This window comes from Sinohyriopsis cumingii, chromosome 17, assembly GCF_028554795.1.
Source record: "Sinohyriopsis cumingii isolate HCF-2022 chromosome 17, ASM2855479v2, whole genome shotgun sequence".
Lineage (NCBI taxonomy): Eukaryota > Metazoa > Mollusca > Bivalvia > Unionida > Unionidae > Sinohyriopsis > Sinohyriopsis cumingii.
Genome location: NC_142977.1, coordinates 93,825,469 through 94,113,826, shown reverse-complemented (window position 1 = coordinate 94,113,826; position 288,358 = coordinate 93,825,469). Strand labels below are relative to the sequence as shown.

The 288,358-nt window shown below is 35.3% G+C and overlaps 3 protein-coding genes and 1 long non-coding RNA gene across 4 annotated transcripts in view; 1 reads left to right on the top strand and 3 right to left on the bottom strand.

Annotated features, from left to right (window-relative positions):
- LOC149779446 (ceramide synthase 5-like) overlaps positions 1–82,342 on the bottom strand; it is an 86,006-nt gene extending 3,664 nt beyond the window's left edge. Inside the window, exons 1-10 of the mRNA XM_089940110.1 lie at positions 82,164–82,342; positions 76,575–76,701; positions 67,113–67,219; positions 61,864–61,921; positions 54,225–54,275; positions 51,620–51,712; positions 35,759–35,887; positions 23,717–23,823; positions 15,513–15,669; positions 1–7,719 (exon numbers count right to left, since the gene is read on the bottom strand). The exon at positions 1–7,719 is cut by the window's left edge and continues 3,664 nt beyond it. Coding sequence (XP_089796236.1) covers positions 7,678–7,719; positions 15,513–15,669; positions 23,717–23,823; positions 35,759–35,887; positions 51,620–51,712; positions 54,225–54,275; positions 61,864–61,921; positions 67,113–67,219; positions 76,575–76,701; positions 82,164–82,339 — 1,047 coding nt within the window. The 5' untranslated portion in view covers positions 82,340–82,342 and the 3' untranslated portion in view covers positions 1–7,677. The remainder of the gene's footprint in view (positions 7,720–15,512; positions 15,670–23,716; positions 23,824–35,758; positions 35,888–51,619; positions 51,713–54,224; positions 54,276–61,863; positions 61,922–67,112; positions 67,220–76,574; positions 76,702–82,163) is intronic.
- Positions 82,343–103,789: 21,447 nt separating this feature from the next.
- On the bottom strand, positions 103,790–185,824 carry LOC149779445 (ceramide synthase 2-like). Its single transcript, XM_089940109.1, has 10 exons — positions 184,928–185,824; positions 148,885–149,011; positions 148,528–148,634; positions 147,045–147,102; positions 134,631–134,681; positions 129,840–129,932; positions 128,012–128,140; positions 124,225–124,331; positions 115,689–115,851; positions 103,790–115,073 (listed from the first exon to the last, which is right to left on the bottom strand). Exons 1-10 carry the CDS (start codon positions 185,107–185,109, stop codon positions 114,945–114,947), a joined length of 1,146 nt encoding a protein of 381 aa, XP_089796235.1. The 5' UTR covers positions 185,110–185,824; the 3' UTR covers positions 103,790–114,944.
- A 15,035-nt stretch (positions 185,825–200,859) lies between these two features.
- LOC149779444 (ceramide synthase 2-like) lies at positions 200,860–264,953 on the bottom strand. Its single transcript, XM_089940108.1, has 10 exons — positions 264,440–264,953; positions 224,546–224,675; positions 223,106–223,212; positions 213,814–213,871; positions 212,573–212,623; positions 210,897–210,989; positions 209,745–209,873; positions 207,016–207,122; positions 205,477–205,639; positions 200,860–202,137 (listed from the first exon to the last, which is right to left on the bottom strand). The coding sequence occupies exons 1-10, from the start codon at positions 264,625–264,627 to the stop codon at positions 202,009–202,011; spliced, it is 1,155 nt and encodes a 384-aa protein (XP_089796234.1). The 5' UTR covers positions 264,628–264,953; the 3' UTR covers positions 200,860–202,008.
- On the top strand, positions 254,165–275,961 carry LOC149779443 (uncharacterized). The gene is made up of 2 exons (XR_016415654.1): positions 254,165–254,533; positions 272,786–275,961. It is a non-coding gene; the product is annotated as an uncharacterized LOC149779443 (long non-coding RNA).
- The last annotated feature ends 12,397 nt before the right edge of the window (positions 275,962–288,358 follow it).

The following is a 288,358-nucleotide window of genomic DNA, read 5'->3' as shown; positions in this document are numbered from 1 at the left end:
AATCAGTCTGTGCAGGACCCATGATACAGTAGGGGAAATATGATGAAGTGGCCTAGTACTTTTGGCCTGGTACTCAATTCTGTATGATGTTTAAGTCAGTCCAGTAATGGATGTTATGGGAAAGTTGATAGTTTAATCAAGCACCATTGCATCTGTGACAAAAAGTTAGGGTTGGAAGAGGCATAACTGGGTATACAAAAAAAGTTGATGACTGTACCCAGAACCCATTTGAGGCAGGCTAATATCAAGGTGCAAGTTCAGTACTGGCTATCTAGGGACTGATTACCAAAGCCAGTACCTTGATGTATATGAAGTACGAGGTATTCCAAGACTTGTCCACAATGATCTCTGAATTATGGTGGTACTGGGCCAGAAGTCTGTCCAGTGTTGGCAAGATCTGGCACTATCAGAAATGTCAGCACTTGAGCTGCATGGGAGGCTTGAGAAGACGTATTTCCAGACTTCTTAATTGGCAATTTTTCTGCCTCAAGTGATTGTGACATAAGAAACTTGGAAACTGATGCTGTATCAGCAACAATGGCGATTGCATCCACATCCTTTTGGTACTGTTTTCTTGTCTCTCACTGCCCTGGGTAAACCTTTTTGCACCATAATTCTCACCCATATCTTTTCGGACCAGAGTATATCAATTTTACAAGTGTGGTCCTATTGACACCCCATATACCTAGTGTAACTGGGGTGATTATCTTTGACAGCATGACTATACCTTCCCACTGTTACATATAATAGAGTAAAATTGTAACCCCCTCCCGCTGTCCATGGTGAGGTCAACAAAACTATCAGACTGTGATGAAATCAGACTGTATCCCTTACGACAGAGCTGTAAAGTTACTAGGCAACAAGAAAGAAAACAAGTTTTGTACCTCTGTTTCAAAGGCCTTTACCCTGAAGATAAAACATTAATTGTGATACAAGAGACGTCATTGAACAGAGAAACACAAATGTACCATGGTTCAACTCTAAATTTCAAACAGATTTTAAGAGGTAAAAGTGAAACAAAAGCAACCCAAAACTATATACAGATGACCTTGACCCTGAAGATAGGGTCAAAATGGGGCATGCACTACTCCTCTAGAGACAATATACAAGTGTACCAAATTTCATTAACTGATCTTAAGCAACTTATAAACTATAGTGTGGAAGGGGAAATGCTCCTGAAAACAAAAATATTGTCCTGTGAGTCTGACCTTGAAGACTGGACCCTAGTGTGGTACATGAAAAACAGCAAGTTTCATACCTTAATCTCAAAAACGGTAATTTCATAATTGTTTTTCAAATTTCATGACTTAGAATGCCATTTCTTTACACTCTCCTTGATGTGCATCCTTAATTAAAACAAATGCTTCTTCAGGTGTTGTGTCTTGTACAAAACAAGAGGTCCAAGTGAGCCTGATATCACTCATCTTGCTTACTTAACTTAAAAGTTGACCATTTCACAAAGCAGACTTATGAAGAACAAAACATGGGTCTACTATCTTTCAAACTTCATATCATGCTGTAATGATAAAGTTTTGTTGTGAAGATAATGGCATAATTAATACCCATCTTGCTCAATGTCATCCAAGACCCTGATGATATAAACCCATTTACCAAGTTTTATTGAAACTAGATGAAAAATATAGTCTCTGGATCTAGAGAGGTAGTAAACTCAGCCAATCAAATGCAATGTACCTCATTAATATGCACTGATCTCACTTATTATAAAACTGCTGATAAAAGCTTCAGGTGGAGCCATCTATGTGGAATTCAGTTTCATGAGTGGTAACAAGTCAATAACATGCAAGATTACATTATTACTATGAGTGAATCTTGTTCATTATTGAAATCATCAAAAATCTTTATGATATAAGCCCATACTTCAAGTTTGACCAAAATCAGATAAGATATAAGACTTGCAGAGTGAATGGTAACAAACTCAGCAAATTAAATGCAAAATTACCTCATTATTATGCCTATCTCAGTCACTACCAAGCTTTTCCATGATCATGATGATATAAGCATGTATTTCAAGTCTGATCAAAATCAGGTCAGAAATATAGAATCCTGAGTGGTAACAAGCTCAGCCAATTATGTGCAAGATCAACTCACTCATATGCATGGATACTGATAATAGAAGCATAAATCTGAAGTTTGATAAAAACTGGGTGAGAGACATAGCCTGCCAAATGGTAACAAACGCAGCCATTCAGATGCAAGATTACCTCATTACTATGTATCAACCTTGCTCAAACCCAAAAGCGATCTTGATGAAATAAGCCCATATTATGAGTCTGATAAAAATCAGATCAAAAATATATGTTCTAAGGGTATAACAAGCTGAGCCAATCAGATGCAAGATTGCCTAATTAGTATGCACATATCTTGCTCATATCAAACTTGTCCAAGATATTCACAATATTAACAAATATTTCAAGTTTGATCAAAACTGGATAGGAAACATTGTAACAAGTTCAGCCAATCAGATGCAAGATTACCTCATTAGTATGCATGGATTTTGCTCATTATTAACTTATCTAAGATTTTGATGATATAAACACACATTCCAAGTTTGACTGAAATCAGATCAGAAATATGGTGTTCAGAGTAGTAACAAAAAATTGATGACATCTGCATGATGCACAACTGATAACACATAATGCATGGCAGATCCTGCCTTACCATAAGCTGACTTGGTCTCATGGCCAGGTGAGCAAATAAAAGATGTTAATCTAGTGTGAAAGATTACATTCAGATTGAGATAATACATATGGGTTAAGGTAAGCAAAATCAGTTAGTAGCAAACTTAATTCTCACCTGAAACAAGAACAAATGCATTCTAAGATACTATGCCAAGAAATAACATTTTATATATGGTTTGTCCAACTATAGCACTATGTCCAGCAATCATTATCAAAAAATTGCCTGCAATGGAATTTTTTTTTCCAAGTGTGTCCCAAAATACTCTGTTAGAATCTGGCAACAATATGGAATGTATAATATAATTACAAAGTTTAAATTACAAAATAAAATATATATACAAATCAGTTATGGTTCTGGTGAAACATTAACAAAAATGAAGTAATATTCCAATCAGATCTTTCTCAGGTGTAAACTTGTTATATGTATAAATTAGATTTTGTGGTGGTAAAATTTAATGCAATTATCTTTCTACACTATGTAACTAATCCATATCAAAGTTACTTTATAGAAATGTATTTTTATTTCTAAAAATATAAATGCAATGATTTAAATGAGAATGCAAATTTATGATTTTATAGTAAAATAAAAAATGTTACCCAAACTGATTATCCTCAAATTTAGATGAGCCAGATTGTATGATGTTTGGACCACAATTTTCTCACACTCAACACAGACTAATACGACAAAAAATGATCATGCACAATCCTGGTGTTTTTGGTGAGTTTAGATGATTGATATACTCTCTGTTTAGGTGACATTATTATCCCGTTATATCTTGAGAATCAATGCATACAAAGGATAATTCTGAAAACCATGTAAATGGATGAACCACGGTTTACATTTTTTGTAAATGAAAAACATATATTCATTGTTAATTACAATGTTCAAGATATGCACAGAATGATAAAAAAACAAATTATGTGAGATCACGTAATAAAATGGGTGCAAAAGACTGTGATAATCTGTACAGAAAATTAACCTGCATTGTAAAAAAAATAACTTGCAATGTACATGTATACAAGGAAAGTTTTACATCAATTTAGAAATAAAACGTACACAAAAAATTCTAAATGAATTCTAACATGTTTAAAATTAACTGTGTTATGGCTAATATAGTGCATGATAAAAATTACAAAAATATATATATATAATCTATCTTTGATACTGATTTGAAGTTTTAGTGTTTCTTTCATTCATGGTAAGAATAAATAACTCTGTAGCTTACATCATATGAAAACAATTTACACATAAGAACAGCTAAGGCAGCAAGATTACAAGGAACAAAAATAAGAAAACTAAATGTAAACAGTTTGTTTAATTACCAGTATGCTAAATCTAAGGACATTTTTATCCGATTCTTTTGTTTGTATGCCTGAGATTCATCATATACAAAAGTCATCCACTTATCAAATGAGATTTCTTCAAAATGATGCAACATTAAAAATGAATGATTATTACACAACCAGACCAAAAAAGCCATGAAAAACATTATTTTATGCAACAGTAAGGTAAACTATGTGACTCATGAAATTTTATCCCCACAAAATTAGATACTGTCTCCAAACCAATTATTTTTATCCCCACAAATTTGTCTGTTAAATCCCAAACTATGAAGCTGTATCATCATAAAATTGTCTATGAACTCCCAAATTATGAAATTAGATTCCCATAAAGTCATCTATTTACTCCCAGACCATAAAATGTAATGATCACAAAGTCATCTATTTAATCCGAATCCATGAAATCTGATGGCCACAAAATCATCTCTTTACTGCCAAGCCATCAACTTTTATCCCCAAAAAATCATCTCTTTACTTCCTAGCCATCAAATCTGATCCCTACAAAATCATCCACTTACTCCCAACCATGAAATTTTAATCTGCCAAAATCGTCTATTTAGTCAAAAGTGTGAAATGTAGTCCTCAAAAAATCATATATTTACCCCCAAACCATGATGTTTTATCCCCCAAATCATCTATTTACTCCCAAACTATGGAATTTAATCCCCAAGAATATTTATTATCTTATAGTAATTTAAATTTTCGCATGTATTTCAATGTGACATCGACATTGAAGTCAGAGTTGTCTGAGCTGTCTACCTGATCATCCGATTGTGTTTAAGTTATAACTGTTTCAGCTTAATTGGTTTACTGTATAGAGATTGTTAAAGACTAGTGAGGCCTTCATACTGGCTGAATAGAAATTGTCAAAGATTAGTGAGGCCTTCAGACTGACTGAATATATGATGTCAAAGGCTAGTGAGGCCTTCATACTGGCTGAATAGAAATTGTCAAAGACTAGTGAGGCCTTCATATGGGCTGAATAGAGATTGTCAAAGACTAGTGAGGCCTTCATATTGGCTGAATAGAAATTGTCAAAGACTAGTGAGGCCTTCATATGGGCTGAATAGAGATTGTCATAGACTAGTGAGGCCTTCATACTGGCTGAATACAGATTGTTAAAGACTAGTGAGGCTTTCAGACTGACTGAATAGAGATTGTAAAAGATTAGTGATGCCTTCATACTGACTGAATAGAGATTGTCAAAGACTATTTAGGCCTTCATACTGGCTGAATAGAGATTGTCAAAGACTAGTGAGGCATTCAGACTGGCTGAATAGAGATTGTCAAAGACTAGTGAGGCCTTCAGACTGGCTGAATAGAGATTGTCAAAGACTAGTGAGGCATTCATACGGCTGAATATAGATTATCAAAGTCTAGTGAGGCTTTCCTACTGTCTGAATATAGATTGTCAAAGGCAAGTGAGGCCTTCATACTGACTGAATAGAGATTGTCAAAGACTAGTGAGGCTTTCAAACTGGCTGAACAGGGACTGTCAAAGACTAATGAAGCCTTCAGCTTTGAGAAATACTGAATCCTTTGTTCACATTGCCTCAGTTATAGTCCTGAGTATGACCTGCTCTGGTGTATGCCATATTTTTCCAAAATGACTGAAGAAAAAGGCCAAGTTAGAGCTTGTGATTTAACAGACCAGTGATAAAGTACTGTTTAGTGCAGGCATGGGCAATTTCTTCATGGTGTGGACGTGACAAGTTATTTTTAAAGCCACACCATGTGATAAAAATAAACAGATAAAACCAGGTCACAGGTCATATTTTGCCCACCCCTGGCTTTGTGTCAACATGAGATATGAGTACCATATATGCTCACGTATAAATCGAGTCCAGATGAGAAACAATAGAGACCCATATCTGCCATCATATAATGTGTAAGCAGATCAGAATCTATTTTGTTTATTCTACTGATTACTCACAACAAATTGCAGAGACCCAAATAAACCAGCACAATATGTGAAGGCAGAACTGGGTCTATACAATTTGCAGTTGGACTTGACTTAAATGTGACCACGTATGGTATTATTGCCACAAGTTATTATCATAGTTTAGTTTTCATACTGAAATCTGTATGGGATGGTTGGTATTCAGGAGGGTAAACATTAAATATGTTCGAGCATCATGCACAGTCTTAAGTTTTCCCTCTTTGTTTCTTTCTCTCTTGCTAGAATGTTACAGAAGAAACAGTTTACAATCACAAATATACAAGACTAATGTGACTGATTACATTTTCAAGCAGGATATTAACTTGACCAATTAGAACTGGATTTTATAAATTCCAAATGTTGGGGAAATAAAAAGGTCAATGTTGCACAAATTCTGTAATCTACTACATCAATTATCTCATAAACCAGTTTGCTTTGTTGAATGATTATTAATATCTATGAGATAAAGGAACAAATACATTCAACAGATTCCTATTTTTTAATTTAGAGCATTAACAATGTGACTCACAAGACCATCTTCAAGACTCAAAACATGGCCTACATCTATAAGACAGATTCAATTGATATCCAACAAATGATTCATCACTCCGGTGGCCTAGTGGTTAGAGCATCTGCCTTGGATGTGGGAGGTCATGGGTTCCATCCTCGGCCGAGTCATACTAAAGACTTATAAAAATGGTACTAACAGCTGCCTCGCATTAAGAGGTTAGTCTTAGGACTGGTCAGCCTGGTATCAGGATAATGTAACTGGGTGAGACATCATGCTACATGTCTGCGGCATGATGCCCCAGTGCTAGACATCACTATAAACTCACACTGCAGACATCGTAGCGATATGACTGAAAAATTGTTAAAGCTACGTTACAAAAATCCATATCACACACACAAATGATTCAATGGACATTTGGGATTCAAGTTTATGCATTCCTGTTGTATTAATTGATCCTTTCCTTATAGCAAATGTTGTTTTTATTTGGGATCCTGGAATATCAATATACAAAGTCTGGCTGTTATTGTATTAAGCTTTAGTCCGAAATGGTGATTTGTGTACAAACTTGTAACTTGGGCTCTAATATCTATTGAAGCTGCCAATGCTATCACTACCATCAATGCCAGGAATGTTTTACTATTCACACCCAAAACACATCATCCCAAAACAATTAGAAATACCATCTATACTTGCTTATAAGTCGAGTCCAACTACAAATAACACAGACTCAGATCTGCCTTCACATAATACACCAACAGATTAGGGTCAGTGTTCTTTGTTCTACTGATTATTCCTAACAAACTGCACATAATCCAGTACCGCTGGTGCATTACATGATGGTACATCTGGGTCTGTGCAGTTTGCATTTGGGACTGGACTTATAAGCAAATATATACAGTGTCTTTTAGCTGCTGTAAATTCATTTATTTTTGTCAATATAAATTTTTGTAGCTTTGCAAAAATGACAATTTTATTGGTTTTTAAAAAAAGTCCTTAAGTGGTCACTGAAGGATACTTGTTCATAGGGTCTTCATTCGTGCAGCACAAAATCCATAAAAATCCCTTGAAATATAGTAAATTCACAGAATTAAAATGTTCGTTGTAAGACTTTTTATCAGCAATGACAGCCTGAAATGAGAAAGTGGTTATATCTGTGGTGCTGCAAGGATCAATCCCTGGGTAACTCATCAGTCTGTTTCACTTTCAGTATCACTTCTTACATCCTTCATCTAGGAAAAGAATGAATATGTGATCAATTGAAAGAACAGTGAAGTAACATGTAAACACAACAACCATATCTTTCTTAATCTTACTAAAGAATAAATTCTAAAAGAACCCTTTACATCTTTTTAAAAAAATTTATATATCAACTGTACAAGAAATTATAATACCTTAATTAGAGTACTGACAATCTAAGCAATCCTGAGAGCATATATATAAGTGTAAGGCGACATGCAAGTCAGGAAACCAGAGGACCAGGCAATTGATTCACATAACTTCTGAACTAGAGTGTAAGCTCAAAGCTAACTTTTGATAGCTGATAATGAAAAAAAAAACTCAGTAATTTTACAACTTTTCAAAGGTTAATATTTATCTGAACATTGTTCGGTTTATATATAGTTTGTTTCATGAAATGTATACTAACAACTTTTTACAACTGATAAGGCTCTGGTCAGAGTGTGCACTTAAGTTGCAGAGATTTGGGAATATGGGGATTGGTCTTGGATGGGCTGCTCTTTATTTACCCTTACATGTGCTGGAAAAAGTAATCAAACTTAGGACTACTGAGGTGTGAAACAAATATGTCATACTGTACTGGCAGTGCCCCAACATTCCTTTGATGGTACAGCTAGTTTCAAAAAAAAAATTTTCTTGAGTGAACAGGAGGAATCTATTTGGGCAACCACTAGCCCTTCTATATGTGGTCAGAATGACAGTAAATTTCATGGCTTGGTGTTATTATTCCTATAAAATACAACCATATGTAGAAATTCACACTAGTAAAGAGCTACATTTCTATGCAAGTATCTTTGAAAGGTTTTCTGATGAATATAAGCCTAATATATTTTAAAGAATTGTATCCCGGAAATGAGCACTCGATTTCTATTATGACTCTATGGTTTTAAGAAAAGAAATAGAAAACAGCGAGATGCATCAAGCTTTGTAAAATTAAACAAATAATTTATTCCCCAGAATACAAAGTGAAAATGTAAAAAACAAAGTAATTTATGGTATTTCCAATTAAATCCCAAATAATCCTAGAATTACAGTCACAATTCCTAATGATTCAAGTCATGAATAAACTTTTGTGGATATCCCAATTTAATCCTATGCTGGCAGTGTTGATGTGCCTGTGGTGGCCTATGTAGTGGTGATGTGCTAAGTCTTTTGTTGGATCACAATAATACAATCCAAGAATATATCCTAATTTCAAATTTCACAATAAATTCAAGTCTCTATTTCCAAGAATGTTATTTTTGATGAGCTCTTTGTATTTCCAGTGAATAAATAATTTGAATAAATAATATTCGAGCCCAAATGAACTATTGGATACAACAATAATACAACTGATTCTGCTGAGATCTTAAATCATGAATGAATAATTTCTATAAAAACAGGATTAAAAAGTGCTCTACTTGACCTCAGGTCACAATTAGCACTGTACAAAAAGATATTACCTCATGGAAAATGACCTTCTAGAAGGTTCCTAATGTTTACTAGATAAACTAATTATAATAAAGAACATGGTAAACATAATGTTCTTGACTCGGGCAAAGATAATAATGCTAACAGTTAAACCATACACACAGAGAATATTTTAACTATGCATTATTTGCTAACAGAATTAAAAAGTTGAATGATTCAGGACAAGTAGAAAATGTACTCGATTTTGGACAAGGTCAAGTCCAACTTACAATGTTACATTATCAATAGCATATAATGAAATAAAAACAAAATTTAAAAAAAAAAACCTAACAAACAATGAAAATTAAATATACATAACATCTCCCCTAAAAATAAAGAAAAAAATGTTTTATGCAATAAAGCTTTCTTTTAACTATTAGTCAAATGATGTACATGTCATAACAATTTCCATAAGATAAAATCTCATGAATGACAAAAAGTATACATAAACCAATATAACATTTCTATACATGTGAAAGTGCATTTGGTATTATATTGTTTTTCTCTTGACAAACCTGATGTTAAATGTTGTATCATGCAACATCAAACTCCACCTTAATAATCTATGAATTTTTGTTTTTTATCACGCCAATGAAAGTAAGGAGGTTGTAATCACTAAACAATCAGTGGAGCTGAACAAGTATAGACTTCAAAGAGTTGCAATGCCAATATTGAAACCAAACATTCCTTCTCGATTGTAGAATAATTTCTCTGTTGCTTGTCTACTTTCTATAAATATAAAAGCATACTGGAAGATCTACACCATTTTCCTCTTCTTGAATCAATACTGCACCAACCCCAACATCACTTGCATCAACAGGCATTTTAAATGATTGACTGAAATTTGGAGCTGATAGAACTGGTGCACTCTTAAGTATGGCCTTTAACTTATCAAAAGCCTCCTGACATTTTTCAGACAAATGAAACTTCATTTTTTTCCCTCAATAAAAACTTGTCATGGGTTCAGTAATCAAGGAGAAATTGGAGCAAAATTTCCGACAGTATCCAGTCATACCCAAACATCACATCAGTTGCTTTTTACTGATAGGCACAGGGAATTCAGAGATAGCCTTCACCTTACCATCTATAGATTTAACTTGTCAATGTCCCACGAGATGTCCTAGAAATGTAACACAAACACGATTAACCTCTGCACCACTTGGACTACTGAAATCGTAACAGCAAATTATTATGTATGTTGTTGCATGATGTTCTTTTGCGTAATAAAAAATATGTCCTAAAAGTTACGTTATCCCTTTTTAAACACATATTTCATACATTTCTTTGCAATACAGGAGGAGAAAAGCTCAAAACACTGCAATATAATCCTGTCCTTCATTAAGTACTTCTTCAGTAACTACTCCATTCTTTTATTTTTGTTCTGTTTTATTGTCAGGTGAGACCAAAATCCAGTCTTCAGCAGATTATACTGTGAAGTTTTGCACTGCAGTAATTTATCAAATGGGAAAGATACACTATTATTATTTCCATTAGCACCATTAATAAAATGTAAAATCCTTAGTGTTAATTGTTATTTGGGTTGACTTCCTTAATACGCCTCTTCTATATTTCACAAGGTCCAAGTGGACAAGCGTTTAAAGCTCACCATTATGGATCACTGCCATTTCACCACTGTCTGCATGGGTTCAAGTCATGGGCTCAGCCAATTTGGGTATGTGAGAAAGCTTGCCGGTAGCTTTTCATGGGTCGGTGGTTCTTTCCAGGGTTTTCCCGGGTTCTTCCTCCACTATTTATATTGGCTGCCAAGTATAGTCTATCTTTTGCTGAAAAATGGCGATAAACTCTAAAACAACAACAAGAACTATATTTTACTTACCCATAACCCAATATTCAGAATGTCCCAAAACATGATTAGAAAAAGGAAAACTTCAAACAAATGACATGCAACATTTCAAAGCCAAGTCTTTTATCCACAAAAAAAAAGAGAAAGGCATTTTGTGATACCTTGTACTGGAACTGTGTTGCTCATACGGCAAGAGATGTATGGGGAGAACAAATAACACGGTTTGTCTTATTTGTTTTTGTGTTAAGAAGAGGCGGAAACAAGAATATGTTTGAAATTTGCATATGTGTTAGATGTTTTTAAAAGTGTCTTCTGTCAAAAACAAAAACTTACTCTCAACTGTGCTGGTTGTTTGTGAGGTCTATTGAAGATGCAGAAATATGGTGAAATTTGCATTTTTTATGAACATACAAACAAAATTAAATATGTATTTCATGGTTTCACTGTACCAAATGTACTGTAAAAATGTTAGAGGAGACATATAGTCATTTTGGTATACTGTATTTCATGTTATTTTTCGTACACGAAAAAATAATTATTAATTTCAATGTATGAAAAATTATATGTAAAATAAATAATTATCATTTTGTGGTAATTACCGTGTACGAAAAATAAAGGGATCATATCTGACAAGGCCTGTGGAACACACGACACTCCGCAAGCTAAGGTACAAAACTAATGCACAAAATTGGTCTCATTCTGCTTAACTCAAGAAAAATCTGTTGTTATTATGAGAGAGAGAGAGAGAGAGAAATAAGAAAATAATCTTTATTGTTCAGTTACCTGTCAGTTGTCACTATTATATTCCATTGGCAATTAAAACCTGAATAAATAAATCGTTTTGGTTGTAATTATGAGATCCATTGTCACTGTGCCACATGGCTATGCAGAGGTAATATACATGCTAATTAAATACGCTTGACCTTTAGCTTGGTCTTTTCCAGTAAATACTGGATTGAAGACCAGATTCACCTCTACATATCAAATTAAGGAGGCTCTATGTAGGGAAATGAGGCTACCCATGGGGTATTGAAAATGTGTATGACAAGTCTATTAGCTCAAGAAAAATATTAATTTATTGATACTTGTTCTGAAGCCAGTTGAAAAAAGGGCAAATGATTTTAAGAGAGAGAGAGAACAACAAAGCACCGTGTATATAAAAATATTTTTGTATTATAAACATAGCATGTTATTTGAAGAAACTTAATAATGAAGACATGCCCAAGCATGAACAGACCAAGATCTTTGAAGATATTAACTACCGGTATATATAACTTGAACTCACGGAGTCAATGACTTTTGCATTTATGATTAAAAGTAACTGGGTTTTTATAGTTTTTTACTGCATTACTATATTGAGCCAATAAGATTAATTGCCAACTGGTATGTGATCTTCGCGTCTTCCTGTACTGAGATATTATTTTTACTGGATAAATAAACTCAAATGGCTTCTGAACTCGTTTTCAAATGCACGCTTTGCTTTGTTACACCGACTGATGTAATCAAGAGCGCTCATTAACGATGCTGTCCAGCTGTTGTTGAATAGCAGTATATATTGTAATGACAACAACAGAACAAATACATCAATCATTATATTTTCTTGCCGATACAAAAGACGAAGAAGGTCAATAAAATGAATGTGAATAGATTCTCAGTTAACAAAACAGTTGCCCTTTCTGAGTAAGCTGAGCAATGGGCTTTCTACACACTTATAGTTGGTGAATTCTTTGGAAATCTTTCTGTACATTTCAAACTTCAACACAGAAGGGGCATTTTTCAGATTTCTTGGAATTATTGGAATTGAAAGGACTTTTAGGAAACAAGAATTCATTCACCATGCTGTAAGTTAATTTAATTCTTTCACCTCTGTATTTTGAGAAATAAATTATTTTCAATTATGCAAAACTTGTTTGTTTTGCTGTTTCTTGTTGTGTAGATTAAGACACTGGAGTCGTGACATGGTATTGATGGCAAAAGTAAAAGATCAATGGGCAAAATTAACATACATGTATTACTTATCCCGCCTGGATTCATGTTTGGTGACACACTCCTTCTTAAAAATATCTCAACCAGTTGAAAATGAATTGACGACTTGTGCCTCAGTTAAGAACACGCCCAAAGTTAGTCATTACTCATAACTTGCTTAGCAAAATAATACCCTGGTCATTTGATGTACCTAAATCAAACTTTGGTATATTTTTGAATCCATTTGAAATGGGAACCTGTCTTCAGTTTTAACAAAATGAAATAAAAATAATGGATAAATAAAAAATAAAAATGCAACTAAAACAATGATTTTATCTCTTATTCTAGGCTGTAAAATTTAAAGGGCCATACTTTTTTTATCACATTGGCAAAAGTAAATCTTCACAGAAGATCGTTTTATGTACGAAAAATAATAGGATGACCGAAAACATATTAAATTTTGTGTATGAAAAAATGTGACAGAATTAATTAATTATTATTTTTATGGCTTGATGGTGTATGAAAAATTAAAGGGTACGAAAAATAACAAGAAATACGGTATGTCAAAATTATCTGATGCATTCATTAATACTTGGCCATTGTTGAGATGCAAGGTACCAATGAACACTGAAACACTAAAAATTTCATTGTTTTTTTACATGGTCCATATGCAAGAACCAAAACAATATTCTAGTAAAAGATTATTCACACAAACCTTTATACTCTGTCAAAATACGAATTTAGTTGCCACATGTGGCCCACCTATATTTTTTTAAAAACTGCTCCAATTTTAGTATAAAATGGATATTTTATAGCCAAATGTGATGTCATGAGCATGTGCCTATGATGTCATATCAACAAATTTTTAAAAATAAATTACTCTTTTAAGCTTTTCAAATATTGATACATTTTTTGCCATGGTATTATCAGATCAATAATGTTCTTGAAAATTTGTGAATTTATCGGCCAAAAAGATGCATTATAGTTACCAATTCATTTTCACTCTGTTTTTTATACTGCTTTTCATGGATTACAAGCTCCAGAGACAGTATAGCGCATAAATATTTCATACCAAGTTTTATATATTTAAATGAAAAGTATTTTTTAAAACAAAGTCAAATTACATTCTAAACTTCCTCATTTATACAGCATAATGTATTGTTTGGTGACACAATTCTATACACAACAGCACAACCAACTCTGAGAAACTAAGATTTTATCTCACTTTTAGCTTTTCAAAAAATTTCAATGGACATTTATATCATTACAAAAAAAGTGCAGTTATAGAAAAATAGATTTGTTGTTGTTGTAGGGTTTAACACTATTTTTCAGCACATGATAGGCTATACATGGCGGCCAGTATTAATGGTGGAGGAAGAACCCCGGGAAAACCCCGGAAAGAACCACCAACCCATAAGAAGCTACTGACAAGCTTTCTCACATACCCACATTGGACGAATCCAAGACTAGAACCCATGTAGACAGAGGTGAGATTGCAGTGATCCATAATGGAGAGCGCTTTAGACCACGTGGGGTCCCGAAAAAAAGATAGATTTGATATCTACCAATTAAGAGTCATTAGAGATTCATCACATGCTCTTTATCCATGTAATTTCTGTGGATGTTACAGCTGTCAATATCAGTATAATTCTTATTTTAAAAAAACATTTACCTGACACTTGTGTCATTTTAGTATTTTCTGCAGTGATAAGTGAGTTTTGCAAATAAATTAAAAAAGTTGTTAATTATATAACTTTTTTGAAAACTTCATATAGGTAATTAAATCAGACATTCAATCCATCTGACAAAAGCTAATATATATATATATATGTATATATATATATATATATATATATATATATATATATATATATATATATATATATATATATATATATATATAGGCAGGTCTTCTACTGATGCTGAATAGTTACATTAGAAAAATTTCTCAGGTGAACAGGAATGAAACTCACCTCAAAAATATATGATGGATATGAAGATATGAAACCCATGACAAACAACTATTGAAACCCTTGTCTCTGGCACAAAAGTGTCCCATTTCTTCCCTACCAAAAACTTAATGAGCTAATTTTCTACGGAAAGAAACTCTATATGCAAGATATCAGAGTTGCGTTTCTCTTGGTTACATTCCTCAACACAATCTGAGCTGACATGAATGTCATTATAATATGCCATCTGACTTGCATCCCCTTTGATAACCTCCCTGTATACAATCTAGGCTATCATGAATGTCATTATAATATGCTATTTGACTTTACATCCCTTTTGATAACCTCCCTCTATGCAATCTAGGCTAACATGAATGTCATTACAATATGCCTTTTGACTTAAATCCCCTTTAATAACCTCCCTCTATGTAATCTGGGCTATCATGAATGTTAATATAATATGCCATTTGACTTACATACCCTTTGATAACCTCCCTCTATGCAATCCAGGCTAATATGAATGTCATTGTAATAAGCCATTTGACTTAACCCTTTGATAAAATTCCTCAATGCAATCTGGACTATCATGAATGTCAATATAATATGCCATTTGACTTACATCCCCTTTGATAACCTTCCTCAATGCAATCCGGGCAATCATGAATGTCCATATTATATGTAGGAGTAGTAAAATGTAGAGAAGTCCGTTGAATAGGGTGTAGGCATGAAATCTGTCTATATAGTCATACACTTCGAACGTTGTTGTATACAGCACTCTGTTCAATAAATAAAGCATAAAATAAGTTTATAAAAAGGCTATTATACATTAAATATTTCTATCAACAAATCAGAATCATCCTTAGCTCAACAATTTCAAGGCCATACAATTTGGGGTTTTTTGCAGTAAAGAGTTTTTTTAATTATAAACCTGACTATTACACATCTTATTATACTATCACTTTGAATATAGCAAGATTAAGGCATGGCTCCCAAAGTTTAAGTGCCAAAGTAAACAAGAGTTTGTTTTATCAGTCTTCTGCTTTCTTGACATGAATAACATGTCATGTATATTTAATTTAATTGTTTGTCTATTAGTTTTAATTTTTTCTTTTTATTTCATTACATGTTACCATAATGTAACATTGTTTACTGGACTTGACCTTGTCCAAAAATGAATTAATTTATACTTGACCTGATTGACTTTCTTTCATTTTTTTAAAATTTCATTTATGTAAACAACCAATAAAATAGCTTCATTATTTTCTTTGTGTATGAGCTCATTAACTGAATTATTATTCAGGTAAACAAAAGTGGTAAATATGTTGATCAGGGTCAGGGTTTTTAGAGATTCCCATGTGAATTTAATAGGCTATTGTGTTGTAACTAAACAAGGCTCATTAAGATCATTCTAGAAGGTTATTTTCCATTAGAGAATGGTTGTTTTTAGAAAATACTAATGTGACCTGAGGTCAAGCGGAGCACTATATTATCTTGTGACTGGAATAATTTTACCAGTCGTGCTTTAACATCTAGCACTATAAGTTGTATTATGTTGTGACCAGTTTGGACTGAATTTTATTTCTTTCAAATTATTGAATTCAGGTGATTATTTTCACTGGAAATACAACAGTGCTCTGACAAAATTCTTGGATAAAGACAATCACTGGAATTTATACTGAATTCAAACCTGAAATAATATTTCTGTGATTCAACAAGAGACCGTTGACACATCAGTACTTTGTAGGCTATAACAGACAAGTCATCACCTTCAATTTTGGATCTCTTCAGGACTTGAACTGGGTTTATTCAGGACTTTTTATTACTAGGACGTGTGTCTTTAATTCTTGGATTATTTTTGGATTTGGTTTGCAATACTGCAAGTTCATATTTCTCATTTTCATTTTGTATTCAAGGGAAATAAATTATTTGTTAAATTTTACAAAGTTTGTTGTCTTCACTCTTTTCTGTTACTTATTTTAAAGGCAGAGACTTGTAACAAACGATATTAAGAGTTATATGAATAATGATGTTAAAAATTATACGAATAATGATGTAACAGTTGTAAGAATAATGATGTTAACAGTTATATGAATAATGATGTTAACAGTTATAAGAATAATGATGTTAACAGTTATAAGAATAATGATGTTAACAGTTATATGAATAATGATGTTAACAGTTATATGAATAATGATGTTAACAGTTATATGAATAATGATGTTAAAAATTATATGAATAATGATGTAACAGTTATATGAATAATGATGTTAAGTTATATGAATAATGATGTTAACAGTTATATGAATAATGATGTTAACAGTTATATGAATAATGATCATAACAGTTATATGAATAATGATGTTAACAGTTATATGAATAATGATGTTAGAAGTTATATGAATAATGATGTTAACAGTTATATGAATAATGATGTAACAGTTATATGAATAATGATGTTAAGTTATATGAATAATGATGTTAACAGTTATATGAATAATGATGTTAACAGTTATATGAATAATGATGTTAACAGTTATATGAATAATGATGATAACAGTTATATGAATAATGATGTTAAAAGTTATATGAATAACAATATTAAAAGTTATATGAATAACAATATTAAAAGTTATATAAATAATGATGTTAACAGTACATGAATAATGATGTTAAAAGTTATATGAATAACAATGTTAAACATTATATGAATAAAAATGTAATCAGTTATATGAATAACAATGTTAAAAGTTATATGAATAACAATGTTAAAAGTTATATGAATAACGATGTTAAAAGTTATATGAACAAAAATGTAATCAGTTATATGAATAACAATGTTAAAAGTTATATGAATAATAATGTTAAAAGTTATATGAATAATTATATTAAAATTTATTGATTTCAATTGTGTCATTAGTCAATCACTGTACCTTTATTTTAACTTATTATAAGTGTTAATCTACATGTAATTATTACTGAACCATGAACAATAAAGCCATTAAGTTGCCTTTGTTTTTGTCTTCAATACATTCTTTGTATAACCATTGCTTAATCATGGGTAAACAATAGCCACAAGATGTTTGCTCAGTCAACCAGCATACATAACAATTCACTGAACAATCTGAGGGTAAAAAAACAAAAGGTTTTCACCTGAAGTTATAAATGAATTAATTCACCTAATAGTATCTAATTAATTACTTGTCACCAATCTCACTCTCACAGTTCAAGGTTCTTGAAATCATTGGGCAGTGCTCTAAAAACACATAAAAAATAGGAAACCATCATAATGCACACACAGCTTGTCCATTTTGTATGACAATCATCATGCAAGCAATTAATCAGTGAATCATACTGTCCATCCCTGAAACAAAATTATTCCATTTTTTTTTATTCATTCTGTAGTTAAAAGAGTTACAACAGTATTCAGATTCATACTGACTCTAGTAAAGAAAACTGTTGGTTTAAAATTTATACAGATGCTGCTTAATGAATGTGATACTTGCATGTGCACACACAGACCCACAAATGTGCTTTATCTTTCCTTACACTAATGTAAATACTCGCTTATAATTTAACATTTTTTAATTGAAAACTTGATTCAAGCAGAGTAGGGGTCATCTTATAAGCGTGATATACCAAAATAATTGGATAATTTAGGGGTAATGTTGGAAACTCAAGCTGTTTGTGTACACAAAAATACTGTGAATTCAAATATTTTTACGTCTTTTATGTCAATATTCCCATTCAGAAATGTGTATATGGTATGCACTGTGTTCATCTATTTCATGGCAGTATTTACACAATACTTGTATCTGCAGTTATCTGAATTTTAATAATTTCAAAATATTATGGGTAAATTAAATACTTCCCACTGCAAAGCAAAGTTTCATCAATGTTGTTTCCTGTGGGTGTTTGCTAGCAAGTAGCTTTCTTCCATTTTTGTGCAAGTCCTAATAATGTGTATTTGTATTAATATATTTTTTATGTATAAACACTGTGTTTGATGCAAAGAAAGTTTTGATATAATTTGTATTTTCCTCTTCTATAAATTAGATGTTTAATTCCCAAGTGATATTTCCCCAAGTTTTCTGCCATTGTACATGACCTGACAACTGTATAGGTGGCACTCACTTGCTGTCAAGCTGACATTCATTTTAATCAAGCTGCAAATTTAATACATGTACTTGCCCAATGCCAATTAGAGTTCACCATCTTCCAGTGAATGTTTGACCTTAATCCCTTTTAGCTTGTAAAAGCAGCACCCTCTTTATTTTCCCATGTGACCACCCTTTGATCGAGCTATGAATGTGATACTTGCTCAGTGCCAAGTAACTGAGGGTGGTTATTTGAACCCCCATGATCTTGCTGCACAAATGACATGTGTTCAGTTGCAGCCTTTAATAGATTTCGCATACCTTATGATCAAAGTGTTACTTAAAGAACCCATGCTCAGTCTCTACACAAGCACCCACATTTGACAGTGAAACCAAAGATATGGAGTTGGATGATATGTACAATAACTAGACTACCATGATTTACAACGAACAGATGACAACAGAGAATTTCAGAACCTTATCAGACAATGAAGATGAATTCTAGGACTTTGTACCAGATAACATTAGATAGTGACATTCATAGGATACTGTGAATTAAAAAATGAACTTAACTTTCATTGTTTATTTGTAAGACACATGGAATTAACATATAACTGAATGTTGTGAATAGGATCATTCTGAACTATTTTTAGAGCGGTGTGTGACCTATAACTGAATGCATCAATTTATCATATAAATGGATTTAAGATGTCAAGCATTTTATTGATTTTGATGGATTTAATTAGGACAAACTGTTAAGTTACCAATTTATTTGTGACACATTCCACTCAATAATATATTTGCATTTTATCTATGTAATCTATCTATCCACCCATCCATCTATCCAGTTTGGCTTGTTTATTTTTCCAAAGTGCAACTCTGACTCACTGACAACAAGTCACCCTTCAAATAGATTTGTCTTGCAAAATACACCCCAACTTACAGGAGGGTCAATGAGAAATCACCCTTTCAGAAGAAAAAAAAAAAGGGGGGGGGGTGACTTACAGTCAAATCAATTTATAGGCAAGTATATATGGTATGTGTGGATTTTTTCCCCCACTGAATTTAGACACAACATAATCAGTGCTAAAATAACTAAAATGTATGCTTCTTTGTGCCTATTTTCAAGAGAATTATTATGGATTCACCGTAATGAATGCAGTGAGATGAGTCAGTGAATACATGTATCGATACTATAACTAGATTCTTGCTGTACATGTACCAAAACTTTAAATTAAGTATTAAATATGCAATCAGTGTTTTCACTATTGCCAGCGAAATGTGTAGATTTTGCACCTATGCTCAGACCCTCATCCCATCTGTAAAGCCCAGAGGATGTGCATGTGGAATTTTCTTTAGTTAATTGACTTTGTCGCACTATTGCTCAATATGGTACATGGCATGATAGTGACCCTGTGGACCCTGATCATCGTATCATAATATGGTTTCACTGAATGTTTTTCTTTTTTATCTTCTCATAGCCTTATATCCCCCTTCTAATACATTTTTAAAAAATTTCCAAGAATTCATAAATAAATCTTTCTTTGTCCTTGAGGTTCAAAGAAGCATCATAATGTAACGGTAGTGTCAACATTTTTACACTTTATTCAGGATTTTGCTGCCACAAATTTAACCATTGGTCCCTTTCCTTATAGTACACAAATTTAACCATTAGTCCCATTCCTTATAGTACACAAATTTAACCATTAGTCCCATTCCTTATAGTACCATAATAATCTTAGTTTTAGACCTCATATTGGTTATAGTACTATATATGTCAGTTTTAGATTTGTCATTGGTTATACTAACATATAATTGCTTGTTTGAGACTTGCCATTGTTTATAGTAGTTTAAACCTGATATTATTATAGCTCTATTCAGACTTGATATTGGTTTCAGTACCATATACTTGGCTGTTTTAGACTTTGATATTCGTAATAGTACCATATCAGTTTGTTTTTGGCATGAAATTGGCCATAGTACTATATCTAACATTGCTTACAGTACCATATCCTTGGAGGTTTTAGACTAATATTGGTTACAGAATCAACCTCCTGTGTTTTAGATTTGATATTGGTTATAGTACAATATCATTCTGTGTTTTAGAACTTTATATTGGCTATAGTACCATATCCTTGTGTTTCAGACTTGACATTGGCTTTAATATACCATATCCATGTGTGTTTTAGACTTGATATTGGCTATAGTACCATATACTTGTGTGTTTTAGACTTGATATTGGTTATAGTACCATACCCTAGTGTTTCAGACTTGATATTGGCTTTAATATACCATATCCATGTGTGTTTTAGACTTGATATTGGCTACAGTACCATATCCTTGTGTGTTATAGACTTTATATTGGCTATAATATACTATATCCTTGTGTTTTAGACTTGGTATTGGTTATAATAGCATATACTTTTGTGTTTTAGACTTGACATTAGTCATAGCACCATATCCTTTGTGTGTTATACCTGATATTGGTTTCAGTACCATATCCTTGTTTGTTGTAGACTTGATATTGGTTTTAATTATATCCTTCTGTGCATTAGACTTGATATTGGTTATAATACCATATCCTTGTGTCTTGAAGACCTGATGTTGGTTATAGCATCATATCCTTCTGTGTGTTAGACTTGATGCTGGTTACAGAACCATATCCTTGTTTGTTGTAGACTTGATATTGGTTTTAATACCATATCCTTCTGTGTGTTAGACTTGATATTGGTTATAATACCATATCCTTGTCTTGAAGACATGATGTTGGTTATAGCATCATATCCTTCTGTGTGTTAGACTTGATATTGGTTATACTACCATATCCTTGTGTCTTGAAGTCCTGATGTTGGTTATAGCATCATATCCTTCTGTGTGTTAGACTTGATATTGGTTACAGTACCATATCGGGGCCCCGAGCGGCCGAGTGGTCTAAAACGCTCTCCGTTACAGATCACTGCCATCTCACTGCTGTCTGCGTGGGTTCGAGTCTCGGATTCAGCTAATGTGGGTATGTGAGAAAGCTTGCCAGTAGCTTCTCGTGGGTTGGTGGTTCTTTCCAGGGTTTTCCCGGGTTCTTCCTCCACCATTAATACTGGCCGCCATGTATAGCCTATCTCTTGCTGAAAAATGGTGTTAAACCCTACAACAACAACAACAACAACAACAGTACCATATCCTTGTTTGTTGTAGACTTGATATTGGTTTTAATACCATATCCTTCTGTGTGTTAGACTTGATATTGGTTATAATACCATATCCTTGTGTCTTGAAGACCTGATGTTGGTTATAGCATCATATCCTTCTGTGTGTTAGACTTGATGCTGGTTACAGTACCATATCCTTGTTTGTTGTAGACTTGATATTGGTTTTAATACCATATCCTTCTGTGTGTTAGACTTGATATTGGTTACAGTACCATATCCTTGTTTGTTGTGGACTTGATATTGATTTTAATATGATATCCTTCTGTGTGTTAGACTTGATATTGCTTACAATACCATATCCTTGTTTGCTGTAGACTTGATAGTGGTTTTAATACCATATCCTTCTGTGTGTTAGACTTGATATTGGTTATAATACCATATCCTTGTGTCTTGAAGACCTGATGATGGTTATAGCATCATATCCTTCTGTGTCTTAGACCTGATGCTGTTTACAGTACCATATCCTTGTTTGTTGTAGACTTGATATTGGTTTTAATACCATATCCTTCTGTGTTAGACTTGATATTGGTTATAGTACCATATCCTTGTTTGTTGTAGACTTGATATTGGTTTTAATACCATATTGTTCTGTGTGTTAGATGTAATATTGGTTATAATACCATATCCTTGTGTCTTGAAGACCTGATGTTGGTTATAGCATCATATCCTTCTGTGTGTTAGACTTGATATTGGTTTTAATACCATATCCTTCTGTGTGTTAGACTTGATATTGGTTTTAATACCATATCCTTCTGTGTGTTAGACCTGATACTGGTATCAGTACCGTATCCTTGTTTGTTGTAGAGTTGGTAGTTAATGTTGTGCTCAAAACCCTAATCAAGTACTTTTGAACACTTCCAGGGCAACTTTGTTAAAAACAAAATATTTGTCAGATTAGTTTAAAACTGTGCTGCAGACAGGATAAAGTAACTTCAAGCAAAATATCCTACACCAAAGCTACAAATTTTTATTTTACACTTCTAGTTATATTCCAGAATAAACTGAATGGGGAGTAAGAAGGCATGTTTCTTCAGAGTCCACCATCAATCAAATTTAAACCGGATAAATTAGTATAAAAGATTAAAACAGTCTTAATTATTCCCACCATCCATTTATAACTGAAGCTCTTTCAGACCATTCCACACACTCCCTAGTTTAGAATAGCCCTTGATTCTTTAAATCTCTTGTTTGCAGGGAATGCCAACTTGAACGGTAACCATGTACTAAATTTTACACCACTACTTGCCTTGCTGCCATGTAACCACTGTAGCAAAGCCAACCAACACGACAAACATTATTTGCATGATAGTATGAACAGCCATCCATAAATCGTGTACACAGCAGCAATTTTAAAAGTCATTCCCAGTTAAGGTAAATGGCTGCCCTGCATTTAACCTTGGCTTTCTTTGACAGCCTGGAAATTTCCTCCTGCAGGATCATTGTGAAATGATTTTATTACAAGGAATCAATTTAAATTATGCCCTTTTCCTGATATTTACAGCAACTTTAAATTTTGTTCTTACCTTGCAGGGTATATTCCAAGCCTGCTGATGATCCACACAATGCAAAACATAACAAAAAATCCTTCACACAACTTATGCTTCTTGCAGTAGTGAGCCATCTTAGCTGCCTGAAACAAATCAGAAATATAAAATCTTCCAAAACAGTCCAAGGTGTGTGTGTGTGTGTGTGTGTATACGTGTGCTCAAGAAAGAATTAAATAATTATGGGCAAAAATGTAACGTCTGAAAAAATATTTGTTGGTCCAGCAGAATGTATCACTTGACCATGAATTTAAGTCAGACAGAATATACTGATAGTCACTATTGTTGGGTAAGTCACTGTGTTTTCATTTATTACTGAATAGTATTACTCTGAAGAAATACTCCTTTCCTTTTATCTACAGCCATTAATAACATTTAAGAGCAAATGTTTGATGATAAATTATAAATTTATGTAAGTATATGTGATTTAAATATCTCAACAAAAGTGTGCTTGCATAACATGTATGATACCAAACTTTTCTAAGCAATATATTAACTAAATACATATATTATTTGTAACAAAGAGATTGTATTTTTGACTGGTTTTAAAGTAATACAATTAATACATCCATACAAGATAAGTTCATAAATTTTAAAACTACTAAATGTTTGATAATATTCCACCAAATACAGCGTTTAATATTAAACACCTTCAGCACAATAAAATACATCTAACTGATCTGTGGATTTAGTATTTTCTACAGCTTCTGCAACTCAATGCAAGTTTCTTTTGGGGTGATTATGTCTGCACAAATTAAGATTTCTGCGACAAGGCCCTTAATGAGAATTAAACACAAGATTCAGGCTGCTATGACAAGACCCTTAATGAGACTTAATACAAGATTCAAACTCCTATGACAAGGCCCTTAATGAGAATTAATACAAGATTAAGATTGCTATGACAAGACCCTTAATGAGACTTAATACAAGATTCAGACTGCTATGACAAGGCCCTTAATGAGAATAATACAAGATTAAGATTGCTATGACAAGGTCCTTAATGAGAATTAAATACAAGATTCAGACTGCTATGACAAGGCCCATAATGAGAATTAATTCAAGACTTAGACTGCTATGACAAGGCCCTTAATGAGAATTAATACAAGTTTCAGATTGCTATGACAAGGCCCTTAATTAGAATTAATACAAGATTCAGACTGCAATGACATAGCCCTTAATTAGAATTAATACAAGATTCAGACTCCTATGACAAGGCCCTTAATGAGAATACAAGATTCAGACTGCTGTGACAGGGCCCTTAATGAGAATTAAATACAAGACTAAGACTGCTATGACAAGGCCCATACTGAAAATTAAATACAAGATTCAGACTGCTATGACAAGGCCCTTAATGAGAATTAAATACAAGAAACAGAGTGCTATGACAAAGCCCTTAATGAGAACTAATACAAGATTCAGACTCCTATGACAAGACCCTTAATGAGAATTAATACAATATAAGACTGCTATGACAAGGCCCTTACTGAGAATTAAATACAAGATTAAGATTGCTATAACAAGGCCCTTAATGAGAATTAATACAAGATTAACATTGCTATGACAAGACCTTTAATGAGAATTAATAAAAATTCAGACTGCTATGACAAGGCCCTTAATAAGAATTAAATACAAAATTAAGATTGCTATGACAAGGCCCTTAATGAGAATTAAGTACAAGATTAAGACTGCTATGACAAGGCCCTTTATGAGAATGAAGTAAAAGATTCAGACTGATGTGACAAGGCCCTTACTGAGAATTAATACAAGATTAAGATTACTATGACAAGGCCCTTAATGAGAATTAATACAAGATTCAGACTGCTATGACAAGGCCCTTACTGAAAATTAATACAAGATTAAGATTGCTATAAGGCCCATGATGAAAATTAGATACATGATTAAGATTAATATGACAAGGCCCTTAATGAGAATTAATAAAGATTCAGACTCCTATGACAAGGCCCTTAATGAGAATTAAATACAAGATTAAGACTGCTATGACAAGGCCCTTACTGAGAATTAAATACAAGATTCAGACTGCTATGACAAGGCCCTTAATGAGAATTAATAAAAGATCCATACTGCTATGACAAGGCCCTAAATGAGAATTAAATACATGATTCAGACTGCTACAACAAGGCCCTTAATGAGAATTAATAAAGATTCATACTGCTATGACAATGCCCTTAATGAGAATTAATACAAGATTAAGACTGCTATGACAAAGCCCTTAATGAGAATTAATGCAAGATTAGATAGCTATGACAAGGCTCTTAATGAGAATTAATACAAGATTAAGCCTGCTATGACAAGGCCCTAACTGAGAATAATACACAATTCAGACTGCTATGACAAGGCCCTTAATGAGAATTATTAAAGGTAGAATTTCATAGGAACAGCTGACAGTAAAAATTGGTTTCATATCTTTTATAAAGAATTAAATAGTTCTTAAGCTTTGCAAACAAATTCTTTCCCACTTTTTCCAACTTGATAATATGAAGATGGTGAATGCATACTTGAATTTTCAATTGTGTAGATCAATCAGCATTGTGAAACTTCTTTGTTGTTAAAAATAGCAGATAAAAACAAATAGAGAATATTCTTAAGCAACAAGACTTTTAAGGTCAGAAAAGGAAATCAGAGATTTAACCAAGCAAAATAGTAGTTCGTAGCTTCAATTACAAGAGTTTAATGTTGTTTTTTCTTCATTTAGGTTTATATTTTTCTTCATTTATTGTGCTATGTACAATGTCAGTTTCTGAAACATCAAGCTTATGGCATTATGCCAGCTGTATGATGGTATACATGTGAGTTGTTCAATCATACAGCTTATGGCATAATGTAAGCTGTATGATGGTACAAGTGTGAGTTGTTCAATAATACAGCTTATGGCAGTATGCCAGCTCTATCATGGTATACACGTGAGTTGTTCATTCATGCTGTTGTTGTTGTTGTTGTAGGGTTTAACGCCATTTTTCAGCACAAGATAGGCCATATATGGCGGCCAGTATAACTGGTGGAGGAAGAACCCTGGAAAACCCAGGAAAGAACCACCGACCCACGAGAAGCTACTGGCAGGCTTTCCCACGTACCCATGCTAGCCGAGCCTTGGACTCGAACATACGCAGACAGAGGTGAGATGGCAGTGATCCGGAACGGTGAGCGCTTTAGACCACTCGGCCACTCGGGGCCCCGTTCATTCATGCAGCTTTTGGCATTATGTAAGCTGTATGATGGTGTAAGTGTGAGTTGTTCAGTCACATAGCTTATGACTTAATGTAAGCTGTATGATAGTATACACATGAGTTGTTCAATCATACAGTTTAAGGCATTATGCCAGCTGTATGATGGTATAAGTGTTGAGTTGTTCAATCATACAGCTTATGGCATTTTGCCAGCTGTATGATGGTATAAGTGTTGAGTTGTTCAATCTTGCCAGCTGTATGATAATATATGTGTGAGTTGTTCAATCATACAGTTTATGGCATTATGTAAGCTGTATGATGGTATGAATGTGAGATGTTCAATCATACAGTTTATGGCATTATATAAGCTGTATGATGGCAAAACTCAGCTGCTCTATCATTCAATTTATGGCATTTATATAAGCTGTATGATGGTATAAATGGTGTATGCTGAATCATACAGTTTATGACATTATGTAAGCCAATGACTCAACAGCTGACAGTTTATACCATGATAAATGTAGACATTAAACTCTTAATTTATAGAAAGTATGTGTACCATGATTTCTGATCAAATTAAATAATGATTAGGACTAACACACAAAATCTAGGTTATGCCATTATCAAGATTTACCATCAAATTAAATAATGATTAGGGACTAACACACAAAATCTAGGTTATGCCATCCTGAGATTTCCCATCAAATTAAATAGAGATTAGGACCAACAAACCAAATCTAGGTTATGCCACCCTGAGATTTTCCATCAAATTAAATATTGATTAGGACAAATGCAAGAAACCTAATGACTGAATCCAGGTTATGCCATTGAGTAATAAAAATGTTACCAATAAAACAACTTTAATTTATCTTTCAAAACCTTTAGGGTTAAGATAATTTAAAACAAACTGGAAATCAGTACTTATTCCATGCTTTGTAAATATAAGAAAGCAATTTTAATGGTGAAATATACTTCTTTAATAATACTTACACATCTTAAGACATTAGAAGCACATACACTACCTCACAAATCCAGCCCTCCGGTGCTTGTTTTTGGCAACATAGTTCTAAAAGCTATCTGCCCATCTAAGTAGAAGTCAGATAAAAGTAATCTCCCCTTGGAATGAGGAACTAGTGAAATTAAATTATCATTTTAGCTAAGGTGGCACTCTACAGCTGCGTATTTTGCATAGGGTTAGGATTTTAAAGAAAAAGAATTTCCCTGGCTTTCCTCACTGGTTATACTGCCTATATAAAAAAAGACCTTGTATATCTTGCGTATAATTCAAAGAACCTTTAATTCCCTTTATTTTGGTGTATGATTGATGGGTGTAATATGGGTTATAGAGTATACAGCCTGGCCTTACTCCAGATGTGCACCTTTCAAAAAAGTGCTAGCTCCACTTGGTCATTTTACTTCCTGAACTTCAGAGGTAAATTGTATAAAAAAGAGCCGATAACTTTTTTTTACATTTTACATATTTGGTAATTCATTCATTGCACTTTCAGAAGCTGGTATTGTCTAGTCTGGCAAAATTCATTTTCCCTATTTTAATAGCTGCCATGGATAGTGTACTTTAGACTAATTCAGGCTGATTTTTTAGCACAAGGGAGCAGTCATTTTAGTTCGCAGTGTGTTTAAATAATGTACAATTTCCAAAAGTACAATATCCAAAGAAATATCATCCACATTACATTAATGTAGCATAGAGGTATGCCAACATTCTCTCCATTGTGCATGTTTTAAATGCAAGCCAGCCACAAAGTTTGTGCCAAATATGTGATGGAAAACTAATGTTACTGTGTGGAAAATATTTTTCTGTTTTCAGCTAGTGACCATGAGCACTGACCTTTTTACCCCAAAATAGAAAGTCTTTTTCCTTGCCCCAAGTTCATGCCATCAACAAAGTTTGTTTGAGGTATGTCATGTAGTGAGCAGGGTGTGCAAGCAGACCAATTTTTGTGCTGGCAATACAGGCCCACCACCACCTATGTTTTTTGCACATAAGGTAAACCCCCCACAATTGCAAGAGTGATCCCCCATAATTTTGTACTGGCAGGCTGCCCCCCTGCTACCATTGGTGGTGGATTCCCCCACCATCACCTATGCACCTGTGATACCATCCTCACTGATGCTTGCTGCTTTAAGGTACCAAAAACAATAAAAAATATTGTGTACGTGAGAACTTTCATCGATCAATGATTGTGCAACAATTAAATCATAATGTAAATCAATCAGATTTAAAGGCATTTTCAAGGCTGATGTGGTACTGTGTTCTTGGATCAGCAAGACTGATCATAACAAATAAACATGGATGCTGTTGCTCGCATGCAAAGAGATTTCTAAATCAGTTAAAGTCAGTGTTGCCAGAGCACCAGATTAAATGGATATTTCTGAATGTGTAAGAATCAAATCCATTAAAAACACCAAAAAGTTACAATTGTCTCTCTTCACTTGAGGCACTTGAGTGTATCATTAATGATGTCTGTGTTTTTAAATCTGCCTCATGACATAATTCTTGTGGGGTTTGTTTGTTTATCCTGCATAACACCATCATAAACCACTAAATTTTTCAGATTTCCATCAAGGTCTTTCAGTGATGAAGCTTCCATGATATCAGTGATAAATTCAACTGCATTCAACAAGTCATTGGGGTTGATTTTCATTTACTGCTTCATTAAAATCCTTAATAACATCATAACGTTGTTCAACATCTGAAGACAGTGCAACTAAATAAAGCTTATCCAATTTCAACCATCTCATTAGATTAAGTAATAGCTGAGTCTTGCCAGATCTGGAAGGACCAATCATAACAGTCCTAACAAAATTTGGCAGCACTAAATTGCGTTTAATTGTAGGCCATGTTCATGTGACTGATAATTCAAGTACTTCAAGGACATTAGCATTATAATAAATGCCATGAGCTTATATTGTTTTCAATGTAATAGGACATTAGCATTATAATAAATGCCATGAGCTTATATTGTTTTCAATGTAATAGGACATTAGCATTATAATAAATGCCATGAGCTTATATTGTTTTCAATGTAATAGGACATTAGCATTATAATAAATGCCATGAGCTTATATTGTTTTCAATGTAATAGGACATTAGCATTATAATAAATGCCATGAGCTTATATTGTTTTCAATGTAATACTGTCGCCAAAACTGACTCACCAATGCGGACAATAACACATGACAACATATACGCAATTACAGGTACATGTGTGTGTTGTGGTAGAAATAAATATAAATTTATCAGTGCAATGATGAATCATCACAGTTGAGATATTGCTGCATCTCTTGGAAAACTGCCAGGAATGCCATGAGCAAAATATCTCCGGGGAAAACAACTTCCGGATCTAAAAACTAATGTGGTCCAGATACATGAGTAGATATCTGACTTGATCCATAAAAATGACCACACACAGGTGAAATTCCAGCTAATCAAACTGATCATGCGCATTGTCATCACAAACATGACTACAAAAATGTGGATTTACAACAATGACACTTTGCCAGTGTAAAGCTGATTCACACTCCAGTTTTCATCAGCAACACATTGTACATCACATAAATCCCATATACCAACATGGTAACCAGATATGTGTGCTCATAATAAAGTTTATCAATTCCAGTTAACAATCCTGGCAGTGACGATTGTGATAGCACAACAACATACTGGCCTTCTTGTCATAACCCACGCATAGGTTCCAGTTTATCTCGGATCAAAAAGACAAATCTTCACTGTGTTCCACGATGAATTTAACTGCTAACTGATCGCGCTAGCATGCAGATCTGTCCCCACTGCATCAATGATTTTTCGTTGTTCGACCCACCATGTTGGCCAGACATGAGCTGCACTATCATGTTGAAATCCTTCTTGGCCACACTGACATAAACATGCAGCAACAAATCAAATGGAAGTTTTTTCCTGACCAGAACTGCTCAGTGACTATCAAACTGCACACTTGGGGGTTTAATTGTCCCCTGCTGCGCTAGTTCTTCAAGTACTTCAATTTCAGTGGTCAACCGTGCTAATTGCTTGTCAGCCTGTGGCCAATCTGGATTAACCCAATCATATAGATGATTTAGATAACTCTAATCGAAGTATAAATTTCCATCTGATCGATCAGTTGTGTGAACATGTTTATTAACTGATACCACACCTTCCATTGTGTATTATTTTTATCACATGATCAACATAGCTACATTTTTCCATGAACACCAATTCCAACTGATTCACATGGAGTAGGTCCACCACCTTTATGAACTTGATCAGCATTTAACCAACAGTATTTGTAGACGCAGCATTGTTCACATCAATTGTAATGCCCCATATACAAGCCAATGATATTTATTTTTTCCAATCATCATATTATACAAAATCTTTAATTGATATCACTCCAAAAACACATGTTGCATGATGAAACCCTTACAGACAATTCAAATGAAATATTTCATATAATGTATATAATGACTAACGTAGATCTGCATGAGAAAAAATACAGAAACAGAAAAATCAAGTCATTGCTGATATGTTTGTTAAAACAAATGGATCTTGTTCAGCAGCAACAACTTCTTATTCTCTGATAATGTCCATGTCTTTCATCCCTAACTGCTTCATGATCGGAACTGCCTTTGGAGCAATTGTTTGGAACAAACCCTAAACAACATTATCAAAAGTACATTGCCGTAAATAGCATAGTAAACAGGCATTTGTGGATTCATCACTCTGACCTCAGCAGGGGGTACACTGAGTATTGTGTACAATCATTACAGAGTATTGTATACAATCATTACATTTTTCTGTCACTAACCTAAATGTGATGCATAAACACAATGACTTAGTTTCTGCAGACTAGTCCCTGTAGTAAATATCATCAAATAATTCATCAACAAGTGAATGATAAACATGTCTGTCCATTATTCTACCTGTACATAATCGCTGGCAAATCACTGTTGCATCACTGATAATTTTAAGAGAACTATTACCAGCTCGTAAACCTCCCACAAGAATTTCAATTCAATCAACATCAGTCAACACTTGATCCAGACAAGTCTGCACACTGCATACCAACCCACTACCTGTTCACATTTGTCATCAGTAACCTGAAGTGGCGGTTGTGATGACTGCTTCTTCTGTCACGGCATTGGCTGTCTTTACTCTGTGATTTTTTAACTTGATTGAAAAAAAATCTTTAAAATCAATGTCCTTCTCTTTCCTTTTGATTTGAAATGCAATGTGACATGATTCTCAATATACCAGGTCTGACCAATGATTTTCTTTAACCCTACCAGAAATTACAAGTTTTGCCATAGTTTATATCCTATGAAGCAACTCCAGCTGGATCATCAATAACTTGCTCATAACCCTCTGGGGTAAAATATCTGGTTTTAAGCTTCATTTGGTTCATTCCTCAACAATGTTTGCACCGTCTTTGATTTCAGTGCAAACTTATCAACTCACTTAAGAGCTTCAGTTATTTGTTGTGGTAAGCACTGTGTAATTGCTATGTTTGCTACATCTATTGGTAGTGTTTGAAGAGTTATCTGCATTGCTGCAGTCATAGCAGCAATTTCTTTCAATAATTAGTTTAATAATCAGATTACTTATTCAAAACCCACAGTAACAACTTCTTTTTTTTCCTTTTTGATGGTCTTGCAAATGTTGTTTAATGGTATCTCTGAGAGGTATATACCGCTGTAACGTTTCAAGTCATTCCCGAGCTAATCACTTTGTGACTACAAAGGTACTGTTTTATGCATCATTACTGATTTACATGTAATTTAATTGTCAAAATCATTTGCAAGAAGATCTCAGCAATCATAAAATTCACAAGTATATGGGGAGTAAATTTGGCAAAATCTTCATCCCACCTGGCTTTATTGAGGTGACATAAAAATATTGAATATATCTAACTCATGAAATAATTTACAAAAGGAAATAGCCATGTTTGGGATGATATTTATCAGTGGTATTCCCTGAGATTTATATATATATATATATATACACACACACACACTTGCCATCTTAAGCTGTTGTATATATTGATTTATGGTTGAATTTTATACTGTTCAATGTTAATTATGTGGCGTGAAGCAGTTCCAATGTGCCCCTCGGTACCAAACAGCATTCTATGTGGCTCAGAAGGGGCTTCAGACCTAAACATCACTCTCCCAAGGAAATATGTGTGTAAGTGTGGTAATTAATATCAATACATTCGTCAAGTTAACTTTCAGTTTATATATGCAACTCAGGCTAAACTCAATTGTCTCCTCGATTAATATAGAAAAAACACTTTTGTCCCTAATGTGATTTCAACTTGCAGTGTTTCTCTCAGAGTATACTGTTTTACAATGCTTTAACCACTTAGTCGACTGACCACTGTTACATATAGGTAAGTAAAAATTAATATATAATGTTAACTGTGCTATTGAAAAATGGACAGAATATCCCCCACTCCATGAAGAAAAAATAAAAGAAATTTTGTTAGTTTTAGCATTCTGCTGAAAATAACATGAATTTAGTTTAATACTGGTGGATGACTAAATTTGACAGAAGGACAGGTTGATCTAACAAATCTTGAGAATCATAACACAAAGAATCAAGATTTGTTAGATTCAACTTACACCTTTATTTGTGTCAAACGGAATGGGTGTTGTCATAAAGTACAGGTAAGTACTGAATGACAGAATTCCATTTAGAACATTTTTAGTGATCGATAACAAAACAGAGGCTCTGCAAGGGTAATATCACCATCAATCAATGGCAATGTTTATATGCACACACAATGTGCATTTTTTTGGGGGGGGAGGGTATCCCAATGCAGTGAGCAACAGTAGTAGTACAACAGGCATGTTGGTGGGGGGTCCACCAGTTTGAAATGATGGGGATCACTCTTGTAATTACAAGGAGGCAGAGTACTGCAAGTGAAAAAAGTAGTGGCAAGGGGACTGTACTGCTGTTAGCTCTGCCCTGATGCTTTTATAAATAATGTTATTGTGCAGAAACCATTGCTTAATTCTTTTAGTCAAAGTGACAACCTTTCATCTTTTGACCACCAAATCAATAGTATTCCTTGGTAACTGCTGATGGTTGACAACATAATTTCTTGTGCAGAAACCATTGCCTTTTAGTCTCAATTACATTGACCTGCTTAACCTGAAATTTATTGGGTTCTTCATTACCCCAAGTGCAAGTCATCCACAAAGTTTGGTAACTATCAATGTTAGAGAACTGGAGTTATTGTACAAGAATCATTGTTTTTCTTTCAGTCACAGTGACCCTGACCTTTGAAGTGTTCACCATAAAATCAATAAGGTTCTTCCTTACCTAAGGCGAAACCATCCATAATGTTTGGTAACTATCAATGTTGGAGAACTGGAGTTATTGTACAAGAATCACTGTTTTTCTTTCAGTCACAGTGACCTTGACCTTTGAAGTGTTCATCATAAAATCAATAAGGTTCTTCCTTACCTAAGGTGAAAGCCATCCACAATGTTTGGTAATTGTATATAGTGGACAATTAAAGTTACTGTGCAGAAACCAAATTGGTAACAGATGAATTGATAGAATGATGAATGGACAACATCTAAATATGACACTTCACCTTGTGGCAGGTTTACAACTACAACATCAAACTATTAGTACCATGAAACTGCTGTATAACCTCATGTAAGCACATTTGGATGCCTCTACCTGATTTGTATGGAAGCGCATTTTGATACCCCTACAAACATCAGCCATTTTGAACTGTTTTTGTAACACCACCCCTTCTATATAGTGGACAATTAAAGTTACTGTGCAGAAACCAAATTGGTAACAGATGAATTGATAGAATGATGAATGGACAACATCTAAATATGACACTTCACCTTGTGGCAGGTTTACACCATCAAACTATTAGTACCATGAAACTGCTGTATAACCTCATGTAAGCGCATTTGGACGCCTCTACCTGATTTGTATGGAAGCACGTTTTGACACCCCTACAAACATCAGCCATTTTGAACTGTTTTCGTAACATCACCACTTCTATGAAAGTTTCAATAACTTAGGTAAAGGATTTGATATTGATGTAGGCAACAATTAGTTTTTATAAATTATCAAATTCAGATGATTTAGTAATGTAGACATTGACCAAAAACTTGTAAATTTCGAGTATGAGAAATGGCAGCTATGGCTGGTCACACAGCTTCACTGGCTTGACAGTGAATGAGTTCTCTAAGATTTTAAAGCACATAAAAAATTCTTCTGTAAAAAATAATTATACAGCTATAATGATCAGATTTTAGTCTTAAATCTTTCTACGTATAATGGATGTGTACCAAAAATGTAAAATGGTTCAAACTTATGTTGAATGTAATATATACAGTACTGCACTGTTGTAATAGATAACAGGCAGGCCTATGTGTATGGGGTCAAATAGGTAACAGGTGTTCTATTTATAGTGCACTGCAATGTGTAACTTCGGTACATGTATATCAACTTCCTATGAGGTAAAAGGATAACTACACTGCAGATTATGCTGTACATCCTATTCCTGCAATTTTTACTCTTTCCCTACATCAGCAATGCCACATTATGATATCTATTCTATAAACTTAAACATTTATAATCAGTCATAGTGATTTTGCATAAAAAAATAAATAAAAAATCATAAGTACTGCAATCAAATGTTCAAATCTTTATATAAAAAAACCAAATTTTAAAAAATATTGAAAGTTCAAATTAATGAAGGAAAATTGTTAAAAATTTTCTCAATAATCTGTCTGTTCAAAGTTTTGAAAGGTTTTACCATATTTTCAGTCATGGTGAGAAAACACTTACTGCCATCCAATAGTCTGCAGCATCATGGACTAAAAGGACCAAAGTCCCTACATAGATGAAATTGATGGTCCAAGAAAAGTAAATCAACAGAATCGTCACTATATGGTGCACCACCATCTCCACAAAATCCTGAAAAATACAAATTTAAAATCAGCATCAAATTTATAAGTACAAGGCACTACTAGAAAGTATTACGAAAGTACAACTTGCAGTTCTCTTGGGAAGGCAGTAATTAATTTCTTCCCATAGCTGAATTTCATGCAATTTCTGAAATAATGAATGCATTATGAATCTAAAACAAAACCTTACATGTAGTGTTATTTTCAAACATGCATCAATATGTGACTGAATAGATGATATGGGAGTCAGTATAGCATCACAATGTTTCATAAGAAATATATTTATTTTGTTTTACACTCACTCTAAACTTGTCTAATTTGTCTTTACAACCACATGCGTACTGGTACCTTACTAAAAAGCCCCTCATTATACCACTCCTCTCTTGTAAGGTAGGTGGGGTTATGGATCCAAGAAAGTGCTAAAAGTGCTAAATTTTTTGTTTATCAGTCACCATATTATTTATAATTCTCTTAAGCAGTTTTTCATCTCATGAGAATCAAACACAATATGATAACACTCTGTGTTTTGTATACAACCTTGTTTGTACATCCCTCACAATAAGGCCCCCTCACTAATAATACCAGTCACTTTTATGTCTCCCATATACATTGTTGTAAAGATGGAACAATGCATTAACACAGTAAAATGATTCTGTAATTACAGCAGTGAACTTAAAAAAATAGTCTGGTTCATGTTTCTTTCTAATATAATGTACAGAGTCAGTAGAAAATATATATTCTTTAATAAAAATAGTCTGGTTCATGTTTCTGCCTAATATAATGTACAGAGTCAGTAGAAAACATATATTCTTTAAGAAAAATAGTCTGGTTCATGTTTCTGTCTAATATAATATAGAGAGTCAGTAGAAAATATTCTTTAAAAACAATAGTCTAGTTCATGTTTCTGTCTAATATAATGTACAGAGTCAGTATAAAATATATATTCTTTAAAAACAAGAACATCAAAGTTTTACTGTTTCTCACCCTAACATTGAAATGTTTAAAACTCTTTCTCGTTACTTTGTCCATATTGAAGAAAGCTAAAGAAAACAAAAATTTAAACAAAATGGATTATTACAACGAAGTCTGAAATTCTGATGAAATTAATCTTGCTTATTCTCTATGTATGATGTCTTCAAATCTGAGGGAATCTATACTATTTTTCATGCACAGAAATAATCCTTAGTAAATAACTAACAGTTTGCAGGTCTATTTCCATCTTTTCTAGCCATCTCCACACTTAAGAAAAAAAGCATAACCAATACAAAGCATGTATATGCAAGATTGAACATAAAATTAATTTTGTGGGAAAATTAAGGGAATTTTTTGCTGAAAATGGGGCCTGGTTAACAATCACTGCACAATGCTCTACTGATTAATATAGTTCTTGGTAAGATTTTGAAAACTGTCAGATTTATGAAAAAAAATACTTTCTAATCAGTGATTACATAGCACACCTCTACTTTCTCTAGTCTCCAGTAGCCACTGTAAACGTTGTCATGCAGAAAATCAATTTATACCAAAGTGATTTTGGCCCTTTTAAAACAAAATATTCTTGTGCAATATTTATCTTCACATCAGAACTTTGAACTGATGCTAAAAATGAAAATCTAAACTTAACTGGCACTACATAGCCAGTACTGTCTTTATATGTTGTCAAACCATCCACCCCCTTATCTACCTACCCATCCATCAACTTATCTATCAACCCATCCACCCACTTATCTATCTACCCATCCACCCACTTATCTACCTAAAAAAGCTCACCTGCTCTTATCACAAAGTGAGCTAAAACTCATAGATTAATGTTTTGTTTTATTAATGTTTTCATAGGGTTTGTGATAAAGTTTTAATTTGTGTAATTTTATGCCATAATCTCAAAGAAAACTACGTCTACTACCCGAAAATGTTTAATTTTTTGTTTCACAATAAAAAAAAGCATGTCATTTCACTTGTATGAATTGGATGTGTGACTAATTATGACAATTCATTAGCTAGGCTGTCAAGTGACCTCACGACAGAGAAATTGCTTGACAGAAACAAAGATGACTGGAAATACTGGTCCAGGAGCATGTATTTCTCATCTGAGCGACAATTCAATACCATGGCAACCTGATTTAACTGAGCAAAAATTCAAACTGATTTAAATGACATTTGGTCACATCAAATCAGGTCTCTCGCATGACAAAACCAAGTGAAATGCTTCTTTATCAAATCAAGTCACTGGCATGACAAAACCAAGTGAAATGCTTCATTATCAAATCAGGTGACTGGCATGACAAAACCAAGTAAAATGCTTCATTATCAAATCAAGTCACTGGCATGACAAAACCAAGTGAAATGCTTCATTATCAAATCAGGTCAGTGGCATGACAAAACCAAGTGAAATGCTTCATTATCAAATCAGGTCACTGGCATGACAAAACCAAGTGAAATGCTTCATTATCAAATCAAGTCACTGGTATGACAAAACCAAGTGAAATGCTTCATTATCAAATCAAGTCACTGGTATGACAAAACCAAGTGAAATGCTTCATTATCAAATAAAGTCACTGGCATGAAAAAACCACGTGAAATGCTTCATTATCAAATCAGGTCACTGGCATGAAAAAACCACGTGAAATGCTTCATTATCAAATCAGGTCACTGGCATGAAAAAACCACGTGAAATGCTTCATTATCAAATCAGGTCACTGGCATGACAAAACCAAGTGAAATGCTTCATTATCAAATCAAGTCACTGGCATGAAAAAACCACATGAAATGCTTCATTATCAAATCAGGTCACTGGCATGAAAAAACCACGTGAAATTCTTCATTATCAAATCAGGTCACTGGCATGACAAAACCAAGTGAAATGCTTCATTATCAAATCAAGTCACTGGCATGACAAAACCAAGTGAAATGCTTCATTATTAAATCAGGTCACTGGCATGACAAAACCAAGTGAAATGCTTCATTATCAAATCAAATACACTGGCATGACAAAACCAAGTGAAATGCTTCATTATCAAATCAAGTCACTGGCATGCAAAACCAAGTGAAATGCTTCATTATCAAATCAGGTCACTGGCATGACAAAACCAAGTGAAATGCTTCATTATCAAATCAAATACACTGGCATGAAAAAACCAAGTGAAATGCTTCATTATCAAATACACTGGCATGACAAAACCAAGTGAAATGCTTCATTATCAAATACACTGGCATGACAAAACCAAGTGAAATGCTTCATTATCAAATCAAATACACTGGCATGACAAAACCAAGTGAAATGCTTCATTATCAAATCAAATACACTGGCATGAAAAAACCAAGTGAAATGCTTCATTATCAAATACACTGGCATGACAAAACTAAGTGAAATGCTTCATTATCAAATACACTGGCATGACAAAACCAAGTGAAATGCTTCATTATCAAATCAGGTCACTGGCATGACAAAACCAAGTGAAATGCTTCATTATCAAATCAGGTCACTAGCATGACAAAACCAAGTGAAATTCTTCATTATCAAATCAGGTCACTGGCATGACAAAACCAAGTGAAATGCTTCATTATCAAATCAGGTCACTAGCATGACAAAACCAAGTGAAATTCTTCATTATCAAATCAGGTCACTGGCATGACAAAACCAAGTGAAATGCTTCATTATCAAATCAAGTCACTGGCATGAAAAAACCACGTGAAATGCTTCATTATCAAATCAGGTCACTGGCATGACAAAACCAAGTGAAATGCTTCATTATCAAATCAAGTCACTGGCATGACAAAACCAAGTGAAATGCTTCATTATTAAATCAGGTCACTGGCATGACAAAACCAAGTGAAATGCTTCATTATCAAATCAAATACTCTGGCATGAAAAAACCAAGTGAAATGCTTCATTATCAAATCAAGTCACTGGCATGCAAAACCAAGTGAAATGCTTCATTATCAAATCAAATACACTGGCATGCAAAACCAAGTGAAATGCTTCATTATCAAATCAAATACACTGGCATGCAAAACCAAGTGAAATGCTTCATTATCAAATCAAACACACTGGCATGACAAAACCAAGTGAAATGCTTCATTATCAAATACACTGGCATGACAAAACCAAGTGAAATGCTTCATTATCAAATCAGGTCACTAGCATGACAAAACCAAGTGAAATTCTTCATTATCAAATCAGGTCACTGGCATGACAAAACCAAGTGAAATGCTTCATTATCAAATCAAGTCACTGGCATGACAAAACCAAGTGAAATGCTTCATTATTAAATCAGGTCACTGGCATGACAAAACCAAGTGAAATGCTTCATTATCAAATCAAATACTCTGGCATGACAAAACCAAGTGAAATGCTTCATTATCAAATCAAGTCACTGGCATGCAAAACCAAGTGAAATGCTTCATTATCAAATCAAATACACTGGCATGCAAAACCAAGTGAAATGCTTCATTATCAAATCAAATACACTGGCATGCAAAACCAAGTGAAATGCTTCATTATCAAATCAAATACACTGGCATGACAAAACCAAGTGAAATGCTTCATTATCAAATACACTGGCATGACAAAACCAAGTGAAATGCTTCATTATCAAATCAGGTCACTAGCATGACAAAACCAAGTGAAATTCTTCATTATCAAATCAGGTCACTGGCATGACAAAACCAAGTGAAATGCTTCATTATCAAATCAAGTCACTGGCATGACAAAACCAAGTGAAATGCTTCATTATCAAATCAGGTCACTGGCATGACAAAACCAAGTGAAATGCTTCAATATACAATACTTATAATTTTTATGCCACCTTCTGGCCTTCTAAAAGTTCATAACAGCATCCTAAGAAAAGTGCAATTCTTTGCAAGAAATATTGAACAGCGAAAAGTGATTCTCATTTAGTGAAACAAAAAAATATGGAGATAAACTTCTAAATCATTTTCTCAATAGGAAACAAGACAGTGATGATCAGGAAAAATATAATTTATTATGGAGGGTAAGTATGAATTTAATTATACCCATGTGTTCAGATTTAAGAAACAACATTTCTGAATTATTTTAACTCAGAAGCCATCATTTACATCAATATAAATTTAAAAAAAGAATTCACAAACAAATGGATGAATAGACAGTCAAAGCAAGAAAATAAATATAAGACCAAATAAAAAACGTGCTGGCAAAGAGACATACAGGAGAACTATAAAATATGTGAAATCACTAATAAATGAGAATAAAGAAGAGGGAGTAAAATGGATGTCAATTACAAGTATAACCAATGTCAGTTTAGAATATGGGTTTAGAGTTTTCATTAGACACAAGCAATAAAGCGATTATACTTGCTTGTTACTTATAGATGCACATAATAAACTTTGCACATCACTGCCAAGCCACTAATGTCCCCAAACAAGAGGCCTTCATTTTATTCAGTCTGCAACATCAGGTATTTTATTTACTGTGCCACGTCTGGTGTTTAATTTATCCTTGTGTTTTTTTTTGTACACATTGCATTTTAGATTGACTGATTGATTGCATTTTTACAGCTCACCAGCACTGTTAGGCTATTTAGTGCCATACAAAAGGTTATATGTATGATCATTGAAAAATGATAGAAGTTTCATATCAACTAGCGATATCAAAAGCAAGTAGTTGAAAGTAAAACAATAAGATGGTAACGGTAATATATAAAGCTTCCCAATCAACGGGGAATGTAAATGGTGTATGTTAATAAAGACAGATGAAAAGCTGTTGAAAATAAGGGACGATATATATATATTACATAAAAATGCTCAAGGTGATGGGATGAAAGTTAAAGCTTCGAGTAAATGTTTACTTCTTTCAGCAATTCTATAATACAAGTGATGTTTATTGTATCAAAAAAATCCTTCATGTCACACACATTGTAATAATGATCATGCATAGGTTGCAGGTCGAAACACTCTATCATAAAGTCTTCAACAGTGAATGGTTCATTGCAAGAAATGCACCCTGGTGGGTCTTTGCCTTTTAGTATGTGAAAGTTGGTTATATAAGTATGACCAATTCGAATTTCTGCAATGACTACCTCCTCCATACAGATGGTTCTGTAGGAAGGAGTCCATTCTCCTAGTGTTGGCTTGATGGGGTAAAGTTTATTATTCACAGCATCATTCAACGATGCCTGCCACTTCTGACGTAAAGACTCTTTGATATTAGGTTTAAAATCAGTATATGGTATTTTAAGATCAGATGGTTCCTGGGATAGGGCCATTTTAACAGTGTGATCTGCTTTTTCATTACCTTTAATACCAATATGGCTAAGTAATCAACAGTATACTATATTCTGGGAGGTACTCAGCTCAGTATTTTGACGAGAATATATGTTAATAATGGGTTCTCCAGTTTTCTATTGTGTAGTGACTGAAGTACTGATAGTGAGTAAGAGAAAATGGTGCAGTTTAACAGTGAAAACAGTTGATTATAATTTTCTGAGTTATTCCATGTGAATTTAAACTGTGTCTTTTCCTTTTTGAGTTTTTAGTCTTCGGAAGGCTTCTGAATAATTAGACAATGAATAATTGTTTGGGAAACTATCAGCAAATATATTAACTATGCCATGTCTGGAATTGAAATTCTTGTAAAATTTGTTTAGTTTCAGATATTGGAAAGAATTCTGTTTTCCCTTTCCATTTATTTTGCAGATCGTGTACCAAACTTTCTTTATAGAGGAACAAGAATCTAAAGCTGACACATATTTTTTCCATGATGCTCTTCTACTTTCTTTAATCATGCAGTGGGCTTTGGCCAAAACAATATGGCACTTATGGATGAATATTAAAAATTTTCAGTGCTTCTCGGCATTGTCTAATGGCCTCTTTACATTCTTTGGTGAACCACGGTTTTTTGGTGAGGACTTGAGGATGATTAAGACAGAAGTAAAATACTGAATAAGGTCAATGTCATTTAAAACGGTATCCCTGTTAAGACTAGCTATACAATGTGTTTCAGATTTGGCCCAGTCGGCCTTCTTTAAATTCCAATGTGGAATTGCATCATCGATTGTAACGCTGGTGTTCTGAAGAGAGATTGGAAAGTGGTCACTGCTGTAAAGGTCATCAGCAACCTTTCAATCATAGTCTAAAAACAGAGAAGAACAAATTGTCAAATCAATAAATGTGTATGTACCCGTTCCTGGGTGTAAGTACATCGGTGATTAGGTGTTATACAACACAAATTTTGTCTAGAAATGAAGTCTTCTACTTTGTGGCCTCTGTCACTTACGTGATTAGATCACCATAAAATCCCAGAGTAAAACAAATGGCGCAGGAAATTGTTGAACAAGATTGTCTAACTTGAATGGTTTTAAGTTGGTGTTTGGTGGTATATAAAAAGGACAAAAGGTAATCACTCGGTGTAGAGTGACACTTACAGCAATGGCTTGTAAATCTGTATTTAAAGGGATGACATTCTGGGGAGCCCTAATGTTCACAACAACAGAAACTCTTCCTGAGGCCCTGTCACCATTTTTAAAGTAGTTGTTAAAAAGGGAGTAGTTTTTAAGTGTGATGTTGTCCGTATCTTTCAAGAATGTTTCCTGCAGGCATAGTACTGCAGGATCATGTTCATTAAGGAGCAGAAGAATATCAATTGGTTTGAAGTCCTTGACAGTTCCATTGTATGATTGACAGTTCCAGTGTATGATCTTGTTCTTCATTATAAATTGAAGGTGGAGATTATGTAGCTAGGTTTTACCTTTCACGGAGACAATCTGTGTGGTTATTTGTCTGGAGGAAGTACTGGGATGAATTTTTTGGTGGTAGGTCTGGGGACACCTTGAGCACATGGCACAGTTTCTTCTGCATCCATGCTCTCAATGTCTCCAAACCTGTTATAGAGTTTAATGGGGTCATCTGACCCCTTTTGCTGCCTATATCCTTGAGATCTGTTTTTATTCCTTGGTGATTTCGGTGGTGGGGTATTACTGAAAGTTGTTTGTGTTGATGCCGTGTTTTTCTGTGCTTGGTAGTGGGGTGTGTTAGAGCTTGATGGTGAATTGGGTGGATCTGTCTGAGTTTGAGCATCCTTCGTTGTTTTGGGATTGTTTTTCACTACAGTGGAGAAGGCTGGGCCAGGAAGGGATGTTTTTGCCTGTACAAGGTTTCTGGCCTCTGGATAGGGAATGTTAGATGTGTACTTTACCCTCTGTATTTCCTTCTCCTGTTTCCAAGTATCACAATCCTTAGAAATGTGGTGCTCCTTTCCACAGCTGACACAATGCGGAGTTGCTCTACACTCAGATTCCTGATGAGAATGGTCTCTGCATTAGCCACATATTTGGTTTTTGAGCATTGGTCTTCAAGATAGCCATATTTCTGACACTTACAGCACCAAAGGGGGTTTGGAACATATATCTCTACTGTCACTTGCAAAAATCCAACTTTGATCACTCTAGGTATTGTTGGATTGTTGAAGGTGAGTACAATGGTGTTGGTGTCCTGCAGATTGTTATGTTTAATACATATTCTACGGACTGCATCGACACATGAAGGGTGGTAGTAATCCTAATTTACATATGAAGGGTGACAGTGATCCTAATTTACATAAGATCAGACTGAAGAACAGAAGAAAAGAGATATTGCTATTTATGGCCTTTTTACTGATGTACAAATAGTGCTCAAAAAATCACCATAATAGCTTTCAAATTTGTTTTACATCTCACTAGAGAATTTATGTTTACATCTGAAAACATTACTGTACAAATTACTGGTTTCCTATTCAAAGCATTTTCTACAATCAGTGGAACAATATCCAAGGAAGATAACTACTGTCAGGTTTAATTATTTATCTAAATCTGAGCTGCCTAAATACAAAATGGACATGGATCTTTACTCTGTGACTAATTTTAGTATGACAATCAGTTAATTACTACTGTATCAATAACATTACAGACTATATTTGGTGAAAGAAAATGGTTGCCATAAGATGGGCAAAAAGGTAATGAAATCCCTCCAAGCCTAAACTGACCAAATGGAAACAGAAAAGACAAAACTAGTTGCACTTGTCCCCTTCTTATAAGGCCACCCTTGCTGTAGTGGGAAAGTGGCCTTACAAGAGGGGTGACCTTTACAGAGGGGGATCACACATATGGAAATATGTGATAAAATTTAAAATAATTATGAATAATCAGCAATAATTATGCAAAACCATCTTGTCAATAAAATCAGGACACAGACATCTGGCTATAACTATCACTGTCCATTTTCCCACTGATGTAAAATGTATAATAATATTTATCTGAATCTTTCTGACATCAAATTTCTCAGCGGTGATCAAAGGACTCTTCCTCGTTTTGTTGTGGTGAAATGCTTTCACTTTTCCTTTTAATCTGCAAACGTCTGATGACAGTTTGCACTGTTTGCAACAACTTATTTCTTCATTTCCAATTTGTAGTTACTACACAAAATGCTCAGAGTTTACTAAGGAGATGCACTTGTCATCAACTCATTTAGTCTGGTACCTTTTAAGCATATTTTGTGATGTATAAGATGAATTACTGTGGCTAACATACCAGTCATAATTTTATGGTGAACAGATCTTGTGCTGACAGATGCTGAATGACACTGTGTTCCTCTGCAGTTAGCTATTGTCACCTGGATAATTATCAGTGGTAATAATTGCCAGTAATTATCAAAGGGACATAACCGAACATTTAAGAAACACTGTAGTGAGGATAATCGGATTACTTATATCTTTGTAGGGATTAAAGTTAGTTACTTACTTCATTGGCATGTCACAACAAATATCATGTGCTGAATTTATAAATCAATGTTCTTGAGATAAACCCCATATGTAGCCACTTTTGATGAGTAAAGTATGTTTTTGCAACAATATATCACCTGCTGTCTGCATCAGAGGCTGTCCTACAGGGGTACTTTGGAACACAAACCCATTGGTGCCAAGTGACCATATCAAGCAGGTGACCATTGGTCAGGGGCTGTTCAAGAGGAAAACCACCATATCTTTTATTTAAACTTACAATTTTGTTTTAATGTACCGCTGCAAATTTTAAAGAATGATAATGGATTAGCCAGAGGCAAATGATTTCCTGCATCTACAGCTTGTGTTCTTAATAAGAAAGTAGACTGACCTAGGCTTGGATGTTAGTCATGTATTGTAATTGGTTGGAGACAATTAATTCATTAATTAGACTGTATCACCATGCTGATTAAGTTCTTTATGGGTTTTAAAATAAAGCCAAATTTGCTGCTGAGTAAGCATTTAAGGTTTTCTGGAAAGCACACCCACATTCATAACTGTAATAGTCAACCAACTCTATTCACACTTTAACAGAAGAGGGTACACCACATTTTTTTATGATTACATCAGAACTAAAATACAAAAGATAAAATTAAAACACAAATTTCATTGGACATGACTTCTTTAAATAGTATTATTTATTTCTTAGTGTTGTCACTAGGAGTCATTTTCCAACTTTTTAAATGATCTATATTTCATCATATATTGTGTTATTTATAGAGAATATACTTGATTTCTTATTAAAATTGTTGAATTTCATGATTTGATATCAAAAGGACAATGACTGTTTTTTTAATGATAAAATGAATGATATTTTGAGTTTTTATTAACGTATTTCAATAGCAATTTTTTATATTAAGCAAATACAAACCATTTTTCTTTGCATTTTAAATGTTAAATTTTTTGGATCCATACTGCATCCACATTATAAATGGGTTAATAAGTTATCTCAGCTCACTAAAATAATTACACTTTACAGTCTCTGCTAGCTAGGTCTAACTAAATACCTTTCTTTACATAACAAAAAAATAGGTCTATACCACACAATGAATAATGCATTAATATTAATGGATATGAACAGAACAATTTACAGACATGTAAATAAAATGTCAGTAAAATAAACAGCTGCTTAACAGGAAGCTGAAGTAGGCCTGACATTGCTCACCAGAATGATATACCTGAGGTGCTAAATGCAACGGCAGTGGGCCGAAAATCTCGGTCAATAGGACGCAAGTTGTTGACATTTTACCAAGCTGATTCCACATGTTATGATACAGATGTTTCAAGGTTTCTCTAGTTTTGTATCTTCATCCCTATTTTATCACACATCAGCACTCTTGGCCCGATATTGAAAGGTCCCCTATGCCAAGATGATTTGCATTAAAATTTGTCAAATTCCATTCTGGAATTTCTTTTTATTGATGTTCTGTAAATACTTTTTGCTCTCAGAAATGGCATCCATATTTGATGGCAAAATGACATGTTTTGTATAAATATGAACGGTGTTCAAGCTAGGACACTTTCTATCAAATCTAGTCAAATTCTGTTCAGCAATTTTATTTAGAAGCTATGGACGACTTTTCTAGCTTTAGTAACAGCAGCCATGTTTTACGGCAGATTGGCACAATATGTACAAATATGAAAAATCTTCATGCCAGGATGCTTCCTGTCAAGTCTGGTCAAATTCTATTCAGTGGTATTAATAAGAAATTGTTGAAAGGTGTTTCTACATTGAGCTATAATGGCCATATTTAACAGACAATTGGCCTCATTTGTAAACAAATAAATGATCTTCATGCCAGGATGCTCTCTTTCTAGTTTAATCAAATTCTAGAATGAGATTTTGGAGAAGACATCATTTAAAGTATTTTTTCTATTGTTAGTAACAGTGGCCATACTTGATAGCAGATTTAAATCACTTGTAAGAAGCAATTTCTTTTAGTTAGTTATGTTTCTCCGGTAAAACCAACTTACCTGAGCACATCAACATTAAGACTACTCTCTGCTACCAACAAATCTAGTCATAGCCATTTTAAAGAAGTCATTTAAAGGATTTTTCGACTTTTAGTAAAGCAGTCACACTGGATAGTGGATTAGCATCCTTCATAAAAATTTTAAAGGGCCTTCAAGCAAAGATGCCCTGTTCCAAGTTTGGTTTAAATTGGTCTGTGAGTTTCTGAGAACTTAAAAATAACAAATGTTGAAGGATGCTGGACAATGGACAACAAACAATGCTTTATATGTGCAGGACCGTACCATAAGCTCAAATAGCCTTATGACCAGATCAGCTAAGAAAGTATATGTATAAACTGTACAAACCCAAGTAATTAGTATCATCTACTTATAAGGAAGTTCTAAATATGCAGAGAAAACTGTTATTTCTGACATGAGCTTATGTAAAGCAAACTATGAGTTAAAATAATTCAAATAAGCAGTTACCATGTGAATATTGAATAGACTAAGCTTAATGTCATTTTGTTTGCAACAGATCAAGCTTATATAGATCTAGCACAGAAACAATGTGTTTACAGCTCAAAAATTGTTGTTATACTATATGTCATGCAATACCTAATGAATAATATTTACATTTCTACGCACTAAAATTAATTTACAGGTACATGATTGTTTTTAATTTTTTTATTTTACAGTACACAGTGCTCCAATTACCTGTCAAACTATCTGAAATTTTAGTGACCATTTCAAACTTTAGGCCAATAAGCTGTAATAATTTGGTTACCTTACATACTCAGAGCAGAAATCCACTTCAGAGAGGAATTAATGGCAAAAGATTACAAGTGTACCGTGAATGGCATATTATATGCCCACCTTATGTTTAATAGTCCTCAATGTAGATAACTTACATTTTGTGCAGAAACCAATTTTTTCTTAACTTGACATTGGACCTTTTACTGTGCAGATACTATTTAATAATTTCAGACAATAACCCTGACCTTTGACTTTTTGAACCCCAAATCATTATGGTTCTTCATTACACTAAGTTCAAGCCAGACAAAGTTTAGTAACCTCAGATGATTGAGAACTCAAGTTTCATAGTGATTTTGAACTTTTACCTATTGAGTCCAAAACTGATAGTTTTTTTTTTACACCAACTGTAAGCTATCTACAAACATTTTGAAGCTGCAAATGTTTGAAAATGAGAGTTTTTATGCAGAAATTATTTTCCTTCTTTTAGTTAAATTGATCTTGACCTTTAAGCTTGTGAACCCAAAATTGATTTAACCAACTGATGAATGGACAACATTACAGTCATCATTTTCTTTTGATAACAGCATATTAAACAAACCTTATCCAAATCCACATTTATGGTAGTCAGATTGACCACAATTTTACAGATAACTAAATTTTCCTTACTTTCTCCATGTCCCCATTTTTTTCCATACACCATTAACTGAGTTTTTGACTGCACATATCTTAATCTAATCACCTGATGTAGGCTGTAAGTGACTAAATCAAATACAAAGACAATAAAAGGAAGAACAATCTCACACTTAAAAAGGAACCATACTGAGAGTTAAACTGCATCTGCAAATGTTTTAGCATTAAAACATGGCACACACTTGTAATTAGAAAGTGTTGATATAATTTTCTTGTTTCCCCATAACTATTCTGAAGGTCACCGAAGGACAAACAGTTACATTTTCTTTTGCCAGTTCAAAGATTTAGTTACAAATACCACCACTTTAGTTGTAACTTGGAGCACTGGCACAGCAAGGTTATATTATGCAGAAGCGAGTAGAGTAAAGTGCCTTGCCCAAGGGCACACCCTGGTATCCTAGAAAGGCTAATCCAATGGTGGGAATTGAACACACACCCTTCTAGTCACAAATCCAATGCTTTAACCATTTGAGCCACCATGCCTCCCAGGTACATGAAATAGCTAAAATGTAATATAGCAAAATTAAACTAAATATTTATTATTAAAACCCTTGTATGTCATGTAAACAAACAACAACTGAGGGTATTCAAACTAGGTCTGTGTATAAACATAAACACAAGCAAAAATCCAACATATTCAAAACTTTACAAAAAATTTAGCACAATATACTGGCATGAAAATCTTTTGTAAGGTCATCTTTATACAAACATGCAGACCAATTTAATTTGCATTCCTGATTTTGCTTAATCACAAGAAGAAGGTTTAATCCAAACTGCTCTATTCCAAAAAGTTAAAACGTGTGTGAAGAATATTTCTAAAATGGCCTGAATATCTATTAAGGTCATCCATATCAGCATACAAATAGGCTAGCCTGTCAGTTGTCTATGTTAAATGATTCTTATGCAGCCTTGCTAACAACCTTTTGGTTGTATGGATGGACAAGACCAAATCAAGATGCCCCTCTGAAAGAAGTGGAGTAGTAAGCATAAAATGCAATTTCTCATGTGAATGTGTGCACATTGTCAACCAAATTTACATTGGAAGCATGATCCTAGCTACCATCAATCTGATATGCCCTGCATATACTTTTTATGTACCCTAGTTACGCCACTGATGTTATGTACCTAGTTATGCCACTGATGTTCTATTTTGAAAAGTAAAAAAGATGAGTAGGTCATTTTTCTTTAAAGGCTCTATGCAAAGTTTTCAAAAAGTAAATTTAATAGTAGGAACTGTTTAATTATTATCCATAATTTTACATGATTTATTTACTACTATCAGATAAAAATGTATGTATATTTAAAACTTTAATTTCAGATATTATTCAAATGGATAGATAAAAACACCTGACATTTAACACTGACATCTACACCCAACACAAATTTTGCTTGACTTGATTATGAAATTAATTGTATTATAACCATGTAATTCTCACTGTTAAAATGTCCTGGTCAAGTCTGATATGAACTATAAATTTACATAATACAGTACACAACTGAGAGAAAGGTCACCAACACCTCAACAGTTCCACATAACCCATGACAAAAGTCAAATATACAGCAATAATTTAGCTAATAAATCTGGTAAATTCTGCTTACAGGATTTGTTACCCTGCTTACGGGATTTGTTACCCTTCTTACGGGATTTGTTACCCTGCTTATGGGAGTTGTTACCCTTCTACGGGATTTGTTACCCTGCTTATTTCTACGGGATTTGTTACCCTGCTTACGGGATTTGTTACCCTTCTTATGGGATTTGCTACCCTGCTTGTGGGATTTGTTACCCTGCTTACGAGATTTGTTATCAAACCAAAATCTTACTAAGGAGGAAAAAGTTAAAATGGTGCAAACTACTAAGGCCTAACAGTCAAAAATAGCAATTAATTGACATGCAGTCACATGACATTCATATGTCATAATTGGTTGAAACTTTTGCAATGACTATACCAAGCTTTCTTTAAGGACGGGGTTAATTCTCATGCCTGTATATGAAAGAAAGTGGAATTAATAATCAAAAGAAATATCCTTATATTTCTTCTATTTAATCAATATTAATAACAGAAGACTATTAATCTGTCTTAGTTAGCCTCTAAGACAAATGATACCAGTCCAATACAGTATGACAAAATCAGTCATCAGTCAGCATCGTGATACATTTTATAATACACTACCGGTAGTTCACATGGTTCATATTCTAGCTATAATTAAACCTAGTTCCTAATGTCATCATTGTTCTTCATACATACACAAGACATGATGTAATGCCCAACAGCATTCAATTACCACAAGCTTTTATCAATACAATCAATCATTAATAAATGATGGATATCACCAGAAAAGTTTATATTTACAGTTTATATAGGTAAACAATTATCTTTAAGCTGGAATGTACTTTTCTTTTCCTTGACAACAATTTTGTACACATCAATACCTCTACTTTCTTTTCAACTAAATATGTGTCTTTCTTGAAACTGATTGATAAGGCCTGATCTAGCTCATCAACTGCAGCAAAAGATCAACAAAATACAGGCCATGTAAACATGGATTTTGAACCCTACTTACCTTCCGTTTATGGTCTGTTATGAGAGTGAAGACAAGACTCCAGTAGAACCCCAATTCTATCAAGTAGTAGAGATGAATATCCAACGTAACATTCTGTAATGTCAATACTAAATTTTACTTTCAAGAGATGTGGGTTATAGACTACAAGATGAACATGAAAAACTCATTTATATTCACTTTTATAAAATGATTTCCTGCTGTTATGTAATTTCAATGGCTAAAGATACTTGTCATTGTGTATGACTTAATATTTTCAAGCGTAACTGCACTGTATAAATTGCTTATAATTTTAATACAAATCTACAATACTGGACAGTCAACAAAAGCAAAATTCACCTCCTATTCACAACACAGGATTGTGTGTTGTGTGATGTGATTTGGATTTTTAACGTAGCTTTAACAATGTTTCAGTCATATCGCTACGATGTCTGCAATGTAGCAGTTTATAGTGATGTCTTGCACTGGGGCATCATGCCGCAGACATGTAGCATGATGTCCCACCCAGTCACATTATCCTGACACCAGGCCAACCAGTCCTAACACTAACCTCTTAATGCTGAGTGTCAAGCGAGGTAGCTGTTAGTACCATTTTTGTAAGTCTTTGGTATGACTCGGTCAGGGATTGAACCCACGACCTTCCGCATCTGAGGCAGATGCTCTAACCACTAGGCCACCGGAGAGGATTGAGCATTGTCTTTACAGACCTTTCTAATTTTGTTTCCATGGTCATGGCCATATTCATATCACATGACCATCTGCCATTACGGTACTGATTACTGTTACTGTGAGAAACGATTACTTCCAATGAGTTGATTCTGAATACCAGCGATTATCTCAAGCAGTCTTGTAAACAGAAAAGCTTATGTGAATAGGAAGTGATGTTTTTCAGCAAAACAGGTAAAAATAATTCCAAAAATATAAACGATTAGCACAGTCAGAAACTTAATAAAATGTAACTATAGGCTGATTAAGCTTTCTTCCCATTTATTCCCATTTTAGTGGACCAGATCGAGTCCAGTCCTTAATTTCAGACATGATGAATTACTTTAGAAAAACAATCGTTATCACTGAATGATCATCAAGAGCTGTTTTTGGATATAAATAAAAACTAATCAATGAGACGTTATAGCTGTGAATGCGAAACGCAAAATAGTTCTGACACATGCTCCTGTTATTACAATCCTCAGTCAGTTATGTTCTTTCAGATAAAGCGCACATAACACCTTAAACCTGCACATGATGCCAAGTTTTAGCTGACATGACATGAGAACACTTTAAAGTACTTTAAAATGACCCCTGGATTGAATTACATCCCTACTAACATCTTGGTGCAGTGAGAGGGAGAGGTAATAGTGACTGAGAAACCCAATTATAGAACAGAACGTCACAAGAAAAAAGTTAACTGATTATCATAAAAAAAAGTCAAACGTACACAGTTTGCATGCTCGGTAACCAGGATTAATCAGTACTTTAATGGCTGATGTTATTGCTGAAACCTATCAGCGAGAAGATATCTATGTAAGTGCATGTCCACAGGAAAGGTTTATAGCATACACAACATGTGAATCACTGTTATACTAGCTTATAAGTCTGGTCTAACTGCAAACAACATAAACCCTGATCTACCATTATATAATGCACTGGCACATCAGGGTCTATGTTGTTTGTTCTACTAATTGTTCATAACAAACTGCATAGACCCAAATCTGCCAGTGCATTACGTGATTATAGATCTAAATTTATGCAGTTTGCAGTTGAACCAAGTCCTGACTTAAGTGATTTTATATGGCATCCTCACTAGCAGTTTGGGAATGTACATAATAACATTATTTTTACACCTTTAGTTCAATATACAGGTAATAAAATCAGCTCATGTATGTTCTAATTACACACAAAAACTAATGCAATTTGTTTTAATGGGTACATATGTAGTTTTTTTTATTTCTCTCCAATTTCACAAACCATAATTATGTTCACACCAACAAATAAATTTGCCCTGCGGCAAACACAGGTTAAATTTCTCAAATCCATTGTCCACTACAACTTTCTTATAATGTACATCACAAACATATAATTTACCACAAAAAAACTTTATGATGTACAGAAAATGATGTCATTTGTACTGCTTTCTTTGTATGCCAAAATCATTTTAAAAAACATACAAACAATTCAGTTAATGGCATGCAAACTCATTATAACAGTGAACATTCATCTTCACTGAAAGTTATATGACATCCTTATGGTAACTGAAGGTATGGATATTTAAAATTAGTACTCTGTTTTAAATAATGGTTTTCACAGTTTCTTTCAGAAAATCATGGGGGTGGGGGCCAGCAACCAAGTGGTCTAAGGCACTCACCTTTACAGATCACTCACATTACACCTATGTTCCAATGGGTCAGCACTTCTTTCTCAGTTCTTCCCTGGTTCTTCCTACACAATATACTGGCTGCCATATATAACTTATCAACTGATGAAAAAACAGCATTAAACCCACAAAAGGAAACCAATCAGAAATCATACAGAGCCAATACATTCAGGACTGGGGAAAAAACACATGGTACTTATTCAAGTCCCTCACTTTTATTTTTAAGGTGCAACCTACCAATTGTGGCCATCCATTCCAGCAGTATTTGGTCTGCCAAAACCATGGTTTCTAAAGAAGGAAAAATATTTAAAAAATTGGTCATATATGTATGTACTATCAAGTTCATATTTTTAATTACATTCCTGTAGTATGGAATCTAACACTGATACATAAGCAGCAAGTTAGATCATCAATATCCATATTTTCTCTGGACAAAAAATGAAGATGAATGCATATACCTGAAAGGTGAACAGTGAGACAGATTTTCTGTAAAATGAATGATAACTGAAAAATAATGCATTCCAAAATTACCTGCCACATTATCTATTATTTATGATTTCAGGACATAATGAATTTATATATTCTAACATTTCCATCTAAGCTACTTTGGCAGCTATGAAAGAATTAGTTATTCTCACCAACTTCACTGTTCTAACATAAATAACTTTTCGTATTTGCATCCATCTTCAAACAATGACAAATACAAGTTTTTCCCCCATTTAAAATATACCTTTCTCATGTTGAAAAAGATAATTATTCATATTGTTGTTTGAATGATCTCTATTCTACATCACTTCTTGTCAGCATCAGAAAATCTGGATCATGATTTTTTGCTTTGCATCTCATGAATCCAGATTTTTGGACACTAAACACCTGATGCAATCTAGCAATCAAGACTGAATTGTTACGATAATAATATTTTGTTATATACCTATCAGTCTTAATATAATTGAATAAAATTCATATACATGTACAGGGGTCCATGCTATGGAGAATTTCAGGCAAAATAGTCTCCTCTGTCTGTCCTAAATAAGCCCAAAAGAGAAGTTCCTTTCACTTGCATTCATTAAACAATGTTCCCAAACCCACTCTACCAACCCTTGTTTCAATACAATGCATTAGTAATCAAAGCACATACTAACTTTTGTGCCAATTTTTCCTTCAAAGAGAATGGTGGAAACTTAGAAAAAGAAGTTGTTCGATCTGTAGTCACATTTGATGCTAATGATCATAATTGTCAGAAGTTACATTGCTATCACTAAAGTTCCCACCAAAATTCTGAATTTGATCCTTGAAAAAATTAGTGAAATTTGAATATTTCTTGTCCAATTTAAGTGAATTGTGACTCAGTGAATGCATCCAGCTCCTATACAAAGAAAATCAATAACTGTATCAAATATGTTATCCAACAAACATATCAAAGGATGACTTTTACAACTGAAATGGTTGCCAACTTTTTACAAGTAGCCTATTTTTTTGGTGCAGCTCAACATTACACAACAACTATAGTGGAGCAAAATGAGAAACAATTGAATATTTTCATTAAGTTTTAATAGTATTTCATCAGTGTTTTAATCTGACATAAAAATATGCAAAATGTTTAAAATGAATGATTATTATACATTTTGAATTTTCTACTCTCATATGTCCATATTTAATGTCCCAAGATCAAAGGTCAAGGCCATTAGCAGGGGAAAAGGTACGAAAAAGGTGTATCATGTGAAAAAGAAAAGAAATTGCTTAACATTTCAATATTTAATATAAAATTCATCATATATCATAAACCAAATTACATTATGATCAACTGAGATGTACATGAATATCACAGTTTGTTGACTGAAGTACAACAATCAATAATCATTTTCACTACTATCATTGTTAATAACACAAATTCTTCAATGCAGCAGACCCATATGTGTAATTTACAGTAATTATGTAGCATCAAATTTGATATCACCAGCTGAATCATATTTGACAGATTCTCTTCATGCTCAAACTGATCAGGAAATGTTTCTGGCTTTAGCACTGTGAGGCTCTGATGGGTTTTGGGCTTTAGCACTGTGAGAGGCTCTGATGGGGTTTGGGCTTTAGCACTGTGAGAAGCTCTGATGGGGTCTTGGCTTTAGCACTGTGAGAGGCTCTGATGGGGTCTTGGCTTTAGCACTGTGAGAGGCTCTGATGGGGTCTTGGCATAAGAAAGATACTATTATTTTGATGGTTATTTACAACATGATGGGACAAATTGTTAGAACTTGATGACACAGATATTGTTACAGATAATGTTACACATTTCCTTTTGCCAGTCAAGGGGGGCTATGGCATAGTTGTTCACATTGCTAATGTAACTAAGAAACCTTAAGGAAAAATGAGATTCAGGCACATTTGAGAGTACATGTATGTTGATATGGAATTAGAAAACATCAGCATCATTTTCCAACTTCTAGGAAATGATGTTAAAATTCTTGTTCTCTTATGAGTAATATATATACACCTCTCCCTCGATAACTCGTGCACAACGGGGTCCACAAACAGAGACAGCACTGTAAGTGAGGGCATGAGTTACTGAGGGACCTCCAAAAATTGAAATAATTTGTTGTGACATCAAGAAATGGGGGGGCATTAGGGAACTGGGCTGTTCAATGAATGAATCCTCATTTTAAAATCACATCGATAATAATTTTTAATAACGCGCTTTTTCTAATGAAGTTGTTCGTTATTCTGTTTAAATAACATTTATTTTCAATCTGTCCAACATGTGAAAGATCGTTCCAACTGGTTTCAACAACCATCACGTGGATGCAAAAAATCTGTGTATTACGTCACTGCTTTTTGTTTTCTTGATCAGTCTGGTTCCGGTTGGGGTGTTTAATACTATCATGCCAAACTGGGAGTCCACAGGAGCAGGGAACTAGACTGACTGTTGATACACTACCAAACAAGATTCCTTTTTAAAAAAACATGCGACATTCGTGAGACAATCGTCTACGTCGAACTCAGCTTTGTATTGTTCAATTAGTACAATAGTGATTTCATTGGAAGTAATAATGAAACTTCTCATCATCCTTGAGGATATCTCCAGTTCAAGAATTCTCTGAAACTTGCTTGCCCACAATGGTTGTTGTTGTTGTTGTTTTGGGGCTTAATGCCATTTCTCAGCACACGATAGGCTATACATGGCGGCCAGTATTAATGGTGGAGGAAGAACCCGGGAAAACCCCGGAAAGAACCACCGACCCACGAGAAGCTACTGGCAAGCTTTCTCACATACCCACATTGGCTGAATCCTAGAATCGAAACGCCGCAGACAGAGGTGAGATGGCAGTGATCCGTAACGGAGAGCACTTTAGACCACTCGGCCACTTGCCCACAATGGTCCGTATCTGTGAAATCAAGCTCTTTATTTTACGAAGTATTCATTTCGCTTGGCTGCCTTGCTATCTTTGATCATAGTTATGAAAGAGTCAGTTAATTTAAGGTAGTTTATGTTACATACACAATAACATTTATAACAGTGTTCGACTGATCAAATAAAGGGAGTTTACCCGACATACGACCGGGACTGCTTGATTTTAAATTTGTAGGATTTTCGTGCACTTTAACTTTTCTTTTATTCCACCTCCTTTATTTGATTCAAAAGACATAATTAACACGATAAAACAATGGAGGCCATCTTTTAATTCAGTGCAACAATACAACAAATACTTCCACAAGTCAGTTATCAAAACACAGTGAGCACTTAATTAGGTTCTCAGAGAAACACTCGCGGACATAGCTGTTATGGTAGATTGACACATTTTACATTTAATTACAAGAGGACACATTGCATTTATGATGACTGCACTTAAAAGGAACTAATATATAGAACTAGAACACAAATTTCAAAAGATAAAATTGATTTAATTTGTATTTATTTATTAAAGTACTGCCTCCATTCGGCGTAAGTGACATTTTCATTGATAAAAATTTCCTTACATTTTGTTAATTGAGGTGTACTAGGAATGTTGTTTGGAAAGAAAATGTAAAAAACTGTATGATCTATTTTTTCATTTGATATTTCATAATGCTGATTAAATTGTCCACGTCCTATCTACCGTTTTCAATGACAAAAAAGCGATATATCAAAGTTTCCGTTACCAATTTTGATTGCGATTTTCTTCAAGTTCAACAAATAGGGATCAATTTTGGGATATTTTCTGGTTTAAAAAATGGCATCCATGTCTGACCGGCGTTATAAGCGGGTTTGCGAGTTATCAGGGCGCAAGTTGTCGAGGGAGTTGTGTGTGTGTCTATATATATATATATATATATATATATATATACAGTGGAACCCCGCTATAACGCGATGATCGGGGTCCATAAAATCGGATCGCGTTAAAAGCGGGGTCGCGTTAATGCGGGGTTTTACAATATTTAACTTTTTTTCCGAGAACATATACGTGTATACATGTACAATGATCAAAAGTCGGCTTATCATCAGATGAATATTAACTGGAATGCATTAATTAAGATATATTCAAAATAATTGATGGCTAATATATTTATAGGTTATTACTGTGCATTAAAAACATTTACTAATTTTTATTTGTTTGAACGATATAACAGATTGACCGATAATACCAGACTATCGCTATATCATGAAAAGTGTATCAACACCGTATGCTACCGTGCCGTCGTGGCATGCAGTTCATCCATAATGGATGTAATTTCATTGAAAATCGTACAGATTTAAATATTCAATAATTTTGTAATAGTCTGAATTCGTCGTGTAAAATATAGGATGAACAAAATATTGAAACCATTTACTTGCCGTCTGATATCGTACGGTCATTGCATGCAGCTATTCCCGGGTCTACATACGGTGTCTGTACAAATTTCATACCGCTAAAATTTTATCATAGGCGACAACTGCAAGAATAATTAACAATCAAAGCATGATTTCAGCGTGCAAATAACTTTTATTTCAGATTTTGTGAACATCAAAAGAAACATGTGAAAACTGCTAAATTAATCGTTGCGCAAAGTGCAAAGTCAGTGTGGTTCCAAATTTAAATTTCATCATTTCTTGAAAAATATATCCAATGACGTTTGCTTCTTTGCCGCGAACTGTTGGGTTCTAGCAAAGTCAAGAATGTTTCTTAATTGAAGGACTTTGACGCTGTCAACATCTTGTGTTTCCAGCCACCTTAAACTTGCTTCTAAATGTACTACTGCTTCAGACACTTTTGGTGGGGGAGTTGGGGTGCCATCGTCATCGTTATCATTATCGTCACTGGTTTCAGGTTCTGATTGTGCAGCTTCATTCTTCCTGCTGACATTTGTAACAATTTCGTCATCTGATATGTGTTCGTATATAGGGCAGATGTCATCTACTGAATACCAGTTAAGGATATCATGATGACTGTGCTCGTATTTTTTGAGTGCTTCTTCTGCTAAACGTACGTCGTCTTCAGTGAATCCTGTAAATTCAAGCTCATCGTCGCTATCATTTTGTATCGAGGGCGTAAAAGCTGGCCCAAGACCCTTTATCCAGCATCGTTCAATGCAGCGTGCAGTGATAGCATCCCAGGCTTTACCTCCAAGGTGACATACTTCTTTTAAGTTGAGTAATGTCAATGATGTGTCGACGGATGCGTTATTATCTGCTACCATTCCCTTTATCATTTCACGGCGATAATTTTGTTTAAATACGGAAATTATGCCTTGGTCAAGTGGCTGGATTTCTGACGTAGTGTTTTTCGGGAGGTACGAAACTTTGATCTTGCCATCACTGCTGACAAGATTTTCCGCTGGGGGGTGGGCAGGGCAATTATCCAGCAGGAGGAGAGCTTTTTCCTCCAGCTTGAGTTTTCGTAATTGAGCCCGAACATCTGGAACGAATGTTTTGTGAAACCAGTCGTCAAATATGGAGCTATTCATCCAAGCATTCTTGCTGTTAGTGTACTGAAATGGAAGTGCCTTCATATTTACATGATGAAAACATCTGGGAGCTTTCGATTTTCCAATCATCAGAGGTCTGACTTTGTGGCTGCCAGACTTGTTAACACAAGATAAGAGAGTCACTCTGTCCTTCCTCTTCTTGAAACCTTCTCGTTTGTGACTGTCAGTCTTGGTTGCAAGGGTGCGATCGGGTAACATTTTATAACATAAACCAGTCTCATCGCAGTTGTAAACTTGGTCGGCTGTGTAGCAACCGTCCTCCAGCAACTTTTTAAGCCCAATCGGGTAGGAATTGGCAGCCTCTTTGTCAGCGGAGCGGATTTCCCCAGACACAAGAACTTGGCTGATAGCGTGCCTTTTCTTGAATCTGTCTAGCCAGCCATTACTCGCCTTAAATTTGGAATCATCTCCATTGATACGGCAATCAAATTTCTCTGCTTGGGCTTTCAGAATTGGGCCAGAAATTGGAACACCTTCTGAGCGAGCTTGTACAAACCATTGGTACAAAGCTGAATCTAGGACATTGTCATTAGCTAACTTAACCCTTTTACGCTGTAAACCAGTTTCCTCTTCAAGAATGTTGGGTAGACTACGGAGCTTTCCTTCATCTGTTTTCCACCCTCGCAAAGTGGACTCACTGATTCCTAGATCTCTGGCAAGCTGAGTTTGTTGTTTGCCCTTCTTTAGTTGATCTAGGGCATACAGTTTCTCTTTAGCAGAAAACGACTTGCGTTTTTGAACTTGCTTTTCCATAACAGTAAAATATTTTTTTATATAAGCAAACAACGTACACAGATAAAGCTCGATAACTAAGTAATGAAGGCCTGCAATGGTTACGAATCACTTTTTATATAAAACAAAATTAAGCTGAATGGATGTACAATTTCATACCCTTTTAATTTACAGATAATAAAGTGGATATTATTTACTTTCAACTGTTTGTTGTTTGATCACACCGCCAAGCACAGCATACATGTTGGCGGCTTTCGTCCTTTGATGTTTATTAAATTGTGCGACTCTTGTATCAACCACAGCTTTGTCTGCTGCTTGGCTGTGATTGCAGTTAAATAAGAAGCCCATGTCGGCTATTGTTTGAGCAACGACTGTATACAGAATTCATGGAAGACAATCACAAAGACGATTTACTGGCTTTACTCATGGATCCGTAATAAGTAACACTTCCGATAATGTTTACTTCGGCTTAACAATTCAAAAACCTAATGAAACCAGTTTTCTCTTCTAGAGTAGAATACGGAGCTTCACCACAACCTGTTCAAATTGATAAATTTCAGAAGCCAAGCGTTGTACACACTATTTCTCGTACGTTATATATATCGTATTATTTTAGAATTCATACACGATCACTTCTCCAAAATCACTTAAAGAACCTGGATAAATTGTTAAGTTCCGATCGTTTATTATTAAAAGTCATACGCGAATTCTTCCACCAAATTATAATAAACGTTTTACACACTATTTCTCGTACGTTAAACAAATATTTTCACGGTCCGATAAAAATACACGTAAATGAATTTCAAATTTCAGGAACCATGCCATGATCATATTATTTTAAAAGTCACAACTAATCTCATGCCCAAAATGAAGTTAATTTCTTGTTTTGTTTTTTTTTACTTTTCTCCAAATTTTTTTTCTCCATGTGTGAATGAATATACGAAATTTCGGGAGCCATGCTACGACTGTGTTATATCCGAATTTGCGTTATGGCGGGGCGCGTTATAGCGGGGTTCCACTGTATATATATATATGTATATATATAGTTATGGCGGGGCGCGTTATAGCGGGGTTCCACTGTATATATATATATATATATATATATATATATATATATATATATATATATATATATATATATATATATATATATATATATATATATATTCAAGTTACAATTTTTACAATATGTAAACCCAATACTCACATCCCACAGGATAACTAAACCAGCAATAAAGGATGACAAGTAGAATGTAAAATGCCAGCTGAAAAAAGAAACATCAATATCTATAGATAAAATATTCATATGAGGGCTTGTGACAGATAAAATAGCCAAAATTATGAATATTAAATTTCATTTTACTGATATTTCCATATTTAGATATGAAGATGATAAAGTATAAATACACAGAAGATGATAAAATATAAATACATTGAAAAGTAGATAACTTTTCAAACTATAATTACATTAAAGAAACAAGAGGCACAAGTAGGCCAGAGACTGTTCAACTGGCTTACATCTTTCTAATATCCAATGAGAGAGCAGCTAATAAAGAAATATTGATCAGTAGGATGTTTTCTGTTGAATTTCTCCAAATGCATATGTTATGGAAACAAACGAATCAAGGTTTTTTCTATTCCTTGTAATTCTATTTACAAATGATGCCACATCAGCATCATTGTTCCAGTATTGAAATGCTTTACAGAGTTCCAACTTGGTTAAACTGGGTAGGGGGGGCTGAGGACACTTATTTTCCCTTCCTGTGACCTAATTTGGTTCCCTGGTTTGCACTCGGCTATTTGACACCATATTGTTACATGAGCAACACAAATTAACTCATATGGAGAAACCTAGTTAATCTAACTGCAGCACATTTATTCCCTTAATATTCTTTTTGTTAGTGACACAATGTGAACTTCACTAATACAGCAGTTATTATCTTGTGTTCAAGCTTAACCACCAATTCGGTCATATAATTATTATTACAAATATAACTATTATAACAAATATTTTTAATAGTTGGCGAAGATGAAGGAAAAGGGTACACATGATATTTTGTTAATGTTGCAATTTTACACAGCGTCATTAAAAAAATTCATTCTCCAATCAACTTCTTAATAAATTTTACGTCAAAATTGATATGAGGTTATGTATGCCAGCCTAAATATAGCCAAAGATTAAGATGAAAATATCACCCCTCTTTTAGAAGGGGGTGAAGGTAACGATTGTTTTGCAAATATTGTACATGTGTCAAGCACCAAAAATAAGTCCATCTGACCAACTTGCCTGATTCTGGTATTTCATGATATCATGTTGGTCATCCCTGGCTATCATTCTTTTACTATTTCACCTACCAACATCAAACTGATATTATGATAGTCAACTTCCAATTCCTCAGGAACCAGATCCTGCCTTCATGTCTCCAAAAGTATTTACCCTGAACAATCACAATCTGAAAATTATTTAAACCCTTCATGATGTACAAGTTTCAAACCATGCTTTGATTGATCCACAAAATTTTTTGTAATTTGAAAAAATATACTCATTACCAGCAAGTGACATGTTAAATGATAAAAACTGTCTTAAGCAGATTTACATAATAGGCTGCAGGGACAAGAGTCAGAATGTAAAAGAGTAGACTACTCAGTAGTCATTGTGGGATGCTTGGTATATAAATTAAAAAAAGATGCAAAGAGTCCAAAAGACATTTATATGATTCAATGAGTTTTGTCAATGTGGTTTCATCTCCTTTTACTGTAAATTAATCGTAGCCATTACCTGACAGAGTTCTATCCACAATTATGTAGCTTATCATGTATATTAGGCTGCTCCATCTTCTAAACTAGCATGGAGCACATGCTGTTGATTATTACATTTGTCAAAGTATAGAAGTGTTTGCAAGTGGCACAAGGCATGGTTGAAATTTGTATGGCATGAAGAGATTACAAACTTTTCAGCAAGATTGTAATTATGCCAAGTAAATATTTTCAAAGAGAAAAGGTGAGGTATGATACATAATGGATTGAAAGCTAACTATAATGTATCTTGGGATAAATGTATGATGTATAAAAACTGTTTTGCTGAGACCTAGTTTTAAACACCTAGTTTCATTCTCCTAATCTAGTGATTTTACCCAAGATGGCTTTTGTCACATACAACTGAAACTGGTGTATATGTGAGTACCAACAGTTCTAGTTTAACATGATGGTGATAACAATGATCATTGTGGTCAATATTTAAAAAAAGAATAATGTGAGGTTATTCACTTGAAATGAGTGAATAATGGATATATGTCAAGCGGGTGAAAATACTTCAATTATTCATCGAAGAGATGAAATATATCTTATTCAGTCAGAGAAAGCAAATTTTATTTTTATGCTCAAAACTATTGGCTTGCAATATTTATAAGAAGACAAATTAGCAGATTTATCCGTTGCGGTGATTTATCACTATGTTCCGCTGTGATTTGTGCATATTCACAAAGAAAATATAAGTAGTAACTTCACCTTCCTGATTTGAAGTTAAAACAATTGAAGAAAAAAGTGTTTGCACATTGTAGGATTTGAACTTTAACAATAACTTAAAATTTCTTGGTCAAAATGTTATCACTGTCTACTGACTGGCAGTGACAATATATTTACTGTGTTTCACTCAAGTGAACTATCAAGATTATCTCTCAAAAAATCCAGTAATTCATGGTCAGGCCTAAAATAAAATATTAATAATAAAAGTTTAAGCTAGTAACTAAATGTGTTACAATTTATTGTTTAATCAGTCACTTCCAATGCATATGTTCTGCTTAATCATTTTTCACTTACCAGTATAAGCCATTTCCTGTGGCAGTATAGTATGTAACATGACTTAAGGACACACTTTTATACACCCCCTCTAATGCTAGGCCTATTAGGTTGTCATCTCATCTATCCATACAGAAGAACTAGCTTTGTCTGGCACATAACTTTATACCAGTCTGAGAGACTTTCATGAACTTTCTCCGAGTATATAATCTGACTAGAAGAGTGTGTGACATACCAAAGCCACACCCCACGGTGTATAAATATAAATCAATGAACTCTATCTATTTATGAGTATCACTTTTTAGCAATGAAGTAATTTTAATAAAATATTGCCTTTTATATCTATTGTCTTGACAGTGTCTTGCATATTCACAGTCATACTCCCTGCCCTCAAGGTCAAAGTCACAACAATAGATAACATACAACACTTGCCAGTTTACTTAATCGCAATGTCATTTCATAAACAGAATATATATTCTAATGAAACTTTACCAAGGTCCAAACCTCTTCATACAATACTATCACTGACCCCGATACCCAGACACTAGGTCCAAACCTCTTCATACAATACCATCATTGATCCCAATACCCAGACACTAGGTCCAAACCTCTTCATACAATACTGTCATTGACCCCGATACCCAGACACTAGGTCCAAACCTCTTCATACAATACTATCAGTGACCCCGATACCCAGACACTAGGTCCAAACCTCTTCATACAATACTGTCATTGACCCCAATACCCAGACACTAGGTCCAAACCTCTTCATACAATACTGTCATTGACCCCGATACCCAGACACTAGGTCCAAACCTCTTCATACAATATTATCATTGACCCTGATACCCAGACACTAGGTTCAAACCTCTACATACAATACTGTCATTGACCCTGATATCCAGACACTAAAAAGTAACTACATTTCCCTCTGTCTGGTACTAATGAAAATTATAAATTTTCCTGAATATTGTCTAGAAAATTAATATCTATATTTTCAAGAATGTGTGTTGATGAGCCCAGCAAATACATTATTTAGGTAGGTAAACCAGATTGCATTATTCTTGCTTGCTATAACCAGTCTTGCCAACTTCTGTTTTTTTGTATCGATGCATCACTCAATGTGAAAACAAAAGATACAGTGCAACTCCTCAAAACTGAAACCTCAGTATACCAGAATCCCCTCATGACTAAATAATTTTAGCCCGGAATTTTCTTTCTTTAATAATTATCATCTTTTCACCAGTAAACCAAAACCTCACAGCTCTAAACCAAAACCTCACAGCTCCAAATACTGAAATAAATATCAATCCGAATTTCAATTTTATGCTTTAAAATCCAACATAAAACTGACATTCAATTTAAAATTGGAAATATATTGTACCCGCAAAATTCTTGACACACTCATGAACAGATTAAGTATTGTAATCAAATACTGTAGTGGACTGATCTGTGTGACAAAGACCTGAAAAATGTCCCAAGGGCACATGAAGTTAAAACAATACTTGACACACACCAATGTGGATTAAGGCTGACAATAGACTTATCTTAAGTTTCTGCACCATACAAAAAAGCCAGCTTTTAAGGCAAATTATTTTTCATATCTGTCTGTAGGTAAACCATTTCAGAAAAACTATGTTTATCTGTGTAGCAGCTAATTATGATATAGGCTATTCATTTTGTATACAAAGTTAACAGAACACTGTTTGAAATTTCATGGCTTTATTAACCAGACAATGGGCCTCACTTTTGATGCTTTGCTGATGGAGACCAACAAAGCAGCTACATTAGTTAAAGAAAAATTAAGAAAAAAACAGACAATGCTCCAAGCATTCTTTAAGCCAGGCTCTTGAAATGTGAACATTATGAATCATATGGAGTATTTAAAATTGTGGAGTGTCATTCATAATTCCAATGGACTTATAGTACAGTTAAAAAAAGTATCTCATTCCTAAGATGTTGTTATTGTTGTTGTTGTTGTTATAGAGTTTAATGCCATTTTTCAGCACAAGATAGGCTATACATGGCAGCCAGTATAAATAGTGGAGGAAGAACTTGGGAAAACCCCAGAAAGAACCACCAACCCACGAGAAGCTACCAGCAAGCTTTCTCACATACCCACGCTGGTCGAGCCCAAGCAGACAGAGGTGAGATGACAGTGATCTGTAACGGTGAGCACTTTAGACCACTTGGCCACTCCAGGCCCCTTCCTCAGATGTTTCTTGTGATAAGACTGTATATTTATGCAAAACAACTATATATTTATGTGACAGGTTGTAATTTTCAGGACGAATGTATACCATGCAGCTGTTCTTCATTAAATACATTTTTGTTAAAAATAGCAGCTTTTTTTAATTTTGTGCACACTTACACACACAGACCCCACCTCTCTCTCTCACCACATAAGCGCTTAGAAAAAACTTCTGATGTGGAAATACATAACTGAATTGAAATGGGTAGTCAATGACAACCATATGCATTTTCATTCACATGTCTATCAATTTTATAAACATTTACAGGCAGTAATCTAAGGTAAACCATCTACACATGTAAACACTGCTGTGGTAACTCCTAATACTCCATTTCATTTTAAACTGGATGAAGAGTAGGTTAATGAATCATTCTCTGGATGGAAAAAAATATTAATCAGGAGCATACCTGCATTCTCTGAACTTTTGCATTGAATCTGGAACGTCCTGTTGCCTGCGATGTAAGAACCATTTCTCCACTTCTCGCTTACTCATGTCTGTTTGTTTGACAAGAACCTGAAAACATGATTTAAAAACACTATTTGAGATAAAGAAAAGCCAATTTTTCCAGTAAAATGTTTCTTCACTAATATTTACCAGATCATAATACCTTAAGAGAACTACTACTACCTCGCAAATCCAGCCCTCCCAGGCTAAAACGTTTTAGAGAAAAGACTAAAAGTTATCTGACCACCTAGGTGACAGTTAGAGTGACCTACCCTTCATACACGGATTAGTGCCAAATCCTGCAAATACTTCAGTTACTGATGGAGTGGAAGGCATGAACTCTATATGGATATAACTGTGGGGAGGCTTGGAGGGTGAATGTGTATTATGATTGGATAGTATTGTTGACAAAACATGCTGGTAGATACAAATTGGAAGAGATACATCCATTTACCCTGACAGACAACCTCTGGTCCCCTAAGGTATGTGAGACATCTTCTAGATAACCTGACAGGAAAACAGATTCCATATGCTGGGTAGCAACATCGAAAGGGAAACATTTTCCCTCTCATAAATCCAGCGGAAGTTTTGAAGCCAGATCTTTATGAAACAGTCAAACAACCCATGAAGGTAACCCTACAGCTACAGGTCCCACCAAGTCAAGTTGAGCTTTTGGAGAATAAAGATCTTCATGATAAAACCTGGATAACTGTGGACTCACATCGTAATGCCATGACATGGATAATGTCAGTTAGCGATGTTTTGCACAGCTTAAATAATGATTGTGGTGACAGTCCTAACTTTGCAAGTCAAAATGTGTTACAAATTCATTCAGTTTTCTATATCACTCACAAGATCTGCACCTATTAAATACAGGTATAGTAATGTGTGGGCACACCATCTCGACCCATGCAGGTGTGCTAGGACTGCAAAGCGATTACACTGAAAATTCAGAACCTTTATTATTAATGAAAAAAAAGAACAGAAAAGTTATAAATTTATAGATAGAGTATACTTCCCTATCAGGATGAACTCCTTCAACTTGCTTTAAGGCAGAAAACTTCCAAAATGCTTGTATGGATTTTGCAAGGCCTCTCTGCCTGTAGAAAGTGTGTTACTCAGCATGAGCAGAAGTAATAACTGAAGAATTCATGGGATTTGTCGAAATCCCAATGTCAAGGGGAGATCACTCTAACTGCCACCTAGGTGGGCAGATAATGTTTAGCTTTTTAGCTAAAACGTTTTAGCCTTGGAGGGCTGGACTTGCAAGGTAGTACTAATTCTCCTATGGTATTATGATTGGGTCATATATTTGAAGAAGAAAATGTGTTCTTCTCTCTCCCCTCACAACCTACCTGCAAAAATAGGACCATATGCCCTATTATTGCTGACAACCACCATGGCAAATTCTCTGGAAGCATTCGCCCCTTCTCATATACATTCCTAAACAGGGTCATGCTGAGATACTAGATTGCACTGAAAGATAAAGGCAACTCTTGTGTCTCTTGCTTTCTCACCTCTTCAAATTGATGCCATAACAGAACTGCAGAACCAATAGGTTGGAAGGTTTGCATGCAACTGATTTGTATAAAGAAGCTCTTGCCTTACTGAGATCACAAATGCTCTAAGAGATACCCAGGAACTTTTGCAACCTTTAAGCATTGTCGCAAGATTCTGAATGATGAAATGTCATCATCATCGTCTAGTCTAATAAGACATTGACCTTGCAGGTAGAATATATTGAAGGTGGAGGACCACATTCCAACTGAGACAAAATCTTATAAATTTGCTCTGTCACTGGCATGAACTAAACTATGTCTGTTTCACTATTGGATTGGCATATTCTGGCATTTCTCTCTCATCACCTTCATCAATGGGAAATGATGATGTAGTAATATCAGTATGCATCATCATTTTCCACACACACACACACACACACACACACACACAGATATATATATATATATATATATATATATATATATATATATATATATATATATATATATATATATACTGCTTCCTTGATAACTCGCGCCCGGATAACTCGCGATCCCGCTTATAATGCGGTGTCCGTCTTGGCTCCCGATTTTTTCCAGTATTTAAAATATCTTTAAAATATGCTGAACATGAAAAAATTACGATAAGAATTGATAAATTAAACCTTGATACATTGCTCGTTTTATCATCGAAAATGGTGATTAATGCCCGTAAAAATATAATCCATATTTTGAAATTTGCAAGTTCTAAAGAAGAATTAATTTCAGAGATCTCGAAAACGCTTAATTACACGTATTTAGACGTCAATTTTTGATCTGGGACGCAGAAAATCACTGAGGCGGGAGTCCTCCGTACGCATGATATAGGTGCACGGGAAAATTCAAAGATTTGCCGGTCCTGTTTCAGCCACCTGCTTTGTGGGAAAATGTGTTGATCAGTTAACTGTGCTGATATTTACAATGACAGAATTCAGTGACTGAAAGACTCTTTGATGTACTGTTGCCATTTTATAAGAGTACATTAAAAAAAAAAAAAAGAACATGATGCAACAGCTAGGCGGCTAGTTCAAAGGCTTTGACTAGCGGCCGAGTGAGAAAATGTACTGATATTTAGTGATTGACTTCAGAGGCAGAAAGACCCAGTTTTAAAATCCTAGCGAAACCTCTGTTTAAAGATATCATATATTATGTAAGTTTTTATGATAAATAGTTATCAGTATACTGTAAATAAACAGTCTGGTGAAATAGCGATCAATGAAAACTTCTGGTAAATGCTAACAGGTGGCAACAGAGAATGAAATAAACACCAATTAAACATCTTCCTGTGTGAAAGTCACGTTCTAATCCTTTAATTCCGTTTCATTGTAAACATTATAATCACAACATATTCTGTTCATTGAAAACATGAAAAGAGTCAATCGACCGTCACATCGAAACCTGTGAGTACTTCTGTGAGAACCTAATTACATGTACATGCCGGCTTTGTTTTGATCAACAACTTAGGAAAGTGTTTGTTGCATTAAAAAAAAAAATCGATTACAAGAGACCTGGGGTGCTGGATTAAGGGTCTTGGAGCTGCCTTTGACATAAAGCAAAACAGTAACAGAGACAACGACGATGATAGTGACTTCGAATGTTTCAGTGAAACTGATGGCATTAATGCCGAGGCTGTTTGGGAGAAATTCGTACAGACACATGGTCCTGAGATGGGCGTTTCTCTTGATGATATGGAGGAGTGGATTTGTGCTGACAATGATTGCCCCACAGCCGAATACATGTCAGATGAAACTATAATTATTTCTATAGCGAACAAATTTGCAGCAGAAGGTGATTCTAACTGGAGTAACACAAGTGTTGAAAGTGATGCAGACGCAGATGTTGCACCCCCCACCAATCTGCACGGGAAGCAATCAAATATTTTGATATTGCCATAAGGTGGCTGGAGACACAAAATGTTGACTACGTAAAGCTCATGCATTTGAGAAATCTGAGGGATTTTGCTTGGCAGCAGAGAAACCAAGGAGTAACACACACTCAAAAAAATAACTGATTTTTTTCAAAAAGTGAATTGATATTTGTCAAGCGTGGCACAAACGGCAAGTAGTAACTTGTTCTAATTTACGTTGTTTTAAATTTGTAGACCAATTAAATACGTCTGTACTGATTAACCCTTGTTTTTTTTGTTTTCCATTTACTTCTATCGCATTCAAAAATATTTATCTATCTATCGTTCGATCGACACTGTTTCTCGAAAAGAGTCAATCTTTTGTATATAAAAAAACGTCTAATTTGGATCAAACAATAAAACTAGAATGTATCCAATTCAACATAAAAATTAGTGACGTAGTACACAATGTGTGCAGTGGTACACATGTTAAGTGAACGGAAACCACGTGGAATAATGTTTTCGATGATCGTCTCAATATACTGTAATTTATCCTGAAATTAATGTTGTCCTATGAGGAAATAATAAAGTACACCATTATGAAGAGATATTTATTAACATTTAATCTCAGAACGATTATAAAATGAGTATTCAACAGTATAATCTGCCTACCCCATCCCCCCTTATTTCTCCGTTATGTCGTCAATCACTTTATTGGTTTTGGGCTTATTTTATAGGTCCCTCGATAACTTGCGCCTCACTTATAGTGCGGTCGATATTTCTGGACCCCAATGTGCGCGAATTATCGAGGGAGTGGTGTGTGTATATATATATATATATATATATATATATATATATATATATATATATATATATATATATATATATATATATATATATATATACATACATACATACAGTGGAGCCTCGTTAATCCGGACTCCGTTTATCCGGAAACCTCGCTATCCGGACATAATTCAACAGGAACGGAATTCCTAAATGTTAATTTGCTCCATTAATCAAGAAATCCATGTTCCAGATCCGGAAATCAAAATCGGGGACCAAAGTGTAAAATTACATTAAAACTTGTCTCGATAATCCGGAAATAATCTGTCCAAAAATAAGAAAATTCGAAAAATCGTATGTGAAAATACAATCAGAAGAATAATACATAAAACACAGTAGTGAAGCCCTTGAGAATCTATGGCTACTATCAATAACTAAGTAGCGGACCATATTGTAACCAGCGATTGTTTAAACAATGTCTGTTTTAGCTAGTCGCCGATGGGGGTGTTAATAATTAAATAAACACACTGGGATCAAATCGTCCACGCTTTTTGACATAACATATGGTAAATAAATTAAAAGTGTCATTAAGCCTTTTTGTTGTTTACCAATTGTATGTAACAATCACAGTTTATTGTTTGCTGTGCAAATACAGTTGACATTTTTAAGCTGTGCACAGTATAGGGCTTCAAAGAATCCAGGCAAACAAAGGTTACAGACTTTGTCAGGAAATTGATATAATAAATGTATGTACAGTACATACATGTACATGAACATAGTGTGATGTGTTCGATGTGTTAATTGTCTAAACTTCTATTTACTGTATATGTACGTACAAGCACATGTCATAATAATGTGAAATAAACACAAATTAATAAATGTATTCATTAATTTATTTCAACCATTATTGAATATACAGTACATTACATTTAAAGCTAGCATATACATGTACATATATACGGTGTGATGATATCGTAAAATAAAAAATGTGCATGATTCAATTATCCGGAAAACTCGTTAATCCGGACATATTCGCTGGGAACGAATGTGTCCGGATTAACGAGGCTCCACTGTATATATATATATATATATATATATATATATATATATATATATATATATATATATATATATATATACACACACACACACACACACACACACACATATCTGGTGACTGCATTGTGGATTGTGGAATGATGGTCTGCAAGGCTAGTGTGGCTCGCTCAGATGAATTCATAAATAAAGCCAGATCGTAATGAATTTCATAGAAATGGTTAGTACAGTGAGTCAGTTTGCTGGCCCACCAGGTGGGGAAAATGAACTCCTGACAACTATAAATGTACATAACTGGTTGGTCAGCAGTCAGAACAACATAACAAAGACAATATAAGCTTTGTGGTCCAGCATGGTCAGTACAGATGGATGTAATAGTATGTGCAATATTGGTATGGACTGTCCATCTGTACCATACTGGTACAGACTGTCTGCCCATACCCAATTGGTACAGACCGTCTGCCCATACCAAATTGGTACAGACCGTCTGCCCATACTATAGTGGTACAGACGGTCTGCCCATACCATACTGGTACAGACCATCTACCCATACCAAACTGGTACAGACCGTCTGCCCATACCATACTGGTACAGACTGTCTGCCCACACCCAATTGGTACAGACCGTCTGCCCATACCATACTGGTACAGACTGTCTGCCCATACCATACTGGTACAGACTGTCCTTTTGGACCATAATGGAAAAAATTGCAAATCTTCATTCCTGGCTTGTTTTCTCAATATTGTCATGCACAGACGAGTAACACTGCAAGCCCTCATGCCTCATGCATGAGTGTTGTCACTTTTGTTTGGGAGCCATCATGCCTCAATGACGGGGTCCCAGGCTTATACCCAGTAGGACTACAAGAATATAAATGCCATTTCTACTTGTTGACATTATTAATCATATGTGATTCCAAGGCTTAAATTGAATCAGCTGTGCTTTCTACTGTATTCATAGACACAGTATGTTTTGGTACTGTTTCTGCATCTGCATGGGGGAAGAAAGTGCATCTCAACATCACCCATGAGACTACTCAGCAATTCTACTGTATTCATGGATACAGTTTCTTGTGGCAATATTCTGCATCTTTATGGGTGGTTGAGTGGGCATCTCGATATCACCCATGAAACTAATCAACAATTACACACTGCATTCACTGCTACAGTATGTTCTGGTGCTATTTCTGCATCTGCATGAGGGATGGAGAGAGTATCTCTACATTGCCCATGACACTAATCAAGGACTCAGGCATGAGGTACTGTTAAACGTGCAAGTTTTTTGCAGCCAGGCCTGGCACGAGGGCAAAGTGAACGAGGCAACCACCTTGGGCCCTGCACTTTCAGGAAATCAACTCCACAACGTCATTCTTTTGCTTGGGGCCCTGCTCATCACTAGCTGCCTTGGGGCCCCACATGCTGCCTTGGGAATCGCACATGCTAGGGTCGGCCTGTTTGTAACCCTTTAGCTACTTTTCCAAAACGCCCAACGAAGTGTAACAACAAAGAACTACACGTGTGTCACTCCTACACAACTTTAAACTTATTTACACTTCTCGCACTTGGCTGTCTACTCTGTGAGGAAGAGGAGGAACAAACAACTGCATACAACAAATGAACAAATAATGTAAACCATGTTACTGAAATGACTTGGAAGAATAATAGTACAATTCACATAAAATTCTCCCATTAAACCGAATGTTACTGATTGAAATTACATGTGACAACAGCTAACAGTACAATAATTGCAAAAATATTAATAAATTCACCAGATTTTACAAAAATCTTGTATGAACAATATATAAAACATTCTGACTTGAAAAATAAATGTGGGTCATTACATTTAAGTTATAAATTTATAGAATTTAGCTGGAGTATCTATCGAAGTAAAACTGGTTTAGGTGGCAGGGGACAGTTTCATAAATTGGATCCTGGCCAATTTCTTAACTTGAGGCTATGGTGCAACTTTTGAGCTATTACTGTGTAATAATTAAAGATATGGATATATTTGTGAATTTGGTCTGTCCGGCTTGTGTTGTTCTTGAAACTGATGTGAGGTATGTACACCTTGTATAGCCACTGCAAAGTATGTAGCCAGTGAAATACTAATAGTCTGCTAGAAAGCACAGCTAGCCTCTTATAGCAGTAGACACGTTGGTTCAAGGCAAGAAGTATATCTCAAAAACTGCCTCGATGACAACTATTTTGAACTGCATCTAGCTATTAAGTACAATGTTTTTCCAAATTATCACCCACGGAAAGGGCATGTATTTGCACTGTGAGCATCACCTGCTCTAAAAAATGGCCTTTGGGCATGTAAACTGCATGTATAAATTTTGGGGGTAAGGTGCACCAACCTTTTATTCCATGAATTTCCACTGACTTGCTAGATCATGTGAATGATATTCTTATGTTTTGCTTTATTATACCTAAACAAAATTTTTGACCTTTTCGATCTCACTCATGTATTTTATTTTATATGAATTTTTACATTAGGCAGGTGTATGCAACATTAAATTTGTGCATAAAAATTGTCTCCTGCACCCTTAAACCATATACCAGTAGCCACCTAGCAGGGTGCACAGGGAGTTAACCTGCAAGAGTTACTTCCCTTTTTCTATATACTCTATCTGACTAAGTTTTCCATCGTTCATCTCATCACCTCAAACATCTTTTATAATGAAAAGCTGAAATGAAAAATCGAGTACTGATCAGTGATTTTGATCTAGAGGATAAGGCCTCAAACAGGCCATGCAACACATCTTCTTGGGACAATAAATATGACCTAACCTTGAAGGTAATACTCCCCCACGTGGTACACAACACCCACCTCCTATTGATGATGTACAAGTGTACCAAATTTCTTCCCTTAATCTCAAATGACTTTAAATTCTAAAGCAGGGTGAAAGCGATGGAAAACAAAATACTGAACAATGACCTTGACCCTGATGATAACATCTCCAATATGGTAAACAAATTACCTTCTAATGACAATATACAAGTATACTATGTCTCATCACTTAATCTCAAATGACTCTGAAGTTATAAAGTATATGAGTAAGTATGACGGAAGATAGGACACCCACTCTGATGTTATAGATGCTTCCTGATAAGGTCACTAGCAGATGATATCCTGCCCATTTTACCTGGATGACAGGCAATCTGGCAGTTTCTCCATCATGCAATCACCTACATTTATCATTTTTAACAAGGCACACAGTAGCAAAGTCAACTTACAAATCATAAATCTAGATACTAACAGAAAGCTTGATTTGCAATCTGTTTATGTATGTAATGTTCGTAAAAGTATCTTGATATTCAATGAATTTATATCAACTTCCAAACACCATATAAAGTCAACTGTAAATCTGCCAGCTAACCACAAATATGGGAACTGATGACATCATTCAGGAACCATCTATAGAGCAAAAGAGTAAGTCTGATAGAAGATAGGACACCCACTCTGAAGTTATAGAGCAAAAGTGTAAGTCTGATGGAAGATATGACACCCACTCTGAAGTTATAAAGCAAAAGAGTAAGTTCGATGGAAAATAGGATTATAGAGCAAAAGAGTAAGTGTGATGGAAGACAGGACACCCACTCTGAAACTTATAGAGCAAAGGACACCCGCTCAGAAGTTATTGAGCAAAAGAAATGTGATGGAAGGTAGGACACCCACTCTAAAGTTGGACAGCAAATGGGTAAGTGTGATGGAAGATAGGACACCCACTTTGAAGTTAGACAGCAAATATGTAGGTGTGAAGGAAGATAGGGCACCTAATGTTGTATGTAACATACCTTCTAGTGATGAAGTGCATATTTACAATGATTCATCACTCCAATGGCTTAAAAGCTATAAAGCAAATGGGAAAATGTGACCAATGTAGAAATGGACAGAACATCTGGATGGACAGCAGCACTGATGCTGCTTTTCTTGTAATAGGAAGAGTACAATCAAAATAAAACATATTCATTTATGTTTAAAAAGACTTTAACAAGACAGAAAAAAACATACAGTTGGCCAATTGAACTTGGTTTTTCACTGAGAAAGGTTTTATCATCAGAAAATAATGCAAAAAAAGAGAATTATGAAATCGATGTTCATGTGTAATCTTGGTAAGTTAGAAAATAAGAGACTGCATAATGAACAAGAATATTACTAAGAATGATACTTACCACAATTTGTACCATAAACTTACCTTCACATTGTCATTAACTGTCAATCCATATTTTTGGTAGGCAGCTTCAAGAATGATATTTGGTACAACTTTCACTCGCCTTCTCTCTTTCACACCAAAATATCGACCCACAGGAATAACAACCAGTCTGCAGAAAATTGAGAATACACACTGATAAATCAAACCTGATTAAAACATGCTTAATGCATTCATTCATCATGAAACACTCCATAATATGTATTTTTAATTTGACTTGTGTTTTGGCTTTTCTCCACGATTACGTACATCTATATTGTGAGGTTGACCTTAGTCTGTGATTGAGTTTTGGGCCTACATGACTAATAACTAGCTTCTCGTGGGTCGGTGGTTCTTCACTGGGTTTTCCTGGGTTCTTCCTCCACCATTAATAATGGCCACCATGCATAGCCTGTCATAAGCTGAAAAATGGTGCTAAACCCCACAACAACAACAACAACAAATGTCTTGTTATTTTGTAAACAACATATTACATAGCTAATACTTGTCTATGATTTTAGGTTATATTTTAAGATCATTATTACATGGAGGTAAACATGTTTATAAATATTGAGTTCAAAAAGTCTTGTTTTTTTAAATGGAAATTATAAAATGTTCTAGAAACAAACTGCTTACAAATTTGATGGAAAATTCCACTGTAAATGTCCTGGGTCTAGAGCATTTTCTTGTGTCATAAGTCAGGTGACAGTCTGTATATAAGTTTGAAGTAAACAGAATTACTCATTCCATATCTTAACATCAGTCCCTGTGGAATCAATTCTAGTAGTGTTCAGCTGAGAGGATTTAATTTATTTTATTACATCATCCACTATTTTGGGATTACTGTGAATTCATTCAAGGACATTTTGGGTTATATCATTGTGATACATCAAGACAGTTGGCACATCAGCTCATTCAAAACTGTGATTTTTTCAGAACACTTTACTCTTGGACTTGTTATAGGACTTTTAGGACTTATTCCAATTTAATTCACAACACTGTTAGTTCTTTTTAAATTTTCACTTTGTATTTGACGGACGTAAACTATTTGTTGAAATTTACAAATCTAGGGATTTCCATCTTTTCCATTACTTGGTTTAAGACCACAGAGTAGTACAGTCCATGTTAAAATACCCTAAACTACCACTCCCACCTCCAAAGTTCTGTCATGAATTTCTTTTTATTAAAACCCAGAAAAATTGTTTTCAGCCATAAAGCATTCAAAAAACAAATTCTAATTTCATTAAGTGTTGTGATTGCAAATGACCAGCAACTGACTGACTATTATCAATAATTAGGTATAACAAACATTGTGTCAGTTTTGTACTAATCAGGCGAAAAATACCACAATGCTACAAGTTACTTCAAGGTTACAAATAAGTGAATGTACAACAATAAGTTGTTTGTGTCATTAAAAACTGCTTGCCAAGTTCGATAACTAAAGCATGTACAGTCAAACCTGTCAATGGTGACCACTCGTGGGAAAAGACCCAACTGGCCTTTGTACACATGTGATGTCTGTATGCAGTTTCACAAAACAAATACTATGTAATAAATAAGAATGTCATTATTACTGTTATTATTACTATTATTATTGATATTATTATTACTATTTATGTTATGATTATGATTATTATGATTATAAACAGGCTGAGTTTAGTGCAATATTCAAGAAAATCATACAATACATGTATATGTTGTTATCTCCAAAAATCTATGTTTAATACAAGATTACAATATCCTACTCACTTCAATCAATCCTATATATTACATCACACTCGTTCAAAAATAATCTTATCAGTGATCTCAAGTTTTACAGAACACCAAAACAAAACAAAAAATTTCACTACTAATTGGTAGCTTGCATGATATGATTCTGAAAGAGGACAGACTCTTGTCTAGCCAACTTATATAATTAGGCATAGGAACAGCTGTTCACACTTCAAAACAATATCTGCATCAACCAGTTGCAAAGGTCTCTTAGATGAAAAGTGTTGGCGGACATGAGGCTGATCCTAAAAAGGGAATGAAAGGAGACTTGGTATGGCTATTGTTAATAACGCATGAAGCCAAACTTTGAAAGCCTTTAGTTTTGTAAATACTGAATGACCTCTGACCAAAATGAAATTGGATAAATTCATATCTTTCCTCTTTCTTCACTTATCGTTTTTAATCAGATACAGCTTGAAACGCTTTCTTTTCAAAAATAAAATTTTAAAAAAGTATAATAACTCATCTAAACTATTACTAAGCAACTACTTTTCCTACCATCCAGGTAAAAAAATCAACAATGACAAAAAAAAACTCTCACTTTTGAATTTGACATAGTGACACTGTTGAGTTATAATGACAGTGTGACTTGATTAGGAAGAGTCAAGATGCTAAATGTTTACATATCATTTTACATTCTGTTCTTTAAACTAACAATACCTACCCCATCAAAACAAAAGTGTAATGTTCATATATACAGCAGCTGCTACTGTTATCCTCAAGTGACCACTTAAAGCAGGAAGAAACCAACATTTGGTTTAGAAGCATTGACCATGACCTTTATGTAGGAAATTTGCCAGGTTATATTAAAATGGCAAGTGTGATCAGGTGAACTGTTAGGACAAATTTGACTGCATATTATGAGAAGGATTAGTCGCAATGTAAACAGGAAGCAATTTGAGCTAGAACATCAACTTTTCTATGACCTATTTTTTACGTAAGTGGAGAAAATATCAATTTGCACAATTCTATTACTATCGGCAAGTTATTTTTACAAGTTATCTTGATTAATCTATCAAGTCAGTCTGTGATTTAGGAGTATGAAGGAACAATATATTTCTACCACTTTAAACTGTAATTTTCTTTACCATTTGAATTTTATTAAATTAGATTTACAATTGAAGTAGTCTTTTTTTTCTTCTTCTTTATAACTTAAGTCTGATTTTGGATCAAGATGAAAATGGGGTATGCAATCCTAACCCCAAAAATGAATATAAATGCAAACGACCTAAAACAATTCTAGGTATTTCCTTCTTTAAAATATCTGAACCATACAAATCATTCAGGCACCAGTAACCAGTTATCTGTAAGGGAACCTTCCCATTCTGGAAATATGGACCAAAACAAATTGTATTTTAGGCCTATTAAGCAATAATTTACAAGCTGACCACAAAGTCAAAATGTGAATGAATAATCTTTTGACAGTTTAATAATACCTATTTTAGAATGTGTTGCACATTCAAAAGTATTACTAAATTAACCTGAACAAATTTGAAAATTGGAAAACAGCAATTTTTAAAGAAAATGTTTTTCAGACATAGGTCCATAGCAAATAGCTTTAAAAAATAAGTCACTAGTCATGACTCAAATGCCACTTGCCCTAAAGGACCATACTCTTTACTATTATTTTGGGGGCCCCGAGTGGCCGAGTGGTCTAAAGCGCTCTTCGTTACGGATCACTGCCATCTCACCTCTGTCTGCGGCGGTTCGAGTCTAAGATTCAGCCAATGTGGGCATGTGAGAAAGCTTGCCAGTAGCTTCTCGTGGGTCGGTGGTTCTTTCCGGGGTTTTCCGGGTTCTTCTTCCACCATTAATACTGGCCGCCATGTATAGCCTATCGTGCTGAAAAATGGCGTTAAACCCCACAACAACAACAACAACTATTATTTTGACACAGCCTTAAAATTACTATACTTTTTTTAAAAATCAAATGTAAAAAAAAATTTTATTTGCACCTTAAAACAGTGTAAATCAGAAAAAATACAGTGTGACTTTGTTTTCTACAATTCTTCTTTTCTGTGATTTCATGCAGTGTTTTCTCCATGTCCTGATGTACTCCATGTCAGTGGATTTATCACAATTAGAGAAAACACCAGCTAACAACTATCTAAACTAAATATATTAGAATACAATATGAGTATATGTATCTTTAAACTGAAAGACATCTTGAATCCTTTTATAAACATCTAATCACCTCGCTTAGATTAACTGTCCAACTATTGCTTATGCAGCACTCAGAACATTTAGCCAGTGATGCTTTAACCTATATGCAATAGCAAGGGATGGCTTATTATTATTCATGAAGGACAAGCGAGAGCTGATTATAAATAACCAATGAAATATGAAGAACACAAATAGTATTCTTTCCCATTCATAGGCCATATGCTTCACTTCAGCTTTTTATATAAGCAGAAGATCTTCATAAGGTAGATGACCTTCAGATGGACCCCCTGCTGAGGAATGAATATTAATAATTTACTAGTGTCTTTCAAAAACTTCAAAACGAAAATGCCACATGTTGTCAGTACACTCTGGATTTTGTATGGGAAATTATGCTTTTACACTTTTAGTTCATACTGACAAGCCCAATGGGTAACTCACTTAGAATTCTGGAATTCAGTGGAGATCTGGGCATCAGGCAATCCAATTATTTTAGGACTGAAAGATCAATACATTTTTTTTTACGCAGCTTTAAAAAACTTTGCAAAAGAATCAAGGAAAGATTTGCATGAAAATATCCATTGCCAAACAGGGTAGTAACAAATTTAGTTATTTCTAAAGAACTATAAAAGACTGAAAGTTTTTACGACTAGTGATCAGAGAGCTGATACCTGATAAAACCAAACTGATCCAAATTCAAGTATAGTAAAACCTGTCTTGAGAGATCACTGTTATGAGACCACCTGTCTTAAGAGACCAGGTTCTCCATGAAGAGATTTACTGATTAAATAGTGTCATGATCTGTCATGAGAGACCACCTGTTATTAGAGACCATTATGTTTTGGCAGAAGTGGTGGTCTTTCACGACGGGTTCCACTGTACAGTCACAAATTTTCAACATTGGGAGATGCATTTGTCATCATAGTATAGCACAACACTATCAAGATCACAACATCATACATCCAAAATTTGTATTATTGCACCTTTCATAAACAATTCACCTCACAAGACTTAACACGAATAGTAACATTCCATTTTTGGGGATAATATAATATGTGACAAATATGTGATTGGCCATCCTACAAATAATACAATGTATTAACTGATCAAGTCATTAAGAGACAAATTAACACACTTTACTTAACTGAACAAGTCATTAAAGTTGACATATTAACAAGCCTAACTTAAATGTTCGTGTTACTTCTATTCCACTAAAAATCACGAACATGTATTTTTTATAAAGCGTTCTGCCTTGATGTAGTCGTTTCAATTGTATGCATTCTTAAATTTTCACCAGTTTCCATTATATATGAAATTCTTTGATCCTTCTGCCTCCCTTAAAACTCTTTATACTAGCAACAGTCTCTTTACGCAATGTTTTCCTTGGCAAACTAACATCACATATACATGCCACGTATCGTAAATATACAACGATTATTGCATGTTGAATCTTGACGCAATCGTCCTTTTGTCTCCTGGATAAATCGAAAATTAAACTTGAATAGAAGCAAACGGCCAAACATGTATCTTTATGAAGCAACTGAAGTGCTACTTGTCAGGCTCATTAAATATGAATAATGCAACTGATAAAGATTATGTTACTTTAATCAAAAGACGCCTTTGTAAACACATCGAAAATACATGACATTACAAACGAACACTCACTTTTCATACAAATAGCGTACAAAGAGAAAAATCACACCAACAACGATTGACCAGTGCATGTCATTAAGCTGCGGTAGTCTAACATCTGAATGGTCATGGTTTTTTAGGTCTTCCCACGATAAACCATGGGGAAACCAAAACTTCTCACTCCAAAACCACGAAACCAATGCCGCCATATTTAATTTACTTCGCCTTTATGTTTACATGAATCTGAGCTTTTTACAGAGTGTCTCGATTTCTCGTAGAGTATTTCTCTACTTGTATAACAAAACCATATTTCCAATTCGACAACACACTTTTTTAATTATAGTTAGATTCCAATCAGCAAGTTTATCAAACACCCTTCAATCATGCATGATAATAAAAAAAAAAAATAATAAACAACGGGGATAGGGTAACTCAGTTTCACACAACAATGTATATGAAGCAAAAAAAAAGATGAATATGAATAATTCATATACATGATACTGTAATGGGTTCCCTCCCCTCGAAAAATAGGTTATAATTCAAACAAGTTAACACCATTTTTAATATTATATTATAGATCTAACTGAATTTTGTTTTGTGTAACCTAGGTAAGCACATTTAGGCATGTACGTTTCTATAGACTTGGGGCAAATGAACTCTGACAAGGTTCGACTTCACTGCTCAAACAACACTGATCGCCTAGTTTGCCTTCGGACAGCAATGGGAACCGGCAATAAATACATCGCAGCAGCGTTCTGAGTCCTTTTAATCACAGTGTTATTACTGCTTCTGTAGATGTTGAGTAAACTATATTCAGTCTACAAGAAAAGTCCCCTTACCAAGTAGAATATTTATTATTCAAGTTTTCTATTGATAAAATCTTTACAGTAAAATTCTACATGTCATGCATGCCCATTTACTCATCTTGAATTAATTATAAACTTTTGTTTTAAAATATAAGAGCACAGTACTAATTTCGGGGCTACTACAAACACTGCAATACGCTCAAAACCGAAATACACACCGAAATACGAATATTTATTTTTACCATAATACGCACGAAGATAAATGTATTATAATTTGTTTGAGTTTGAATAATGAATTCATCAAAAAGCAAAATACAATTTGACTTTACTGATTTGTATAAGTATTATTTACTTATAATTCCATTCGTGTAATGAAGTCACTCAGTAGTGCTTGATTGGACAGCTTTTACCTCATTTTGTATGTTCGTCAGGCCTTTATTTACTTTAAACACATAAGCATATGATAATTCCACGGAATATATGTATAAAAAAAATACACATTCTGGTTTAACAATATCCACAAACTGTATCCGCTTCGGTAGATGCCACTGAATCATAACAATTTAGAACTTTAATTTGTGAAATACAGTATGCAGTCGTTAATGGAGCTGTTTCAAACATTTAAAATCAATACTTTTATCCTCTCTTTGACTTTATTGGTGTATATTTCTTAAAGTTGTAAACCCATAAGAGTCTATAACGGTCTTTGTTTCATTCTTGTTGTTTTTGTTGTACATGATGTTGTTTTAAGTTCGACATAATATTTTGATAACCATCAACAAAACATATTCAGTACCGGATTATCCTTTTAGCAAAATTAGCATTTGCTACGGGCCCCGCACTTTCAAAGGCCCCCGCGATAAATGCTTTCAAGTTATAAATTACCTACATGTAAATAATACTATTACTGAAATGTCAGACATATTTGTCGTATTATCTGGCTGTATAAGCAATTTAGAAATACAATTATTTTACAGTGCAAGTTAAAAATTTATGCGTTTTAATATTTATGTGTTGTTTTTTTGTTTTTTTTATAGATTTAGGGCCCCATTAAAACATATTCTACAGGCCCCGCACTAACTTAATCCGGCACTGAACATATTCTGTAATAAAATGGTTAGCTACAATGTTAAGTACATTGTTACCATACAACGGCCACCGTAGATGAGGTAATTCTTAGTATGGTGAATTCTAATGCAACTTTTCACTTATTGTAGCCGTACGTTTGGCTATTTATTAGTCTCGATAATGACCACTAAAGTGAATACGTTATACTTCTAAGGATACCCTAATGTATGGGAGAAATTCAAACAGCTTCAAGTTGTTTTTCGGTTTTAAATTTAATCAGTTGCCGTTAACTTTCCCAAAATTGAACACCATTTTAAAGCTTTGCGAATCATTTGTCTTTGAATTTCTGTATATCTCTTTTTTCTGTGTTGTTTATTTATTACTTACTGAATTTTTTTGTTATCTCTTTGTATATGCTGAACACGTTAATGATTACTTCGTTTTCAATTATTGCTTTGCATTATCAGTGCTTGTTGTTGTTATGGGGTTTAACGACATTTTCAGCACATTATGGGCTATACATGGCGGCCATTATAATTAGTGGAGAAGAAAATCCACCATCTCTAAAGAAGCTACTAGCAAACTTTCTCACGTACCCAGATTAGTTGAGCCCGATACTCGAACCCTATCAACAAAGCAATGGATCAGCATTAATGCCTCATTACTCACTGTGCACAGTCGCCAAAATACAAACTGTCAATCACAACTTAATACTCATATTCTAAAAGAATAAACAATTACATTTAAAGCATTACCAAGAATGGCCTAAATCTAACTCTTGTTTCACCACCCAAATGAGAGAGAGAAATAATTTCTCTAAAAATAGACTGGAACTACATTTTATAGAGTCCAGCAGGTGTTTTACCATGGTACCGATCAACTTCCGCAGCTGAGTGTGGGGTGAAAAAATTCCCATTAAACAACATTTTTAATTGTTAATTGGGAGGGGGACCCAGGAATACGTTGCTGGTAGGGGACATGATTTCTTGCTCCGCCACTGCCACCTTCTATCCCGTTTTAAACTATATGTGCTACCTTATATTCTTTTCTAAATCCTTTTTTTGCAGTGTTCGATGACTTCTTTTACCAAATCATTATTAATCTCGTTATTTTATTTTTGTTGAAAAGTAATACCCACGTTAATTGGTAGTGTGGGCAATAACAGTGTTGCAGATAAAGTACACTTCTCCGGACATTCCAGCTCCGTAAGCTTCGTGTCTTTTCACTCATTTATCCGATGATAAAAGATGTGCAAATGGATGAGGCAACTTTGACTTTTGATCTGCAGTATGTTCTATTAACTATGAAGATGCTTCTGGTTTTCTATTTTCTCATTCTTCTTCAGAGATTATAGTCACTTCTGATTTTCTGTGGCCGTTCTGCTTTACAGATGCTACGTTATATTTCTTTATCCTGCTCTTTTATAAATAAAAAAAATAGAAATGTTACTATTCTTAAGGTTTTGGCGCATTAATACTCATTTAATGAGCAGAAAAGTCCATAGTAAATGTTGAAGCAAAAGGTGTAGCCATTCTCTTTCAGAAATTATACTCTCGCGCAGGTAGTCAAACGTGAACTGACTAAGGCAAACTGGAACGATATGCTATACAATATTTTAAATATCTATGCTTGACCGTGGGTCAGATGTAAACATCAATAGCTTTTCAAAAGCATGATGTAATCTACCGTAAGGATTTTATTTAAGGTGATGTATTGTTATTTTTCGTCGCAGTCGACATTTGTCTGCAGGGTAAGCTATTATTTAGATGAAAAAGGCAAAGCACTTCATGGGTCCGATTTACTTTGTACATGGTTTGTTATCTCGTCAATATTATGAACAAAAACGATTTTATATTTTAACCAAATGAATAAAGACAAATAATATGTATTATTGAAGCTCTGTGATCTTGTATTATTCCTTTTATCTACAGATGTTTTAGCTCTTCCTGTTAATTCTTTAAACGTGCAGCTTTGGCTGTTTCGAATTCTTGTGAATGTTATCCAGTTTGCCTGGAATGTTCAACTTTCCTCTGTGAAGTAACTAACATTAGATTATTCTGCCTTTTGTCTTCTCCATTTAATTTACAGGGAAATTTGGAAAGTTATTTCATAATAATTTAAATGTGATAATACCTTAGCGATGATTCTGCAATGTTATTTACAAGTAGCTAAGGCTAATTTGAAATGTAAATGCACACATAAATCCGGATTTCAAGATTGGACGCAGATGCGAAATAGAAAGAGACAATGGGTTTTACAGAACTTGCAGATATTGTAGACCTTGTCAAAAAGCATACAGCAATAAGCAATCTAAAATGGCAGAATAGGAACAGAGATAGGTATAATGAATACATGAATATATACATAAGACCAACGTATCAGAATGATACAAAATTCAGATTAATGCAAAATACAAGTATAATTTAACAGCGGAAAAACAAAACATTGAATCAAATACTACTTTAGAAATACTTGGTGTTCCATCTATTGACTTATACCTAGAGTTCTAGGGTTGCCAAATATTGACAAATCTGAAGGTGTTTGTGAAGATGACCTTCATTTTTGATTATTTTTCATTCCATATGCATCATTGGACCTTTCTGATCTTTCGGCATCCGACCAACAGAGATACTATTTCTACTTGTAAAGTTCAAGATATAAAAAAACAAATGTGTGTGTGTGTGTGTGTGTGTGTGTGTCTCTCTCTCTCTCTCTCTCTCTTAATTATTAAGGAGACTGTGCGAGTACAATTCTACTCTACCTAGACCTTTGACAGCATTGCTTAATCTGTTATTAGAACAGTTGTACATTAAAGTACAGATGCGTTAAGAAAAAAACAATATTTTCGAGTTTTATTTATCAAGCATTTGTCAATATTTTGTATACCCCTTCTTAGTCCGTATGCCGTTTTAAAATTAATGTGTTTAAATGTTATCTAAATGTTATCAATCGAGCACTAAGTGTAGACGGGTAATTCTAATTTAATGTAAAAAAATCCTGCAAAGTATTTGATACGTTCTACTATCAATATCTATTACAACTTGCAATATCTATATTTAAAAGCCTGTTTGTATTCTTCAGATTAAGTGGAAATGGAGTTATTCCTAAGTTTTATTCTTCGATAAATCCGAATACATTTTCCAGCGGATTTTGCCCTTCCTATATATTTAAATAAGCTAGAAATGTCTGAGGGTGATGGTAATAGTTCATTCGAAAATCATTTGTTTCAAAATGATAGTTAATTATATGCATACCGTCTAATGCAAGTTGATGATACCTTAAATCTTGATAGTGGTTTTTCAGAATAATGTATAGGACATTTTGAAGATGTTATGTCATGTAAAGGTGGTTATTGTTTCACGCAAAAATCTTGAGCTGTACAAATAGGACATAAAGGAAAGTATTTATGTCTATGTTCGGGTCTAATGGCATCTCAGCACAATAATGGTTATATGGTACCAATTAAAAATAAAGCCAAAAAAATTGAAAAAGGAAGATCTGAGCAACAATGTTAATCCCTTCGAAATAAATGAAGACATGATGCCACAAAGGAATGCCTTGAAAAGAGTTACATTACAAAATTGAATTTGAAATCAACAATGACTTTAGAATAATCATAAAACATCTTTTATTCATTTAAAAGTGTTTGTTTACGAGACTATGCTCTTAAAATAAGTAACAGAAAAGAGTGAAAAGCAACAAGCTTTGTAAAATTCAAGAAACAATTTATTCCCCTAGAATACAAGGTGAAAATGAGAAGAAGAAGAAAAAAAAAAGAACTTACGGTATTGCAAATTAGAGGAGTAACAGAAAGCAAACGGACTTTTTCAGGGTCACCCAGATTATTAGAAAAGGGAGATACTAAGCATATGTGTAAATAAATTGTTTTTGTTTGTTTTTCTGGAACGCCATGGATGTAGTGTCCATCAAAGTCTAGTTGTCTAATTGGGCTGTTCCCTACAACCAATTGTGTGTAAGCATTTCGTTATAATTAGGATCAAGCTAACCAGTTGAAAATTTTTCCCTACTTTGCACTCTTTTAGAATTTCGTGTATGTAGTATCTTTTAGTTTTCCAAAAAGAGGATAAAACAGAATACCAGATAATTTTGACCCATTAATTTTTGTGATGCTAATTTAGTAATATTCGAGTGCTCTGTTATATCAGTAGGTGAATGAATTATATTTGTGTAGTAAATTAGTTTTGATCAAAATTGGTTTTCAAGTTAAAGTAAAAACTCTTAGGCAATTGAGGTGCGTTGGTCTAACACCCGGTACTGGAAGCAGGTACGGCCTTAGCTGTTTGGGCGATGTCAACATGCTAATGGCAAGACGTAATGGATTAAAGTCACGTTCGACCAATCGGCCAGTTTCCAAATATTAAAAATGGGGTGGCAAGGGTCAAAGGAAACTCAAATTATTGGTGCTATTGCTTACCTTTGTGTTATGGGAATGGTGAACACGTACTAAACTAGGTCAATAAAAGAGCACGTAGAGTCTATTCGTCACAATATAGGGTAGTACGAATTTGTTTATCGACTTGTGTAGCTTTCATTGTGACATCACAGCTCATGGCATTCAATCCAGATTGTACTGGAATCACACCTTTAGGTTGATCTCGTCCAAAAATGTCCGCGTACTTTAACATTGATTTCGCCGTAAGTACTTCTCGGAACATCACGCCGGTGGCCTAGTGGTTAGAGAGTCCGCCTCGGATGCGGGAGGTCGCGGTTTCAAACCCCGGCCGAGTCATACCAAAGACTTATCAAAACGGTACCTACAGCTGCCTCGCTAGGCTCTCAGCATTAAGAGGTTAGTGTTAGTATTGGTCAGCCTGGTGTCAGGATAATTTGACTGGATGGGACATCAAGCTACATGTCTGCAACATGATGTCTCAGTGCTAGACGTCATTATAAACTGCCAAACTGCAGACATCGTAGCGAAATGACGGATTGTTTTTAAAAGCTACGTTAAAAATCAACATCACACACACACACTTCTCGGGACGTGTAAATTCTGACCTTCCAAAGGAATATGGATGTATGAGGATACAAATAAAGTTACTAATTTAAAGGTATGTTTAATTAAATTCTTAAATACTTCACCCATTGCTGATATTATCGGTGTTGAACACCTACATGACGTATCTGGCTTTTACTACTGTGTTGTATGCTTACCGAAATTGTGTAGCACGCGAAAATTGGACACAGTATCAGCTACAGAGCTAAACTGCGAGCTTGCCAAGGCCACACACAACTTTACGTTTGAATGTAAACGAAGAACGAAAATCCTTACAATCATTACTAGAGGTCTATCAGCTACCACCGCTCTGTTGTTTCTATGACAAAATACGCAGTCTAAAGCACATGTACAGCTAATTTTAAAAAACTTCGCTGTCCTAAAATTATGGTAAACTGTAGAAACTTTCCTTTATCGATGGATTAATCGAATTAACACAGAATGGAAATATAAGACACGCAAATCGACTGTTTTTGCCTTTAAAATTGCATGATCGAAAATCTGCGTTACTTTATAAATATACAGAAATATTCCACTCGTGAAGTGGAAAAACTTTGTAATGTCCCTAGTGGCATCGCTACTCATGACAATGTTTCCACCTGTGAAATATTTCCACATATCTACTCAAAAAAGTAGATATTCTCTATTTATTTTTTCCTTTGATATGCCTTCAGCGTTCATGTGGTTTAATATTAAAATTGTTGTGGATCATTTAAATTATTTCGTATTTATTCCATTATAGATATGAATAACTGCATCTTAGCCGCTAACAATCATTAATTTCCTAATATGGAAGTAAATGTGAAATCTATAAACAGAATAAATTAACCACATATCACATAGCTTGTTAAATGGCAGCTTGAAATCTCACAGCCAGATGTTGTCATTCACGCCGCTCAGGTTAGATCGTGGTACCAAAATCTAAAGCTACACAGTAATATGTAAATAGAGACATCACTGACAAGCTTCAAATTGGTGTTTGCATATTTGTAAGGGTTTTTATGTGAAAAATTGAGTTTTAGTATTGTAATTTGTATTCCATTATCAACTACCTTGTCAATGTCAATGCAGTCGAACGTAGAGTAGCGGGTACAGATAAGTTGCAGCATTCATCCGTTGTTAAATCTAGAATCCGTTTAAAGAGATGTCACTGGTTATAATAATGGTGGTGGTAACTGACAATCAAGAGGTTTTGCATTTCCGTTTAAACATTGCTTCTTACCACTCAATTTAAAACCACTCAGTTTAAAACCATGTAAATGATCTTCATCATCAACATATATCCCTTTTGTTCTAATATCTCTTTTGTTCGAAATCATTTATGTCTTTCATCATCAATCTGTACTAAAATGTATGTATTGTTTTCTTGGACTGATGCGGAATTCAAGTGACTTCTCATCCTATCATGTTTTTCTGTCTTTCTTATGTATCCTTCACTGTAATCCCATTGAGTTTTCATTAATTTAACATATTTACACTTCAGATATATGTTATTCGTTTCCTCTATCAGTTTTTCTTTGTTGCATAAGTAACATTTAACAACTGGGTGCCACATCCTATTAGTTTCCACATTATCTTTTACAAACTCAAAGTTTTCGTATTCCTTAAATCTGAAATCTTTTAATTGTGCTTCCTCCAGTTATTTTAATGTCATAATGCTTTTCTCAGCTTAAATCCAACTGTTAAATTAATTAACATATCCTTTCCACTTTACTATTACTTAACTTTTACTGTTGCTGTATTTTGCTTCTTTTAAAATCTCTTCAACTTTGTATACGTCATCTGGTTTTCGTCCAATAGAGATAACTCTTAACTCGTAAACCATGCCCTCTGTGTCTTCTCCCTATAAGTCTTATAGCTTTTTAAAATTACTGCTTCACCTAAAATTACGTAGCTGATTTTAAATATTTCTTCAGTAAAGTTATGGAGATAGCTCTCTCCAAAAATTATTTTGTACTTTTAAATTCTATTTCACCTTTTTTAAATATATGTTCTAAATGTATCAGCTGTTATATAACCGAATAGATTCATCTGTACGTTTTATCCCTTTTCTTCCTCATATGATACAATACGAGTCATATGTATTAGTGGTATTGCATCCACGAATTAGTTTTTTAACCACTCCATCTCCAACACAAACACACACATACGTACACACATACAATAATAATCCATTTTCTGGTTTTAATATTAGTGAAATACTTATACATTGTAGTTTTTAAAATTGTTACACTTTTCCACAAAAGATGCTTTTTTTTGTAGGAGCAAGTTGAAATGCAGTGTTTCCCTTTTCTAGCTTATCCAATTCCATTTGCTCTTTTGCCTCATCAGATGGTATCTTGTAAGGTTTTTGCTCACTGAATATTTCTGCAAATGAATCATGTATATCATCTCCCACATTTTGTATGAATTTTTGTTTTCAACCATGTGATTTGCAGTGGTCATCCTTGTGACCAGGACATAACTTTTTTTGTATGGAAATCATTTTCAAACTTGCTTGTGTAATATGAAACTTGCTTGTGTAATATGAAAGTAGATTGTTCAGTTAACCATTGTCTATTCAATGTATTAATTTTATTATTCTCACAAATGATTGACATTTGAAGAAGCAACTTGACTTTCTCGATTGTATTTCAAGATATCTTAAACGGTGTTCTTTGTTGGTCATTTAAAACTATAAAAATAGAGCAAACTCCTTGATCGATAAATTGTCTTTAGGTGCTATACAAGCCAACGGTATTACCATCTAAAACAGGGTTTTTTTTTTATTTTCACCATTGTGCAACTTGTCTTCAGTCTTTTTAAGCATATGATTGATTCAAGATTTATGTCAGCATTTGCCGTTCGTGCATATTGAGTCACCATGTGCTGTCTTGAAGTGAACTTGTTCTCCAAAAATCCTATTTTTGCTGAATCGCTGTAGATTGTCTTTGTAATGTTTAAAAAATCTTAACATTTTACTATAAATGTAGATGAATACTAGATTGTTTACATCCATGACAAAATGTATTCCTTCTTCGTACTGCACAGTTTTAACCATTTTGCTGCTGTCAGGGTTGATGCTGGTTATTTCCATACTATCGTCATTAAAAGTAACCTGTACATCTTCTCGAAAACATTGGATGACATTCTTTTTTATGGGATATCAAGAAAGCAACACGTTTATTCCGTTTAATGTTTTTCTTCAACACAGGTTTGGGCTCACTTTGATGCCATCCAAGTTTGTATATAGACATTATCTCTTGATATAGACATTCTTCCAGCACCTTACACTTGTGAATTATTTTTGTCACCTCTTTAAAATATACAAAATTTAATACAATGTAGCATTGAGTCACTATTTATATTTTGTATTTTAAAAAACCAGCTTAGAGTTGGCATTGCTGATAGCGTTATATTCTGTAGGAAATCATTATCACTACACGGTTACTAGTAGCAGATGCAAAGATTATACCGTGCTTGAGGGCATAAATGTTTTATCTTTTTATTTTAGTGTTATCTTATTTCTACACGAACTGTGTAAAGAATCTGTTGAGATGATGATGGTTAATAAAACAAGAGTCCCCCAAAGTCCTTAGGCTCTTTCGTGGCTGAACAGACTTTCCAGGGATTCAAAATAAGACTATTTCGTCTTTAAATTGTTCAAGTGTTGACGCCATCTTTGACATTCTTCAGCGATAGAAACATTTTCAAATTAGCTGCTGTGGTGGAGATATTTGGTGTCAACTTGGCACAATTTTCATTTAGGCCCAACATGGCATGAAAAGAACTCTTCTAATGGAAACCCCGTGTTCATACGACTTTCTGTTTCGGAATAGCAAGAACATGATTTTCAAGATGGATGCCATTGTGGCCACATTCGAAATCAGACTGGTACGTTTCGTACCAACTAGACATTATAATAATTCTTTTGGTTAAAGCACAATATCGATATGACCAGACCGCTCCGGTGGCCTAGTAGTTAGAGCGTCCGCATCGGATGCGGGAGGTCGCGGGTTCGAACCCCGGCCAAGTCATACCAAAGACATACAAATGGTGCCAGCAGCTGCCTCGCTAGGCGCTAAGCATTAAGAGGTTAGTATTAGGACTAGTCGGCCTGGTGTCAGGATAATGTAACGGAGTGGGACATGATGCTACATGTCTGCGGCATGATGTCCCAGTGCTAGACGTCACTGTAGGTTGTTACACTGCAGACATCGTAGCAATATGGCTGAAAAATTGTTAAAACTACGTTAAAAATCCAAATCACACACGCACGCATACACACTCGATATGAGCAGCAATCTTGAAGAAGTAACGGTAAAAAAAATTCAAGATGGTCATTGTGGTAGTTATATTAGAAGTCAGATCACATACTTTTAATTTACAACCAACCTGACATCATAAGACGTGTTTCGCGTCTTGATTTTGCTATCACTGTAAAGAAATAGTGATTAGAAGATTTTCAAGATGGCCACTGTGACGGGCACAGTGAATGTCTGAACGGCACCATTAGGACCAACTAGACAGCATAAGAAGTTGTTTGGTAAAAACAACTATGTTGATACGACCATCCATTCTGGAGGAGTAGTAATACAAATATTTTAAAGCTGGTCATTATTGTGGCTACATTGGACATCAGATCATCACCATTTTCGTTTAAGATCATCTTGACATTTTAAGGAATCTTCTGGTGAAAACCCCATGTTAATACCACGTTTTGTTGAAAGGTTTGGAGATCAGATTGATAACATTTCCATTTAGGACCAGCTAGACATCATACGAAGTCTACAGGTGAAAACCCTTTGTCAACAGTATTTCCTTTCAGGAGGAGTAGCGATGACAAGATCTTTAAGATGGCCAATGTGTCAACCATATTTGATGCAAGAGAAGCATCCTTTTTATTCAGGAACTATTAAATCATAGGATGAATGTGTTTTTTAAATTTCATGGCAATCCTACAGGTAATTTAGGAGGAGTATTGATAACAAAGCTGTGCTAACAGAGAGGCAGAGGGCAGACAACAAACCATCCCAAAAGCTCTTCTGGACAATGAGCAGTAGGGCCATAAAATAATTAAATAATGCCTCAGCAATGACACATCTATAATACTTATGCTAGTTGCCATATTTTCACAAAATATGTTTAATACGTTAGAACGGGAAGGGGGAGTAGGGAAAATCAAGTTATTTTTTGGGGAATAAGAGAAGAATAATTATTGTTTTCATGAGTAAGATAACAAAATGCAGATCGTAGGAAACATTCTGGAGAACATATTGTTTTAAGGAAACAAAACAAATAGCAATAGCAGAAAACAAGGGAGCATTATGGTGGTAAGACAAGTGGTGGGGTGGGTGTGAGTACATGAACATATACTATTTTGTACAAACTTTGGCGTCTTATTCCTGTTGTCCTTTTGGCACAATCACAATTACACACACACACACACACACATACACACACACACACACACACATTTATGTCATTTAAAGTGCAAAAGTATTTGTCAGACTCATGGGCATCAAGTTTCATCGGATAACTGTTCCAAATTATTTATCAAGGTCCACAATTGTCCTTTATTGTCGAGTCTATGTTATTGGAATGAGAGACTAATAACAGTTTTGTCAGTGAGTAGGGTTGTGCCTAAGCACTTTTAAGATTTTTTCATGTAAGTGTTGGCTCAACATGCATCCCTGGCCAGCTCTTCAATGCTAAGTTGCTAGCATCAGAGTTTCACAAATAAATAAATTAAAAGAAATGGAAAAGGGACGTAAGGGAGAGTGCGGAAAATATTGAGAATCAAAACAGAGGACGTCTGATCTTGGCTAAAAGTGTGTCAATACTATTGACGCCCGTCCAGTGTCTCAGCGTTTCTAATGTGATATTTTATCCCTCGATTCTACAAGTTAATTTTATAATATCTTGCTTTAGAAAAATGTGTCTTGCCTAAATATTCTTTGCAACTATTGTGGGACGAAGTAAGCGGTACGGCCCTTGATTATCTACCCTGATATAAGAAAAATAAAATACTCTGAATATAATTTTCAGGAGGAAACCACTTTAAAGTTTTACCTTTCTTTCCCCTGTTCCAGTCATACAACCTTTTAGCAATTCTGTCATATCTGGTTGATAGCATTTCATTTCACTAAAAAACCAGTTTGCATTCATATCTGTAGTGGTGGACTTGAGCACTGGGCTCGAAATCCAAGGGTATCAGGTTTTACACCCTGTCATAGTGTTCTTGAGAGGAGCACTTAGTTCGTGTTTCCTCGGCATGATATAGCCAAACAAAAGTGCCGTTAAAAACCAACCACAATGACAACTCATCCAAGCTGGCTCTTATAAGAGGCTTATGGAACAAACAAACAGAAGTTCAATTTAAAACCTCAGTTTTTTTGTAACAGTTCTACACATAATTAAATATATGCTTGAATATTCTCTTGTTATTACGGAATAATTACATATCAATATATCTTTAGAACATGTCATGCATACGACATATACATTGGTAACTCGCACTGTCATACTGCCCCTTTGATTTTCAGTTCATCAAAGGCTTCTCCCATAAGCCGACTGTCCGTTGAGCTTGGGGAATTGAGTAACTGACAAATCCCAAGATCGGTGTATATTTTTTAAGGCGTCGATGATACCGAATGTATTAAAGTAAGCAGCGTACAGTAATCTTGTGTAGAACATAAATTTGGGAGAGAACAACATATACGCATACTTATGATTTTGTTATATAGTGCACATAAAACAATATAGATAATATTATAATACTAGGTACATGGTATTTCTTATTTAAAAACATCAACAACAACAAAAAACAACAATATTAACAAGTTAAACTTTGCAGAGCGGTCACATGTGTTCAGCGGCCAGTTTTGCGTTTTCCCACTGAGTGGTCGCTGGTGACAGATCTCTCTCTCTCTCTCTCTCTCTCTCTCCAGTATCCCAAAGCTGCAGGTTCCATTTACTGGCTTTAATCAATATGTAAGATCAGCGAAAAAGAGAGAGCATAGAGCACTGAACGCTTATTTACATCATTCGTTCATTAATGAGTTACTGCTGTTGAAAACACTTGAATAAAAAAAATTGCACTTATTTTCTATTTTCTGTGATATATTGTTTACCCCCAGTTATAATTCATCTGAATAGAATAATCTACATTAAACACAGTTATACTTCATCCGAATGAAATATACTACAATAAGCACAGCTAAATGCAAGCATTTATACCTCTAATTACAGGTATGGAGCTTCCCGTTCAAATTTCAATCCACGTGAAAGCACAATCTCAGTTTATCCACGCATATTATTCCATTGTAGACCGTAAAATATTAAAACTGTATACTGATTATATATAGCCCAGCACAAAAGATCTCACAGCACTGATTTTTTTTAACAAAACACCACTAAATAAACATTGCGTCAATTAAGTCTCTTAGTACAATGACAAGTTTCGCCATACAGATAATTCTGAAATCGCAGACTTTCACTTTTATCTAAACCACAAGGGGGACGCTACTTGGTGACTAAGTGGTTAGAGCGTCCGCTTCAGACGCGGGAGGTCGCGGGTTCAAACCCCAGCCGAGTCATACCAAAGACTTATAAAAATGGTACTAACAGCTGCCTCGCTAGGCGCTCAGCATTAAGAGGTTAGTGTTAGAACTGGTCGGCCTGGTGTCAGGATAATGTGACTGGGTGGGACATGATGCTACATGTTGGCGGCGTGATGCCCCAGTGCTAGACATGTGATTTTTAAGTGTATATTGAGTGACAGTAGGTTATGACTTTTGAGATGCTCCCTCAACCGAGCCAGGTAGTTCCAGTGTTGTGTATGTTAAATGTGTTACAGCCCAAGGCAAAATGGGTTGCAAACATCAAATAGCTGCTTAGATATCTATCGCACTAACAAATCTTGCACATTCACAGGTATGTGTTTGTTTTAATAGCTACAGACTGACCATAAACATTTTCCCAAGCAACTTTTATCACTGACCGATTTCAGCAAGTTATCATTTTATGATGAAAACATACATTGTGTTTCAGAACTTGAACATCAATATGTATAAAGCACTCGGTGTTTTAAAAACAGAATCGGTGAAAAGCACTTTCTATTTTTTTTTTAAATGTGTAACTGTCACGTTTGCGTTACTTTCCTTATAAAATCAGTTTGAAACCGTGCATTCGACTGTCATGGCGTAACGGCGGCAGGCAATACTTACCTGAGAAGTAACACTTGATTAGATTGTTTATTGTCACAAATTAGTGGTCAAACAAATTAAAGAATCTATATAGTTCATAGAAGGCAAACATTAAATATTATGAAATAGAAGACTTAGCCTAAAAATATAATTACGAAAGTAGGAAATGCGTGGGACAAGGTTTTATGCTCACTCACTTTTGTCAAAATACAAATAATCAGTGAATCAGATAATATCTAACCAATACAGAATGTTACTATGCAGACAAATAATGCAACCATACATGTGGAATCCCGTCAATGGATTAATGCAACGAAGACAGAAAGTGATTGGTAAATTGAACTAACTCCCTCTAAAAGTAGATGCACTCTCATGTCAACCGTTGCACCATATTTATTCTTGGTTGCGTCGATTCGGTGGAAAGGAGGGTATAGCTCGTTCATATATTGACTTGAATACTTTAGATTGTCATTTATGAATAGTTACAGTAATGTATATCATCAAAAATGAAATTAGGATGAACAGTATGGTGTGAAGACACTTGTGGATGTGCTCTCATGTACATGTTATAGGGGTTGTTTCAAACTATACTATGAATCTTTTTACTGCCATTTTATGGTGAAGTTCTACAAAGTAAACACAAATCTTACTTAAATGACAGCTGATTAAACAATTTTACCAACTTGCAATTATAATACTGTAATTATGGTACTCCAATCAGTTAAAATTAATTACAATGTATAGTTTCTGCTGTGCTCTTTTAAAGTCAAATGGACAAAACACACTGAAAATATCTTGAACCATCCAAACATAAACTTTCAAGTATGAATCTATCCAAATACTTTCAAGTAGGAATCAAAACAAACACTTTTAAGCATGAATCCAAACAAACACTTTAATGTAGGAATCCAACCAAACACTTTCAAGTAGAAATCAAAACATACACTTTCAAGTAGGAATCCAAACAAACACTTTCAAGTAGGAATCAAAATATACACTTTCAAATATGAGTCCAAACGAACACTTTCAAGTAGGAATCCAAACATACACTTTCAAGCATGAATCCAAACAAACACTTTCAAATAGGAATCCATCCAAAGACTTTCAAGTAGGAATCAAAATATACACTTTCAAATATGAGTCCAAACGAACACTTTCAAGCAGGAATACAAGCATACTTTTCAAGTTGGAATCAAAATATACACTTGCAAATATGAGTCCAAACGAACATTTTCAAGTAGGAATCCAACCAAACACTTTCAAGGAGGAATCCAACCAAACACTTTCAAGGAGGAATCCAAACAAACACTTTCAAGTTGGAATCCAACCAAACACTTTCAAGCAGGAATACGCTGCATATGCATAGGATAAGTTCTTACACTTGCTAAATGTGTTTATAATAAAAATACAACACAGAATTTTCTACCTAAGATAAAGCATTGCTTAATCATAAAACCTGCTTCTATCAATATCAAAGATACATGTAATTAATGTTGCACAAGAATATGAATGATACAATGCGTAGAAAACAATCCAATACAGTACTTCTTTGCACATGAAAGTGCGTCTGCAATCAATTTTTCCTTTTCCCTTGATGCGCATGACATCGATGTTATATGATTGTAAAATCAGACTACATCGTAACAATCTTGGATTCTTATTATTCATTTTATTAATCAATGTGAGGGGGTTGTGATCGCTCAAGACATCAGGAGAAAGAGTTGCACTAACGTACTCTTTAAAGTGTACATTTGTCTCACCAGCTAACTTTGGTCTTCTTACCAAATTGGTACGGGGTTCAGCAATCATGGAAAAAGTAGGACAAAATTTAACCAGCCATGCACACAATTCATATTAGTTGATTCTTACTGATTGGCACAAGGAACTCAGAATTAGCCTTAAGCATCACAATTTCCTATACCGGATGTTATCATGTTCATCAAACGTTGTAAAGTACTTCGGGATTCCTTCATCCCAAATGGCATGGTAAAGTCCATCCAGAGTCACTGTCGCTGAACTTTCCTTTGCTCTCTCCGTATGTGGAATTTGCAAGAATCCCTTGAAAAGGTCCAACTTGGTGATACATTTGGCATTTCCCATCCTGTCAATGAGGTGATCGATTCGAAGAATTGGAAACGAATCAGTCTTAATGATACTGTTTGATCTTCTGTAATCAGTTCACATACGGAAAGTCTTATCTGGTTTCCACACTAGAATACAAGGTGAATTCTAGTTACTTTGTTCGATGAAGTCATTCTCCAGCTAATACTGCACTTCTTTCTTCAAAAAGTTTTGTTTGAGTGGATTCATCCTGGAAGGATGTTGCTTTACAATTGTTGAATTCACTGTTTCAACGTCGTGGAAGCTCTTATTTGTTGTAATAACTGGAAATAAGTGTTCTTTAAGTAGCTTTATCAGTTCGTTCATCTCTTGTGGCAATTGATGTGAAAGTGTCTGGTCAGAAATGTCCAAAAATTTCAGAATTGCAAATTTTAGTCACTTCAAAGTCAGCATCATCCAGTTTCTTCTTATCTTCGTTCAGATGTTGATACAAGGGACAGGTACTACTAAATTAATGGGATAATTTATATGACTATCTCTGTCAACATATTCTTTTAAGATTTTAATGTGGCAAAGTTGTTTCTCCTTTCTGCTACTACGAGTATTTATAATGTAATTCAAGTCACTCCCTTTCTTTTCCATGGTATTAGTACAAAATTACTTAGCCTGAAGAGGAGTTTGGGGTATGGATAGCTCCTATCTTATGTTTATCATACCTCAATTTCACTGTTGACAAAACAGTTTGAAGATTGGTCTTGTCACTATGCAAACCTTTTAGAATCTGTATTTAAATTCAGAGACGTCAAGAAGTTTTATATCTGACCCTTCTCGTAAAATAAGTTTCTCTTTCAATAATTTCAATGGTCTACGGACAGTATATCAGAAAACAAGTTCGAAAGGATTAAGACCTGTAGACTCTTGCACCGACTCCCTATCAGCAAACAACACTTGCACACCTTCATCCAAATATTTTCTAGTCTCAAAGTAGCAATATGACCTAATCATACTCGTTAAAGTCTGATTAAACCTTTCCAAAGCACCAATGACTCTCAGGGTAATATGGCAGAAATTCTAAACTGTTTGCTACCTAATTCATGCAAGACTTGCTGGAAAATACCAGACATGAAATTATAACCTTGACTAAACTGAACAGACTTCGGGAGGCCAAATAGTGTTTAAAAAAAATTAAAAAAATATTGTCTTAGTTTCGATACTCCGTGAAAGAATAGCTTCTGGAAATCATGTGGACGCACACATAATCGTGAACAAGTATTATTTAAGAGTTAACAAGTGCCTTCCCGTGTGGCTTCAGTTTCACTAACAGCCCTTTGAAATAAGCTAGAGATCTGTGCGTCTTCTACTGTAAGACAACTAATGGTCGTCTTTTATCACCCTGATCAGATTTAAGAGAATCAAAAGAGTATCACTGTGATCAATACTTCCTGACTGATTCAAACTTGGTGCAAAAGTGACCTCATTAAAAGCCTGACCCAAAAAGGTATCCACTAAAGGAAAAATAGCTTGGTCAACATCATTCTCAAGAGCATGCTTTGCCATAGATCTAGTAACGCACAAGGTGGATGTAAACCAGGGATTTCTACTTCAATAAGATCAACCCGTTGATCCATTCGAAGCTTGTCAGTTACAAGTGGATTAACCACTACCATATTTCCAGCTAGGTCATTACCTAGCAACAAACGAATGTACCGAATAGGCAAAGAAGTCACAGCTCCTATTTTCACTGGTTCCAAAAATAAGTTTGAAGATAAATTAACACATAGGAGAGTGTTCTATTCCCTGTATTAGAACACTTTCACTAGAAGACTTCTCAGAAAAGGGCAAAGTACATACTAACAAAAGACTCCTGTGTCTATTAATATGTTAATATTGACATGAATGGTTCGTAATTTTCCATAACATAGTCTAGGGGATATGCAGGCCCCACCAAATGTATCTCTTTCAATACTTGAACATGACCTTGACTTAACTGAAACAAGAGCATCTGGGACTGCTGTTAGGATTTTGTTGCCTATATTTCACCCTACAGCAATCAGAAATAATATACCCTTTCCTCTTACAATAAGAGCATGTGGGATGAGATCGATTTTTGATCCGTCCTTTCAGAAATTTGCTTTTTTCACAGTTATACCAGTTTGGGATATGTAAGTACTCAAACAAGACTGAAATGGTTTCTTAACAAGAAACTGCATATAGGAAGATTTATTTACAAATAGAATTTTAAAAAAAATAACCAGCAGTACTCCATCTCTAAAGTTTCAACCTCTTTCTCATTCTAATGTCACTACTGACACAATTCTTGAACTCTTCAATCAATAAGAGTTGTTTAAGATTATCATAATCTTTATCAACCTTCTTGGCTGTACACCATCTATTAAACAATCATTCATTTCCCATGCAAATTCATGACGAGTCTGTGCAGATTCCCTTCTACAATTGTTAAAGCTTTAAAGATAGGCCTTAGACACCATTTAGACACCATTTTGTAAACCTTCAAAATGAATATTCTTTGACCACATCATAATCAGCAGTTTGTTCAGATCAGAGTGCAGTATGGACATCACTAGCTTTAACAGTAAACTCACTCTGCAATAATGAGGTCCAATAATCTTTCAGCCATTTATAATTCTCAATAATTTTTCTAAAAACTGAAAAAATATTTGTCTACCTCCTTTTCTCTAAATAGAGAGACCTGTCACACATGTTTGGCAAGATGAAAATATGAACTTGTATTTCCATGAGAGTGCCCTTTATTGGTCAGTTCCAATTACTTTAATCTAAACATCCATTCTCATTCCTCCTTTTTCCCTTGCATTTGTACAAGTCTCTCTTCCTTCCCCTTTTCTCTGTCTCTCTTCCTTCTGCAGTTGCCTTTGCATTTGGTCTCTGTATTTCCCCATCTCTCACCCTATTTTATTCTGCATTTGCATTTTTGTGTGTGTGTGTGATTTGGATTTGTAATGTTGCTTTAACAATTTTTCAGCCACATCACTATGATATATGCAGTGTGGAAGTTTATAGAGACATCTAGCATTGGGGCATCATGCCGCTGACATGTAGCATCATGTCCCACCCAGTCACATTATTCTGACACCAGGCTAACCAGTCCTAAAACTAGCCTCTTGATGCTGAGCACAGCCGCTAGAACCATTTATAAAAAGTCTTTGGTATGACTTGGCCAGGGCTTGAACCGGTGACCTTCCACATCTGAAGTGGACAGTCTAACCATTTATGCCACCAGAGTGGTCCATCTGCATTTGTTCTTTATCATTTTCCTATCTTCGTTATCTCTTTCTCTTTTTTTCATTTTTCCTTTCTCCATCTTCCTTCTCTCTCCTTTCTCTCTTGCCATTATATCTACAGTAATTTCTGCTGAAGCTGATGCTTTTCTAACTGCTTCCATCTAGCTCTTTTCCTTTACTTTACCAACCAAACCAGAGGGAGGCTTCTTTATTAAATCCAGAACACTTTCAACAAGAATGTCTCTCTCTCTCTCTCTCTCTCTCTCTATATATATATATATATGCAATAAATCAACAGAATCTGATTCACTAAAAGATTCTCTAAAATTTGTATATTATTTTGAAATAGGTCATGCTATGACCTTCTCAAACTATTGAACCAATCTACAGTTGGTGCCTGGATGACAGCTCTACAGGGCAAATGCACTAATTTCACATGATGTTTATGTGACCTCCATTCAAATTAATGCAAGGCTATTTGACATCAATAGTTGCTAACTTGAACTTAGTGACCTTGATTGATGAATGAGATTCCTACAATGTAGTGTATATTTCCTTTAAAATAGTGCTAGCTAGCCAATGAATTAAAGAAATAAAATATGTCATAAATCCAAAGGACTTAAACAAAACTATTTTATATATTAAATTGATCATAAAAATATATATATATATATATATATATATATATATATATATATATATATATATATATATATATATATATATATATATATATATATTGCATTTCTTGCTTTGCTCTCACTTCTGCCTGTTCAGCTGTCATGTCTTTCTATTCTGTCTTCAAGGTGAACACTTTGCCCTAAATTTCATGTCAAATTTGACCCATGAAACCACACATATGTAAGCATGATCTCTGTTATATGGGCAATCTAACTTGAATGTTACCCCTCTTAACACAATTAATGTCAGAGCGTATTCATTATGCAACTTAACAATGGCTTAAATAAAAGATCAGATCTAGATGTAAATACTTGCCTCGGTGTTGTTGGCTTTTTGAGTCGATTTTGATGTTATGCAGTCAGACAAAAACACATAGTGATGGGATTAATATTGACAGATATTTTATTTGTGCTCATTCTGGCAGTAGCATTATTTCAATCATTCAAGTAAACAAACCTTTGTTTTTGTCAAACTTATTCTTTTGTACTCTTTACTTTGGGATTTTATTGAGGTTAATCTATAAAATTAGAAATATGGTAATAAGCAGACTTTAACAGAAGCAAATCAACAAATTCAAGTATCCATGAAAATGTATTTATTTAAAAAAAAGTCTGAAAACTGATGCCCACAAAAGTAAATGAAATCACAGTACTACAGGATCTACATGAAGACTTGTTTCAATCTGATTAATGAAATGAGTCTAATTTAAATCTTTTGCAAGCCTTGGCAAGTCAAATAACTTGTATCTTTTGCAAACATTGACAAGTCAAATAATTTGCATCTTTTCAAAGCTTTTGCAAGTCAAATAACTTACATCTTTTGCAAGCCCTGTTAAGTCATTTCAATCCAATTTATGAAACGAGTCTAATAATTTAAATCTTTTGCAAGCCTTGGCATGTCAAATAACTTGTATATTTTGCAAACATTGACAAGTCAAAGTACATACATCTTTTGCAATCATTCAAGTCAAATAACTTTTATCTTTTGCAAGCCTTCAATGCATTTGACTAATTTCATTGGAAATGAGCAGTCACATAAGATTCTTTTTTTATCACATGATGAAAAAGTGATTTTAGTTGATAAAAGTGTCAAATAGTGTATGACTGAAACTGATTCAGATGCTTCAATTATTATGCCTTTCCTTTGCATGACGTTTCCATTTAAACAATTGCCATATAAGCTGACATCTAGGGTCAGGCTAAAAGTTCTAATAACTAAGAATGAATGGCAGCAGACAATAATATGGTTTCATATGATTATATGTAAATATACACGATTCAGAAAGAAAGAGAGAGAGAGAGCAAGAGGGAGAGGGAGAAGGAGGGAGAGAGAGAGAGAGAGATTATATGGCTGAAAACAGTAGATATACAATCAAGGCAGATACTGGATAAGAATACATTCATAAAAATAAAAAAACAATCAACAGCAAGGAATGAAGAACGGTATGTCATTATTTATGAATATGGAACTAACCGAGTAAAGAAAAAAGGTTTTGAATTCTCCTTAATTATATAAAGCAATTTGTATCAGTAAGATAAGTTGGGAATAATTCAAATAAGCAAATATTATCATTCCTAATAATATCAGATGATCCATGTAACAAAATATTTATAAAACATTTATACTTTGGTGGTTATTTAATTTTGTGATGTCATCAGGTGTTACTAAACATTATATACACACACACACACACACACACACATATATGTGTGTGTGTGTGCATGTGTGTGTGTGTGTGTGTGTGTGTGTGTGTATATATATATATATATATATATATTTTTTTTTTTTTTTCAGGACTGCATCTAGAATTTGATAAATGTTGGTAATTGCCCCCACTGAGTCTGTGAAAAGGGCAACCAATGTAATGATAAGGGTGGATGGGGCTACGAGTATTGTTAAAAACTTTATTATAAAATTTAAATTCAGCAATATCAAGTATAACAAGTGTATTAAATGCATGAGTTCTGTACATTACAGTAAAACACTTCAAAATGAATCAAATCTTGTGTTTTCTCTTAACATTATTTTGTCTACACAATTACTACAGAGAACAGAATTGTCACTCATCAGTCCATTCTTACATCTAAAAAAACTGTCATATATTTATTGTATGTCACTTGATAGCTGTCAAACATGTAAAGATTTTCACATAGTTTCAAGTAATGAATTGCCCATTTGTGAGATGAATTCAAGGAATGATGTCCTGAAATTTCTTTGCCAGATTTTACACATCAAATGCAAAGCATTTATTTTATTGTCTTTCATGGCCAATTATTTCCAGTCTGAATTTGTTTTGTTTTTTCTTCTTCTTGACATTGGAAGGACACCTCAGTTTCAGTGCCGCTATCTTTAGCATTGTCTGATACTACTACTAATATTAGTACCCCTACTTCATGGAATTTGTACTATACATTCCTATATGTAACAATGGAGCTGCCGTGTGTTTCATACCCTGTGCTTTTTCAACGTACTGACATAAAGTTTTATGATGGAGTAAATATATCCTTATACTCTTATATCTTCTTATTTAATATGGGTATGGATGAATTTCACTTTAGAAATACAAGTAAAATGGTGTTTCATATGATTTTTAAATCGACTGTCCATCCATCGTATTAATTCATCTAATAACTACTTCTATTTTCAGCCTAAAATCTCAGTGTGCCATATACAGACACTTCACTTCTTTGGAAATGTGAACAGATCACAGTAAGTATAGTGTGCATTTAAAAACATGGTAGAATATCCAAATATGGTATAGCGTGCCCTATTTGGAAGGTAAACACTTATCATAAGCCAAACTCTACTTAGGTACTAGATTTTTTACTTTTAGTCATCTTTTTTTCTTTGACCATAGTTTTTATTTGCTTCATTGCATGGTATAGGATCACATCATAGCTATGTCTGTTATGTGATTAGCACAAGAATTTGTTTGTTCAATGTCACTGTGCCTACTGATAGAAACATCTGGCAGTTATCAGAATTATTACTGCTAAAAAAATGAAAAAGTGTCAAAGTTTTAACTGGTTTTGCTATTTAATGCATTATCCCACCAAACTAACCAAAGCATCAAACATGTGCTCTCCTCACCTTTCTTTCTAATCAATCAGAATTGAGCATGTGACACACAGGAAATATGTAACATGTTTCACATCTACACGAGGAAAATATATCCCTGATAGTGACAAATGGGACTTCCACATTAAAAAATACATATATTTAATAGCTCATTCTTCACAAAAAACTGTACAAAATTCTTTTTTTTTGTGTGAAACTTAACCCACACAGAATTTAAAATTTGTAGAAAATCTTAAATTCTGGTTTGATTTTCACAATCATTCATCCTACATACAACCTTATATATTAAGATAAACATCAGAGTAGTCATGTAATAAATCTTATTCCTCGTTTTACATTTATGATGGTGAATAAAATAAATGCTGCATAAGGTCAAGGTGATATCAATAAATCTGTGACCCAATTTCGCCAACCCCCTACGACCAAATGAAAGAATGAAAACTGGGCTGGCAACTGCTCTGTCACAACGCAGGCACTAAACATTGCCTTCCATTTTCAGTCAGGAAAAAAAAAACATGGCTACATTTCACACTCTTTAGCAGGCTAAATATTTTGAATATATATTAGAAAGTAGGAAGAACAATACTTTATCACCTTTCCAAGGGGCTCTACTGTATAAATTTTCAAAAAATTTATTTTGATATTATTTTCTCCATTTGATTTGAAATATCGAAACATTTTAAAAATTATGTTGTGTTCAATGAAAGCTGAAAATTGCATTTAAATATGGCCGAACTTTGGCATGCATGGGCTTTCCTCATCTAAAAATAGTGCTGCACAATGCTATGACGATCACATGACAAATCAAAATAGTAATCGAAGGCATAATGAATGTCGATATTGATGCTTCCACATTAACTTATGTGATAATAAAAGACCATGTAATGCTGTCGCTGATGGGACACAACTGTTTCAATACATAGTAATGTACTCTTCTTCATAAGCAGTTTTTATATGTAGTTTTAGAACAGTGGATAAAATAATTTGCTGTGTACTGGGATCATGGGGGTCATCTCAAGGTGTTACCAACTGAATGTTTACAACATTTCTCACTCTCTCAAAATAAAAAAATAAAAGGATGAACTCTCTATCTGTTTATTTATATGGTAGAGAACGATGAAACATCCTTGTCTGTTATACTTCTATCAATTTCAGAGTTACAGCCAACATACTCAATGTAACCTTAATATGTGACCTTGACCTTTAAGAACACACTCTCTAGTTTACAATTTACAAAACATCATCCAGCCAAGCTTCAGTAAACCTTCCAAGCAGAATACTTTTGGAAGATTTTGTACAAAATTATGGCAGTATCCATGCAGTCCGATTCTACATTTTCTTCAAGAAGCAGGTGGACAGTATCACTTGTCAGTTTTCACACTGGATGACTGCGTGAGTAAACATCCAAGTGAGTTACATGAAAATAACATCAATTAGATAAATGACATGCCAGTGCATATCATCACAGTTTTCAACACACACAAAAATACACACACACACACACATTTAATTCTAAGAAGGAGATCTTTACAAAATTCATGTAATGAGCCAGTCAAGTTCCCAACCACAGGGAGACAACTAGGGTCTGTGACAGATATACCAGTATACAGTCGAATCCGGTTTTCTCGATTACATGTTAAAAAAATGTCAACATAACCAGGTTCTGAGATATCAGGGTTTAGTTGACAAATCTACTACAGAACAATGATTATGCATCTGAAGTACCAAATATGAGGAATTTTATTTCTAAAAACAAATGGCAATTCTAATGCACAATAAAAATAATAATTCAGTCAGGCTTGGTTGCAGAAAAAAGAAGATTGGAGGACTTTTAAATGAGATTAAGTAACAAGTAACACATTTTTACAACATTTAAGTTACTGCAACAATGTTTTTGCTTCCCTGTGAATAGCCTCATCCCTTATGTATCCTCAGCAAGACAGAGATTTTCTCACACTATCTAAAATCTAGGCCATGTACATGTAGGACTATACTTTTTTAATTTTTAAAGTAGTTTCTTTTGTCAGAGTTGACTTGTGACTGGCAGCAAGATATAACTGACCAATATTGTGCATGAAAATCAAATGTTTTTGTTGATCGTCCGAGGTTCCTTTACACCAGTATTTGCTGGGTTTTACCGACAGAATTTGACCCTGTACCGAAAAAAGACAAGGCTGTTGGCATTCATGTACCAACAAACTAAAATGTGTTTCAGATCGTTAAAGTCAACTTGTCTCAACATCAAATTCTGTATGAAGCCATCTTATTCCATTCATACTGTTGTAGTCCCATATCCCTCCCGACTTTGATTAGTGACCGTCGGTAAGAACACACTGTTGTAGTCCCATATCCCTCCTGACTTTGATTAGTGACCGTCGGTAAGAACACACTGTTGTAGTCCCATAACCCTCCTGACTTTGATTAGTGACCGTCGGTAAGAACACACTGTTGTAGTCCCATATCCCTCCTGACTTTGATTAGTGACCGTCGGTAAGAACACAGCACCAGAAGGAGAGCTGGCTAATCTCTTTGATGGATTGCAAGACTTGCATATTCAAGATAAAAAAATACAAACGAAAGCACTCCTCTTTCTGTTTCATAGACATTAGTCCTATCAGTCACTTTCTGCTTCATTCCGTTTGTCTTGAAGAATATGTATAATCATGGCACAGCGATCGATAATTACATTAAAAAAATACAAGGCACTATGGATTTTTTTGTTGCAATGCCATTGGTTCTTTATTTACTCTTGTTCAAAATAAATTAATAACCAAGTACTGGGGGTGGGGTAAGGGATGGGGCCAGATTAGTTAGGAATATTGTGGGTTTCTATTTATAGATTACTGTGAGTCATGTGATCTAGCCATGCTAAAGTTGAAGGTTTACATTCGCATCAAGCATGGAAACACTTTTAACTATTGCTGAATTTGTTTTAAATATATTGTGTAAAACAAATTAGGTATTTTTAGCTACATTTAATGATCTTAACCTGAAAGTTTTCCGAGTTACAGACAAGATAAATTCGCGATGCTGTGTGGGACAAATTATATTGAATGGTGTTAACATGTGATAATGTCCATTTTGAATGCAGCTTATGTAAAAGTCCAAAATGCATTCATACAATTTTCTTACTCTAAAGTATGGTTTACATAATTTTTTCCTCTCTATGCAAGTGATAAACCATGCATTGATGAGATTGGTTGATTATAACTTGTACCGGTAAAATCTGGTCTTGTACCGACTTTTCCATCCTTGCCAGTATGAGGTACTGATAATAGCACAAACGCCAGATCATTTCTGGTAAAAATTTCTCTGAGATGGACATTAAAAAACTGCACTTCATCGAATCAAGCAGGTCCACGTTACTTCCGACTGAAGCTTATGCCTGACACAACTGTGTTATAGACTTAACAAGGGTCGAGATAAGCTGGGAAAAATTAGCATAACAAAAAGGGATTTTTTTGGGACCAGACCAAAATGCTTGACATACAATGGTTCTCGATATAACTGAGGTCGCGAAAAGTTGTTTTGACGATCTAATTTTGTTTCCATGTGCCCTTCAAACTTATATATCAGTTATAGGCTCAGGACCCCAACAGTTTCCAAGTGATGACCCAGGAGCAAGTCTCCTTCTTCAAGGTTGGTACTGGAACTGTGTCTGATTTCTTCCCATGTCCTTCAGCCAATATAAAATTACAAGGTGTGGATCTCAACTGTTTCCAAGTCAGACTCAGAGTCAAGTCAACAACCAAAGTGCCATGACCCACTGTCTGTATTAGATATACCAGTATGTCTAGTTCTGTCTCATGTCCAACAGACCCATATATGGCTGTTGACTAGAGATCTCAACAGTTTCCAAATTGTGACCCAGAGGAAGCATACCAACAGCGACAATCCCTGGACAAGATCAGAGGGTGTAACCCAAACTACCCAATGCATATTTATGTTATAGTGCTGGTTTTGAAGATGACACAAACCAACTTTCTGATTCCACCTAAAATACTTAGATTTAAAAAAAGTTAACCATCTATTTAAAACCACTGTCTATATCTAAAGACTAGCACCAATCAAGTTCCAAAGTTTCTGTCTTTAATGGTTTAGGAGATACACCTTATTATTAATGGAAGGACAGACAGACAGACAGACAGGAGGACAAAATCTTTCTAGGAGATGCATGGGGATAAAGGTCACTGTTATTCTTTTTAAATTTAAACATCATGACTCTCAGTGATAATTATGAAAAGAGCTGAAACAATATCAGAACCTTGAGAAAAATCTCTGATTGGTTGACAAAGTACACCTTTTAAGAAACGGCTTTTCATGAAATGAAAAACATAAAACAAATTTACATACATTTACATTTGACTATAATGATATAACTAAAACAATACAAACATTACATCTGTAATGCTTTTCTAAATTTCCAATACTAAGAATACTTGTACAACAACTATAAACAAACAGAAGCTCTAGCTAAAACATTTTCCATGTACCTTATTAACATATGTTCCAAATGTCTTCCAATTTTTCATACTATGTACCTTGTCATTACTGCAAAAGGAATGGTTGTAAGCAATCTGATTAAAATCAGATCTCCACCATCCTACATAAAGATCTCTATGTGACCATTAAGGGGTCATGTTCAGGTGACCTATGTTATTATCATAATAACTCATTTTACCTGCCAATCAGATGAAGTTTTATATATTCATGTTAGGGAGAATAAGCAGTGTGACTGCAGAGCATCAATGTGTGCCAAACAATTTGATTCACTTTCTGATTTTTGAAAGCTGCATTTCCATTGGTTAACTCAGAGGACACCAGAACATGATCCTTAAGAAGTAGCTGTCAGATCTTCACGGAGGGCAGTAGAGATCTGATTTTAATCAGATTGGGTTCTGAGGTACATTCAGTTAGTTAATGGGGACAGGTAAAGCACACACAAAAAAACCTAAGCACACTGCAGTTGAATATTATTATTATTATTATTATTAATATTTTCATTATTATTATTACTATTATTATTAATATTATTATTATTATTATCAATATTTCCTTTAGATTTTATGACTGAAAAAAGAGCTTTTAAAGTTTGTGGTTGTCATGTGAAACTGAATGTGGGCGATTTCATGGTATTTGTGACAGCTGAGTTCACTGGATTACTAGGTATTCAAAGTCTACTAATGTTGGCAAAAAAGAAAATTTAATTTCTTCCCTTCAGTTGATAATTTTAAGATACTGATTTATAATCTATATTATGGTACCGGACAGCAACACTGTTTTACATGCAAATATTCATACAAAACATCACTTACCTCTTTCCAAAGAATACATATTTAAATGTATTTTGTAAACAGAAACTAAACCCATTCTTTGGAAACACTAACGGTCAGGTATAGATCTAATCAGGGAAAAAAATATACATAGAATCCTTCATTATAACAGTTACACTTCTGTCAGTGTAAGCCAAGTTTACAATGAGCTTAAACAGACAATTTGGTTTTGGATTCTAATATATGAGAATCACTGCCAGGCCTCTGCTAAGCTGACTTAAATAATTTTAGTAGGCAGTGATCTTAAAGGTTCTTTATGTGATATAATATCTGAAAATAAATATATTGAAATTTAAAGTAAACTATGATACCCTGCTGTGTGTGCAGCAAAGAAATGGTTGAGTAATGCAACTGAATTGTGGTTTTAAAAGTAAACAGTTATCTGAATTAAGCAATATTAATGACATTATAAACAGTTTCTGGTTACGTAGATAGCATTAAATGCAGTGATGCACTCAATTAAAAGGTCAAAAGGATGAAATTATATATGACACCTTTACTCTTCATGTTAATCTCCAGTAATAATAACTTTATTATTTATTTTGAATGCATATCCATTTCTCCATCCTTAGTGTTAAATAACACTGTCATTTAAATTTGCTGCAAGAATCAACAAGAAATTAAGGTACCCTTGACATGCTTAATAATTCATAATTTGTATAATGTTTTTGAGATGCCCCTCTTTTGCTCATATCAACTTACTTGAAACCATTTTCCATATAGGTTGGAAGCATCCAGCTCCATTGTATCATTTTCACTGTCAGCTATTTCTTCTTCCTGATCAACCTAATACCATCTCTACAGGCAGATTTTCCACAAAACACATTTCTTTTATGTTGTGCATCTTCACTAATTGTAATGTTTACATAGAATCATTAACTTTTACAGCAACAGCCACAGTTGTTCAAATATGTATACACTATTCCTGTGCACAATTTGTAGAAACTAAAACAATGTAATTGCCTTTATGAAATCTGTAAGTTTGACTTACAGAAGTCCAAATGATGACATGTATGCTGTGGGGGATAGAAAGTTGTCTTTTTATGACAACAACAATCTTTCAGAGTTTCTGCAATTTTATATTTTTTTCATGTTATGCAGTAGTGTTCCTTTAAGTTTAAGTAGTAAGGTATAAAAAAATAGACAAGGTTTTAGTAGTAAGGTATAAAAAAATAGACAAGGTTTTAGTAGTAAGGTATAAAAAAAATAGGCAAGGTTTTAGTAGTAAGGTATCAAAACTAATACACCTATCCCTTGATAACTCCCACACAATGGAGTCCACAAACATAGACCGCACTAGAAGCAAGGGCACGAGTTACCAAGGGACCTCCTAAAATTGAAAAAATCTGCTTATACATCGAGAAAACAGCAGGAGGGGGTAGAGCACTGGGTTGTTCAATGACTGAATCCTCATTTTACAATCATGTCAATAATAATTGTTAATAACGTGCTTTTTGTAATGAAGTTGTTCGTTATACTGTATAAATAACATTTATTTTCAAACTGTCCAACATGTGAAAGATTGTTCCAACTGGTTTCAACCACCTTCACGTGTATGCGAAAACAACTGTACATTATGTCACTGCTTTTTGTTTTGTTGATTAGCCTGGTTCCCAGAATAGTATTAAATAGTATCATACAAGTTGGGAGTCACAGCAGCCGGGAACTAGACTAACTGTTGGTACAAACCCAAACAAGATTCCTGTTTTTCAAAAACCAACGACATTAAATTTCATGAGAGAAATGCCTGCGTCCAAACTTCAATTTTTTTATTGTTCAATTTGTGCAAAAGTGATGTCATGATTTCATCTAAAGTAATAGTGAAACTTCTAATCATCTTTGAGGATATCTCTAAGAGCTAGTTCAGGAGTTCTCTAAAAATTGCTTGCCCATAATGGTCCATATCTGTGAAACCAAGCTCTTTTTTTAATAGAAAGTATTCATTTCACTTGGTTGCCTTGCTATCTTTGATCACAGTTATGAAGGAGTCAATTAATTTAAGGTAGTTTATGTCACATACACAATAACATTTATAACTGTGTGATTGATCAAATGAAGTGAGTTCACCTGACATACTACTGGGACCTCTAGATTTTAAGTATGTAGGATTTGTGTGCCTTTTAGCTTTTTTAATTCCACCTCCTATATTTGATTCAAAAGACTTAACAAACATGATAATACAAAGAAGGCCAGCTTTTAATTCAGTGCAACAATACAACAAATACTTCTGCAAGTCAGTTATCAAAACACGGTCGGCATTTAATTAGGTTCTCAGAGAAATGCTTGCAGGCATAACTGTTATGGTAGATTGACACATTTTACATTTAAATACACATTGCATATATATGATGATAACACTTAAGTGGAACTAAAAGATAGAATTAAAACAAAAATTTCACTTAATAAAACTTATTTAATTGGCATTTAAATATTAATGAACTGCATACACTAGGTGTGACATTTTCAATGATCAAAATTTCCTTACATATCTTTAATTATGGTGTACTAAGAATGTCATTTGGAAAGAAAATGTAACCAATTATATGACTTTTTATTAAAAGTTGATAATTTTAACATGTTGACAATTTCAAGGTCATATCTACCATTTTTGACCATAACATGAGCAATATATCACTGTTTCAGTTACCAATTTTGATCACAATTATTTTCAAGTTCAAGAAATTGGGATCAATTTTTGTTGTTTGTATTTTCTCATTAGAAAATTAGATTCACACTTGACCCCGCGTTATAAGTGGGTTCGCAAGTTATCTGGGCGCGAGTTATCGGGGGGAGTGGTTTATAAAGATCCCATTTTAAGCACTTATAAAATGTGGATAAAATAACTAACAATTACAAAAAAAATATAACAAAATCAAAGATTAGCAAGAAGTCTCATTATCTTTTTCCATTTCTAGCTGTGTGTGTTTGTTTGTAAGTGTGTGTACATATCTATATGTGTAGACAACTGGACACTTGGACAAGTCATTTATCAAGTAGAATATTAAAAAAGAAAAGAACAAAATTAATCTTTAACAGAAAATCTGGTATTATTTTTTGAAAACTGAAAAATTGTACAGTTAGTGTAAGCTCTCTGGCTCATACAACATTGAGTTGAGCTGCAAAGATCAACAGAAACTCATGTGCACCCTACTACACAAAATACAAATGTAACAATCTGAGGATTTTAAGAAAGAAATTTGGTGTGGTTAAAACTGTTCTCATTGCATACGAAGTGTATGAATTATGAAATCATTCTAGTGAAAAACTGTAAATTATGTGTGCATCAAATACAAAGATCAAATCCAATGTAGAAAAAAAAAGACATTATCCAAATTTCTTAGAGACATAGGAATTCTGCAAGGTACAAGTTACATCAGTTTTTTCAGATTTAGTTTCCTCTTCTATCTCCCCTGTATCATCACTATCTGCATCACTCCTGACATCTTGCTGAATCTGAAAATGGGAGATAGAATATATTCCTATTTGCTGAAAGAAATAATATATTCCTATTTGCTGAAAGAAATAGAGAAATTGTCTGAAGTGAAGACTTTCTGAATGAAGTCAAATTGCCTGTACTGAAGATTTTCTGAATGAAGTCAAATTGCCTGTACTGAAGATTTTCTGAATTAAGTCAAATTGTCTTTAACATATATACTTTTGACCTAAGAGTGCTGTCAAATTTTGATGTCCATGGTAGAACCTGCATGTAAATTTCACCAAATGATGATCACCTACTGCATTCAGAAATGGCATGAACTATTTGCTATATACTGTTATTTATAGTCTTTCACTGCAATAGTAGCACACTATTTAGTTTGACAAATATGCTCCAAGGCTTTCTGACAGAATTAACATTATATACAAAATTGCTTGCAACATTATGTATATTGAACATTATTCTTATGGAAGTTAGTCTTCAATTAAAATTGTCACATCAATAAGGTTTAAAATACACAAAAATTGTTCTATCATTTTATCATGCAACCATGAAGACAGATTAAAAGGATTTTGGATTATTGAGATTACAATGTAGTCATGACCAAGTACGACAGATGTCCCAAATCTTACATTGCCAGCTGTGAATTTCTGCAGAGCAATTCTGGCAATCATGAAGGTCCAGATGATGTGAAGCACTTGAAGTATATACAGGAGAAAGTTGAAGAACCAATGAGATCCAAATGTTACATCCATCACAATTCCATAGGTCTCTACTGTTGTGGTGTACAGCACTCTGAAATAACAAAGTGATATCTTGTACAAAAAAAGCATAAAGACAACTGATTAGAACAACACTTCTGTGATACATTATGCCTGCTTGATACAGTTGTGTAGTGCATTATGTCTGCTTGATACAGTTCTGTGGTACATTATGTCTGCTTGATACAGTTGTGACATTATGTCTGCTTGCCATCAGCTCTGTGGTACATTAATGTCTGCTTGATACAGCTCTGTAGTACATGATGTCTGCTTGATACAGCTCTGTAGTACATGATGTCTGCTTGATACGGTTCTGTAGTACATTATGTCTGCTTGGTACAGTTCTATGGTACATTATGTCTGCTTGATACAGTTCTGTAGTACATAATGTCTGCTTGGTACAGTTCTGTAGTTAATTATGTCTGCTTGGTACAGTTCTGTAGTTCATTATGTCTGCTTGGTACAGTTCTGTGGTACATTATGTCTGCTTGATACAGTTCTGTAGTTCATTATGTCTGCTTGATACAGTTCTGTAGTACATAATGTCTGCTTGGTACAGTTCTGTAGTTAATTATGTCTGCTTAGTACAGTTCTGTAGTTCATTATGTCTGCTTGGTACAGTTCTGTGGTACATTATGTCTGCTTGATACAGTTCTGTAGTTCATTATGTCTGCTTGATACAGTTCTGTAGTACATAATGTCTGCTTGGTACAGTTCTGTAGTTAATTATGTCTGCTTGGTACAGTTCTGTAGTTCATTATGTCTGCTTGATACAGTTCTGTGGTACATTATGTCTGCTTGATACAATTCTGTAGTACATTATGTATGCTTGATACAGCTCTAAGGTACATTATGTCTGCTTGAAACAGCTCCAAGGTACATTATATCTGATTGTCAAACGCTTCTGTGGTACATGATGTATGCTTGTCATAAGCTCTGTGGTACATTATGTCTGTTGGTCAAAAAGTACTGCGGTACATTATATCTGCCAAGTGCTTCTGTGGCACATTATGTCTGTTTGTCATCAGCTCTGTGGTACATTATGTCAGCTTGACAACTGCTTTTGTGGCAGGGCCCTGAGTGGCCAAGTGGTCTAAAATAATCACCATTATGGATCACTGCCATCTCACCTATGTCTGCGTGAGTTCAAGACTCGGATTCAGCCAATGTGGGTATGTGAGAAACCCTGCCAGTAGCATCCTGTGGGTTGGTGGTTCTTCCCGGGGTTTTCCCTAGTTCTTCCTCCACCATTTATACTGGCTGCCATGAATAGCCTATCTTGTGCTGAAAAATAGCATTAAACCCTACAACAACATGTTAGCATGCCAATAGCTTTGTATAGCTAAATAGCTATTCCAACTGAACTTTGGCTTTTTGTTTAGGCTAGAATGTGCATACCGGTAGTATGGACAAATCTATGTGGGTCATGAGCTAAAAATTCTATCTGGTTATGAGCAAAACAATGCTACTTAATCTATGTTAGCAATGAATAGTTACAGGCCATAGTAATCTTCTTACATAAACAGTGCCAAAGAATGGTAGCTTCCCATGGTATCATCAGTTCTATGGTATTGTGGTATTCAAAATTTTCGGTATTTTTTCTGCATAGTGCCACCTATCATGTACTTATCTTATATACACTACATGGCCATCAGTTACTAGTTTTGCATCAAAAGTTGGTTCTGGGAAAATCTTATGATTGCTGACAAGTACACTATTTTAAAAATACACCCATGAATATTACTGTTTCCAAATAATGGCCCTACCCCATGTTCTCATAAAGAAGCTATATCTTCTTAAAATCACTATCACTGTAACAAATTGGTTAACCAGTCTGTCATCTGATAATGTTCGATGATATTATGCAAGATGTATATAACATGATTACCATATTTGTCAAGAAGAGATCAAATCTATTATGGCAAAGAGAGTCAAAATGTGAAGTAAGTACCATTGTTGTTTTTCAAGTGTCTTTCACAATTGACAAGTTTTGACTTTAAAACTTTGTTGTACATGATTTATTTATTTTACTTTTCACTGGAAAACTTAGAGTTGTTTCAACAGTCTGACGTCAACAAGTACTTTTATGCTCATGTTGGTGGTCCATTCCCATTCACAATCCCAGTGGTCATGCTGGTGGTCCATTCCCAGTGACAATCCCAATGCTCATGTTGATGGTCCATTCCCAGTAACAATCCCAGTGCTCATGTTGGTGGTCCATTCCCAGTGACAATCCCAGTACTCATGTTGATGGTCCATTCCCAGTGACAATCCCAGTGCTCATGTTGGTGGTCCATTCCCAGTGACAATCCCAGTACTCATGTTGATGGTCCATTCCCAGTGACAATCCCAGTGCTCATGTTGGTGGTCCATTCCCAGTGACAATCCCAGTGCACATGGTGGTGGTCCATTCCCAGTGACAATCCCAGTGCTCATGTTGGTGGTCCATTCCCAGTGACATTCCCAGTGCTACTCTTCCCATCATAGTTTTACAGATGCATTTCTTTAATTATCTCTGACAAGTTTCATTTGGATGGCACAGGTGGCAAAATGATTGTCATGGAAGCAGCATCCATCTTTCAACCTGATTTACACTTTGTGCAACATATATATCACGTCAGTTCTCAACAACAGAACAAATAAATGCCATCCTAAATATATTTTTTTCGGTATTTCCATGATATCAGAATAACTCCCCTTGGAATCTACATGGGGTCTGATCATTGATTGTTTCCTACAGTCACCCAACTTAAACTGGAAATTAAAAGCATTTTAATACAGAGCAAATAACAACAAGCAGACATATTTAATATCTTGAAGGTCAGTGTTTTTATTTACTTATTCGATGGTCGCAAACTTTAAGACCCACAATACCAAAGAACACCAGTATAACAATTAACTAAAAAGTCAGTGAAGTATAAAATATGGATTACAATGACCTATTACTGAAATGATGTGTAGTACTCATTACAGTACATACCATCATGAAGTTTTCATGATTCTAGATAGGATAGTATGAAGTCTGTGTCTTGTCCAAATCTCACTATTTATTAGATTTACTGTTTCTTTAAAAGGAAAATGCTGACTTTGTCTTTCATGCATACATATGGATATCCCGATTGCATAAGCACACTTTTTGTCATTTCCTGTCCTAGTAATACTATCAGGATACTTGTGAATTTAAATGGAAAGGATATGAATTTATTGGTTAAATGTTTATTATGAACACCTGTATAAAGCAAGCATCTCATTAAAGAAACACTGAAAATATTCTCTGCAAAAATGTCCTGCAATGAGGATCAGAAACAATAAACTACCTGGCAACCTTGAATAACCTAAACAGTTTTCTGGGCAAGTGAAATTTCTAATTTGCTTTGAAAATGATATCAACAAGAAGCCCAAGTGGGTCTGAGATCACTCACCTGGTTGACATCTGCCTAAAAGCCAAATGCAAAAACAGTTGGCAAAGAAATCTGGGTCAGTAAGATGCTTTCTGTACAAGTTTCTTCAAATCAGGGTTCATACAGATCATGAGAGCTGAAATTCAATGACTTTTCAATGACCAATTTTCAGTTTTCAATGACTACTCACGGTATCAAGTGTTCTGCTTCAGTTACTAATTTAAATACAAGAAACAAATACAAAAACAATACAGAAATAAATAAATGTAATATGAAAGGGAAAGGATATTTAAAAAGAAAGTCATTGTAACCCAGATGTTAACCATTGCCCTTTAGCTTCTATACTTTGTTCTCCAGCCGCAACTCTAGTTCTTTCACTACAGAGATTCTGCCAGAATATTATCTAATGGAGGGGAACCACTTATTACGAATAAATGGGGGAGAACATAAAGGAGGGAGGTGGAAATGGCCATATTTCACTATATACCTAACACTTCATCTTTAAAAGATGTTGTCTCTAGTTGTAAACATTAATCTATTGATTTTTCTAAGCTTAATGTTTTCCACCAGTGTATGAACATTGTTGCGAGACACTCCTGCTTGGGGCCCAGAGTGGCCGAGTGGTCTAAAGCGCTCTCCGTTATGGATCACTGCCATCTCACCTCTGTCTGCGGGGGTTCGAGTCTAGGATTCGGCCAATGTGGGTATGTGAGAAAGCTTATCAGTAGCTTCTCGTGGGTCAGTGGTTCTTCCTGGGGATTTCTCGGGTTCTTCCTCCACCAATAACACTAGCCGCCATGCCTAGCCTATCATGTGCTAAAAAATGGCGTTAAACCCCACAACAACACTCCTGCTTATGGGACATATACATAGATGTTGCCTCTAGCTGTAAACATATTAATCTATTGATTTTTCTAAGCTTAATCTATTTTCCACCAGTGTATGAACATTGTTGTGAGACACTCCTGCTTGTGGAAACTGTTCTTTATGGTTATTATGTACCTTTTTTCACTGCTCATGGGTAATTGTCTTCTGGATACTTTGGCTCCAAAATAAAATTTGTCACTAACATAAGCTTTGCTTAAGTTTCACTTTCTTGAATTGTATTTTTACCGAATACTATACCAGATTTCCAATCTGTTCAATAATGTTTTGTGAGGACTTTGAGTCCATTAATGCCATAATATGCTTGTTCAGACAGTGGTATTTTGATCACATTATATTTACTTAATTTTATTTTTAGATTATTTATTACATTTATCTGAACCCTTATAAGGCTATATGTAGCAATGCTCAAGGTATTTTGTATAATATGTTTTTAAGAAAAACTAACTTTTTCGGATTTACCCTCATTAGTACATATTTTTGATTAAGATATTATGTCAAAAGCTGACTAAACTTGAAATCTAACAACTGCACGTAGTCTCAATTTTCTGGACTTTGGGAATTTGCAAACAAGTCAAAAATATAAACTTTTATAGTACCCTAAATAAAATAAATGTGTGATATCCCCACATTTCTTCAAGTGAATTAAGAAGATAGTGAAAACATATAACCCCATGTTTTTAGTATTTAGGATTATTTGGCAGTAGTTGTTGTTATTGTTGTGGGGTTTAACGCCATTTTTCAGCACGATAGGCTATACATGGCGGCCAGTATTAATGGTGGAGGAAGAACCCGGAAAACCCCGGAAAGAACCACCGACCCATGAGAAGCTACTGGCAGGCTTTCTCACATGCCCACATTGGCTGAATCTTAGACTCGAACCGCCGCAGACAGAGGTGAGATGGCAGTGATCCGTAACGAAGAGCGCTTTAGACCACTCGGCCACTCGGGGCCCCTATTTGGCAGTAAATAAAATATCCAAACAATACTTTAAAACACTCCTCAAGAATAAGAAGCAGTTAATACGTCTTTATAAGTCCAAAATTTGGTACTAACAATTGCCAAATGATTAGCCCAGAAGTTTACATCTCTTGCGCTGGTGATCAGACCTATTAAATTACATATCAAGTGTTTTAAAAAGTTATGAATTTGTTATACAGTGTGCTGATTTTGGACATACATTCGCAGTGTAACATATTTTCGAGATTTCAAAATGACGTCAGTTCCAAATTTGATTACATGTGTGACCTACTCAATTCAAAACTCAATTTCAGTCAAGGCACATCAGTTAAAATTCTCACTTTTAACACTGTTATAGCTCCAATAATCTGATGTAATTCATAGCTTTAAAATAAACTGCCATCACTATCGTCAGCCAGTAGGCTTATTTGCCGAACTGAATCATCTAAGATGAACTGTGCTGGAATTGAGCACTTTTGGATTGTCTAGGAAGCCCATATTCTAAACATGCATTTGTAAAATTGCCTCAATGCTCGGTTCAAACAACAACAGAATGTCTTGTCCAGGAGTCAATGTTTTAATTAAACCTAGAGATGTCAAAAAGTGTTAATGAAATCAAGTGAAAGGGGCGTTATGCATGATATCCGATTTATTCATGTGGATTACATTAGTAGCGGAATTGCTAGCATAAGGGCAGAAAATCAAATCGTACTTAAAATTGTCACACAACTTAAAATAAATGACTCAAAAGTAAAATTTTCAATGATTTTGTACATTTTCAGTAAAATCTTTACAATTCAATGACTTTCAATGACCTAGGTGAAATATCAATGACTTTCAAAGCCTTTAATTGAGGTATTCATTTCTCCATGACTTTCAATGAACTTTAATGACCGTGTGAACCCTGTCATGTTCCATTTATTACATTTATTGTAACAAAAATGTTCAAAGTTTTCCTGTTTTTGTATATTTATCTATATTTGAGGGTATATTAGCACCTTTGTTCAGTAGTGAAAACTCTTTATGCCAAGACGCTTTCTATCAAAATTGGTCAAATTCTGTTGAGCAGTTCTCTTCAGATTTAAGCTATTTAAATGCTGGGATTTTTTAAAATGGTATCCAGATATCATGCTGGACTTGCATCATTTCTCCTGATATGAATGACCTTCAAATATCTTCTTTCAAATTTTGTCAAAATGTGTTGAGCAGTTTTTTAGAAGTTGTTATTAAAAGTTTTTCTATTTTTAGTAGCAGCAATCAAACTGAATGGATTGGCAGCATTTGTACAAAACTCAAAGTCCTTATGCATTATCCTTTCTGTCATTTTTGGTTAAATTCTATTAAGCCTTTACCTCATGCAAGAGTCTTTGGATGTCTCTACTCCATTCGCATGGAAGCGCCTTTTGATGCCTCTACTACATTCGCATGCAAGCGCCTTTTGACATCTACTGTAAACATCAGCCATTTTTAACCAGTTTTTGTAGTGCCACCTTCAGGGAAAAACCCCCTATTAGATACTACATTCATTTCTGCGAATGACAATTACATCAGACCACGTGGTCACTGTTTATGCTCTGGTCGATATCTGCTATTTAAAATAACTGGGTCGTAATCTCCACTCTCCAAAATGGCAGTCGCGGATTTCGTTCAGTACTTACGAAGTTTTCACGATTAGAATCACAACTATGAAAAATTCAATAACTTAGGTAAAGGCTCTGATATTGATGTAGGCAGCAATTAGTTTTTATAAATTATCAAATTCAGATGACTTTGTGATGTAGACGCAGACGAAAAACTTGTAAATTTCGAGTATGAGAAATGGCAGCTACGGTTGGTCATGCTGCCTCACTGACATGACGGTGAATGAGTTCTCTCAAGATTTTAAAGCACATAAAAAATTCTTCTGTGAAAAATAATTACACAGCTATAACAATCAGACTTTACTCTTAAATTTTTCCAGACATAACAGATGTGTACCAAAAAATGTAAAATGGTCAAAATTGTTGTTAAACGTAACATACACTACATTGCTTAACAGTTAACAGGAAGGCCAATGCGTATGGAGTCGATTAGGTAACAGTAGTTCTATTTATAGCATGCTGCACTTTGTAACTATGCTCTATGAGGTAAAGGGTTAAGTGTTTTTTAAGAGAAATCACTGGAAGTTTTTTCTATTTTTAATAGTAATGGCAATATTTAAAATATTATCATTTGTAAAGGTTCAGAGAAAAAGTTGTTTTAAAGTTAAGGTCTTTAAATTAAATGTGGCCATATCTGAAGGCAGATCTGCATCATTGGTTCACATTAGAAAGTCCTTCAAGCCAGGATACTCTTGCTCAAATTTGGTTGACATTTTCAAAGAGGTTCCTGAGATGACTTTTGAAAATAACAACTTATTACAAATAATGGAAAATGGATGCAGAGAAATACCATAAGCTCAATTTGTCCTTATCACCAACTGAGCTAATAACAGAAAAGTCTCATTTTGAGCAATTAGACAATTCTTTTTTGTTTTAAGCCTTATGCATACTATTAATGATATGGTACAACCACTATGCATACTATTATTAATAAAGGTACAACCACAATTCATAATACTAATATGGTACAACCACAATGCACACTACTACTACAATATGGTACAGCTACTATGCATACTGCCAACATATGATACAATTACTATGCATACTACTATTAATAATGGTACAACTATGCAAAATACTTCAACATGGTACAACCACTATGCACACTACTACTATAACATGGTACAGCTACTATGCATACTACCAACATATGATACAATCACTATGCATACTACTATTACTAATGGTACAACTATGCAAACTACTTCAACATGGTACAGCCACTATGCATACTACAAAAATATGGTACAATCACAATGCATAACAACTAATATGATACAACTACCATGCAAACTTTCTACTTCTATTCCAGGATACACAATTGTGGAATTCACTAAATTCTCATAAAATATCATCCCATAAAAATTGACCTATTGTGTAACTATTCCACAAATATCCAAGTCCTGCTTTCCTTTATGTTACTATTAAATCATACCTATATTTAGCCTCGCACCGTTTTTCCAAGGATAGGGCACACTTTCTCCTAAATTTTTAGTTGACAGAATCCTTGATACTTACACATATGGGTAGATGATGAGTCTGGATATGATCCAGGTTATGCAAAAAATCACAAATGATGCTTCGCATAGTGTCTGCTTATTTATGTACTTTGCCATTTTTGCTGCCTGAAAATAAAATGAGTAAAATGGAAATAAATTATAAGTATTTTTAACAAATATCACAGCTGCATTAAAGATTTTTATGAATATTTTTTATTTGCCTTTTACTGGTAGAATTTGTCCAACTCCAGTAATATACAATGCCGGTGAACTGAAACTGTAAATAAGAACCGCATTTTGGAAATCAAAACTAGGGCATTCAAACCGTACAAATTTTTAAAATCAACGTTTCCTTTTCACATGGGAGTTTTAGCAACACGTATTAAGTAATTTCAATGGCACTGGTTATCAGCTACTGTCTCTAAGACACAAGCAACAGAGAACTCAGGGAGAAACATCAACCTTGGATGGAATGGTGCTGAATATATGGGTTGTGGTCACTGAACCCTGGTCTGCAGAGGTCCACAATGTTGCTGTCCTGGCAGTAAGAATGGCTAAAGTCATGAATACCTTCTAATATTAGGATGAGGTTTTTTAAGGGAACTTATTCCAGACACAGAGTAAAGACACCAAAGTACTAGTCCCATTTCTATTTTCAGGCTATCTCACTTTGAAATCTTCTTTGTGTACACTCAAGTGAAACAATGTGGATAAGTGTGGACTTGTACCAGGATAAGAGCCTGTGTGAAAAGTTTAAATTAACTTATAATCTGAGAGGACAAAAAAGACATGTCTATGAGACACAGACATCGCTGCTCCCTCTATGCAGAATGAGTGCAAGTAGAAAAAAGCAATAGCTCTGGTAGAATACATGCATGCACATATGAACACACAAAAGAACATTCACAACGGATAAGACAAAATTATAAAATCTGTCAGTATGATGCAGATGCTCCCAACAAATATGATGCAACAGAAAGACCGAACATTACATCAAAATCAGAACCATAACTCTGCAAAATTGTGTAGAAATAGTAACAAACTGACTTGACCTAGATATTCTGAATAAACCATGTAGTCCTTCAAAAGTCTGAACAAGCAGACTATGGCATTGATGGACACGTAAGAAATCTGACATAGTTGTCAGTAAAGCAATGTTACAAGAAAATCAAACTTTGGCAGAGGCAATGCAGATGCTAGTGAAAAATCTTATTTGGGAGCAGAAGAATCCATAAGCAGATGCTACCATGATTTTGTCTAAATAGGAAAACTCCCCCTTGTGGCACAAATAAGGTGGGTTGGATGTGTAAACAAAATGGAGGGGGAGAGGAAATGGCCATAGTTCAATATTTACTTAACACTTCAATATTCATCTCTATTTCTTCTTGCTCCACTTTAAGATTCCTATTGAAATAAAAATCTTTAAAAGCTGTCATCTGAAGTTGTTTAACCATTAATCTGTTGATTGCTTCTGAGCTTAATCTGTTCCTTACAAACCCGAGCTTAATGTTCCATATAAACCTGAGCTTAATCTGTTCCATATAAACCTGAGTTTAATCTGTTCCTTACAAACCTGAGCTTAATCTGTTCCTTACAAACCTGAGCTTAATCTGTTCCTTACAAACTCCCTTTCACAGTCTGTCTACTTTTGTTGTCTGTATTTCAATTAGGTTTGCTATTCTTCCTTTTATACATTTTGAAAAGAGGGTCTGACCTGCATACCATCTGTTTTTGTATATTCATCAGACTTGTATTTAACACTATTTTCGGGCTCAAAATCACTAATTGGTATCTCCATAACACCCACTCCAATAATCTGATATACTTCATAACTTTAAAAATAAATTGCCTTCATTACTATCATCAGCCAGTATCTGCTGAAGAAAATTGTCTCAAGATGAACCATGTTAGGAATCAGCCATTTACGTTTTTTAGGTAGCCTGTATTATAAATGTGCATTTGTAAAACTTCCTTGATGATTGGTTCAAACTACAAATGAATGCTTGTTCCAGAGCCCAATGTGCAAGTCAAATTTAGTTTAAGAACCATTCATGTCAAGCCAAAGAACCCAGATGTGAAACGAGACATATCAAATGCTATACCTCTAATGATATGACTTGTGTCATGACAAGCACTTTAATGGTGCAAGGCTGAATAAAAATTGTACACTGCACAGAGTACATTTTCATATGTGCAACTTTAAACTAATTTGCAGGCCACCTCATGCATCACTGGTCTCCATGCACTCAGATTCATAAAGACTTTGCAGGAATCACACTATCACACACCCCAGCAGCATCTTTACAAAAGATAATACCTGTGAGATCTGGAAAACTGTACATAACACCGTAAAGAGCCCAACATATTCAAGCTGACTAAGCTAGCCCCTTCAGACGGAAGCATAGAACAATATTCACACAGATAAGGAACAGAGTGCCCGCAGAAACAATCAACTGACTGATGCTTGTACAGCAAGAAGTGACATCTTTTAAAGATATTATTTCAATTGAGCCCTAAAAGAGCGAAGCTGGAAGAAAGAGAGATATTGAATTGTTAGGTAAATGTTGATCTATGGCTGGTTCCTCCTCCCCCTCCGTTTTTTCAACTGCCCCATTATTCTGGTGACAAGGTGGGAGGTTCCTCCTTTAGATAAAATCCTGGAAGCATCTCTGCTTAAATCATATATGGGGAACTAATTAAGTGACAGAACATACTGACAGGATAAATAAAATTAGCACAGAATTGGTGAGGGGTCAGATTTCCAAGCATACAAGTTTGTTACCTTGTGTAAAGTTTTAAAAATTTTTAATAGAATGTGAGTGGGTGTTGTCAGTACCATTTTTCACTAACGAAAACAAGTACATCTGGCTGCAGCAGTTTTATTGTATATGCAGAAAGTACAATGTGATAGATTTTGCTGGTAGTAACCCCACTCCCATGCCCAGACTTGTTCAAGATGAGATTTTTCTTGCATGTGGAAAATGCTGTTGTTGTTGTTGTTGTTGTAGGGTTTAATGCCATTTTTCAGCACACGATAGGCTATACATGGCGGCCAGTATTAATGGTGGAGGAAGAACAGGGGAAAATCCTGGAAAGAACCACCGACCCACAAGAAGCTACTGGCAAGCTTTCTCACATACCCACATTAGCCGAATCCAAGACTCGAACCCATGCAGACAGAGTTGAGATGGCAGTGATCCGTAACGGAGAGTGCTTTAGACCACTTTGCCACTCGGGGCCCCCGTGGAAAATGCAAGATTTCTTCTGTTTTGAAGTAAACACCATAATGTCTTCCAAGTTTAAGAGAGACATAAAATTGGTAATATTTTAAAATCTATCATGCTGTACAAAACAAAGGGTGTGATGGTTAAAGTGAGTCCTGCATCTGATCAAATGGAGCCTGCCTTACATGGCCTAGAACACTGAATAAAACTCACGGACAACTAACAGGTAGTTAGTGTTCTAAGGCATTTTGTTATCTTGTCTTCAATGGGAATGGTATATAAATATGGCTAAATGAATGTCTGTCTGTAATCTGCATACTGAAAACACAATCAGGATGTCAACATACATAAATGGGTGTGACTTACAACTTAAAGACCTTCAAAATATATAAAGTCCATCAAGTGCATATATGTATTGATAATGTATCATACTGTAGACTTTGCATCATGAATCATATAAAAAAGCAGCACAGGTTTTATCGTTTCACCCCTAATGGCTACAATGAACATCATCATGATGACAATCTAGTTTAAATAAAAATGTTAAAATGACATTTTCGGAACAAAATACAAGACACTTACTGCCATCCAATAATCAGATGCATCGTGCACAGCTAATACCAAAGTCCCGACACGAACAAAATTCAGGACCCAGGAAAAGTAGATAAGTAGAACTGTCACTAAATGATGAATGACCATCTCATAAAAATCCTGCAGAAGAAATGAAATGAAAAATTTTATATTCTAAATGTTCTTACATTAACAGCAGTTGATGCAATTATTATTCATTTACCAATAGCATTTATGAATAATACCTATTTCAATAGCATTTAGGAATAGTGCCTATTTTAATAGCATTTATGAATAGTACCTATTTCAATAGCATTTAGGAACAGTACCTATTTCAATAGCATTTAGGAATGTTGCCTATTTCAATAGCATTTGGGATTAGTACCTATTTCTATCTATTATTAATTTAATATTCCCATAAGTATACATCTTCGCTAGCCAAGGTTACAATATACACCTTGGCGTATCAAGCAGATATTTCTGTCTTTTAGGTATGTGAATTTCAATGGATGAGGCAGCAAGCCACCACATCCAATCAAAATTAAGTTTTTCAAATTTGACTACTGTTCTAACAAGATCGAGACAAGGGGAACACACAACTTGAAAGGACTGATAAATAAGCAATTTTCGATTGCCGATCCGTGTTTGTACAAATACATTTCACTCAAATACACTTGTAATGGCTTCCCTCTGGTATGTAGTCATATTAATTAAATTAATCTCTTTTCAAACTGTTGCAATGTTATCAAATTTGTCTATATAACCTGTGAACAAAAATGTACAAGTTTTAATTTGTAATTTATCATTTAACAGAGGGTGTGTGAAAAAAAAAACTAAATATCGCTCTCAACGAATTTTTTTAAACATATTGCAAACTAGATTTGTGTTTGTAAAATATGTACAACAGATACCAGAGACCAAAATCATCCATGTCCCAAAATGTCAAAACAATTTTATTTTTTATAGAAATGCTGAAGTGGCATGAAAATCTAGTCATTTTTTTATGCATATAAACATACATACCAAATTTCATTTGTCTATCTCACATGATCTTTGCTAAACTGTGCAAATAATGTTTTGTTTTGTGTTTTTAAAAGTGAAAATAGTGTAAAATATGTATTTTACAATTTGTAATGGCCTGAAAATCTAATAGGTTACCTATAAACATCTATGTCTAAGTCAAAAATAGGAAAATGCAATAAATGATGAACTGTTGTAATGACCTGAAATCCAATCTGGCCATCAACGTATCTATGTATGTGCCTACCAAGTTGTCTACCTGAAAATGGTCTTGCTTAAGTGCACAATGGTTTTACAACAATGAAATTTCCAACTCCCAAAAGTTTTGAACGTTGTCAAAACATGATCAGATTGCTGTTTTGGCCTGAAAAAAGTCAGTTCATCAACCTGCTTATAAGATGAGTCAAGCTGCAAACAACATGGACCCTGTTATGCCATGGCATAAAGTGCTGGCAGATCCATGTCTATGTTGTTTGTTCCACTGACTACTCCTAACCAATTGCAAAAATTCAGATCTGCTGGCACATTATGGAAAGGCAGATCTGGGTCTGAACAGTTTGAAATTGGACCCTAATTATAAGCATATATATATATATATATGTGTGTGTGTGTGTGCGTGTGCGTGTGTGTGTGTTACACATGTCCATGATAAATTGTAAAAACTTATATGGATCCAAGTCCAATAGTTAATGTACAATTATTCTCAAATGGTTTAGTGACAGACGTATGGAAAGACTACAGCAAAGTTCTGTGACCCATTCTGCTACTGCAGAATAAAAGCATAACAAGAATTTTTTTCCTTCCATCCTACAATACGTACTTTCCTTTTGTGATCCACTGCCAGTGTATAAACAAGACTCCAGTAGAAACCAAGTTCCAATACATAGTACCAATATACGTCCCTATCAATCCCCTGAAATTATAGGAAGGAAATTGTCTATTAATGTCATATATATAATGGCAAAATAAATATATACTGATTAAAACATGGCAGATTTCTTTTGCCTGATGTTGGTTGATGTTTTTTATTTTGTTCATTTTCTTGCTGACTGAAATAAAATAGACAAAAGAAATTCATTCATTCATTCATTCATATCCATGTATGGATAGCCTAACATCATTTGAGTGGGTTTTGTGGCCAGCGCTTTGATGTTTAAGACAGAAAAAAATAGACATGTTTGCTGTCCAAAAACATATAGAAAATACAATACATATATACAATTTATTGACATGAGAAGGCCATCATTGTGCAAAAAACACTGGCACCTGTGATTCTATCTGTCCCAGTGTAGTCAGCATTAATTCCTGGGTCTGTCATCACCCCCTTGAGTTTATAACTTGGAACAAGTGAGATCCCCCTGAGCCAAACAGTGCGAGTTCAATTTCCACCATTGATCAACCCGCTTCAATTAATAGATTTCTCAAAATGTTTGCAAGGCTATGGGTTCTTTGCTCTTTGTAACTAACTTGGAAACATTTTCAAAAGAAAATTACATTGTTTGTTTTTTTTATATTAAAAGCTTACAGAAGTAAATAATATAATCTAATGAATATTTGACTTGTGACACTGGATATATGAAATGCCATAAAAGAATCCATACACATCTTATAACATAATGCCAACTAATGTTGCAGGAACTTTAATATGGTAATACATACCATTTTAAGGTATTGTTGTTCTACATTACTAAAGGAAGCCATACTTTGCCCTGTGAATTTAAATGTGAACCATGTGTTTAGGTATTAAGCACTAATGTCCCAGTTACAGGACTGAATATACATGTACACAACTAATTACTACTGGGTTGTTCAATTCTGACGGCATATGTACTATAAGGGACTGGCCATGTAATTTATGGGGCTAACTGTTTCTTTCCGACTGGGATATTTGTTATTCTTTTCATCATAATTTGTTGAAGGCAAGTGGGTGTTGTCAATGGTTTTTCTTTGTTACTGACATAAATAGAATAAAATGGCAAACAACTAATAATTATTCATGACTGCTCAAGAATAAAGTAACCTACATTGGGTAAGTATCATTTTGTATTGATTCTTCACCTATTTTATTGATATGTAAAAAAGAAAAATCCACCTTGGATGCAGGGAGGTCGCATATTCAAACCCCAGCTAAGTCATACCAAAGAGTTATAAAAATGGTACTAACAGCTGCCTCCTATGTGCTCAGCATTAAGAGGTTATTGGTAGGGCAAGTTGGCCTGGTGTCAGGATATCTGAGACTGGCATGATGCCACAGTGCTACATATCACTACAAACTGCAGATATTATTAGCTATGTTGAAAATCCAAAACACACACACACACGCTCTATTCATGTATCATACCAAACAATGACAGATAAAAAAAACTGTTAAAAACTGCACTTGGTGCATATGAAAAAAAAGAAATTTAGTATGTGTGAATGACATTTAGCCATGGACTGAGTGTGTGTGTGATTTGGATTTTTAGCGTAGCTTTAACAATTTTTCAGTCATATCACTATGATGTGCCGCAGACATGTAGCATGATGTCCCGCCCAGTTACATTATCCTGACACCATGCCGACCAGTCCTAATACTAACTTCTTAATGCTGAGCGCCAAGCGAGGCAGCTGTTAGTACCATTTTTATAAGTTTTTGGTATGACTTGGCCAGAGATCAAACCCACAACCTCCCGCATCCGAGGTGGATGCTCTAACCACTTGGCCAACAAAGCAGTCCTGCCACGGAATGAAATGTTTACCCCTGTCATGCCAGGGTTTTGCAGCTTTGTGTCATTGGTATCCATTAATACTGCATAAAAATACAATGAAAGGAAACAGTGTTTGTATAGTTTCTGGCCATGTTTGAAACATGTCAGAAAAAAAGCAGGCTGATACATATTTGGATCAATGGGTGGAACCAAACTCTATGTAAACATTTCAAAATAAAAGTGAACAACAATTAGAGAAGTTAGATCTATGGGTCATACATTTTTGGCTAGATCTTGACTTTAATGCCTGCAGTTCATCTGTAAGAATAATATGAAAATTTCAATGTTTAAATATATATCCATACCAGAACATGTATTGAGCTCACTCTATAATTTAATTAATCTGATAACAAATGAATCTGCCTGATGACAGAAAATGAACCTATTCGCTGATACAAAATTAAACCAATAACTTAGAAGATGAATCCAACAGCTGACAGAAAATGAATTTGATAGCAGACACAAAAAAGAGCATATATTTCATGACATAAAATGCTTCATGCAGCCCTCAATAATTTTCTTAAGTTGTCCTTATTTATCTTTCTTTATCAATGCATAAATAGGTAAAAAAATAAGTCATTGTGCCACAAGAGCAAAGGGACACTACTCCATCTGGCAACTAGTAGTGTTGTGTGTCTTGCATACCACCCAGTTTTACCCCATTTATTTTTTAAATATTTTGCAAAATTACAAAAATAGGTACTCTGAATTTAGAAAGCTTGATTCAGTTTTAGCTCTGAGAGAGAGAGAGAGAGAGAGAGAGAGAGAGAGAGAGAGAGAGAGAGAGAGAGGATACTTGTGTCTACAAGACTCTATGTACCTGTATTCAGAGGTATATTGTATTTTTAGCTATTGGAGAGAGAGAAGGGTTACAGGTGATTCTGATCTTCATTGTTCAGTTACCTGGTGATTGTGTTCTTTCTTATGTACACAGGTAACAAGGGCACTATTATATTTTCTGTTGACAATTAAAACCTGAATAAATCTTTCAGTCAGAGTAGTCACAGGTAAACAAGGCAACTTACTGTATGAGCCAGCATTCTTACAATCAAAACGGGACTATGCTACGAATTAAACTGCTGAATGTTTACGTGTAAAATGTGGTACATACTGTAATTACAGACTGTTATAGTTGCCTCATTATGGTTTTGAAGGCTGCCAGAGGGCAACCAGTTGAAAATTTCATAAGCAAAATCAGCATTCTTATTTACAAATGTACCACGGGGCCCCGAGTGGCCGAGTGGTCTAAAGCGTTCGCCGTTACGGATCACTGCCATCTCACCTCTGTCTGCGCCGGTTCGAGTCTCAGATTCAGCCAATGTAGATATGTGAGAAAGCATGCCAGTAGCTTCTCGTGGGTCGGTGGTTCTTTCCGGGGTTTTCCCGGGTTCTTCCCCCACCATTAATACTGGCCGCCATATATAGCCTATCGTGTGCTGAAAAATGGCGTTAAACCCCACAACAACAACAAATGTACCACATTTTGTCTATGATTGGAGCACCGCATGGTCAATCATTATTTGGTGGTGGGTGGCCCAAAGAATTACTTGAGGATTATTTAAGGTCATAAAGTACCGGTATGTTTTACTGTTAAAATAGGTTACAATAAAATTTGTTCACAAATATTACTTAAATTAAGATTCTGTGTTGTTCATCCCTATATAGCCCCAAGAAATCTGGTTGTTTAACATGTCAGCATACTTTGCATTGTCAGCATACTTTGTAATGTCAGCATACTTTGCATTGTCAGCATACTTTGCATTGTCAGCATATTTTGTAATGTCAGGATACTTTGCATTGTCAGCATACTTTGTAATGTCAGCATACTTAGCATTTTCAGCATACTTTGTAATGTCAGCATACTTTGTAATGTCAGCATACTTTGCATTGTCAGCATAATTTGTAATGTCAGCATACTTTGCAATAACATCAAACTGTAAAAACCTAATAGATTTGAAGAAAAAAAATAGAGCCACCTCTGAAATATTAAGTCTTTATAAGCATGTAACAAGATTCTATGACGTGACCACTTAAAAATTCTTAAGATTCCTTAAGACATATCTTTCATTCTCTCTCTGCTGGTGCATAAGAGGTTAGAGCATCCACCTCAGATACTGTAGAGCTCGAACCCCTGCCAAGTCAAACCAAAGATGTATAAAAATGGTACTAACAGCTGGACATGACACTACATGTTTGCAGCATGATGCCCCAGTGCTACACATCACTAAAAACTATCACACTGCAGACATGGATTTTTAAAACAGCTTTCAATCACTTATATCGCTAGGATGTCCACAGTATGGCCGCTAGGATGTCCACAGTATGGCTGCTAGGATGTCCACAGTATGGCCGCTAGGATGTCCACAGTATGGCAGTTCATGTAGTGATGTCTAGCACTGAGGCATCATGCTGATAACATGTGGTGTCATGTCCCATACAGTCACATTACCCTGACACCAGGGCAACCCATCCTAACACTAAACTCTTAACGCCGAGTGCCTAGCGAGGCTGCTGTAAGTATAAATTATTATAAGTCTTTGGTATGACTCGTCAGGGGTTCAAACCCATGACCTCCCACATCCAAGGTGGATGCTCTAACCACTAGGCCACTGGAGCAGTTGGTTATCAATATGTAATACTGTTTCATACATAGTTATTAATATGCAATACTGGCAAATGTTTCATACATTGTTATTAATATGCAATACTGGCAAATATTTCATATAAAGTTGTTAAAAAAGCTCTAAAACTGAAAAGTCTCTATTAGAAAGATGTTGGCCCCTGCAATTTCAAACTTGGTGATTTATTTTCTGAATCTGATGTGGTTACCTTGAGAAATCCTGAAGAAATATAATGTAGCATACCTGTTTGGGCCAACCAATCCAGCAGTGTTTGGTCTCGGAAAACCATGGTTTCTGTGAAGAAGAAAAACAAAACAAGAACTACTAAAAAACTCTATTTGTACATTATGTAATACCATTTTACTTGACTAGAATGGATTGATACTGGGTCATGATGTGATGAAAAAAAATGTTATCAGGGAAGAACAAAATAATTTCTGAAAAGGGCTTTCTGCCCCCAATATCCCGTTTAAAAAAATTCTATGTCCAACTTTTTAGAAGAAAAAAAAAGAACTAAATGTATCTATTATACTAGTTGAAACAAATCTATCAAAGTAAACAAAACAAAAATACTCAGCTCAAAATAGAATTCCACCCCCACACCCCCTCCCATCAATCCTCCCAATAAATTGTTGGTCCTTCAAAAGGCTAGAAAATTAAACTGTAACCCGTTAAAAATATTTCAGCCTGTCAAATGGCTTCATAAACATTTTATTGCAAGAACAAAATAAACTATTATCTGCATTATATTAGTTACAACAAAAGTGCTTTGAAGGCACTGATGTTCTACTGACTCAAAAGAATTAGATTCTTATTTTTAATTGAGGAGTGTTGAAATCATCTCCGATATTCTTCAGTGCTAACAAGATTGTCACGTCTGCTATGGTGGATGTGCTGGATGTCAACCTGGCACCATTTCATATCATTCCAACAGGCCATCATAAAAGGTCTTCTCGTGTAAACTCTATGTTGATTATGAATGTCTGTTTTGGTAGAATTAAAAAAAAAATGCATGCCATGGTGGCCACATCCAAAATCAGACTGGCATTTTTCCTAACAAGTACCAAGTAGACCCCTAACTGATATAATCATTTATTCTGGGGAAATATTGATGAGAAGATTTTCAAGATTTCCAATGTGACAGGCAAACTGAATTTATGAATGTTACTATTAGGTACAAGTAGACATAATAAGACATTGTTTAGAAAAAAAACCAAATTCAGAAAAAGCAGTTATATTTTCCAGATGGCTGCTGTGATAGCAATACTGAATATCAGATCCATACCATTTTTATTTTGGACATCATAAGAAGTCTTCTGGGTAAAACCCCATGGCAAGATTGCTTTTAATTCAGGAGGATTAGCAATAACTTGATTTGTAAGATGGCAGGGCCCCGAACGGCCGAGTGGTCTAAAGCGCTCTCCATTAAGGATCACTGCCATCTCACCTCTGTCTGCGTAGGTTCGAGTCTCGGATTTGGCCAATGTGGGTATGTGAGAAAGCTTGCCAGTAGGTTCTCAAGGGCCGGTGGTTCTTTCCGGGGATTTCCTGGGTTCCTCCTCCATTAATACTGGCCGCCATGTATAGCCTATTGTTTGCTGATGCTGAAAAATGGCATTAAACCCTACAACAACAACAACAATTTGTAAGATGGCCACATTAGTGGTTATAATGGACATGAGATTGGCACCATTATTATATAAGACCAACTAAACATCATCAAAAATCTTTTCATGAAAACCCTTTGGCAACCTTGCTTTTTGTTAAGGAGGAGTAAGATTTTCAACAAGGCCACTGTGGTGGCCATACTGGACATCAGATCAGCACAATATTCATTTAGGATGAACTAGACATCATAAGAAGCCTTTCAGTGAAATTCCAATGATGATATGCAAGACCATGTAGGAGGAGGTGCTATGACAAGATTTCAAAGATGGACACAGTGGTGGCCATATTGGCCACAACGTAAGCACCAATTTCAGATAGGACCAACTAGAAATCTTCTGGTGAAAATCCCTTGTCAATTTGACTTTCGGTTCAGGAGGAGTAGCAAAAACAATATTTTCAAGATGGTTGCCATATTACACATCAGACTGGACCTATTTTCCTTTAGGATTGACTAGACATTATAAGAAGTCTTTCAGTGAAAACCTCATGTAGATATTGGCATCCATTCTCATTGAGTAGCAATAACAAAAAAGGTGGTCATATTGGGTATCAGTCTGGCACCACTCAGGACTAACCAGACATCATACAAGTCTTCTGGTGAAATGTCTATGTCAATATGACTTTGAATTCTGGAGGAATAATGATAAGAAGATTTTCAAGATGGCCACTCTGGTGGCAATATTGGACATCGCATTCCCATTTTCATTTAGGACCAACTAGACATCATAAAAAATCTTCTAGTGAAAACCCCATGCTGACACAACCATTCTTTCAGGATAGCAATAGCAATATTTTCAAGATGGCCACTGTGGCAGCCATACTAGATGTGCAAGCAGCACCATTTTCATTTAGGGTGAATGTGTATGTAAAGTTCCATGGGAATCCTACAAGTAGTTATGCGGAGAAACACTATCAAACTTGGACAGACAGACAGACAATGGAGAGCAGACCACCCATAAGCTCTTATGGTCTATGACTAGTAGAGTTCAACATAATGAGTGCAAGAGTGTGAGAGTCGTAGTGTTCAAGTTGTAATGCTTTGTTTCGCATGTTTTATACTCTGTGATCTTGTCACAGTATAAACATCAGCATCTTTTAGACTTTATATGTTTTGCCTACTTCTATGTAAATGCTCACATTTTCATTCATAAACTGACCCTTAATTTTACACAATACACTCCCAAATTCTGCCCCCCATCTATAGAAGTGTTAAGTATATTTGATTTAATTTGTGTTTGATTTGATTTGATTGTGGGTTTTGGAATCTTTTTATTTTCTTTACATGTCAATGTAATGTAATTTTCTTTACTGGGAATTTGATATTTTCCAGAAAATTTTGTTTGACATTAACTTTTCATAAATGCCTAATAATACAAACACAGTTTCTATTTTTGACTTAGTTCCTGGCCTTGATAGAGGGTCAAGTAAACAACTTTTATTCTCAGAGTAAAATGATTGGCTCTTATCAAGCACATACATGGGTTACATGATTTTTATTTGTAAACATGATCACGTGATCCTCTATTTTGCAATCAGGCATTTCCAAAATTGCAAAATACTTAGCATTAATAGTGATGTTTAGATCTCTCTCTCCGAGTTTTGGGCTTTTAAAAACAATTGATGTCAAGTCATTTCCTTCTGTTGTAGCCAGCTTTTGAGTTTCGAGTTTCTGAGTTTTATTTTAATTTTTCAGATTCTAAAAGAATAATTCTTTTCTCTGGAAATATTTTGTCCTCATACAGAATTCTTGAACAAAGACATTGCTTAAAAATTTTATTTGGATTTCCAAATCCTGAGGATTAATTATTGTGTTTCTAGAAGGAACTGTAGACTTCAATACAGTACATGTTACAGCATACGTCATCACCTTTCATCTTGGATTCTTCGTTGGGACTCGAACTTGAATTCATTAGAACGTTTTATTATTAGGACTTCTAAAATATTATTTGTGGATTATTCTTGGATTATTTTTGGATTTGATTTTTGAAACCATAAGTTCTTATTTTTTTCCATTTTTACAATATTTTTCCAGGGAAATAAATTATTATATTTTTCAAAGCTTGTTGTTTTCTCTCTTTCTTTTGTTACTGTTTATTCGAGGATAAACATGTAACATAAGAGAAGTCAAAAGTCAAGGTCAGTCTTGCATTTGCTCATGCAGGCATAATGATGTGAATGCTTGATATTTAAAACGAGTTTTGACAAATAAGGAATAAATATTTATAATTAACTCCTATCAATTACATTTTAATCTTAATATTTTTAAGTACAAGTAATTTGATGCCTTTAAGTTGTAATATTGTTTCAGGCAATGGGTAAGCAGCCTCCTTCCTAATCATTATTCTGGCCACTCCTTCCTAATCATTATTCTGGCCAATCCTTCCTAATCATTATTAAGGCCACTCCATCCTGATCATTATTCTGGCCACTCCTTCCTAATCATTATTCTGGCCACTCATTCCAAATCATTTTTCTGGCCAATCCAACTATACTGTTTATTTTCTAATGTAATGAAATCTATCAAGCTGGCGGAATCTCAAAAGTCAGCTGGTGGGATAATTATTAACAATGTAAAATGCAAGATTTCTGCTGCAGGCAGATTTGGAAACAAAAAGTATTCATCTCTAATGGTTTGCCATGTATATTTATTAATGTCAACTATTAATATGATCCAAGTGATGTCAACCATTGTGACCTATGAAATGTCAACTATTAATGTAATCCATCCAAGTGATGTCAACCATTGTGATCTAAAAAATGTCAACTATTAATGTGATCCATCCAAGAGATGTCGACCATTATTGTAATCTAAGAAATGACAACTATTAATGTGATCCAAGTGATGTCAACTATTGTGATCTAAGAAATGTCAACTATTAATGCAATCCATCCAAGGGATGTCAACCATTATTGTGATCTAAGAAATGCCAACTATTAATGTGATCCATCCAAGAGATGTCAACCATTATTGTGATCTAAGACAAATGTCTACTATTAATATGACCCATCCAAGAGATGTGAACCATTATTGTCACCTGAGAAATGTCAACTATTAATGTGATCTAAGTGATGTCAACCACTGAGATCTAAGAAATGTCAACTATTAATGTGATCCATCCAAGAGATGTCAATCATTATTGTGATCAAAGAAATAGTCAACTATTAAATGTCATCCATCCAAGAGATGTCAACCATTACTGTGACCTAAGAAATGTCAACTATTAATGTGATCCATCCAAGAGATGTCAACCATTATTGTGATCTAAGAAATAGTAAACTATTAATGTGATCCAAGATATGTCAACCATTATTGTGATCTAAGAAATGTCAACTATTAATGTGATCCATCCAAGAAATGTCAACCATTATTGTGATCTAAGAAAAATGTCTACTATTAATATGATCCATCCATGAGATGTGAACCATTATTGTGACCTAAGAAATGTCAACTAATAATATGATCCAAGTGATGTCAACCACTGTGATCTAAGAAATGTCAACTATTAATATGACAAATCCAAGGATGTCAACCATTATTGTGACCTAAGAAATGTCAACTATTAATATGATCCAAGTGATGTCAACCATTGTGACCTAAGAAATGTCAACTATTAATATGATCCAAGTGATGTCAACCATTGTGATCTAAGAAATGTCAACTATTAATGTCATCCATCCAAGAGATGTCAACCATTATTGTAATCTAAGAAATGTCAACTATTAACGTGATCCAAGTGATGTCAACTATTGTGATCTAAGAAATGTCAACTATTAATGTGATCCATTGAAGAGATATCAACCATTATTATGATCAAAGACATAGTCAACTATTAAATGTCATCCATCCAAGAGATGTCAACCATTATTGTGATCTAAGAAATAGTCAACTATTAATGCTATCCAAGAGATGTCAACCATTATTGTGATCTAAGAAATCTCAACTATTAATGTGATCCAAGTGATGTCAACCATTGTGATCTAAGAAATGTCAACTATTAATGTGATCCATTGAAGAGATATCAACCATTATTATGATCAAAGACATAGTCAACTATTAAATGTCATCCATCCAAGAGATGTCAACCATTATTGTGATCTAAGAAATAGTCAACTATTAATGCTATCCAAGAGATATCAACCATTATTGTGATCTAAGAAATAGTCAACTATTAATGCTATCCAAGAGATGTCAACCATTATTGTGATCTAAGAAATGTCAACTATTAATGTGATCCAAGTGATGTCAACCATTGTGATCTAAGAAATGTCAACTATTAATGTGATCCAAGTGATGTCAACCATAGTGATCTAAGAAATGTCAACTATTAATGTGATCCATTGAAGAGATTTCAACCATTATTGTTATCAAAGACATAGTCAACTATTAAATGTCATCCATCCAAGAGATGTCAACCATTGTGATCTAAGAAATGTTAACTATTAATGTCATCTATCCAAGAGAGATCACCCATAGTGATCTAAGAAATGTTAACTATTAATGTGATCCAAGTGATGTCAACTATTATTGTGATCTAAGAAATGTCAACTATTAATGTGATCCAAGTGATGTCAACCATTGTGATCTAAGAAATGTCAACTATTAATGTCATCCATCCAAGAGATGTCAACCATTATTATGATCTAAGAAATGTCAACTATTAATGTGATCCAAGTGATGTCAACCATTGTGATCTAAGAAATGTCAACTATTAATGTGACCCACTGAAGAGATATCAATCATTATTGTGATCAAAGACAGTCAACTATTAGATGTCATCCATCCAAGAGATGTCAGCCATTATTGTGATCTAAGAAATGTCAACTATTAATGTGATCCATCCAAGTGATGTCAACCATTGTGATCTAAGAAATGTCAACTATTAATGTCATCCATCCAAGAGATGTCAACCATTATTGTGATCTAAGAAATGTCAACTATTAATGTGTTCCATCCATGGGATGACAGCCATTATTGTCATCCATCCAAGTGATGTTATTTATGTACAAATTTCCAAGTGATGTCAAGTTTTAGTGAGATCCATCCAAGAGATGTCAACTATCAGTGTGATCCATGGAAGTGATGTCAACTATTTTGTGTGATCTATGTATTCACTGGAGTATTCACAGTACTTTTTGTAGGGGTGGGTGGGAAGAAGCCACAAAGGAATATATTACACAATGGATGTTTAAAAATTTGAGAGGGGGTACAACTGCCCTACCTTGCCCCCTCCGCTGCAAACACCCATGCTTGTATGAGTTATCCAAGTGAAGCTAACTATTTATGTGATCCATCCAAGGGATTTGTGTGATCTATGTCTGGTTATCAAAGTGACATCTGTGTGTGTGCAGTAACAGCCTTAGCAAACACAGGGCCCAATTTGGATCATTTTGGTGGGGCCCCCTGGATTTATGCGCAGGGCCACCTGTGAGCACAGCATTTGGAAATAAACTTTGAACTAGTTTTTATACGATATTGAACATAAAATTTTCTTCCATTGCTTTAAAATTAATTTCTCTCTAAAGATTTATTTTTTAAAAGTACTAACAGGCAGGGCCCTATGAGTGTGGGGCTTGATTGTCCAATCAGCCTAAGGCCATCCTTGTGTGTGTGATATATGTCCGAGTTATCCAAGTGACATCTATTTGTGCCATCTGTCCAAGTTATCAAGTGACATCTGTTTGTGTGATCAATGAGTTATATTAACTAGTTATATGATCCGTGTCCAAAATTATTTAAGTGTTTTTGTAATATCCAATAGTACAAAATGTTGAAGATAAACAATAATGAATGAAAACAAAGCTTGATGTTAAGCACAAAAATGTAACTGAATGAGGTCTGCATATAACAGGGATGATTGAATTTTATTTAATAGCTATTTTAAATCACCCAGCAGAGGCCCAAATTAACAAACCCAATGCACAACAAGATACTGAAGTCTATACATTTTTAAAATTGTTCCAGTAAATAGACAGGTATATAGGTCACTTTTCAATACATAGAACACTGCTTGATATCACTAACAATGCAAAATTAAATTGCTGTACACAACAGGGGGAGCTATTTGGCAATGTGGTTTGTAATGTGCAAACAGGTCTAAAAACTGGACAGTGTAGTATCATAACAATGTCAGAGATAACACAGGATCAAAGTACATTTTTATTATATTCAACTGGGAGACTTCCTATGATTTGACTAGAGATGAATAAATGTGAATTAGTGCATGGCCCATTCAAATATAAGGATGAAAGATAAGTGTCTGACGAAATTAACAAAACCTACAACGGGTACTTCTCCACCATTCTCAAAAAGGGGCCCTGGGCTCAAGAAATTGTTCAACATATAATGGCAAAGTTGTTCATTCTGTACAACATTAATTTACACAAATTTACATGGAAAAGTTTCCTGACCATTTAAATATTTCAACAGCGTAGATTATTTTGGTTTTAATGGTCCCTTGAAACAGTAATTAAAGTATATAAAAAATGGACACATTTTTGGGGGCATTTGGAATTATTCAGGTCAAACAAAGAGTGCAATAGGAAGGCAAGACTAGCAAAAACATGAACTCCCCTCAATGCTTTGTTTTAAAGAAATTAGACTGTTAAACAGAAGAAAAAAAAAAAAGTATTCTGTTTAGCTTATAAAACTCACTTTAATTTAAAAGGTATCACTATGAAATGGACACAAAGCATAACATTAAAAGTGTATGAATAAACCGTTCACTTATTTCCATCATCATATCTGATTACTAATTATATGACATCCTGAACGAATTAAAAATAGAAATGTGAAAACTCATACATGCAAATAAAGTTATGGAGAAATTCCAGCACAGAATTCTTTCTAAAATGATATCATGGAGATCTAACATGGAGCAAATATCAAATATGCCATTAACACAATCTGTAAAGAAAAAACTCTTAATGCATGCATGATTTCTAAACTTTTTGATATTGGGTTTAAAGTTAAGATCACTAAGGAAATCATTCAAACATTTACAAGCGGCATGTATATAAGTCTTTGCACCAGAACTTTATCTTTGATAGCAGCAATCATAAAGTTACATGTCTCTCAGCTAAAAGGGGTAAAATATTAAAGTTTGTAATAACAAATTTAGGTATACCATATTTACTAGATTATAAGCAAGTATATGTGCCATAAGTTTAGTCCAACTGCAAACAATATAGACCCTGACCTGGTGTCACATAATGCGCTAGAAGATGAGGATCCATGTTGTTTGTTCTAATGATTACTCCTTACAAACTGCAGAGACCCAGATCAGCTGGCGCATTATGCAATGGCAGATCTGGGTCTGCAGCCGGAGCTGATTCACAAGTGTATATATGGTATATGAAGGAGCTACAGCACCGATGGTTTGAAGAACATGATTTACTTTCTATTTTACATACTCTATATTCAATTGGCAGCCAGTGTATTTAAAAGAACTTATCAATGTCAGTATGCAGCCTTGGTGCCAAACCCAGAACAAACTGGATAATTTGGTACACATACTGAGTGGTTTTTAATATATAGCTGAGTTTTGATCATTGGCCTGAGTAGATCATGCATATTAAAAATGGTACCGAATTTGGGTACATGCAAATAATTGAGATGAAACTTAATCTTGCATTGGAATTTTGTACAAAAAGACAATCATATCAGTTGCCCAGTCAGACATGGGTCAATGCTGGCATGACACTATCTGAACAACTGCATGTAATATTTAAACAATGTTTCAGCAATTAAGCTGGACAGATGAAGTTTTGCCAACATGAACGGATAATTTCTTATGAAGAAAAAAAAAATAACTCGTCAGTTCAAGTCACATAATTATATGCCTAATTAGATACATTTTCTGTCATAAAAAGAAGAGAATCATCAGCAAACAGAGTAGTTTGATGCAAAAACCTCCATCCTGATCACTAACATATATGAGAATGATCAATGAACAAAGAACTGATCTTCTAGCAGCATTGATACTGAGCAACATAGACACTGATTTCCCAACATGGTAGACACTGATCTGCTAGCAGGGAAGGCAGTGATCTCCAAGTATGCTACACACTGATCTGCTAGCAGTGTAGTCACTTTTCTGTTAGCAGAGTAAACACTGATCTGCTAGCTATGATCTAGGTCTGTGATATATGCTATTCTACATCAGGGGTCTCAAACACACAGCCCACAGGCTGCATGCAGCCTGCCAAACCATATCCTGTGGCCTGCAAAATGATTGGCATCACAAGGTGTCATGAATGATAACAAACTGGGTGCAGTCCTTAGGCCATCAAAAATGCCCTCATGCAGCCCTCAGGGTGGTTTGAGTTGGAGTACCCAGCTCTAGATTATACACACAAAATGCTTTATGAATCTTATTATCAGAATAACTGCAAATCTGTACCTCTACATGAGAGAAACTTTCCAATCAATAATGTTTTATTCTCAGCTCTGCAGTATTAAAAGAGTTCAGTACAAAATTAACATTTTTGTACCTGTGGCTTATGGAAATTATGCACTAAACAAGGAATAAGTAATGTGTATGACGCACTAAACAAGGAATAAGTAATGTATGTGATGTACTAAACAAGGAATAAGTAATGTATGTGATGCACTAAACAAGGAATAAGTAATGTATGTGATGTAATAAACAAGGAATAAGTAAGGTATGTGATGCACTAAACAAGGAATAAGTAATGTATGTGATGTAATAAACAAGGAATAAGTAATGTATGTGATGCACTAAACAAGGAATAAGTAATGTGTGTGATGCACTAAACAAGGAATAAGTAATGTATGTGATGTAATAAACAAGGAATAAGTAATGTATGTGATGTAATAAACAAGGAATAAGTAATGTATGTGATGTAATAAACAAGGAATAAGTAATGTATGTGATGTAATAAACAAGGAATAAGTAATGTATGTGATGTAATAAACAAGGAATAAGTAATGTATGTGATGTACTAAACAAGGAATAAGTAATGTATGTGATGTACTAAACAAGGAATAAGTAATGTATGTGATGCACTAAACAAGGAATAAGTAATGTATGTGATGTAATAAACAAGGAATAAGTAATGTATGTGATGTAATAAACAAGGAATAAGTAATGTATGTGATGCACTAAACAAGGAATAAGTAATGTATGTGATGTAATAAACAAGGAATAAGTAATGTATGTGATGTAATAAACAAGGAATAAGTAATGTATGTGATGTAATAAACAAGGAATAAGTAATGTATGTGATGCACTAAACAAGAAATAAGTAATGTGTGTGATGCACTAAACAAGGAATAAGTAATGTATGTGATGTAATAAACAAGGAATAAGTAATGTATGTGATGTAATAAACAAGGAATAAGTAATGTATGTGATGTAATAAACAAGGAATAAGTAATGTATGTGATGCACTAAACAAGGAATAAGTAATGTATGTGATGTAATAAACAAGGAATAAGTAATGTATGTGATGTAATAAACAAGGAATAAGTAATGTATGTGATGCACTAAACAAGAAATAAGTAATGTATGTGATGTAATAAACAAGGAATAAGTAAGGTATGTGATGTAATAAACAAGGAATAAGTAAGGTATGTGATGTAATAAACAAGGAATAAGTAAGGTATGTGATGTAATAAACAAGGAATAAGTAATGTATGTGATGCACTAAACAAGGAATAAGTAATGTATGTGATGTAATAAACAAGGAATAAGTAAGGTATGTGATGTAATAAACAAGGAATAAGTAATGTATGTGATGTAATAAACAAGGAATAAGTAAGGTATGTGATGTAATAAACAAGGAATAAGTAATGTATGTGATGTAATAAACAAGGAATAAGTAATGTATGTGATGTAATAAACAAGGAATAAGTAAGGTATGTGATGTAATAAACAAGGAATAAGTAATGTATGTGATGTAATAAACAAGGAATAAGTAAGGTATGTGATGTAATAAACAAGGAATAAGTAATGTATGTGATGTAATAAACAAGGAATAAGTAATGTATGTGATGTAATAAACAAGGAATAAGTAAGGTATGTGATGTAATAAACAAGGAATAAGTAATGTGTGTGATGTAATAAACAAGGAATAAGTAATGTATGTGATGCACTAAACAAGGAATAAGTAATGTATGTGATGTAATAAACAAGGAATAAGTAATGTATGTGATGTAATAAACAAGGAATAAGTAATGTATGTGATGTAATAAACAAGGAATAAGTAATGTATGTGATGTAATAAACAAGGAATAAGTAATGTATGTGATGCACTAAACAAGGAATAAGTAATGTGTGTGATGCACTAAACAAGGAATAAGTAATGTATGTGATGCACTAAACAAGGAATAAGTAATGTGTGTGATGCACTAAACAAGGAATAAGTAAGGTATGTGATGCACTAAACAAGGAATAAGTAATGTATGTGATGTAATAAACAAGGAATAAGTAATGTATGTGATGTAATAAACAAGGAATAAGTAATGTGTGTGATGCAATAAACAAGGAATAAGTAATGTGATGCACTAAACAAGGAATAAGTAATGTATGTGATCACTAAACAAGGAATAAGTAATGTATGTGATAAACTAAACAAGTAATAGGCAATGTATGTGATACACTAAATAAGGAATAAGTAATGTGTGTGATACACTAAACAAGGAATAAGTTGTTGTTGTTGTTGTAGGGTTTAACGCCATTTTTCAGCACACGATAGGCTATACATGGCGGCCAGTATTAATGGTGGAGGAAGAACCCAGAAAATTCCCGCAAAGAACCATTGACCCTCGAGAAGCTACTGGCAAGCTTTCTCACATACCTACATTGGCCGAATCCGACAAGGAATAAGTAATGTGTGTGATGCACTAAACAAGGAATAAGTAATGTATGTGATGCACTAAACAAGGAATAAGTAATGTGTGCAAGGGTAAGTTGTTCTGTGCAGCAACTGGTGCAGGGACTCTGCATGCGTAAAATGTAGTGAACTTACATTCCAAAGAATTGCAATCCCATACACAAATATAGAGACATAGAACAGAAGATGCCAGCTGAAAGGAAAAATTACAGCATTAAAACAGTTCCAATACATTTCAAGTCAAGACTACATGAATCATGCACACATGATAGTAAGATTTAAGAACTATTAACAAATTGAAATAAAAAAAATGATTTTTAAATATGGTAATATTACATGCTCTGCACCAAAAGTTATTAAAAGTAGATCTTGTAGTGTTTGAGAAGAAATTTTAGACAAACAATGCATTACATTTTAAAAGCTGTTAGTTCACAAATTAATACACAAAAACATTCAATTTCACAAGGAAAATATGTTTTCTAAGGCTGTACAGACACTTAACATTGCATCACCTTTACAGTTGTGAACTATCCTACATTAGTCAGGAATTTTGCACCCGGATTTGAATTCTTAGGAAAAACAATCAACACCTTAGTAATTAATGTAGACCGTGAGAGTTATGCTGACATCTAAATAAAATCAAAATGCTCAAGTGTGTTTGAGATCGCTCCCCTGACATCTGCCTAATAGCCAAATTCAAGTGGGTTTGAGATCACTCCACAGACATCCGCCTAATAGCCAAATTCAAGTGTTTGAGATCACTCCCCATACATCTGCCTATCAGCCAAATTCAAGTGGGTCTGAGATCACTCCCCAGACATCTGCCTAACAGCCAAATTCAAGTGGGTTTGAGATCACTCCCCAGAGATCTGCTTAAAAGCCAAATTCAAGTGGGTCTGAGATCACTCCCCAGACATCTGCCTAATAGCCAAATTCAAGTGCAGTTTGTAAAGAAATATGGGACAGTAGGATGCTTTCTTTAAAGTTCTCAAGTGTTGTTGATTCCATATTTTATGGGAAAAGAAATCTTTCAATGTTTCTTCATTTTTTAAATATATTTCATCAGAGCTAGAACAAAATGTAACGGTCTTCATGCCATTGTGCTCTTTTCAAGTTTAGTAATAATATATTCAGCAGTTTTGGAGAAGTCCTGTAAAGGTTTTTATATTTTTAGTAAGGTGGCCATATTTAATATTGGCTACTGCATTTTTTTAAATACAGTTTTTAAAGGTCTTTATTCTAGAATGCTTTCTGTAAAATTTGATCAAATTCTTTTCAGAGATTCTGGAGAAGTCATTTAAGGGTTTTTCTATTTTCAGCAAAAGTGGACATATTTGGTTGTGTCAGTTATCTAAATAAAAAAAAAGAAGCTTGTATATCATAGACAGATGTCTTGCGACCAGCAACCACTCCCTCCCCCATCAACGATGCTGTTGACCATTAGACAATGCTTAAACAGCTTATGGCAAAGTTCTACTTGCATGCTACATGCATGGCAATAAACTCTCTCAATCTATTCAAAGTAATTCAAAGTAATAGATAAAGGAATACTTTGTCTCAAAAATTTGAAGATCATGGAAAATAGACAGGAAAGCCGATATACACTCAAGTTCTCTACCTGCATTCGCGAAACTTGTCAAGTTTACTTGGCATGTCTTGTAAACGCCTCCGTCTGAACCATACCTCAACCTGCCGTACTGATAGATCAGTCTGCTTGGACAACTCCTTCAAACAAAAGAAAATGGTCTATTTCCATTACGCTGCTTGTCATGAATGCATCATTTCAAAACAATTTCTTTCCTTCAGCGATTTTGATCTCTATACATGTATCTCTATGCATATCAGCATGTTGAGGATTTGGTAACTGAAGACTGTGGTAAGAAAGATGACCTTAAATAGTGTGTATGTATAATAATAAAATAGTTACTTATAAAATTGTAGTGGTGCTAAAACATTATGAAACAGTTATACATACCTGGTAGAATTTAGTATCTGCTTTCTTTGTCTGCAAATAGGCTTTCTCTAGGACTGGGTTTTTCTCTACTGTTATTTTTCTCCTTTCCTTCAGGCCAAACCTTTTGGCTACTGGCACAACTATTAAGCTGAAAAGATGACAAGATACCATTAACAAACAAAGTAGTAGTAGCAGTAGCACCAATCGCAAAAGTAACAGCAGCAGCAATAGTAGTGGTGATGACAATACTTATATTTGTATCAGTAGTAGACAAAGAAGATGCTGTATTAGTAGTAGCAATAGTGGTACTGTGGGAAGTAGTAGTAGCAGCAGCAGCAGTAGTGGCACTGTGGCTAGTAGTAGTAGTAGCAGTAGTAACAGCAGCAGTAGTGGTACTGTAGCTAGTAGTAACAGCAGCAGTAGTGGTACTGTAGCTAGTAGTAGCAGTAGTAACAGCAGCAGTAGTGGCACTGTGGCTAGTAGTAGCAGTAGTAACAGCAGCAGTAGTGGTACTGTAGCTAGTAGTAACAGCAGCAGTAGTGGCAATGTGGCTAGTAGTAGTAGTAGCAGTAGTAACAGCAGCAGTAGTGGTACTGTAGCTAGTAGTAACAGCAGCAGTAGTGGCACTGTGGCTAGTAGTAGCAGTAGCAGTAGTAACAGCAGCAGTAGTGGTACTGTAGCTAGTAGTAACAGCAGCAATAATGGTACTGTAGCTAGTAGTAGCAGTAGTAACAGCAGCAGTAGTGGTACTGTAGCTAGTAGTAGCAGTAGTAACAGCAGCAGTAGTGGCACTGTGGCTAGTAGTAGCAGTAGTAACAGCAGCAGTAGTGGTACTGTAGCTAGTAGTCGAAGTATTAGCTAGTAGTAGTAGTAGCAACAGTAGTAGTACTGTAGCTAGAAGTAGTAGTAGCAACACTAGTAGCATTATAGCTAGTAGTAGCAACAGTAGTAGTATTTTAGCTAGTATTAGTAGGTTCAGTGGTGATATTGTAGTTAGTAGTACAGAGACCACTCTGGTAGGTCTAGTGGTTAGAGTGTCCACCTTGGATACAGTATGGCATTAGTAGTAGTAAGGGAAGTAGTCTACAGTGTGGCATTAGTGCTAGTAAGATAAGTAGTCTACAGTGTGGCATTAGTGGTAGTAAGGGAAGTAGTCTACAGTGTGGCATTAGTGGTAGTAAGGGAAGTGGTCTACAGTGTGACATTAGTGGTAGTAAGAGAAGTAGTCTACAATGTGGCATTACTGGTAGTAAGGGAAGTAGTCTACAGCGTGGCATTAGTGGTAGTAAGGGAAGTAGTCTACAGTGTGGCATTAGTCTACAGTGTGGCATTAGTGGTAGTAAGGGAAGTAGTCTACAGTGTGGCATTAGTAGTAGTAAAGGAAGTAGTCTACAGTGTGGCATTAGTGGTAGTAAGGGAAGTAGTCTACAGTGTGGCATTAGTCTACAGTGTGGCATTAGTGGTAGTAAGGGAAGTAGTCTACAGTGTGGCATTAGTAGTAGTAAAGGAAGTAGTCTACAGTGTGGCATTAGTCTACAGTGTGGCATTAGTGGTAGTAAGGGAAGTAGTCTACAGTGTGGCATTAGTAGTAGTAAAGGAAGTAGTCTACAGTGTGGCATTACTTTTAATGGAAGCAGTCTAAAATGTGGCATTGGTGGTGGTCTGCAGACTACAGTGGAGCAGCAGTATTAGTAATTTCTGTAATAATTGGTTGCTTAGTGGTGGTAGTTGTAGTGGTCTGGAAGACCTTGATACTACCCAGAAATATCTCTTATACACTTCAGTTTTGTTTAGTAATATATTTAATTTACATCTGAATCTTACAGTGGCAAATGGTGAAGAAAAATAATCCATTCTTCCATAAAATTCACAAACAAAATCTTGTATTATTGTCTATTTTAAACCAACTTTATGCAGACAGAATAATTCAGAAATAGAATGCACCTATTGATGTTCACTGATTTCCATTAAAATCTATTAGAACCAGTTTGGCCTATTGATCTCCAACATAATTCTATAAATAAACTTTACATTAATTTCATATGTATTTTAATTTCTCCTCTCTGTTCTTGTCAGTTACATTACTTTACATACTATTTATTAGCAATATTAACATACACTGGGAATAACATAATGGTACTGCTCTGGCTTCAACAAATGTAGAAAGTAGGGGGAAGTAATTCATTATATTATACCTTAACTCAATAAAGATTTCCACCCTAGCTATTTCTTTAACATATTTGATGTTAACACACCACCTGTACTTATGTGTATGTCCTGATGATATCGTAAAGTGCCTATCCCTACCCCCTTCCTCCCAGTATATAGATTCTTGACCATCAAATAACTAAGGGACTGATCATTTAATGGGGGGGAATATTATTTTTTCTTTTACCTCAAGGTCATTTTTATTCATGCCAACTAATATAATGAATATAATGGGTTCTTTTTTATCAATAAATCAGAGCTATAATATTTTTGAAGCTAATTCAAGGGCAGAACTTTTCTTTTCTCTCAAAATATATCCCAGGCTCTCCCACTTTCTCCAGAAATTTAAACATAACTGAGCCAACAGTAAGCAAAAAATCATTTAAACTTTTTAAAGAACTGAAATGTGTTCATGAAACTTGAATGTTCCACCATCCACTTTATTGTATATCCATAGTCAAATGCAAACATGTATATAAAAAAAAAACTTAATCTTATAATATAGTTATTAACCCTGGTTACTGAAATACCAAATTTAGGTGACAGTAACCTACTCTTTGCAATATGGTGTTGCACCCATCAGTATGTTCCTGGATGCCATGCTGCATGCCACAGTGACCAATAATGGCTAAGAACCTAACCTAACTTCAATACTCAAGTCACTGATGCTTGAAATTTTTGTCACAGTGACATACTTTTATTAAGATGGTGCTATACTCACCATGATGCATATACGTGCTAAACTGCACAACTCTGGGGTCTACAATGACACGAAAAGCGAAATTTAGGTCAGAGTGACCTACTTTTCATTGATATTTATGGAACTTACCAAAACACATCAACACAAATGTTGCATGGCACCAGGACTTGCAGTAAATGAGAAATTTACATAAATGCAAAAACTTCACCAATGTGTGACAGATAGACGGACAAGGATAATACCATATACCCCTAAAACATTCATAGCAGGACATGCAAATTACAAAAATAATCTTGAATAAACTTCATTTTGGTGAAAATTGATTTTATGAATACCCACTTTCTTCCTTTACATCTACTTCCTCAATTTTTTTATTCTAGAAAGCAAAGCTTCAAGCCCAGATGGGACCAGCAAAAAAGATGAGGAAATATCTGATTCTTTAGCATAATAGTATTGGAGAAAAAGGGCATGAAATGAAACAACAAGTAGATCTATAATAAATAACATATTTTGCAATAAAATGTTATTTTCCTAAGGAGTTACTGTTGTCTCATCTACCAGTAATTCCCAAAGATATGTTTCTATTAGAGTCATACTAATAGCAATTTCCTATACTGAAATATAATTATTATTATTATTTACAAACCTGGCGTATTTCAAACAAAATGAAATGACACTAAAAATTACTTCTAATACGAGTATGCCATTACGTTATGACACGTGCAATGGTAAGCTTGACGGACATTCTGGTCTAATACTATTTTGCTATTTTGGCACTAGAGATCGCAACAGGTGCCAATGGCCATAACAATTTTCGGATAATGATTCATTTCAATAAAAACAAAAAAACTTGCTACTTAAACTACAGGTAAACCACCGATTTTCAGGCAGTGGATGGTCCAGCACCTCTTTTAATCTGGACAAAATTACTAAGGGCACTTGAAATTCCCGACACCACAAAATTAGTTTACTGGGCACGCACTCACTTGGATTGTTTACACTGCAGTTGTTGGTGGTGAGACTTGTATTTTGTGCGATTCTTAGCTTATTTTACTTACATTTAACCCTATCTATGGCTTCTAAGAAAGATGCAAGTGACAGTCCTGGTGTGAAGCGTAAACACCAGTCAATATCCATTCAAGCAGAATTGTTGAAAAATCTGGACCATGGTGTTTCCGTGCAAACGCTGTGTGACACATATGGTATTGGTTCACCAACTATCCACGATATAAAGAAGGAGAAGGACAAAATATTGAAAATCTATTCCGACAGTGATTTCAAGAAGTGAATGAACATTAGAAAAACTATAAAAGATGGTAAGAGTATTTGAGCATGACAGTGTGATGATGGAATGGTTTCAACAACGTCGGAGTGACGGAGTGGACTTGTCGGGCAGGATGGTAATGGACCAGGCTCAGTTGTTTCATAAAGAACTTAAAGTAGAACATGAGTGTGAGGACTTCAAAGGTTCAAGAAGAGTCCTAGAATTTCCATGCATAAAGTGTGTAGAGAAAAACGGTCTGCAGACCACGAAGGAGCTGCCGAGTATGTGGACAAATTTCAGAAGCTTGTACAGTAGTTGATGAGCACCTCAGTCCTGAGCAGGTGTATAATGCAGATGAAACTAGTCCTACTAAATACTGCTAAGCCTGACAAAGCCACACAAAGCCTAACAAAGCCCGACAAAGCCACACAAAGCCTGATAAAGCCACACAAAACCATGCAAGTCAAATTAAAAAAGTGTATTTATATTGTTAATTAAATTGATGAATAAATTAACCAAGCCGAAAGACTAGTTTTCAACATATTTATGCCTAAATAATTGCTGAAAACAGAGTTCAAATTTAAACAATGATAAAGTACATGTATTGATAAAGTCTTGATACAATTATATTTGAAATGCTTGTTATTATTGTATAAAGTGTTCTTTCGACTAATTATGGACAGAAAATGCAATTTTCCAATATATGTTAATATGAGTTATTAGTATTTATCGCTATTTTTGTCTATATTCAACACAACATAACAAAGGTACACAAAGCCAGAAAAAGTCATATTAGGAAGGTGTATTTATGTTGCAATACCAGATTGATGAATATATCAAACAAACCAAAAGACGAGGGTTATACACGTACCCCAATAATAGACTGCGAATTGGGAGATTAATTAATTTGGATAATAACAAAGTCAGACAAAATCATATCTGAAATGTTTTGTACTTTTATAAGTTTCTTGGATAAACTACTAAATTTTTCACACAGGGACACAATGTCATAAAATGGCAGACAAAATTATGCAAAGTCATCACAGAAAGTATTGTTATCATTCCTAACTTGAAAAGTACCCCCCCCCCATGCATACCTTTGAATACCTAACCAACTAAAAGCTGCAACATGCCAAATGATGCCTATTAAAATATTTCAAATGTTGTTTTTTCCAGACTTAATCAGTTTTTTATCATTATTTATAATTATGTTGAAAACTAGTCTTTCTGTTTGGTTAAATTATTCATCAATATAATTTACAATATACATTTTTCTAATATGACTTCGCACGGCTCTATAAGGCTTTGTGCGGCTTTGTCGAGCTTTGTATGTCAGGCGTTGAATAATTTGGACATATTGAAATATTGCATTTCCTTTCGATAATCACTCAAATGAACAATTTACCAACTGATAAACATTTTGCATACGATTTTCTTATTATTCGAATTCGAACTTTGCCGCCAAATTTTATTGATTTTTTAATTCGGCATAATTTCATTGAAAACTAATCCTTCAGTTTGGTTAATTTATTTGCCAGTATAATTTACAACATAAAAACACTTGTCTAAAATGACTTTTATGACTGTCAGGCTTTGTGAGGCTTTCTTAAGCTTTGTATGACTTTGTCTGGCTTTGTATGATTAGCATATATTGAAAAAATTGCATTTTCTTTCGATAATAAGTTCAATGAACAATTTATAATGTAAATAAATAGTTTACATATGATTTTGTCAGACTTTGTTATTACTTTGTCATTATTCAATTTCGAATTTGTACTCTGTCGTCCAATTTTCGGTCATATAATTTTTCATAAATATGTTGAAAACTAGTCTTTCGGCTTTGTTAACTTATCCACCAATATAATTAACAATGTAAATACGCATTTTTTATTTGACTTCGCATGGCTTTGTGTGGCTTTGTCAGGCTTTGTCTGGCTTAGCAGTATTTAGTAGGACCCGATGAAACTGCATTATATTGGCGGTGCGTGACCTTCGTTGGTTCGGCAAAAATGCCGGAAAAATGGTGGTTTACCTGTATAAGTGGCTTGTGCTGCTGTTGGAATTTTCTTCTTCCTTGAAATCATGGACGTCGACCTGTGTAACTAATTTCGATGATGTATAACTGCTTTAAGGATCTTAATTTCTTAACAAGTTTCCAAAGAAACTGAAGGCTCTTATATTTAAGACATAATTTTTTTTCTCGAAATAAATAAATTTAGTTTTAAAAAGTGGCAGAGGGAAAGAGATGAAGGGAAGAGAGCGTATGTCGTGAAGTGAATTGTATTAGCTCTATAACGATTTATCCCAACTTTCAAAGTGTAAAAATCCACCAAGGTGTTTAGAAATTACAAGCAAAGGAAACAACTTCAACCAAAGTCTTAACAAATATTTTCATGACTGTAACCTTGACCATAATGTCAAAAGGACAAATTTTCATGTAACAGAATGAATTGTCTTGGCTTCATAATGATTCATCCATGTACGAACAGCAGCACCTCGATGCGACTGACGCTCTTTTATGCAAAGATAATTCCAGGAATTCAAGATAAGATCATTTCTTTCTTTGTATTGAAACCGTCTCTAAATATTCTTCAGCAAGAATTTCAAATCAGATGCCGTGGTGCACATACTGGCTTACAGCTTGGCACCGTTTTCATTGAGGACAAAGCTAATATTATTAGACGCTTTTTGGTAAAACGACGTGTCATAATGAACATCTATTTAGGTGAGTAGTGGCAGCAATTATTTGAAGATAGTAGTCGTTGCAGCCATACTGGATGTACGACTGGCACCATTTTCATCTAGGGCCAATCAGATATCACACGAAATATACTGGTGAAAACAAACATGTTGATAAAGTCATCCGTTTGGAGAGGAGTAAAGGTAACAATATCTTCAAGATCTGACTTTCCATTCCGAAGGAATATCAATATCAAGATTTTCAAGATGGCCATGTGTCGACCATATTGGACATCGGATAGTCCTCCATTTTTGTTGAGGATCAGCTAGACATCATAACTCTTAGGTTCCGCTATATAGTTATTACCTATTTCTGAAAGAGGTAACGGTATAAGGTGAAGTTGTTTGCATTGTCAACATGCACATTCGACAGAATGTTGGCATACTTCCATGCTACTTTCATGTACTGTGGCAGAATTTCTTTACATGTGGCAATTACAGAAACTATACACGAGAAGCCAGCTCTGATAGAAATGGTTGCTCCCATGTGTTCGATAAATGATCGCGAATTAGTCCGAAGTACACTAACTTTAGCCGTTTTTAATATATGGAGAATTTAATTTAGCCAGATTAGACACTACCAGAATCTGCAACTGCTGTGAATCAGTTATTAAATACATAAAATGTAAATAAATTTTAAAAAAAGAGTTACGTGCATGTTATTTTTTTTCCAATTCACCTTTTGAGTCCAGGAAATGAAAATGACCACGCGAAGCTAGCATTTTTCGTTGTGTTTTTAAAAAAAATAGGTGTACATCTGCGGTAAGGTTAAGCTGTATACATTATAATCCAAATTACACCCATCAATCATACACCGAAGTAAAGGGAATTAAAAGTTATTTGAATAATACCTAAGATACACAATGTATTTATTATACACAAGGCATATTTTTGTAACTCAAAAACAGCCAAGTCGGTACAAATGAAAAGCTAAATCGACATCTCTCTCTCACACACAGCCCCCGCCCGCGCCCCCCCCCCCCCCCCATGTTGATGCTGCTTTTATACGTTAAGTTCATTTCACATTAGTTCGATAAAAATGCGGTGGGAAACTTATCGTGCCGAAACAACGTCATGCGTTCAGTTTAAGCGACCCTGACATTTGTATTTCAATGCCAAAGAGACCGACCATTGAATTGTCGGGGGAGAAGGTGAATGTTTATTTCGAGCCATGTAAATTTTATTTTCTATAAAACCAAGCAAGGACACTTTTAAAGCTATTTATGGGCGAGTCATTTTTTTTCTTCAAAAAATTCCTGTTCCCCACCCCGAAATGATCAATTCCTAACATCAGTTTGGAGCCGATTCTACTTTTGTGCAGTCAGCCTATACGGTTTGAAGAGAGCTGGGTGCAAGATTATCAAGAATGCGGATTCTGATGAATCTGGATCTTCAACACTTTGAATCCCTTAACCCGGTGTTAGTTGACTGCTGTTTAAAACGCCCGCAACCTACTCGTGTGAATTTTAGGTAAGCATTACCCTATCGTCAATATTAGCTTGCATCTCGTAGCTCAAACGCGTCGGTGCAAGCCGTGTCTTGTCTCTCCTGCACAGGCATGGACACTGGTATCACCCCGATGATGATGGCACTGTTTATGTAAGCATCAACGTTATATCTGACATTTAGCTCGGTTGCACTGACACCGTTACATGTAGTCGTTTTGGAGGGTGCTGCTCATTAAAAGCAAGAGGTGATCACAGTGGCCTACAGTGTATGCTGCAGTGATTACGCTAACAATCTGCATTCTGCTCAGTTTCTCTCACATAGTGCATAAACAGTCGTGTTTATCTAATGGATACTACTTCCTGCCGAGACTGCAAGATATGTGATTTATTCTTCCTGAATTCAGTTTGCTGCTCAAATGTCATCTTCGTGTATTTTTGTTTTGCCAACATTACCATAAGGCGGGACACAAGTATTATGTTTCCGATAGTGTTGTAAACAACGTTCCGATTTAAACTTTTGTGTGAACAAGGTTCTCTAGTCATACAATGTACATCAGTGTCGTGTTCCAAAGATTATTGGAACTCGGTCACTGACGGCAGACGCAGTGTCGTTGTGTTCCACATATTACTGAATTCGTGTTCACTGGTCCCAGATGGTAGATACATCGTGTCGTTGTATTGCATATATTACTGGAACTCATGTTTGGTAGTCATCGGTCCCGTTGTGTTCCAAAGATGCCGTCTGTGCAGTAGCATGTTGTCGTATTCAACAGATTTTTGGAATCCGTGTTCACGAGTAATCGGTCACAGACGACAGACTGATATGACTGCATATGTAACGTTTGGCCGAAAACTATTCGAAAATATCTGTTTATTAAATTGACTTATTAACATTTCACGTTTGACGCCATCCCATGGACTGTTGAGGAGGGAACCAAAAAGTATACCAACAGTCATGCTGCATATGGTTTGGCATATAAACAAGCAATGTGCCAGGTATTTGTTACATTCCTGATTCTTGTCGCGTGAGAATAGTATGCAGTGTGATTGGCTGTTAATTAGTTGCTGTTGTTGTTGTAGGGTTTAACGCCATTTTTCAGCACACGATAGGTTATACATGGCGGCCAGTATTTAATGGCGGAGGAAGAACCCGGGAAAACACCGGAAAGAACCACCGACCCACGAGAAGCTACTGGCAAGCTTTCTCACATACCCACATTAGCCGAATCCGAGACTCGAACCCACGCAGACAGAGGTGAGATGGCAATGATCCTTAACGGAAAGCGCTTTAGGCCACTCGGGGCCCCGGCGGTTAAGTAAAATTCAGTGTTATAAGCAAAGAAACAAAGGGTATCTATAAACAATTATCACCGTTTTATATTATGAAGAAAAATAGTGTGTGATTAGTAATGGAAACTTTCCAGTTTTATTTTATTTCGTTCATCTCTTTACTTGCTAAATCTCATTGTGATATGTGATATACGTAATTGTAGTATCATGTCATATAGGGGTGCGGTGGGAAGCTTATTTGAGTTTCTTCTTCAAAACACCGGGCCCCACTTTCCCAAAACTTTACTTAAGTACCTGTTCAGCTCAAAAGAGAAAAAGAAAAGAAAAAAACGTGCCTCAAACATGCATGTCAAATTTAAGACCACTATCTCAATCTAAAGCCACAAAATAACCATCTTAATGCAATTTTGTTATCGTAGTCTATATGTAATAGCATTCGAAAATTCCAGACGAGATTTGACTCTAAGTTGAGACATTTTATTTAAGTGGTACCAGTTTATTTCGCTGTCTTTGGAATGTAATGTAGGTCAATGATGTTTACGCCTTCCAAAAGTAGTGTTGTCTGTGTTTATTAATTCGCAACACTAAGCACTAAACATACCCAAGTTTTACGCTTGGTGACTATGTTTGTGTTGGTGACACTTAAGGGACTTGTGGCGAAAAGGAAATGGGGATGGGGGGAGGGGCCGAAAACAAAGAAATCGCTCCCAAAGTAGCATTTAGTGCTGCATGTTTTATAGAGATCCTAATCGTCACGCTTTCTCATTTTACAGCACTGAACAAAATAAATCTAAACTGATTCATAAAACTTTCTAAATATACAGAAATATGTTCAAATGTCTTGGTCTAAATGATCTTCTAAGTGATTATTACGCCTTAATTAACATTGCTACCAACCATAATATTGTTTTCATCCTCCTTCTCTTTCCCCTTTCCATTGGTCGGTTTTTCAGTAGTGTATATATATATATATATATATATATATATATATATATATATATATATATATATATATATATATATATCATTCATAAGTTCCGAGACATCGTCGACTACGACGTCGAAAATCTGCAACGTTCGTTTTTTCATGGATTTTGGCAGTAGCTTGCGACGATGGACCAGAGACAGAGAGAGACACTGTGTTTAAACTGATATGCTGATGGAGCAACCAACAGAGAGAGAGATATATATTCGTGGTGGTGGTGGTTTGAGAAGACTTGGCACATTGCTTGTTTATATTAAGTTTGCTAGTCATGGGAAGCGGTTTCAATCCATTGGGCTATTCAGCAATAACTGTATTTGCGCATCATTCAGAATGTAACGTGTTTAAATACACATGTAAGGGAGGCGCCTTTCGATTACAATAACCTGTCCAATTACAGGTGTCACAAAACTATTTGAATTCAATCTATTACGTCATATGAATTGTTTAACCAGAACAACAACAAAAAAAAAAACCCATAAAAAATAAAAAATTCTTCAAATATTTCTTGTACCTCACTTTTGGCGAATTTTTGCATGGCCCATACACTGGGTAAAGAGAAAACCTGTACAGTACTTTAAAGTGACAGCCTACTGGAATGACTCACTGTGAACGTAGGCATTAGGCAAGGTTTAAACTTTCTTTTTACACCTCACTTTGAAAAAAATCTACATTCAATAGTTTAACATCCTGCCAGGTGCCACACTAAAGTAATACTATTTAAGTATCTACTAATGAATGAAAATGCTTACAGCACTTAGAATCAATTTAGTCAAGCTAAAAAATAGATAATAAATAAAAAATCAAACAATGTACTATTTTGAGTTAGCCCTGTCCTAAAAGCCACCTCAAAAACCGAATCTCTTGAGTTGCGCTGGACAAAAAATCTCATGAACAAGACAACAGAAACGCTGTATACTATGCGAAACCTTGTCTTTGAACGTTATCCAACCCCTACTCTGATCTTGCACATAGTAGGGATTTCCTAAGTCTAGAAATCCAAGTACGGTCAACATGGACAAAACAAAGAGTATTCCGGATTAAAGTTTCGTTCTCTGCAAGGCAAATAATGAAGTAACTATTTAAGAGTTTTGGGGAAACTAATACTTGTCTTAAAATTTAAGATCGGTCATGTATGGACTATAAGGAACTCTAAATAAAAATGGAGCAAACAAACGAGTGACTCATGATATCGAAGCGCCCGCCTTACATGATGCCGACATCCATTCATCAGGTGTTCAAAATGCTATAATGTATTTGGAAGAATGAAATTAGGATTTTTGTAACCAACCCACACTGTCACCATAATAATACTTACTGGTCCCGCCAAACTTTTTGTGACCTACAAGACTCAAATAATTACTAAACAGGTCCGGTTATTAGTCCACATAATGACCTTATAACAGGCAATTGATGTATGCGCACGCGGCTTAATATGCATATCCGCTATAATGGTCGTGCCCGTTCATTTTTTCCACACACAAATGAAATTTTTTTATGGTTTTATAAATAATAAAAATGTCATCTCCTACAGGTTTTTAATTTCTCTGTCTCGAAGAATGATGCACATGCCTTTTTACTTCAAAGGATGTGCATTTAAAAGCAAACGACTGCATCATAAATTTAGACAGATGAACTCATGAAAAAAAGTTTTCTGTGCCATTTTTGTACAGATGAATCCTATACAATGGTATATTTATGTATCAAAGATGTTTTTATCTAGTGCAAACTAGACTAAAATTTGAAGAAAAAAAAGAACTTGATATTGGTTTCATGTTTATATGTAAATTAAAAGAATAGTCAAAATTTATATAAACTGTAAATTTCGTACATATTGAAATCCAAATCACAATCAAATTAAGTTCATGGCACACGCACACACAGGAAGGCAAAGTGGTCTCATGCTACCATGGAGTCAATAATAAACATCTCTTGAGCTTGAATTATGCTCCCTAACTTCCTCGGGCACTTCCTGGGATCATCCACGTCTGTAGATGTAGGAATTTGTCTTTGCCAGGCATTGTGATAGTAATTCGTCTCACTTCTTCAAATGGCAATGAAGCTGCATTGTAGATATTTTGACAGTATAAATCCTTTTAAAAAGAAACTTCATGCATCAATATTTAGCCTTATGGAAGAAAATGGCTCGTGTTTCTCATAAATTTAAATGTAAATGAGTTTGAAAGCTCAAGACCTTGCTTATAAATGGCCTTCATTAAAATCTTTTGATGTGAAATTCCAATATATCGTGGTAAGAAGCAATTTCTTCCAGTTCAGATAATGATGGCAATAAGAGCTGCTCTATACTTCCTATTTGGACATCTTTTAGTACTTTCTACAATTCTGGAGATATACCATGTAGCTTGTGAAGAATCGCCTTTCAAAGGTACTGGACTCCAACCAAAAAGAATGTCTTGAACTTCACACAGGCAAATTCTACAACTAAAGCGTGTTCCTTTATTATATATGGAAGAGCGCCAAATATTATGTTTGTCCCATCTGGCTTAAAAATTGACTGGAAGAGCTTAGCCAGTCCAAAATCGACATTCTTCACTTTCCTTTTTCGTTTTCTCCTCGTTTTCCTCTTTCATGCTCGTTCATAATGTATTTATTGGGGCCCTTTTAGTCCTCTTGACCTTTTCGACCTTTTTATTATTTTAACGAGATGGTCGGGTTCGTTTACTGATTCAGTATTCAGACAATCACCCAACAGACCATGTCAAGCTGCGTATCTGAAAAGCATAAATTTTCCTATCTCTTCTGTGGCTGCATCTAGCATCTCTTTCTACAATTCCAGATTCTTCTCGTGATAGACATTTCTCAGAAAGGGATCAAAACAGAATGACATTGCTTTTCTTCTATGTATCAGACCAACATTCTTACAATATGACTTATATCATTATCACCGGCCTTCTTCCCCATGTATCTTTCGGATATTTTGGTTGCCATCTCTTTGTCTTTTGTGCCATCCTGCATACTCTTCTATACATCCTCTCCTGCGATGACTGGATTACTGTATGCACTTGTCTCGGCTCGTCTGCTGTGGACATCTTCATTATTACATTGCTTAGTGTGGCCTCTCGGTCGAATTAATTTCGCTGCGTCTTTGTGGTCAGCCTCTCTAGCAGCTTCTAAGCAGATCTGATAATCTACCATTATGGGATGTACCAGACAGCATACTTCATTTGTCTGTGAAGCTGTCTTGAATAGTAATCAAAGAGCGTGCGCAAAATAAAGCATACACTGAACCAATTTCTTTTCTTCCGTCTGTATTATCCCAGCATCGTGTCTCTGTAATTTTCGAAAAATATTTTCTTGTTTGTTTCCTAGTTTTGCATCCAATAATTAGATTTAAGGAACTTCCATCTGCGTTTTTATTGACAAGCAGAGACTCCAGAGATGGTATTTTGATGGAAACCTGTTGAAAAAGTGAAATTATTTAACTACCTGACATTAATAATTCAGTCAAACTAGATATTCGTATAAAAAGATAAAGTTAATATTTTGGAAATATGTTTTATATATTGGAATATAAAAAGACTACAGTTACGACTGATAAAGGAGATACGAGATGGAGAATAATATAAACTAAAACTCATTTGACCTTTACACCAATTGCTTCCACGTTCCAAGTTCGTGTTAATTTTTATCGCATTTGCGACATTCTTTTATATACTTCCATGATTACGCTTATTTCAGAGAATATATACTAACGACCATAGTTACTTATATTATGCATTTATCCATGTAGTATTCTACTCACCATACACTTCTAATATACCCAAAGACATCATGCCTTAAGTAATTCTTCCTTTATGTACTTTGACCAAGAAGTGAAAAACATGAGAAATAACGCGACATCACATGTACGTGACTTGTGGAGGCAAGTGAAACTGACTGGATTCGATTATTATTTTTTTTGAGAGCGCTGTTACTGACTGAGATTAAACTGAGTCGATGCTGAACATTTACAAGTTCCTGTGATAAATAACTTTTTACATTTCTGTTGAATACAAATAATATAAAAGTCTTACCATTTCTTCATCTTGACATTATTGATTATATCACATACTCTTCTGCGTCTTCAAGCTAAAACTAAATTTTCTTGCACAAAAATATTACAAAACCGTCCAGACCATGTCTTTCACAAGCAAGACTCACTGAAAGTTTAAAGCTGATATTGATGTTTTGTACCCGATTCGCCATCATATAATGTCCACAAGGCCTAGTCTTTGGCCCTCTTTTTATTCTCCAGCAGCATGCCACAGCTTGATGGCATCTCTTGATTTACAATCCTTGATGTCTGTTAAGTTAAAGAGTACCATCATTAATGCGATTTCGGAGGCAATTTATGAAAATTTGTACACCCATCAACGAATCACAATAAAGCACCCACGTATTTTCGTATTTCTCTGAATACTCAGTGCAGAAAGTGCACAAGACCAGATCGTTTGCAAGGTCATACTTCAGCCATTCGTATTCACCCCACCCCACACCACTTTGATTTTGCTTCTTGTCTTTATTTCATGACATTTACGATCTTTCGTGTCATATAAATTCTGACGTTTGGGTGAGGTTGCACACCTTGCAAAAAACATTCCAACCTGGTTTGTTTTCTTCTTCAGACATAACCTTCAGTTGGCACCAAATAGCTCCTATTGTCATTTCCGCCGCGGGATTTGTTGTACTTCGTGAAGTGCAGGATGTTGGTAGGTACTGAATTAAGACAATACATACATCAATTAACTATGAATGAGAATTGCGTTTTGTGTTTTATTCTATGTAGCGGACCAGGAGTGCAAAATCCATTGTCCGTATTGTCCGAGTCGGAAATTTGTTCTTGCGGACGAGCAACTTTTGCAAGATTACTTGTCCGTGGACAAGTAAAGTGTGGCATGTAAGTGCAGAAGTTCCCGTTCTGTCTGAGCAGTTTACACAAGCGCCATTCATACTAATATCAGCGAATACCATACGGATGCGTTGTAAATTTACATAGTGTATTTTAAAATTTATCGATTAGGACTGCACTAACCGCAGCTTCTATGGATATAACCAATGGAGGCAGACAGGACCGGTTTTTTTTTTTTTAAAGACACAACTGACGTATTGTTTTACAAGTTCGTGTCGTATGCTTACCAATATGGAAATCGGCAACAGCTGGGTTTGTCTTCAGCCGAAGTTAGCCCTTCAAAGTATTCCAGAGCACCAGCTGATCACCAATATTCAACATTCTTATTTTTATCTAATGCAGGATTTTTCTTCTTATAAATAAAGCGGACTTGCCTCTCTTCGTTCTCTTTCGAATCGGTTTGTCCACCACGTGCGAATATTGTTAGATTAGTCACCAAAGGAATTTGTCGAATATATCACATCAATACTTTTGGCGCACTCCCGAATAAGAACGGATTACAAGCGACTTCAGTTACTGAATTAAAGGGGTGGTAGCTCTTAGTTCTAAACTAAATATCTAAACGTTGTTTAAACCTAACATCTTGACTATTTCACAGAACGGTTCGTGTCAGATAGCTCTTTTAACAGATCATTTCCGTCCTTCAAAACTTTAGTTACATTGGAAGAATGGTGAAATTTATGATATACGGAGGTATTGGGGCTTTAGGTAAATCTTTTGACTTTTCAATCACGTTAAGAAGGTAGTTAAATTTAAATTACCTTATGGTGTGAGGGACCGAAACAGTTTGATTGGCAATAAACGCAAGATAAAACGAAGTGTTGTGTACTTTCTAAAGATAAACGTCTGCAAAGATGTGATCCGATCATATTATTTGTAAATAAATGTTGATTAATTGAACTGCAATATGTTCTAAGACGGGCATACAAATTTGAAATTTCCTTCCAACCCAATAATAGTAATAGTGTCTGGGAAGATGAGTGTCGCGATTATTTAATGTGCTCAGTTGCTGTTGAAATTGTTTAAATCGGACGAGTCTCAAGAGATAATGTATTTCACTCTCAAATAGCTGAAGGAAGAAACGAGTTGTAATAAAGACTCGTTCTAACTTGTACTGATAGGAAATTATTTACATTACGTAATTTATTACGAATTATATAACTAACAGCTGGTGAAATCAGCTGTGTGATAGGAACGGATCGAAAACAGGTAATTTTATACAAAATACAAGTTTGTGGTTTTTGTTCTTGTCTGTGTTCCGGCTTTTCCATCCTGTGTAGCGCTTGAGTAGTTGCTAGTTTTGTTGCACTAGTTACAATTATGGATGACTCATTCTGCACATTTTCGAGTTCTCTTTTCCCGAGTGATGTGCAGTTGTTTCAAATCACATTTCCATATTCCAGAATAAGTTCTAAAACGTAAACACGATTTCTAAATATTTCCTGTCCATTTCTAATATGAATTTACGCTTTGCATTAATTCTTGACTATGCTTTTTAATTTATATAGTCTATCTATATCAAGAGCAATCACTAGCGGTCATTCGAGAGAGACAAAATTTGTGCGCGTCAACTTAGTTAATTCTATGGTTGAGCATGTACAGTGGTGAATGGAAAGGGTTTCATTTTTGTAGAGAATGTCGTGGACTCGTGTTAAGATGGGCTTAAAAATACAAAGAACTTATTTGCCAACCGATAAACTGTTTCCATGTCAGATTATGAATGGTAACGAGATTTTTAAATAAAAAAGACACTCGTAACATCTGCAAATAAATTGATATTGAAGTGTATATCATATACAATATCATTTATGTATATCAAGATAAGTAAGGGACCTAAAATGAATGCTTAGGGCACACAAGCTCTAATACTAGTAAACCCTAAAAACAAACACTTAAAGTATATCACACACTGTCTTCTGCTTTCAAGATAGCTAGAAAACCATTTTAAAAGGCCTCCTGCGATAACAGCAGCTTTCAATTTATCGACAAGTCCGTCATGCCACAAGCAGTCAAAAGCGTTACTTAAGACGCAAAACATAACTTTAATTTCCTTACCGGAAGTATGTGAGAGATATATTAATCGATTAACTGTAAAAATCACAGGTATAAAACTAGACTGGCTAAGAATGTTATTTTCAATAAATTAATAATATGTTTCAAAACCAGTCTTTCAAAAACTTTTTCACCAGTATCGACAGGCGACATTGTTCTGCAATTAAATACGATGGAAATATCGCTCTAATTCAAAATTGGACAAAAGTTTGCTTCTTTCAAAAGAGTCTGGAAATGTTGCTACTCTAAGAGATCGGTTGTAACGTAAAAAAATTGGATAAGAAACTTCGTTAGCCAGCACACACTTAATATAATCATTTACACAATCGGACCTTGCCAAGCGGAAGGCTTTTGAAAACATTGTGTACTTCGTCAGGCATTCGTTCCACTTAAATTTAAATCCGTATATATCTGTTTCATCTGGTACAGATTCCTCTATTTAAAAAATCATTACACGATTCAGCTTTGTCAACTTCATCGGTGAATGGAGTTTTCGGTGTAACGAGTGGGTTGACGTACTTCGTCAGCATTAGTTACACTGAAATTAAATTTAATCCGTATATATTTGTTTATCTTGTACAGTTTGCTCTGTTTAAAAAATCATTCAACAATCCAGCTTTATCAATTTCATCGTTGAATGAAGTTTTCGGTGTAACGAGTGAGTTTTCAGTGTAATGAGTGGGTTTTCAGTGTAACGAGTGGGTTAATGCATTGCTGAATGGAATTTTCAGTGTAATGAGTGTGCTGATTAATGCATTACTGAACTGAATTTTCAGTGTAATGAGTGAGCTGATTAATGCATTGCTGAATGGAATTTTCAGTGTAATGAGTGAGCTGATTAATGCATTGCTGAATGGAATTTTAAGTGTAATGAGTGAGCTGATTAATGCATTACTGAACTGAATTTTCAGTGTAATGAGTGTGCTGATTAATGCATTACTGAATGGAGTTTTCGGTGTAATGAATGAGCTGATTAATGCATTACTGAATGGAGTTTTCAGTGTAATGAGTGAGCTGATTAATGCATTACTGAACTGAATTTTCAGTGTAATGAGTGTGCTGATTAATGCATTACTGAATGGAGTTTTCGGTGTAATGAGTGAGCTGATTAATGCATTACTGAACTGAATTTTCAGTGTAATGAGTGAGCTGATTAATGCATTACTGAATGGAGTTTTCGGTGTAACGAATGTATTGATTAATGCATTTTTGAATGGAAAGCTCATTGTGATTTCATTTTCTGACCTGGGAGTGGATTTAGCATATTGAAGTGAATGTCGCCTGTTACTGATATCTCTAATCCCTGAGCCAATAGCAATGTGTGTGTGTGGATTCTTCTATCTCTGGAGTATGCCACTTGTCTGCATCTGGAGATCTACAGAACCAGAAATTGTCCCCAACTCACCCCTTCTTAACCCGAGTCCACGACAACCTCTACGAAAATGAAACCCCTTTCCATTCTCAACCATAGAATTAACTAAGTTGACGCGCACAAATTTTGTCTCTCTCGAATGACCGCTAGTGATTGCTCATGATACAGATAGACTATATAAATTAAAAAGCAAAGTCAAGAATTAATGCAAAGCGTAAATTCATATTAGAAATGGACAGGAAATATTTAGAAATCGTGTTTACGTTTTATTCTGGAATATGGAAACGTGATTCGGAACAACTGCACATCACTCGAGAAAAGAGAACTCGAAAATGTGCAGAATGAGTCATCCATAATTGTAACTGGTGCAACAAAACTAGCATCTACCCAAGCGCTACACAGGACGGAGAAGTCGGAACCCAGACAACAAAAGCACAAACTTGCATTTTGTATAAAATTACGTCTGTTTTCAATCCGTTCCTATTACACAGCTGATTCCACCAGCTGTTAGTTACATAATTCGTAATAAATTACGTAATGTAAATAATTTCCTATCAGTACAAGCTAGAACGAGTCTTTATTACAACTCGTTTCTTCCTTCAGCTATTTGAGAGTGGAATACATTATCTCTTAAGACTCGTCCGATGGATTCCATTAACAATTTCAACAGCAACTGAGCACATTAAATAATCGCGACACTTATCTTCCCAGACACTATTATTGGGTTGGAAGGAAATTTCAAATTTGTATGCCCGTCTTTGAACATATTGCAGTTCAATTAATCAACATTTATTTACAAATAATATGATCGGATCACATCTTTGCAGACGTTTATCTTTAGAAAGTACACAACACTTCGTTTTATCTTGATTTTATTGCCGATCAAACTGTTTCAGTCCCTCACACCATAAGGTAATTTAAATTTAACTACCTTCTTAACGTGATTGAAAAGTCAAAAGATTTACTTAAGGCCCCAATACCTCCGTATATCATAAATTTCACCATTCTTCCAATGTAAAGTTTTGAAGGACGGAAATGATCTGTTAAAAGAGCTATCTGACATGAACAGTTCTGTGAAATAGTCAAGATGTTAGGTTCAAACGACGTTCAAATATTTAGTTTAGAACTAAGAGCTACCACCCCTTTAAAGCAACCCACCTGTTGCCGATTTCCATATTGGTAAGCATACGACACGAACTTGTAAAAACAAAATACGTCAGTTGTGCCTTTGAATACAAAACTCAGTTCTTATGTAACCATAAAAAAGATCGCCTAAAGCATTTATTTCACAATCATGTCGTCTTTGGAAATGAAGTAACTCTTTTCGCATGTATTACGACACTACCGGTCGTATCGCCCAGACGATCTTTCCTACACTACCGGTCGTATCGCCCAGACGATCTTTCCTAACTGGGTTATAGTAACATTGGACAGAAAGGTCATCGCCAATGATATGACTTCTCACAAGAAAAGTTTGAAAATCGACTCTTTTCGCTATGTTGCTCATACTCTATGAACAACGACCTTGTTAGGAAGGTTTTAAGAGAAAATTCAGCATAAAGGATTCCATAAACTGCACCTGAAAATATCTCTTTTTAGAGAACAATGTATATTAATTACATTAAAGGAAAATTAAAGAACGAACTTTTTAAGCATTTTCATCCACTCCTAAAAGTTCTTGACTACCGTCTTCCTTTCAACTGTCGAGTACTGAAACCATCTGTGATATTCTTCAGCGATAACAAGATTTTTACATTATCTGCGGTGGTACACATAATGGATGTCAGCTTGACACTATTTTCATTCATGACAAAGTAGACATCATCAGAAGTCCTTTGGTGAAAACTCCTTGGCATAATGACGATTCATTCAGGTGGAGTTATGACAATAATAGTTTTAAGATGCTCGTCGTGGCAAGTCACACCTGGAAGCACGACTGGTACCATTTCCATTTAAGAATTCGTGAAAACCGTCTGCCATCATGATCATCCATTCAGGAGGAGTAGTGACAAGATTTTTAAGATATCCCTCGTGGCAGCCAATTTGAATGTATGACTGGCACAAATTTCATTTAAGTGCACTGCTAGGTATCACAAAAAGGCTATTGGTGAAAACCCAACGGTCATCTTACTCTCTGTTCAAGTAGAGTAGCGATAACAGGGTTTTCAAGATGGCAGGCACTGCAGCTATACTGGACATCAGATCAGTGCCATTTTCTTTTCTTAACAGCAAAACAATTGGATGAATGGGTCTCGAATGTTTCATGCAATCCGCCATGTAGTTTAGGAACAAATTTTTTTTGTGGTAACGGACGGAGGGGCCTCTGACGACGCACAAAAGGCCATCCCATAAGCAGGTCTGGTTCGTGACCAGTAGAGCTAAAACATAAGTGGCTTGTTCATTCAATACAGCTTGTTTACCCTCTGCAGTTTCTGCCAAACTACCACTGGATTTCAAACTTCCTCGTGTCCTAAAGTTTATATTTTTTTCAACAAGTATTTGAGTTACAATGTCCCATTTACTTCTGGATGCAGTAGATTATTTAGATAACTGTAATAAGATGTATGTAGTATGTTCCTTCATGATAAGGTGCTAGTTACTTGTCCTTCAGGATAAGGTGCTACTTCTTTGTCCTTCAGGATAAATTGCTAGCTATTTGTCCCTCAGGATAAAGGTGCAAGTTATTTGATCCTCGGGATAAGGTGCTAGTTATTTGTCTTTCAGGATAAGGTGCTAGTTATTTCTCCTTCAGGATACGTTGTTATTTGTCTTTCAGGATAAGGTGCTAGTTATTTGTCCTTCCGGATACGTTGCTAGTTATTTGTCCCTCGAGATAAGGTGCTAGTTATTTGTTCTTCAGGATACGGTGCTAGTTATTTTTCCTTCAGGATAATGTGCTAGTTATTTGTCCTTCAAGATAAGGTGCTAGTTATGTGTCCTTCAGGATACGTTGGCATTTATTTGTCCCTCCAGAAAATCTGCTAGATATCTGTCCCTCAGGATAAGGTGCTAGTTATTTGTAACTGAAAAATGACAATTCACTTATGAATTTATCCCCTTTTGCTTACTTGTAACAGTTTAGTGTGTGTGTTGGGGGGGGGGTCTTGTTGGAGTGAATTGCTACAAACAGTGTGTTTATAGCTAATATATTCGCGCTGGATGCTTTGTAATCATCAGGTCAAGTATACAACACGGCCAGGTGATCTATTTATCTATTCAAGATTAAATTCACTCATTATACCGGGGATATCGCTAAACCTACACCAGTTAATGCCGACCACAATGAATTCTCCACCATGATATTGGAACTTCTGTACAATGAACTGATTTTTTAAAACCTATGCTGACAATTTGTTTAAGAGTGTCAATATTAAATTATCGCTCATTAGTGTGGTCATATATGTAGCTGGTCTTTATGTGTGGGTTTGACGTGAACCCATTTTAAATCTCTCTCAGTCAGCGTCAATTTCCATATAACTAGGTATGCGTAATCTGGTTTGACCTTTAAAGTCATATATAATAACACTTCCACCATTTAGGCCCTAAAAATATGCACAGGTTTTAAAATTAGGATAGAGAGGTTGTTTGTTACATTGTATGTGTGTGTGTGTGTGCTAAGCGCTTCAAGTACAAGACAAAACCTGCTCAAATACATGCATAAATCAATTTCGGAATTTTTAATTACTGTTTTAATTATTTATCTTTTTTACTTTAGGAGCAAAAAGTGCTGCGGTCGGCACCGAAAAGCTGGGACGGTAACAAATTTTCCCCCCATGTATTCACCATCTCCATTTTATCATTCTTACATCATGAAATGTGCGACTGCAGCCAATGTATTACAGATACATCTTCTAGACAGTATGTGGAATCTTCCATTATGAAATATGCGACTGCAACTAATGTATCACATATACATCATCTAGTCAATATATGGAATCTTTCATTATGAAATATGCGACTGCAGCCAATGTATCACGATATATATTCTAGTCAGTATATTGAATCTATGGAATCTTCCATTAGAAAATGTGCGACTGCAACCAATGTATCACAGATACATCATCCAGTCAGTATATTGAATCTATGGAATCTTCCATAAGGAAATGTGCGACTGCAACCGATGTATCACAGATACATCATCCAGTCAGTATATTGAATCTATGGAATCTTCCATTAGGAAATGTGAGACTGCAACTAATGTATCACAGATACATCATCTAGTCAGTATACGGAATCGTCCATTATGAAATGTGCGACTGTAACTAATGTATCGCAGATACATCATCTAGTCAGTATACGGAATCGTCCATTATGAAATATGCGACTGCAACTAATGTATCACAGATACATCTTCTAGTCAATATATTAAATCTTCCATTATGAAATATGCGACTGCAGCCAATGTATGACAGATAAATCTTTTGGTCAGTATATGGAATTTTCCATCATGACATTTGCGACTGCAACCAATGTATCACAGATACATATTCTAGTCAGTATACTGAATCTATGGAATCTTCCATTAAGAAATGTGCGACTGCAACCAATGTATCACAGATACATCATCTAGTCAGTATACGGAATCGTCCATTATGAAATAAGCGACTGCAACCAATGTATCACATATACATCTTCAAGTCAATATATGGAGTCTTCCATTATGAAATGTGCGACTGCAACCAATGTATCACAGATACATATTCTAGTCATTATATCCATTATGAAATGGGTGACTGCAGCCCATGTATCACATATACTTCTACCGACAGCGTTATTTGATATACAGATAAACCGTATATTTCTACAATAAAAGAAATAAACAGCTGCATATCACAATTCTAATTCTTCAGTATCGACTCATTTTAAGATCAATCAATAACAGCACGCTTCAAAAACTTGTTCAATCACAATTTTCTCAGACTTAATTTTGATATCTGACTTGAATCAAAGAACCAAACTGTGACTGGCATGCAATTTTGAGGAGTCTTGAAAACTTGTTCCATAATACAAACATAACCAGCCCCTCTTTAACATCGTTTCCTCTGAAACCAGGCCACACACTTAAGTCCCAATAACGTCGTTCTGATACCTACCTCTGGCTAGCTCCAAGATGGCCAGAATTGTTTATCCCAACGGTGTCTGATTAAGCAATCTGATTAAAATCAGATTTCCGCTGTCCTACGTGAAGATCTGACGACGACAGCTTAAGGGTCATATTCTGGTGACCTTTGAATTAGCCAATGGAAATGTATCTTTCAAAACTCTAAGAAGAATTAAATCGTTCCGTATACTTCATGCTCTTCATCCACAGTGCCCAGTCTCCAAACGCAAAGATATAAGACACCTGATTGGTTGATAAAATTAGCGATTATGGTAATAACATAAGTTATCAGAACATGACCTCTAAGCGGTCGCTGTCAGATCTTCGTGTATAACACTGGAGAGATTGCTGATTAAAATAAGTGTTGCTGTGCTATATTTCACACGTTATTTAACCATATATTATGCGAGGTCATTACAGCTAAAACGAATACCACTGCAATTTTATTTAGGTAGATTCAGATGACTTGGTTTACAGTTTTCGTTGCGGTTTGAATGGGAATGGGTTTGTCAATAAAAACCAAGACTGATAAAAAGGCTGAATTTGAAACCTTTATAAACGTTCGACGAATGTTCGAATCATATTCGAGAATATTCGAACACGGAAACTTGGTCTTGGTTAAATGAAAATGCTGTGGTTTTAGGTAAATCTCCGAGGAGGAGCCCCGACTGGACCAGTGGTCTTAAGGCGCTCGCCTTTACAGATCAGTTATTTCTCACCTCTATCGGCGCGAGTTCCAGTCTCGACTTACCCAACGTGGGTATGTGAGACAAGTAGCTTCCCTTGCGTCGGTGGTTCTTCACGGGGTTAAACTGGGTTCTTCCTCTATTTAATATACTGTCATGTGTTGAAAAATAGCGTTAAATTGCACATTTTAATAAATAGATGATATCAGTCCATCAGTATCAACACAGATTCGGTGTTTGATTTATCTGACTAGCCGATTGGCTGCAGTCGCACATTTCATAATGGAAGATTCGATATACAGTTAAATGCGGGAACTATTTCAAAACTGTTATTCTGATACGTGATTTGTTAACAATAAAAATCACGCGAACAATCTGATTTAATTAAATTTGGATTACAATTCTCCGGAATGTTCTCATATTAATATATTCTTGACATGTTCGACCGTACTGGCTGGTTGGGCGACAATAAAATGCCAAAATCATATACTAGGATTTTCTGCTAACCGATAATTGTTGCGAGCCATGATCAATAATCCGCGTTCCTGTATCACCCGTGGGAAATATTTCCAGGTTTCACATTAATGTACAAAAACTGTTTCTACTGATTCTAGCGCAAGTAAATTTTCTCGCCATTGTGGCTCAACATAACCTTTCACGCAATCTGAATGAGCCAATTCAAGTTTATCCTCCAAGTACGGTCATTTGTCGATCGATAAAACGAGCAGTTTCACTGCGGTGTAGGGAACTGTTACAGTGGGTTGTTGACGTCATATTTGTATTTATGCTTATTCATGATAAATGTGAAGGTGAGCACGCGTGAGAAATGAGTGAACAGGATTATCACCCGTGGCTGGTGACAATTCTAAGACACCAGAAACAAACATCCAGGCTTGGTAACTACATATTTGAAGTGAAACTCAAAACATTGTCTTATACGTAAGATGCACAGTGCAACAGGTGTGAAATAGCCTCGTGTCTTCTGTCAACAGTATAATATAAACTCAACCAGGGTCAGGTATCAGGAACTAGTTTCCTGCCTCAACCATGTTTTAGAGTCGACCATTCCATTTCATGGGTAAAGAGAATCATAAAAAACAAGTTATCTTCAAAAATGCATATAAAAGAAAAAGTGAAACAACCAACTGAAATAAATGCTGGTAACTATAGATCTGTACTGATCCACAGCAAAACAGACAGTAGTAAGCTTTACTGTAAGAGCAAATGGAGTGGGGGTGGGAGGTAGAGAGTGGTAATAGTGGGGGTAATAGTCACATACATTTCGGAATACGGACTGACAGATACGTAAATGCTTTGTCGACTTTGATATTACCTCTATTCTATACAATGTTCTTCGTCACCCCGCCGTATGTATACCTTATCAAGTGTATAGTGAATGGAGATGTAAGCAACATGACTATTCAAAATGTTGACATCACGCTTACCTGGCGTGACGTGAGTATGAATTTTATGTGATTTATGGGGGATTTAAGTAATTCCCTTGTAAACAAAGTAACTCAAGTGTTGACTATTTTACGTTTCGCCTTATTGTTTCTGTTGCAAAATGCTGAACAACTTGCTGGGTAAACAAAGAAATATTCGAATACCAATTTTCATTTCGAATAGTCGTATTAAAAAGTATTCTTCAAATTCGAATGTTCGAATATTCGTCTCAGCTCGAATGGGTATATGAATCAAACGAGTGAAGGCTATTTTGTTCTCTAAAAAAACTGTATTTATCAATGAAGCAATCAGAGAAAGACCATAAATCTCTATTCTGTCAATTAACTTTAAATTTAAAGTTTATTTATAATAACTGGTTTACTTATATATATAAACAAAATACTTCGATCATGTTTTAAGATAATATGACAACATTTGAGACACGTGACCTGGTGTGCAAAACTTAATTTTAGGAACATTAGCTTCTATTTCATCTGGGACCCGGATGGACGAGTGGTCAATGGCACTCGCCTTTACAGGTCACTATCACATCTCACCTCTGTCTGCATAACTCGAGTCTCGGCTCGATCAATGTGGGTATGCCAAAAAGCCTGCCAGTTACTTCCCGTGGGTTGGTGGTTCTTCTCTGAATTTTCCTCCACCAGATATACTCGCCGATTTTATCATGTGCTGAAAAACGGTGCTAGACATTCCATTATGAAATGTGCGACTTTTGATCTGGTCCCTTTTACATCATGAATGCAAAATTATTCTTGACAAAGTAATAATAAAAATACAATTTATAAAAAAAAAACAATTGATTCTGTGCATGCATTGTAGATTCATCTTGGAAAGTATGTTCTTCTTGAAACACGACAGTTCTTTAAACATAATGGTAAAAGAAGATTCATGTAAAAAAAAACCTAATTAAGGAAACCAAATTGGCTTTATTTCTTATGATAGCTTCCAAAAATTCACGAAGTAGTAGGTAACGAGCTCTTGTAACGACAGAAGCAACGATGGAAAAGTGTTCCTCAGCAAGTCAACAGTATTTAAGAGTTAAAATAACAAGAGTGGATTCTGCAGTTGCTGACCAGAAACCTGTATGTTTGGTACAAGTCAAAACACTAGTAAAGTATGTTTGTACCAGTCAAAACACTAGTAAAGTAAAACTTCTCGTTGAAAGAATTATTCAAATAAAACTCAAAGAATAGATCAACATAAAAATGGGGAATACAGATTCGCAGTCGACTACAGGAAGATAAACAAGCTTACAAAACCGGAAGTATTTCCACTTCCATGTTCTGATGACCTGATGGATAGCACTGGCCAATCTTCTGCAGTATACTTGAGTGTGCGTGCGTGTGTGTGTCTGTGTGAGTGTGTGTGTGATTTGGATTTTAAACGTAGCCTTAACAATTTTTCAGTCATATCACCACGATGTATGCAGTGTGGCAGTTGACAGTGGTGTCTAGCACTGTGGCATCATGCCGCAAACTTGTAGCATGATATCCCACTCCGTCACATTATCCTGACACCAGGCCGACCAGTCCTAACATTAACCTCTTAATGCCGAGCGCCAAGCGAGGCAGCCGTTAGTACCATTTTTATAAGTCTTGGGTATGACTCGGCCGGGAATCGAATTCACGACTTCCCGCATCCGAGGCCGACGCTCTAACCACTAGGCCACCGGAGCGGTCAGAAATCAAGGGATACGCGTGCAACTGCAATTTCTCAAGTTACAAAACTTTCTTATTATATGTGTTATCTAAGAAGCTACGTATTTGGATACATAGACCATGGGACGATTGTGTGTAAAGTTTAATGGCAATCCTCAAAGTAGTTTAGGAGTGGCATTAACAAACTTGTGCTAACAGACGGACGGACGAAACCTCTCTCAACCTCTCTCTCTCTCTCTGTTATAATTAACCGCAATCTTTACTCATCTGGCTGCTAATTAATGCATATTAAGGCAACGGTTTGCAAAACATTGGAGAAAAAAACCTAATAAGATTAAAATAAAATCGCGTATGCAATATTACACAATTATCTAACAGCCTCTAAAGCACTTACAGCAGAAACATGGTATCGTATACTTAAAATACATGACAATGTTGGTGTTGGTGGGGTGGGGTGGAGAGTAGCTCTGGTGGTATATATGCACCGCCTTGAAAAAAGAAAAAAAATTCATTGACCTCAAGCGATTGTAAGGGGTCACCAATTAATCACGAACTTATGTCAAATTACCAAACTTCCTATCGTTTGGTTTCTGACAGTAACATACTGTGTACAGTCTAAGAGAAAATGCTCTGCAGTTTCTGGTTCACTGCCTGAGTACCTACTGATAAAATAAAAGCGTTTTTGAAAGCTAGTCAGCTCGTCATTTAATAACTAACAACCTGTTCGAAGTCTTCAGTGCCAAATATGTGATTATCTCTCACCTTCATAGTATAGTAACTGAATATGACCTTTTCTATGTTCCTAATTAAGTGTGACTGAACGGACGTAACCTAATTATTCATTGCTTGTTGATAAGGTTGTTCCTGTTGGTTTTGCGCGCTCTTTAAACAAGGTGGGACAGTATCGTTTTTCCAACGTTTACCCACTTCGTCTTTACGAGTGTGACAGTATGGCAGACGACTTGGGTTTGTCTGATTTATTCGACCTCATCGATGTGGATTTTATCGGCAATTTTTTTGATTTACAAAACGTTCCAAGTTTGACACTAGTGATGAATATCCCAACATAAAACTTAGAATTCCAGGATGTTAACAAAATCAATGTAGCTTTACACCGCTCCGATGGTCTAGTGGTTAGAGCGTCCGCCTCGGATGCAGGAGGTCGTGGGTTCAATCCCCGGCCGAGTCAAACCAAAGACTTACAAGAATGGTACTAACAGCTGCCTCGCTTGGCGCTCAGCATTACGAGGTTAGTGTTATGACTTGTCGGCCTGGTGTCAGGATAATGTGACTGGGTGGGACATATATACATGTCTGCGGCATGATGTACCAGTGTTAGACATCACTATAAAGTGCCACACTGCAGACATCGTAGCGATATGACTGAAATTTATTTAAAGCTACGTTAAAAATCCAAATCACGTCACATTAGTCCGATAAATCAACCACCCAAATCAGTGGATCTGATGTCAGATATTCATTAAATTTGCAATTCTGCTGCTTGCAAATCTTTCTTTCACAATCCTGCGTACACTTTAGTCACATACCGGTAATTGACAAATACCATATATAGCGCGAAATTCAAAATGGCCACAGGACAATTGGTTGTGATATTCCACGTGGATTTACAATCATCAAACATGGGATTTGCTCTGGAAAATATAATGTACATGTCACCAGAAGAACCCTTCAGCCGATGGTTTTTCCACAGCCGCGAGAAATACCGGTAAGTCTATAAAATGTACACCGATGTGCGCAGCCAAAATTGGCTGCAGATCTTTTTAATATTTTAATGAATAGGTGATATCATCCCCTAAACCGCCAGTCGATATCATCATGGGTGAGGGCTGATTTATCGATCTAGCTTTACATCGCCCCAATCTGCGAGTGATATAATAAGTACAACAGGAGAAAGGAATTCCCACGAAAAAGCACAAATGAACTCGTGGGGGGAGGAGGGGAAGATAAATATAGGAATTCTACGTCACAAACAATTCTTGAGGGTGGAATTTTAAAATCAATAGGTTTCACGTCCAGTGTGATTAAGAAACTTGTACTTGTTAAAAGTAATAAAAGAGTCGCTTATTTTTAATGTATTATTTTGAGAGGCTTAAATCGTTGTTTTATTCAGCATCTTACTCTTTGACAACTGTGTATTAAATAGTCTTTTAACCTCTGACCTAGATGTTTTGTACCTCGTTACAATGATCCTTGATATTAGCTGGCAGCTAATTTTATGACTCCACCTTACCAGCGAAGCAGATAGTCAAAAGGCCAAGATTCACTGGATAGTTTTAACCACCATGTATGGTACTTAAGGAGTCAAATAAAAACAAACGGTTGGTTGAAAAATTAGGTATGTTCAAACATTTTAAAAACAAAATGTTATTGCGTTTACTTTAAATAAGACTTTAATGAAATGACAGACTAAGCAAATAAACGGAGCAATTCACAAACTCTCACTTTCGCAGTGAATAAGGGCAAAATCCAGAGCAGGGGCGTGTTATCTAATAGCTAGTAGGCACTGTGACTATCGCCTACGAATACCATGTTACCGAAAAGTGTTTACCTGTGTGCCTGGGGCCTACAAGGGCCTTAATCCGGCCCTGATCCAGAGATCCTTTGACAAAAACAGCAATCTCATAAAGACAGAAAACTGCTGCTAGTTCGATAATCATCCAAAATCTTGACCGCTAAAGTTATGTTATCTTAGTCTATTGATAATTTTTTTAACGACATCATCCCCTGCCTTCAACCAATCAAACACAACAGCTATCTGACTCATTCGCCTAGGCGATTGACTCCATTGTTATCCTTTTAGACATTTGTCTTTGCTAGCGAAGAAAACCCATCTAGCTGCTATTTTTTAACTTAAAACTGAACATTTATAACCAGTAACATGCAGAAATGTATTCACACGATTTTCCAAGATTTTTATAAATTCTATGATGACGAAATTAGAAACTTACAAGCCAAGATGAAGGATTAGAACCAAGTAAACTAGGTTTTCCCCTACCTGAACCGGGCGTCAAGCCAACTGTAGCGCATATGCCGAAATTATCAATTCTTAGTTTATTAATGCGTCCGGAGGTAGTACCATACTTCCGAGCTCTGTAGCGTCATAGTCATTTAAGATACACCAAAGTGGGTGGTATTACAGAAAAGTAGAAAGATATAGCTCTACAATGATGCCAAATAATCTGCACTTTCTACTCGATTTACAAACAAATACGGAGGAAAAGTGTATTTTTTAGACCCTTTTTTTTATACCAAAAATTCATCCGTTGTCGGAATCGGACTTCGTGTCTGGATTTTAGACGTTTTGGCCTCAGATCTTAGGCAGACTCAGATCTGAGGCAGACCGGTCTGAAGTGTACACAGACAGGCGAAACTTTGAGAGAAAAAAGAATAAGTTGGGGATTTTGAGTAAAAAGTGGCCAGGAAAAAAAGAACTACAACTTTTACCCTTCTGCACATGCGAGAGCGAAGCAGCCAATGTAAAACGACTTTTCAAACACAGCTGGGTATCAGACTAAACGAAAATCTCTTGGAAGCAGTTTTATTTGGATGTATTCAGAAGTAGCCCCCAAAATGTGTTTCATACTCGCATTTCAGGCGAAAATGACAAAAATATGCAGGGGTTAATGAGTTCATGGTTTAAAATTGGTGGTGCCAAATTTATTTCTATTAATTCTTTTTCTTGTGAGCGAATTACCAACAAAATGTTTAGAAATAAAGCGAGTGTTTTGTCTTAACATTTACGATTTACATTATCGAAAATTGAGAGTACGAAATACGTTTTCCTTAAATCTCTATTTCCTCCTATTATTAAGTGTTCTCTCTCTCTCTCTCTCTCTCTCACACACACACACACACACACAAACACACACACACATGCTGATGCGTGCCACAAAATGCTACTACTCAAATGGTTGATACAAGACCCTTATGAAAAGAGTTCAGATAATGACTATATGAAATAAAAGATGAACTAAGACATCTGTCTCTTTACCTGGTATCGGACGAACATTACAATAACAATCCACAATTCTGCCTTACGGGTGTAAGTAATGTTTCCTAGATTAAATCTTATAGCTGGGCGATAAGAGACATTTGGATCTTTCCATCCCCTTTCTTTGTCTAATGGAATTTACCCACTACCTGAATCTTTCTAACATGGTCACTACTGAATGAATTCAATATATCCAGACGGTGTAATTTGTCCTCTGATCATTTGTAGCCTAGTGTGCCAGTCAAGTATTTCCTATCCGGTAAACTTGCGCCAAAAATAAGTTTCGATTGTTTCGCGTCCGATTCTTTCCCCTTTTCACAAGGTCAAGGTTCGCGTTTTCTATAATATGTGAACAGTCATAATGTATTTACATGTGTGATTTGGATTTTTTAACGTAGCTTTAACGATTTTTCAGCCAAATCGCTACGGTGTCTGCAGTGTGGCAGTTTATAGTGATGCCTAGCAGTGGGGCATCATGTCGCAGACATGTAGCTGTCCGACCCAGGCCGACCAGTCATAACACTAACATCTTAATGCTGAGTGCCAAGCGAGGAAGCTGTTAGTACCATTTGTACAAGTCTTTGGTATGACTCGGCCAGGGATCGAACCCACGACTTCCCGCATTCGAGGCGGACGCTCTAACCACTAGGCCACTGGAGCGGTATATTTACATGTACTAATCTACATATTTATTGCTGAAAATAAAATGAACACTTTAGTATTTCTTTTGCCGTATGTAAATAACAAATGGAGATAATTTGGTTTGCAACTATCTTTTCGAAAATGGAGCTCTTAATTTATGTCAAGCTTACTTTTTTTTCTGGACGAGTTACAGTCTTGTTAACATGGCAGGCGGGTAATTAACATTCAGGTGTAATTTATGAAGAAAAAAAAAACATTCTGAATGTATCTGATTTTTCCCACTGATATTCTGTCATTCTGTTCAGTGACAGAATTTGAAAGGCCTGTGTTCGTAGTCAACAACAGAGTGGATGCAAATTATGTCCACATGCAATAACATCAAAAGAGGTGGCTTAAAGTGTCTATATTCATCAAGTATCGGATAGAAACTTTTGTACGTATCTAAATATACCTCCTTGCATATATTTCATGGATATATTTGAGTCAAATTGAGTAAAAAGACCACGCCGATACCCAAGGTATCCGTCTATACCCCATGACAACCCACATGCGCATTCACCCACCGTCGTGGAATACCAACACGGAGCACAGCATTCAAATTTTGCCTCACCCTTCCTATATGAGGCGCCCTAGCGGACAAAAGCTGGTCCAATTAGAACGTTGCCGTTGCCATTTTAATGTCTTATGTCCAAAATTCCTATTTCACGCGTTATATCAAAGATTCTTGTCCTTAAAGTTCCATTTTCTAGGTCGAAATTTTAGATTGTATTTGATGAATTAAACAACAGTGGTTGAAAGTTATATTTTCCATGTCAAGGTTTTAGATTGTTTCGTTTGAATAACACGGCGGTGGTTGAAATTTCAATGTCATTACGTCGAGTATTCCTAATTTACATATTGGTTCAAAGAGTTTATGTTGAAAGTTCCATTTCATATGTTGAGTATTTAGGTTTCATCTGTTGAATTACACAGCAATAGTTGAAAATTCGATGTCCAAAGTCGAGTTTTTAAATTGCACCTTCTGAATTACACGACGGCTGTTGAAATTTTAATGTCATGTGATGAGAGTTTCAATTTAACATGTTGAATTTAGCAAGTAGTATAAAACTGATTGTTCTGAAAGATCCATTTCGTATGCTGAGTTTTGAGATTGTATCTGCTGAATTACACAGCGGTGATTGGACATTTTATTATACTTGTCAGAATTGTTTTTTTATGTGGTGAAATTATGTGTTAGTGTTAAAAGTAACATTACACAATGTTCCCTTTAACTATTCAAATTAATATCGAGCATTAAGATAATCATTCGTATATTAAAGTATGAAGCGCCATTGCCTTTCAAGCAGTTGCAGTTTGAAAGTTACCATTCACAGGTCGAGAATTACAATGGTTTTCTTTGCTAGAGGTCGCTCTGGTGAATGGACCGCGTTATTTTTAAACAAGAAGGCTGTGAAATTCAGCAGATGAAATCTCGCCATATGAAATGGAACTTTCATCACAAACAGTTGCATACGATGTGTGAATTAGGGATTCTCAACATATGATACTGAAAAATCAACCAACGCTGTGTAATTTAAAATATACACTGTAAAACGTCGACACAGGAAATAGATACTGGATTTCTCGACATACGACATCGAAATTTCTACTGCAACTTTCTCATTGGGCAAGTTTTTGTCCGCTACCGCACCTCACATTCCTACAGCCTTGATTTAGCTCCATGTGAGTTTTGCCCCGAATACTATTGTCAGTGATTTGCCGATGAGCAGACGATCTGAAAACTGACATGATACTTAAGTGTAATCTTCCAGTGAATGAATACCAAAGTGTGAATCGCGTTTACTTGACTGAAAATCCACACAGGTGAATGGGGAATAGTTAAAAGAAAAGCATTAAAGTAACGTTCACTAATAATTTTTATAAAATATTTAATATTATTCAGAACTTTTCAGATAACCCTTGTACATGAATATCCGGAGGCACGATAACGACTGTGGATCCACACATTTCCAACTAAACTTCAAGCATTAGGGAATTGTCGTCCGATAGAAAAGACGAGATAAAAGTTATTAAAAAATGACACTGGAAGCTACCCTGCACCCACCAAAATGTTCTCTTTTCAGACTTAATTAAGTACGATTCTGTTTGAGCCTGCCGATGTACTGTGTGCTTTGTTATATATATATATATATATATATATATATATATATATATATATATATATATATATATATATATAACACACCACACACATGCAGTGAACAACACATTCAACAATGTAAGCAGATCAAAACAAGGTTAGCCATAACTTCAAATATCTGGCTGTACATTATTTTTTACAATCCAATCTTTGTCATTAAAACGTGCATCATTAATTCATGTCATATGCGTGTGCGTATAAACCCTAAAAGGTCCCTAAGAGCGTGGGGAAGGTAATTTCAAACTTAAAAAAGGAATAAACGGCCTAAAATAAATAAAATACTCAAAAAAGTGTGGAAAGATTAGGAATCTCGTTATCCAAAACCTCTCTTGAAATCTATACGAATTGCAGAATACGAAGATAATTTAAACGGGAGGGGTAGCTACAATAAAATAAGTTTTCTTCAAATTATATTATTAAGGGAGTCGCATAAGCCCAGCATGTAGAGTCTGGATTTGTAATTCATGGTCGATGGTTCGATATCTGCCCATGCCATCCTGGGTAGACTGATTCTGTGTCCTATTTCCTCAACATAACAGTTATATAACGTGCTGAAAGAGCCATTACAACTAAATAATCACATACTATTCTCTCTCTCTCTCTCTCATATAGTTAAATGGTAAGCAATGATACGAGCCCCTGTACTCTCATCGAATCGAAGCGACTGGGTGGTTTGCTGGACTCTCGACCGAAAGGGTGAGGTTAACTCTACCATCGGATCAGTACAGGTCGACTAACGCGACTTGTCATTGCGTTCGCATTAGGCCCAAATAGTATCCTTATGTTGCTGTACCGTAAAACACCCTCTCTCTCTCTCTCTCTCTCGCTCTCACACACACACACACAGTGAGGTTCTGAGGAGATGCACGGGAGCTCTTCGACGTATGTGTAAAATAAGTAATTTCAAAGGTTGTGATGGATCTAAACCAACTATTAGTTCTCCGCCCTTTTTTTGACATTAATAATAGCAGTAATGTCAGGTGGAGAAAACGAAGGTCGCAAATCTACTTGTCGGTCTATGGTAGGGTCTAGTTCCTAAGGTGCCACGGATGGCTGGGTGGCACGGGCGTCATTTCAACTTTTTTTTTTTTTGGGGGGGGGGTAACTTGATTGGGGGTGGGGCAAAACTTGACGGGCTTGTTAATTTTCGTATATAGGCTACAGCAATTTCACAGCACATGCAAATCCCCCCCCCCGCCTCCCCCTCCAACGACGTCCCTGCTGGGTGGGTACAATAATAAAGTATGAACACTGAAAATGAATCCTCTTTCACTGCAAATTCACCTGTGGAAACAATCTCTCTCTCCCTCTCTGACCTTGACATCTTTGATACTCACTGTTCATATCCATAACGTATTCCCAAGAAAACAACACCAAGGAAAACCGTCCAATGTAGATCTTCTAGCTGGGGATAATACACGTTTGGGTCGGTATTTTGCAGGTCTTTCCATCCCCATCCTTTCTCTGATGGAAACCAAAACCACTCATTCCAAACCCACTGCCTGAATCTTTCTAACATGGCCGCTATTGAATAAATCCAATATCCATACACAATATAATAGTCCGCTATCTTTCTCAGCCTAGTTTACAGTGATGGCGCATCTAACAGGCTCGTTTTTCCGTTCGGTACACAATATAAGATGGATGATTTTATGTGCACAACCGATCTCACGTTTCGAATGTGTAGCCTCACTGGTAGATAACAGTGTGGTTTATCATCCAACAGCAATGCACTATTAGTTTATTAACAATGTTTACAGGCGTTTCACCGGAGGGCTAGAGTTCACTCACCGTTACGAATGGAAAAACATCGGCTATCTTTGAATTTAAATTCACAAGTAGGCTTATAGTCAAGCACACGTACATGTGTAAAACTGAAAACTCAAACACTACTCCGTGGGCAAATTGATGAGCACCTCGACCTATGTTTAGGTCTATTACTTTTGCTTGCCTTGTCCTGTTTTGTTACATCAGACAGTTCAGTAATGTTCCCCGAGCGAAAAACGACCTAATTCCTCCCTCCAGTAAGAGATGCTCTTACACAAGACTATTGATCAGTATTTCTCCGTCATCAGGCGCCACCTATCAGGCTTGTGGAAACGTGCATTCATGGGAAATACATGCCAATACTAAGTACAATCCGCTTAGAAGCTGCTCTAGGTATCAGAAGTATTTAATTCACTCAGTCACTCAGGTGAAGGATATTTATTGGCAGAAGTCATGCGTTGCGAACGAATCTTGAATTACTGCGTACAGACTGAAATTGTAGTAGGTAGCAACAATGTGTATAGTACGATGGCAACAGCGTGTGATCATCTAAATATAAATTGGGGGCACTGTCCCTCTTCCCGGAATGACCTACCCTCTTCCTTGAGCGACTATCCGCCCCCCTTGCGCTTCCAACTTCTTGAACTGAAACTAACTTTGGTTAATACCTTTCGATGTTGATGTAATACATCCCGTTCATGTAATTAATTAATGTTTTAAAACGAGTAAAGCTGAAAAGCTGACTCGCCTTTCATCACAAAGAAAGTCAACAGTCTTCATGAAAAAAAAAAAAAATAACCGTGAAAAATGAACTTCTTAAATATGCGCATTTTTCATGATTATTCCACATTTTTCACTAAATAGATACTTTATCTTTCGGGGCAATAAACTTCACCCATTTTTAACAATAAACTTCTTTTTTCGATATATTTACATAATGTATATTAGAGCTGGGTACCAATGAAAAGTTCGTACCGCGGCAATTCTGATTGTACCGCATAACGTACCACGGTATACGTCAATTATATTACGGACCAACGATTCAATTTTCTGGACAGGGGCCCGACTCCGTCTTTTTTTAATTTCCGTCGGTGAGTAACTGGAAAAATATATTGCTCTAATTTATGCATCAGGCGCCACCTATCAGGCTTGTGGAAACGTGCATTCATGGGAAATACATGCCAATACTAAGTACAATCCGCTTAGAAGCTGCTCTAGGTATCAGAAGTATTTAATTCACTCAGTCACTCAGGTGAAGGATATTTATTGGCAGAAGTCATGCGTTGCGAACGAATCTTGAATTACTGCGAACAGACTGAAATTGTAGTAGGTAGCAACAATGTGTATAGTACGATGGCACATTTTATCCATGATATTATTTGGAAAAGAAATATTAATAATTATATTGAGATAAGAGAAAAGAAAATATTTCAGCTCAAAAGAAAATCAAATTTTCTTGCCCAAAATGAAAAGGACAGTGCCTTATATTGGATGCATTTGCTATGTGTATCCATGGGTGTCCCCAGAAATCTTTCCCGGGGGGGGGGGAGGCATGTAGCGGTCAGCATTACGTTTTACTGATGTAGGCGTGAATGTTTACAGTTGAAATCGGGCAGAGGGGAAAAACAGGGGTGGGGGTGGGGACGAGTGACCCCATGCCCCTATGTGCGAGCGCCCATGTGTGTCTCTTGTTGTACAAGTTGCAGTCTAAAAGCTGTCACTAAAGTGGGATGATTACACAACAGCTGATACTTTGAGAGGCATCCTGATACTTTAGAAAACCTGTTTTTAAAAGCAGGAAGTTTTGATAATAGAGCCTATAATTTTCTGTCTTCACTACTGATATACTAGGCAGAGAAACTTGGAGAGGGAGGCCAACACTCAGGGAGATATTGACAAAAGATGGCCAATAAACATGAAGCCCACTTACTGAACAAACGAGATAATATTTGATATATTTGAGAAATTAAGTAAAGTTCAGACAAAAACACATGATTTTGAAAATCGCATGATGATTCACATTCTTACAAAGGAATACATACAAAGAACACATTCACATACACTAATAAATAACTGAAGCATGGCGTGATTTTTGTTTTGTTTGTTTATTTTTTTTCTTTTTCAATCCTAAAATTATTTCGAAAGTTGGATTTGGCCCGATGATGTTTCACAACATTTCATTTGGACACCGCGATGGCATACAAACATTATTAAAGACTCATAAATATAATCATATTTTTAATATTCGCTATTAATTTGTGACAGATGCAACCTTTTGTAAACAAAAAGAATTTTAACACTATTTTCTCATGAATAAGGAACACACGATGCAAGTCGTAACAAAATTCCTCGTGAATTTTCATACATTCCTTACTGACAGAAATTGTCAACGTACTGGTACAGCGAAAATGTACCGTGGTACGTACCCCCGAAAAAAAAATACCACGGTATACCGGTAATACGTAAAAGCTGTTTAAAAAAAAGCATATATCTGCAAACTAATGAGAGTTTATTGAAGTTATTAGTTACACCAATCAGCAAATGACTCAGGTAAATAGGTGTTATCACTTGTTTATTTAATGAAGTGTTATGGTAACTGCTTATTCCTTGAGAAGTCAGGTATAGGCTATCAGCTAATTGGGACACTCAAAAGAGAGAACACAGACAAACCATAAATCCCAATGCAAGGGACAATATGAGAACCATGCACTTTCTAATTAGATGGGGTTCTTGCAAGGATTAATTAGGCATCACCCAATGACCAACCTGAATTGACTGATGAATATATTTTGACTCAAAGTACAATTGAATAGATCTTTAATGAAGAATACGTGCAAAGAAATACAAATACAATACATACAAAGAAATACAATTATAATACACAAAAAGAAATATAAAGTCAATATACACGAAGAAATACATATACAATACACAGCAAAAATACAATACACACAAAGAAATACAAATACAATGCACAAACAAATTATTAATTGAGTTAATAACCCTCTGGGTGTATCTTTTATGTATGTAATGATTTCGTTCCCACTTGTTTCAATATGAAATCCTGATATGGCACAGCTGTTCTTGACAAAACTGCGAATTTTATAATATTATAAAGTCAGTGTTATTTTGTTTATGTTATCAATCTGTAAATATTAGAATACATGTATTTAATAATAATAATAATAATATAATTGCTCTGATTCTTAAACAAAATCCTGTTGATATTCTAATATAAAATATTCTCCGCCTATTTTTAAAGATGTTTTAAATATAGTAGAGAATGATTTTCTCAACATGAAAAGCATATTAAGTTTCTTTAATAGGAAAATTATTTATAGTGTTGGATGCTTTCTCACAAATAAGACTGTCTACGTGGGTTCGAATCTCGGATTCGGCTAATGTGGGTATGTGAGAAAGCTTGCCAGTAGCTTCTCGTGGGTCGGTGGTTCTTTCCCGGGGTTTTCCCGGGTTCTTCCTCCACCATTAATACTGGTCACCATGTATAGCCTATCGTGTGCTGAAAAATGGCGTTAAACCCTACAACAACAACAACAACAATAAGAAAATCCCTTCTTAGCTTAGAACACCCATATTTTTGTTCGCATAATTTGATAAATAAATGATCGGTAAAATTCAGTAAGTCACATCAATACATTTTATGGGCAAGTGTAAACCAAATTTAAAAAAATAAATAAAGATGCAATGTATAGTAAGGTAAACGATGCCCTCTTGCAGCTGCATTTGTTGAACTGTTAGTGTAGGTATACGGTAAAATGATAGGAGTACCATGTGTAGATTATTGTAATTACAAATAGATAAAACGAATATTTATTCACCTGTCAAAACACGCACTAAAATCTTAAGATTAAAAAAAGTATGACGTCATCTGAGAACTAACTCTGGAATGACCTAGGTCATATGCCATTGATTCAGAGATACGAGAATGACTAGATACATGACAGTCATTCCATGTGACTCATGTATCGATGGCAAAATAGTGTGGACCTGTTCACTGTTTGTTTTGTGTTGTCATGAACTTTTGAAACCCTTGAGAGCTCCCCAATAAAGCTGTGGCATGACTAGGATTAGAGTGTTATGAATATAAAATAAAGACACACACCCCACATACATATTCGTGCACATCTTTTGCAGCTTTTGAATTTCTAGTTTACATGATGTTTGTGCGGTTTTCTTTTGTTTTGTCGCAATTACCTCTCGTGCTTTCAAGCACAGAGACCTATCCATCCATCCTTATCTATCTACCTACCTGTCCGTCCGTCCATCCATCCATCCATTGATGGGTTCAAAACTTGGGGAAGGAGGATAACCATCTAAAGTGAAAATGGTTCACTTTTCCTACTCAGAAAAACGAACCACAAATTATTCAACATTTATCTAGGGTAGCCACCATAGCTCAGCTGGTACAACGTCAGAATAGAATTCAAGCGTAGAGGATTCAATACTCGCCAAGGCCAACCCAGATCGACAGCTTCAATACGTCCTTTGGTAAGGCACTTAACTCTCTTTTCCTCGATATGATTCAGAGGGAACATATGCGAGTGTACTAAAACCAACAACCCCACCAAAAATGGAATCAATCTCGACCTGGTTTAGAGCTTACTAAGATCAAGTGCAATCTCATATGTACAACATTTGTGTCTCAAAGAAAGAATTCCTCAGAGTTGTAATAAATGAATAAAAAGTCGACGATGTGATTAAATTAATTATTTTACAAGTTAAAATATAATTATGAATGCAGATCTGATAATAAGCTATCCCGTATGCCTATTTTAAGAAAGAACTGAAACTTTATTTTCTTTCATCAAAGTAGTTTGCATACATAAACCGCAAAATGGTAAATGTTGATAGAGAACAGAAGCTATAAAACAAATGAAAACTTGTTTCATTTTGCTATTCTATCCATTGTAGAGTATGTGTTGTTTGCTTGTATTATTATATAAAGCATACACCTCTATTTGCTATGATACTTTCCCTGTCCGCCCCCATCTCTGTTATCTGGCTTTCCTGTTGATCGGCGTATATTTTGAAATAAATTAGACTGTTTAAATATAGATATACACACACACACACACACACACATATATATATATATATATATATATATATATATATATATATATATATATATATATATATATATATATATATTGTTTATTGTCGCAGCCTTACAATGTTATGGGTGGTAGCGCTGCCAAAATTAATGTTTCTATGTCATGTACACATATGTGTACGTCTAGGTACTTACCGCTACCGTGGCCTAAGCAGTTAGAGCGTCCGCCTCTTATGCAGGAAGTCGCGGATGCAAACTCTTGCTGAGTCATACCATAGACTTATAAAAATGGCACCAACAGCTGCCTCGCTTGGCGCTCAGCATTAAAACGTTAGAGTTTGAACTGGACGGTCCGGTGACAATATAATGTGACTGGGTGTGACATGATGCTACATGTCTGTGGCATGATGCCCCAGTGCATTTTTTTATCACTATAAAATGCCACATTGCCCACATCATAGCAATGTGACTAAAATTGTTTAAAGTTTCATTAAAAATTCAACTCACAACTTACATGTATGTATGTGTATGCATGTTTATTTGTATCTTTGTTTAACTTATAGATATGTATGTCCTATAGATTTTTAAAGGTAAGTACGGATATATGCGTGGAAGGATGGGTGATTGGAACCCCATTTCCAAAATCAAGGTCGCGTTTCCAAGGTCAAGGCAGCATCATATTCGCTACAGTAAATATCTGTGAAACGCAACCCAAATTATCTCCTTTGCTATTTTACATATGACAGAGTTTACAACAAATATATAAAAGCAAGTAAGAGAAAATTTTTGTTTGTTTAAACAATAAATGTATTGATTAACAAATACATATAAACATAGACACTGATAAAGACTACACGTTTATAATTTATTTAAATAAAACATTTAGAATTGAAATATTAAGGAACTATCGAGCGGCCTAGGAAATGCGACCTTGACTTGGGGAAATGGAGTCGCACTTAATTTGTGTCATGTTGGACTGACAACGCTTTTTTGGAGGGGGGGTACTTTGGAACTACCGTTATTTTATAGTCATGCTACAATAGCGGACTGGACATTAGCATTCATGTTTATAGGAAAGGTACGATTTGAAGAAAAAATATGAATGGCATCGAAATATGTTTACGAATTTCAATATTACACTCCTACCCGTCTGTAATAAAAGTCATACAGGTCATGCAGGCATTCAACACAGATTATTTCAGTAATGGGTGTTCAACACAGATTATTTCAGTAATGGGTCTACTTTTTTAAGTGGATTTTACACACTTTTAAATGGCAATTATTCACTTTATTTGGATCCTCATAAATCCATATTCCTTTGGAAGGTAATTATTCACACACCCTGAGAAGGTCATATCGCAAAATCAATGTTAAAGTACGTGGACATCAGCCTGAAGATGGGATCCAGTACAATCCGGTTTAAATGTCACGCGCAGTGATGTCAAAATAAAAGGACTGAACAGACCAAAGTTAAATAAAATTAGTATATTTTAAAACAACCATTTATATTTAATTTAGGATGAAATGCGCATAAATGGCCTGTGTGACTTTTACAACTGAGATCGTCTTGCCAATCTTGCCTATATCGCAAAAAAAGTCGTCTTACTAAAGCAGAATTCCACAAATACTCAAACACTGCAAAAATATTCACGCCTTGGAACTACCGTCCTACCGATAGAAGGCAGCAGAAGTTGGTCATGTAGGCGTTCTACGCAGATTATTTCAGGAATGGGTGTAATTTTGTAAGAATTGATTTCACACACCTTTAAATGGCAATCATTCACTACCGTAACTTGGATTTCCTGACTTATTTATCTTGCCTTTTAACCTTTAAATGTTTTTCATTTGTTTATTTTTCATATAACGAAACAATTAATTAAATATAGCGGAGTTTTCGAATTTTACTACTACTACTACTACTAATAATAATAATGTCATTATTTTATAAGGGAGATGTAATTGGTACAACACACACACACACACACACACACACAGAGGCAAATAAAGTACAGCAGGGAAACAAACATTGTACGAAAAAGGTATAATGGATTGGTTTATACTAGAGCAACTATGTACGTATTCAGCACAGAGAGCATTGTGTACACCAATATGCATGACTGAAAAACATGCAAGCGTGCGCGCGCGCGTGCACACACACACACACGAGACACCCAGAGACATTTTATAAAATATATACCTATACAAATATACCACAAAGTTGGCCATAACCAGTTAAAAAAGCATTATCTGGATTGCATCCATTTCAAGCATCTATAATGAAAGGAAGACACTGATGATGTTTCTTTAACATCTGTAAGTAGACAGTTCCAAATGATTGGACCCAAGAAAGCCAAAGGAGGGAAAATGTTATTAGATGACATATATAGACAGGACAATATGTTGATATTATTTGTCTTTTTACTGAATATGTCAAATATATAGCTGGGCATAGAACCATTAGAAATTTTATACACAAATTTAGCTTTTCTAAAACATATTCTTTCCTAGATAGTCATGATCTACAAATCCTTCATATTTTCGTGGAAAATAAACTTTGTTGTCATTTATAATTATGATGGCTCGATTCTGAAGTCTTTCCAATTTTAACAAATTTGTTTTAGAAGCATTACCCCATGTATTGTTGTGGTAGTTCAGATCAGGCTGAACATAACTTTCATAAAACATTATCATGTGGTATAAAAATTTTTTTTATTGTAACCAGATGTTAGCCATCTTTTTGGTAACATTACTGATACGTTCTTACCATAACATCTTGTTATCAACTTAACTCCAAACAGCTTAACATTTTTTCAGTTCCAGGTCATTAAAATGGATGTGGAGAGTATTATCTTTAATTCTGTTATGTGTCTGTTAAGTGATTATCAGCATCACTTTGATTTTGTGTAAATTAATTACTATTCCATTATGTTTAAACCATTCAGAGAGTTTTAGCAATGCATTGTGCAAGTTTCGTTCGACAGCAGTTATAGATGAACTAATATCATTCAAGGCGGTGTCATCAGCTTCGAGGTCAGTTTCAATATTGACTGTATGCAAATAAAGATCATTTATAAACATAACTGAACAGTAATGGCTGGGAAAGCTAATACTTTTTACTGACTATTTCCAAAGAATCTGTTGGATATCTTTCTCCATAGTACTTAATCCAGAAAAGAAAGTCACGCTAAAGCCACAACAAAAATCAACGTAAAATAAATCAACAAAAACGTGACAGGAAGAAAAAAAATCACAAAAAATCTCATTAGGGTAAATTCAGTTTATCCAGCCCTGCTGTTTATTGAGTAACTGTGATGTTAATGATTGTTTTTTTTCTAATATAATGAATACAAGAAACATATTGATGTTTGCTCTAAAATAACATTCTGAGTACCGGTAATACAAAAATGGATACCCATAATACGAGTTCACATATGGTGCATATTTTTACCAATCTATATTATGTTCTATATTCCTTGATTTCTGTCTGAGCAATCCAGGTATACCAGCGACAATGTTACATCCATTTTTTGTAGGTGGTGGTGGTGGTGGATGTGTGCATGCTTGAGGGGATTTAAGGACTGGTGTGTGCAGGCATGGCGATTGTTGCCGTAATACGCATCTGGGTCTGAGTCTCAGTAGGGAACGAATGAAAAATAATGTCTAAAATTTATGATAATATTCTTTCTAGTACATAATTATTACATTCTATATTATCACATATCCTCATGTAGAATTCAGGGAAAACACTTTCCGCACGCTCTCTCTCTCTCTCTCTCTCTCTCTCATATAAACTGTTATATCATAATTTGCAATTCCATTTGTCAATGAATATCATTCGTATTATCAAGGGTGGTCATAAAACTCAAAATTTTCTTCCCACGGTTTTATGTACATTAATCTTGCTACCAGAAAGACAATGCAACATACGAAATGCGATAAGAGATCTATTTCATCTACTTTTTCCCTGTGTCTATTTTCTATAGACTTTTCCTGTGATATTTTCGCAATGTTAAAACGTGAAATTTTTCGCAACGTAAAAACATACCAATGTCAGTTTTATTTTTTTGTGAATTTTTACGGGTTACATAGTATTTAACGGGGATATGAAACCAGTAACAATCCGCCTAGTTCAACCACAAATCTCCTTCCCCATGTTTTGAACCCACCGATGGATGGATGGACGGACCCAAACAATACACCCTCATAACAGGGTCTTGGTATTTGTTCTATCGATTGCTCCTAACAAAAATATACAGACCCAGATCAACCGGCACAATATGTGACGGCACTTCTGGGTCTGTGTAGTTTGCTGTTGGACTGGACTTATAAGCTAGTACATATGGTACACTTGTGATCAGTTTAATTAAAATAGAGATCCCCGATTCTTATTCGTAAGTAGATATCGAGTTCATTCAGACTGCACTCATAATTATCCTCTCCTTCCAAGAACAAATTTGAAAGTTACACAATTTTAAACTCTCACTATTTTCATTTACCTGTCGATGCCGTTAATATTGAGACTGTTTTCCAAGTCATTAATAACGGTCTTACTGTCTTAGTACAATCAATGGGTGTCATGTGTACCACTACGTCTTGTTTTGGGACTTACTTTGGGCCCATGATTAAAAGCCGTACAAGGGAATATGCTGACTACTTCTTTATGTCCATGTCCGTACCATGTAAGGAATATCTTCTTTTTAAGAGATTTTTCATAAATATTTCTTTGTAATATTTACTTTGTATAATCTGTGTATACACACGTATGTACTAATTGTTATTGACTATATATTAAGTTAAGATGAAACTACGATCATTATTATAATGTTCTTTGTGGTTTCAAAATTAAATCGGGTGAAATCGCTTTCCGGCTTTCTTTTTATTTCAGAGATTTTGTAGAACTTTCAAGATGTCAACCATGCCTTTTCTGATTCTATTAGTAATAAAACGAATCAGAAACCAACTTTGCCTAACTAAACATCATTAAGTCATGACTAAGTAAGTTGTATACATATGTCTTCCGAGATGACGCATATATTTAATGTGATCCTTGATGTCAGACAAATCCTGTTATAAGTACAATTTATGTCAATAAACCAGCTCGTGTTGATTTTAACAGTATTACCTAAGTAAGTATGTGTACGATTATAGTTCCACAGCGCACAGGTTATGAAGTTAAACTCAGTTGACAAAACTGACGTGGGTTCATCGAACACAATAACTGCAGATATGATTCAAAATATTGTTAAAGAAAAATAAAAAAATAACGAGATTTCTGTCTGAAGCAACACATTCATTTTATTCTGAAGTAGACAAAGTAATGACAGCTGTTATTGATAATTTCGACATGCCTGCTACAACAGGCTTGATGCACGGTTCCGGTGGGGGGAAACTAGGCCGATAAATCAGCCCTTCACCCGTGATGATATTGATTTTCGGGTGAAAACATCGTCCATCAGTATCAACACATATTTGTGGGGTTGATTCATCGGACTAGGGGGAAATATTTAGTTTACTCAGATCTTATCTTTCATCTTGCCTTACAAATGTCTAATTTCGTCATGAAGAATAGCTCAAAATGAATCTTGGAAAGTCTTGGTAATGCATTTAATGATGTTACTGGTTACAAATATTTAGTTTTAAAACAAAAATAGCAGGCAAGAAGGATTGTTTTGTTGTTGCCATCAACGACAAAGGTCTAAAAGGATAAAAACTGAGACAGTCACCTACTCGAATGAATCAGATAGCGGTGTCTGGTTGACTGCCAGAGTCGATGTCATATCGAAATTATATGTGATGTGATTTTGATTTTTAACGTAGCTTTAACAATTTTTCAGTCATATTGCTACGATGTCTGCAATGTGGCAGTTTATAGTGATGTCTAGCACTTGGACATCATGCCGCAGACATGTAGCATGATGTCCCACCCAGTCACATTATCCTGACACCAGGCCGACCAGTCCTAACACTAACCTCTTAATGCTGAACGCCAAGCGAGGCAGCTGTTAGTACCATTTGTTTTAAGTCTCTGGTATGACTCGGCCGGGGATCGAACCCACAACCTCCTGCATCTGAGGCGGACGCTCTAACCACTAGGCCTCCGGAGCGGTCATCGAAATTATAAACAAAGCTGATCTGGAACCCCCATTTTTAAAAACAGTTCATCATGATCAGGAATTCTTGGCTGATGTAGCATACACAGCCTTGTCAACTTGTAATATCAGAGTAACTTCTGACAAATACTGGTGCAAGCTCATCTATACACAGCAGTAACATACACTATTCATACAACAGTTTTACATTAAGATCGCACGAAGCACGTTTATTAACCATAAATGCTGACTATCGCACTAGAGTTTTAATATTTATTTTTATATCGATACCCACTAACTGCCAAATATTACGATTGATATTGTCTCATGCGACGTTTGACCCGTCTGTTTGTTTTAACGTGTCTATGTAAATTGACCCATCCTCTTTTTTTTTTTTTTAAATTGTGTCTATGCAATCATGGGCATGTATAAATGAAGAGATTTTCGGGGATTGTTTACGCACTGCTTTCGTTGAAATCACTGATTAATGACCTGCCGAATTCTACAAACAATTTGTGTCCCCCCCCCCAGGTATGTTGTTTTATTCGATGATTAATCTTAGGTACTGATACTTATTTCTTTTTTTATAGGCTGGCTGGAAGATAAAAGAAGGTAGCAGGGACACCAACAAAATTATGGGGGGGGGGAACTGTAGGAGTCATCCATTAAGCTTTACCACATAAGAGGTAGGTAGGTAAGTTGGTATGCCTGTTCCTCGATCACTTCATCTTCAATAAAATTTAACATCATTGGTAGCAATCAATGAAGCTCTGTACATACATACATACATACATGCACACAAACATACATGCACACATACATATATACATACATACATGCACACACACATACATACATGCACACATACATACATACATGCATGCATACATACATGCACACACACATACATACATACATGCATGCATGCACACACATACATACACGCATGCATGCATGCATATTTACATACATACATACATGCATTCATACATACACGCATGCATGCATACATACATACAGAAACCATGTTTTATTCCACTCTTCAATGAGAAGTCAGGTAAGTACATTTACTCATGTACTGTCTATTTCCAGGTCGCGACCATGAAATTGTCTACTTTGGTACATGCAAGTGTCTCCAACAGTTGTACCATTCGAAGTTATCTCCCTTAGACCTATCATTCTTACAAATGACTTGACTGCAAGTCAGTTAATGATTATCAGTTTTAAAAACAATATCTCTTGGAAGTGACATAACTTGTTTACTGTCAATTAAGTAGTTTCCTTCATGTTAAAGAAAGATCAAAAGAAAGAAAGAATATGGGAAGGAAGAGATAATTATCTTAATTATCTCTATGGTAACAACTGACATGATTCACCTACTACTCTGCCAAAAAATGGGGGATGGTGTGCTGCAACATACTTGAATCTCCTTCAACCATCCCTTTTCATGTGTTTGCAAGATCATCACCACAAGGGTCTGCCAAAAAATGGGGGATGGTGTGCTGCAACATACTTGAATCTCCTTCAACCATCCCTTTTCATGTGTTTGCAAGATCATCACCACAAGGGTCTGCCAAAAAATGGGGGATGGTGTGCTGCAACATACTTGAATCTCCTTCAACCATCCCTTTTCATGTGTTTGCAAGATCATCACCACAAGGGTCTGCCAAAAAATGGGGGATGGTGTGCTGCAACATACTTGAATCTCCTTCAACCATCCCTTTTCATGTGTTTGCAAGATCATCACCACAAGGGTCTGCCAAAAAATGGGGGATGGTGTGCTGCAACATACTTGAATCTCCTTCAACCATCCCTTTTCATGTGTTTGCAAGATCATCACCACAAGGGTCTGCCAAAAAATGGGGGATGGTGTGCTGCAACATACTTGAATCTCCTTCAACCATCCCTTTTCATGTGTTTGCAAGATCATCACCACAAGGGTCTGCCAAAAAATGGGGGATGGTGTGCTGCAACATACTTGAATCTCCTTCAACCATCCCTTTTCATGTGTTTGCAAGATCATCACCACAAGGGTCTGCCAAAAAATGGGGGATGGTGTGCTGCAACATACTTGAATCTCCTTCAACCATCCCTTTTCATGTGTTTGCAAGATCATCACCACAAGGGTCTGCCAAAAAATGGGGGATGGTGTGCTGCAACATACTTGAATCTCCTTCAACCATCCCTTTTCATGTGTTTGCAAGATCATCACCACAAGGGTCTGCCAAAAAATGGGGGATGGTGTGCTGCAACATACTTGAATCTCCTTCAACCATCCCTTTTCATGTGTTTGCAAGATCATCACCACAAGGGTCTGCCAAAAAATGGGGGATGGTGTGCTGCAACATACTTGAATCTCCTTCAACCATCCCTTTTCATGTGTTTGCAAGATCATCACCACAAGGGTCTGCTAAAAATCATTTCTTTGTAAAGCCAGAGTGAAGCTTTCCCATAATTTGGAAAAGCTTTCTGATGCTGTGAAAACTGCATCATACTTTCAGTGCTCAAGAAAGCGCTGAGGGGGTGCTCTACAGACTGACAGGGTAATGCAAAGTTGTTCGCATTTACAACATGCATGGGGAATGAATGTTGGTGTACTTCTATACTACTTTTGTGCACAGTGGCTGAAATTTTTTAACATAGTGTACTAGTGGAAACTGTGCATGATCTAAAAAACACATCTAACCAATATGGCCCATGTTGTCAAAAATTCAGCCTGAACTAGTACAAAGTACTCGCACTGTAGCAGGTATTAAAATAGTGACATGAATTGTGCCAGAGTAGGAAATAATCACTTCTGAAAATACAGTGAATGAATGAGAGTATATATATATATATATATATATATATATATATATATATATATATATATATATATATATATATAGCCATTGGTTTTATTTTTCGAAAATGTACCTTTGAAGATCAGAAATGGAAATGACAAAGCTATATGCTCTATAACCCAAATTACACCAACCAAAGATACATCAGAATGAAGGGAATCAAATATTCTTTTAAAACTCCCCAAGATATAAAGGTCTTTTTTTAAAAAAAAGCCAGGTTAACCACTGAGGTAAACCTGGGAAATTATTTTTATTTAAAAAGAAAACCATACGCAAAGCATGGACAAAACTGTAGGGTACCAACAGATAAATATAATCATTCATCTTAGTCAAAGATCATATTTAGTTGGAATGTTCTCAACCTTTCTCATAGCATGAAAAATCCTCTAATGTAAATAGTGGCCATTTTGAATTACCTTCAAGCCCGTGGTTGATACTGCATTACAATAAGTGCACAACGTCACAATAAACCTGTCATCACCCTCACCAGCGCAACCAGTAGTTGCAGACAAATGAAATGGAATGCTTTCTTAAATTGTTATTTTTATTATAAAGTTGCAGGAATAACATAAACAATTTCATGTGCAGGTATTTCGCTGATTGTTGAAAATTCGTGGAGTTCTAATTTTAAAACCAATCATGTTATAAAACTTTTCTTTGCAAATTTAGCTGGATCCTTTGCCCATAAACTTACCAATTTGGGAAGTATTACCTCCAAGTCATTTTCTTAGAGTCGAAGTTCAACTCACATCAGAAAGAAAAGAGGACGTTCTCACTGAGATGCACTTCCTACATCAGAGTTGTTTATTTAAAACAAGATGCTGAATGATATCCTTTGAAGCTTACAATAGAATCATGGCTTAAAGGCACAGACACTGAAATAATCCAAATCTTAAGAATACTGATAGTTTGGTAGGTTAGAGAAATACGGTATATTAAACATGATCACAGGAATGAAAATAAATTGCGACTCTTCATGCACTTTTTTATGAACATAAGCAAATACCAGTACACCTCTAAAACGTATTATTGGAATTTTAAATGTTTAAATTTTTTTTTCTTTTTTCTCTTAACAGAAAATGTACTATAAATCCATAACATACTGATAAAACATATTTCTGGAATTACCTTTCATGAGCATTTTGTACTGAATCTGACAAAACAGGCTGTCAAAGGTAGAAATCCACTTTAAAACTATATAATCAGCAGCCCTGACTCGTACATGTTTTAGCTTTCAACACAGTGCAATCCTATTCAGTTATGAGGAAGTAATCAATCAAAAAGAATAACAAGGAAGTTATCTGCTCTGAGTATAATCATCTCCTATTAGGATTAAAAAATGTTATGTCCCTAGACTCACTTTTTCAAGGCAAAAAGCCTATTGTTAGTAATACAAACTATTCTTAGTAACTGAGAGTAGACAGCATGCCATAGGCTAGAGAGAGATAAATCTCCCCAAGCAAAAGATAAGGATTTTGTCATAAAAAAGCCACTGCTCTATGAGCAATCATGGAATTTATTACTTGTGAGCAATAGATTCATTTACATATTTAAGTATTTCTTGTATGAAAAAATATATGAGAATAAAATTTCTGTTTTATGATACCAAAACTTACGTCATTATTTCAATTAATTCTGAAATAAATTAATATGTATCCTAATCCATATACACATCTACAATTTCAGTTTATCAACTGTATGTCAAATGTCCACTTACTTTTTATTTCTCATCTGCTGAGTATAATCCATGCTTTATGGAATGACACCATGAAATGCTTTATGGAACGACACCATGAAATCCTTTATGGAATGACACCATGAAATCCTTTATGGAATGACTCCATGTAATCCTTGTTTCAATGCATTTCATTATTCACTGCTGTTTAAAATTTCCATGAATTTTATTTTCATTTCAATGCACTTGTTTTATACTAAATAAATTATTTATAGAAAACAATTTGAATAAATTCCTTGGTCTTGAAGAACAGTTGTGGGCTTCGGTGTTGAAATTAAGTCTGATCCATGCTCCATGAGGAATGTCTATACACATTTATTTTCAAAACATACCCTTTCAAAAGCACACAATGAGTTTGAATTTTCCACCCCCAAAAAAGAGAAAAATCCCCACAATTAATAGCCATGTTAAAATTAGCAAATAAAGCAAAAACTGCAGTAAAAATGTATGCATATAAATTCCTTCTCCAATTAGAAGTAATGATGTATGCATATAAAATTCCTTCTCCAATCTGCAAAGACTGCATTTTAAAAGAAAAATAATTTATCACTTGACAAAAATCCACCTTAAACACAAGTACATGTACCACTGGAAGAATAACAGTTGCATTAGTGCCTTTTAAAAAAATTGTATAGTAAGTTAGGCTGATGTACTGGGAGAATTTTAGCTTTAGTTAATATTCTGGCCTCAACATCAGCTTACTAACATCCTGTGAAGATGATGGAGTTCCATTGAATTCAGATGAGCAACTGTCTCAAAGTGAATAGTACTGTTTAAAAAGTATTCTTGCAAATTGAGCCCCAAAATCTGCCACCAAACCTGTCACCATCCACAAATGAAACACTGGCATTTTATTTCCAAGTAACCAATCTCAATGCTGGATGTAGCAACATCACCACTAATGACTCACCTATTGAGCACTGACATGGTATGTACCATTTTGTTCTGGTATACTTGTGCCATTTGATTCTTTTATATTGTTTTTATCTTCCTCTGTTTCTACTGAATCATCTTCAGAATCACTACGAACATCCTCTACCTGTAATAAAAAATAATGACAATGATATTATTTCATAATGCCACGTGAATATTGATGACACTCATAAGAACTCACACATGCCCAGTTTTGGAGGGGTACTTCATTACCAAGTTGTCTAAAGTGCTTACATTTACCGAATGCTCACATCTCACCTTTGTCCATGCCCAGTTTTGGAGGGGTTGTTGTTGCTGCTAAAGAATCTCTCTCTCTCTCTCTCTCTCTCTCTCTCTCTCAGCGCATGATAGGCTATACATGGCAGCCTTTATAAATGGTGGAGGAAGAACCCAGGAAAACCCCGGAAAGAACCACCGATCCATGAGAAGTTACCGGCAAGTTCTCACACGTACCCACATTGGCCAAGCCTGAGACTCGAACCCATGCAGACAGAGATGAGATGGCAGTGATCCGTAATGGAGAGCGCTTTAGACCATTCGGCCAATTGGGGCCACTTTTTGGAGGGGTACTTCATTGCCAAGTTGTCTAAAGTGCTTACATTTACAGACTGCTCACATCTCACCTTTGTCCATGCGGGTTCAAGTCTTGCCTCGACTAATGGAGGCAAGTGAAAAAGACTGTCATTAGCGTACTCTTCATTGGTAGTTCTTCCCCAGTTCTTCCTCCAACAAACATACAGGCTGCCATGTATAGCCTATATGCTGAAATACTGGTGTGAAAGCCCACCTCAAAAAATAAATAATTTTTTAAAAAATACATGTTTTGACTGGAAACCAATAATATCATTCATGCCACCAAAAAGGTCTAATGAAATTCAAATCATGCATGCTCTTTTAGAAAATCTGACCAAATGTACCTGTCACAACATGTCTCTGACTAACTTTGCCATTCTTTTGAAAATTAGTCACTTCCATTTAAAAAAAAGTTGATAATTTTAACAAACTACTAAATTATATGTACTTCTACAAGCTTTGAAAATCTGAATGGAACAGGAACACATTCTAACATATTCTAACATTACAAATATTTTACCATTGCAGCAGTTTCATCTTCCACCCCCACCTTCTTTTTGCATAGTAGAAATCTATTTAATTCATGAAAAAGTACAATACAACTATTACACAATATGACATATCATAGTATATTTGGCAGAGGCCATTAAAGTAAAACATTTCTTCAGTAGGGAATATAAAGCAAGTCTATACATGTATTTATCTCCTAATTTTCTTCATAAGCACAGCAAATACATGCAACATTAAATTCATCTTGAACCACTTGATATTGTGTTGTTGAGAAATTGGAAATAGTTTATCCTTTTTCAAGTTTTTTTTTCTCTATCAAACACTGAATTATAAGATCATGTTACAAACACCTAAATTTTGTATCTTACTAAAAATATAAATTGGGATTATATTAAATTTTAATTGGATATTAAATTTGGATACTGGTGTTAAAAGCCACCCCACAAAATAAAAATGAAGTTTTAAAATCTTACTATACCTATCCAAATTTATTGATAATGTTTTACAACCTTTAATGAAATCACTTCCTTCATACATTAAAGATACTACTGATTTCAATTAAAAGTTCAAGTCTATTCCACAGCTATCTGATAACTCAATCCTGGTATCATTAGATGTAACATCACTATATACCAACATTCCTGATACAGATGGCATTGAAGTGTGTAAATATTTTCTTGATAACAATCCTAATAATAGCACACTATCTAGTGAAGATATTTGTAAGATAATAAAACTTATCTTGGAAAATAATTATTTTCAATTTAAAAATGCAATCGGCAGTCCTATGGCTCCTTCATACACTTCCCTTTTCATAGGTAAATTAGAAAACGATTATCTTCAAAACAAAAAGTTTAATCCATCTGTTTAGTTTAGATTTTTAGATGATATCTTTATGCTCTGGAACCATTCAAATGATAAACTGAAAAAACGCACTGATGACCTAAATCTTTTTCACCCGATGATTAAATTTACTTATACTGCATCTAGTATGCATGTTTCATTGTTAGATGTAAATGTAATAACAAATATTGATAACACTATTCCTACAAGTATTCATGTCAAGGAAACTAATATCCACCAATATGTGGAATATTCTTCATGTCATCCCATGTCATGTAAAAATGGTATACCATATAGCCAGGCCAAAAGATACTGACGCATTATTTTAGATGATTGTTAATTACAAAATTCGTTGAATGAATTAAAAACATATTTCCAAAATAGAAATTATCCTACACATATAATTGACTCTGCTGAACAAAGCCCATAATCTTACTCAACATGTGGCTTTAAACACAGCAAAATGTAAAATAGAGAAAAATATAATTCCTTTCACAATACAATATAATCCTTCATTACCTAATATAGGCCTTATAATTAATAAATATTGGAGTCTCCTAAATTTATCAAATAAAACCTGCATCAAATCACTTTACAATAATAAACCAATTCTTGCTTTTAGAGGATCCAAGAATTTGCAAGATTGTCTAATTAAAACTTAACAGACAGAAAATAAAAAAAAACAATTTTCGTCATTATATGTAACAGACACCGGTGTTCTCAATGTGCAAACATAAGAGAAAGTACTTCTTTCAGTAGCACTAATACAAAAGAGGTATTTGCTCTACATTATAACACTGTGTATCAACTGATGTGATTTATTTGATAACCTGTACAAAATGTTGCATGCAATATGTTGGATAAACACTTCAACAAGTTTCTAGGAGAATGAATAATCATCGCTTTCATATAAAAAAATTATAGAGATCCTCAGTTTTCTTCTAATATTTCAACACACTTTCATACCAATAATCACTCTCTCCTCGACTTTTCTTTCATGCCAATATATATTGTGCATGGTGACATGAATAGACTCATAAAAGAAATTTACTGGATTCATAAGTTCGATACTTTGTATCCTAATGGCCTTAATACCAGTGCACTCTACTGTATAATTTTTTTTAAAATTGGTAAATTGTATATCCTTTTTAATAATATAATTATATGTATGACTGTTTGTCTTTATTTTATTCTATTATTTTACTGAAAATATATAATAAATACAAGTGAGAGATATATTTGACAGGTACAATGCATGCAACAAATTAGCAACATATTTTTCACAGGTAAATTGCATGCAACATATTTTAAGTAAGTAATACATGATGGATACATTTGCAAGAGCTTATTTATTTTAGATTTGCACATATATTTTTAGGATTTTTTTCCATCAGAGTTAACACTCTTTTACTGTATTATGAGCCAGTGGCCTCAATTACAAATAAAGAATTTTCAGTCTCTCTCTTATACAGATTTTTTTTCGATAGCATCAACTGTAAATTTCTACAATTTAACTTACCTGTCCTTTTATGAGTTTCCCGATGACAATTCTAAATATCATGACGGACCAAAGTATGTGTAGAACTTGTAACAACATGAGGAAAAAATTGAAGAAAAAATGACATCCACATGTTCTGTCCATAACATAGTAATATGGCTGTATTAACGTGGCATATATACACCTGCAACAAAACAAATAAAATTAAATGAAGGAAACGGTATTTTACTGAATTGAGAAAAATGAAAATATAAAATTAACACTGAGATAATAAAGCTTTTGATTTAGAAATCAGATTGAAGATATCTACTTTAGACTTTAAGACTACCAATGCCACGGACAGGATTTGAGGGCCCTAGGAAAAAATCTCCAGCAGGCCCCTATGAATTACAAATTGTGACAGTGGTGGGCCCCCTGGAATTTTCTCCCAGTTGTCCCACCCTGTCCACAGCCCTGAAGATTAAAAGTGTATACTACTATACATATATAGACATGTATTACTATATGGTTACTGTTCAGGTATTTACTGGTATATTAATGTCTTACATCTACATTATATGATATGTAAAACCTGAGTGTTTTTTAATCTTGGTTGTAATATAATTATCTGAAATGAACACACAGCTAAATTAAACTGTGCTGCAGTCCTGCAATAAAAGCAATACTAAAGAAACAAGTGGGTATTTGTAACTGAGACACAATGCTTATCTTGTGTTGTTAAAGTAGAGTGTAAATGTGTAATTATTCACATGTCTGTCAATTATACTGCATATGTATGAAATAACGTGAAATTCCACAATGTGTAATGGCCATAACTGCATAATAAATGGGTACATATTCATACTTGGCCCATGATTGACAAGGCCTGTTTTGCAGGCTGCCATTGGTAACTATCTGACAACTGATTGACAGCTTAAGCCTTCACACTTGATTAATTGATATAAAATTCCATTTGGCAGTAGAGAGGGGCTAACTAGCCAACAACAAAACACAAAACAAGAGATAAATAAATGGTTTAGGTTTTTAATACCTTCACTGATGTTGTAGCTGTTTATAGGTTTAATGCCATTTCTCAGTGCAAAATAGGCTATACTGTACATGGCAACTAGTATACATGGTTGAGGAAGACCGTGGGGAAACCCCAGTAACAACCAACAACAGAAGGGAGACTACTGGCAGCTTTCCCACATACCCACAATGTCCAAGCCTGAGATTTGAACCCACTCTGACAGAGGTGAGATGGCAGTGATCAGTAAAGGGAAGCAATTTAGACCACATGGCCACCTGGGCCCCTATTACATACCTTCACTGATACGACCAATCAAGTCATGTGCAACATATTCTATATAACTTTCTGACCGAAATGGACAGTTTGCAAAGTCAATGTTTTAGGTTTAATCAGGCAGTTATTTTTAACTGTGGTCACACAATATTTTGTGTTGCACATAAGAAATTAAAGACACTGAAAACAAAAGCATGAACAAAAGGAGAAATATTCCACCATACAAGAATATGTGCACATAGAGACAGAGAATGAGAGAGAGAAAAAGATTTACTCACACAAATGGGAATATTCCAAGTCTGGATACTATCCATACAACCAAGAAAATTACAAACAAACTATCTGTTAACTTTTGTTTCTTGCAATAATTCGCCATTTTCGCTGCCTGAAAATAAAAATATGTTCTTAACATAAGTACTTTGAAATGTGCGAATGTAATTTCTAAGACAAGATCAGATCATTTCTTCCTTTCAACTGCTTATTGTTGAAACCATCTCTGATACCTAAAATAATCACTGTTGTGAACATATTAGATTACAGATTGGCACCATTTCATCTAAGACAAAAAAGACATCATTACAAGTTTTTTGGTGGAAACCTTATGTCATAATGATCATCCATTCATGGGGTGTTGTGACAACCAGATTTTCAAAATAGCTGTTGTGGCAGCCATATTGGTTGTACAACTGGCACCATTTTCATTTAGAACCATCTAGGTATCACAGGAAGTCTTCTGGTGAGAACCCCCATGTTGATAGCGCCATCAATTTGGAGGAGAAGAGATAACAATAATTTTAATGGTCATACTGAGGGTTAATCATTGTCATTTAGGACAAAACTAGACACCATATAACTCTTCTGATAAAAACCCCATGACATCTTCATATTTAAGAGAAGCAGCAAAAACGTGATTTTTCAAGAGGGTCACATCCTGGATATAAAATCAGCACCATTCTCATTTAAGATACACAAAACATTTTGTTATGTATATTAAATTTGTATTATATGTTTGCTTTTCTCATGATTATATATTATGTCTAAAGCTCAAAATTTTGGTAAACATCTACTGGGTACCGATTGATCATAATGATTGATTACCCGGATATCTGATCAAAAAGAAATTGTATTAGATGTGTACAAGAATAATTGACAATCAACACATGCTTTCAGCGTGTATATAAATTTTATTTCAGATTTTGTGAATATCGAAAAAACATGTGAAAACTACTGTACTAATCACTGCGCAAAGAACAACTTGCATTTGTGAACTTGCTTTTCCAGAACGGTAAAATATTTTTTAAAAAAATAGGAAATTAATAATGACTTCATAAACAAACATAATACCACTGTAAAACCCGAGAACTAAGTGCAGTAGACCTGCAATGGTCATGAGTCACGTTTAAAAAATTTATAAAGCTGAACTCATGTACAATTTCATACTCTTTCAATTTCCAGCTAATAAAGACGACATTATTTACTGGTCAACTGAATGTCCAATAACACCGCCAAGCCCAACAAACATCTTGGCCGCTTTGTTTTTTTTGTATGTTTATTGAATTGTGAGAATCTTTTATCAACCACTACATTGTCAGCTATTGTTTGAGCAATGACTGTACACAATTAATTGAAGACAATCACAAAGACGACTTACTGGCTTTACTCATGGATCAGTAATAAGTAACATTTCCGATAATGTTTATTTTGGCATAACACTTCAAGAACCTGGTGAAATTGTTAAATTTCAGAAGCTAAGTATTTTTCCGGGTACAAAAAAAATACACATATGCTATTTAAAATTTCAGGAACCACGCCACGATCGTATTATATTCGAATTTATACACGATCTCTTCCCCAACATGATAATAAATTTTTTTTGCGCAAAGTGCAGAGAACAAATTGCGTTGTGAAAATAGGAGATTAATAACAAATTCATAAGAAAACACCAAACACATGTAAAACCCGAGAACTAAGTGCAGTAGGCTGCAATGGTCACTTATATAAAACCCCACAACAACAACAACAACTTATATAAAAATTTTACAGTTGAACGCATGTACAATTTCATACCCTTTCAATTTCCAGCTAATAAAGTGGACATTATTTACTGGTCAACTGTTTGCCTCTAATAACACCACCAAGCCCAGCAAACATCTTGGCGGCTTTTGTTTTTTTATGTTTATTAAACTGTGAGAATCTTTTGTCTGCTGCTTGGTTGTGTATGCAGTTAAAGAAGAAACACGTTAGCTATTGTTTGAGCAACGATTGTATACAGAATTAATTGAAGACAATCACAAAGATGACTTACTGGCTTTACTCATGGACCAGTAATAAGTAACATTTCCGATAATGTTTATTTTGGCGTAACACTTCAAGAACCTGGTGACATTGTTAAATTTCAGAAGCTATGCCACGATCGTTATATATTAAAATTCATATGCGAACTGTTCCTCCAAAATGATAATAAACGTTTTACACACTATTTCTCATACTTAAACAAAAATGTTCTTTCCCAGTGCAAGAAAAATACACATACATGTATTTAAAATTTCAGGAACCAAGCCACAATCATATTAAATTCAAATTCATATGTGATTTCTTTCCCATAATGATATCAAATTTTTATACAATATTTCATGTACTTTGAACAAAAACTATTTTTTCATGTGCGAATGAATATACAAAATTTTGGGGGCCACACCCCGACCATGTTATATCCAAATTTGCGTTATAGCGGGGCGCATTATAGCAGGGTTGCACTATATATATATATATATATATATATATATATATATATATATATATATATATATATATATATATATATATATTCAGAGTGAGAAGAAGCTGCTTTAATTTGGAGATGGAGTGCTCTCTTTTTTTGAGTTTGTACCTTTAAAATTTTGGAAAGTACTTAGACAAAGTCCAAATGTTCCTCATGACTAAATATGGGGATATTTTGTCAAGGAAACATTTTATATTAGTACACTGCACATTTGGATTTACTTACCGCCATCCAGTAATCCGACGCATCATGTACAACCAACACAAGACTTCCAATTCGGACAAAATTGAAGAGCCATGAAAAATACAATAGCACAATTGTGGCCACGTGGTGTGTGACCATTTCAGTAAAATCCTGTAATAATGATAAAAACATGGCTAGTTTATAAATCTGCTTCAGTTAAATGGTATTTTTGTTTCATGTTCCAACAGCAATAGTAGTATTGTACATGTATCAGTAGTAATAATTGTTACTTTTGCTGCTTTTATTGTTACAACATTAGCAAATTATCACTGTAATACTAATTGTAGTGCTAATTATAATACCAGCTGTAATACTAACTGTACTACTAATTGTAATACTAACTGTAATACTAACATAATACTAACTGTACTACTAATTGTAATACTAACTGTAATACTAACATAATACTAACTGTACTACTAATAGTAATACTAATTTCAATGCTAACTGTACTACTAATTGTAATACTAATGTAATATTAATTATAATACCAATGTGATACTAATTATAATACTAACTGTAATACTAATGGTATTACTAACTGTAAAACTGATTGGAATATATCTGTAATACTAACTGTAACACTAACAGTGATACTAATAGTAATGGAATACTAACTGTAACACTAACAGTAATACCAATAGTAATGGGATACTAATGTAATACTAACTGCAATACTAATTGTAAACTTGCTAGTCATGCTGCTTATCTGACATGAAATTTATGACAAAGTTGATTAATAATTTTGGATATGATAGCCTTTGTGAGCCAAATATACACATTTTCATAGGAACCTTAATGTGTGATTCAACTTTAACATACAATGGAGCTGGAATTTTGGTCAATTAAGTTAAATAAAACACATGAAAGGCATAACTTTAATTGTATATGGATGCCTTAGATATCACATAAAATAAACAGCATGTATGATGTAAACACATATTATATATGCAAAGTGTCACAAATATGAAACTGCTCCCCATTTAAATATCATGATTAAAAAATTCCTAATTAGAAAATATATAAATCTAAGTAATTAAGAGGAAAATTTCCTCAAAAGTCTAGAAAGATAAGTATATAGCAAAAGTTATTCTAATTCTGTTGAGAACAAAAGGCTGCTGGACTAGTGCTTACCTTTCTCTTGTGATCCGTCAGCAATGAAAATACTAGAGCCCAGTAAAAACCAAGTTCAATCATATAATACCAGTACAAATCGGATGTCACATGCTGTAAAATATATCAAACAATACAATAAAAATTTAGTTTAGACTAAGACTTTTATCTTAAACAATGTATGTACATGTAAATATGCATGGCAAGCCATTTGGGTTAATCCCATGTACATGTAATACAAATATCGTTTCAGTGATTTCCATGAAGAGATGTCTCAATTTTGTCTTAAACAGAGGTATCTCTATATTTAGAATTGGATGAAGATAAAGATCTCTCGATCAAAATTTTAGAGATCTCTATTTCAAAAATAAATAAACATCAGTTTAAGATAAGAGATATCTTTATTTCAAGTGAATGGATTATTGGCAACATCTCTATTTAATATATATATATATATATATATATATATATATATACACACACACACACATTTATATTAAAGATCTCTGCATTTTAACTGAGATAGCTCTATTTAAACTAGACATCTCTTTTCCAAAACAATGGAGATATCTTTATACTTCAATTCGAAATGCAGATATCCTTATTTATCACAGAGATATCTTACCTCAAACTGCAATAAATCTATTTCAAATAGATATATCTAAGTAACGACAAAACAGAGATACCTCTGTTCAAAATAAAGATATCTGAAATCAGAATATCCCTGTTTTAACAATAAACAAAAATCCTATTTTTAATAGATATCTGTTAAAAAAATATCTCTTTTAAAATACAGATATCTTTATTATATAGATATATATGTAATGAAATTGACATCTCTATTTTAAATAGAGATATGTCGAATTTAAACATACATGTATCTCAAATTAAAGCTATATGTATTAAATGACTACTCCAAAATGGCTTGTCATAACTATGTCTTGGCAGCCATAAATATTTCCTTATATGGGATGAACACTGCACTTGTACAAGCGAGGCCCAATTCAAAAGGAAGCATTCCTTTTCATCTTTCATTATTAGTTTTTTTCTACTATAAGAAACTCTGGGTGGTCAAGTGGTCTAAGACGCTTGCCTTTACAGATCACTCACACCTCACCTCTGTCCACGTGGATTCAAGTCTCAGACATTGTGGGTAGCTAAAAAAAGAATGCCAGTAGCTTCCTGCTGGTCAGTGGATCTTCCTGGGGTCTTCCAGGGTTCTTTCTCCACCAAATATATTGGTTGTCATGTATAGCCTATCATGTGCTGAAAAATGGTATTATAACCATAATACAAAACAAAACACAAACTAAATAACAAACACATGGAATGACAGTCATGTATAACTCACAAAGACCAGAAAATATCCACTGATGAATGGATACATGATGCTAAGTAAATTCTCATTGAAAGAACACAGTTTATTGCATTAAGCCACAGTTGGCCAAGAAACAATTGTCATATACTTTGAAGTTTTTGAAGACTATAAGACTTGCAGAAGAGCATGCCTATCATCAACAGCAGAACACCTCAAATACTGCAAAAGCCCTACACCTCTACAAATGCTGACAATTCTAGAAAGTAATTTTCTGAAATTTTCTCATTTTCTCTAAAAAAGAAAGACACATGAACACCAAGTATTTTGTGTTGAGGCATAAATAAAAACCAGTAAATCTGTATTAGAAAGTTTCTCCTACCTGTCGAGGCCAGTTTATCCAGCAGTACTTTGTTTGGGAAAACCAAGGTTTCTGAAAAATAAAGAGAATTCATTTTAGACACACTGCTGAGGCATGCATTTTATCTCTTGATAAATCATTTAACTATTTCTCCTAAGTTTTTTCAGGAAACTTTTGTACTGAAAAAAATTAAATAAGGAATATTCTTTTAATCTTTCTAGTTAGTGATAACAATGTCTGTCTGTCTGTCTGTCTATCTATCTATCTATCTCATTGTTGTCAACTTGATGTGTGATGGCATATCAACACAAGTAGTTATTTAGTGCCTAGGCACTGGGAGTAATATGCCTTGTCCAACCCAGACTGATCCAACAGTAGGATTTGAACCTGCACCCTTTTGTTCATGAGTCCAGCACACTAACCACTTAGCCAATGCACATCTCACACACATGCGCATGTGTTTGTGTATGTTTTTATGTGAGTATGTGTGTGTTAGTGTGAGTGTTTGTGTATGTGTGCACATGCATGTGTGTGTGTGTGTGCACACACATGCACATGTATGTATGTGTGTTTGAGTCTGTGCATGCATGTGAGTGTGTGGCTATAATAGCACTTTTGTTCAGATACGGTCTGTAAGTAATATTTAGCTGCTAAACCTCTGCCATCATGAATACTTGCAATTAGAACTAGATCTGTGTTTGTAGAACAGGTATATCTCCATGCAAACCTAAATGTCAATGCCAAAAAAAATCTTTAAAAATTGCCATTATAACATGATAATAGAATTAGGTCATGTACACAAACATACAAGCTAGCATGGCAAAATTTAATTTGTCTGCCTCAAGTGCTACATCAAACAAAAACTAAAAAAATTGCACAAATGTGCTCTAAAAAAAAGGTAGATGATTTTAATGGTCTGAAAGTCTCATCAATTTCATCAATATACGAATACAAATATGCCTAACAATTTCATCTGTCTGTGAAGAGCAGATTGGGGGCAATTACGTTAACAAGCTCACCCGAATGTACTGAATGACAGGACCAAATGAAGATTCCCTTTAGTAAAGCATGGGGTGGGAGTGTAACCTATGAAACGTCATGGTCATTATAGGCAATGACTAGTGATGATGCTGACTGGTGTGAAGAGAAACAGAACTTGAGAATCAATATATCATCAAAGCGACAAGAAAAGTACACACAGTAAAGAGCAGTAGTTGAAGAAAAGGAGGAGCAGCAGGTGAGGAATTCTAAAGAATACTCACATTCCACAAAATAACCATTCCATAAATAAACATCGTTAAGTAGAACAGAAAATGCCAACTGAAAAGTAAAAGAGAATTGTTAGTCAGAGTTTACAGAATGTTAAATATACACATAAACTGCTCTCTCTCTCCCTCTCTCATTTGAATGAACAATTTCTCTTCTTGACTGATTTACAAGCTCACTATGATTTGCAAGATAATAATATTTGTTTTCAGTCAAAAAAGTTAGAAAGTTTGGTACATACTGTATCTCTTTCCTGTGAAGACAGATGGATACATATTGTATCTCTTATGAAAACAGATGAATACTCCGGTTGCAACAAATAGGGACTCCTCTTATTTTATACTGGTTTTCTTGAGTTTTGTTGCATTGATTAGTGTCAATGGTCATTTTTTAAAAATCTATCATGTCCTTTCTTCTGGTTTTAATTGCTACATTGTTTCCTTGCTTTTATGAATGTGGGTACCATTTTCTGTCTCATTCTATGCATTGACTGTTATAGTGGAACAAATATACAACTGAAAAATTTAAATTTTTAATATCCCAACAAATCAATAATGATCATAGTTAAATAAATGCAGATAAACATTACACTGTACATACAAGTATGTTGTGTTAATGGAAATATGTGGAGAAAGCAGCAAAGTGTTATTACACAGGATAGGTATGTTAATCACCTCTATTTCACATTGTAAAATGAACAGTATTAAATTCTATATGTTGTAATTACTTCCATATGCATAAATCTTTTTCTTCTTTTCTTCAAAACAGAGAAACTTTATCAACAATGCAACTGAAACTTCATCCATGTCTATTAAGCCTTAATTGAAGCCAACAATGCATATATTATTGAAAAGAGTTGAAGATAAAAATGAAACATATTACACCTTAATTGAAGCCAACAATGCATATATTATTGAAAAGAGTTGAAGATAAAAATGAAACATATTACACCTTAATTGAAGCCAACAATGCATATATTATTGAAAAGAGTTGAAGATAAAAATGAAACATATTACACCTTAATTGAAGCCAACAATGCATATATTATTGAAAAGAGCTGAAGATAAAAATGAAACATATTACACCTGAAAAGGGCGAAAGAACTTTTATGCCTCAAGTTATATGGAAATAAAAACAGGGTACATGTATCTTGATATAAACAGGTTATCTTGATATAAACAGGTTATCTTAATATAAACAGTGTATCTTAATATAAAATTGGGTATCTTAATATAAACAGGGTATATTAAAATAAACCTGGTATTTTAATATAAACAGGGTATCTTAAATTAAAATTGGGTATCTTAATATAAACCTGGTATATTAAAATAAACCTGGTATTTTAATATAAACTGGGTATCTTAATATAAACAAAGATGACAATGCAATTAAAATCTGAGTTTTCAACTTATGAACTGTTAAAAGACATTGCAGGGGAGGCAATCTATCACAACCTTATTGCATTATTCTGATTCTGATGACTTCACGGATGAGGAATACATGTACCAATTTAAAGTAAAATTTTCAGTAAGAGTTCTTATTTTTCTGTTTTTTTAACTAAAAACATATTTAGATTAACATTAGTTTTCTGATAAATAAATTTGCAAATGAGAAGGAATAAATATTATTTATATTACTGACAAAATGGAATTTACATTTAGCTTTTAAAACAGGTAAGGTTTCTGGCAAATTAAATGATACAAATTCCAGTTTCAATATATTCTTACTTTGTTACACAAGGCTGTTTGGTCATAAGGGACATCAATTCCATGATTACTCACATTCTAAGTACATGTACTACATTTAACATCTCTAATGTACTACCAGAAGGTCTGCCAAAAAGCCAAAATTTAAATTTTAATTGCTGCTAAAATTGTCAAATAACTATCAATATGTGTAGTATCATCTTCCATGTCATTCAGCATTTTAAAAAAATCAAATTTTTTTTCTTCAAACAAAATCTGTTATCTTTTCCATCACAAGACCAGAACTCATGAATATAAACTGAGAGTGGCCAAAGTTATCTCACATGGAATGTTTTAACTCATTAACCCCTGGCACAGTGTTAACATGGCAGGAGGTAGCAGCCTACTGCCAAGCTCTGTAGCATCAAGGTCATGTAAGATACACTAAAGTGGGTGGTATTATAGAAAGGTAGACAGAAGAAGCTCTACAAATATACCAAATAAACTGGAAGTTCTAGTTGCACTACAAAATACAGAGGACCTAATTTTTTTCCACCTAAAATTCGCCCGTGGTCATAATCTGATTTTGTGTCTGGATTTTAGACTTTTTGGTCTCAGATCTAAGGCAGACCAGGCTGAACTGCACACAGACAGATGAACCTTTGCAAAAAGTAGGATAAGATGGGCATTTGGAATAAAGAGTGGTCTCGATATGAAAATGATGGGTCCGTTAAGCAACCAAAAAAAAAGAACTCCAACTATTACTCTTCCGCTCATGCGCGAGCAAAAAAGCCAATGAAAAACAATGTTTCTAACACAACTAGGAATAAGGTTAATGGAAAATCACATGGAAGTTGATGTATTAGGATGTATTCAGATATAGCCCACAAAATGTGTTTCCTACTTGAATATCAGGCGAAAACGACAAAAACCTCCTGGGGTTAATGAGTTAAACTTAAATATGTTGTGAAGTTCTAGACCAATTCTGACAGACTTTTCACTGTCATTTATGCTAAGATGTCCTATTTATTGTGCCACCATAACCATATTATGGCTGAGATAACAAGTTTCCCTACTGACGCCTAAGCATACATATCAGATTAAGATGTCCTATTTATTGTTACTATATTTACTTCTATAAAGTTCAGTACCACCTTAACCATATTTTGGCTGATATAATAATTTTCCCTGCTGATGCCTAAGTGTACATCTTAGATGAGCACTGGTAGATATACATATATTTAGCTCACCAAGCCATAAGTGCAAGTGAGCTTATGTTATGGACCTTCATCTGTCTTCCATCATGAGTCACCCTTTTACATTCACTATTTATAACATCCTCCTCAAAAGATGCCAGACCAATTTTCACAAAATTTTACATAGAATTCTGGCATCAATGCCCTTCTGATTTTTTTTACTGATGCCAATTTGTTATCTAATATGAATCTCATTACTAAATTCAGAAAAATGACCTTTAAATGAATTCTTCTAAAAAATCAAAAAGCCAACAAAAAGAATCCTTAACAGAATTTTAGAAAGCATCCTGACATGAAGGTCTTTCCTGTTTATACAAATGATCCTAATCTGCCATTAACTATGGCCACCACTTCAGATAAAATTAGAAAGACCTTCAAATGACCTTGCAAAAACCAGTTAACAAATATGCAGAAAATGCAAAGGAATACAACCAGGCATGAAGTTGTGTGAGCTTTTTCCAAATATAATCGATTTGCTTTCAAATATAACTTCCGTCACAAAAAATAAAGATAAAACCCTTGAAATGACTACTCAAAAACAACCCAGTAGAATCTGTCCAAATTGGAAGGGAAGCATCCTGGCATGAAGATTCGTCCATTTTGAACAAATGATAACAATCTACCAGCTATTATTACAATTGTTACTTAAAACAAAAAGATCTTGAAATGAATTCTTCTAAAAACTTTAAAACATAATCTGACCAAATTTTACAATAGAGGTCTTTCAAATTTATACAAACTGTGCATTCATCACCCAATATTGCAATAGTTATCAGAAAACAGGGTGATGTTTTACCAAAGATAATTGATAGATATAACTCAGATCAGTACACATGCCTTTGGCTGAATCAAGTAAGAAAAAAAATAAACCTGTCAAATGTCTGGATCAATATATTCCATTAGTTGATAACAGATATGGAAGGTGTATGTTCAAAATAGGTGAAACAGTAAGAATTTTGAAATGCAGGAAAATGTTTGAAAAATACCTTTAAAAATGTACTGATGAAATATTTAGAATCAGACCAGTGAAAACATTTTCTTTGTTATTTAAAACCAGATAAATGATGGACTGAATGATCAATATGAATGTTATTTCACTAACACCTTTAGGTTTTGTAAAATGTAGCATTTAACAAACAATAAAAATTTCATCCAAGTAGGTGCAAAGAACTCGATGAACAACACAAGCATACCTCACTGAAGCCAAAGCAAAGAATGATACAAGTTGAACATAAAGAATTAAAATAATGGCTGTTTAAGTTTTGGAATATCTATTTGTTTTCCTATAGAAATATTTCACATAAGCAAACATAAAATAAATGCCTTATTTATCAAGAGATAAATAAATGATGCAGACTTTGCAAAGCAAGATAACAGTCAAGATAGCTAAATAACAATCTATATAAGAGAATATCATTACACAGACAGACAACTTTGCTGATGGATATCATGCTATACTGAATTAACTCAAACACAACATCCTGGCGAATATGAAACAACGACTGTTTTAATTCCTGATGTATATGAAAAAGTCAAAGAGGTTATAACTGCACATGGCGGCATCAGAGAAAGCTATGATGTTGAATATTTGAAAGACAACCAGAAAAATTAACAAGTACACTGTGTATTATACCAACTACAATGTTAAAATGTTAGGATTCAAGAGACATCAAACTGTACTGAATCAGTTTGTGGGTTATTAAAACCCAACATTTACAAATTTTCCTGAATCAGATCTAAAACATCAACAATCTTTACAATGGTAATTATTCATGCTTGCTAGATTACACACGAGTACAATTAACAGTTTAACAACAGCATCAGAGATGAAGATGGAAAAATGATGGAGTCTCATGGTATGTTTGTAAAGTATATTTTGCATGTACAGAATCATTGGATATGTATATCATAGGGACAGTTGAGGGTTTTTATCTTTAAACATTGCATTAAAAACAAAAAGAACTGTTAAAAGAATAAATATCAGTTTAAATCTAAAACATAATCATATTATTTATGTGATGCTGTTAAAGAAACTGTTCATCTGATATCAATTTTGTACAAAGATGATTTGATGGCCATAAAAATCAATAATAAAATCTAACAAAGTGCTTGAGAAATTATCAAGGTAATGAATTATGTTAGCACAAAAGTCACTTATGTGAACATGATACATTCCGATGCTTACACCTTATCGGAGCCACAAATGTAGAATTGTTTCATGGATATAACCCCTAAATGGACTGCAAAAACTAAATGGACTGCAAAAACCTAAATGGACTGCAAAAACTAAATAGTATTGAAAACACCTAATGATTATACACTTAAGATTTTAATGATAAGATCAAAAACATGTCACATTCACTGAATTTGACAATAAGTTACATGCTGGGATTGAACAATCAAAAACAGATACAAAAGATTACATTATTAAACAAATTTTTAAGAATGCAAGACATGATGTACGAGTTGTTAAAGATAAACTATGGTAGCTCAAAGGCAACAAATGCTAAAGATTTAGCATTTACAGAAAGAAACTATGTTCAAGTTATTTCATCCTAATGGAGTCAATGAAAACATAATTAGGCATAGTAAAATGTCTATCGAACAATAAAGGCGAAAACTACAGAGTTCAGTGAAAACAGCTCAAAGATAAAAATAGACAGGACAATGTTTGGCAACTGAATATTTAAGTAGCCAGAATTACACTTTCACTCTGTACCCTGAAAATGCTGTAAAACTTTAAAGAAAAAAAAAAGAGTATTAGTGTGTATGCTGGTTACAGTTTCTGAAGGTAACTGCTCTTTTTCAGCACAATAAAGGGCAATATATGATAAACACTTAACACCACACAATGACAAAAAGATAACACAAGAAATTAAACAGCTCAATCTAATATCACTGCATCACAAAATACCACAACCATCACTAAATCAGTAAAAATCTTGTATATAGAAAATCTAAACCTAAACAAAAATATCTCGATTGTTCAGAATAGTTTCTTTCTGTCATTTCAAATGAAGGCAAAAGGAGATGTCAATAAAACAGTTGTCAATACAACTTGGGTAAAATGCTTGTGAGACATCATATAACCTAGGAAAGTGATGATCTTTTCAAGCTGAATTACCATAGCATTGTCATGATATACAAGAATTGGGAGTTACCTTTCTTGGTCAGGATAAATAGAATTCAATATGGCATTAGGAATGATAAATTAAGAAAGTAATGATCTGGGGGCAAGTTCTGCATAAAATACTGGTACTGAAGCTAAACAGTTGGCAGTGTACAAAAGAAGGTTAGAATACCATTTTAAACTGCAGATAATGGCAGATCATTGTCTGCTGCATCCATGTGGTCTTTCTCATAATTTTGTGTTTAACATAACACTTAAATTTCTGAAGTGACAGAAAGTAGTAACCAAAATTTGAACCCTTAAACATCTTCCTCTAGGAGGATACAGTTATTTCAAAATCAACTGCTCAAAAGTTAAATGACAAATAATCAAGACAAATTTTGCAGCTCACTGATAATGAAAAGGCTTAGTGACTGCTGAAGGTCTACCAAATACAGATTACTCGTAGAGTTTAAGACTAATGCAACAGTTTGAAGATGCAGGATGCCACAAAGTATTTCATTGATGAAATCAAAGCAAATAGAACTCAGGAACACAAGTAACTCTGACCAACACTGAGTATGGCTTGATTCAAAACTTGCACATGATAATGTACTGCATGGTAATGGTCTCAAATTACCTAACTTTCAACAAGCTATTAACTTTGAAATTAACATAATAAAAATATAGCTGTTTACAAAATTTATAGTTATTTTGGGTATGATACACAGGTGACTATTCCAAACAATCAGATTAAATCAATAAAACTTTCAGCATCAAAAAATGTATTTCAGATAGCCTCATAACATAATAACTTGCTGAGTGACTAATTCTCCTAAGAGTATCTTTGCACTAACGAACACAGAGACATTTTTTTTTACGTCATTATTATCTATCCAGCTTTTCTGTTTTACATGACTTACAATAAAATGTAGTCATTCAAGGATGAACATGTGACAGTGACAGATCCTCTTGATAAATTAGGTAATTGGTTAGAGATAATGTTGATGTGAGCAAAGCGATACTATCTGATGTGCACAAAGAGAGATACTGCTGATGTGCACAAAGAGAGATACTGCTGATGTTCACAAAGAGAGATACTATATGATGTGCACAAAGAGAGATACTGTTGATGTGCACAAAGAGATACTGTTGATGTGCATGAAGAGAGATACTGTTGATGTGCAGAAAGAGAGATGCTGTTGATATGCACAAAGAGAGATACTGTTGATGTTCACAAAGAGAGATACTGGTTGATGTGCACAAAGAGAGATACTGGTTGATGTGCACAGAGAGAGATACTGTTGATGTGCACAAAGAGAGATAATGTTGATGTGCACAAAGAGAGATACTGGTTGATGTGCACAAAGAGAGATACTGGTTGATGTTCACAAAGAGAGATACTGGTTGATGTGCACAAAGAGAGATACTGGTTGATGTGCACAGAAAGAGATACTGTTGATGTGCACAAAGAGAGATAATGTTGATGTGCACAAAGAGAGATACTGGTTGATGTGCACAAAGAGAGATACTGGTTGATGTTCACAAAGAGAGATACTGGTTGATGTGCACAAAAAGAGATACTGGTTGATGTGCACAGAGAGAGATACTGTTGATGTGCACAAAGAGAGATAATGTTGATGTGCACAAAGAGAGATACTGGTTGATGTGCACAAAGAGAGATACTGGTTGATGTTCACAAAGAGAGATACTGGTTGATGTGCACAAAGAGAGATACTGGTTGATGTGCACAGAGAGAGATACTGTTGATGTGCACAAAGAGAGATAATGTTTATGTGCACAAAGAGAGATACTGTTAATGTGCACAAAGAGAGATACTATATGATGTTCTTAAAGAGAGATAATGTTGATGTGCACAAAGAGAGATACTGGTTGATGTGCATGAAGAGAGATACTGGTTGATGTGCATGAAGAGAGATACTATATGATGTGCACAAAGAGAGATACTGTTGATGTGTACAAAGAAAAAGAAATATTTTATTACTGATCTCTTGACCAAATAAAACAAATTAAGCAACTAACTAACATATGAAAACTGTTCATGTTTTACTCAAATAAGATGTGTGCATGTTAACTTAAAAATATAGAAGTTACAAATAGCAATAATTTCTCAAACCAAATTTGGTAACAATGCATTCTGTATGTTACATTTTTCCTATACCACACATATAAATCTTAGGCATAAGTGCTTCACTAAAACAGGGCCCTGGACAGGAAATTAACAGCATGTACTTCTGTAAAATGAGGCCCTGTGATGGAAATTAACAGAGCATGTTATATCTTTACAATTTAGATGCTGATAAGTCCACAGCCAAAGTGGAGTGGAAAATTTCTGTAAGCATTACTAAGGAGTCCAGTACTTAGATAGGGCACCTGATTTCTATATATTTTCTCATTACAAACTATAGTTGTGTGAACATGCCTGAAATTCATGTCTGCATTCTTTTATTCTAATTTTAAAATACTGTTTAGATCTTCTTTCATTGTTTTCCATGAAATCAGGTTACTATACCCATTACACTGACAATGGTTCGTGACTTTCATACACAATACTGTCACTAGCGATTATAAAGTCTAAAATGGTCGAGAATTATATAAAGGACAGGAATAAATATATAACGTTCATATGTGACCCTGAATTCTTGCTTGGCCAATTAACTTGATGCAACACAACGTTAATTATGGACACAGATGAGGGTACTAAGTTTAAGCCTTAAGTCCTCTTTTTCCCTGTCAAGTCCTTCTTTTTGGTCCTTAAATTGACATAGATAAATGATACACCCACTCTCTGGAGTGTCCTCTTTTTTGAATGTTCAAACATTGTAACCATCATTAGGTTTAATCTCATTATATCCAACATTTTGTGATTTACAGGATGGATTGTGGACAAACAATGTGTGAATAATGGGCTACGAGTGACTGGTTTGGTTTTGTGGGGTTTAATGCATTTTTTCAGCACAAGATAAGCCATACATGGTGGCCTGATGTTTTGCCAGAAGAACCCAGGAAGAACCATGGACCCACCAGATGTTACAAGCATGCTTTCTCATATACCATGTTGGTTGATCCAAGACTCGAATCCATGTGGACTGGGGTAAGGTGTCAGTGGTCTGTAAAGGCAATCCACCTTAGACCACTTGGCCACCCAGAGCCGCACTGGCTAATGGTGGGAAAATATATACTAAAAAGTAATAATAACGTTCATGAGCATTCTTACCTAACTTCTCTAAATTTCTTCATAATACTGGGTGCATCTTGAAGGCGGCGCAGTCTGAACCATAGCTGTATCTTCCTTACAGAAAGATCTGTTTGTTTAGAAAGGGCCTAAAATAAAGAATGAAATGTAAATAAATAATAATAATAATAATAATAATAATAATAAAAAAGCAAATATCGATAACACCATGGAATTCTTCAAAGCTGACATATAGAAAACTATTAAATGTAGAACAACATTTTATCTTTGAAATTTCTGATAGATTTGTTGTAGCTAACTTGGGGGGTAGGTGGCAGCTACATTGGGGAATTAGCTGGTAGAGCCAACAAACAAACATCTAAGTTACATATTTCTTTAATTCAGATTCAAAAGCTCCCCTAACCAGTGCTGCCTCTGGTATATATATCAGCCGCTCGGACTTCACAGGAGACATCCTGATATCGTATTTCTGTAACTGGCTTGAATTGTTTCTGGTACATAGATCTGTGTTTCCTACATTTAACTAAACATTTGATATCTCACTAATGAGTTGTCTAGAAGTTGATATAAAAACATATATATGATTGCTACATATCTGATTAGACTCACACTCACTTTCAACCTCTCCCTCAAAATACAAATGTTATATAAATGTAGTTCAAGTGTAAAGGTTGGCAAGGATTATCAGAGTTCAAGTATAAAATATCTATTTCTTTAAAATCTATATATGAGATACTCTTGCTAATTAGAGAAACTTAATCTAATATCTTGTCTCTAATATCATCAGCATTTTCAAAATCTAAAACTAATTGTAAGTCCTGTAAATAATCATTAAATTAATTTGCATAAACACAAATGCCTGTTCTCACTTACATAGACCATAGAGCTAGACCTGTTAAACCAAATGTTTAATGTCCATAAAGCCATGGGGTGAGTGTGCTGTAAAGATTCTGTTTGTATTGTTTTGGAAGATGTGGATTCTATTCAACATGACTATGTACCAGACTAGAAAATTGGAAAACAGTTAAATCATATAAAAGTCCCTACTACAGATTTATGTACAGAATTTTCCAGTTTCAAGATTTTTATTAAAGAAAGTGTAAGTTTGGACAGGCATCCTCCTGTTTTAGTTAGCACAATCAATTTGTGACCTGATCAGAGTACCATCAATCCTGCAACCTTGGCAATTTAAACAAGTTTTTAAAGTATTGTCTGTATGAAAAGCAGTCCTAAATGCACCATTGTGCAACAGAAGTCGTTGAGGCTCAGTGGTCAAGGCTCTGGATTTCCCAAAGCATACGGATAAGATTGGTTTGGCTATGGTGGTGTTTCCTGAAGCAAAGTACTTTACCAGACTTGCCACAGCATGAGACAGCCTTGGAGGTATTGTTATGCTATTAAAAAAGTAATATAATCCAAAAGTATTTTGTAATCTTCAATTATCTAATTTTCTGTTTTTACCTCAATCATTTGGTGATCCGGCTTTTTGTTTGTCTTAAATATGTTCTCCAGGACCGGATTCACCGCTGGTTGTCTAATTCGTTTCTGCTGCCTGACTCCGAGACGCAGAGCAGTGGGAATGACTATATACCTGACAAAAGTGAAGAAGACAAATTACCTCAAGATAGATAATTTTTAAAAGAGATGCAGCATCTTTGCAAAGTCCAGCATTATTCATTCGCTTTTCAGACTGAGGTTAAAAATGAAAACAAACATTTATATCTGGTGCACTGTTTCATGTCTACCTTTAAACAGAGTTACAATTTGATTTTGATTATATTGGCTACAGCCACATCACCAGATCCGACAAGAGGGGGTGAGGACAACCGGGGATATATCCCCGGGGTCTGGGCCTGTAAGGGGGCCCAGACCAAGCAACACTTTTTAATTTTATAAAAATTTTTTTTAACAAACTAGGAGAGGCCCGAGTGTTTCTTGCCAATGGGCCAGTGATCGCTTTCTACGGCCCTGCACATCACCTGGGACCATAGCTAACTTTTATCTCAAATGTTACCACTTGACGAATCTGCCTCTCTTTCATGCATGCTAATAAAAATAACGTTTTAATACACAATGCAACCAGTACATAATACACTCAGCATGTCTTGTTTTAAGTCATATTGGCCTTATTCTTGGCATGATTCATCCATTACTTTTACATCAACCCATGTGATGAAGTTTGGTAAAGGAATGCTCTGTAGATTTCAAGTAAAACTGTACAAAGTTTCTTTTACTGAATTTGAGATTTGACCAATGGTTGTCAAAATTCATACACATCTTTCCAGAAGGACAAATTATCCATGATGCTTGGTGAAGATACACTAGCTTGGATTGAAATTATGTGAAAACCGTTTAATTTCTGGGCACATAGAGACCTTAATATCCTATATTTTGACAACCCAACTCACTCTGATTTTAAAAAAAAAATCTATGTAAAGCAGAAGACACGCTGTTCTATGATTATGATAAGTATTTACAAATTTTGCAATGATTTATTGGTTTCTCGATCGGTAAGAGTGAAAGGAGGTCAATGTGATCCTTGTAATTCTGACAGTTGATATCCAGATCGTCTGAATGGAGGAATTAGATTTATTCTTTTCCCAAAATATAGAAAAAACCTAGATGGATAGAGGCTTTTTCTTTTTGTGTGGTCACGTGTACGACCAGTTGAATATGGAAACAAATGATGACAATTACATGTTTGTTTGCATAAAAGTATGTAGAACGGCATGTCCCATTGATGGTTAAAGAAGGGAAAAGAAACTGAAATTGAAAAATGCATGTAAAAGTAAACGTTTATAGAATATGGGTGGATAACTCCCTAAATTTCGGTCTTTGATGTATCTTATTTTTCTTGTGTAGGAAGCACTGAATCACATACTGCATTATTTGAAAGTTTGAAAATGTACACTTTAATGTTGGCTTGTCAGACAAATAATGATTTATCGTCTCGATCTTTCAGACACTTGAGTGACTCTTTACTTTCTCATTGGGCTCAAGGAGGGTTGGTGATATAAAAAAAAATGTAATAATAAAGAAATACAAAAACAACGGTTTCAGCTAATTTTCGTCCGATATGTTAAGCATGCATTTACATGTTTCCATCAACACATATCATCGATCAAAATTCCATCTGAAGAACACAGTAGAACTTTCAAATTATGTACAACAGTATACTTCTGAACAGTAATTATATATGATTTTGTCATTAATTTTTAATTCATTAACTTCCAAGGCAACATAAACATAAGCCAGATAAAATTAATAAGGATAAAATTATATATTAAATACATTAGCATCTTTTGGAGCGAATTTCTTTTTACATGAATACGTTCTAGAGCAGCGTTAAAATTGTTTTTTATTTACTGAAATAAAACACTTGGTTTATTACAATACGAAACAGAACTACAAATATGAATATGGTCTACTGCAGTATAATTTATACAACTTTGTAATTTTACATTTTTAAGAATAATACAAATCAACTTATCACTTAAACTGAAATGTATTTCTTTGCCAAATACTGCATGTTTGGGGTGGCCGAGTGGTGTAAAGCTCTCTCCGTTACGGATCACTGCCATCTCACCTTTGTCTGCGTGGGTTCGAGTCTCGGATTCGGCTAATGTGGGTATGTGAGAAAGCTTGCCAGTAGCTTCTCGTGGGTTGGTGGTTCTCTCTGGGGTTTTCTCGGGTTCTTCCTCCACCATTAATACTGGCCGCCACGTATTGCCTATCGTGTGCTGAAAAATGGCGTTAAACCCCACAACAATAACTGCATGTTTGTTGGAGCTTATCTGGTGGTCATGTCACGTGATTTGGTGGGCGGAGCGATCGATCATCTCGCGTACGGTCAGACCTCTAAATTGTTAGAATGCACGAGCATCGCGAGCGCCCTATGCAATGTTACTACGTCAAGTGTCCTGGGGGTGGGGGTGGTCAACTTTAAGAGGGCAACAATGAATCCGAAAGACTGTATTACCTCTTGCTTCATGCAGAAATCTTCTAAGGTCAGTGATAAAAAAATGAGTAGAGATGAGTCTCGTTTACAAAATTCCACACAAAATATATTCAACCCATCAGAGAATGTGGTTTTCCGGAATAAGAAAAATGTTGGTAAAGAAGAGAAGAATCAGTTTACAGAGAGAGAGAGAGAGTGTGTGTGTGTGTGTGTGTGTGTGTAATTTGGATTTCTAACGTAGATTTAACAATTTCTCAGTCATATCGCTACGATGTCTGAAGTGTGGCAGTTTATAGTGATGTCTAACATTGGAGCATCATGCCGCAGACATGTAGCATCATGTCCCAACCAGTCGCATTATCCTGACACCAGGCCGACCAGTCCTAACACTAACCTCTTAATGACGAGCGCCAAGCAAGGCAGATGTTAGTACCATTTTTTTATAAGTCTTTGGTATGACGGCCGGGGATCGAACCCACATCCCCATTCCGGCATCCGAGGCGGACGTTCTAACCACTAAGCCACTGGAGCGGTGTCCATAAAGTGTGCTCTATATATAATTTCTGGTACCTTTTAACATTTTAGCTGGACGTAAAACAAAACTGAAAACAGACACAGCCTAAGTTTTCGTTTCTCTGCTTGTCACAGGTATCTCCCTGTTGCGTCTCTTGCCCCTAGCGCGAAACTGCTGCATCACCTAAACGAGTTGAAATAATCCGATAAATGTAAATTACTCACGTGATTAAAATTATTGGAAACCAAACTCTTTTTTTTTTAAAAAAAATAGTACATATCATATGGCCATCGCAGATGTTTTTTTTTTCTGATAAGATGGTGATCTAGCTTTATCTAAAAATTTGGCCGTTTTCGATGGATAGGACGAGAAAGACGATGACATTTATATCATTTCAAGCTGTGTATCTTGTTGAAGGGACTGATTTAAGAAATAGTTATAATGAGCATACAATGAAGATGAACTAAGTTTCCAGTGGTAAAGTTACGACATCGAAGCTCGAACTAGCCATAAAGCCATTGCCGGTGTTCGTATATAGGCAGGAGGCTGTGATAAAATGTTGCTGCACATTTCAAACATTTTCAACTGAACCAAGACTCAGGAAACTCTAAACTCATTAAGGCCGAAGAGATACCCAACCAGAAGAACAAACATGTACCATTACAGGAAAACTGTGCCTTGACAATGTGGAACTTGACCAATCCATTATAAATCTGTCTCACTAACGGACAAATTGCGTGTTTAACGTTAAAATGAGATAGTGTTGCAGAATGTCAAAACGTAATTTCGGGATTATATTTTGGAGTGATTTTTAATATGGGAAAAAGAGTCGAAAAAGATGCAGTCATACTATAAATTGATTTGGCTGGTACGACATCATCCTGTGTTATTCAACACGTGTCCTAATTATATTATCAGGCACACGTACAAATAATACCTGCGTTGTTACGGGATTGATATATTTACCCATAGTTCATTCATGTCTCGATCACATTCAATGAATCAGAAAACAAAACGGACGCAGTCTTCAGTCCCCTAAGTAACAAATGCTTTTGACATAACTCGGTTGCAATGACAATTCTGAGTTTACAGTGATGGTTTCGCTGATGCAGAGAGTAATATAATAAAAAAAAAAAAAAACAATTGTCCAAACAGTGCTCATTAAATAAAACGAGCTTTTGGTATCTGATGGGTCACACGTCAACATGAGGTTATCTTGTCCAGGGCGTCACAACATGTCAACAGGAGGCTATCGTGCCCAGGGCGTCACAACACGCCAATAGGAGGCTATCGTGCTCAGGGCGTCACAACACGTCAAAAGGAGAATATCGTATCCAGAACACAGTGACGAAATAGCATACTTTACAAAATGTTCACGCAGTATATTTGGTTTCCTTGAAATTTATTGATAACCTAACAAATTTAACCAAGAATGGTGTTTAATTTATAATAATAATAATAATAATAATAATAAAGTCTTTATTTTATGAGGGCGACACAATAAATATATAAACTAATCTCCCTTGGATGAGGGAATATTTTCATTTCACGAATATAGATAACTGATCCATGAGGCATGTAAGGATTATCTGTTATGTATCTAATTCACGAACGGCAAGTAAAGCTGAAATTTGTGTATCGAAACTCTTCAGGAGAGACGAAAAACGTTCTGATAAAATGGAGTTCGTTCAAAACTCCTGAAGTTGTCAAGTTGCAATACCAAATATGCCCACGTGTAGTCATACATGTGATGAAATTATTCATTCTAGTGAACGCTTGGTTGCGAATAGAAGAGCTTAACTTTCAGTGGAAAAGCTATTTATTTCACATTTAATGTACAAAAAGTTAATAGGGCTGAAAAAAGTATCATCGACGATTCGGAGTTTGACGTGAGATGGTCTTTGAGGTGGAGGAAAGCAAAGAACAATATCGAACCCTGTACCACACAAAGTATCATCGACGATTCGGAGTTTGACGTGAGATGGACTTTGAGGTGGAGGAAAGCAAAGAACAATATCGAACCATGAACCACAGAGGTTCATAACGAACTTGTTACCGTTACTCTATTCATGCATCCTGAAGATCTTGAAATTACATTGACATCCGCGGTGACTCAGTGGTAATCGTGCAGAAAATGCGAATATAAGAGAGCAGGTTCAAATTCTGTCTAGACAAGGCCGGTTTTAGCCAGTGTGGCGTGTCCCCGAGCAAGGCACTTTATTCCTATAACATCCATATGATATAACCAGTGTTGATGTGCCGCTAAACACCAAACAAAGAAACAAATGTATGTATTTACCCAACCCATACCGCTAGTAACATTCCATTGCCCTACACCAAAGGTGCTCGACGCGATCTTAATGTTGATAAAAGGCACACGAAGGAAAAAAAAAAAACATACCGAGTGACAAAATTACCTCAGATTACGCCCATGACACATTCAGACACATGACTCTGTCTATCATGCTATAAAAGAGACAGACAGGGTCCTATGCCAGAACTGGTCATGGGGATATAATCTGAGGTAATTTTTCACTAGGTATGATTTTCTTGTTCCTTCAGGTTATTACAGGTTGTCTTTTTTTAAATATTAAGCTCGCCTCAACACCTGTGCCCTAAACCCGCTCTCAGAGAACAGGTAAAAGTTAGACGACCAATAGTAAAAATTTATGAACATATTATCTCAGTAAATTGAACTCTGTTTCGACGGTGTATAACAGAAGTACAAGTGAACATACGTACGAATAAATATTGGAATGGTCGAGTAACACAACCGAAGCTCTTTATTTTAAATCCGCAAGGAACAGAAACATCACACAACTTCATTAAAAATGTAAAAGCAAAACAATTAAAAAATATAGTTACATCTTTGCGAAACCCTTGAAACTGTACCCACAATATGAACTTGTAAACTGTATAACATCTATAAAAGAACGACTGATGCGGTATAACTATATACTTACCCTAATACTACACAACCACTTATTGTCTTGCGCTCATCGATTGAACGGGAAGAGATTTAATAAAGATATCAAATAACCACAGTTTATCCGGATTTTCCACTCCGATTCTCTCTGGGGCATTTCCGCTGCATACATGATAAGGAAAATATGTATATTTAGCTCCCCCTCACATACCCCCCCCTCCCCATCCCGAGTGGTTCAAGAAACTCAACTTCATATGGTATAAGAAAAGACTTAAAACCAAAGAAAGAAATCCTTCTTATATAAAAAGAAAACATTCTATTACATTCAGTTTGATGTATTTTAATAATCTTTGCTTCAACACACTTTAAAATGAGATCAACATCTCCAGACATCAGTCTTTGAAGACGATGCACAACATAGTGCCTAACTTTAAAGGTCTCACCAGAAAAAATGGCCGCAATATCCAGCTAAAAATATTCAAAATCATTCAATGCCAGATCAAGGTCTGATACTAACAGTTTAAGAAAAAGGACGTTCCATAAGGGCTTTTTAATCCCGAAACACGGTCTATACTATAATACCTCCGATATGCACTTTTTCCTGCTTGCTAAACAACCGACTTAAACTAATTATTTTAAATATGATAAATTATTCTTATAGTAATCTGTGTATATTACTTTTAATTGCAGACTATTATTCAAATTACATTGTCAACGAGCGGCTGTCCACATCAAAAGAGACATATACAACTGTTATGAATCCTTGGTCTTAAACCCTATAACAGAAAGAAGCAACACCAACAATTTCAGTCAAATTTAACAAATAATTTTTCCCCTGGAATACAATATGAAAATTTAATAGGAACTTACAGTATTTTGAATTAAATCCAAAATAATCCAACATGTTCTATCACAAGTCCAAAAGTATAGAACATTCAGAATGCTCATTCACCAAGTCTTAAATGCGTTCACATACCACTGGTCTTGGTGTATCACAATGATATAATCTAGAATTATCTGAATTTGTCCTCTATAATCTCAAAGCAATGTCTGAGTCCAAAAAGTCAATAAGCACTTTGTAATTCCAATGAAAAAATTAGACAAATGATTCGTCACAAACTATACATGAACACAACTAAAAGTGATTTCCACAGAATGATATCAAAACAGGAGTGAATACTTGTTATCTAGTTCTTTATACACAGACTGTCACCTGACCTATGAGAAAACAAAATGACCAGGATGTGGGTCATTTCAAAGAACCTTCAAAGTTCGTAAACATGGTTCAAGTCTTGAACTCAAATTCAAGTAAACATCTTCAAAAAATTACAAGAGTCACGTAGGCCCAGCTCTAGCCTCAATAGCGGACAAAGATCAAGAACACAATATAAATCAAACATGCACAAGACACACACAGTCATGCACGCACACAGACACATGTCTGCCATCAATAAAGTTCATTTCCATCAAAACGTCTATATATAATAGTAGTCACAAGAATATCAGGTTGCCGGCCAGCTTCTAAGTGCACACGTCATCTGATCTGACCTAAAAATAGCATATAAGATTATAACTTTAGGTCTCACACAGAAAAGATGAGATCACTGGCCGAAACAGCCTCCTCCGATACAAAGCTATTTCTGCCAACAACCGTATCCCTCTTTAAGCAACATACCACCCAGCTGATCCAGACAGCACAGCTTGACCGGGGACACTGATACAGTATGTATTCCTATGTGCATAAAATGGAGGTCTTCAAAGAACCGTCTACGGTTATTTATAAATGACCGAAAACTAAAAGACCACAATTTTCTTGTCTTGGTACAAATACCGACGTAGAGGATTTTTCTCACTCAATTTTGTCCAATAAAATTAAAATAATTCTGTACTTTCGCAATATAGTTAGTTGATTCAACACATATTATTCATCGGGTACTATTATTGCCGCCTCTCATTTTATATAACGGCCATAATCTCTTACACTCTTGAAAATCTGAATAATTATCTAAGTCGAATGTACCTATACCTGCCGCTCTTCTACATAAAAAAAAAAACTAGAAAAAGCCAGTTATAATTGTTACGTAATGTAAGTACCGAAACATGAGCGTATGGAACAATGTGCTATTATCTGTAGACGCTGTGTATTAATACCAACAAGTTAGTAAGGGCAGTGGGGTAACCTACCGACACTAAGTACACATGTACAACACATGAGAAAATAGAAACTAAAATATTTAATATTATTGCTGTATTATCACATTTAATCGATGGATGTCGTATGAAAATAACAATAAGTAATTAATGTCTTTTAACTTTCATTAGATCCAATTTGGAAAAAGTCCTATGTAGCCAATGGTACTGTGTACATAGCTGTAACCAAGTGTGTAATCACTATGATGAGATTTCGAATTCATTATTTTCTTGGAAATTAACGTTTCCTGGTTTATTGTTGATATCACGTGACAATATGACTTCTGATGTCATTGACATGTAGGTTGCTAGAGTTGTGTAGTCAGGTGACTAGGCATGCACACTGACCAGATCCGGGTCAAATTTCAGCAACAATGTACTTTCGTCTCGTCTGTCCGCGGATTAAAGACATAACGAATGCTATCCTCGCAGTTTCTGAGAAAATAAATCTTATTCCTATCGATTTCATGGAGGTATATCTTGATGAAAGGTCGTACAAGTTTGCTAGGCCGGCTAGTAAGCGGCTACCCCATTCCGACACCAAATAGTGTCGGCGAATTCCAACTTTTCGATAGGCAATGGACTTTGACCTAACACCAAAACATAAATGTCCAAATATAAAAAATGGCGTGGCAAGGATCAGAGGAAACTCAAACTATCACCTCACTTAATGTTTCTGCGTTCTTCATCCCCGCCCCCCTTTCCCCAAAGTGCAACTTATTTTAAAACCATAAGGTGTTGATGGCGTGTTAGGACCCATTAGCGAGGATTCAAACAGTTTATTCATGTGATCAGCACTGATGGCATTTTCAATTGTGGGATAGGCATATATGATATGCTTTCACTAATGAGTTATACCAAATAATTCGATTCATGTGCGTGTCTGATTCTCTCAGAATGTTTTGTATGGTGTGTAATCAAATTTATTGAGGCCTTAAGTTACTTTATGAGTGAAGTTCTTTTTGCTATATATCTATTGTCGTTGATGTTGATGTTTGACTTTATCAGTTTTATAACAACACCTCTGTCTGGTACAGCAGAAGACAAGCACGGTTTCTTCTTTCTTCAAGTAGTTCCTTGCGCGTGGACACCGTGGATGAGACGACCTGACTGCGATAACAAGACTGTGATAAGCCAAGTAATGTTAGCAAATCATCTAGATTTCTCTGTCGCTTCGGTGAGAAAACGTTATCTAATCTACAGACAAATGCCATAGACTATAGCTTTCTTCAACAGGAGTTACTTACACTATCAACTAAACATTAGGGCGTGTCAGTAAAAGCGTCATTATGTCCTGATAAACACTACCTGTGCCATAAAGTATGTTGCCGAAAGCTGACTTTAGAAAAATATGGAACAATCGTAAAAGCCACACCAGAAACGAGGTTAATATAAAACTCGCCAACCATTTCAACACAGTAGGACCCTCGTACCGGTCCCTCGAAATATTGACCATCGAGTCAAATAACATATGAACTTTTTTCTCAAATTGCCTTAAAAAGAAATATTGGATACTGCAGATGCAATCACGCAGCCCCAAAACTGAAGATCTGACAACGGAAGTTCTAATATAGGCATGGATAAATTTAGGTTTAGGAAAGAGAATAAGGCATGAACACATTTTTTTACGAAGAACTATATCAGGGCATATATTGTACTGGCCTTAACAAATCACGAAAATAAACACACTGATGGGGAATACGTGTTTGGAGATATTTGGTAACTCTTAACGAAGAAACGTGTCCTTCAAGTGGTGGGCGTGTGGATAATATCCAGAAATGGATATCAAGTGGCCTGATAGTTTACTTAGCGGCGATGTTGGAGCGTGCCACGCGCCGTGTTAAAACTACAATGTCATGAGGGGATCTTTTGTATGTAGGTAATGTTTAGTGAACGAAATGACACAATTTGGAATAAAGGTGACTGATGACCTATAATTTCGTTATTTTCTCAGTAAAAAGCTGGGGAAAAAAACCTCTTTCATATATTTATTCTAAACTAAATACACATTAGAAAAGGAAATAAATAGAAAATAACAGTTTTAAAGAGGCGTTTTATTGACCTCGAGAGAAGCCGGGGTTGGAGTGGGGGTGGCTGTATGAAGTCATTGGGAAGGGCCTTAAAACAATATTTTTTAAAATTCAGATCAGAGATCATTATAGAGGCCAGACATTCTGAAACCAACAAGAAACGCACACACACACACGCACACACAAACACACACACACACACACACACACAATAATTATATGTTATGTATATAAGTAATTTATAACTGACATTAGTCCAAAATCAAGTGGATGGTCTACCTGACCAATGTTATTTATTTTGTAACCAACATAATACATAGCTGGTATAGCTCTATGATTGTAGATTAAATATTCAGATCATTATTACTTGTAAACATGTTTACTTCGGTTTCAGTTAAAGATAAAGTCTTGACTTTAACCATAAAAAAGTTCCGGATTTTAAAAAAATTAAGTTGACATAATATTTCAAGATAAGGGTAATTGCGACCTAGTTCATGTGAAGGGGTATACAAACTTGATTACTGAAGAATTACTCATTATTACCTTAACATCCAATGCAGAATCAGCCTCATTGTTGTGTTCAATGTTTAATTTGGGTTCAATTATTAATTCAATTTATTCTTCACTGAAATTACAAAGTGTTCAATAATATTCTTGGTCTAAAACATTAATTAGGAATTAGAGTAAATTTATACAAAGGTCAGTTTTGATTATATTATTGAGATACATAAAAAGACTTAATATATTTCCACATTCTAGGCCAATGGCTCATTAGCACATTCGAGACTATAGGTACGTCAACACATTTAATATTGGATTTACTTGGAACATCACTGGAATTCAATTGGAACTGTACACATTTGGACTTATGATAAGACATTTTACTATTTGGTATTTGATTCAAAATACTACAAGTTCTTTTTAAATTTACGCTTTGTTTTCTGGGAAATAAATTATTACTAGAATTTTACAATATTTTTAGTTTTCGCTCATTTATGTAACTTTGCTTAAGACCGTAGAGTCTTTGTGCATCAGGGAGCACCGTTTAATTTGACCCACAATCTTGGCATCAATGTTTGTTTTTTACTCTGCTTGACCCCCATTTCTGACACCAAGGGGATTTTTGACTCTCAACATCTAGGGGCTACAGTGATGCATACAAATATACATTGTTTCTTTTCCTTTTGTTCTACTTTAGATCTTTTCACTATTCTGTAAAGTTTTATCTTCTTTGTGACAAAAATGTAAACATATATTGATATTTGTGTTACTCTGTGTGTGTGTGTGTGTGTGTGTTTATTTGTTTCACTGTCCTCTGAGGAAGTCGTATCTTTAAGTCAATGTGTAGAGAATCTTTATTGTCACAATGCCGTTTTGCAACTCTGACGGCGTGTGTGTAATTGTGTTTGTGTGTGTCTTATGTTACGTGTTTAGGCTCTAATAAACAGTAACAAAAGAATGAGTGAGAACAACAAGCTTTGAAAAATTTAACAAATAATTTATTTCCCTGGAAAAACTGTAAAAAATGAAAAAATATGAACTTAGGTTTTAAGAATCAAATCCAAAAATAATCCAAGAATAATCCATGAATTAAATTTTAGAAGTCCTAGTAATGAAATGTTCTAAAGAATTCAAGTTCGAGTCCCAATGAAAACTCCAAGATGTAAGGCTGTATCCTTTGTGTTGTAAGGTCTACAGTTCTGTGTTATTTACAAACAATAATTCGGTGTATGAATTAATGAACTGTCTTTGTCTAAGAATTCTGTATGAGCACTCAGATTTTTCCAGGAAAAAAGAATTATCCTTTAGAATCCAAATAATTCGAATAAACATTAAAATGTAATTCTCGAACTGGTCACAAACAAACGAACACCTTGACATCAAGTGTTTTAAGCCCAAACTGAGAAAAATCTCTATAAACAAAGATTATACAGTAACTCGAGACGCAAAACAGATTTCCGGATGAGAGTCACCTTTTCAGAGTTTGTCAAAGAATGTCCGAATTGTTGCTAAATGTTCTTTCCAGGTGTCACTGTAGAATATTGCAAGAGCTATTTGGGAGTATGAACTTTTCTGAAAACTGTTCAAGCTATCGCCGGCTGCCCATCACCTCCGAAAATTAAATGATCGACCCCAAACGAGGAACTATGTTACACTTGATCTGTAACAGAATTGCAACTGCCTTGTGCATTTCTTGTTAGGTGGATCTATAGTGTATTTCCTACACACTTATAGTCAATGAGCTGAGGCAAGAGATTTGCCGATAAAAAGAGTTTATAAAATCTATTTCCAACAATTCACCTCGACGTCATTCAAACACAAGACAGTGACGCGTGAATGAACTTTTAATCCGTCGGGTAAGAACCCGTCTGTTTGGATAATTTATACATCAATTAATTTTAGAACTTACACTGTTCTTTCATCATTCATTTTTCTGTAACACATGTTTATTATCATCTACGAATAACAGTTTAAAACGAAAACCACATTATCAAGCACGAGATGACTGATTTTGCCGATAGAAGGCTGATGCGAGACAAAGGTCGTCGATCCTGTTCGTTCAAGTCTGTACAAGAAATGAAATTTTTCCAACAGAACATTGCCTCGGTTTTTTTTTCTTCTTCATGGTCATACAAAATACGCTCAAAAAAATCGTTTTCACCATACAATTTTTAAAAATAATTATCAATAAATCAAAGCCTTAAACCTACATTTGCTAAAGTGAGATGAGAAAAAAACCAAATTGCATATAATCTGTGTACAACAGACGATTGCAACACGAGTTTAGAAACTCTTGTGCATCCATCCGATGTCTGATGATACATGCTACTTTCGATTATAGATTTGCCAGACTGCAGAGAGAGTGAGATTCACATTTTGAAATATATAATTCGGCTGATGTGGCCGGTATAAAGGATCATGGACGTTCATGCTGTGACTTGTTGACAGTTTCAGCGGCAAGTTTTCGCATAAACAATCATTTGCCATTTCCCACATGAAAAAAAAAAAAAAAAATCCTGTGACGCTTAATTTTAATACAGACAAAACATCCGGTCCCTTGCATGTACACACAAAGTGTTGATTGCGTTTTACTTACACTGGTACAGGCCGATAAGGCTTTATATCCAGAAGGAAATGTAGACTCAGCAATTTACAAGTCCAACTGAACCTTAAATAGTTATTCAGACGAATGCAGGCCAATCTGTGGTAGTTTATTCAGTTTCAATATAATTCGAAATTGCTCGGAACTTTCCCGACTCGCATTATACATGTGAGTGGGATCAACATAACTGTCGAAATATCCAAGATAGGGGTAAGAAAGGTAACAGAAAACTTAAAAGTTTATATGCAATAACAAAAACTCTCTCTCGTCTTGAAAAATTCCTAATTTTATAAAGATCTCTCGCATAAAAGACAATAAATAACCCATATTGTGTACGTAATATCGGTGAGATGGATTCAATAACACTAAATAGTCTACTTTTCATGGAAAACAAGAAAGAAACCGGTCGTCATGTTTAGCCGAAATCAACCAGTACCCTCTTATTTATTTCAAAACCGCCCCCACAGTGAAAACTAGTCCCTCGAAGTGACCGAAGCTCTACTGATGGAAAACAATTTATATCGTGGCTGCCATATTGGACGTCAGATCTGCACAATTTCGTTTAGGGCGAACTAACAGCATTTGAAGTCTTTCAGCGAAACCCCCACGTGTTAATATGACCACCCATTCAGGATGAAAGGTGGTAAAAAGATTTTCCAAATGGCCACCACCTTTATTTTTTGAACAAACTAGGCAAGGAATGAATGTATGTGTATCATTTGAAGTTAATCCTTTAAGTAGTTTAGGAGTAGTGATAACAGCTTGTGCTAAAGGACTGACAGACGGAGGACAAGAAACCATCCCACAAGTTCTTCTGGTCTATTGCCAGTGAGCTATTAGCTGGAAAATGTATAAAGAACTTAATCATTGTAGTTATCACTCAAAGATCGTAAAAAGTACTGGTGAATGACAAGAAGATCCTATTTACCAACAGAGAACCCATTTTTGAGTCAGGAAGCTGGTAGCGGGCATGGGGAGGACAGGGGCGAGGAAGGAGGTTGTCAACGTCCTTTAACGTTTTCCAAGGCAAGGGGAATTAATCTTTGCATGCAAATGCATATGAATACTGATACCCTGGCAATGCGTTATGTTAGCGAATCAACAAATTTCTGACATGGGTATTTAATACTAGCAACGACACGACAGCATCACATTGGGTGAATGAAAAATAATAAACTGCACATTAGTTTTACCGGTAGACGCTATACCACCCTGGGGATATTATAAATCTCAATATAAAAGGTGGGTGGGGGTAGAAAATTAGTGTAAATAAACTTCTACTTTCGTTGATGGTCTTTTTCAATTGTTTATCCTCTGCACATTACCGCGAGGGGTGTGTGTGTATGTGTGTAAAAGGCCCACTTACTACGTGTGCTTGAAACCCACTTTATGGTTAACTCAGATCTGTACAAAAGGAAACCTTAAACCCTTAACCTAAAAAGGCTTCGTCAAAAGATCCCCCCCCCCTTCTGATGTTATTCTAAATTTTCAGGACACGTGTTTTTTATTTTAGTCTCGTATACAAGTAGATTAATTTATTGTACTTCTCATACTGGAACCTGAAATGTATATGTGTGAGAAATAAATTAAATCGCTATTAACGTGGTATCGCCACTGTGCCAGTTTCATATCTGAAACTACGTTCTTTTCACATTAAGGAAATATACTTGCCCTTATGCATGTTATTCAGATTTCATGACAAATTTATGCCCAATTCAGTTGCCTTATTTTAATCTCCATCTCTCACTCCCTGTACTATGCTATGAAGTCCGTTGGATGCAACATTAACAAGAGGACCACGCCTCAATAATGTCCAATGTATCAATCCACGCAACAAAATATGTTAACGACAATAAATAATTTCCAATGAAAACAGTCCTTAATTTGACAAAATACACAACTGGAAACATTATATGTAGTAAATAAATGTGTATAAAAAGACTGGTAAATTATCTAAAATTTCAAAATCTCTTCTTATCGCTCGTGACAATACAATGTTTCCACTTCACTCGTGAAATATTTCCTTGTATCAATTCAAAAAACATCGATATCCGTTATATCTATAAAACTTAAAATTGATTCTCATCAAACACCGTGTCGTGTGTTGCCCGTTTTGACGCGTGTACTGGATTATAGTGTAACAGCTTGTTCGCAACGTCTAGATTTAACAAATTTCTTTGTTATGCTGGGTTGTTATACTGGGATATAAAGAAAAAAAAGATAAATTTTCTACCAACCTTATGAATTACCTAACGTTTGTCAACCGGCCGTAGAGCTGACTGTAAGCAGTGTCACGTTTTGGATATTCAGCGCAAATATACACTTTAAAACTATTTAGATAAAACAATGGAAAACGAGTCTGCATGTTGGTGCAAATCATTTACCATATGCATTTTGTCTTTAATTTTTATTGTTGTTCACAATGTGAGAAAACAGGAGGCCCAAGTGGCCCTGATATCATTCAGTTGTTACGTAACTTAAGAGCTGATCATTTCACTAAGCAGCTTTACGTACTATTGTAAAAACAGGGTGTGAATTATCTCCAAAACATTATTTCATGCTGATCTGACGTAGTTTACAATATCTTCAAACAAATTCCTTTTCTAAAATAAATGTATAATTATGTAAAAGTCTCCTACTCATGATCCAGATCTTGGTAATAATAAACATAACGGATAAAAAATGTGGCTTCAAGCGTGGAAGCAAGATCAGCCAATCTGATGCAAGTTAATCTCATTAATATGCGTGGATCCCGCTTACTTTCAAAAGTGCACAAGATTTTGATGATATAAGCCCGTATTCAAATTTAATCAGTATAGGATTATACTTGTGGCTTCCAGAGCGGCAATAAACTTGGCCAGTCATATGCATGATCATCTCATAAAAATGAATAGATCTCGCTCATTATTGATAAAGTCAAAGATCTTGATGACAGGCTTATTTTCCAAGTTTAATAAAAATCGGACCACAAATATGCTTAGCCAATCAGATACAAGATTACGTCATTAATATTAGCGGCTTATTTTCCAAGTTTAATAAAAATCGGACCACAAATATGCTTAGCCAATCAGATACAAGATTACGTCATTAATATTAGCGGACCTCGCTCATTATTGAAACCATCAAATATATTGATGATACAAGCCAATATTTTAAGTCTGATTAAATGGGATTAGAAATATGATTACCAGAGAGCCAACAAGCTCAGCCAGTCAGATGCAAGATCAACTCATTAATATGCATGCATCTGACTCTTAAACGAACGTGTACAAGAGCTTGATGATATAAGCTGATATTCCAAGTTTGGTCGAAATCTGATCAGACATACGACCTCACCTGTGGTAACAAGTTCAGAAAGCGTATATTTCAACTGCTCAAACTCTGATCGGAAATCAGGCCAGCAGAATGGTTACAAGGTCAGCCGATCAGATGAACGAAAGCTTCATTAATAAGCTTGAATCTAGATCATTATCCAATTCTGAACCCATCCAAGATCTTAATTATATATAAGCCCACGTTTCAAGTTTCATCAAAATCAAAATCAAAATCAGAAATATGGTTACCAGAAGCTTGACAAACTCAGCCAATTAGATATAAAAGCAACTAATTCAGATGCGTGGATTGCGTTTTTTATCGAACTCGTCTGAGATCTTAATGATAAGCATATATTCTAAGTTTCTTCCAAACTGAATCAGGCTGGTTTGGTCGTGTGCAGTTAAACGACATTTTAAAGCACATTATAACTTGTTGTATCTCGCTCAATATTGAACTCGTTCGAGATTATGATGATATGAACAAGTATTCAAACTCAACTGAAATCGGATCAGATAGGCGGACTCCAGAGCAGTAACAAGCAATTGTTGACGTACGGAAGCACAACGTACGACGGACGACGAATGCCTCACGACGGACACATTGTCATACCTAAAGACAAGGTGAGCTATGAACGCAACACGAAAGAAGTTTCGACATAAAATATTGTTATTACATGTTAAAAATGACTGCATATTACAATAAGGAAGGTGAAGTGCAGCGAACAAGAAATATGTCTGGCAATCAAATTATAAATCACTGGCTGGTGACGAGGAATGGGTTTACCGTTTCAATGCTCCGAACTGTCAGTTTCAAACAATACCGACTTGTAAGCGATTAGAGGTCTTTGATAAAAACTTCTAATTCTAAGCTTGAAATTAAATAATAACACTGAAATATATGATATTATTTTTTATAATTATTTATCCCAACCTCCAACCCCAATCTTTTAAATGAGAGTTTGGCGATTTCATTCAAAATATACAGAGTCAGGGTGAAAGTTTTAATACATGACATCTGTACACTCTGCATTGATCGTTTAATATTCTATCACTGAGGACTACATGCAAGACAGGTTGACTGATTCATAAACAAAATTATTATCATCAGAAAATAACGGCTATTATTATTATTGCGTTTGAACGCAATGTGTATGGGTATTCATTTGCTACACTGGGTTTCGCAATTATGACGGCGTCTGACATTATTTTTTTTTTTAGCATTTCGATTTGAATACTATAGTTCTTTATAAATTTGATTTTACAACATAACTCAAGGTATGTCCAATAAATAAATAATAATTAAAAGAAGCTTATCCTTGGAAAGAGACTGACATACAGACAGACAGAGAATCTTAAACTTGTAGATTGTATTCTAAGAAAATCTTGGAATAATTAAGATTTGTAAGTATTAAAGGTAATAATGATAATGAAAAGCAGATCGCGCTGCAAAAATGGCCCTATCCCTTGAACCATATGACTTTAAAATACCATAGACTGATTTTAAACCTGGTATCAAAAAGAATTTACGTGGTAAGTGGCAAGCGTCGTGGAATAACAATCTGATTAAAATCAGATCTCCACTGTCCTACATGAAGTGGAGATTTGATTTTAATCAGATTGCGTGGAATGATGCCGTGAATAACCAACAACATGCGATCAAACCATCCATAATTGACCTGGCTCCATCCTACAGAATCATCGGTATGAAAGAGGCAGCGATTCAAGCATTTGAATTAAAGATACTTATATCACTCACTCCTACATAATAAAAGGCGAAGACACGCCTGAGTGCGTTTCTTGCAATGAACTACTGGTATTCCAGTGAAGTACTTTATGATGGATTGTTTAGATCTCCAACATACACGCGATCGTTACTACAACATGAAGGAACTTTTTTGTACGATAAACGTGCCTTGGATTTTAAAATTCATAAAAAGTAAACCTCTATTCTGTGATATAACTTCTGTGCAATATATTTGTAACCCAAGATAGTCATCCTAAGTACATTTGTTTTTATAATTATTCATTGACACACCATTTACATTCACCGTTTATCGGGAAACGTTATCTATTACCTTCACCATCTCATCGCTTTGCATTTAACTGTTTGATTTTATTATCGCTGGTCGAAAATCAACCATTCATCACCTGTAAATAATATAACATACAACCTTTACCATGGTATTAAATAGCTTTATAGTAATTGTGCGCCGTAAAACCACAATCAATCAATCAATCAATCGATCGATCAATTAATGTTAATCAACCGATCACTTCAGAGAACAAATAAAGACAGTCATATACCATTTTTGTAGAGAGGTCATGTAATGGAACAAGTGTGGACGAGATAGGCTATGTTTCTGTAGTGGTCTGGTAATGAAATCAACGCAAACATCATAAGTTATGTTTGTTAAGGGGTCAGATCGTGGAACCAGTGTAGACAGGCTATGTTTTTGGAGGGGTCAGTTCATGGAAAAATTCTCGACATCATTATGTTTGTTGAGGGGTCAGGACATCAAACAACACTTCATCTTCAACCTGCGATTACGGCATGCCATGTCACTGAAAATGAATGAGCTGGAGCGATCGTAGAATGACCTGAAGCAATCGTAGGATGAGCTTGGAGAGATCGTACGGTGAGCTTGGAGAGATCGTACGGTAAATTGGAGTGATCGTAGATTGAGCTGAAGTAATGTTAATGCGAGATTGGCGATATCACTGGGTGAGATGAAGTAACCGTACGGTGAGCTTGGAGAGATCGTACGGTAAATTGGAGTGATCGTAGATTGAGCTGAAGTAATGTTAATGCGAGATTGGCGATATCACTGGGTGAGATGAAGTAACCGTACGGTGAGCTTGGAGAGATCGTACGGTGAGCTTGGAAAGATCGTTAACTGAACTGAATTGATCGTAGATTGATCTTAAGTAATGGTAGGGCGAGTTTGGCGAGATCATTGGGTGAGATGAAGTAATCGAAGGGTGAGCTGAAATAATTGTAGGTTCAGATGGAATAATCACTGGAGAGATGTTAGGGAGAGACATAAACTTAAAAAATGTTGCTTAATAATAGTTTTAAAGTGCTTTTACATACGGTCCTAACTTTTAATTAAGCATAACAATCAAACAGTGAAATAAGACTAGAACCCTATGTCGAATATGGATCCATTTATCATATTTCAAAACAAAAGTAATCAAATTATTCTTGTTATATAAACCTTGATGTTTTCAGCATGCCTAGTAGTAATAAATCTTCTTATATTCCTCGCAATTCGAAATCAAAGAATTGAGACTACTGATTGTTTGAAGAGTTTAAGTTAGACTAAGTTACATACATTCTAATGGCAGAGACGAAGTTACATAAATTCTGATGGCAGAGATTTGTTATATACATTCTAATGGCACAGAATACGTTACATAAATTCTGATGGCAGAGAAAATGTTACATAAATTCTGATGGCAGAGAATATGTTACATAAATTCTGATGACTGAGAAAATATTACATAAATTCTGAGGGAAGAATACAACTCTAGAGATATTGCTATTCGCGGGCCTTTGATCATCGTAAACATCCTGCTCTGAATAATTGTTGCAATATTTTTGTTGAATTTTCTTGTCTGCATATGTCAGTAGAGAAATCTATATCAACGTTTGAAACATTAGACGAGAAATTAATGTTCTACTATTCTTGAAAGTATTACTGCAGGTGAAACAGTTTTGAACCAGAACCATCCATCCAAGCAGTACAATTGGTCATACTTATATAACCCACTCCTACATAATAAAAGGCGAAGACACGCCTGGGTGCGTTTCTTGCAATGAACTATTAATCACTGTGAAGCACTTTATGATAGTTTCGATCTCCAACATACACGCGATCGTTACTACAACATGAAGAAACGTTTTGATACAATAAACGTGCCTTGCATTTAAAGATTCCTGAAAGACGTAAACAACCCTAAGGTGAGCTTGGAGAGATAATTAGGTGATCTATATTAGGCGACGTAGCGGACAAAAGCTGGTCAATCAGAACGTTGCCGTTGAAATTTTAATGTCATATGTCCAGAATTCCCATTTCACGTATTGTATCCAAAATGCTTGTTCTTAAAGTTCCATTTTCTAGGTATAGATTTTAGATTGTGCCTGTTGAATTAAACAGTAGTGGTTGAAAGTTATATTTTTATGTCGAGGGTTTAGATTGTGTCGTTTGAATTACACGGCGGTGGTTGAAATTTTAATGTCATATGTCGAGATTTCCTAATTTACATATTGGTTCAAATAGTTTATGTAGAAAGTTCCATTCCATATGTTGAGTATTTAGATTTCATATGTTGAATTACACAGCGCTTGTTGAAAATTTGATGTCATATATCGTGAGTTTCTATTTAACATGTTGAATCACATTGATTGTGCTGAAAGTTCCATTTCGTGTGTTGAGTTTTTAGATTGTATCTGTTGAATTACACAGCGGTGTTTGGACATTTTAATGTGCTTGTAAGAATTGCTATTTTTATATGGTGAAAAATTGTGTTGGTGTTTAAAGTAACATTACACAATCCCCACTTTACAATTAAAAATAATATCGAGTATTAAAATACATCATTCGTGTATTCAGTTATGAGGCGCCATTACATTTCATGCATTTACATTGTAAAATTTTCCATTCACAGGTCGAGAATTACTATGAATTTCTTCGCTAAAGGACGCTGTCATGAACGGTTTATTTTTTAAACAAGAAGGCTGCTTCTCGTTGCTGTGAAATTCAACAGATGAAATCTAAATACTCGCTATATGAAATGGAACTTTCATCAGTTGCATACAGTGTGTGAATTAGAGATTCTCGACATATGATATTGAAATTTCAACTACCGCTGTGTAATTCAAAATATGCACTGTATAGCGTGAACACAGGAAATAGAACTTTAAACCATCACTGTATAATTCAGCATATAAAATCTAAAATCTCTATCTAGATAATCGAACTTTAAGGACATGCAATATGATCCATAGATGTTAAAAACGTTAAAATTAAAATAAAAAACGTAAAAAAAAACGCTTTTTTTTCTCAATAAATAAAAACGAAAAAAAAATGTTACAGTAGATTTTAGGCAACACAAAAATCAATATTTTACTTATTTACACGCAAAATACCAGTTTTAAAGTTTCAGTGATACAAATATGAAAAAATGTCAAAAGTTTTAAACCGTAGTCTAGATAACATTGAAAATTTTTTCACTCAATGTCGTTATCACCATCTGACTGATCTGACCACTCCATGGTTTCCTCCATATAATTTATATTGTCCAGCAAAAAATGAAAAACGTAAAAAAACGCGTTTTTCGAGGTAAAATAAAAAAAGAAAAAAACGTTTTTATCATCTATGATATGATCCAACACGTGATATAGGATTTCTCGACATACGACATCGAAATTTCAACAGCAACTTTCTCATTGGACCAGCTTTTGTCCGCTACGGCGCCTCATAGATCTGAAGCAATCGCGGGTGAGCTGAGACAATGGTAGGGTGAGTTTGGAGAGATCGTTGAGTGATATGATAGAATGGTAGGGTGAGCTTATATAATCGTAGGGTCAGCTGGAGTAATCATTGGAGACAATGTTTCTAAAATCAGATCTCTACTGCCCTACGTGAAGATCTGACAGCCACCTCTTAGAGGCCATTTTCTGGTTACCCATGCTATTACCATAATCTTTAATTGTATCAGCCAATCAGATGAATCTTCGCATTTGCGAGACTGGGGAGTATGGCTGAAGATCATCCATGTGTGCCGAACGATTTGATTCACTTTCATAACAGAATATGAACCCTAAGCGGTCGCTGTCAGATCTTCACGTAAGAAAGTGGAGATCTAATTTTACTCATACAGCATTGGAGAGATCTTGTGGAGAAACATAAACTTACAAGATGTTAATTAATATTAGGTTTAAAGTGCTTTTACATACGGTTCTAATTTTTAATTAAGTATGTCAATCAGTGAAATAAAACTAGAACCCATGGTCAAATATTGGATCCAATTTTCATATTTAAGAACAAAAAGTAATATAAATTAATATTGTTATATACACCTTGATGTTTTCAGCATGTCCAGTAGTTGTAATTGTTCTCGTACTCCTCAAGATGCGAAATCAAAGAAATGATTGTCAAGCCAGAATAAACACATTGGATGTATGAAGCGGATTGATTTTCGCATTTTTGAAGGGAAAAAAAAATTGATACAGTAAAAAATGCTTGCACAACAAAACAGTACAGCCTACGATCTGTTTTCTGAATATACATGGACTTGTATTACTTAAATACAATTGAGTATTTAGATTACAAATTTAACCGTTATTTAGTTAACGTCGATTACGAAATACGTTTCATCATCATATCGGAGGCGATCTCGACGGCTCAGATTACGTTGTCATGACACCCGCATCCAAGAAACTTTGTTGAAGAAAAAGAAACCCAAGCTCAAGCTCAAAACTGGCATTCTTATACTGAAAATGCAAATTATTGGAGGCATTAAAGTAAAGAAGTTCCATGATCTTAATTTTTATCGAGTTTGATATGAACTTGAGTTTCTTCCCTAAATAATTTAGAAAATACATGACATGGTCTTTAATGTGTAAGCCACCACAAATAAACAACGTGTCCAAACAAGGGAATCTAACTAACAACTACAGAGGTGCATAGTGAGTACAGTGCCGTCGCGCCATCTGGTCCCAAATGAGATATAAAAAAAACAATGTTGTAAAAGATGGATATGTTTATTTCAAATGAAAAGAATCTAACTCGATGCATGAAATCCTTCAAGAAATGTACACAATAAACGCTATATATGACGTTTCTTGATAAAGTCAAAACCAGTAACAAACAAAATTAAAAAAATAAAAATAAAACGTTACTGCAAAACAGAGTTGTACACAGGTAACAAAACCCCTCGGCTTCCACTTGCGTAGTAACGTTTCATGTCTGTATAGACAAAGGTGCAATGATATACTGCTATACCGGTATACTGCGGTTTGTTGTTCTGGCAATACACACCGTAATACGATTTACTTGTACCGCGATTTTTTCATGGTCTTGTTTTCATCCAACAAATCTGTGTATTTCCTCAAATTATTTCTGATTTAATTCACCAACCATATAATCTGTTTTCTTCAAGATCAACGCTTTGCACGAGACTGCAACAGAATTTAAAACGCGATACAAAGGAATGGACCATGATTTGGGCAAAGTTGTTGTTGCTGTAGGGTTTAATGCCATTTTTCAGCACAGGATACGCTTATACATGGCAGCCAGTATCAGTGGTGGAGGAAGAACCCGGGAAAACCCCAGAAAGAACCACCGACCCACGAGAAGCTACCGGCAAGCTTTCTCACATATCCAAATTGGCCGAGCCCGAGACTCGAACCCACGCGGACAGAGGTGAGATGGCAGTGATCCGTGACGGAGAGCGCTTTAGACCACTCGGCCACTCGGGACCCCCTGGGCAAAGTTTAAATGGGGGTGTGGTTGGGTGGCAAGACAAGACCGGGGTATATTTTGTCCAATTAAAAATGATAATACGCATCACTTTGCCTCGCATAATTTATGTTCTGTTCGTAATGGTACTAAATGAACAATATTCGAGAGCCCGTACGCAGCAAGATATAAAATCCTCTGCAAAAAATATTGTTTTATCCAAATGCCCAGGAATGTACATTCAACAAAGCATACATCTGCTGTGATCAGTGATATTTTCGCTTCGCAGTATAAAATGACAACAAAGCATTTAAATAAATAGCGGCAGCATCTGATGTTTTCCGTGTTAAATAAATCAATGTGCTTACGTTACGTTAACTTCGTTTCCTCGAGTTCAAATACTGATTAACGTTGACTCATTTTTCAAGTTAGTCGGCAGGCGAGTAGACCTGAACTTCAATTTTCAGAGAAAAAATTCTTCAGATAATGGATTTTGAAAGTATTCCCAACAAAAAGCAAAACGTGCCGTGTTGGAATTTTTCGGTTTAAAGAATAGAAGAATAGCTGCGTCGATTTTGGCTGACGTTATATTTGTCAGGGAGGACAAGCCGACCCAATCCAGACTTGACAAACTGAAGTATAAGGCTGACTTATTCAGTAATGAATCCCGAATAATGTTGGAAAAGGATCATGTGAAATTGTGGAAAGCTCAGATGTACAATTTTCCAATCTTAGCACAGGTAGCTAGGAAAACACTATGCACTCCTGCAATTTCCGTTACGTGGGAGAGAGCCTTTAGTACAAGAGGAGACACTGTTACCACAAAGAGGGTTGTATCAGACAGACCAGAAATGGCAGAGATTTGTATTTGCTGACAACTTGACTATTTCAGGTGTTTGTGTTATGCTAATGGTATATGTTTAACTGCCTACCATATGAAGCCTCACAGTGTTGCATTTTTCAAGAAGTACATTATTATATTACAATGTGTATTCCAATATGGGTTTGGTATATCGCAATATGGACGTATCGTTGCACCCCTAGTGCTGACAATGGCTGACAAATAACAAATACACGAAATGACAAAATATACATCTAATTTTTTTTCGGGGTTTGGGGTTGAGGTGAAGTTATGGCGCCATGAAAGATATTCAAAGCTGGAAATGTTAATCGATAAAGGAAAATCTGGACAACTTAGATAACGTAATTGCCTCAATATAAACTGCTCAAAGTCATTTTTGTGATAGTTTTTCCATTTGAAATATGCATTCATAAGGGTTATTAAGGCGAATTACCAACATCTTGTCCAAAAGTCTCGTCATAATAGTATGTTAAACTTATGTCTGATAATATTACAATATTATACATTTACACTTTTTGGAACAGGCCCATAACCTTCCCCAATCTCTGTGTACTTTTAAATAAATACAAATTAGCCATATATGGTATTCACACTCATCGTATAGCTATATTATTTGGTCATTATTTACCCCTTTGAGCTGTCAAAGGAACTCATTTTCAATTTTGGATCTCTCCAGCTCGCCCTACGATTAATCCAGCTCACCTTACGATTACTTCAGCTCACCCTACGATCTCTCCATGTTCACCCCACAGTTACCCCTACGATCACTCAAGATCACCCTACGATCACCCTGCGATCGCTCCAGCTCATCCATTTTGAACGATATGACGTGCTGTAATAAGTGGGTCGTTGTTGTACTCACCATTTAAAACGCTATAAAATCATAATGAGGCCAGATACGCAAGATTTGGGGTATCTGCTTTGCATAAATACCCAGAATTATATGGGAAACTTGTTCACATGGTCACAGGGTATGGTGCAAAAAAAAAAAAAAAGACGTGTTTTGATCTCCGGGTCTAATGTTAATTTTCAAAAGCATATTAGAGTTATCCCCTTCCCCTTGCTTGCGCATAGCAACTGTATCATACAGTGTATGTTTTGGTAATTATGCATCATCCGTCTTTTAACGCCCACATTCTTGAATCGCGTCTATAAACCATGTAGTCAAGGTGACTGTATACAATTATACTCATATATATGTATATTCCACTTAAGCAATGAAAACAGCAATGTATATCAAACAAAGATCTCCGGTGAGCGTTAAACTATGTAATGTTGACAAAATAAGTTTGCATCAACACTGCATCATGGTTGGATAGAAATTAACGAACATAAACAAACCCCCGTAACAGACTTGAAATCCTTAATGTAAATAAGATTTTGTGGCATGTTGTGCGAATTATACTCTAAATGACGTAAAATATTTTGTATGGTTAAATGACGTGCACTATGTCATTAATAAATGTATGGCAGAACGAAAGGTTGAAAAGGTTTTCGTTTGCTTTTTTAAAAAGTCTATTGGTAAAGACGAAATAGGTCGTGAAGGGACCCAATCAGCGGAGTCTCAGGGAATACAGAGAACAGCAGACGACAAAGAAAGAAAGAATTAGACAAGCTGAGGAAAAAGAAAGAGAAAGAGAAATCGAGTCAGCCATGGAGAGACTAACGATCGAAGCGGAATCTAGGAGGGGCGAAGAACTGAATGAACATTCAGGACCCATAAGCAAAAGATCAGAGGATAGACGTACCGTCCAGATAACAATGCCAAAGTTTAAGGACAGAGACGAAATCATCGAGATCTCTTTAACTCAATTTGAAAAGTTAGCTTTATTCCATCATATACCCAAAGACCAGTGTGCCATTAATATTTCTGCATTTTTGCAAGGAGCTGCCAAGGATGTCTATCATAATATGGCACCGACTGAAGCAGATGATTACGACGCTCTCAAGAGAGTGCTGTTAAGGCACTACGAGTTGTCGGCTGAAAGTTTTCGCAAACTTTTCAGAGAGTCGTCTAAGCTAACAACGGAGACACGCGCAATTTCTTACTCGCGTATGCGTGCTTTTAGATAAATGGATTAAAATGACAGGCGTATCGGAAAGACCTGGTCATAATTTTTGCCGAGCATGATTTCGCGACCTAAGGTCTCACATCGCCCAGTACCACTAGGAACCACCCCTCTGATAAATAAACCTTTGTCGAGGGTGGCGATGGACTTGATAGGTCCGATAAAGCCTGCGTCAGAAAGTGGTAATTGTTATGTGATAACGATCAATGATTACGCTACCCGATACCCGGAGACCATTGTGTTGAAAATAATTGATTCAGTTACGGTGACTGAGGCTTTGTTAGGAGTTTGGTCCAGAGTTGGTGTTCCTGATGAAAAACTAACTACGTAAGGAACGCAGTTTGTTAGCCAGGTGATGGAAGAAGTGAACCGGTTACTTTCCATTAGGCACCCGACTACTACTCAGTATCACCCGCAGTGCTATGGCCTAGTAGACCGTTTCAGTGGAACGTTGAAGCAAGCTCTGAAGATGTTCAAGGGTCGACCCAATGACAGGGGTCGATACCTGATTGCGATGCTTTTCGCGTACTGCGAAGTACCTCAAGCTAGTCCAGGATTTTTACCTTTTGAACTTGTTTATGGGAGGACAGTGAGAGGACCCAAGGCTGTATTGAAACAGTAATGGACGGACGAAAAGGCACCAGAGGAAGTGCGAACAACGTATCAGTATGTTGTTGATCTCCGTAACAAGCAAGAGCAAGTTTGCAACTTGGCCCAGAAGAATCGCCGTGACCCACTTCTTGGAAATAATGTGAATTTAAAGCGAAGACATTGGACGAATTCTTTAGTGCAAACATCCTAAGAAAGGAGAAGTTTGGTTCCATGGAATCCTAAAATGAATAGTGCTTTTCTCGTTAAACAAGAAAAGGGGACCAGGTGGCTGTTTTGTAAGAAAAGACAGGGTTTAGTGCTAGGACGCAACATTTCTTAAAAAGAATAGCACTAATCTTTCTGGGAGAGACAAGACAGTCTTTAGACGGAAGTAGGAAGTCCGGAAATAGATGACGTGTTCAGAATAAAGGACTAGGAAGTCCAGGAAAAGATAATCTAGTGTTCGGAATAGGAAGACAAGAGAATAGGAAGACGTGATACACGGGTCACGAGGGAAGGTAATGCAATTAGTCGTGGACATTGCGCTCTTTACACCACTCGTTATTATGATGAAATAAATCCAAATCAGACACTATTATTAAATTATGTGACATACCTTAGATTGAATTGGGGTTGCCGCTATTAATTGTTATTGATCATTTCTTCTTTTTTTGTCTAAGTAGGCTTGTATTCCATTGTTTCTTCCCAATAGTCTGCTCAATTCTCTGTTGATATTCTATTTCTCCACTCCCACCGGGCTATAAAATCGAGGGAGGTCATCAACAAGATAACGCCAGCCAAATCCAATAAACAACCCCTCTTACTAAGAGGGCGACGTTACACACACACACACAGAGATATATATATATATATATATATATATATATATATATATATATATATATATATATATAGAGAGAGAGAGAGAGAGAGAGAGAGAGAGAGAGAGAGAGAGACAGAGAGAGAGAGAGGGAGAAAGACTGTTTAACAGTGAAACTTATTGCAGTAATCACTGATCACGGTAAGTCTTTATACAAAGACATGATATTAAAGCACTTCAAAACCAATACAACCACGAAACAAATTTTTTAAAAAAGTTTTCACGATGAAACCACGATAAGTTGTATCGTTTTGTTTTTGATAATGACCGAAACAACATTAAACAATTCTGTATCAAGCTGGTTATGCATATACTCTTTTATAAACAAAGGAAATGTAAAGTTCAATGATAAAATCTGGCAACAACTTGCATCACCTTCTCATTATTCTGCATAATGGCTTTATAATGACGAGGCTTGCCGAGTTTCCTTTTGATGAAAATTTATGCAAGTGGCATATCATTGATACAACATACATACGATACATATATCTTATTTATATCACATGCTATTGCACATATTTGCCCTTTGAACGAAAAGAAGACAGGACTGAGATGAAATTGTGTATGATGTTGAATTCATTTATAAAACGGGGATAATTTATACTTTGTATCGTTCTTTTCATACTCACTTATGTTTAATGACTGGAAATGCATCATTCATCTTTAGGCCTAAAATTAACAGCACGCAGTTCCAATGTTTATGTATGCGTAGTCTTGCACATGGGCCGATCACGATTCGATATACCAACAGTATAACAATGGCATATCAAATTGCTTAATAATACAATTTTAAAGGCCATGTTATATATATATATATATATATATATATATATATATATATATATATATATATATATATATATATATATAAAGTGACAGTGACCAAGATCATATACCCAACATCAATTAGCACTGCTGATTCAATTGACTAAGATGATATATACGGTCGTCATGGTGGTTCTGCCAACCAGGGCTCTGCCAACGCTAAGTTGTGACGTCATATAGGAATCTCCTATTTTCCCTTTTAAAAAAAAACAGTAGTCTTCCAATTATGGACAATAGCCACATCATTATGCCTGCTTTACAAGAAAGAAGAATCCGGCGCCATGCGGGCGCTTACACACACACACACACACACACACACTGTCTGTGATGTAACACGAGATGTATAAACGTGCCGAGTTTCTTTTTTTATATAAAAATGTGTCAGTTGCATCATACATACCGTACATATATTTTAGTTATACAGCATACAAATACACGTAACTTACAACTGACAATCGATGACTACGACAAAATGTGTATTGCCGTAAAAGTCGTCTGTTCATCGTGCAGAATGTGTCCCTGCAAAATGCAGATCTGCAGTTATTCCCTACTTGTTAATTTGCTGTACGAGAGGCTTTTTCTCCCCCTTTAAAACGGGTTAAAAAATTTTGTAGACGTTTGAGAGTCAAACGTAAAAGTTGACAGTGAAAGCGACCACTTGTGTCGATCGATCTCCGTCGAGTACATCGGACCATGCTAAATGAAGAACCAACAGGAGGTAAAGGTAATTCAAATATTTAGTGTTATTTACATCCTGCGCATACGAGGCCACGCGCGCAGGCTGAATAGCCAGCCAATGCTTGTGGCGAAGTTCAAGATGGCGGAATTAATATATAAATGTGTTGGCAAATAAGACGTTACATTACACAACTCATTTCCAGCTGTGTCGCCGTATGTTTGATATTTTAGGACTGTGTTAGTCACAGCTGTGTCCATTTACGAAGTATTGAGTGTTGCTTTAAAGTTGCATTATACAGTAAAATTTTCAGTCGTCTATGTGTGACTGAAGGAGGGATGGGATTGTTCAATCGCATGGTTTAGTTGTGTCGGAGATTCGTTACTAGAATTAAATAGCTCGATCTATTATGTTTTACAGTTACTCTTCATTACGTTCAACAGATTCCTATATATCGATATTCATGTTATGCCGATTACATATATTTTAGAATGCATTATTCCAGGTCTTTAACATTTTATCACCGTAATAAGAAAATATCAAAATATACGAGTACAAAAAACGAAAAGATCTGAGGTGACTATTTGACTTCTGATGTCACTGACATGTAGGCTGCTAGAGTTGTATAGTCACGTGACTAGGAATGCAATGACAAGATCAACATCAAATTTCAGCAACGATGTATTTTCGTCTCGTCTGTCAGCGGATTAAAGACATCAGGAATGCTATGATCACAATTTATGATAAAATAAATCATATTCCTATCGATTTCATGCAGGTACATCTCGATGAAAAAATGATGGCGAATTCCAACTTTTCGATTGGGAATGGACTCTGACCTTACACCCCGACATAAATGTCAAAATATGTTTTTAAAATGGGGTGACAAGGGTCAGAGGAAACTCGGACTAATGGTGTGTGTGAGTGTGTGTGTGTGTGTGTGTGATTTTGATTTTTAACGTAGCTTTAACAATGTTTCAGTCATATCGCTATGATGTCTGCAGTGTGGCAGTTTATAGTGATGTCTAGCACTGGGGCATCATTCCGCAGACATGTAGCATGATGTCCCACCCAGTCACATTATCCTGACACCAGGCCGACCAGTCCTAACACTAACCTCTCAATGCTGAGCGCCAAGCGAGGCAGCTGTTTGTACCATTTTCGTAAGTCTCTGGTATGACTCGGCCGGGGATCGAACCCACGACTTCCCGCATCAGAGGCGGACGCTCTAACCACTAGGCCGCCGGAGCGGTCCCGGATTAATGGTACTATCGTTAATGAAATGATATCAAGATGTAAAATTCCAAATTTTTGTTGTACTACGCATTCTAGGACATAGCCCAGTTATATTTACATTGCAGCTTGTGAATTACCCTTTGTGTGCCAAATCTTTAATCACAAACATGTCGACAGTTTTAGTGTGGTGGGCATATTAGTATTGGTACTCACAGGGTCCTGGGCCAAGCGATTTTTAGAATGTAAACATTTGGGGGTCATCTTGAGGAGTGTACAATATTAATTAAAGTATATTCTACACAGCTGTACAATTTATAAAAGGGTTCAGCATATCTGAAGAAAAAAAAATGTATAGATATTAATGCATAAATAACTGAGATAATAATGTATAACATATATATTTCATATAACATCCAACACGTTTAAGTATCATAATATGCTGAACACATCATCAGAATTAATCGGATATGGAATATTTGTGTATCTCAGTACACATTTAATATGAAGTGCCGTGCAAAAGCAAAGCAGACATTACTCATCCCAATTAAAAGTTCATTAATTTTTTTTAATGCTTTACATAACATCATATGGTTCATCAACTAAACGTGACATCATCTTCTTTTAATAAAATTCAAGAAGACGCAATATCTGATTTTGCACAAAGTGATCGTCATATTGAACATCTACAAAACTGGTTGTCTTCATTATGCCAGATAAAAAGTTTATACTTTCTCAACCCTGTGCAAAACATAGTTACCTGAACTTGTAAATAAAATCCTTTGCCTCCCTTTAATGCATTTCCATTTTCACTCTTTACGTCATATTTGCCACTATCAAAGAGTTACGCTAACACTGTCCATTTAGAATTAGGAAACTGACTTTTAATATCAAGCGAAGTATCTCCACTTAAAATCCCTTCCTGACTTGAACATAACCATTTCTCCTCCACTGACACGTGCAATTCAGTCACAGTATATACATATAAATTTAAAAATTGTTTTGCTTTAACCTTACTGTCCTGTCCATGTTTTGTAAATTTGTTACCAATAAATTGTGAAGACACATTATCCCTTACGAAACTGACGCAATTAGTTGTCTCTTTAACGGGTACTTTGCGTGCTCTGCTAACTATAATTCTCAATTTTTTAGAGTCTTTCCACAAAGGACATTTATTCTGACTGACAGTTTCATTTTGCAGTTTATTAACATGATCTGCATCCAGGCATACATACCTTTTAAAAAAAATGTTAAACATTTCCAACAAGAAGATAAGCTTTCATAATGAAGTGATGTATCACCTGTTTAGTTCGAAGGTTCACTTGTGAAACTCTTGTTCATTCCTTTCATTTGAAATAATGCTTTAAGTTGTGAACTGTCAACAGTGGTTTTAAACTCTGCCTTTGTCAAATAAAATAGTGTGTTTCGGGCAATGAGCACTTCTTCTCTGTCATCTTTAATGGGACTGTCAACCAATTTTTTTTAAAATTTAATATTTACATGGGGTTTCGGTTCAACATTTCTCTTCGTACCTCTGTTCAACTTAGCTGTCTTATCAGTACAACTGACCCCAGTAAGATTATTTTTCACAGTATGTTCAATTTTCCACAACAAAGCACCGACATGACTGTACGAGTGTCCTTTTTCCGCCGTACATGTACACCACTCATTCTCAACAACCCTCTCCATAGTACAAATAATGTAAGCTTCGTTTACTTTATTTACTGACTGTGATGAGCGTATTTCTTCTTTCACGATCATTTTAATCTCCAAGTTCGATGTATTGTGCAAAATTGTATCCATATTTCCACTCTGGAAGTAAATATAACTTTGTATGCTTTTAAAGTTCTTCATTTATTTTCCATCTACTGCTTTCTACGAGATTAAATTGTTGTAAATGTCGACATACACGACATTTGGCCACTCTCTCATGTCCTCAATAAATTCATTTACACTGCAAAATATATCAGGCTTTAAACATCTCGCTTCCGACCAGTGGCGTCGGTAGGGGGTGCGGACCGCACCGGGTGACACCATCTCAGAGGGGTGACACCAAAATGAAAAATTGCTAATTTTACAGAGCACACACTACTCGGTCTAGTCGGATTTCATAAGCGGATAACCGATCATAGTTAAATACATGACCAGCAGGCACAGCAGTGGCGTCGCTAAGGGGATGCGGGGGGTGCGGACTGCACCGGGTGACACCATCAAAGGGGGTTACACCAAAATGACATTACTAAGGAATCTGTATGGTCTGTTACGGAAGGAGGACCATGGGGGTGACACCATGAGCTACCGCACTGGGTGACACCAACCCGAGTGACGCCACTGCTTCCGACATTATTTCACTTTCCAGTGTAAATTTCAATTTGTTTACAGTGATTCGTAGTAATGTAAGGGCAGACTCAGCAGTGGTGCTCCAAGCGGAACCAATCGATTCAATGGGTGATAACTGAAAAAAGTCTATATACTATAACAAAGCACATTCTTCCATGTTAACAATGCAGTTAATAGATCCGCAAGTCTAATAATTTGTGTGACAAAACGAATCAGCTATCTAAGCTATAGATCTATTGTCTAAGCATGTAGTAGTGAGAGAGAGAGAGAGAGAGAGAGATTTGGATTTTAACGTAGCTTTAACAATTGTTCAGTCATATCGCTAAGATGTCTGCAGTGTGACGGTTTATAGCAATGTCTAGCACTTGGGCACCTTTATCACCCCATTTTTGAAATCGAAAAGTTAAAATTCAATCTCGGAGTCTCCTATATTTTTTCCTCTTGCAGGAAAAAGTAGACCTAATTTTTGCGATGGGGAATAAAAAAAAAAAAACGAAGAAATTTCGAGTGGGAAACACGCCCTTTTTTTATAGCATAACCAAGCACGATCGAACATATCTACCGCCTTCTATATAAAGGAGGAAAAATTGCGGTCAGCCTTATTTCCAAATAACTGATCCTTGACAATTTCAACTCTGACATTTCGATACAAAGACAGAAGTTAACCCTTTCCTTCCATCTGTCCGACGCTTAAATAAACGAAGGTTTAATTAAGAATCACTTCCTCTCGCGACACAAACATCAGAAATCATGGGAGTAAAACGATTTAACACGCACATGTCCCCATAAATCTAATTATCTTGCCCAAATTAATGTACTCTTTATAAATCGACAGAAAATTTGCACCTTTACATCACGTGATATCGACAATAAAGAAATTTCCAAAATTGTACATAGAATTTGGACATACTAATTAGAATTCACTTAATGCTTGTAAATAAATATAATGCACACTTAATTCTCAACATATTTATTTAGAGAATAACGACCAGAAACATATCGGTATCGCAGCAGGGTGGACAAAACCATTTTCAAGAAGTATCGAGCACGTGTCAGCGATAGTATTGCTGGTGTCACGTGACTACCACACTGACATGTGCTCTCTGTGTTGTGAATCTGGTTTTCTTTAAATTGCTCAAACATTTACAGATCTTCGGTCATTGTTTTCACAATAAATACTTGGGAAGTTTCATTTATATGTTCTATTTGTTTTCCTACAGCAACACTAGAAATTGTTTATTGCTGGTATCACGGGACTGTATGACCTCTGATGTCATTAACATGTAGGTTGCGAGAGTTACGTATTCACGTTACATGGAATGCAGATGGCAAGATCCAGGTCAAATTTCAGCAACGATGTACTTTCGTCTCGTCTGTCAGCGGATTAAAGACAGAATGAATGCTATAATTGCAATTTCTGAGAAAATAAATCGTATTCCTATCGATTTCATGCAGGTATATCTCGATGAAAGGTCATTCAAGGTTGCTGGGCCGGCTAGTAAGCGGCTAACCCATTCCGACATCAAATGGTGCCGGCGAATTCCAATTTTTCGATAGGGAATGGACTCTGGCCCTACAAATGTCAAAATATCAAAAAAAAGGGGTGGCAAGGATCAGAGGAAACTCGTTCTTTTGGACATAATGACGCAGACATATAGCATAATGTCCCACCCAGTCACATTATCCTGACACCAAGCTGACCAGTCCTAACACTAACCTCTTAATGCTGGCTGTCAGAACCATTTTTATAAGTCTTTGGTATGACTCGCCGTGGTTCGAACCCGCGACCTCCCACATCCGAGGCGGACGCTCCAACCACTAGGCCACCGGAGCGGTCCATGTATTTTATGCAGTACTAATTTTAAAAATTGACCTTTCCTGATTTCCAGTAGTGAATATCGCATTGTTACTAGTAAAAGATTATTTTTCTAAACGAGAAAGATCAAATGACGAATCTGTAAAACGGTGGAATCAACGCATTCTAAAAATAAACAAGTATGTTGCATGACACTTAATTACGGTAGGTTTCTTCGTGAATGTTGTAACTGAATGAAAATTAACGGTAAAACAAACTGACCAAAATTTCATTCAATTAACACATCCATGACACAGTACAGACACAACCATAAGATTACACAATCTTTCCACTCCACTCGCACACAATGGCTGAAAATTGTCAGTAATGTGCATATGGACACTTTGAATCAACACTCAGTACTTCGTTAATGGACACAACTAAAACAATGGACGCGAGACAGCAGGAAGCAACTAACTTAATCCGATGTCTTCCACAGGCATCGGCTATTCCTGCGTTCCTGGCCTCGTCTGGTGAACATCACGAGAGGCCCGGGTACAGGGCTATATTTACCGTTGACCGAAATCGTTTATTATGCTCGACTACTGACAAAGAGGCTGCAGTCTCTTGGTTTCGGATAGCACCAGAAAAAATAAAAAATAAACAGTGTAAAGTGTATACATGTGTATATGCGTCATCATTCGCCATGGGCAAATCACAACCTCAGATACTGATATGCCTATACCAAATTGCTTTATACCAGTACTTCCAAAATCCACATTACTTCTAATGTGATATACCTCATTTATAAATCTTTCACCTGGCCATCACCCTCGACTACGACTTTATCTCTTTCACTGTATCTGGTGTACTTGCAACTTGTCTTAAAACTGGTTCGACTTGTCGTGTGAAAGGATGTTTCAAGGTCAGCACAACTAAGATTAGCGAATCCTGTAACAACATAATGATCTATATACTTTTCCTACTTGTGGTTTTTGAAGGTCTCAAAGCTTGGTAAAAGATATGTACAAACCATCGTATCGACTTCTGAGTCTGTCGTGTCAGAGTAGATTTATTTCAGGTGTCATCAGATGTCATTAGGTGTTGATTACCGTGACCGGAAGTGTACTATAAAATCATACTCAACTATGCAAACTAATGCACGTAAAACGACCAAGTAAAATGAGGTCATTTAAAAATGATCAAAAATATAAATATATTACTTCAAAACATTGATCTGCAACAATAAAATCAAGCCAAGGGAGGTTAAATTTCTGAATTTACCTCATGAGGTAACCGATATTAATTAACATTTACCTAAAATTGAATTGTTTGGATATGTAAAATGCGTTAAAGTTTACAACCCATTATAAAACATGTTTATCCTCACAGGCACTGGTTTCTATCAGTCGAAAGGGGGGAACTAAGGATAACACCGTCCCCTCCTACCAATTAACACAAAGATAACTCTCGCAGTTCACTATCCGACCCCTACATGACTACGTTATAATTTTCCTACACTATATTTGCATTTAGACACTCATAACTTCCGCCACTTTAAAGAAGACATTCCATATATATCCACGATGTAAAACTGAAGAACAGTACTGATTTTAATGGTTACTTTTAAGTGAAGTTTATCCGTTGTACCCGTCTACTTCGGAGTAAATATGACTATTCGGCAATATGTGTATAAACAATGAATAACCAAAATTAATAATTTTTAAACAAAAGTGTTTCTGTCACGATCATGTAGAAAATCAAAAGTGCATACATTTGTTTCATTTAATCTGTTCATTTACTATACTGTATGTGTATAGTAGAGGTTATGACCCTCATAAATTTACCTTATTAGGCTACAATTGGTGCCCATGTTTCAAAAGACCCGCTTAAGGAAATAACCAATCACCGAAGTAATGATGGTCTAGGCATAATAGCCGCGTAAGTCTAGTTGCACGTTGCGGTGATAAACTTAATGTATGCTCCGAACCCATACTAAAATAATCCAAAGAAATAAACAACTCAAATGGAACAATCAAAATAAAAATGCACGTAGATACTGCGAATACCATTAAAAACATGGAGACTAGCAAACTACAACAATCTAAACAATAAAACTACAACAATCTAAACAATAAAATAAACAAACAACAGAACTAAAAATTTCATTCAGTATACTGTACATGAGTAACCTAATTTCTGTGTACTAGCTTTTACTCGCTTTTAATTAGAGTCCAAATGCAAAAGGTACAGGTACGTTTATGCAAAGATGCTGGGGAAACCGAATATATACTCGGGTCCACGCTCGAAAGGTATAATGCACCCTCACCCCCCATCAAACCTAAAACGTATATTTCGAACTTCGAAGAAGCCAGTATAGCTCAAGATCGTGTTAAGAGAATAAATAATTCTGCCAAGGCCAAATGAAAAACTCTTTAAAAATTCATTCAATTACTATGGAGTCCAATCATGAAATTTCATTCCACAGGAATTCCACAATGACTTTATTATTTTTTTTTTTTGGAACTGTCATTCTTACAGTCATTTTAAATTATAGGTAATGAAAGAGGTACTAGCCGCATGGCGAAGAAAGTATAGGTTAACTGACCGAGTATCGAAAAATATTGGTCCCGAGTTTATGTGGTAAAGGACGAACGAGCTTGCGAGCTTTTTATTACATAATTAAAAACAATCATATTAATCGTTATATTACATGAAAATATACAATTGAAAAAATAAACTTTATTTTGTTTAGTTTCATATTTTACATAACGTTCTATTTATGAATGAAACAAGAGCAACTTGTATTTATTATACACTATTTTAAGACTGAACGCACACGTCAGTAGTAAAAAAAAATTAAAAAGAAAAACAGCTTGCAAAAGAAAATAGAATGTTATGTAGCCAAGGAAAATCCACCATTAATACTGGCCGCCATGTATAGCCTATCGTGCTGAAAAATGGCGTTAAACCCCACCACAACAACAAAAGCCAAGGAAAAATAAGGTATATTTATCTGAGGAAAATTACTCAACACATCAATGGAAAGTGACGGTGCAATTATGAGAAGGTGCCCCCCCCCCCCCCGAAAAAAAAAATCAAAAAAAAAAATCCTGCAATGTGAGAGGGGGAATACATTTGGAAAAGAGTGTGAATCAGGACTGAAGAATATTCCTTCTGCTCATTCACACTTAGTTTAGAATCGTATGCCTGGTTGTTGAAGTACGTTTGTGTCCTGTGAGCTGCATGATTTTATTTGGTTGACACTACGGCTTTTGATAGTGTAGTACTTTTGTTTTCCCTACGGAATGATTCGTAAATCTATTCTGAAATCCCGCATTTTCAGTAGCAACATTCACCAACGTTCCCAATGTATAGTGTGTCCCATCGGTCTTGGGTAATACATGTACCTCCAAATAAGTCGCTGTATTTCACAAGATTCTAAGTATGGGATAAACAATGTTATTCCGAGTGACTAAAAGTGCACCTTTTATGTGAAACAGAACATGCTCATGCACCCTCTGATTGGTACATTGTATCAAAGGTTAGTGTGACGTGCTCTCACTCTCTCTCCATTTTTTTTTTCTTGCAATTCTAAGTCTGGATTTTGATGATGGCTACATTAGGTATTTTTAAATTTCGTTCTGTATCAGAGCTGTATCTAGCCGTCACACTTGCATATAGACACAAAACGTTCACTAACATATTCAGTCAATAAATGTGGATGGGTGCTTTCTATTGTACTATACAGTATGCTATCTCTTCACATCCCATAACCATCACTGGCCATTTTTTACATCTCATTGTGCTTTTCCTGATTTTCAATGAAATTTTTCACGACACCTGGATTTATGTATCGATCTCCTGCCACCTTTATTTCTTCCTCAAACGGTTGAAGCAGCAATATGTTGGAAACGTCAAACTTTTTAACGCGGTAGGGGTTTGTTACCATTTTTATTTCGAAATAGATAAAAGTAGTTCTTCGAACGCGGGTACGTAATTACCATATAAGGAAGTGGTCAATAGCTGACCACTACATGTCACCCGCCCCCCAAAAAATTTTTTTTTTTTAAATTCTGCGGGCTCCCCTGAAACAACTTTTATCAATTGTCGGTTATCCCTGGAATCATATTTCGCACGTTTCTGTTATTTCCGCTTCTGTCTGCTGCAGGTAACGGCACTGTCCGGGACATTCAAGCCTAAAATTTCTGATTTTTTTTTTCTGCTTACGTACGTGTGATTCTCCCTATACCTGTTCATATACTTGTGTCTCATCGCCTGTAAATTTTTTTGTTCTTTTATGAAATTGCATACCACATGATTGTTTGCAAATGTTTCAGGTATAATTCAATCTCATAATATTTACTTCCTGTGAACATTTGTATTTATATCGTTAAAGAAACATGGTCAGTCATGTCATCTAATGACTGTAACATTGACCTTTTGTACTGCTATCAAAGACCCGGATGTAAACACGTTACGTCATATCCATCCTATCACGAAATGGCCGTATCTGATTCTTTGCGGTACTTAATGTTTCATAGAAATATAGAAGAAGGAAAATAAACTGATTTATGCCTACTTACGTTTCATACAAGTATCTGAAACCCAGCAGAAGAACACCGATAAACACAGCCCAATTTAGGTCCCTGGTGTTAGGTATATACAGTCCATCTTCGTTGGCTTCGTAACTTTTCCACGTCACTCCACTATTGTTCCTAAACCAGAAATCATCATCCCATATTGTTTCCCAAATTCTATCCAATTTATCCATTTTAAAACTCAAAAAATTATGACAAAATCACTAAAAAAAAATTCCTTTCTCTTGGACACTGTTAGAAAGCAGAATGATAAATTTCCACGGATATAATGATTGACAAAATATTGAGAGTACAAAACTCATCACAACGCAAGGCAGTGTTATAGTTGTATCCTATCAGGTGATCAGAGACATCCGACTGACTGCTATCGTTGTGTACATGTTTGTGTTAGATATTTTCTCCGCTTGCTACTCGCGTGATGCCCGAAGGTAAACTACTTGAACAGCTCCCACTGGCGGTACATATGTCGCATATCAAATAGGCGTTGTTGGATGCAAAGTTGAACGACTCCCTCTATCGCTCAGCTATGACTAAGTTGCCACGGCTTGTACCATAGCAGTCCGTTTGGCAGTTCATATAAACATGTGCATAAACGCACAATTGCACACATACCAATACACGCAGATGTGGAAACGTAGTGAAAACACAAAGCAACAAATTATCAAGCATACATTGAAACCACGCGTACTGATACATACATACATACATACGCTAGAGAAACGGCGATCTTTGCATTAGGTGCCAACCCCAACCCCTAGCGTTTGGCTCTCTCCCCGCTTCCCTCTCCCTCCATCGTGATATCATGTGTGGTGGCACGTTGTTCAACCCTTAGGGACGGCTGTGCATACATACATACATACATACACACACACACATACATACATTACACACACACACACACACACACACACACACACACATACATACATATATACATACATATCAGTTCCATGTGTTTGTATGTTTTGATGCCGTGCTAGATTTGAAATATCCAGCATTTGATGGATCGTGAACTTGTAGATCATTGAACTGCTCGCTTTATTAAATCCTATGGGTTCAAATTTTCCAATGTAAGCAGGTCGGCCAGGGTTGGGGTGGGGTGGGGGTGGTGGGTGAGTGTTAGTAGACGAACCCTGGACTTTCTAAAGATTATTTATCAACTTTGTTACGTCAGCACAGATTCACCGGATGAGCAGCGGCTAAATTAAGTGAGCTGGGGAATTTGGTGAAATGTAAATATAAACATGTGGCTTCCTGTAGGTATTAATGTTTGAGCATTTAGAATTATATCACATGACACCCCAACTGGAAATTGCCTGGAATGAAAAGGCCTAAATGCAACAGACTGGGTTAATATAGTTAAATTTTGGACTAAAACCTTCCCTGGACTGGCGCCTCGTGACATCTTCCCCGGGTACTTGTAATAAGCCAGAGAGTTTATGTTGCTTCTTTCTTCCATTACGAACAAATGAGAAGAAAAGGCCTCCGAAGAGTGTTTTCTTATACTGCATCTCTCTCTCTCTCTCTCTCTCTCTCTCTCTCTCTCTCTCTCTCCTTGTTCAAGTTGATGTTTTAATGCACCGAAAATGACAAAAGTTTATAATTTGGAGGAAGTTAAGTAAACACCAGAGCATCATATTCAATGTTTAAAAACGTTTTTGATACGTTACGCATATATGCATTTTCTACTTCAAGAAAATATCTTACAACTTACATTGGTAAATGTGCATCAATCAGACAATAAATAAATAAACTGCCATCATTTTGCCGTTTGAACTAAGTATAATAAAGTGAAATTTTTCAGGAACCAGTTTATTAATGTGGGCGGAATAGAGAATTATTCTAACTTCGAGGGGCGTGTGTTAATTTTTGGCGGTTATATAAACTTAGTCCTGATTGGCTAAGCTAAATAACAGGGATAGGAGTATTTCCCAGATGGAATTCAGTGTTTTTAAGTATTTTCACTTGCGAAATAAGTTTCCACAGAAAGGCAAGAATTTCTTAGCGCCGAGAAAAAATAGCAAATATCTTTTCTCGTTAAAACTGAGTCTCAGAAAGCACGAGGTAGTTGTCTCAGTTCCATGCAATTTTCGTGATATGAATTCGTAATTATTTGTTTGAACTGATATGTTTTTCAAATATCAGTTCTCCTTTAATGAGTTCGGAAGATAACTGTTTGCATTCATTCGTCTTGTATAGTTAAGAAGTGAGTTCTGTTAAGCGAGAATCAATGATATTAGCATTTAGAGCGCATGCCGGCTGACATTTAGCCCAGTTAGTGATTTAAAGTCCACAGCAAGGCGTAGTAATAGTTTATTAAGAGGTCTAGATTATGTCAAAGTTCAGTTAGGAATGCTAAATAACCGTTAGGGAGATAAATTAATCTTATGTACATGGGTTTGTGTAGCAACTGTGAAACTACGAACTGACCGATAGTGGCCTGTGTTTCTGTTGAATTAAGATAAGACGAACGATATCTGATGTAACGAGAGAGAGAGAGAGAGAGGGGGGGGGGGAGGGATAGTATTCGACCCCAAAAGAATAAGAAAAACCTGACAAATATTTTCGTTGTCTATAATTTAATTTAACAAGGGGAAGTGGCTTCATATAGGTATCCATGCAGAAGCAAAGTGAGGATAAGAGAGAGAAAGAGAGAGAGAGATTACATCGACTCTAACCTGTCACCAATGTTGAATTTGGATCGACCAGCGTGGAACCAGGTTATACAGGCATATTGGGCAATTTGTGTTCGATCGTTCGCTCGATTTCATGACAACGTTTGTCTTATCGGTATAAACAGAATGGTTAATTTTTATTTGCTACATTTTTATGATTTTGGTCATATTATTTCTAAGAGAATGCGTATCATTCAAATGCCGTGTTCAGTTTCATTTTGTTTACATAATTGATTAAATTTGTTATATTCTGCATTGATGACTCTCGTGTTATTCTATTCTATATCTCTGATCAGGTCTCTGATTATTCCACCCATGAATTTTCTATTTTATATTATTATTTACTCGATCCGGACAATAACGATAGTAACGATAGTCGAACAACCACGTAACACTCATGTACTGATTGCTTAGTTTTAACAGCCTATTCTGTCAATTACTGTCATTATCCTCCCCATAAAATGTGCTATAATCAACAGGTGCATGACAATGGTTTCGTAGATTACTCAACTTCATGTTGACAAAGGCAGCTAATGCTATGCTTAATTCGAAACGATAGTACGATATGACGTGCTATGATAGCAACATAGCGTTCATGTCGCAATTTTTGACCAAAGCTGCATGTAATAACATCGAAGGACGAGGCAATAAACATCACACAGTAGCACTTGTTTGCTCCAAGTAACACCTAAGTAGATTACAAATACTTCATGTCTGAAACATTCAGATGATACATTCTCACTAATTAATGCTGTTGTTTCTTCTGTGTTTTTTTTAATTATTATTTAATTTTTATCTGCCTCATGCAGAAAATCAGAGCAGGTTAGATATTTATTTAGGGTTGAGGCTTAGAGGATACGCCTTTTCAGTTCTTTAATGAAGTCCATACAGTTATTTAAAATATCAAAATAACATTGAGTAGCTTCTCGTGGGTCGGTGGTTCTTTCCGGGGTTTTTCCTCCACCATTAATACTGGCCGCCATGTATAGCCTATCTTGTGCTGAAAAATGGCGTTAAACCCTACAACAACAACAAAAAAATCAAAATAACATTGCTCACATACCCCGAGTGTGTGTATATAACTATATATATATATATATATATATATATATATATATATATATATATATATATATATATATATATATATAACACAAGAACAACAACTAGGCTTAACTGTGTAGTTACTATTTTCCGATTAACCCATGACTATTTCCGGTATTTTGTTGTTGTCAAGGATCGTGTCGAAGGTTTCACGGTACTAATCATAAACAAATCGTAGACCAGTCAATAAATGGGTGAACAATTAAAAAGGATAAACGGGTTTGTGAGTTCACAATTAATTGATGATGAGAGGTAAAAATGAAGTCAAATTATTTTGAAAAGCTAGTAATTAAATTGAAATGAGATGACGGAAAGGTTATATCAATGCACCCTCAGTTTAAGTACTAGCTTTCTTTGAGAATCCCAAAGATATGAAGTACAATTTATTGTTTAGGTACAGAATAGATGATTCCACATTCAAGTACATGTAGTTCAAAAAGAATGCCGCAGCTTGTATCCCTTAACTAGCAAAGGGGCATTCATCAAGGCTGGTTCCATGCTACGAGATACAGGTTGGGTACTGAGTACTTAGAAACTGAAAGACTTTTAATTATCCATATTATGATGTTTCCACGAGTTTATTTTAGTAATTCAATCAAACAATGTACGAGTTTATTATAGTAATTCAATCAAACAATGTATCCAGACATAAGGCACACGATATAGTAATTCAATAAAACAATGTATCCAGACATTAGGCGCACTATATATTCCCACCCCGTCTTTGCCACGAGTAAGGTTTTTGTACCCGCTTTGATAGTTACATAGGGCATTTTGGCCATCGAGTCTATAGTTTAAGCCAGTTACAAACTGTACTTTTGTGCTGTATTCTACATGATATAATTGCCTAGATTATATGAATATAATTGTATGAATGTACACATATTTAATAAACTGCCTCTTGAACAAGCAAAATAGTTTTGTTGGTTTCCAAAACTTCATCCAGTCAACGAATAATCCCCCTTTCAATATATTTATGTTGTTGTAAGGTACGGTTACACACCCGTAATGTGACATTTGTGCACGAGTTCTCCATAATCCATTGTTTCGAAATATTGTTTGTAATGTTTGGTCGTATGTTTTGGTCATTTTAGTGACGTTTTAGAAAGTAACAACAAATAAACTACTTGTTCTAATGTAGTTTATGAAATTTATGTACCAGTTAGTACTTACTTTAGTGTAATCTCGGTATTCCTGAAAGCTATAATTAATTACAATTTATAGTTTATGCTGTCCTCGTTGGATGCTGTCATGACAAAGTGGGTAACTTTATCTCTCGCTCAGCACTGGATAAATGCTACTGAAATTTGTATGATAATAAAAATGCTTTGAATGATATAGTAGTTTTAGTCCTAGTGGTGTAGATCATGAAGCCATACAGGTAAATAAAAGATAGATAGATCCGATGACTAAACTTTTTCTTTCCATTTATTTATTCATAAATTCAACCCCTTTTCATTTAAGGCATCTTTCCACCCAACCTTCTGCTCATTATTTCATGCATCCATCGTCCCAATGATACAAATTATTATATGCAAACAGACTCATGCATACAAACGGTAAGTGTGTGTGAGTGATTTGGATTTGTAGCGTAGCTTTAACAATTTTTCAATCATATCGCTACGATGTCTGCAGTGTGATAGTTGATAGTGATATGTAGCACTGGGACACACACACAGTTGCTTCCCTACGCTTTGTGAGTAGACAAACATAACGCAAAACCTGTTGAAGGGAGATTTTAATGTTTTGATCTTTGTAAATGATAACCAAACCATATGAAACTCTTCATTCTTTATGTCAAAGATGTTTGCTATTAAGATAGAATAATGTGAGAGATCAACTATTCACTTTTGCTGTAATTACCTATTGTCTTGTACATATTGCTTCGGTATCTATCACAAGACCCCTTTTTGGATGTCTTTCATTAGTCGATTCTGTAACTTTGTCAAGCCGTTTTAAAGCTTCTCATGCTTGCTGGACAATGTTTGGAACGTAATACATCAGGTGTTCCAATTGTTGATTCCTATCTTCTTATTCGTCCTCGAGTTTATCTATCTCATCAAATGGCTGTTTCTTCTTCTTCTTTCTTCTTGCCACCTAACATTTCCCAACAATGCATGTAGACCTCCTCAGGATACCTACACTGAACGTTTTGAGTTCACTTCATGAAATAAATTTATTTCTTCATGTGCATCCGCAAGATAGGCCTGCTAAAGGTAGTCAAGTTGTTCTATGCTTTGACTTCCCTGAAAACATTTAGGAGAGAAATGCAACAATGGTAGGATCATTGTTTCTTAACAAGAATTCATGCCTCACAAAAGCCTTGTTTATACTGAATGACATATTTATTATACCAAAATCTCGTCAAATTATTGTTTCTGTCCTCGTTTTAGTTCTTTATGTAACTAACAAAATCACCTCGAAAGTATACTACATCTGGTATTTCATATTTGTACGACACTATAATCTTAAACTAAGTACTCATCAAAACCGAAAAAAAATGTACAGGTATTCAATAAAGACCGATTTTTTTATAGTCCATAGTATTTCTTACTAAAATTTCGATTCCAAATGTCAATTTTACGCCACAAAAAAAAAAAAACAAGAAAAAAAAAACACCCACCCCAAACAAAAAAACCAAGAACCCATAACACCCAACTCAGTTCAAATTTGGAAACGCATTTTATCTGCTAAATTCCTGACACATACTGGAACAGATTAATCACGGTTAGTTACATCTTCGCTATCCAAGGTTCCGATATGTTAACCCGATCTACCCTCTCTCTGACTACGTACCAGAGAGATGCAGTTACAGGTGTATTGGAGTGAAAGGTATTTGTACCAACACGGACCGGCAGCTGAAACTTGCTTATTTCTATCATGTAGGAACAGTGTTCAAATTTTAACAAGTTTGATAGGATGCGGTGGCTTGCCATCGAAGATTTCTCAGGATCGCAATCTGCACCTTATATTGAAACATGCAACGACTCAAAATCAGCATAAATTATAAATGACACACGTATCACAAGAGAGTTCTCAAATTCTGACACTTAATTATTTTTGTCTGGCGTGATTGCTATCGCGACATTGGCATAATCTCTGCCATGATCACTAATACGTTTTTCGTTGGGTTATGTGGGAGACACATTCGGTAATTATAGGTTACTGCATTTGTATGGGAAAATATGAACGAGTTTGGAATGCGGCATACATTCATTTACGTTGTTTCTTGTAGTGTATTTTGTTTATATAATTAAACCTTAGGTAGAATTAAAAAAAATGAGCATATAATAAAAAGGTTACTGCATTTGTATGGGAAAATATGAATTCGTTTTGTCGGAAGAATATACTTCACTCCCAAGGTCGTGCAGTATTCCATCCAAAAATACTCGTTTATATTTTCCCATACAAATGCAGTAACCTATAATTTGTGTACAAATCAAAAGTGCTGGCGTCTGCGTCCATTGTTTGTTTACAAATAGAAAGTAGTTCCTATATGCACGTGAATGCTATATGTGTATTGTCACGCGGATTCAATATCGGGTAATACTGCACGATTCTGACAATGTAAAGTTACGGGAGAAAAAATGAGCATATAATAATGATACTTACTGCACTTGAGCTCGTTTTATTGACCATACATCAAAAACCCGAAATCCAGCAGTTGTAACCGTCCTTGGTGAAGTAGTACACATAAAGCAAATCAAGCTCGCGCTCAGATGCCACTGAAAAAACGTATGATGGGGCCACTGACAAAAGATAGGTAGCGGATAGATGCTTTCACTATCACTAATACTCAAAATATTTAGTGAAATATATAGTATCTCAAATTTTACATATTTACTGAAATGTATAGTAGCTCAAATTTTGGCACGTCATTTACTTGCACAGGAAAATGTAACTCTGTAAAATTCAGCGTATCTTGATTGACGGCATAGTTTGCTCACCCAGTCTGAATTTTTGCTTTAGGATACAGCGCAGATAACAGCACACACGACACATTTCGCGTCACTATTTTTTAAAATATAAACACAGTTATGGCACGCCATACATTTTTCAGATTTAATCAAGAATCTATTTTGACGTGCTTACCGAACATCTTGATACGCCAATTAGAATCAAATCAGAGCTAGAATGTATTGATCTTGGCTCTTAGTGCAATATAACGTTATTGATATTAGGTGTTTCCTTGTCTAATGATTGCGCTGACCTAAAAATAAAACGTGCTTTTGTATCAGTATCATATATCTTTGTAAACGCAATACTAACACCAACAACAAAGATTTAGCTTGTAAATGGCCCACCATAATCTGCTAAACATACTTCTAGGCACCTCATATATGTCTTTGGTATGAATAATCACTTGAGTACGTTCCAATTGCATCACATTTTTGTGTCAGTATGTCATGCTTTTTTCTTGTGCTTGCATCTTAGTGTCATTTTGAAATCTCCATATCTATCACATCGTAATTTCTTTTATCTAAATTTCACTGAGCTGTAAAATTTAAAAAGTGAAACAAGATTTAAAAGGGAAACATGTATTTTTTTCCAGGTCTAGCCTAGTATCCGGAACAAGATGGAAGAGTTGGATTAGCTTGGAAGCTCTAATGTAGTCATATGGTGATACCTAGGACTCATTAAGACATGTCCAATGTACCCACCACAATTCACCAGGATTAGCTTATTCTGCCACACTGATGTATAGCACATGAAAGACATGGCTTAGGTCTTCATGAGAGAGATCAGCACGATTGCTCAGTAAGGTAGAGCGTCCCTGGAGCTGTATTTTTCTATTACATCGTCACTTTTTGTGGCTATTGATATATAAATGCAGTGCAAGTTTGCCATGGAACATGATACTGGCCCCATCAAAATGTGAAATTTGAGTGCGCTGTTTTTTATTCCAGCAACTGGCTGAGTACCTGACAAAACTAAATGTAGAACACAGCACTTTTCATAGCTATTTTAGTATGTGTACCAAAGTCCATTTTAAAAGGCACGTTGCAATTTATGCAGACATCACTGTGAGCTATCTTCCTCACTACTCCTTGACAAAATGTTGTAAGTTGTACAGATTCAAGGCACCAATTGTTTTAAATGCCATTCATTACTCAACTTTTGCTGTCTAAAACGTGTCAGTTTAAATATTAAAATTTGTATAAAATGTAATTTTACGTTAAAAATTTAGTTTACTAAATTGAAATATTTATTTGAAATTCTACAAAAGTTTAATGTATCAGGTTTTAATATTTAAACATACTTTCATATGGAAATTATCCTGTATTACATTAAGTTTATACTGCATTGAAAAAGTCCTATAATTAAGAAAGATATAGCAAATATATTTTTTGGCATCTCAAGAGTACCTAGCCCAACATTTGCTTATTGTGCAACACCAACACTGCGCACTTTCTGACAGCTGTCACACATATTGCTTGCTATAAATTCAAAGATACATTGTGAGTGAAGTTGAAATCGGCGTGGCATGTAAATACACAAGTTTAACTAAAATTGGTCATAAATAAGTTGATCTGATAGGACTCGGGTTACAATTGTTACTTCCGGTTCAGTACCCACGATATGTAGTCCCCGTCTAGTTTTAGAGCATTTCTTCCTGTCTCATTCTTGTGGTGATACACGAGTTAGATTTAGGCATTCTTGGCATTGATTTAAAGGTGACTGTTTAGTTTTTAGAATATTACCATTATGGTGTGGATGTTTGTGTGCATTTTGACGATTGTGCACAGTGAATAATGAGGCAATGAGGCATTGTTGCTGGTCTGGATGTGAAATCTGTGACCCACTGCACATTGCTTTGTTTACAATCCAGCCTATCAAAACGGATGACCAATAACGTATGATAAGAGATACACTTTGAATTCATCTTTGAAGGTACTTTTGATTAATATTATTGGAATTTGGGCACAGTACAAAGTTCAGTATCAAGAAATAAATACAGAGACTGTAGAGGAAAACAATGTTTTTGATCTGAGCCCTTCTGGGACAGGACAGAGTCTCGCAAGACATCGTTCTCGTTCATGCTACCGGCTGCGGGATCGTGATCTTAGGTCTCACCGGACAAGTTTGTTTAGTGAATTTTCATGAGACTAAGAGAGATTGCAGAAAATGAGAATATTTTCTACAATAACGATACAAATAAAAACTAACCAATGCTTGTGTGGAAAGCTTGCTTGTCAGATATTAATTAAGGTATTCAAAATAATTATTTGTACAACTGATAGCTTTAACACTTGACTAACACTAGTTCAACCCCTCCTATTAGCGTTCAATTTTGATAGTAGAGAGCTGTATGGAATATTTTCTTTTGAGAAGACGGCTCAAACAATCGGTATGGATCTCGCGCATGTTGAAAGTTCACTGGTATTATGACAAAATCGGAATGCTTCTAATCAACCCTTAATAATCTCCATTAGCAGACATACATAGATACGTAAACCATGTTGGCTGCTCATTTGCAGCCCAATTTACGAATGTAATCTCCAATGCAAGTCTAACCGTAATAGGTAGTCACCAAACAAACCAACACATTTTCAAGCCCAACTCATAGTAAATATAATCTAACTTGCAGATTTTGTTTCTGTGTGAATTTATAAAGACAAGACTCATGATTTTTAGGTTCATGCCCTTTACCTTGAAGTTATGGTGGTGATTGTGTCAAAATACGAAACTATCCCGTGAGACCTAGTGACAAGCTTGCCATTATGTTTTAAAACATACCAGTCTGTTTGTCAGGAAGATGATTGTTGGCATGCGTCGCACTTATTTGCATACATAATGAAATTAAACCTCGAAGCTGGCCCAACCCTGGCTCACTAACTTCAATAAGCGGGGTTGTGGTATTTCAAATTATTTCTGAGAACTATTAAATATGTTGCATCAACAACGATATAAAGCATTTAGACATGGGCGCCCGCACACAGGGGCAAGGAAGAGGAGTACATGCCCCTCCCCCTCATCCGATTTAACCTGTAAACATTTTTTGGTCTACATTCGTAAAACTTAATAGCTGACCACTGCATGTTTGCAACCAATTCACCCCCACCTACCCCGAAAATAATATATATATATATATATATATATATATATATATATATATAGAGAGAGAGAGAGAGAGAGAGAGAGAGAGAGAGAGAGAGACATGCACAGTAAACTTAATGTTGCCGAAAGATTGCAACGTGGATATCTACTAAAACTGAAAAAAAAACTTAAACCATCTACTCATCCTTTCTAATAAACTTGGTTTTAAAATAAGTTTCAACATTGTTAATATCGCATTCAACATTGTTAATATCGCATTCATGCATATGAAACAGTTAAGACAAAATAGCTAATAACAGAAATGGTTGGGAATATTGTTTTACTTTTGCGTGACACTAAATATATCCTCGAAGAGACTGCTGTCGCCGAAAAGTCGCTTGGTTTTCGAAAACGGGTATCATATGTACTACTATATCCTCAGGCATTGTAATACTATAATATGCACTACACACACACAAACATTAATTATGCCACTTTTGAATCGACAGCTGACATCATGGCGATGTGACCGAGAAATTTTTAAAGCTATGTTAAAAGCCTCTCTCTCTCTCTCTCTCTCTACATACCATTAGTCCACGAATCAGACGGGACTATTAGCTATTTGTTGTATCTCCTTAAACCTGCCAAGAAAACCTGTAATGATTTGACTATTAAATGTGTGATGCCAGTTTTCGTGGTTTCCTTAGTTATTGTAAAGATAAAGAACGAGTGTCCGTCTATGAAGAAAACGACATCCCATCACAGTCAGATGCATACATATACGCAGTGCCCAATTACCCACTAAACACACGAAGTGCGTGCTTCGGGCGCCATCCCAACAACGGCACCAGAACAAATTAAAATTTATTGTTGATGATTAAATGTAATGAATTATATACGACCATTTCGATCTGTACGTACGAGTTGGAAAGATGGCAACACTGGTATTTCCCCACCTTTGTAGCTTTTGATTGTTTGTTTTTTCTGTTGGGGGGGGGGAAGTTTCACATTTTGTAGGAGGGGGAGGGGGCATCATACTATTTTCAGTACTTAGTGCTCAGGAAGGCCTTAATCCAGCACATGTATTTATACAACGATGAAAAAGGCATATTCTGCAAACGATAGAATTTGATACCCACCAAAATTTATGAAGTGACATAATTATTGACAACTATGCAGTTTTCGGAAGACAACGTCTGTTATAGTAATGGGAATTTACAGCGAATTCAAAACAAAATATTAACAAAGTACATTAATATAAATATCGAGATGCAGGTTATTTACCTATTGGCACAGTGTATGCCGGATATAAAGACTGAATCAAACAATACCTGTATACAATACCTGAATGCCAGTCTAAAAAGCAAGAACTCACTCTAATTTAAATTTCAGATTTTTTTCCAGCTGAACATTCTCGAGACATATGCTCTGCGCAAAGGAAGTATTTGGGGTCTATTTCACCGATGCATTGCTTGCAGCACGCTCAGAGTACAGATGAATAAAAGACAATTCTTTCTCTTTTCATCCATCAATAATTTAACACTAAAATGACGACTTTACTCACCCTTTACGAGTTTTATTGCAAAAATCTCCACACCCCATCCTCTTATGGACGGTGAAAAACTCAGTTTTAGCTCTTCCATCTAGCAACGAACCAACCGAATTTCTAAATTCCTGATGGACACATTGGGACCACTTGGTTATTTCTGCCCGACAAAAACATTTCTCAGGTGCATGTGGCGCAGTAAGTTTTAGAAAAGTCATATCATTTTGTAAGTCCTAAATTTTTTCACGAAAAGGAATCCACAGTCGGACCGCCTCTGCAATTTCTACATTGGACTGATTTTACCGAGAAGCTGCGAGCGAACCAAAAATACGATTCATTCGCAACTTCTCGGTCAGTTCTTGTCATCAATAGCTACGTGGTCAGAATGGCAGTTATACATTGGAGGTATGATGAGCAAGACTTACATCGAAGTTGCTGATATGATAGCGCATAAAATCGTGTGACTTTAGATCATCAACAAACGTGTTTCGCAAGTGTTTTATCCTTACTATAGTGCGTATTTTACTGATATCTATGTGTGCATTGTCGTAAGGCAAGAGCGAAAATCTGTTATATACTTTAGTAGTATAGTGGGATACCCTAGCGTTAATGGGAAAATACATTACAGACACACACCCCCTTGGGGACGTTTAGCGTCAACCTCTTTTTAGCACACCTTGGGAACGTTTAGCTTCAAGGGGAATTGAACATAGGGAATGGATTGGGCCTGTATAAGATCATTTAGAATGGAACTGGGGTGACGTCACGGTGCTGAACACTGGCAACAATGTTGTAACAATGTTGCAAGTGGCCGACCTCAATCGGGTCAACGAGCGGGACAAAAACCCTAGAACGTTTGGCGGGACATATACATAAATAACACATAGAAGATACAGACATAGATTGATGAATATCAATCTATCACACAAACAAGTATACAACCGACTAAAAAATGTTTAGACAAGAAAACAATTATTTTCGAGGCATATGAGTGGCCCTGAAAAGGGCCTTTGGTATTTTTGTTAACATCATTCCATTAACATAGAGAGCATCGTATAGGAGGTCTTCTTGTCTTCCTCAAACGTCTGACTTCTGGGCCGTATATGAGGACTCTCTTCAGACAGCCTTGTTTCTCCACATAGATTTGTCTTTTTCAAACGCTTGTATCGGTGATCCGGGTATTTGTCCATAGTGATTTCACATACATGGGTAAGTCCGTGCGGAATTGCATCAACGATACGAGGGTAGATGATTGTACTGTGTGGATACATCTTAGTCTCATCCCAACACATTTAGTTGGTTAAAACTTAGAAGTGGTGGTTAGAGCGCCCGCCTTGGAAGCGGGAGGTAGTGGGTTCAAACCCCGGCCGAGTCATACCAAAGACTTACAAAAATGGTACGAACAGCTACCTCGCTTGGCGCTCACCATTAAGAGGTTAGTGTATGGACTGTCGGCCTGGTGTCAGGGTACTGTGACTGTGTGGGACATCATGCTACGTGTCTGCGGCATGATGCCCCAGTGCTAGAGATCACTCTAAACTATCACACTGCAGACATCGTAGCGATATGACTGAAAAATTGTAAAAGCTACGTTTCAAATCACAATCACACACACACACGCACACACACACACTTAGAAGTGACACCCTGGTTTTCTAATGGTGTTTTGTGCTTTGTGTATCCCTGTCAACCCATAAGGTGTTATAAGTTTGTTTGTCTCCAAGAAGAATAAAGATAAAAATTTAGTCAGGGTTAGTCTAAGTTTTGTTCATCATATGATAGAGATTAAATTATCCCATTAAAGTTTAGTCTTTTATACTCCCTTCCCTATGCCTGGGCTGGCATTGGGCCTGGTTTCTATCCTTCCTTACTTGGAACCTAGGGGAGTACTATCCCCCCTGGGAACTATTTAATTCCGAGGGTAGTTTTCCTTCCCTTTCCCCTGTTGTTTTAATACTGAGTAGTGACTCTGCCAGTCATTTTAGTCCAATGTGATGTGTGCTTATATGTGTTCTGTTGTATTGTGTCCCCTTTTGCGCGTATGGACGGCTCTATCTAGGTCAAATCTTCATTAGTTTGTTCTCGTATTTAGTCCTGTCTGTGTATAATTTTGAATCGTATCCAAAAATATATGCGTTGAAAATAATAAAGTGTCTATATGCGTAGTATTTTTGTACGATGAGTGTATGAGTTGCATTTTGTTATCTAGTTTTTCTATATGCCATGGCATATTGTTGTCCAATTATTTTTGTATTGTTGTACCTTAGTTTGTGCTTTAAATTTTTACTTGAAAGTTGGTCGGTTGGTTTGTTGAATTTTCGTTGTTTTCGCCCGAGTGAGCATGTACGACGTTTTATTCCAGCGAAGCTGGATGTTTAATTACTCCTGGGGGAAGAAATTAGAGCCTCATCCCCCAGGCATTTATGTGTTCAAGGAACACTTATTAATTTGACCATCAGGTCGTGGAACTAATTAGTCCCTAACGACCCGAATATAGGGCCGTCATGAGTGGGAATAAACCAAACACGCACTGATGAAAAAAATGAAATTCAGTTGCAATTGAACGCACCAAGTGTCATTTCCAGTATGTAAGGTTCGCTACGATTGGTCAGCAGCGATGACGTCACATTATGACATGTTTTTTAGACGGGTGGAAATGGTTCCACATTCAGTCATGGTACGATGTCCGAGAGAGGTCAGGAGGCAAGGGACTCGGAAAGCCAGCCATGGATGTCGTGTACTCTCAAAGCGCCAGCCCGTACTTATTTAAAATCTAGTCCAGTTTTTCTAATGGATTGTAAAAATACCAATAATGTGTTAGCTACCTATGCAATTAGATCAAATCCAGCAAGTCTAACAAATTTCCTACTTCTTAACAAATCTAATTCTAGTACATAGTGTACATAAAATGTCCTAATTGTCCTATTTAACTAATATGTCTAAGCGACACATAACAAGTTTGGTCACTATTAGGTCATAAAAGGTTTTACGTTTTGATGTTCTCACCTCTGTCTGCGTGGGTTCGAGTCTCAGATTCGGCCAATGTGGGTATGTGAGAAAGCCTGCCAGTAGCTTCTCGTGGGTCGGTGGTTCTTTCCGGGGGTTTTCCAGGTTCTTCCTCCACCATTAATACTGGCCGCCATGTATAGCCTATCTTGTGCTGAAAAATGGCGTTAAGCCCTACAACAACAACAACAACAACGTTTTGATGTGGCAGTCCAATGGATCAAGTTTGTGTAAATATAGTTGTATCAAAATGGGATACCAAGCCAAAATGATTCCCTAAATATAAAAGGTAATTCAGGCCCTTAGAAGGGCTATTTTTGTGGCTAGAAGGTGCCACGGCGGTTCTCTGCAATCTTGACCTTTTCCGCACATCGTCTATCTTGTCCATTAATTTGCGGGAAAGCGTATTGATGCAGGGTGGACACGAATTCTGCAGCTTCTACTAGCTGCCAGAGGGGATAATTGGTCTAGGCGTGGTAGTAGCACTGTGTGAGTATCCGGACCTCGTAATACGATCGAGCATGATTTGGCTTGTAGGTTTCCAACGATTTATAGGCAATGTATTTCACAGAGTTAGTGAAATGTCCTGCTTTCTTTATATCTTCCATCGTTGATACTAGGCCCATTTCTTTGTACTTAATGGTTAGGGGTCAGTTTCCTCTTCTTCCTCCGCTTCTATATCTATTTCTTCTCTTCGCTCTCATCGTTTGCGTTGTAAGATTCTTCTGGACTGTCGTTGGAAGTTGAAGACATGTCCAGGTCAGCTGCAAATGTGTCCTCTGTTTGGCACGCAGTTTCTTGCTCTAGTGGAGTTGTCTGTATTAAAGGTGTGTGTGCTACAATACTCGCAAAAGTCTCATGTGATGTTTGTTGCAGTCCAGCTGCGAAATTATTCCGGGCCCCATGTTGTTGTACCACTCTTTCCGGAGTAGTTTTTTTGGTTGGCAATGTCGGCTGTTGATTGCTAATTGTCTGTTGAGTCGACCTAGGTGGGTTGCATACTGGCTGTGTCTGCACTGTCTGCTCCCTCTGCTGTTGCATATTCCTTCCACCACGGCGACTCCTGAGCCTTATTTTTGTATCTTATTATCTCAGATTAAGAGAAGCGTTGTTCTACTTTGTTGGGCTCTTAAACTCCAGCCGGAAGCAACAGATAGGCCTAAGCCTTTTATTGAGTTCAACGCCCTGGGGGGGGGGGGGGGGGGTGCGTGTGTTAATTCCGTCGCTGCTCCATTGTCTGTGTTACCTCTTGCTCTCTTCCCTGCAGACTTTATTAAGAGTTTTTTTTGGAAGTTTTCTTTTATTGTGTTTTGGATTTTACGTTGTATTTGTTGGATCTAATACTTTCAAAATCTTGTATTCTTTAGATCAGAGAAAATGATTTGTTGGTATAGTTTCGGCAAATTGAAAGCTACACCACGAGTTATACTACATTGTTTTTGGTTTAAGTGTTATAGCATCATAATGCTTATAAAGTACCGAGCTTGATAAGAAAAACGATTTGAAATATGTAAGGGCGCGGACGTGATTGAAAACATCATATTATTGGAAGTTTCAATATTGAGGTACCTTAGCACCTCCTATACATGATGGAAAACATATTTATTCAGTCACGTGCCTTTTTCTTGTTCTTACTATTAAGAAGTTTTGAGGAAAAGTTTTCTTTTATTGTGTTCCAGATTTTGTGTTGTATTTGTTGGATCCTTCAAATAAGTTCTAAAGTACAGTTACAAGGCTATTCCTGTGATCTCTTTTTAAAGTGCATATCTTATCAATGGCTTAATCACCTAAAGAGCCCTGCTTTTGTTTCTTCTTTGTGATCATTTCCATTTTGGATAAAATAAATTTGGAATAGAGTGCATTAGCAAAGTTCCTTTCGTAGTTTCTCTTCTGAGTGCCACTTTCATGTGGCTTAACTACTCTAGGACCCCTGCCTCTGTATTATATGGGTTGATTACTCTAGGACCCCTGCCTCTGTATTATATGGGTTGATTACTCTAGGACCCCTGCCTCTTTATTATATGGGTTGATTACTCTAGGACCCCTGCCTCTGTATTATATGGGTTGATTACTCTAGGACCCCTGCCTCTGTATTATATGGGTTGATTACTCTAGGACCCCTGCCTCTGTATTATATGGGTTGATTACTCTAGGACCCCTGCCTCTGTATTATATGGGTTGATTACTCTAGGACCCCTGCCTCTTTATTATATGGGTTGATTACTCTAGGACCCCCGCCTCTGTATTATATGGGTTGATTACTCTAGGACCCCCGCCTCTGTATTATATGGGTTGACTACTCTAGGACCCCTGCCTCTGTATTATATGGGTTGATTACTGTAGGACCCCTGCCTCTGTATTATATGTTTTTTTTTTCTAATACAATCGAGTGTTATTTAAAGTTAAGGTGACAAAGGTGTTTTCTCATAGGTTCTTTTTAGATAGCATGAGCTTTCCCATGAGTATGGCTATGACAATTCAGCTATGGGTTCCATATTCTAGTTGTGGGTATTCAGTTTTGGGTTCTTTTTAGATAGCTCATTTTTCAATGGCTTTCCCATGTTGTGATTTTTGTATTTTTTATTATTCCATTTCAGTAAACCATGTTTTACTTTTCCTGGTTTCAATCGCTAATATTATAAAGTCTATCACTTTTTGATATAGTTCTTTATCATTAATTAAATTTGTATATAGTAAAATGGAGTCTTCAAAATAACCTCTTTTTTCATACTTTTTATAATTTCTTTTTTTCTTAATTATGTTATTATATAATGATTTTAGTAGTGGTGTTATTGAATCTTTGAATTTCTTATAAAATTTTGCTGTTAGGCCATCAACACCTGGAGATTTATCTTTGTTGAGTTCATCAATTGCTTTTTTTATATTTCATTCTCTGAAATTATGTCATCACATTAATTTTTTAAAATTAATTTCACTTAATTTTGGGAATTGTAAATTTTTAGTATAATTTGTTATTGTTTCTTCAGGAATATTTTGTGACGTATAAAATTTAGCATAAAAGTCTCTTATATACTCTAAAATTGCTTATTTTCCTTCTACTTCCTGATCATTATCTTTTAACTTAGTTATGTTCCTTTATGTTCCTTTGCATTCCTTTCCTAATTTCTTCTCTTTTATATATACATTTTCCTATATTATATATATCTTGAAAGAGACCTGCTCTTAATTTGTCTCCTTTAGTTCTTATTTCATTTATTTCTTCGAGTGTTTTTTTTATTTGCTGCTTTGTTATTTACTTCCTGTTCTGTTCTGTTATGTTATCATTTATTATTTTTATACACTCTGTCTCAATAAGTTTATAATTTTCTGCTTGCATTCTTGAGTTTTTTTTGACTGATTCTTTTGTATTCTTGTTTGATCTGTTCACACAGTTCATAAATATGATATCCTTTTTTATTGTTAGAAAAGTTATTGATTTCTTCTTGATATTCTGGTAAACTTAGTATTGAGTTGTTTAATTTCCAGTGTTTTTTTCCCCATTTGGTTGAGGATAATATTTTAATTTCAAGCGTTATGGCTTTATGATCGGATATTTTTTTCTTCTAAAATTTCACTATTTAAAATAAAATTTTGTAGATTTTTTGTTACGTTTGAGTGGTCTATTCTTGAAGCTGTAAATTCTGTCATATGTGTGCATTCTACTTTGTTTGGGTGCAAAAATCCTATAAGTGTCTATTAAATTGTGATTTTGCCTTATATCTTTCATTATTAGTGTAAATTCTTTTTCCGATCTGGTGATACCTTGTTTTCTATCAAGGTCACTGGTTATTGTGTTAAAGTCTCCAATTATTATTAAGTTATCTAGATTAAATGCATGTATATAATTAGACAATCTGTAATGAAATGCTGTTTTTTATTTTTATTTAGGGGGACATAAACATTAATAATATTTGTTGTACTTGTGTAGATATGTATGACTCTACCTTTGCATTCAATTGGTACGTGCATTAATTTCCAATTGTTTTGTAGTGTTTTGTTCTTAATAATTATTGCAACTCCTGAAAACGGGTTATTTTGGATCTTTGTCTATAATAAATATTAGTAGTAAATGGGGATACCCTAGCCTCAATGGGAATTATCATTACAGGACCCCCTGGGACAATCTAGCCTCAATGGGAATTTAACATGGAGAAAAATCGTGGGACAATCTAGCCTCAAGGGGAATTTAACATGGGAAAAAGTCTTGGGTCACTCTAGCCTCAAGGGGAATTGAACATGGTGAAAAATCGTGGGTCACTCTACGTACAAGGGGGAATTTAACATGGGGGGAATAGAGTTTGGGTTTGTCTAGGGACAAGGGGAATTGAATATGGGATTTTTTTTTTTTTTTAAAAATTTAAATTTAAATTTAAATTTAAATTTAAAAAAAGGGGTAGGCAATGGAAAGGCTATCTCTTTTCGAGAAATATGGCTGGCCCTGAAAAGGGCCTTTGGGTTTTTCTTCTTCTTCTTTTAACTTCTTAACTTCTTCCACCATCCTCTTATTTTGTCCATCATTCCTTTCTTCTTCTTCTTTTCTGTTTCCGGCAACCAGTCCGGGTGGCCCATGGCCCGGAACTTCTCTTGGATTTTCATCCAGTTTGCGTTCAGTTTTTCTAGTTCATCCTTTTTTTTTCTATTTTCTTCTTCTTTTCTTTCCTTTGACCACTTTTCTTTTATTATCTTGACTTGTTCTCTCATCACTTTCTTCATCATCTCCTCTGCTTTCATCATTTGGTTTAAACCCCATTTCACATAGGACCACTCAGTCCACTCCAAAATATCTTTTAAAAAACACCTCACTTCAATAGCATAATCAAGGGCCTCTTTCAGTTTACCTACTTTCACATAGTCAAGTTTTATGAAGCCTCTTAACTTTTTAACTTCCTCTTCAATCATGTCCACAATCAGATCCCTGGCAAGTTTTAGACTCGTCACTTGACTTTTGACAAAGTCCTTAGTAACTTCATGCATCCACTCCTTCTCTAGCCTTTCCACCACATAGGTTGCATCTGTCATCCAGTACCAACTATCCTTTAGCTCATTAAATAGTTCAATACTCATTTTCTTGGGTTCTTCCGTAGAATGGTTCCAACGACAAACTTGGTGGGTTCTTATAGTGAAAGCGCGGACGTGATGGAAAACATCCCCTAAAAAACATAAAATTGATCTTACCTAGATCATGACCAAACAACGCGCGGACGTGAAGGAAAACATCCCCTACTTTCTCATTTCATATAATAAAACCCAAACTATACTCTCCACATACGCTAAGAAACAATAAACAAAATCCATAATCTACTATCCACACAATCGTACGTGAGCGGTTACAAAACCCAAACTATACTCTCCACATACGCTAAGAAACAATAAACAAAATCCATAATCTACTATCCACACAATCGTACGTGAGCAGTTACAAACACAAACACACAAACACATACCCTCGCACTATGAAAAAAGAGTTAGTGTTTATAACCACACTACTCTACCTACACACACACACACACACACACACACACACACACACACACACACACACATTGGCAAATCGATAGTTATTTCTTTTCTAGAGTATTGGGTAGCCCTTAAAAGAGCTGTTTTTTTTTTAAACTCCAGATGCACCTATCTAATGGTTGCACCTTCCTGGCCTGGCGCCACACACGCATCTTCTTCCCCAGTCTCCTTTCACCTTTCTTCTGGGGAGCGCAGAGGGAGGATGATTCGCTTCAACACCCCAATCCTCTGTCTCGGGAATATTGTACGACATCCTCTCTTCTAGTTTCTTTTCCTCCTCTTCCCTCTGTCTTCTCTCCTCCTCTTCGTTCTTCATTCTTTCCTCTTCTACTATAGCCTCCGCGGCCAGTTCATTTAACAGGCGCCTGACATATTCCAGATGTATCTGGAGTTCAAGAAGTTTGCTTATTCTGCTATTCATTCTTGTGTTGATCAATTAACAAGGGTAGCTAGACTGCCCAGCGAGTTTCAATTTATAGTGAAAGCGCGGACGTGATGGAAAACATCCCCCTAAAAACATAAAATTGATCTTACCTAGATCATAACCAAAAAACAACAACGCGCGGACCTAAAAGAAACACTCACTCACTTTTTTATGCTACCCATCACTATTTTAAAATTTTTTTATAAATCACTTCAATAGACTATCCACATACGCAAAGCAATCCAATCTAACCCCAAATTTACACCTCAAACACCAAAAAAAAGACATCATTTTAATCTACTATCCATACCAACTTACTTAACCACTTACAAACACAAACACACAAACACATACCCTCACATTTTTTAAAAAAAGAGTTAGTGTTTATATTCACACTACTCTACCTACACACATTGGCAAATGGATTGTTATTTCTTTTCTAGAGTATTGGGTAGCCCTGAAAAGGGCTGTTTTTTTTTTTGTTTGCTATGGCATTCTTTTTTAGTTTCTAAGAATGCGATGTCCTCTGAGGATAGACTTTCTGGCGATAGGTCTGCTTCTTCGAAAAGAGAAGAAGAACTCTTTGGTGTCAATACGACAATCGACAAAGCCTCTGTCAGCTTCAGGTTGCTGCTGCTGTTGTTGTTGTTGCAGCTGTTGCTGCTGTCTCTGAAGTCTGTACTTCTCTGTCCATTCTTCTTTTTCCCTGTTCATTTCTTCTCTGAAGAGCTCTTCTATCAGGTCTTCAGTGATTTTTAACATTCTCACATTCTCTATTTCTTCTGGCTTCGGTATCAGACTGTGTCTGACCCTATGCAAATTCACGTAGGCTTCGTTGAGCTTAGCTAGATTGGAGCACATCTTCGTAGGAGGATGAGTCGACAATGGATGGTTAGACTGGAAACAACCCCGGTTCTTAAAGTCAAAGCGCGGACGTGAAGGAAAACATCCCCCACACGGTTTTGAGTCGCAACGTTTAGTGAGTGTCATGAGAGGGATAGTAAGAAATGAAAGAGCATCAATCCAACATTCTTATAGCTAAACAAACCACAAAGGCATTTTTTTCAAAACACAACATTTTTTATGCAAAAATCACTTAACACTAAACAACAACTCTAACATTTTTAACAATAATCCAACAATATAACATCAAACAATTTTTTCAAAACACAACATTTTTTTATTCAAAAATCACTTAACACTAAACAACAACAACTCTAACATTTTTTAACAATAATCCAACACTAACAGTTTCTCCACTAGGTAAAGAGGGATAACAGTCTTCCATGGTTTCTAGTAATCTAGGATGACTTCTCTCAAACTGTTGATTTCTATGGCATTATCGAATTCTGCATACAGGATGACGTTCACCGTTTCATCAGGGTCTCGGTCTTTAAACTGAATTTCCACACGAATCTGGCCGGATTTTATAGGGTGGAAATGTCCCTCGTCGCTGCCTTGGTCTGGAGTGAAATCGAAAGCCCACAAAGCGTAGCCTCCTGCATAATCCTCGTACGTAATACCGTGACTGGTATTGGTTCCTAACTGTCCGGTGGCTTCGTACAAGGACAAGTACGATCTCAAGTAATTCTTCTTTTTAAAGTCAGGTTCGAAAGGTCGGGTACACAAGGTCTTGCCATCGCGACTGACTTCGATTTTGGACACGCCAAAGTGTTGAAAGTAGAAAGGATTTTTTTCGGCAGCTCCGTTGAAGGCTGTATTCTCGACGATACCAACGATCAAACGTTTGGGTAACTGTCCTTGGAACAGATGATCTTCGATCATGGATCGCTGTCCCTTGGGAATGGTGAAGGTTTTCACTTCCACGCGTCGTATGGGATACTTGGCAGTCGTTCTGCTCAACGTCTGACTGATGTCGTTTCCCACTTTAGGTAACACTTCCACACGGCGTACGTAGAGTCTGGCTTCTAGGATTTTGGTTTTGTAACCGTCACTATCAGCCATCAAATGGAAAGCGGCACTGCTACGATTCAGTCTCAGGCGGACATCCACCCCGTTCAGCAAATACTTTTCTTGCAACCACATGTCCAAATGCAAACGATCCATCAGTTCTAAACTTGTGTCGGCTCCCGTGATTCTCTTTCTTCGTTCTAGAAATCCATCATTGTTGTCTTTCTTTTCATCAGTTTCCAATATTTCAAACTTGGTAGGTTCGTCAGCTTCCCATACCACACAGGCATTGAGATGAGTGTTCTTGGCATCTATTCCGTACGTCAAGAGATTTTCCAGGTAGGCACGATAAGGGTAAGTATCCATGCTGCTACTGACCAATTTGTTATTCAAGTACAAGTCCACTCCACTGAACAAGGAATGCATGAAATTGTTGACGGGAGCTACTGCTTCATCGTCTATAGGACCTCCAGTCTTATCTAGAATTTTGACTTTCAGGTACAAGTAACTGCTATTCAGATCGATGTAATCTTCGGGCTGTCCTTTGATTTCAAACTCGATGGGAGCGGAATCGGTCAGTGAGGAGACGGGGTGAAATTCCACCCATTGGGATTCTTGCATCGTCATCATCGTGGGGGGCATGGCAAACAGATCCAGTTCCGTCTTGGAACAAGCGCAAGATT

What these genes read in the sequence shown, in the direction of transcription:
- LOC149779444 (XM_089940108.1), bottom strand. Translation starts at nt 264,627, where the DNA reads ATGGATAAATTGGATAGAATTTGGGAAACAATATGGGATGATGATTTC. An exon ending in GAATGGTTATTTTGTGGAAT is followed by an intron (nt 212,624 to 213,813) that starts GTGAGTATTCTT and finishes TTTATTTTTCAG; the next exon opens with AAACCTTGGTTTTCCCAAAC. An exon ending in CGTCGGATTACTGGATGGCG is followed by an intron (nt 207,123 to 209,744) that starts GTAAGTAAATCC and finishes TTTTATTTTCAG; the next exon opens with GCAGCGAAAATGGCGAATTA.
- LOC149779445 (XM_089940109.1), bottom strand. Translation starts at nt 185,109, where the DNA reads ATGTTAGAAAGATTCAGGCAGTGGGTTTGGAATGAGTGGTTTTGGTTT. An exon ending in ATACGTTATGGATATGAACA is followed by an intron (nt 149,012 to 184,927) that starts GTGAGTATCAAA and finishes TCATCTTTTCAG; the next exon opens with CTTAATAGTTGTGCCAGTAG. An exon ending in CTCATCATCTACCCATATGT is followed by an intron (nt 115,852 to 124,224) that starts GTAAGTATCAAG and finishes TTGTTATTTCAG; the next exon opens with AGTGCTGTACACCACAACAG.